This window comes from Peromyscus leucopus, unplaced genomic scaffold, assembly GCF_004664715.2.
Source record: "Peromyscus leucopus breed LL Stock unplaced genomic scaffold, UCI_PerLeu_2.1 scaffold_460, whole genome shotgun sequence".
NCBI lineage: Eukaryota > Metazoa > Chordata > Mammalia > Rodentia > Cricetidae > Peromyscus > Peromyscus leucopus.
In genome coordinates, this window is record NW_023505355.1 from 1 (window position 1) to 288,358 (window position 288,358).

The window sequence follows — 288,358 nt, forward strand, 5'->3', positions numbered from 1 at the left end:
CTGATTCAGTGCACTGTTGATTACTATGAGCAACAGGTAAAAATAAAACAATTTATAGTATTTGCATATACTATTGTCTTTTTTAATTATAGTTTGCTGCGTCAATTATGCCAGCGTCGGAAGGAGTTCAGCAAAGTCAAGCTTAGATACATTTAAGCCAGTAGACACCATGTGGCTCTGGGAACCAAACTCCCTACAAATACAGCTATGGTAATATCTCTCCATCCCTTGCTTGTGTGGTTTTCCGAGCGAGTACCTCACTAACCTTACAATTCTCTCAAGAGATAACAGTCACAGATTATCACTAGTATTCTCTAAAATAACAATGAGATATCAAACAGACTCAGATGGTATACAACCCATAAGAACAACCACAGCCCAGAAACAATTCGCTGCGCTCATGAAAGTAATAAATACATATAACACCATGAGTAAAAAGTTAAACATTCCTTTCCGGTAATTTTTTGGTTTGTAAGTAACAGGGTCATTTTAAAAGAATTAGTTATTTCTTCATCTTAAAATACGATTCAAAATAAAATAGAAATGCTATTAACTTCGTCGAAATCTGTCAAGATGTTCAAACAAAAGTAAGTAATAAGAATTACAATGTGATTAAAGTTCTGTATAAGAAAAGAACTAAATCATAGAGAAATGAACATACATAGCACTTGAGGAGAAAATAGTAGTATAGTTACAAATAAATAGCTCAGAGAACAATAGATAAAGTTATATTAGAAGTCTGAGGCATGATTGCCATTATGTTTAAGCGATTGTTATCAACGAAAGCTAAAATTATAGTTTTTTAACGGGAAACAGATTGAGTATATGAGCAATCCATAGATTCTAAGTAACATTAGTATTGGGAAGAGTTATACACATTGCTGTGCTTGATATAATTTGGTGTAATATCCTTTGTAATATACAGGAAGTCAGAACAAATACAGGTCAGTCCAATTGTCTATTAATTGATATGATTCCAGTCTTTGTACGGCATCTGTGGTTGTCAAGTTACATCATAAAAATGCAGATTAAGTAACAAGTGCCTTACTGACTAGTCATCTCTGCATCCGTAACATACTATGCAGCCAGCTGGCAATATTGTGACATCTGTTGAAAGAGGGCTGTACATGTTTGTGTACATGTGTTTTCTGAATTACTTGTTTATTGAAATAGATAATGGAGAGTGGTGACATTGTTTACCTTCAATTTTGGAACTGAATCTAATGATGGATGTGAATGGTTTTTACTTCAATTATGAATAAAAATTAATTAAATGCGTGTTGTGAAATGTGCGTGTGTTTTATGTTAGCAAGTACTTGTGCTAGGGTTTGATAGACTTTGTTTCAGAATCAAAGAGTGCTGTTCTTACTTCCCTTACCAACAGATGTGCAGATGGATTCTTATCGTTAGTCCTCTTGATCTTTTTCTGATCTTCTCTTCTGCTCTAGTAACAACTTACTGTATTGCTTTTTTTATACTTTACTTCTCTAGTAACAATTTATTCGTTTTTACGGTTAACTGTTTTACAGCTCTGAACTGATTTCCTGTTTTCTAGGCTCATTCACACGATGACAAAGTACTCTTTGAAAAATACATTTGCCTGGTACTACCTTGCTTGATGTCTATTATAGATCATCTTATTTCTTCATTTTCACAATGTTACTCATATTCTAAGTTAGTGTGCAAACTGCTGCTACTTAGTAATTTCAGTTTGCCTCAGGACTCAACCAAACTAGTTTGTATTTAAGTGGGCAATGTTTCAGTAGTTGCAGAGTATGAATTAATATACATGGTCTAACTTCTACTACTGTGTATGTCATTATTGTACATGTCATATCTTTTTTTATTAATGTGAAGCAGGAAAACTTCTGTGAGTTGTTGCCTTAGTAGATTCTGTTTAGATCTAAAGGTTTAGGGTTTTTTGTTGTTTTTATTTAGATTGAAGATCTTAGAAGAATGGTTACATGAAACCATAGTGAAACTAGATCTGCCAGACACTCAGTGAATTTAAAAGTATTTGTTTCTATTTTAACTTATAGTTTGAGTTTCTAGGATCATTATATGAGGATAATGACATGATTTATACTGTTTTAAGTATTGAGATTTTTCATATTAAAAGATAAAAATAGAACCCAGAAGTTCTCATCTCTGTTTTGGAATGTGAAATGTGAATATTCCAGATAAGAATTAACAGGAACTTTCCTTAAAAATGTTCTTACTGCATAAGCTAAACTAAAATTATATATGCTTATTGCTTCAAAGAGCTAAGCCTTTTTTTCTGAAGAGCAATTTTAGCCATGTCACAAATTTAGCTGAATGTCAGTAAAGTAAACTTGTTTGTTACACTTTCAACTTTCTAGAAGCTTCTGCATTACATACTTTTAGTTTTGTTAGCAAAATGACATTATATGATATTAGAAACCAATTTAATATAATTGTTTTGCAATTAGATTGATATTATTACTGCAGAATTCAAATTTCTTTGTAGATTGGAGGTAGTAAGATTGAAGGTAGAGGTAATTAATTGTAGATGGTGGGTGGGGACATTGATGCATGTTAGTTATTGCCTATATCTTCTCTTGTTTGCTTATGGTTACACAGATTTTAATTATTGAATGGCTTTAAAATAAGAATTTAGGAAGAAGAATAGTTCTTAAGATTTTCTAGTTTCAATGCCTGCCATGAATTGTTGATATAGTGGACAATAACTCATTTTTTAATATACAATTGAATTATTATTTATAGGATTAATTCTGTCAATGTGTCTATTCTCCTTTCAAGGGTTCTGATGATTGTCTTGTGGAAAATCTGGGCCACAGATGATGGAGATTGCTAGCTACTTTAAGAGGACATGCTGCTGAAATCTCAGACATGGCTTGTTAACTATGAGAATACTATGATAGCAGCTGGAAGTTGTGATAAAATGATTCGATCTGGTGTCTTCCGAACTTGTGCACCTTTGGCTGTTTTCAGGGACACAGTGCATCCATTACATCACTACAGGTAATTGTTTGAAACTGAGGGAAACCTTTTTTGATTTAAAAATTTAATTTTAATTAAGATTCAATTAAGTTTTATGAAGTCACTTTTTACAATATAGTATCCAAGGTTTAAAACAGAAAAGTATTACTGCTTATGAATTGTATGGACTTGTATGTCACAGCAATCATGAATTTAATTATGTTCTGTGTTCTGATTACTATAGTGTTCTATTTAATTTCTTTTTAAAGAGAGTTCATTATTTGGACTGTCTTTGTCTTGTAAAGACTGTTTTCCCTATTTTTGCTTTTCATTTCTCACCATTTGTGCAGTGGCTCAAAGAGATACCTGTCTTCTACTGGGCAGACGGCACTATTTGCTTTTGGCTTTGGGATGCTGGAACTCTTAAAAATAAGTCAGTTCTATTTTATTCCATAAAATAATTGTGCTAATTGTTGAAAGTTTAAAAGATCAACAAAGGGAATATATTTAATTTTTTACTGGATTAAATAACAGAATAAAGCTTTGATTTTCACTAATTTCTTTCAGTTTTTGCTCACCATTTTTTTTTATGCTGTAATTTTTTTCCCTCATACTTATTGATTGTTAGTTATCTTTGTCCGGACCAGTTGTTTCCTTAAAGGATATGTTTATTGCTAGTTTCTGTAGGCTGTATAATTTTGTCTCAGTAGCTTAATTTTATGCTGAGAACATATAGCGTTGCTAATGCTATTTAGTGTTTCCAAGTATTTTATATTATTTGTGGCTATTGTAAAGGTGATGTTTCTCTGATTCTTTCTCAGCCCTTTTATTATTGTGTATAGGAGGGACTATTTTTTTTGAGTTGATCTTTTCCCACTTTAACTGAAGGAGTTTATCAGCTGTAGGAGTTCCCGTAGAGTTTTTTGGTCACTTATGTATACTATCATATCATCTGCAAATAGTGAAAAGTTTGACTTCTTCCTTTCCAATTTGTATCCTTGATCCCTTTTGTTGTCTTATTGCTCTAGCTAGAACGTATTACTATATTGAATAATATATGGAGAGGGACAGCTTGTCTTGTTCTGAAATTCACATACGAAAATCAGTCAATGTAATACAACATATAAACAAACTGAAAGAAAAACCACATGATCATCTCCTTAGATGCGAAAAGCCTTTGACAAAATCCAACACCCCTTCATGATAAAGGTCTTAGAAAGATCAGGAATATAAGGAACATTTCTAAACATAATAAAAGCAATTTTTAGCAGCCAACAGCAAACATCAAATTAAACGGAGAAACTGCAAAGCGATATCACTAAATGCAGGAAAAGACAAGGCTGTCCGCTAATATTTAGAATAATTTAAATTGCATTACTAAGTCTGTAAACATTAGTCTTTATTTAGATTAGGAAAACAGATGAAGTTTCATTATGCTACATTAAGTTAGATACAAATACTCTACAGCAGCACTTCACAGTGTTGCTTTCCCCTGTATTTGTTTGCAGTCTTGGTTTGCAGAGGTGGAAAGATGGCTCAGCAATTAAGAACGCTTAGAACATATCGGATGCCAGTTCTGACCTTTAAAACATCAGGCACACACTTGACATAATAACACATAAGTAACAGGTAGAACACTCATACAAATAAAATAAATACAATCTAAATTTTTTCAATTTTAGTTTATCAAATCAGGGTGGCAGAAGAGTTAATCTTTTGATTAAGGACACCGAGTAAAGAAAGGTAAAATGGTTTAATAGCTGAAACCACTTCTGAAAAAATTATTTCCAGGTAGTACTTTGCTTTATTGTGCCATTTTTTTAATTTGGTTTCACATTGTAACTCATGTTGACCTTAACTCATCATGGAACCAGGCTGGCCTCATCTTTGAATAGTCATCCTTCTTCAGCTCCTAAGGGCTGGGATTAAGGATCATTTATTTTGTATTATCTTTTCTTAAATGGACAAACTGAAAACTGCTCAAATTTTAGTGTTGTGTATTATAAAATTAGATAGCGTACTATAACACACAGCCTAATTATTACATCATTTTCTTCTCTGATTAAAAAAATAGGTAAAAATAGGGTTTTAAATGAAATTAATATATCATAGCATATATTGTACTTGCTACATGCATTAGACTATTGTCATATTTAAAATCCGTGTTTGATTTTTTCAACGTAAACATTTAAACTTGTCAAATTGTAATCTGAAACATAGTGTTGTTATAACTATATAAATATAGTTGAATATAATCTGTTTTATGTTGATCATGCTATTTGAAGGAATTTTATTGTTGACATGAGTCACATTGCCTTCAGATTTACTTTAGTATAAAGGATAAATTCTTGTGCTTTGGAAGACTTATTTTATCATGTTCTATTAGAAGGTGAACAAGAGCTGGGGAGATGGCCCTTGGTCAATTGCTTGCTATGCAGGCATGAAATCCTGTAAAAAACTGGACATAAAAGCACGTCTGTTACCTCAGGGACTTAGGGAACAGTAGGGAGCAGAGATAGTTAGGATCCAAGGGCTTGCTGGCTATCTAGGTTAGCCAATCTGTGAGATCTAATATATTAGCAGACTTTGTCTCAAAAATGAGTGGAGTCATTGAGAAAGACATGTGTCAGCTTCTGGCTGCCACACACATACATTCTGCAACACATATAACTTTAATCAGAAAGGAAAAGCTCAATTAACAAAATAACAGTGTCATATAATGCATATAAACTACAGAGGTAAACTTTCTTTTGTCAATGCATTCATTTTTGGAGTAATTTATTTTCTTATATATTTGTATGTTGCTATTCTATTATATGAAATTTGTTGAAGTTCATCAAAAGTGGATATGATTCCACTTCTAGAATGATAGTGACTTTAGGATTGTTCCATGTACTAATGGATGTATGTATGGGAATGTACTATGGAATTTATCTCTAGAATTTTACAGTCTGCTGATAATGTTTTGATTTTTTGATGTTTTTAGGAAGATAGCATATGTTTTTTCCAAGATCAATAATGGGATTATTTCTTGTGTTTCATAAGATTTTTTTTTTTAATGATTGTTTTTCTTTTTCATTAAAGTCCAAGACCTACAAAAATTACAGAGCGCCCTCGGCCTGGAGTTCAGATGATCTGTTCTTCATTCAGTGCTGGTATGATTGTTTACCCTTTTAATTTTCAACTTAAAATTGTGCATTAGAAAACACCTCTCAAGAGATAAAATTATAAAAGTATTTCTGCTGCAGCATATATTGTATTCCTATACATTATACTAGAGATAATAAGCAAAAAAGAATGAAAATCAAATTAGGCAATTTGATTTTTGATAATTTGAACTTTGCTGGAATTTAGTGTATATAATCACATAAATACCATATTTCTCTATTAGGAACGAATAAGTGATTTCAAAGTTGACTGATTAAAGAATTAATCTTTATACTCTCATTGCAGATAAAGTATTTTAAAGCTGGTTTGTTTCATGGGTTTTGAAGATGTTCCATAAAATCAATAAAAATTTTAAAAAATGATGTATTTATTTTTGTTCCAGAGTCTTGTTCTAATTAAGCTTCTGCAGTAGCATTTTAAATGATTACCAGAAGGTTTTATGACCTAGGTATTTAAAGTGAATTAAAGAAATGAGGGTAATAGAAATTGTAAGGGTCGAATTATTTAATTATGTAATGTTTTTTACAGTCCTACGTTCCTTTTAATTTCATTATTTAATCAGCCCCGGACCCCCCCCCCCCCCCCCACCCCCCCCCCCTCCTTTACCCCCAGCAATAGACACAAATAATATAAACTTACTTAGGTAACCAACCAAGAAATGACCTAATATGACAAGAACTTTAAGTCCCTGAAAAAAGAAATTGAAGAAGATATCAGAAATGGAAAGATCTCCCATGCTCATGGATAGGCAGGACTAACATAGTAAAAATGGCAATTTCACCAAAAGCAATCTACAGATTCAGTGCAATTCCATTCAAAATACCAACGCAATTCTTCAAGACCTGGAAAGAAATTCCCACTGTTTATCTACCTTTCTTTATTAGGTAGCTTAGGTAGCAGTATTGACTAGGGTAAAAGGAGTAAACACCAAGACAAACTAGGTTCTTCATAGGAAGTTTGTTTTTTCCATACTGTGGATCATGGCTTTTTTCTAAAGCTACAGTGTTGTTTTTAAGGGCCCATTAAGTGGAATCAGTGTGTCTACACTTGTGTTAGAGTATTGCCTCAAGATGAATAAAATTGTCATACAAATAGTGATTTTAAAGTAAAATTATATGCTATAGTATGCTCATAAGTGAACTTTGGGAACAGGCCGTATTATTGCAGAGTTGGTGTGGGCACATTACTGAGTGAGTTGGCAAAGTAGTTAAAATGTGCTATGCTAAAATGGACAAAGAAACTAGCAAAGTGTAGTTCGTGATCACATGTAAGTTGTGTTTTATTTAGAATGCTGTTTCTCAAAGTGAAGTTTTGGCCTGAAGACTGACCAATTAAAGAGTTTATTTGGATCAGGTCAGCAGAGAAAATATCAGAATTGGAGTTTCATACTGTGAGTATTTGTGAAAGATCTAATGGTACAGTCTCAGTGAATCAAGTTTGTACTGAACTTTTGCTGTATGTTTTTCTCTTTGTACAGGACAAAGTTAGTATCCAGTTTTCCAACACTAGTAGCAGTAAAAATATTTGTCTAATTTAATGCAACTTCAATTTGTCTAATTGATGAACTTAAAGTTAGAAGATAAAGATAATTGTAGTCAGATTTCAAGTTGTGTAGAAGTTATTCATTCTTGAAGAAAAAAATATAGCTGCCTTACGCAATTTGCCACAGTTAGTTTTTGGATATTTTTCTAACAGGAAGGGTTTTTATTGTTGTTTTCTTTTGTTTTATCCATACATATGTCTTCCTATCTATCAGAAAGAGAAGCCTTTGATAAAAACTGGAAATGATCACATTACATTTGACATCTTAGTTTTAAAAAGATGGCTTTCTGTAAATATTCTCTGTTTCTGGATTTAAAAGAAAATGAAGTACTTCTTGGTATCTTGATAGAACAAATCAAGATTTTGATACTGAGGAACAATTTTTTTCCCATTGGAAAATATAATTCTTTTGTTAAGTGGTCTTAAATCATTTTGAGTATTTATTAGTGTTGATGACCTATTAAAATGTCTTATCTCATAAAGTTTTGGGATTCTTAGATTTATGGAGACAGAGATAATCATTTTTATTATATTGGAATAATTTTTATAAATAAGATGTCCTTTAAAAAGAAAATTTTGGGAAAAGTACATTTTGATGATCTTACCCGCCCTTGACAGATTGGACTGTTTTTTTTTTTTTTTTTTTTACAGTTGTGAGTGGTGTCGTGATGGGACAGCACGAATTTGGCAAATTTAAACGAAGAGAATGGAAAAGCATTTGATATTATACTCGTCCAGCAGGGTAAGAGATGAGCTTGATTTATTGATTATTAATAAATTGCAGATTGGAATGACCTTCGCTTATAAAGTTGTATACCATGTTAAGATCATTATTTTTCTTCAATACTTTTGGAGGTGAACAGTGTTGATTTTTGTGAACTGTCTCATTGCCGCTGAATATAAGACCTATGATATTTATTCATTTATAAAGGAGATGAAAATGTTGCAACCAAGTACTTAATTCATAGCTTTGTTGTTGGGATATGATCTCATGCGGTGATTGAACCTCTGAACCTACTGTACAGAGAGCCGGACCTGATCCAACTCCCATCATCACTCTTGCGGATCTAGTCAGTGCACCGACCTTTATGCAATCTGGGATGCCGAACTCTGCATGTATTAACAAGTACCTAACAACTAAAGCCAAAGATATTTTACCCAGTGCTTCTTCACCAGAAATTTAATCCTGTAATGTTTTTGATATCCCACTTGCTTTAGTGTTCTCAGTAGATAGAGAACACACAGTTAAGATAGAATGGTAGAACAGTAAAAGGTGACAAGATCAGTAGTATAAAGCAGTCTGGACCATAATAGTAAAGCATTGATTTCCCCAGGGCTCTGTTCCATAAGCATGGAGCCAAACCAAAACTGGGATTTCCTAATCCATCAAACACCTGCAATTGCATTTAACTGTTCAGTAATTTATAATAATACCATGTATTGAACTAAAAGTGTAAGATAAAAACATAATTTGCCTATTAATAATGTCAGGTAATAAAATTGGCCCTTTTCACCAAAAATCCTACAAGGAAAACAAAACAACAAAAAATGAAAGTAAAGGCTGAGTCGACAGACAAACGTTAAAACGAGTTAATAAATGACTGCTGAATTGGAATCATACCTCAACTAACATGTCAATGGTGAGAAACAAAACCACACTTTAAATTGCTAGACTGACTTTAGAAGGTTCAAATAAAAAAACAATACGCTTGTCAAAACCTCTTCTAAGGTAATGACTGATAGGTATGGAATGAATAAAAAAAATCAACAGATACTAAAGATGTAAATGCCTATTTTGTGTTATGGAATTGCATAATAAGCTGAGTTAGTAAAATACCTAACATGGGCAGTGCTATATATGCAGTCATTATTTAAGCACATGGGGAAGTAAAGTACCAATTAATAAGATTCAGAACGAGGCATCCCTGGTAAATTAAGTTATAACTGGTTTGCACTTCAAAATCAGGGGTCAGAAGATGAGTTTGGTTCGGACCAACCCATTTACTACAGTTCCTCTGGCTGCATAATGGAAACGGAAGGGACTAGCAAGAGACAAGTTCGATCTATTTAAAGCATGGGGGTAATTACTTCTTTTAATACTGTAGAGAATTTGATAGAGATCTACTACCAAACGAATCCAAAGTAATGCCTTATTCTTACTGTATGTCCTACAATAGAATAATTATCCAATTACTGAATCTAAACTAATATAGTGTCTTATAAGCAGTAAATTTGTGATAATGCAGTTATGTTCTATGAACATGATAGTAAATCATTAAAAAATATAGAAAATGTTTGAAAAACTAGGGTAAATAAAGATCTCATGGCATTGTTGCTTTCCTTTTTTTTTTCTGGTACAACAATAATGATAGATAATTTAATTTAAAATTGAAGGCCAAAGAATTAGTTAGTTCTAAATGTCAAATTGATATGTGCCGAGATTTATGCTCAAGCTCTCCCCCACATGGCTATTAAATGGCATATGTTGGAACATACAATTACATGTTATTAACAAATACTCAACACACTGCCCTCCCTTTCAGTAAATAAGATCTAAATACAGACAACAATTACATAAAAAACCTTCCCGATTTGAGGGGGCACAACATGAAGGAGACAAAGAAACATTCCTACTTTTACCTGTTAGATAAAACAAAGTCATTAAAGGCAAAGTATAAATGCAAATAACAAAAGAATTATCGTTAAAAGAGCATATTTCACTGTGAATAACTGAATAATTTCAGCTTTGCTAGCCTTTAGTTTCGATTCAGGGGCACAATGCAGCATACCCCCATTATTACGATTTGCTAGAGATAAATACAGGAATCTACCTATGATCCTACAATAAAAGTATTTGAAGTAAGGAACTGGTTTTACTTTATACCTTATGACTAAGTGAATAATGACATCCATTTAGAAAAAATTAGGGGTAGTAGTGATAAAGATCTTGTATAGTAGAGGTTTTTTTGTTTTTAAGTAAATCAAATCTGGAACTCTCTTATTAATTTCTGGATGCTCACTGGTACTTCTGTAAAGATTATCACTCATGTCTAAATGTGCGAATTATGTCCCCCAGTAATACATTCAAAGGTACAGCAAAAGAAATGAAAAATTTTAGTAAACAATACACTGACGGAATTTTCCTCAAGTAAGTGGAAAAACACCACCATTACACAAAATATGTAGCACTTTAGATTATGATCGTCCTATGGAATTATTTAACCCAGAATCTGTTGTAAACAATCAATATAAAATAAATTTGGAACATGAGGGTCTATACTGATTCACTAGAATAACAAGATAGTCAAAGTTAAGGTGTTAGTAATATAGTCAGACCAGCTAGCATTTGAGACCACATTTAAGTAAAAGAAGGAAAGAAGGAATATAATCTTGTTTAAGTATTGGGCAGATTTCCCCTAATCTTTAAGACAAAATAAAGCCTAATAGCTGTTAAAAATTTTGTAATATAGTTCTCAAACGAAAACAAAAAAAAATACTTTACAAAAAGAGCAATACACTGCCTAACAACAATGAATAACTATTTTAATGTTGTTTAGGGTCTAATTTAAAATGATTTTAATGATTCAGTAACACCAAACTCTACACAATGTAGCTTATGAAAATCTTTCATAAAGGTAAATTTATTTCTAGTTCATAGAAAGTGTCAATTTACAAAACTTACCAGTTTGCTATCACACATATATAAAAATATTCAGTTATAAGACTATTACAATTGTGTTTAATATAAATATATCATGCAATAGCTTAAAATTATCATATCAGTGTAACAACTACCATTAACCAGCTAGTGGATGGTCTAGATAATAATTAACAAATGATAAATCTGCATTTTGCTTTGTTGATCTTTATTGCACAGTCTTTGGCAATTCTGTGACTTCCATACTTCTTTTGGTCTTTTCTGTTCACTCATTGCCTGTTCTTTTTATTTAATGGCTGATGGCAGAAAAAAGCATCCAACACTGCAAAAGATAAAAACAGTTTGAATGAGATAGAAGCTGATGGTCTTACTGTTCACTCATACCAGTGTTGAGTTGTGGCCTCAGTTTAGCTGTTTGGCTTTGTTGTAACTAATCAGAGTTGTTAAATACAACAAAGCTTTGATGAGTCCTAACGCAATCTCTGATGTGTGTTGTACTTCTCATCCTAAATCACAGTTGGTATTTGTAAATATTTGTGAGCATTGGTTTCATGTCTAGTCATCCTTTGTAAAATTTGAGAATGAATAATCCTCAGATACTCCCAATTTAGTCTTAGAAATGCTGAATGCTTATATAGTATTTTAAAGAATTTTAAAAATTGGAAGCTTATAAAATGAGTAAATTCACTCATTATAAAATGAATAAGTAAATTGGACCAACAGCTAGAAAATAAGGAAAGAATGCTATGCTTTAAAAGAATGAGTCTTTAAAATATACAAATACTTAAAAATAAATGTTAGGGCTGGGCTGGGATGTAGCTCCAATGCTGAAGTAAATTACCTAACATGCACAAGGTACTGGGCTCAGTCTACACTACCCATCCATAGTATTAAGCATATTTTTAGAATATGTTTTCTGCATTAGTCTCTGTTTTCTGAATAATTTGATTCATGTCTAAATATATATTATAATTTTGAAAGATAAAAAATTAATTAAAAGTAATTCAATGTTATGGATAGCTTTACATTTTCTATACTTTACCAATTAGGAAAATTAGAAGTCTGTTCTTAAAATAAGAAGTAAATCCTGTATTATTAAAGTTCATGTGAAAAGTTAAATTTTTAAATGTATATACTTGATAATCATATTTTAATAAACTTCAATAGCTAAATATTTAAGAGACTATTTAATAGAACCAATAATATCAGCATTCAAGTAAGCTCTTCTATTAAACTAAAACTTTCAAAATTCTTGGCCTTATTAGACTATTTAAATTTGTAACAAAACAATAGGTTTGGATAAGAACCATAGGTTTCTTTTATTAAATAATCTATTGATTACTTCAAGTATATAACTGAATTCTCAGCCTGCCATATTTCTGAAAATAAAAATGGGGTAACGTCTTGTTATTGCTAGCACTTCTTTTCAGAGGACCAGAATGATTAAAACAGTTGGCAGGCAGGCTCTGGGTTTGTTTCTGTTAATTATGAGATATACAGAATAGAATAAGTAACATGCTTAGTGAAGGGCTAAAACACATTCCTCTCATCTTCTCTACTCTGTTGTCTCATCACATTTGTAGAAAACAACCTTTATTCCTCTCCTTCCCCTCACGCTTTCCTATTTATTCTTCCTCTTCCTTCTAGAGAAGAAACTAAAGAGAGTATTGTAAAGAAGTCAACAACATATTAAGACATATCCTCAAAAAAAAATTACTGAGTTTCTAGACTTTGTACTTTATTCTTGTCTAGTAAGTTTTGAAACTATGTTAGTACTTAATGTTCAAGTGAACAGCCCTTGCATAATCTAAGTAATCAAGAGAAAATGCTATATATTTGGGCAGTTTATTAAAGCATATAGTGTATATTATATATACTCAAAACCAATATGTATAGCTTAAAACCCAGTTTTTGCTTGGCATTGACATGAATAAAACAATTGTTACTTTTGTTGAGTTTTTTGAAACTACATTGTCTAAATGCCAATTAAATACTTAAAAGTAGTTGTTTATTGGAATAACTTGAAAATGTGTGCTGCATACTCTTTGTACTAAAATTTGTGTCATTTACAATCCTAGAAAGAATTAGGTAGGTTAAAAGCTTACTAGAAACTTAAATGGGCCTTTAAAAAAAAAAAGGAATACAAGAGTTGGTTTTGGTCTCCCTTTTTCCATTAAACTGTCATACAGTATAATAAGAATTAACAAATTTACAAATGGATTTTAATTTTATAGATTAAAATTTCTTTTACATTTCTTAGTGCTAGTGTACATTAAATGTATAGATTGTACAAATAGTATAATATTAAGTTAACAGTGCTCAGAGTGGCATTTGCATGCCCTTTACTAGATTTTTCTTGTCTTTGCTCCCTCGCTTTATCTCGTTGCTCTTCACATCTCTTAGTCATCACTGGTTTTACTCTGTATTTTTCTAAATTTTGTCAGGTTATTCAAAGCTGTAGTTTGTTGCTCTCTTATCTGGTTTTTATTTTAATTAAAGAAAATACAGTATGTCTAATTAGCAAATGCTTTTTTTTTTTTACTGAGTTGATAATCTGCTTTGCTTGTTGTTCCGTGGGTAGATTCCAATTAAGAGATTTTGTTTAATAAAGTTTTCTTTATTTATAATTGTTCTCTTAACCATTCTTTACTTAAAGAGTCTTTTAAAAATGTTCCAGTGTCCACTAATCCAGAACAATGTATTTCTCCTTGCAACATTCCAAATGAGTAGAGGCTGCCAAAAAAACCACTCAGGATTTTTGCAAATGCCTATTTCTGATATTAGCATGTTCTCAGTGTGATTTTGTTTTAGGTAATTGTAGTTGTGTGTATCTAGGAAAGTGAAAAGCTGAAAATAGTTGTAGCTTATCATGTTAACCACTTGGAAATTGGGAATTCAGATTTGTTCCCCCGCCCCCTTTCATTCTCCATTCCTCTCGCTGTCTAGTAAGGTAGTATCACATCTACAGTGTCTGTGTAAAACATTCTGAATGCTTTAGTTTCTGTTCCATTGTCTGAGTATAGAATTACCTTCACTTTTCTCAGTATCTATAACTATTATTTTCCAGTTTCTCAGGCTCTTAGATTGATTCTTCTCTCTTTCATCTTTGTATTGGTACAAAAATATCATATATTAGTTTTTAATTGACATAAAAATTAGTTTTCAGTTTGTCATACTGTTGAGCAACTTGCATAGTGCTCTTTTTTTATCTGCTAACCATTATCTCTGGATTTGAAAATTAATAAGAAGTATGTATATATATATGACGTAAAAATGAAATTGAAGGCATTTTTATTAGCAAATATTTAAGTAATGTATGTTGTGATTATAAAATATCAGTGCCCCCAGAATGATAAAGACATGGCTGTGTTAACAGTTAACTTGAAGAACTAAACATGCTTGAAATGATAAATATTGATGCCAAATAGCAAGACAAATTAGAACAAACAGTTGCTATATCTGAAGATACAGTGGTCAGTTCAGGTGGGATGATCCAAATTTTGTTTATGAGAATGAATTGGAACTCTGTGTGAAAGGTTAAATAAATATAAAGTCAGTAAGAAAGAATCATTAATAAGAGGAACAGTATAAGAAATAAGTATTGGACTGGAGAGATGACTTAGTGGTTAAGAGCATTGACTGCTTGTCCAGAGGTCCTGAGTTCAACTCCCAGCAAACCACATGGTGGCTTCACAACCATCTGTAGTGGGATCTGATGCCCTCTTCTGATACAACATTGATAGTACACTCATATACATAAATAAGTTAAAAAAATAAGTGTTGATAAAATAATGTAGGAATTTTGTAATAGACTTATAAATAATAGGTAGTGAGCTGAAACCACAACGAAAGGGTTTAACAATAGCCTCAAGTGATCTTGAAATAGTGAAACATTCTAGTGGTTTTCATAAATACATACATAAACACAGCCCCCAAACCAATGTAACAGTAGTTTTTGTTGGAAGGAGTCATATTTCAAGTATGAAATTAAGTAGATGTAGGGAGGCTAGTTTAGTTATTTAAAGATGAAAAAATTGATAGGTAGTAAGTAGGAAATTTATGAATGAAAAGTTATGTAACACTTGTTTTTTTCTCTGAATGATAGATGGCTGGGGAGTGACATGGAGGAAAGATCTAGTACATGCATTCAGGTAGTTAAGCCTGAGGTACTCTGACAGTGATGGCATTATTAACAGAAGTTCAAGGTAGAGAGAACAGATTTTTTAAAAGTTCGTTCCATGTTTATTTCCTGTGGATTTCCTATTGTGGAACTGTCCAGCCAACATTTGGAGATGCTGTGACTAGAGGGTCTAGGAGTTCAGAACGGAATTGTTTCTTGGTAGAGGTAGAGAGTGGTATAGAGAGTTTAGAATTAACCTTTTTTTTTTTTTTTTTTTTTTTTTTTTTTTTTTTTTTGGTTTTTTTCGAGACAGGGTTTCTCTGTGTAGCTTTGCGCCTTTCTGGAGCTCACTTGGTAGCCCAGGCTGGCCTCGAACTCACAGAGATCCGCTGGCTCTGCCTCCCGAGTGCTGGGATTAAAGGCGTGCGCCACCACCGCCCGGCAGAATTAGCCTTTTTAAATGCTCCTGTTCGCAGAATGGACAGAAGACATCAAAATCCCTAAGGTGTCTTAGCCCTCATTTTATTTTCAGAGAGTTGGGAGAAGGAGAATTCCATTATACTTGGAGCTGGCTTATTTATTTTTATTTTGATGAATTTCTAGAGCTGAGTCTTCAAAATCATTCTTATATAATACATTGTTTCTATTTATGTAATAGTTGATTCACTAGTTTATCCATAGCATATTGCAATTTTGTCTTTGGTACAAATTTCTTTTAATAGCTATTTTTACTTTATATGTAGTTACCTTACCATACATTAAAGAAATTTCAGTATTAAAAAACAGTGACAACCTTTTAAGGTGTTTAGAAAGTTACTAGATGAATAGAATATGGATAATCTGTTAATACATTATCTTGGTTTAAGCTACAGGAATGATTGGAAGGTATGTTCAGTATATTGAATGAATTTCTTAAAACTAGTTTTTATTATTACATTTGTGTGGATAGATGTGTAGGTGAAGGTCAGAGGACAACTTTGTGGAGTTGATTTTTAATCTTCCACCATGTTGATCTCAGGGAGTGAACTCAGGTCTTCAGGCTTGATGTCAAGCCCCTTTACCCACTGACTCACCACTGGCCCATGCAGTATTCATTTTTTATTTTTCCCAGTGTTGCCTAATTTTAAAGGTTCTTTATACACAAGAGGTTTTTCTAAACATATATTCTCTCTGCTATTTAATATTTAGGATATGTCCTAAAGAAGTTATTGGAATGTTTTCTAGCTCAAGTGCAAGTGGTCCCTTCCAACTAGTTGTACATTTAAAGAAAAAAAAAAATTCAATGAGAAAGCGAAGTGGCGCTGGTCATAGAATTGGCATACTTCTTTAATAGGGTGGTTTTGCATAAGGTATTTCATCTCTGTGTTTGTTTTGAGGTCTTCTAGAAGTATGTGTTTTTCATTCCAGTTGGTCAGCCTTCCTCACTAACGTATTAGACCTCATACTTTTAGTCTGTATTTTAGTCCTTCTGATATAATTCATGTTGGGATTTGTCTAGGTCTTTGAATAACCTTCCTGGGTCCTCATGATTTTAGGACTAGAGTAGGATTCTCACCAGCTGTTTCACTGCTCATTCTTCAGCAGAGCTAGGAGATGATTACTTCCCCAGTTCTAGCAGAGTTCTTCTTAGTCTTCCAGTTCTCTTGACAAGGGTTTAACATACATTTTCTAAAAATACTTCTAGGACTTAGTCACATAGAATTTTCTAATCAGGAGGACACTATTTTAAGCTTCATCTTCTACTTTTAAAAAGTAGAATATAGTAATGCTGAAATGTCTTTTATTAGCTATTTTTTACTGTTGTTTAATATGTAGGATTTTTGTTTTATGGTCTTAATATTTGCATACTAGAGGAATAGTTCACCTGGAAGAAATCTTGCTTGGCTTTAAAATTTTGTCACTGCTTTGTTTTGTGTAACTATTTTATTATAACATGAAATAAATAGTATGAATCATATGCATTTTTTTATTTACTCATTAGTTTTGTTAGGTAGAACATAGACCTCATATTCTTTAATATATGTATATATATATATATATATTATTTTATATATGTATATATATAATTTCTTTACAAATAGTTTTTTGTTTTTATTAATTTTTTTAAGATTCATTGCTTCCTAGTTATACATATACATTCAAACTTTCATTTAAAATCACTTAACTGGTTTAAAAGGTAAAATCCTTTTCAGAGAGTATTGTTTTTTTCTCCTTGTTGACTTGTCAGTCATAATACACAATACAAAACGATGCGAGTAGGATAGTCTCTTCATTAATTTTCTATTACTGTGATAAATGTCCATGACCTAAACAGTGTAAAAAAGAAAGCAGTTAATGATGACTTAGAGTTTGAGAGGGTGAGGTTTTGACCATCCTGACAGGGAGCTTGGCAGCAGGCAGGGAGGAATGGTGCTGGACAGAAGCTCAGAGCTGACATATCCACAAGCATGAGGCAGAGAGAGGGTGAGGGAAGGAGAGAGGGCGAGGAAGACAGACAAAGAAACTATCTGGGAGTGGCATTGAATTTTGATACCCTAAAGCCCACGCCCAGTGACACACCTCCTCCAACAAGGCCACACATCTTAATCCTTCCCAGTTACACTAACTGGGAATTACATATTGAAACATGAGCCTGTGGGAATCATTTTCATTCAGATCACCACATTCCACTCCGTGTCCTCCATAGACTTGTTATATCACAAAACAAAATTCATTTAGTCCAACTTAGAAGTCCCAGAGTCTTTCACTTTCAAGACTGTTTAAAAGTCCAAAGTCTCTTTTGAGACTCAGAACAACTAATTTAACTCCCTGTAAAAATAAAAAAAAAAAGCAAATAATTATATACTCCAGCGTGAAATGGCACAAAATATACAATACCATTCCAAAGGAGAATCCGGGTTTAGCAAGACTTAAACCCAGAAGGGCAAAATTCTGAAGTTCAGAGTGCCCATGTCTTCATGTCAGAGAGCTTAGGTTCTGTTCTTTGAGCTCTATTGACTACAACACAGTTCTCCTCTTGGACTGGTACTACTCCCTACATTCCCTGTTGGTAACTTCCTTTAGTGATAAAACCCACTCCTTTGTCATCTCCAGCATCCTTGGGTCTCTAACACAATCCATGTATTCTTTCACAGCTTTTCACGTTAGACTCTTCAGGCCTTCCTGCAGGAACTCTTCTGCAAAATGCCTGGCCGCAATGGCTTTTCAGATACTGTGTTTGTAGGACACAGAGATCTTGTATGATTGTCATTTTAGAGCTTTATAAGTTCCAGTTCAGCCAAAATATTTCTCTGGGCATCTACTAACTGTAAATATGAGCACATTGATAGATAGCATGCATGTAAACTTGAGTAACCCCCACACCACCCCGCCACCAAATTAAATGTAGTGCATGATGACTAAGACATCCAGAGAGGATGCCATGCTCATGAAGGTTTCCTTTGTTGTTGCTAACTGTAACTACACTCACATCTCTTCCTTATACTATTGTAGCTTAAAACTAGAAACTTAGACGTATTATATAAAAGTGAAGCTCCAGAAGCATTTATAAAATCTTTGCCTTTTTCCTTTTGGAACTTTTTGAGTGAACTGATGACCAAAACATCTTACTCATGGCTTAGACATTCAGAGATTTTTTTTTATTCTTGTTCATGTGGTTAGTTACTTGTAAACTTGTATAGCATTTATTTGCCTGTAAGAGTACTGAACATTTAAAATGTGAATCGTGACGTTTCTACTTACAGTCTTTCAGTTCTGGCATATGCTGTATGGCTAATGTCCTAGACTACTATGGAGAAAGTAGTTCTGTCCTTTCTTGTTTTTGAAGTTTTTCAAAGCGGTACCTTCCTCTGCTATCTTGCCTTCAAGTTTCTTTACACCCAAGAAACTATCCTATGTCATTAATGATTCATTTCTTTTATGTGGTAAGTTCTTTATATATTAGCATTAGGAAAGCTTACTTGTTTTCTTTAATAATTTTATGGAGAGCTGCTTTCTTTTCTGTTGTCATCATCTGGGATATCAATAATAAGTATCATATCTATATCTATCTAGATACATATTTTTTTAACCTTCAGAGATCAAAAGGCAAAGTTAGTTGTCTTTTTGAGACCATCCTATTGTCTGAATTTTAGAGTGGTGCTTTCTCTTTTGACTGAAGTACTTATTTTTCTTGAGCTATCAGTGGCTCTTCTGCATTTAAATCTGCCTTTCTGCCAAATTTTTAATACTCAAAGTTACCACTTCTTTCTATCCAAGCATTTCCTAGTTTATAAGCAGTCAAGTTCAGTTTGTTCTAGATCAGTGGATACCGGAACAGAAAGGAGGTATTTCTTACCTGATAATGTGTGTGTTCCGATTCTGCTAATCCAGAAATCCAATCACAGTTGTTGAAAATCATCATCCATTAGTTATTATTTGTTTGGGAGTCAACTCCCTATTTTAGATGTTTCTGAAATTCAGTCCCTAGATGTGCTTTAGATAGGGTAGAATTTTTACCTCTTTCAGAGCACTGCTAAAGAAGTTTTCAACTGGAACATAGTCTGAAGAAGCACTGAGAGCAAAAAAATCAGAGTGGTGATTGGCCACCTCTGTTTGATTGACAGGTTGCAGGGAGAAATCCATTCGTTCTGGATTAATGGAACGGAAAACAGAAAACAATTATCAGGTAAAAAACCCTTTTCTTTAACCTTTAAAATTCACCATTAAAAGATGAGTCCACCAGGGAATTTTTTTTTTTTTTAAACCAAAACGAATGAAATTTAGTGTCTTGTAAGCAGTGATCTCTGGCTAGTACTTCTGAGTGTTACAAAAGAAATTGCTACCGTTGCTCCATGTTCTTAGCCTTTACAGAAAAGGCAGGAATGAATGGAAATAGATGGAATGTATGGTTCATTTATGTTTTAATCTGGGTTAAAATGTGAAGTAGAATTCTCTGGGTGGGGGGGCAATCTGTGTATTTTTTTTTCTGAATTGTGTCTGCTTTGTAACTAGGATTCTTTCTTTTTCAATGCTGTTAATCTGAAAGTTTTCATGAATTTTCAACAATTTTACTGTACTCTGTTATACTTAATCTTCCCTTTATCAGGATGTATGTATACTTTTAAATCTTTCCATTATAAAAATGTAGTAACGTAGGACCAGCTCTTTATTATTTTAATGACGGTTTTCTGATTTTTGGTTAAATATGTTTTCAGATTGAAGGCCAAGGACATGGTGCCGTGTTTGACTGCAATGCTCCCTGATGGTCAGCACTTTGCATGTACAGACTCTCATGGACATCTTTTTAATTTTTGGTTTTGGGTCCAGTAGCAAGTATGACAAGGTAGAGTATGATAAGCATGCATTGTTTTCCTGTCATGGGTGTTTAGGGGTTATGTATTTTTCTTAGTTGTGGGTGAGAATGCACATTTTTAGAAATAGAAAGCTTGGAGCTGGAGAGATGCTCAGTCGTTAAGAGCACTTAATGTCTTTCAGAGGAGCTGAGCTTGGTTCCCAGAACTCATGGCAGGCAGCTCAAAACCATATATATGTAGCTCCTGTGCCAGGGGATTTGATGCCTCTAGCCCCTGTGGACACCTACACTCAAGAGTGCATACCCATATGTAAATACACACATACACACACATATGCATGCAACCCTACACATAATTAAAAATGATCTTTAAAATCAGCTCAAAGAATCATATCCTAAACAGTATAGAGACTTGCTTTTAGAAAGCAGTGTAAAGACATTTGTACCTCTATAAAATTATACTTTTCTATATAATATATAGTAATTATAATTAGTTCCGAAGGAATAACTTTTTACATATCTTGTTAGAACAATCTAGATTTGAATTCTTAAATTGGGATAAATTAACTTTCAATAGAAGAATGGTGCCCATAAAAGGGCTTTTCAAATTAAGTGAAATGATTATATAGGTAATATATATTTATGTAAGGTATAATTCTTTAGCTTTCATGTGATTCTCAGACTGTGTGATCCGCTAATGTTTTGTTGCTAAATATTCTTCAGGACTAGTGGTTAAAATAAGTAAATGTTTTGTTTGTAGCATAATAAATGAATAATTTACAATTTAGTTTAAAACATTGTAAATTAACCAATGAAAATTTGAAGTTGTATATCTATCAGGGCTGAGTTCATAATTTTACGTTATTGAAAGTACTCTAGAATCAGTGCTTTCTTTTTCATTATGTTAGTATTTTAAGTCTTGAGGCTTGGAGTGTAGTATATAGCATGTTTGGGACTCTGTGTTCAATTCCCCAAAAATATCACATGCCTAAAGATTTAAAAAAGAGCATAGTATCAGTGAAAGTAAAAGTATCATTCGATGTTTTATGCCTAGATGTAATTTTACTTACATTTAAACTAAAAAGCTTATTTTTAATGATGGGTTCTTTTTTTAATGTATATGACATGCCACCCTTGTTTACAGAGAAAACAGCAGATTTTCTTACACTGTACAATGATGAATATAGAAATATGCTTAAAATGATTTAAGAATAGAAAATTCTTTGGTTCCTTCAATCCTTCCTTTTAATTCTGGAGATTAAACATGCCATAGCTGCTGAAATTAAATCCCAGTCCCATTTTGTTCTTTTAAAGTAGATGTGAAATACCATAATCTATAGTATAGTGTTAGGCTTTTATTAGAAATTTTATCAATTTTTTTCACAATTTTATTTTTCCCATATTTTATGGACTTTTTTTTTTTTTTTACAGATAGCAGATCAGATGTTTTTCATAGTGATTATCGGCCCCTTATTCGTGATGCCAACAATTTTGTATTAGATGAGCAGACTCAGCAGGCACCTCATCTCATGCCTCCCTTTTCTGGTTGATGTTGACGGAAATCCTCATCTTCAAGATACCAGAGATTAGTTCCAGGTCGTGAAAATTGTAGGGAGGAGCAGCTCATCCTCAAATGGGAGTCACTTCTTCAGGTAGGCATCATTTTCATAGGTGTCTAATTTCTTACAGATTCTAAAACTTTTTACACCTTGTTTTGAACAAATGAAATTCTTCTAATAAAATATAAACATACAAGATAATTAAAACATTGGAGATTTTAACTAATAATTTTGTTTCATAGCAGTTTTCCAACCTCAAGGGATTACTAGGATCATCATAAATGAAATCATTTATTCATTTAACAAACATTAATTGAAAACCTTCTTTTATCCTGACCTACTAAGCTTTGAATATTTAGTAGGAAATTAGACATGATCCATGCTGTCAAAAACTTAGTCACAAAGTTTAATTAACAGTTTTAAACAACATAGTTGTAATTATGATTGATATTAGTAAATTAATAACAGCGAGAAAAATCTAAAACTGGAATGACTATTCATGTTGGAGTACATATTTAAAGAGTTGATCACTTTTTTTTTTTTTTAAATTTGAGGCAGGGTTTTATTCTGTAGGGCCATCTGGCCTGACCATCATTATGTTAATCCAAGTTGGTCTTGAATGAACAGAAATCCTTCTGCCTCTTCTCTTTGGGTGCTGGGATTAAAAGACGTGTTTAGAAGTGATCAACTTTTAAGGTTTATGAGAAGATAGGGCTGAAAAATGCAGAGAGCTGCTTCTGAAAAGTCATGGAATGTTGAGGTGAGATGAGCTGAAGAGTTGAGTGGTAGTTAGAATGTAGACAAGGTGTGCAGACTCTTTTTTCCCTATTCGACAAGTGTAGCATTGACTGAGTTATTAAGTGAAGGTAATAAAGAACCTCTAAAGATTAAACCAGTTTTGTCATTAGGAATGATATAGAATAAAAAGAATATTTGTGAATATACATACAGGTTTTACACTATATTGTAATGGACAGAGCTTCTGAATAGATTGTGTGCCGAATGAAGTATGAGTTTAGGTCCTATAAATAGAACCGAAGACTCAAAATGTGATACAGCAAGCTATAAGATTGGGTTGTAAAATTGAAATAAAGATGACATATTAGATAGAAAGTGCTGGTTCTTAAATTAGACAGTCCCCCGTGATGGATGGTTAAAAAAAAAAAAGTATTCAGAGAATTGCCTCCATTGCCACTTTTAGAGTGGGCTTGTATATTTAATACATAAGTTCAAACTAATGTTTCTTAGCATACTCACAGAAGCTGAGAAAGCTACTGTTGATAACTAGTCATATTCATATTCTAGAAGTTTCAGTACTAGAGAAGTACCATTCATGGAATTAAAATTAATGAGGATGCATGGAATATCTTGGAGTACAACTGGCAAGGATTAGTTTTTTCTCAGGTCTCAAAATAATTTCCTTATCAAGGGTTTTAATGCACAAGAAATTAAAGAAGATTTATTCTTTAAATATCAATGTTATTATAATTGTACTTTTCTTCCATTTTACATCTTATATAAAGCTTTCATAGATAATTATTATTGCATTATTTGGAAACAGATTTTACAGTTTGTCATATAAACATTACCATATGCCCTATTCTGTTGCTGCTTTAGATGTAGTGCTAGGTATCTTTATCTTTGCGAAAGAATACCCTACAGTAGCAAGTGAAGCAGGAAGAGTAAAGTGGAGCAGCTCCGTCATGGAGAGGGAGAGTTGTTCATTGGCAAGCAGAGGGGAGACTGACTAATGCAGGGAGGGTGTGACCGTTAACCACTGTTACTCACACTTCCGCAGCAAGGCCCACAATTTTCAGTAGAGCACCACAGACTGGAGGGTGAGCTTTCAGAGCACGTGTCTGGGAGAAGCACTCCAGGTCAAAGCAATAACAGAAGTATAAAATGGCGGATCTTGAAACCAAGATTGGTAGCAGTTATTTAACAATGATTCATAAAAGAAATTTCAGTGTAATTCCAACTCTTAGTATTGTTTTTCAATTTTTCTAGATCTCAAAATTGTCATTATTTTGGTATTCTGAAATACAAAAGTACTTAATACAAAAAAGAACAAAACCAAGTGTTTTAAGAAAAATATTAGCATCATTACTATTTGTAAATTTAGGATTTTGAAAATTATTTGCTAAATACTGGAAAGATAAGTAAAACTAGATGTAGCCTATTGTAATAATAAATTGATTTGAGTGTAGTTTTGTTATATTGATACCTAAATGTATTTCTTTAATTGTAAACATAAGGAGGCTATACCAAATTATTAATCAACATTGAAATATGATCTAGTAGCAAATTAGGAAATTGAGTGTAGATAATTTGACTTTAGCTCTATCTTTCTCTGCTTTTTAAGCTGTATGACCTAGTCATTTTATTTTTCATATTTAATTAGAGTATTCTCATGTAAAAAATATATCAAGTAATACATGGTATTTTCTTTTCTAGACTTCTCTTATTGTTACTTCATTTCAGAATATTCTTTGGGTAGTCTCTTTACAATTTATGTCTACTCTAAAATTCTGACCTTTACTCATAATATACCCATGTACACCTAATGTTAATTATTCCACTTGTTAGTTTAATGGAAGTAGTTTCATAAATCTTACATTAGTAAATGTTCTTGATTTTTTTCATTCTATCTTCAAGATTTAACTTTTCAAAAAGATTGATTTTATTTTTAATTGTGTCTGTGTAGGGGAGTTGGGCTGGTGTGTGGTTGCCTGTGTCCAATCTCCAAGGCGTTGGAGTTAACAAAAGTAGTTGTAAGCTGCCTCATGTGGATGCTGGGAATTGAACTGGGATCCTCTGCAAGACTAGCACAAGTTCTTAACTGCTGGGCTATATTCTCTCTAGCCCCAAGATTGAACATTTTTATGTGCTTCAGTTTATGCTAGATTTAAGAATTAACTTATCAAGATAACTTTTATATTCCATATTTGCCTATGTACTAAGATAGAAGATTGATAAGGACCTGAAAGAGGGAAACAGCTTATTCTTTCAAGGGAATTTTAGAAAAATTTCACAGTGAAAACAAAGTATCGTATGTATCTTTATATGATGAAATTTCAAAGAACAAAGAGAAGTCAAGTGTTTATATGACTAGTGTGAATAGGAGGTGTTAATAAGTAGGTTGGGCTAAATACACGAAATTCCTGTATATATCCAAGCACTGATCTGACGGGTTCATAACATGCTTAACCTAAGCTTCCATTCAAATGCGCCTTCTCCAAGAGGCTGCTCTAACTTCTGGCTTACCATAGCTGTCTTTTAGTTCCTGTTTTTCTTTCTTTTTACCTTATTTTTTTTTTACATCTTTCACATTCTGCATTTATCTGCAAGCTTATTGTTGAATGCCCAATCAGGGTGGGTAGTTTGCTGTAGGACAAAGATCTTGATCTGATTTGTCACTGGATCTCTAGTAACAGGCATATTCTCAGGCACATAGTAGACAACCAAGAGTTTGCTGAATTAATGAGACAGTTGTCAGAAATTCAGAGTAAATAGGAAATTCTACTTTGGCTTCTTCCTAGATGTATGACTTTGAGTGTTTGTTTTTTCAATTGTATAATGGAAACTAATTTGGTTTCCATTAGGATCGTGAATGCTCATAAACATAAACAATATGAAGTCATCCTTCTCATCATTCCTTTTGTAAATTAAAAATAGGTTATGGAGGTTATCTTTTCTTTCTTTCCTATCAATTATAGTTAATCATTTAAGTCTTTTATTTAATTATGGACTTCTGTGAGACTGATTAGTATTTTCTATAATATTGCATAGGATTGAACCAAGTTTTAAGCCAGCAAGCAAACCAGGATATCAGTCCTCTAGACAGCATGATTCAAAGACTACAGCAGAACAAGACCTGAGGCGTTCTGGTGAAGCAGGTGTCAGTAATCCCAGCCGTTAAACAGAGGTAAGCTGAGATAGTACTTGGAGAAACTGAGACTATCTACTCTCCAGCAGTAGAGCGGTGACTAAACAGTAATAATATAGCCATAAAAATGAAAAAGCTACCAAAAGATTACGTTTTTGAAGAATAAATACATGGCTATACATTAAAGGTGAATTTTTAAAATATGGATAGTCCATATTCCTAAAGTAAACATTAGAAGTAAGATTTTATTCACCACCACCCTACTTCCTCAATGCTTTGATAGAAGCCAGTGCTTTATTCCTTCTGGGCAAGTGATCTTACAGTAAATATGAAAAATCAGCTGCTTATATTGTTTTCAAAATACAGTAAAAGTCAAAGTTTTAGTTCCTCACTCTTATGTGTTGTCTATTTAATGTTAAGAGAAAAGTTAAATTTGTGAGTCATAAATGCCCTTAGACTCTTTTTAATTCCAAAAGACTAGAGATATTTTTTAAAGTAACGATTTTGTACTTGCAGTACCTGAACTTAACACTCCATAATTATGATTTATTAATTTATCCAATCAGTTGAATAGCCACATTTCTGTTTTCATTAAACTTTTGCCTGTGGTTTTGCTCATGATGGTGGTAGTTCAATCATTTGCTGTAAAAGCTTTGTGTGGAAGAAAATACTAATCTTTTGGTTGTAAATAAGTGAGGTGACTGTCTAAGCAGAACTTCAACCACATTGATTTACCCCCTTGTAGGCTCTGTAAGTTCTCCCTCCGAAGTGCATTCGCCACCAAATGTCGGGTTGAGGCGCAGTGGGCAGATTGAAGGTGTGCGACAGATGCACAGCAATGCCCGAGAAGTGAAATCGCCACAGAGCGAGACCTTGTTGCTTGGAGCCGAAGGGTGGTGGTACCTGAGCTCTCAGCTGGTGTAGCTAGGTAAGAGGAATTATCAGTTGGTATTCACCATACTTGCTTGCATTCCTTTTGACTAGTAGTCTTGAGAACACCTTTTCAACCTTGTGATTCCTTTTAAGTTAGTATTTTAAGGCAAAAAATGAATTCCTAAGTTTGTTTTTCTAGAACAATTTGAGTATTGAGTACCAGTTCAAATTTTACTTTGTCCTGTTGGTATCCTTGGCCTGTGTGTGCATGTATGGAGCCTAAAGGTTGATGGCAGGTGTCTTCCTCTGTCATTGTGCACTTAGTGCAGATTGTGTGTCATTTTTAGCCACGAGGTCACTGCCTGAACCGGGAGCTCATTGACTGACTAGACTAAGTGGCCAAGGACTCAACCTGTGTTGTGTGTGTCCTCTCCCATAGTTCCAGCACTGGTGTGAAGGATGCACTCAAGTGTTGCATCTGGTATGTGGGCAGAGATGCTAGGGATCCAAAGTCAGGTTCTTTTAACCAGTGAGCCATCTCCCAACCACTCTCAGTTTATATCTTCAAATACATTTTATGGCATTAGTTAGAATTATATAGGGTATTTTGTGCTCTTTACTCATCATTTACATCAGATTATTCACAGGCATAAAGAAGATACGCCTTTTAATGGTAAATACATAAATAGTTTACATTTGAAAATACTTTTTATCCTTAAGTGTGTATGTGATAGAAAATTTTTTATATTTCCTTTTGTGTATGTGTAAGTGCATGAACAACAACATGTATGAAATAAATATGAAGCTGTCTACTGTCCTATATTATAATAAATAAAAAATATTAACAAAATGTGAATTTGAGTTTCAGGTTTTTAGGTTTTTTTTGTCTGTTTCTTGAGGCAGGATTCCTTTGTGTAACAGTCCTGACTGTCCTATAACTCAGTCTGTAGCCCAGGCTGGCCTCGAATTCCACCTGTCGCTGCCTCTCAAGTGCTGGGATTAAAGACTTGTGCTACCACTGCCCAGCATTTTTTTTAGCTGTTAGTAATAGTAATTATATGATTAATTTTTTAAAGAAAATGTCAATATTCACATTGGTTACACTCCATAATTAGGCAATTCTTAGAATTTTGTGTTAGGATTTAGGGTTGAATATATATCTGGTATGTAAACAATTTCAATAACTTCAATCTCTAACAATTAACGTTGAGGTTTGAAGGAAGTTCAGTTAGTAACATTCTTTCAAAAAATTTTAGATTTATTTATTTGTATGAGCATTTTGCCTTCATGCCTGATGTCTGTGGAAGTGAAAATAAGTCATCAAATTCCCTGGAGCTGGAGTTCTAGATGGTTGTGAGTCACTCTGTGGGTGCTGGGAATGGAAGTTGGACCCTTTGCAAGAGCAAAAGTATCTTAACTGCTGAACTATCTTTCCTGCCCCTGACATTTATCTTCTCAATATCAGTTCTGAACTGAACTAAAAAATACCATAGAAGGAAAATAGAAAATCAGACTATTTTTTTAAGTAATGTTATGAATAATGTAGCTTTAGTTTCACTTTAACCTATTAAAGCTAAATAAACTTCACTCATGTGATAATGAGCCACAGTTTTCCCCAGGTTTGCCTAGAAGGTATTCTTTGCATTCATTGTGTAGGATTAGGTTATGCTAAAACTACATTTTCATTCTAGAACATTCTGATTCTTCTGCTTCTTCCCTAGAAAGGATTAAATGTAAAGATGTATTTGGTAGTTGATTGTTAAGGTTCTTAAAATGAAGGATAAGGGAGATTCACCCCCCACCCCAATACCCTTGACCATTTTATCTCTTTATCCTTTTGTTTATAATCTTTAACCCTAAGTTCTAGCAAGATTGTGACTGTCACTTTAAAGATCAAAGAATCCAACATCCAGTATATGTCCATTAGAAATCTTTCCAGGACTTAAACTTGGTAGGCAATTTAAAGTTTGTCTTAATGTAGCTCTCAAATGAGGCAGAGTAGTATGCTAATTTAAATCCAACCAAAGGCTTGTGGCTTAACATAGAAGAACTTCTAAAACTCAGGAGTAACACTGCACAAAGTGGCTTATGCCTCTGTCCCCAACCCTTTGCAGGAAGATCAAGAAGCTGGGCTATGTTTAAAAAACAAAAATCTAACCACAAACTGGGCAAAAGTCCTGAACCAGCATTTCACCAAAGAGGATGGTAAATTAAGCATATAAAGAGATACTTGGCACCTTTAGTTACTGGGAAAATGCAGAGTAAAACCACAATGAAATCCCACTGTGTACCTATCAAATTGTCTCAAATAATAAGTGATAGCCTCAAATACTGGGTAACTAGAGAGAAAACTGCTGTACTTGTGATTTTGTTTGTTTGTGATAATATAAACATGACACGTACACTCTGGAATACTGTTTTGTATTTTATTATACAACTGTCATATATGACTCAACAATTTTATCTTGGAAATTTACTTTTATTAGCATATAGTAATCATATGAAGTAATGGGCTTCATTACAACATTTCCATATGTGTGTGATTATTTTTGGTCATTTTTTACCCCATTCCCTGTTTCCCTCTTGTGCCTCCCTATAATTTTCATTGTCCCCTTGATTTTCTTCACTATTTCCTCTTATACTTTCTGTATTTGTTTGTTTGTTGTTGAATTATGGTTGCTTGAGTGAGCATAGGTGAGGGGTAATTTATAGGAACCACGGGCAGCTTACCAGTGGCTGTACCACTGAAGGAAATGACTCCTCCCCAGCAACCAATTGACTACCAATAACGTCTCAGGGAGGGGTGAGAACTCATGCCACTACCCTAAAGCTACCATTAATTGCCTGTAAATACTCAGAGAGGTTTGTGACTTTGTGGATCCCTCCCTCATCCATCATGGAATTTGAGGGTCATACGTAGTCTTGTAAAGGTATTCATAGTTGCCATGAGCTCATAAGTGCAATAGTCAAAAACTGTGGGAACAAACTCAAATTTCTTTCAGTGGTACATGGTTAAACAAACTGTGGTATATTCTACTTTATAGAGGAACAACTTATCGATGAAATAACTTAGATAAATCTGTTTTGATGGACTAATGCTTAATGAAAACAATTCCAGAGTTGCATACTGTTTGATTTTATTTATGAACATTATTGAAATGATTAATATTACAGGGTTGGAGAACAAATTAGTGGTCACTAAGAGTTAGGAGGAGAGAGGGTTGAAGTGTAAGAAAGTGTTGGTATGATAATAAAAGGGCAAAATGAGACATTTTTGTGCTGATGGAATGTTCTGTATATTGATTGTTGTGGTAAATATACATTACACATAATACATTTGCATAGAACTAACATTCACAAATGTGTAGCAGTAAAACTGGAGAAACCACATGATTAGTGGTTTCCATCAGTATCAAGACCTTGATATTGTATTATACTGTAGTTTTGCAAGTTAAGAATTCCTGTACCCTCTTTTTTACATCTATATATGAATTTAAGATTATTTCAATATAAAAGTATAAAAAGCTCAAACTTAAATTTGAAGTTGTCCCTTTCTGAAGATTTTAACTTGACTAGATACATTAGCGATTCTGTGGCAAAGTAAAATGAAAGTATTAATATGCTCTAGTGTGAAAGTATCAACAATGTATGTGTGCTTTGAATATTAATTATCTTCCTGTTACAAAATCTCTTGGGAAAAATTAAAGCTCAAAGATTAAATTAACTTGTGGGTCAACAAAACTTCCAAGTTAAAGTAAAAATAACATTCTCTAGTTCTAAGGAGTTGGATTTAATGACATTAAAATTCAAAGTTAATGTATTTTTTTGTTTACTTGTTTATTTAGTTTCAGCATGATATCTGGTATAGAACCTAGTTTTGTTTTTGAGTACTAGGGTCTGATCTATGTCACTGGAAAAATTATGTTGTACTTCAGGAATTGGTGGTTCAACCTTAAGGCTCTGCTGTTAGTAGATTGCACATATCCTATTTGACATGTAAGATTGTCTAAGCACAAGCCATATACCTAATAAGGAACGTGTCTTGATATAACTTCATAGAATTTAATACTTGGTTTGATTTATAATTACCACAGCAGAAAGAGTTCAAAATGAGGGGAGAATCAAAAGAAATCTCTTTCTAGTGTTTTAGTTTATGTCCTGAGCCATGTGTTCCACATGGAAAGAAAATACAAGAACTAACTTCACATTGTTACCTTAATAACTAACATTCATTTGAAAGGCAATCAGTTGAAAAATTGTAGGTTATGTTTATGGCTTTTAATATTCTCTTTTAGTAGACAAGAAGAGTGGAGAACTGCAAAGGGAGAAGAGGAAATAAAGAGTTACAGGTCAGAAGAGAAAAGGAAACACTTAACTGTTGCAAAAGAAAATAAAATTCTTACTGTCTCAAAGGTAAATATTGATTTGATGTTTAATATTATGACCATTTTAGGCCTTCCCTTTAAAATTATAAGCATTAATATTATAAGCAAAGTAACACTAATGAAAAATTAGTATATTTCCTGGTTATTTATTAGGATTATTTTATTTCTCACTTAAAACTTTTGTGTCTGCATTTCCTATCTCTTACCATATCTTTTCCCCATGCCAAGTTTTATGTATATGTTATATTCATTAATCTATAATCAACCTATGGAAAAGTATTTTTCAGTTCTTCCATTAGTTGTAAGTTCTATAACTTTTATTTTCCCCTACGTTGGTGTTTTATTCTCATCTGTTATTAATAATCACGTTAGCTGATGTCTACTGAAAAGAATAGCGAATAGCCCTTTTCACTCTTAAGGTGGGTAGGTTGATGGCTGGAAAGCTCTCTTAGTGGTTTCGAGCACTTGCTGGAAGAGAGGACCAGGGTTTAGCCACTCATAATTGTTTTCAGTTCCAAGGATCCAACACTCTCTTCTGGCCTCTATGAGCACCAGGAATGCATGTGACATGGCTCACATAGAGAGACATAGAGCCAAAACATAAATAAACCTCTAAAGAATATAGGCAGATAGGTTGTCCCTAGTATTTTGTCTTTTTGTCATTTCAGTGGTCCTACCCTGCAGGGCTTGACTTTTCCCTCCTCTAGCTTAGCCGGAACGTTTCAGAGCCATTAGTTCTGAAGTTTAGGAAGAGTGTATGAAACAGCTTCTTATTACTGAACAGTGATCTAAACAAAGAAAAATTATTGGTTTCTGACTAGTTTACAATGGCCTAAACAAATTGAAATGTATTTTTCATGTAAAAATCTTTGTGGCTCAGCCTTTAATGTCTTTAAAGTCTAGACTCACAACCAAAAATATAAAAGTTTTTGGTAGAGGTTGACAAGATTGGCTCACCTGCTAAGGCATTTCTGCCAAGCCTGATAAGCTAAGTTGGATGCCAGGAACCAACATGGTGGAAGAGAACTGACCACACAGCCTTATCTTCTGACCTCACCATGGGCACCACGTATCCACAGACACACGAATAAGTAAATGTAATTTAAATTTATAAAATCAAAAAAGCCTTTGTAACCCAGGGTGGAGAATGAGAATGGTCCCTTTTAATGAGGACTGAAGACTTTTTATTTTCCTGTTCCTCCAAGATTAACCACATTCCTAAAGATAGTGTGACTCTTCAGTCAAGTGTCAGTAAAAAGAGAAAAGTTATGAAGAGTATATATGCTTGTCCTGAGGAAGGCTCTTTCATACTGCATAATAACATTATGCCAGACTTATCATTGGCCAGAGCATCATCACATGATACTCTAACAAGTAGATTTCATTTTGTGTTGAAGGACAAGAAAACAAGTGTCAGTTAACAGCCAGCTTTCTGTTCACTAAATGAGTCACTGAGGTACTTCAGTGCTAGCCCGGGGTGATGAGTGATCCTGTCTCCAATCAAAGCATTGAAAAGGCTTTTAGATTCTTCAGTGTGGAATTTATCTTACTAGAAGCATCAAATTTTGGATGAGATTTTCCACAGTGAGAACATAGCAACTTTAAATAACATGAATTTGAGTAGTTAGAAATTTTATGCTAAGTGAAAGGAATGGTATATTAAATTCTTAATAGTGTGTTTATCAGTGTTTGACAAAGTAGAACATTATTTCCTTTTTATACCTTTACATACTTTTTAAGATTTCTATAAAATTTAGATTTGTATGTGAATATTCCTTTCACTTTTCAGCAGTGAGGATATAATTTTAGGTTCAAAATTACTTTGTGTCAGATTTTTTTCTGATGTTCTCTTCTTAGTGTCTAATGTCAGGTTCATTTTAAAAAGTATTTTCAGGTTTGACTTTGAGATGTCTAATGTAAGTTTTCTTTCTTTTTTTTTTTTGGCTCAACTCAGTTCTGAAACCATAAAAGGTTGTTAGGGATGGAGTTTTTTGTTTTGTGGTTTTTGTTTTTTGTGTTTGTTTTGTTGTTGTTGAGCAGGGTTTCGGCTCTGGATCTTCTTGCCCCAACCTTCCTTCCAAGTACTATGTTTTCCAAGCATTTGTGAATCATTCAAATTTGTTTTTATTACTTTGAGCAGTAATTAGCTGTTTGATTCTCTCACTCACTGGCATACATTTCAGTCTGTATGGTCAACCTACTGCCTTTTCCTTTTCATTACTAATTAAATGATTAGTTTTTTATTTTAAGGATCTTTAGCTGGTTCTTTTTCATAGCACCCAGTTTTCTGTGACAAGGTCTGTGCTTATGGACATGATGCTCTACTTTTCACTCTAGGAGCATGTTATATTTGAATATATTTCTGTCAGTTTTTGTCAGTTTTTTCCTGATTGTATGTGCCCATCTGCAGATGACTTATTTTTGGTGAGGGTAGGGGTTGAGTCAAGATCTCTATAGAGTCCTGGCTGCCCTGGAACTCATTATATAAGCGAGACTGGCCTTGAACTCACAGAGATCCACTTGCCCCTGCCTTTTGAATGCTGGGATTAAAGGAGTGAGCCATTATGTCTGGCTTGTAGCTGACTTTCTGAGATTTATTTCAGAAATTTTAGTGATATTTTAACTATGTATGAATTTTCCATAATAAAACTATTAAACAAGAAAACCTATTCCTTAAAGTCTATTATGAATAAATTTCATTTTATTTTTTCCAGAATCATGCTCATGAACATTTCTTGGATGTTGGGGATTCCAAAAAGCAACAAGCAAATCAACATAATTACCGCACAAGATCTGCACTGGAAGAAATGCCTAGGCCCTTGGAGGATGTAGAGAATGGGACTAGTTCTTCAGATGTAAGAGCTTAGCACATTCACAAATTTCTCTATCACTTGTACTTACTTTTCAAATATGACTTTCACTTTGTACATTCATTGATATAATTTTAATATGGCATTTTAGGTTTTATAGTAGCCATATCTTTCATTTACTAAAGACCTACTTCCAGAGAGGTCACATATTCAGTGTCACATTTAAAAAACAAATAGTCCTTATTGGTTAATTATTCTTAGTTCTGTTTGGTAAAATTTTAGAATACCTTGGTGATAGAGTTTGTTAAGTACAAATACTAATTAATGGAAATCCTGTCTTAGGTTTTTTATTACTGTAAGAAGACACCATGACCACGACAACTCTTACAAGGAAAACATTTAATTAGGGTGACTTGCTTACAGTTCATAAGTTCAGTCCATTATCATGGTGGAGAACAAGGTGTCACACAGGCAGACATGGTACTGAAGCTGAGAGTCCTACATCTTTCAGTTAACAAGAAGTTGACTGACAATTTCACTGAGTAAAGCTTGAGTAAAAGAGATCTCAAAGCCCACCCTGATGGTGACACACTTCCTCCAACAAGGCCACACTTTCTAATAGTGCCACTCCCTTTGGGGTCGTTTTCTTCAAACCACCACATCATGTAAGGGTTCTGAGGTTCAAAGATGTTTAAACTTTACATATATGTAACTGTTAATGGTGATTAATCATTAAATGAGGTCCCCTTTACATTAAAGCTGATCCGTGAAATTGGTACCATAAGGCTCTGGTTTAGTGTGACTAACAGTGATTTGAAGCAGTTGACCATTTGGGTTACTTTTTACCCTCAGTAACAAATTCAGAGCTTCTTAACGTTTTACATGTGCTACTACATGTGCACAGGTTTCTTTACAGGTGTTGTCCCTACTAAGTTGTACATTTTTTTAAGTTAAGTCCATCAGCAAACATCAAACCAGTTTACATAGGACTTCAGTCTAAATCCTTTCTCCTCCTTTCATAGTTCCTGTTGCATTTTAACCTTGAGAGATGAATTTACCCTAGTGATAATTATTCTATTTTGAAGCCAAGTTGTATCTTGTGTTAAGCATATTTAAGAATTTTCTTGAGTATCTGGGATGACCCTATCCACAGTGTAAGTATGCAAATCTCAGGTACCATGAAATAATATTTCTGCAGCACAGCACTTAGGAGACTGAGGCAGGATGCACATGAGTCCAGAAATTTGAGGCTTGTTTTGGCAATAATGTTGAGACGCCATCTCTAAAAAAAACCATTATTTTAAGTTAAAAAGAGGAGGGAAAATTTCAGTGTTATCATTCTGTGATTTCTTTTTTATCAGGATTTATTATTTTTTAATTTTCTTACAGACTAGGTTTTTGAATAGTGAAGAAGATTCTTGAGAGGAGAGAGCTGTTTTCTCATATTAGCCAGAATAAACCAGCTGTTTTAGTCACTTTTCTTTGCAAGCAAATTTTCTCCTTTGTCTGGTGTTTCTTATTTTTCCATTTGGTAGGTTTTGTCAGACTTAGCTGCCTCCCACAGGCCTGCCTTCTGTGCTTTCTTAGAAGAATAGTTACTTCTTCTAAGTCCATACTCTTCCAAGAGTAATCAATGGCCTTGCAGTGCTTGCCACAATGTTACAGTTACCTAAAAAATTATGTTAGTTTGCAGTGGCTTTAAGTTCTGTTATAGCCAAGTTAGAATGGTGTGGTTAGTCCAGCAAAATAAGAAAACTACAAATTAATTAAACCTGATATGAGAAATTCAGGAGAAGGTTTGATTTTTATTGAGACAGTATTAGTCAAATTTGAGCCCAGTGATTCCCTGTCAGCCTCATGAATATGTCTTTGCTTGCCCGTCTTTTGATCATTTAAGAAGACCAAAGAATATAAAGTACACATGGCCAAATCATTTGCTTTTTGAGAGATTTATAATGTTCTTCTGAATACAAAACTTTATATAATACTTTTACTATTCAGTTTATTAGGAATTTGGGTATTTTGACAGTTAAAAAAGTGGCACGAACATTTCAGTTAGGTTTAACATCCTTTTATAGCATTTAAGTAAATTTTTTAGAAAAACTAGAATATGTTAATATAAAATAATTCTTAATGTAAGGAAGCCTAGCTTTTTTGGTTGAAATATCTTTTAATGTTTTGAATGTAGAAGTAACTCTGTTTCTTTTCTCTTCCTATAAGGAAGGAAATAAAATGAAGTATAAAAAAAACCCCTATCATTTATTTATAGATTTCAGTTAGTTTACCTAAACACTTGCATGGTTTTATACTTCCCATTTTTCACTAAGACACCAAAATAGGAATACTTTTTCCCTTAAAAAATAAAAAAAATCATAATTAAACAGCAGTAAACAGACTCAGCAGGTTGCATGTATGTGTTTATTTTTAATAAATATATAAATAAACAGTAATAAAAAGGCCAGTGAGAGGGAGCTAAGTGTTGAGAAAGGGGAAATGATGTAATTATATTCTAATTAAAAATTTAAAAAGCAAAGTAATTCTGTTGCTAAAAAAAGTGGCTCAGCAATTAAAAGCCCTTGTTGCTCCTCTAAAGGACATGGGTTTGGGTCCCAGTACCTACATGGAAGCTCACAACTAAACTGTTACTCCAGTTAATTCCATGGTACTAATCCTGTCTCTGACCTCCAAGCAGCAGGTACACGTGGTACAAATACAAACATGAGACGACATTCATACCCATAAGTAAAGTTTAAAAGGCTACATGAGGTTATAACAAAAGATAAGAGCCTTATGAAAAAAATAGCTTCACCCATAGTATTCTCTGAACTTTTAATAGTTACTAAGAGGTGAATTAGTCTGTCTTTTTTGTTGTTGTAATAATCTCCCATTGGATAAAATAAGGCTGGAGATGGAATGTACTGTTCTGTAAAGTTGTTTCAATAATAAGTAAAATATAAATGTAACTAATTTTAAGATTCTGAAAGTATCTACAAAGAAAACAGCTTTTAAAAGTATAAATAAGTTTCAGATGTTAACTGTGGCGTTAGTCATTTTAATACATTTGTTTTTAGGCTTTTTAAAAATGAAGCCTCTTTTTTTTTTTTAAAGTATAAACCTGTAATTCTAACACTTGGGGAAACATGAAAGAGAATCACAAGGCTACAGGTCCAGATGTCCAAAACCCTGCATTTAATTCTCTGTTTTGAAAAATAAAGTAAAAATGAAACATGGCAATTGTCCAGGAGGTGTTCTGAATCTGCTATTTATTAATAGATAATCCTCATGAACATTTGTTTCAACTCTTGAATAAAAATACAAAAGTTATATTTTTCTACTTACCAAGTCAGGTTTTAGATATCCTGCTGTGCTGGGCATTATCTTACGAAATCTGTGCTCCCTGTCTCAGGAAGGTGAAGTGGTTGCTGTCAGTGGCGGGACATCTGAGGAAGAGGAGCGAGCATGGCACAGTGATGGCAGTTCCAGGTACAAGGGAAGGGAGTGTGACTTTGTCAACTGCTCTACCTCTACCCCTCCAAATCTGGATATAAAGTTATTTGAAGGGTCTTTTGGTTAACAAAAGTTTAGATTTTTTTCCCTGGTAAGTCTTTAAAGAAAAATTGCAAAGTGGTGTTTTTAACTCATCTACTTGTTATTGCATTTCTGAACGATGTATTTATCATACAGAATTATAAATTAGCTTCACTGCTGGTTTGAGGAATTTTTAAAAATTTATTTTATTTGCATTGATGGAAAGGTGTCAGATCTCCTGGAACTGGAGTAACAGACAGTTGTGAGCTGCCATGTGGTTGCTGGGAATTGGACCCAGGTCCTCTGGAAGAGCAGCCAGTGCTCCTAACCCCTGAGCCATCTCTCCAGCCCGGTTTTGAGGAACGTTTAAGCATCAGATTATAAAAATAAAGAGGGCTTCCTATTGAATTAGCTCTTACGCTGATGATTTATGGGATATTACTAATTTTCTCTACCATCAATGAAAAGAAACTGCATCTTTTCTACTGCCATCCTGTTTTTTATTATGCAAGCGAGAAATCCTTCTGCTACTTATGGTGGAATTTCACATTTTTAAAAGGCCTAATAGCCTTTAAAAGGTTTTAATGGTCAATGGGAATACACCCTTGGGGGAGGAAATTATTAATTGTTCCTTATATTTTTTTTCCTGCTTTAGCAGTTCCTAAAATAGACTTCCAAAGGAAACATTAGGTGGAAGCTGTAAGAATTCTGTAAGATTCTTACCAGTTCTAGGATGAAAGCCTTTCCTGTCCCTCAGTTAGTGATTCTTAATAATGATATACAGATGTCTATAGATTGTGTTTAATAGTTTCCTGTTTTTGAAGCTGAGCGGTGAAAACAAGTTTACGTTCTTTTGGTTCAGCAGCTATTTTAGAACTAGTTGTAGTTTAAACCAGGAGACAACATAGTCCCTCTTCATATTGAAAGAGCACTGGTGGTGCTAGCAGTTGAGGATCTTTGTTGTGAAAAACATGACTTCTGTGGTGTATATTTATTTTGTCTTCAAATCTTCCCTGAATGACTGGCAGCTGATGCCCATAAATTGAAGAAAACCCATACTAGAGAAGTGAGAGTTTGAAAACATTAGATTTTTTTGAAAGCCATTTTAAAGGTCGTGCTTGGAGGCACATGGGTTTATCCAGCACTTGGGAAGTAGGTAAAAGAGAATCTCTGCAAGCTTGAGGCCAGCCTGGCACACAGAGTAAAATCCAGGCCAGCCAGAAGTAAATAGGGAGGTGCCAGAAAAATCCCACAACAAAGTCATTTTAAAAAAATCAGATCTTTTTTTTTTGATTCTGATCTGGAATGAGTACTCTCACAGAGTCAGGTAAATGACCATCAAGACGATTTAGACTATGGAAAAGGCAGTGATAGAGTAAAAACTACTGTTTAGAATGTGCTTTTAGCTTACTGGTTAATATGGGAACTATGAGATCAGACCTCAAATAAAGCTAGTGCTTTAATGTAATATGATTATAAATTTTAACATACTCTAACTCATATGTCTTTAAGACATTTATAGTTAGAAATCTATGCAGAATAAGCAAATATTTTAATGTACTAAAATTAAATAGGAGATAGTATATATAGCTAGATATGTGTGGGGTGCCGTATCAGGACTACATATCTATAAAGGTAAAATGTAAAGATAATGGCAAGCATGATTGATAGTGGCATGTAAGAGAGTTCATCTTGTATGTTTCTCAATAATGGAAGTGTAAATAAAATAGTATTCACTAAATATATTACTATGGTCCTGCAGTTGATTAAACTTGGGTCCTCCTGTATGCTAGGGAAGAAAAAAAGATTATACCACTGAACCACACTTCTACCCTGAAATTAACTTCATTTTACATGCTAAGTAAATGTTTATGAGTTCAACCTTCCTACGCATAGACAGACTTTTTAGCTGCCAGTTCAGTATATGCCACCATGAGAATTCCATTGGTTGAGAACTTCATCCTTAAGCTAGGCCTTTAAGTCCAGTACTCTGGAGCAGAGACAGGTAGGTTTCTGTGAGTTGGAGGCCAGCCCGACATAGTTAGGCCTTGTCTTAAAAATACAAAGGAATTTCATACTTTGGCTAGTTCAGTAGTAGAATGCTTACAAGGCTTCAGTCCCAAGCACTGAGAAGAATTCCAAGATTCCCTCATAAAAGAAATCCCTGTGTTTGCTTATTATGGTGTATACATGCTGTGTATACATGCTGGCTCTTCAGGGCTCTTTCTGTTTGAACTGAAAAAGATGATACTCCATTCTTTATTTCTTGTATGCCAAGTATTATTGAGATATATATGCAAAACAGTATGCTTCTTAAAAGTATAAAAGGTTTAAATTTATTTTTCCATAAAAAGTTGTAAAATGTGTTTTTAGATAGTAAAGGTTATGAGGAGTTGATCGAATGAAATATCTTTTAGTTCATTTGTGCTTTTTTTAAATCTTTTTATATATTTTTTTATAAAATGGTCTTAAAACTGTACCCTATGTGATTTAAGTTGCTTCTCTCCTTCTAGTGACTACTCCAGTGATTACTCTGATTGGACAGCAGATGCTGGAATTAATTTGCAGCCACCAAAGAAAGTTCCTAAGCATAAAACTAAGAAAGCAGAAAGTAGTTCAGATGAAGAAGATGAATCTGAAAATCAGAAACAAAAACATATTAAAAAGGAAAGAAAAAAAGCAAATGAAGAAAAAGATGGACCAACATCACCAAAGAAAAAAAAGCCCAAAGAAAGAAAACAAAAGGTTGATTTAAAATTTTTAAGTCTAGTCTTTCCTTCTGGGGAAGTGCTTTAAAGCATAAATGTGAAAAATCCAACATAAATGTCTTTGAGGTTTGTTAATAAATAATAGAGAAAATTCAGAATTAAATAATAAGTAGTAAAGTACATGGAGATTTGAGATTATGTTGACACAAGTGCTTACTCAGACACCTAAGAATGTTTACTCAGAACATAACCATAGTTTAAATATTTGAGCATTTAATTTTAAAACACATTTTTTAGATCCAGTGAGATTTATTTAGGTAAGCAAAATAATGGTATAAAATGGATTTTGTCTACCAATGGTCTTTATATTTAACTATCCTAATTGTCATTGCTAAAAATACAGAGAAACTCCAGGGGAGACATCACATGAAATATAAGTAAAACATCTTGTCATAGTTGACCATAAAGCAAATACAAATCAAATATTGGTACAATACACTTCTTATAGTAAGTTTTTCATTAAGTATAGTGTGTAAACGATAAACATAGTAATATGTTTGTTTGGTTACTTAATGAGTCTGGATAATTAGACTGTAGAGAAAAGAAAAAAGGAAACAGAAAACCAGTACTCATAAAGCTAAAAATCTTTTAATCAGGAAATGGGAGTAAGACAGTTTTTTTGGTTTTTTTCTCTGAAATAAATAAAATACTATAGTAAGATTCTGGGGGATGGCTCATGGAGACAGCAGGTGAAGGTGCTTGCTGCCAACCAAATCTGACCACCTAAGTTTGATCCCTGGGTCCCACATGGTAGAATGTAAGAATTGATCTCTGCCTATGTCCTATTACCTACAAATGTGTACTGTGGCACATGTGGTGTACACACAAAACACACACGGGGCGGGGGGGGGGGGAGAAGAAAGCTGTTTTTGAATTTAAAGATAATACTATAGTAAATGGACATATTTGGGTAAATAGAAAAAAAATTTTAAAATGTATGTTTACCTATTCTTAGCTGGGCATAGTTATACATGTCTACATGTCTTTAATCTTAGCACTTGGGAGACAGAGGCAGGCAAATTTTTGTGAATTTGAGGCCAGCTTAGTCTACCTAGCAAATTCCAGGATAACTAAGGCTATGTAAAAAGATAGCCTCCCCCACCAAAAAGTTAAAAAAGAATTATTTTTTAACATTTTTTTAGATGTAAATATGTTATATTTGTCGAATTAAAATACTAGTGTGCTCTGACTCTTTATTCCCAAGAAGCTTGGAAAATATAAGAATCTAGTTGTGTTGTTTTAATTGTTTGATTTTTATTGTTTGAATTCATATTGATTTCACCTCTATAATTATAAGCTATGGTAATTTGGTTTCATAGTGAAGTGTTGGTTCTTCTTACCTCCTTTGTATTTTGTGAGGAAGCTTTACGGAAGACAATGGCACATTTGTCCTCAGTTTGTGCCTTTGAATGATGGTGAATGTAGTCGGAGCCAGTGCTGTATTTGAATCTTCTGTGTTGAGTATTTTATTTCTGTTGTTTGGTTGTGTCAGAATATTGTAGCAGGATCTGTTTATGGAGCATGCTTTAATGAGAGTAAGATATTATGGATTGTTCCTTTTGACTGGACTTTCGTTCCATAACAGGATAGTACATTTGTTTTTACATAGTCTTTAAGTTAATTCAGGCAGCACAACAGGATTTCCTTCCTAGGAGTACCGTATAGATTGAAAAGCACTCACTAAGCAAGTAATAAGTGCATTACTGAATATATGAAAAGATGAGAACATTTTCCATATGACTGACTTTTAATTAAGCAAAGCATAAGGTAGATATAGAAAATGGTAACAAAAGAATTCTTTAGCAAATTCAATAAACTATTCAGAACTCAGTTTATAAAGTAATGTGATCAGTGAAAATAAGTGAAAGCCATAATCCTTATTCTGAAACTAATGTGTAATTAATATATGTTCTAATGTCCCAAAAGTAAAAGAAATGCCACTTATTTTAGAGATAATAATTCAGAAATCAAATTGAAAAATATTTCAGTCAGCCTAAAAGCATTCCTAGAGATCTGTGGAAAGAAAGTTAACTGTACCTCCAAAATAAGAAAATCTGAAATAACAAATCAGGAAGTTTTGAAAAATACTTAATACTCAGTGACAGAAATTGCTTTCAACCAAATACTTAAAATACTTAAAAGTTTCCCTGGCATCACTGGGTAATGAAATGTGTCTTTATGATTCTGTATGATGCCAAAATCTTACTTTCACGTTTGGTTATTCCTATTTAATATACAGTTTTTACCTTCTGTACTACTTACTAGATACTGATACTTTCTTGAGAGAAATAATGCCTATTTAATATATCATAGTTGAGCTATTCCTTTTTATCAAAAGAACCCTTCTTAAGCAAACTTTGAGCACAACCTAAGTATATAAAACTAGTAAATTCAGAGCTCTTTGAGAGGAAAATTTATGGGTTTGGTGGTCTGTGTTAGTACGATTCTTGTTGTTTGGATAAGATCATAGCTACAAAAGGAGAATTGATTTATCTGGGCTCATAAGCTCCAAGGTTTTAGTTTCTGTTAAATTGGCTCTTGATTTTTCAAGGCCAGAATATTCATGGTAGGGAATGTGTGTACTCACCTCTTTGTGACTAGGAGAGAGAAGGAGGTGGATCTCAGTGTCTTGTAACCCTCCCCCCCCCCCCCCCCGAGCATGTTGCAAAGCAAAGCATTTTAATGAAGGGTAGGAGCTACACTTATCTGCGATTTAGATTGCAGTCATGAATTATGCTTTTTTAGTAAAGTGGAAGTAGTAGGTTGTCCTCTTAAGATACATGACCACACTGGCCTTGTGTAGTTGACTAGATTTCTAGTACTAGCATGATTGTCTTCCTGTTTGAGTGGACCTAGAGTCACTTTGACAGCCGTTGGCTACTAACAAGATATGAGTGCACCATTTACCCTTAGGGATGTCTTGCAATGTTGGTTGTTGTGTCCATAGATGTCACAGCTGGCTGCTTCTGTGCCTTGGCAGCTTGCATAGCACTTCCAATACTATGAAGATAATCCCATTTCCTAAAAGAAAGGGCTAGCTATTCTACCAATTATAGCATGAAAGTAGCCATGTATGATATACAAAACAAATATGTGTGGCTATGTTTCAGTAAAACTTGATTAATAAAATACTCGTTAGATAGTGCTTTTTTTTTTGTTGTTGTTGTTTTTTTTGTTTTTGTTTTTCGAGACAGGGTTTCTCTGTGTTGCTTTGTGCCTTTCCTGGAACTCGCTTTGGAGACCAGGCTGGCCTCGAACTCACAGAGATCCGCCTGCCCCTGCTCTCGAGTGCTGGGATTAAAGGTGTGCGCCACCACCGCCCGGCGATAGTGCTTTTTGACTGTAGGTCATTTGCTGTTCCTTCTTACACATTCAGCCATCCTTTTAAAATATGTCAGCTTCTTAAGTTGTTTTTGTTGTGTTGTTGTTGTTTGTTTGTTTTCAAACCAGGGTTTCTCTGTGTAGCTTTGCACCTTTCCTGGAACTGCTCTGTAGCCCAGGCTGGCCTCAAACTCACAGTGATCCGCCTACCTCTGCCTCCGAGTGCTGGATTAAAGGCGTGCGCCACCACCGCCCGGCTGCTCCTAAGTTTTTTAAGCCTGCGATTTTCCAGTGAAACCATCTCTTACATAGAAGAATTATTAAAGGCTTTTCCTTTTTCACCATGTTCCTCAAGATGAGAACACTCCTGAGCATTAAATTGAAAAATGCCATGTGTGATCAGTAGGAATAAGAGGAAAATGTATATTGTAAAATAATTCTAGGAGTGTCTCCAACAAGTTTGCTGTCATGGTATTGCTTCTTCTGTATGATACCATTCTCATTCAGTGTGGTTTAGCTGTAGGTAGAACACAGCTTGATTTTTATTAGTTCAGTGTTAATGCTTAAAAAACCATAACAAAATAAAGTGTACAACTCTTAGTTACATTCAAGCACATTTTTAATTTTTTGCATAAAGTTTCTCTACTTAGTTTTAGTGTTTTGGTTTTTTTTTTTAAGTTCATTTTCCATGCATGTAATTTAATATAAAGGCTATTGTCATTAGACCACTTGTTGTGGGAAGAGCATAGGTGAGTAAAAAATGAAATGACTGCTTTGAGGAAGGGAGATCTTTCCTTGGGGGATGGTCCTGTATGCCAGCAGTGAGGAAGTGAAAGGAAAGATGATTAAGAATTCAAGATCAGACTCCACTACGTAGCAAGTTAGAAGCCAGCCGTGGCTACATGTCTAAAAGAAATAGAATGAGTGATAGAGACAAAGTAAGAGAAGAGAATAAGATGTGAGTGAATGATTGAATATAATGAGACTGTCCTAGGTTATTTAGAAGTGTAATGTCCAGTTCATGGAAGTAATTATGGCTGTCATGAAAGCAATTAGTTTTCTGGATCCTCAGTACTACTTAATCTTACTTAGTTACTACTACCACCCTAAGTCTAGGAGTTTAAGACTGTCGAGCACATTTCAACTTGCTGTATGTACTGTTTATAAGATAACTTATTTGAAAGGAAGAACCTCATGATTTTATAGTTTGGTGTCTATAAGGATAATTTTAGAGAGTTTTGTGAAAACTGCATTTTGCTTTAGTCTCCAGCTCCATCAGTGATTTGGAAAAGTTAAATAACTGTTGCTACGTCTCCTGCTTTTCTAGAATAAGATTTTAATGCTAGAGAATAAAAATCTTTGTTACAGATGTCATTTCCTTGTATTTTAAGATACTACTAATGCTGTTCCACACTTTTCTCAGAGATTGGCTGTAGGAGAACCTAACCGAAAATGGTCTTACGTTAGAAGAATGGTTGCCTTCAACGTGGATTACAGATACACTTCCCAGAAGGTGTCCATTTGTACCACAAATGGGTGATGACGGTACTTTTAAACTTTAAAATTTTTAAAATTACCTATGTTTTTTCAAGTAGTAACCTCAGTTCTTTGATAGCTCTTAAAACACACTTCTAGGAGATTGCAGTAGGTTCCTAAAAAAATCTTCATGTCAGTATTGCAAAAATACAAACCAAGGATATTAGTAATGATATTCACCAGGACTCCTATAAATATGTGATAATTTAGATAGTATGACAGAATAGAGACTTCATTGCCATGTTTAATTAAAACTGGCATATTTTAACAAAAGGATTTAATTGCTGTTTTTCATTTTGTTTTAGGGTTGCCATGTTTTAATTAAAACTGGCATATTTTAACAAAGGATTTAATTGCTGTTTTTCATTTGTTTTAGGGTTTCTTGCTACTATTACAGTTTTTTAAGTTTTTTCAAGATGTTCTTATGAGGACTATTTTTTATATCATTTGTGCCCTTCCCCCAAGTCCTGTTTCTCACCCTCCTCAAATTCCATGACCTTTTTCTTTATTTTTATGTCTCTGTACATGCAGCCTGCTGGGTCCACATTTAGTGTTGAACATGTGTATTTCTTTAGGATTGACTACTACCAAGGGGCTTGTCCCTGTAGAATACCTATTCTCCCTCTTTAGCAGCCATTAATTGCCTGTAGCTCTTCATCTATGGTAGGGCCTTTTGAGATTTCTTCCATCTACATTCTTTTGTATTTCTAAATAAAAATGCATTTCTTTTTCCTAATCTAGAAAGAAATGTATAGCATATTAAAGAAAAAGATTTTGTACTTTGTTTCCATTTAATTTTTACTCACATTGATTACTTCTACCTGTTCTCAAAGCCATTAATTTTATTAACTTATTTACTTATTTATTTTTGGTTTTTTCAAGACTAAAAGTAAGAACCCGTTTAGACTGTACTAAAGAATTTGAAGCCAGGTTGTAATCGTGCATCCTTAATCCCAGCACTCAGGAGGCAGAGGCAGGCGAATCTTTTGACCAGCCTGATCTACAGAGTTAGTTCCAGGACAGGCTCCAAAGCTACACAGAGAAACCCTGTCTCGGGGGTGGGGGGGGTGGAAAAAAAAGAATTTGAGATTAATTTAATACTATATCGGAATTTTTCAGGATAATATCTTCTCATTTTTATACAGATTGAAGAGATGACACCTAACATCCAACAGACTAAGTGTAAAAATACTTAAAATAGAGGCTTCCTTTTCAAAGCACAGTAATTGATACTATAAAGTAGGAACTAACAATTTTACAATGGAAATAAGTGGAAGAGTGAATCTAAAGAAAACTCTGGAATAATTTTTATTTAATGATCCTTCTTGCCTCAACAACTTTTGGAGATTAGACTGTTACTATACCTTTACAATGATACTTCTTACCAAATTATGTAGCTTTAAAATAACATGGCAGGACTTTCCGGATAGCCACAGTGTTTTCTATTAGATGTCTTTCAGTTGTGGGGCTTGAGCCTTCATCACCCCGCCTGAGTCTGAAATCAGTGTCTTAACACTGCTCCCTCTATGACTCTCCAAGCAACAGGAGCAGTAAAAAACAGAATGAAAGATATGTAGGATGGTGACTCTAAAAATATGACTGATCATTTAAACACAGTTCAAATAGCTTTTCTGACTCGAGAGTTGGCTCAGCAATTAAAAACACTGTTGCTCTTGCAGAAACCCAGGTTCAATTCTCAGCACCGACATAGCAGCTCACAACCTTCTGTACCTCCAGTCTAGGAACTCTATGCCCTCTTCTGAGCTCTGCAGACACTAGTAGGCTTGCAAGTGGCGTGCATATATATAGCCAAAACTCCTACATCCAAAAAAAAAGTAAATTAATGTTTCTACCTTTAGTAATGAGCAAAATATGTAGTGGAGACTGTTCCAATACCTGTTCTGCAGGACAGATGCTAGAAGTCACTTAAGTTTCATCTTGAAATAAACATGCATATACATGTTTGTGCACTTAAGAGTTAGCACATTAAGGATCAAAACTAGATAAAACATATATGAAAATACATGTTCAGCTTCAAAGTTTTCTGCATATGTGTAAACACATGATTTAAAAAATAAAAACAAGCCGGCGGTGGTGGCGCACGCTTTAATCCCAGCACTCGGGAGCAGAGCAGGCGATCTTTGTGAGTTCGAGGCCAGCCTGGCTACCAAGTGAGTTCCAGGAAAAGGCGCAAAGCTACACAGAGAACCCTGTCTCGAAAAACCAAAAAAAAAAAAATAAATAAAAATAAAAAAAATAAATAAATAAAAATAAAAACAAAAGAATATGACCAAATAGTTTAAACCCTAGTTATAAATACTTCATTTTTTTTTGTTGCTGTTGTTGTTTTGTTGTTGTTGTTGTTGTTTTCAAGACAGGTTTCTCTGTGTAGTTTTGGTGCTGTCCTGGATTTCACTCTAGACCAGGCTGGCCTCAAACTCACAGAGATCTGCTTGGCTCTGCCTCCCAAGTACTGGGATTAAATGTTGCGCCACTGCTGCCTGGCATAAATGACTTTCTTATACCACATGGATTAACTTATTTTCAATCCAGAAATGAATAAATGAAGTAAAAACAAAAAGCTATACATCTTAATTTTTGAGTATATACACAAAGAATTTTTAATAGGATGCTTAAGTTTTGATTGTCTTTAGACAATTTGAGGAATACATTTAAAAATTTAGTATTAGAATTTCTGTGTAATGTCTAAATTAGATTTTCAATGTTAGTGTTGTTTTGCACCTTTAGTTTTGATTTTTTTTTTATTTATTTTAGGTATATTATTTCCGACAAGGACATGAAGCATATGTTGAAATGGCCCGGAAAAATAAAATTTATAGTATCAATCCTAAAAAACAGCCATGGCATAAAATGGAACTAAGGGTATGATATTTCTTGATGTAAAAAGTACATTTTGAATTATGAAGGAAGTTGTATGGTTTACTCTTTGGACTGTAAGAAACTGTACGATGCCGGAGAAGTAGTTCAGTGGAAAATGCGGGGACCAGCGTTCTGCTCCTCAGCACCCCTGAAGTGTAGGGGGTTTGTGCCATTCCATCCTCTTAGTTCAGCGCTTGCTTGGCACAGGCAGGGCAGAATGGCAAGTCACAGGGTCAGTAAGAGACTTCTGTCTAAATAAAACAGATAGTATTCAAGAAAACCCCAGAATCCACCTCTGGCCTGCATAAGCACATAGTTTATTCCGCAGAGATAATTCTTGTTTTTTGTATTGTAGGAACAAGAACTGATGAAGATCGTTGGTATCAAGTATGAAGTGGGATTGCCTACTCTTTGCTGCCTTAAGCTTGCTTTTTTAGATCCTGATACTGGTAAACTGACCGGTGGATCATTTACCATGAAGTAAGGACTGATACCAAGGCAGTGTTTTGATAGTACTGGAGTATATTTCAAGATTGAAATAAATTTGAACATACCTTAGATATTTTTAGGTGTGTGACCTAATCAGTTTGTTTCTATTTGTAATAGATACCATGATATGCCTGACGTTATAGATTTCCTAGTCTTGAGACAACAATTTGATGACGCAAAATATAGGCGGTGGAATATAGGTGGGTAATTGATTTAGAAGTCACAGGTATTCTGTATATCTTCCCTTTTCCTTTATAAATAATTTACTATTTTTTGTAGTTAGGGAAGTCTTTTTTTTATAAATTGTAAATATGCCAATAGTAAAGTGCCATTTTTAAGTTTTGAGAAGAAAATACTTTAATCTACTTGATGTTTAAATTAAAAAACAAGTTCTGTTCCATTTGGTTAACCGTTACAAGTTTATTTTAGAATTTTTCCTTTTAGCTGTTTTATGTGTTAAATTATTTATCCGATCATATTAATAAAAATTGTGTTGGAGGACAAAAGATGATATAATAGCATGAGTTAAAATTTTGAACTTGAATTTTGAACATTAAACAGATTTTATTGTTCATAGCTGTCTGAAATTGTAAAATCATAGGTTACCACACTTTTAAGCTATTTTATTTAAATTATGCAAATGGGAATGTTACTTGTTGACTAGTTCTTAATTTCAAACAAACCATTGTTTGCTCTCTTGGAGGGGATTGTAGTAGGTGCATAAATGGCATGGTTTAACAAATTGTTTAAGTTGGTGTATCAGTATTTTTTTTACTGGTACTCCTGGAAGACACTGGCAGGTTGTTCTTCTTGATTGATCTGGTAAAACTTAGTGTAAGTGGAAGAAGAAAGAGTACAGGAGCATGAATAAAAGGAAACTCTAATGACATACATGTTAAGTTCCCAGAGTGAAGGGGATATTTGTTTGCTTACCTGAAAGAGGGGAAAGGAGTAAAACAGAAGAGAACTATGACATCCTCTTAAGAAACCAGAGTTGAGCACAGGAAAATGTACAGCAGTCTCTAGGAAGTAGGAATCCAGAAGACATTATCACCAAGAAGGAAATCTTCAGAAAGGGTTGAATTTACATTATCAAAAAAAATTTTGTTAAAAACAATATTGAAAAGTGCATTATACTACTTGTGGTATAGAAAGATACTTTAAATGCATAGAAAAACATGAAAATTGAAGCAGTTCAAATTATTTGAGGAAAAGGAATTGCAAGAAAACAAATTTGTAATCTTGAATAGTAGCAAGCAGTATTTACATTCAAAGATGAAACCAATCTAGAATCAGTGTAGCACACATTTCTTTTACATACAGTTGTATTTAAGTAAAGTAATATTGTGTCACAAACTGGTAGATAAGTCAGATATTTTGAATGAATAAATAGGCACCAGAGCATTTTCATTTAGATCTTTAAATATTTTATATTAGTAGATTATTATGTCTTCCACAATCAGTATCTAGTTGGTCTTTTATTTATGCATTTGTCTATCTTCAGCCACTTCAAGTCACCAGGAATGTTTTATGGTTGACTCTGGCTGGTACTCATTATTGTTAACTAACAGGACTTCCATTGTGGTTAGATTCATACACAGATTGACTCTTCGTATAGCAAAGCTTTCAGTCTTGGGAGAGCCTAAGAAATTGGTCTGTTAAGTTCACATTTCTGTAACGTTCTTATAGAGTTAAAGAATTATATTAGTAGTAAGTTTATAAATAGCTTTCTCTATGTTCACTTTCCCTGATACACATTGAGAAACAATGACAGACTTAATAGAGATCATGCTTGAATCTAAATTTGGATCTAGCTCCCCAGTCAAAAGTATATAGTTATAATTTTGCAAAATATTTTGTTTTAATTATAATTTCGAAGAATTCGAGTTTAAAGATCTGTTACCTTGTTTTATTGATTTTTAACTTTTTTATTAATTTTTTTAAAATTCATCTTACATACCTATCCATTTCTTTTCCGTCCCCTTCTCTGCCCCTTATCACCTCCCCGACCACCCCCATCCACTCCTCAGAAAGGGTAAGGCCTCCATGGGAGTCAACAAGCCTGGAATGCTCAGTTAGGCAGACCAAGCCATCCCTCAACCCACCACCCCCCTCAGCATCTAGGCTGAGCAAGGCATCCCACCTATGAATGAGTTTCAAAACAGCTCATGCACCAGGATGATCCTGGCCCATTGCCAGGGTCCCACAAACAGACCTGGCTACAAAACTGTCACCCACATGCAGAGAGGGCTAGTTAGGTCTATGCAGGCTCCAGTAGTCAATTAGTGTCCATGTGCTTCCACAAATTCAGTCATCTGTGTCTGTGGGTTTCGTTTCATGATCTTGATCCCCCTTGCTCCTCCTATAATCCCTCTCCCTGTCTTCAACTGGAATCTGTAGCTCAGCCTGGTGCTAAGTATGGATCTTGCATCTGCTTCCATCAGTTACTGAATGAGAGCTCTATGATGATTGTTAGGGTATTCACAATCTGAATACAGGGAATGCCAGTTCGGCACACCGCTCTTATATTGGCTAAAGCTCTTAGCCCTGCTTTTAGCTATTTTATGCATGTCTACATAAATTTTTAAGTCTATTTTTTTAAAAACATGAGAAATACCTTTCTTGAAAATAGTAACTAATCGATTAGTTGGCAAACTTAATTCACTATTCCTTAATTGTATGTTAAAAATGAAAAAGTATCTTAGTAGAAGACACATTTAAACTGTTCTAATATAGATAATATAATTATTATTGAGTATATGAAGACAAAACCCAATTAATATATTTAGTTACATAGATATTTTATTTGAACCTATGTATTTTATACTTTTGCCTATGCTAACAAGAGAAAACTTAGTACTGTGACAGCCACAGAAGAAAAAACACTACAAAGGAAAAGAGTACCTTGTAGTATGAGAATAGGAAGCTGAAAAATTGACATTAAAACAGTGACCCTTGTAGCTTATTCAAGTGTTTATTACAAGCATTTTAGTACTATAACCATAGCAAATTGGATGAGGAAATAGATAAAAGGCATGCTTTCTTTTTCTACAAAGACTGACAGTTTTCACTGTTGTTTCTTTTTGTTGTGACCTTTAGAAAGGAAAGGGAGAGTGAATGTGTAGTACAGTGTAAGCTGATAGAGACAAGGCCAAGCTGAATTTTTTTTGATTTTGCTTTAATATGAAGTCTTGATTGTTATTTGGGGAAATAATAGGAAGTAAAATTAAAAATAAGATATAAATATTTTTAATCAGTAGTAACCCAAAGAAGTATACATATGAGAAGTTTAGACATAGTCCTAATGGTGACTTTTAAATGCTGCACTCGTCAAAATGATTAAGACAAAAGGAGAAGCTTCATTACTACCGAGATCTAAGAAATGCTATAAGTCACATATTTGTATGTGTGCTGATTTTTCTGACTGACTTTTGGAATATATAGAATCATCTTCTGTCTTGTGAAATCATCCAGTTTAAGAACCTTAGAGAGTTATACTTTAGGAAAAGGTAGTTAACCAAAGCAAACAGTATATGCCCATGTGATAAATATATGGCTTTTGTTCTTCTTCAGTGACCGCTTCAGATCTGTCATAGATGATGCCTGTGGTTGGAACAATTGAAAGTCAAGAGCCTTCAACCTGAGTTCCTGATAGTTTGTTTCAGTGTTACAATGTTTGGTAAGAAATACTGGTTGTATTTTGAATTAGAGTAGGTTTTGAAATTTTTTCCTCTACAGTAAAGAGTAAAAATACCATTTTTAATACTGAAACAATTATTTGTTTAATGTGATTTTACTTTTTTTTTTTTTTTTTTTTTTTTTTTTTTTTTTTTTGGTTTTTTCGAGACAGGGTTTCTCTGTGTAGCTTTGCGCCTTTCTGGACTCACTTGGTAGCCCAGGCTGGCCTCGAACTCACAGAGATCCGCCTGCTCTGCCTCCCGAGTGCTGGATTAAAGGCATGCGACACACTGCCGGCCTACTTTTCATTTTTTTAATGGAAATAATTTGCTTTCTTAAAGCTGGGACAAATGGAGATACAGAAAAGATGAGTCCTTGGGATATGGAACTAATACTAATAATGGTAAGTGTATGTTAGGTTCATTGCTTATACCTTGTGGAATTAGAATTAGTTGGATTTGGTGTTGGTGTGTGGTGTTGTTGTGTGTGTGTGTGTGTGTGATGTGAGTGTGTAGAGTCGTGATAGAGACAGACTGACTGACTGACGATGACTGACTGAACTGATGTGTGTATATGGCGCACATATGTATGGCATTTTTATGAAAGTCAAGGATAACTTGCAGGAGTTGATTTCTCCCACCTTGTGTAGCTAAGATTTACTTGCGCTGTTAGTTTTGTGGGAGGCACCAGTGCTCTCAGAGCCATCCTTCAGCCCTGGAGTTTTTTTTTTTTTTTTCAATAAGAAAACTGGTTTACTGCTGGAGATCAATCCCCACACTCAGAGGCAAAGCAGGAGGATTACCACATATGTTCAAGCCTAGCTAGGGCTGCATAGTAAGAACCTGACTCAAAAACAAAACAGAAACCAAACTTGATACCAGTTAAGTTATTGTGACTAATCATATTAAATATATAATTAGACAAGTTTAGCACGTGACATGATTGACAGTCCTTCCCTATCTGGAACCTCTGTTAAAGGAGAGATTGAACATTAATATATTAGAATAAAATAGAGAAGTGTTTAATTATCCTTTAAATTGATTATTTGGGAGGGTTCAGAGACATTTTTTGTAACAGTCCTTAGAGGTGAAGCTTTTTAGTGGAAGTATGAACAGACCTTGTCTTGCTACTTGTATGTGCCCTTGACTAGTTTCCAAGACTCAAAATAACTTACTTGGTACTCATCCTTTGCTATCTAAACAAGTGCCTTTCTTATTCTTTCAGAATTACAGTCCATTATATGTGACAAATTTGAGTGATCAATGGCTAGGGGCAGTTACAATTAATAACAATAAATATCACCTTACATATAGCTAGGAAAGTTGGATTGGGGAGTTATTCCTGGGAAGAGTGAATATGACATATTTCTTATTCTGGAAAAGAGTGAATGCTGAAGCATGGTAATGAAGGTTTTTAAAAGTAAGACATAGTTATACATGCCTAAAAGGGTGTAAGTAGTATATTGTAGATTATAAATGATTTATTTGTATATTAGACTCTTTTATGTCCTGTTGCTTAGATTTTTAAATGGTGTACCTGTATCATCAATAAAGATTTTTTAAAAAAACAAGAAAAAAATCTCATTTTTAACATAATAGAAATAAACTTTTATAAATGGTATTTCTGAGTAGTTAATGTACCCTAAAAAATTACTAAAGAGATCTCTCAAGTTTCAAGACTAGATTCATCTACCTAGTGACTTGCTAGCCAGTTAGGGCTACATAATGAAATCTATCTCAAAACAAAACAAGAGACTGAAAGATAGTTGAGCAGTTAAAGCACTGGCCTTTCTTCCAGAGGACTCAAATTTGTTCCCAGCTCCCACATAGCAATCATTGGCATCTATAAATCTACTTGTCGGCAATCTGACCCTCTCTTGTGGTCTCTGTAGGCATCAAGCATACACTTGGTGCATAGACATACATTTGGGCAAAACACCCAAACATATAAAATAAGTAAATATGTAAATTTAAAATTTTTTTTATGTTCTAACTTGGTGCATGTGGTTATGGTGAATATTAAATAGGAAGTGAACTCAGCCAGAAAACCTTAGTAATGAAAAAACTTTTCATGTTGATAATATGGTCTAAAATTAGTTCATTTAATACCAGTAATAAACATTTTTATTACACTGCTCAAGTAGAAGTACTAAAGGATAGAAAATGTAAAGATATCAATTTATAACCATTCATTTGGCTCTTTGTCTTTGTGAGTTTAAATCTCATGTTTGAATTTGAAGTGATTTGATTGTTGTCATCTCAGAATTGGCCTAATAAAGAAATGAAATTGGCTTTCTAGTACTGTGGCTATTTTTTAAAAAAGAATTAGTAATACTAATTACCTATTTAAATACAACTTCATGAAGTCTATTGGCACTGGTGAAGATTTTTTTCTTTTGTTCTATTTGGTGCACGTACTTGTGCACACATAGTTATTTTGATTGTATACTATGTTTGGTTTCTGTTACAGTCTAGTTCAAAGGAAGTATTACTACTGGTGCATTTGTTGAATCAGCCTCAAGACTACTTGAAATTTTCTTAGGTACAATGTAAAGACTTAAGCTTGTTGAAAAGCATTATGTTCACAAATGGAAGACCTAAGATTTTCCTTTTGGAATTCATAGTTCTCTTCGTTCCTGTAGTAGAAATGTTGAGGTTTGATTAGAGTATTCTTAAAATTTTCATCAGTTTATTATCACTGTGTGGTATTTTGTTAAAGTAATAATGGCAGTTGGAAGATGAAATGGATAAGATAATTGAAATTTGTTTTGTAGAAGTATTTTCTCTTCCAGATTTAACTTGACTAGCTATAGTACACTTTAGGTATAAGTAATCATTTAGTTTTAATGTAATGTCTTTTTTTAAGATACATTTTATTTGCGTTTAAAATTCTTCCATTATGAAAATAGTGGTGTTTTTGTTTTGTTTTTGTAATATCAATTATTTCAAAAGGAAAACTCACCAGTAATTACTAAAGATGTTCATTGATGTGTTTTTCTGTTGCATTTCAGCTGTATTTCCAGAAGAATTGGGTACCAGTGTTCCTTTGACTGATGTTGAATGTAGGTCACTAATCTATAAGCTCTTGATGGGAATGGGAGCAATCCAGGGATGAAGAATGTGAAAGAATTGTTGGAGGAATAAATCAGTTGATGACTCTAGGTAAATAATAGCATGTCAGTATAGAAAATCCATCTAAGTTACATGAACTTGCTGTAGCTAAATTTCATGAGCACCATAAATGCACAGGGTCTTCCACAAACCAGTTTGTAAACCCTTCATGCACTCCACTGACTTGATAGGACTGGAGAGAGGAAGGTGATCAGAAGTTGAAATTAATTATTTGGATAGCTGTGCTTGGTTTTCCTGGCTTTTACAAGTCTTTGTGAAGGGGAAGAACATGAGAAATGGGCTCATTTTTCCTGGTTGGTGAAAATGAAAGTAACACAGTGACATAAAACTTGCTTTTGAACTCTGGGCTTTCAAGGAGATTGTTGTAATTTAAACAACAGTCTAGTAGTACAGAATCAACTTCAAAGGACATACGGAGAAATTAAGAGTAAGAACTGAAGACACTGGGCATATTGTTGTATATTCAAGTCTAGAAATTTTGTTTTTATTTTTTCCCCCCTCTTATGTTGCTGAGGATAGACTGAGGGCCTTGCTCATGGTAGGCGAATGCTGTACTACCGAGCTGTATACCAGCCCAGAGTCTAATAAAATGGTAACTTTATAAAGTCATCTTATAAATACCACTTAAATAGTTTTATCTATTTTAGGTTTAAAAAAGTTTAAAAAAAATAAATGATCTTAACTTGTATTCTAGTTTTTGCTCTATTTCCCTTGTGCTGATAAATTGATAATATATTTATCTATTTTTTTCTTCATTCCTAATGTACCAGTGAATTTCAAATACAAAAAATAGATTTATAACCTTATTTATTTTAGATATTGCTTCAGCATTTGTGGCCCTGTGGATCTGCAAGCTTATCCATGTATTGCACTGTGGTGGCATATCAACGGATCTAAGTACAATTAAACAAAGACTGGAAAACAGGTTTTACAGGTTAGAGCCATTTGATGTTGCTGAATAAAAAGAACTCTAAGGATCTTTCATCTAGTTAGTTACTAACAATCTATGGCAGTGTTTCTCAGTTTTATCTGTACACAGATGGAAATGAACCCCATAGTGGTCAAGTTAAAATATGAAATAGGAATCACCAACTTTTGAGAGTTTCCTACAGTGTTGATGCTGCTTGTCTATGGGATTATGAATGAATACTTTATTCTTCCATTTGATTTTTATAAATCAAGCCAAAGAGTTCATTCCTCCTAGTAATATACTAGAATACTTAATAGATTTTCTATAAATCTCTTGTTTATTGAGCTTTGATGCCTATGGAAATACAATTAGAAAGCATTCACAAAAGTTTTTATAGTTTTTGCTTAAACTTTTATGGTTAATTTGCTTCTGTGGGATAATGTTTTTTGGTTACCAGTGAATAGTTTTTTTGAGACATGGTCTTACTCTGTAGCCTTTGGTGTCCTGGAACTCGCATGTAGAGCATGCTGGCCTCAAAGCCACCTAACTGCCACTGTTCTCAAGTGCTTGGGTTAAAGGCTGCCTAAAATATTTGCAGAAATATGTTTAAATCTATAGTTTGGAATGAATGATGTTTTTAGTTTATTTTTCTTAGTGTCTATGGCTTAATAGGCTAACACTTTAATGTGCATAATAGTTGCATTAAAATCTTTTTTATGATCATTTTTACATTTTTGCAGCGCTTTATTCTTTTTCTAAGTTTAAGGAAGTTTTTATTCATACCCTATACTGATGATTTTCTGTATAGAATGTAGCTTTGGTTTTCTGACTGCTGTGAGTTATATCCTTGGATATAGCACTGCCATGTCCAACACTACTCTGTCTTACTGACTAACATAAGCTTAATAGCAGCAGTGTTACTGACATGTGAGCTAGAAAAGTCATTCTTCTATCTGCCTGTATATCTCCTGGTGTGTGAGAACCATTTGAGCAAAGTAAACTAGAATTCAACTTGTTTGAAAGATGATCTCATTGGTGTTAGGTCTACTTGCTGTTGTATCATTATTGGTAATTCTTCGTAGACAAGAGATGAGCAAATTCCCTATGATAAGTTCTTTGCCACCTATCTTCAAGGCTTCCACTATCAGGTGCAGAAGTTGAGAAGAATGAATGGAGACTATTAACTGTATTCCTAGACCTGGAATTGTCAAGGCTTAGGAGAGTTTTATACATAGTGCTGCAGATAGAACAAAACGTGGGAGGATGTGAGGAGATTCACTGTTGTTGGATTACAGCTTGCAAAAGGAGTTAGCATTTCCAACTATTGTTAATAAACTTTCTCATAGACAGACTGCTAAAAAAAACATGCCGATTGCTAAAGTGTAATTTAATTTCAAGATACAGTATGCCTTAAATAGGCTTCTTTGGTGTTAATCTAGCCTTATAACAGTTTACAATAAAAAGGAAATTGTGCATGTGTAAATAAAAATTGTTTTCCATCCTGCTAATACATTTAAAATGAGTTACATACTTATTTGACAGAATGTTTTCAAAATGATATTACACTGTTAAAAGGTTTTTTTTTTAAAAATTGTTTTGTATATTTTTACAGTTTGTTTTTCTTCTGATGCCATTCATTCTTGGTTAAACTACTATAAGTTTTGTCCATAGTCATTTATACCTTATTTATGTTTAAATGCACAGAAGTAGCTTGTATGGTTTTACAACTGTAATTGCTTCTGTTCACAAATCAGTAAGATTAACTGTTATGCATTGTTTTGTATTCTCAGAAAAGTGTCTTCAGATTTTCCTTTACTTAGAAATAAAATTATGAAAGCCCCAGAATTTTTTTACATTGCCAGACGTTCAGAAAACATTTCCTAGTTAAGTTTTCTTGCTGATTCTCATCATCTTTTTATGTTTTATTAGCAATCTATTGTTTACCTTTCTTACTCACATTTTAATTACCTATTAGTATAATTAAAATGGTTTCCTTTTTGCATGGAATGAGAGGAGAAGTTATACCATACATTTCAGAAATGAGTAAAACTAAAAACTATTAAACTTATTCCTTTCTGCCACTTTTCCTGAGAATATCCCCTTTCAAAAATCAGCATTGTTAATTTGGTATGTCTTATTCCAGACATTTCCTACACAATAATTTTTCTCTCTTAATATACATTTGAACCTTATTATAATTGTTATTTTAGATATAGATTTTTAAGATGCATATGTTTAAGAGTGAAACTAAAAAGTCAGATACCATAATTTTAAAATGTGCACACATATTTATAAATATGAGATTAAGATTTCTGTATTTTTTTAAGGCGTGTTTTATCCTAATGTGGGAAGTTCGATATATAGAAACATAATACACGAACGTTTAATGAGCCAGGAAGCCATTGTGAAATCTGCTAAATTTGTTTACCGATCTTCTTCTGCATTTTATAAAGTAAGTTATACATGCTTCAGTATAATGTTGTAATAATTATGATGTGATTTTTAAAATGTATACTTTAAAGTATTAAAGTGCTTAAAATGTAAACTGCAGTCCATCTTTTAAATAGGTGATACTGTCACATAAGCAGAGTTCCTCTTTTAAAATAGAAAGCGTACTTTCATCCCAGCACGGGGAGGTAGAAATAGTGAATCTATGTGAGTTTGAGGCCAGAATAGTCTAGCTATAGAGTTCCAGACCAGCTAAGCTACATAGTAAGGTCCTGTCTCAGGAAGAAAAAAAGAAAGAGAAAGAAAGAAAGAGAGAGGGGGGAGAGAAAGAAAGAAGAAAGAAAATAAATAAATAAATCACTTCCAGTTAGTCAGAAAATTATAATATATTCCATACGTCTTCATAGATACCTCTGCCTTCATGTGTATGTACCACATACATGCAGTACCCACAGAAGCCAGAAGAGGGTGGTAAATATTCTGGAACTGGAATGACAAGTGGTTCTCAGGTGCCCTGTGAGCATTGAGAACAAAACGGGTTTTCTGCAAGATCAATAAATGCTCTTAACTACTGAGCTTGCTCTCTAGCCCCCATTTTAGCTTTTGACAATAATCACAGTAAAGATTTACTGAACATGGAATAGTTTTTCCTTCATTGCTTTTTTTGAACCATGTATAATCTTACAGGTGGTAGAGATTATTATCTGGTATTCTCAGTTGAGGAAATTTGCCTTAGCTAAATTAAATTGCACATACAGATGAATGTTTGCCATTTGATTTGATTTGAGAACTTTGCATTTTAACATCATACGTATTTACTCTGTCAAGTTTATTAACAAAGTATTAGACTGTACAGCAAGGTACTAAATTTGAATTTCCAAGATTGAAGTTATCCCAGCTAATGGAGGAGCTGAGGCAGGGTGGGAATGGCCTAGGCAACATTAAGACATTATTATTTATTTATTGTTTTGGTCTTGCTCTCACTTGGACATCTGCCTGCCTTTGCTTCCAAAGGTTAGGACTAAAGGGGTAAACGACCATGTCCACCTCAGGAGACAGCTCAAAAAAAAAATGTTCATTTACAAAGTGTATTCTACTCACCAATTCATGCATTAGTAAGGGTAGTAACTACCCTTACTAATTGAAAGTTTGTATTCAACTCATCAGTTCTATATATTAGTAAGGGTAGTAACAACCATTGAAAGTTTGTATTCCACTCATCAGTTCTATACATTAGTAAGGGTAGTAACTACCATTGAAAGTTTGGTTCATACATTAGTAAGGATAGTACCATTGAAGTTTGTATTCTACTCATCAGTTCATACATTAGTAAGGATAGTAACTACCATTGAAAGTTTGTATTCTGTTCATCAAGTTCCATATAGTAAGGGTAGTAACAACTATTGAAAGTTTTATACTTATTATATATTAGTAAGGGTAGTAACTACATTGAAAGTTTGTATTCTACTCACCAGTTCCATACATTAGTAAGGGTAGTAACTACCATTGAAAGTTTTGAATTCTACTCACCAGTTCCATACATTAGTAAGGGTAGTAACTACCATTGAAAGTTTGTAATCTATTCATCAATTCCATATATTAGAAAGGTAGTAACTACCATTTAAAGCAGAAACACTTCTCCCTTACTCAGCGGTCATGTGTCCTTAGAATGAATTGAGCCATAGAAATTGAAGCCAAAGGCATAAATACAATTTTGGTATAAAAACTGTTCCAGTTGTATATTAATGTCACTATTTATGTTAGAGAATTTTTATTTTTCTGTTTAAAAACAGGTAATACTGTATTTTTAATGCCCATAAGGCTATAACCAGTTTTTTATTTGTGTATATTTGAGGAAATATTCAGGCTTTTAAACCAGTGTGGCTCTTAATCTGTAAAGTCATGTCCCTTTGTGTGTGGGGGGGGATCATATCAGATATCCTGTATATCAGATTTTTGCATTATGATTCATAACTAGAAAAATTACAGTTAAGTAGTAATAAAATATTACTTATATTAAAGAGTTACAGCATTAGGAAGGTTTTAGAACCACTATTTTTAAGCAAATCTTTCTGAACATAACCTTAGGATTCATCCCTTTTCTTTGAAGTCAGTAGGTTTTTGCTGAGTTACAGGCAAGTTCTATATAGGATTGATAACACAATTACTGAGTAACTTATTAAGTAATTGATTTAGTTATACTGTGCTGATAGTATACATGAGACCCTTTTTCAGCAGCATCCTGTGACATTTCTCTGTTCTCTGTGTAATTAGGGGGCTTTTACTACTGTGCCTTTGCCTTTCTTGAGGAAGTTGGTAACATGCACTGACTACCTAGGAACTTTATCTGTGACATCTCTTTCAAACAGGCTATAGAATTATATAATTCATTTTTAAATGAAGGAGAAGAAAAATATTTTTTTGAATAGTCTATGAAAACACGTTGATTTCAAATAGTTATTTGGTGGCATGGCTGTAGCTTAGTGATTAAGCACTATACTAGCTTTTGATAGACTCTAGGTTCATAGTCACCAATACCACCAACAAAACAAAATCATGCCATCATCTTGAAGGTGCAGGTTAGTATAGATTTAAAAGAATTTATATTACATATCTCTAAAAGTAAATGCCTGGCCTTTTTTTTTTTTGTGATTCAAATAAAAATTGTAGCTAATAGCTTTTAAGATAGATAAGCTTTGAAATTTATTATTATACTTTTTCAGTGACTATTCATTTATATACATAATAATAATATGAAAAAATAATACTTTTGTAATAGGGTTTTATGAGATAGATAAAAAGTGATATGAGCTAATAAGAATTATGAAAATAAGGGTAAGGGAAATACAGAACATAGTAGAAGAATGTTAAGGTCACAAGTAGATGCTGATGAATTAAAAAATTAGGTCAGAGGAAAGTCATTCCAGAGATAAGCAATAGAATTATGTGAGATGATAAAATTTTTTGTTTTTTTGTTTGTGTTTTTTTTGTTTTGTTTTTTGTTTTTGTTTTGTTTTTTTTTTGATTTTTCGAGACAGGGTTTCTCTACATAGAGAAAAAGGCTTTGTGCCTTTTCTGGAAACTCGGGTTAGCCAGACTGGCCTCGACTCACAGAAATCCACCTGCTTCTGCCTCCTGAGTGCTGGGATTAAAGGCATGTACCACCACCGCCTGGTGATGATAAAAATTATTAAGATTGAATTGTTGAGCCAGTGAGGTTGCCTAGCAGATAAGGATGTTGCAGCCTACCCTGACAATCTGAGTTCAGTTCCAAGAGCCCACAGGTAGGAGAGGAGTTGTAGTCAACAAGTGGAAAAATTGTTTGCTTAAAGGTTTTATCTTAAAATCTGGTTTTAGGAACAAATTCTTAAAAGTCACAAAAATCTAATTAGTCATCCACATTTTCTTTGATTATTTAGGGACCAGACTTGTTATAACAATTCCACTTTACAACTCAATGAAGAAGAAAGTTTTGTCCGACTCTGAGGTATGTAACTTACTTTACTGTGGTTGATACATTAACTAACACTACATGTGATAGTATACTAAATAACATTTATGTGTAATAGTTTTCAGATTAAAGTTGGTAGAAAATTGCTCTTGTCCGGTACTATATTGTTTACTGTTGCTATCATATTTAGAATTTACTTGCAATTGAAAACAAGTATTTTATGGGAAGAGACTTTACTTACTCAGTTATGTGCCATAGGATATTTGATATAAATTTTTTAAGGTGTGAAAGGAATAACTACCAAATGATGAGATCTAGGTTGTTTCATGAATTGGATGTTTTATTTCCTCAAAGGAAGAAGAGAAAGATGCTGATGTACCTGGAACTTCTACCCGAAAAAGGAAGGTAACAGCATTTTGCTTTTGATAATATTTGTTTTTACAAAAGTATTTTTGTTAAAGTACATTAAAAGCTTACTCCTTTATTCTTAGTAATATTAAAAGTAATTTAAATGTTTAAAAAAAACCTTTTAATTATAAAAATACTTTACTGAGAAAGGTTAGTATTTTATTTGAATTAATACTTTATATGGGTTGAACATCCCTAATCTGAAAATCTGATATTCAGAATGCTCAAAACTCTATAGGTTTTGACCATTGTCACTCAAAAAGTTTCTCATTTTGGTTTTTAGATTTTTGATTAGTATTCCCCACCCAGTAAAGTCAATGCAGATGTTGCACAACAAAAAGGTTTCAAATGTAAATACTTCTCATGCCAAGCTTTTTGGATTGGGGATGCTCATTCTGTGTCTACCTAAGACTGTATTAAAAGCACAAATTGGGGCTAGTATGGTACCTTATTGAGTAGAGTACTTGCTCTGCAGACATCAGGGCCTGAGTTTGATCCCCAGCATCCTCATAAAAAACCAGATGTAGTGTAGCTCAATTGCAATCCAATGTTAGGGAGGTGAAGACAGAAGGTTCCTTGATACTTGGTAGTCAATGAGCCAATCTTCCTGTGGAGAAACCATCTCACCAGGAGTGAGGGTGTGTTCTGATGCCTATAGCCTTTGCAGGCACATACACATAAGTGCACATACCCATGATGACACACCTTTACCCTCAGCACTGGAGAGACAGGCAGACAGATCTCTGTGAGTTGAGGGAGCTAGAGCTACCTAGAGAAAGATTATCTCATAAAACAACATAGAACATAGAATAAATACTTAAAAAATGAAAACAAAGTTGATGGCTCCTGAAGAAAGGCACCAGATATGTCACATAGGCCTCACGTATGTGCACACACACTCCAAAACTCAAGCGGATTGTATTGCATAACAGCTGTTAGTAATATACTCATGTTGGTGTTCTCCCCCCTTTCCTCCACCCATCCCAGGATCATCAACCTAGAAGAAGGTTACGCAACAGAGCTCAGTCTTATGATATTCAAGCATGGAAGAAACAATGTCAAGAATTGTTAAATCTCATATTTCAGTGTGAAGATTCAGAGCCTTTTCGACAGCCAGTAGATCTTCTTGAATATCCAGTAAGTATTTTAAATTGTTTTATACTGTTGTTATTCAACTAATTTTTATTACTCTGCTTCATTTCCTCATGAACTATATATGTTCTCATTATCTATTCAGTTACAAAGAACTCTTAAATTGGAAAGTGTGGTAAAATGGAAAAAGACCTAAAATAGGCTTCTAAAGAACTTGCTTATGCATGTAGCTATTCTCTTAACATAGAGTAAGTTACTTAGTTTTCCCATATGAGTATAATTTCCACTAACTGTCCTAGTTTGCTTGCTTTTGCACTGTGATAAACACCATGAGCAAAAGCAGCTTGGGGAGGAAAGGGTTATTTGGCTTACAGATTAGAGTCCATCATTAAGGGAAGCCAGGGCAGGAACTGAGCAAAAATCTGTGGATGGATGCTGCTTACTGTGTTGTTCAGCTCCCTTTCTTACACAACCCAGGACCATCTGCACAGGGATAGCACCACAGAGGATTGAGCTATTCCACATCATTCATTATTCAAGAAGATGTCCTCTATACTTTGTGTCATGTTGACATCCTCTCCCCCCAAAAAAACCAGCACATATTCTTTACTTCTGCATACCAATTCTAAGAATTGACAGCTATTATCTAGAAAACAAAAATAATAACTATTTTCTCATGGAATTACAGTGATGAAATGAAAATACATAATAAATAGTTCTGTAATGATGAAGTAAGTACTCACTACATGCATATCAGTTACTATTATTGTATGAATTTAGATAATGCCAGTGTGTGAACTTTAGGGAATGGATTGTTAAAAGGGTTGGGATTAAATGGTCCAGCTATTCATAATTGCATAGAGACACAGAAATCTCAATCCAGGTTGAAATGATATATATTTTTAATTCTTTTTTTGTAAATTTAATTTTATTTATTTTACAATATAATTTAGTTCTACGTATCAGCCACAGATTCCCTTGGGTTTTTTTTTTTGTTTTTTTTTTAATTCTTCTACTTAGGAATTCAGGATTTTATAGTTTTATATGGCATCACAACCTAGATATGGGTTCATCTAGCTTCGTTATTTTTTTATATAGGCATTTTAATTTGAAATGATGAATATAGACAAGTGTTTGTTGATAGATACCAAAATAATTTTTCAATTTTGAAAGCCAGAAACAGTCTCATTAAATACGCAAAAGAAATGTTTAATTGTAACAGTGGAGTAAATTGGGTTAATGAGAAACTCACCTTCCCAGAATTCCAGAGAATTCCAACGCTCTGATTTTCTAAAGTTTGGCTTCCTTTAATTCCTGAAAATTCGCTGTAGTTTTAAAAATTATTTACAATTTACTGATTGCTATTAGTTGCTTATGTTTTGAGCCTTAATGTTTTTATTCTAGAGATAAAAAAATATTAACCCTGTACAGAAACAAACGTGGCCTTGGGCCATGGCTAGGAAAGAATTGAGAACCCACTCTAAACCAACTGAATAATTCCTTCCACAACCTAGGTCATTCTTAACTCTGGTGTGCTATGTATGGTTTATAATCTCAATTTATACAATTGAAATTCAGAATTTGTGAGATATACTTAACAGTAGTGTAGAGAATTTTAAAACTGAGTGTAATTTTCACTGTAGTATATCAGAACTCTTGAAATCAATAATGTATGTTCACATCTCAGTATAGAAGAGAGTAAAAGCAAAAGGAAGCAGGATTAAAATAATCCAAAGCTGAAGTGAGTGCTATTGAAAAATTCAGTATACTCTGTACTACTAAATAAATTCCTAGCCATATACTGCAGTGATCATTAGCTCTCCTTTGACCTCTCTATTTTGTGCCATCTTGTTGCCTATTTTATATCCAGTTGACTTCAACAGTTCTATTGTCCCTTATGCGAAAGAATGTAGGCTTTTTGACATCTTTTACATTTATTATTATTGTTTATTCAAAAGTACCTAAGTAGGTAAATTCTGAAACTTGAAGTTACTGTAATTTCAGCCTCTATATAGATGGGATGTTTTGGGAAGTTGTAGATTTATTTTTGTTTCACATATTAGTATTTTACCTGCATGAATGTGTACCATGTGTATGCCTGATGCTTGTAGAATTCAAAGAGAGCATTGGATCCCCTTGAAGTCAAAGGATGGTCATGAGTCACCATGTGGGTGTTGGTAACTGAACCCTGATCCTCTGCAAGAGCAGCAAGTGCTCGTGTCCACTGAGCCATCTGTCCAACCCCAATTCGATTGTATTTCTTCATTTTATAATTTTACAGTGCTTCAATGAGTTGACATTCATTAGATTTATAAGTGGACCGAAGTTTTTAAGGTTTTACTGTTTTGGTTTTACAAATGGTTGTTAATAGTTCTGTGAGTTAACTTGCCTTAGAAAGCCTATGAATTCTTGTGTTGTAAAATACTTTGGTAGTAGTAATAATACTGTTTCCTTCTCTCTTAGGACTATAGAGACATCATTGACACTCCAATGGATTTTGCTACTGTCAGAGAAACTTTAGAGGCTGGGAAATGAGTCACCAATGGAATTATGTAAAGATGTCAGGCTCATTTTTAGTAATTCTAAAGCATATACACCAAGCAAAAGATCAAGGGTATATCATCAAATTATTTTGTTCAAAGGATGTCAAATCTGTAAATGTTTTTATTAAAACTTTGAGCAAATTAACTGGCTGTTATGTTGTTAATATTAATAGTGGCCTACTGCTTTCTACTGTGCTTTTTTGTGATTCAAATTGATGTCATTTAAACACTGATAGCAGTTCAGGAATAGTTGGCTCTTTAAAGGGAGTGTGGTTGTCTTGTTAATAGAGCCTTCTGGGCTTAACTTTTCTACCTAGTTCCATATTAATGAGTAGAAACAATTGAGAATGACTTGTAAAAGTTCAGCCTGTCATTTACCTTTGGTAAAACACAGCTTCACAAAATGGGCAGTATAAGAGTTGAAGAGATCATCTTGATTATAGTCCTAGATGGCAAGGGAATGAGTTTCCAACCCTTTGGGGTGGTTTAAGTATGATAGAGTTCACATGAGGAATTTTGCCACTCTCCCAACTTGAGAATCTTTTCTGTTAAATATCTCAAATGTCTAAATTCAAAATATCTCAAATGGCTATAGTCAAAATAATTCAACTGTAAAAATGTTTTAGTTTACTTTGCATCAGAAGAGAATCAAAAAAAATGCAAACAGCAATATTTAAATTCTAGAAAATTTTACCCAAAAAAAACATTTATAGTATTTATTTACTAAATAGACATTTTCTTTGAAGAATTTCATTTCAACCAGTTTTATGGATGCTTTTTCTCTCCGTAGATTTACAGCATGAGTTTACGCCTGTCTGCTTTCTTTGAAGAACACATTAGTTCAGTTTTGTCAGATTACAAGTCTGCTCTTCGTTCCATAAACGAAATACTATAACCAAAAGGAGGAAGAAACGAAACAGAAGTAGCTCCCTTTCCAGCAGCGCTGCCTCAAGGTACTTAAGTGTCTTTTCGATGACGTTAGCTAATCTGTGACTTTGTCATCCAAAATGGCAGAACGTGGTGGTTTTTTAATGCTTCCTTTACTATTCCCTATATTGCAGAATGATATATTTGAGACATGCAAGTTCCTATGATGTGGAGGATTTTTAATCTTTTAAACTAAAGCTTTACTAGTGTAAGTGCTTAAATTCAAACTGCTAAATCTATACAGTAAACAGCATTTTTTAGGATAATGATGGCATCATGCTTCTGTCATATAATTTTAGCATTTATGATGATCCTCTCAAATATTCACTTTTCAAAGGCTCACAACCATATGAAATCCACTACAAATCTCATATTATAACATTTCATGATAGTACAAATGTTGATTCAACAATATTATAAAATTCTTACCACTTATGTGGAGAATTAAGAGTGACTAACAATGTTCTAATGTTATTTACAGCCCTGAAAGGAAAAAAAGGATCTTAAAACCCCAACTGAAATCAGAAATATACTACCTCTCCATTCTCTGTACCTACACGATCAGTCCTGCCAAGGCATAATGCTGCTCAAATAAATGGTAAACCAGAATCCAATTCTGTGGTTCGAACCAGGAGCAACCGTGTGGCTGTAGATCCGGTTATCACTGAGCAGCCATCTACATCATCAGCCACAAAAGCTTTTATTTCAAAAACTAATACATCTGCCATGCCAGGAAAACAAGTAAGACTTAATCACACTTTCTACATCAGGGTGTAATTTTTTTTCTTTTTAAAAAAGCTTTTGATTTTCCGTGAGTTTTAGTAATTACCTGAAGCTATTGTTGTTGCTTTTTTTTATTGTTTTTCCTCTTTTTTGAAAAATTGGGTAAGTGAGAAAAAGAAAATTGAGGTTTAGGGATTTTTTGTAGGGCAAAACAATAGCAAACTGATAGAGACTACCCAAATATAACCCTAGGCTTGCTAGCAATTTGCCAAGACTTGCCTCATAATCTTAAACTGAGGAGAAATTCTTCTAGCTGGGCTCACTTGTTAAAATTTTCTTGTAGCCATTTCTTACTAGAAGATTACTGGCTTCTCTAGTATACATGGGGCTTTGGGTTATATCCCAGTACAGCAGAAAAGAAAGATTTTGTGAAGAAGCCTAAAGTATCACTCAATTTTTGTCCTCTTGGCTAATTGAAGCAATTCAGGTTAGAAGCAATCCCAGACCGTTTGCTTATGTTGGAGTTCACTAAGTCTTAGCTTCTCATCTTTTTACATTTGTGTTCTAGTGCTAGAGAATTCTGTGAAACATTCCAAGGTCTTGAGTACGCTTCCAAGCCCTGACCAAACCCACATTTGGCCATGGTGCGAGGAATAATTCTGCAAAGAAAACATGGAAAAGGAAAAGCCTGTCAAACGTAAAATGAAGTCTGCTGTACTGTCAAAAGCATCCACACTTCCAAAGTCATCAGCTGTTATTGATCAAGGTAAAATGTTACTTACATCTGGGTGTGGTGGTACATGGTTGTTCAGTAGAGAGGTGAGAAAGGAAGATCACAGGTCTGAGGCCAAGCCAATGTAATGAGCACCCTCCTCAAAAAAAAAAAAAAAAAGTAAAAATAAAAGTATTACTTGTATATGGTAGGTCTTTCTTACAATTAATGTTTTATAGGAGTTGGTGGGTGTCAATTTAAAAGTTACAGGGTGTAATCTGGTAAACCTAGTAACTTGCAGCTTTGTATTAAAAGCAAAACATTGTTAACAATTTTAAAGATTAAAAAAAAAACTATATGGAACTAAAAATTTAGAATTAAAGACTTTGAATGTTGTAAACTAGTTTCTTGCTTCATTGTTAAAAACCTAAACAAATTGGATTTTGTTAACCCAGTATGGCATTATTCATATTTCTAGAACAAAAATATAAATGTTAATAGACCATAGGTCACAAAAAAAAAAAAAATACACTGACCTTTACTAAATGGTAACTCACTGGTTTTCAACTCTTGTTGCCTTACACTTCGGAATCCAAAGGAATCCAAACCTGCAGCGCAGGGTTGTTTGTTGTTTTATAAAGGCTTTATATAATATGCCATAAGGCTTATTAAAAGAATGGCTTCATTACCACATTACAAAGAGAGCCTACTAATGAGCATTTTACATTATAGTTTAAAAAAATGTTTCCTGGTAGCTTGGTATTATTCATATGGGCTCCAGCTCTGGAGGAGACCAATGTTGTCTTTTCTCCTCCTGCAGCCTACATGCACCTTCTGGTATTGTGTAAGAGTAGTCAGCAGGGAGAAAGTTTGGGGATCCATTGAGGTTTACTTCCTGTCGCCAAAGTGAGGAATGGCTTCATCAGTAAGGTCTTAACTGTCAGTTGTGGTGAGCAGTCAAGATCAATGGAAATAGCTTGTGTTGTTGGATGCTTCTGGGGGCTCCTTACCAATGACTCAGATCCTGAGCCAGACACTGAGATTTTTATTTACTAGTCCATCTCTTCTGGGAGCAGCAGTAGCCACTCATGCAAGGTTCTTCTATTCAAATCCTAGTTTAAATAAAATTTTGAAATTAGCTGTCAAAATAGTCAATTTCCATAATACTTTTTCATATTCTTAGTTTGGACTAACCTAACTCCCAAGCTCTCCTCAGTCTTCCTATCTCCACTTACACATAGAACTCTTGAGTATTCCCCCATCTCCCCTTCATGTGGCTTGTGTTCTGTTCCCTATAATTAATTTGTACCTTTGCTGGCTAGTTTTGGTTTGTGCTCCATTTTGTCAGATACTAGAGTGTAGGTATTATTTCATGATTCTACTTGCCTAGAACACCTTTTTCTGTTCTTTTATCCTAAAATAGAACCTGTTTGTAACCCAGTTTGCCAGTCCTTGTATTTTTATTGGGGAATTGAGGCTATTAACATTCAGAGCATTCAAAGTTTTGTCTGTGTTCTTATCATTTCATTGTGGTCTTTAGTTGGTTGGGGTTTTGTGTGGTGTGTTGTTTTTTGTTTGGGTTTGGTTTTGTCTGTGTTTTTTTTTTTATTATTGTCCTAATATTTACTTATCTTCTGTGCCTCTTGTGTGTTTATCTTTCTCTTCATTTCTATGTATTCTTTCTATGTATTATTTGTAGGCTGGCCTAGTCTTCTTAAATTCTTTCAGTGTTTTTATCCTGGGAAGCTTTGATTTCTCCTTCTATTAGTAGACTTGCTGCTACACATTATAATCTAGGCTGACAGTTTGAGGCTTTCAGAACTTGGAATACATCTTTCTAAGGTCTTCTGGTTTTAAACATCTCAGTTGAATAATTAGGAGTTATTTTGATGGACCTGCCTTTGTAAATGACTTGACCTTTCTCTCTGTACCCTTTCTTTTCTCAGTTTTTAGTGTTTTCACAGGATGTCGTTGCGGGGTAGGGTGTTTTTTTTTTTTTTTTGTTTTTGTTTTGTTTTGTCTTGTGGTCCTTTCTATTTGGTGTTCAGTTAGACTTCTTATAACTGCATAAGGCATCTCTTCCTCTAGGTTTGAGAAATTTTCTTCTGTGATTTTCTGGAAAGTCTATCATGCTATTTCTTTGTTCTATATAATTTGCATGTCAGATCTTTTCACAATATCTCAAAAAAATTTCTGATACGTGTATGTAATTGATTTTTTTGAATCATCCAGTTCCTCTGCTTATATTTAGTGTCTTTATCAGTAGTCTGTCTTTATGTAAAGAAAAGGAAAAAAAAAAACACCCTCCTCAAGTCAGTTTGCTTTGTAGAATACCCTTAGCTATTTTATGCACATTCCCACATTTCTCTACCACACCTTTACCTCACAGTTGTAAAAAGCTGATCTAAAGAAAATTGTTTATGGGGGAAGACTTACTTTTTTTTTTTTTTTTTTTTTTTCCCTCTTTACCCCTTGCGCTGACTTGGTAAATTTCTTGGCTTTTATCATGGGATTAGTTAACAGTAAATTTTTAACCAAAATAATAGTCCACATTACATGATTGATATAGTGTCAATATTGTGTGATTGGAGAGTATCATTTGCCATTCAATTACATGAAGAGTTAGACTATTTCAATAGCATGTAAAAAGAAAAACTCCTATTCAGTTGTCTTACAGTGAATGTGCACACATGTGTGTGCATGTGGAGGTCAGCAGTTGATGTAAAGTGTCTTTCTCAATCAATCACCTTCTATTTTGAGGAGCAGGACCTTATGGTTATATATTGTTTGTAATTTAGGAAATAAAACTTGCCTGAAGAGCAGAGGACAGAGCTAGCCTCAGAAGTAAGGCAGTTGGCATATACCTTTAATCCCAGCACTAGGAAAGTTGAGACAGGAAGTGATATGACTGGGCAGAGAAAGGAATATAAGACCGGAGGAGACAAGAATTCTCTCTCTTGCAGAGGCCCAGTCAGGCTGAGGAGTTGTGAGATAAGAGGTGTGTGATAGCTGTGGCTTGCTCTGCTTTCTCCGATCTTTCAGCTTTCACCCTGGTATCTGGCTTCAGATTTTTATTATAAGACCATTTAGTAGTCGTTCAACAGGACCTCTGCGCCTGGATTTCCCCAGTTGGCTAGGTTGGTTGGCCACTGAGCTCTATGGTCCCTTGGGCTCTATTCCCTCAGCAGTTGGACTTTTATGTGTGTATCACAGAGCTTGGCTTTTTGGTGTAACTTTTTTATACATTTGTAAATAAGAGTAGGTGAGGAGCATCAAAGCCATGGCAGTTTTTTATGGAGCGTAAGTGATACAAATTACTGCAGCAGATATACTCCTAATCATCTTGGGTAGGGAAATTAAGAAGGAAGAGTCTTTGTATGTCCAGGGAACCACACGGAGATCATCAGAGTCCAGATATAGAAGTTATTGTGGTCACATTCATAAGAGATGAAAGAAAAGCTAGAATTTTTCCAGTCTTTATTGTTGAATCTTCTCACTGATCAAGTGACTGAAAGGAAGAAAGTAAGTTATTTATTGGTATGACCAAATTAAAAGGTCAAAATTCGTATTCTAAGAATATTTTTCTGTGACTTAAATTTCTTAGAAGTGGTGATACAGATACACCCTGTGTTTAGTGAGTTAAACAGTAAAAGACTTTGTTGTGATAAACTGCAAGTGAATATGATCATTTCATGTGATTCATACAAAAACTCTTAACATACATATTATAATGTGTAAAAAGGAGGCAGACATGGAATTTCTACTCTTTGCTATCAATGACAGTATTAACTTGGGTCTTTTATTTGTACTTAAGTCTGTCTTTCTGTCTTCAATAAGATCTTTTCCCAGGGCCAATAAGATGGGCCAGTAGTAACTGCTTGCCTGGCAAGTCTGTGGCAACCTCATTTCTGTCCTCAGAACCCAATGTGAAGAGAACTCTCTCTCCAACAAGTTACCCTCTGACTTCCACAGATGCGGTGTGACTCATGTGCCACTCACACACAGAACATCACCATCCAAGTGCACACACACATTAATACATTTTTAACAATAAAGATATCTAGGTAATAGCTGAAGAAAATTTATCAATTCTCTTATTTTAGTGGGAGTCTTTTTTTTATTTATGTTGTTTATTATTACTGTATCATTATGTAGAAGTATTTCTAGTACCCTCTACCGATGAGTTGGAGGGCTAAACGAACATATTAAAGTGTACTGTTTTTTTCTTTTCAGGAGATTGTAAGAACAATGTTCTTATAGCAGGAACCATTCAAGTAAATGGTCATGGAGGACAGCCATCAAAACTTGTAAAGAGAGGGCCTGGGAGGAAGCCTAAGGCAGAAGCTAACACCAGCAGTGGTGAAGTTACACACAAGAAAAGAGGGAGAAAGCCCAAGAAACTTCAGTGTACAACGCAAGAAAACTCTGAGACAAAATAACATGCCTCCAATCAGGCTGAAGGTGGTTCCTTCTTCAACATGCAACTTTCTTTCTGAAACGAATGTTGTTAAGGAGATTTGTTACAGAAAAAGAGTCGTGAGAGGCAGAAAACCCAAAAGGAAGATGAAAACACAAAAACCTAGATTCAGAACTCATAGTTCCTACGAATGTTAAAGTGTTAAGGAGAATAACCGGAAAAAAACAATGGTCTGTAGATGAGGAAGAGAGATTTGAAGAACTCAAAGGCTCTGAACCTCATATGAGAACTAGAAACAAGGTCGAAGGACAGCTTTCTATAATGAGGATGACTCAGAAGAAGAACAGAGGCAGCTGTTATTTGAAGACACCTCTTTGACTTTTGGGACTTCTAGTAGAGGACGGGTTCGAAAAGTTGACTGAAAAAGCAAAGGCTAATTTAATTGGTTGGTAACTTGAAAGCAAAATATTGTACTTCAGAGTCTATGAAGCAGGTACAGTTAAGAGTAAGTAGAACTAAGGTTTCTGCTTCCTGGCTGCTATGAGGGATTAGGGAATGTTACAATTTGACTTGGGAAAAAAGGAGACAAACAAACAAATTTAGAAAATAATTTACGTCTTTGAATGAAAAAGAAAATCTATATACATATATATTTCAAATGTTTTGCTATTTATTGCCCTTAGGTAGGTTATTCATTTCCACATTCATTTCATTCACTTGTTTGAAATTGAGGACCTGTATATAAATTCCTGATTTATTTATGGAAGAGACCAGCTCTGCTACACTCTTGAAGCATAGTATTCCTAAGTGATAGAATGTTTCCTGGTAAATTGAATTATTTTTGATCAAGTAAGAATACATTTTTACTGATACAGAAGTCATGCCCTTAGGAAGAAAGATGTTACACAGAGTAGCAGTACATTAAGAAACGTTTCCTCTAAAGCTAACTTGAAGACCCACCATTTGTTAACCTGGAAGTGTTAGTTGTAGGGTGTTTCAACTTACAGAACATCTAGAGGAAGCTTTTTGTTTTTACTCCATTTCTGCCAAACTTAAGGAGAAAATGTATTGATGCAAAGGAAACATATCCACATTGGGAAAACGTTGACTGTCTAATTTTTCAGACCTTGATTCTTGTATCAGTCACTCTATCTCTGTTTATTGTGCCAAAAGACTGAGAATCAGTTGCAAGTGGAAAGCCTGTTTTTGACTGTCAGGACAGCATACACTTTTCAATACTGGAAAAGCTATATATTCTTAAAGAGCAAGTGATTACAGATTATGCTGAGTTGTATCTTTTTTCTTTTCTTTTTTTTTTTTCTTTACTTTTTTTTTTTTTGGTTACTAATAGTAGGAAAATAATGCACTGGTGGGTCCTTTGACAGAGATATCTTAAGAGACAATGTTTAAGTGGTTAAAGGATTCAAGGAAAATACAGGAAAAAAAGTATGGAATTTGAATGTTTACTTGATCTGGATTAATGTCATTTTTAAAATTTCAGACATATCTCAATAGGCTAAAATGACTTACAAAGAACCATGTCTGTGTGCGTGTGTATATTGATAAATGGGTTGTAGATTGAATAGATATACAAACGCATACTATTTACCCAGGTATAAATTCTTTTTTTCAAGGATTTTTTAGATAGTAGTAGAATAAAAACAATTTTAAAATTCATACTTTATAGTTTATTTTTAAGGAAAAGATTGGTTATTTTCAACTATTAAAAAGTTAAAAATAGGCCAAATCACTTTTTATGCAATCATGTTTTATACAGTGGTCTCATTGCACATTGTGTATTTTTCTGCACTTTTTAACGGTATCTTATCACGCTGGTATCTCCAATATACACTCCTAAGAGAAACGCCATTTAATGATTGTGCCTTGTATTCTATTATTTTTTTGCATCATTAGTAAAATTAAGTTGTCTATTGTAAATGATAACTATATGACTTAGGAGAATGTATTACTATATGTACTGCTATGGAAAAGGAAAGCAGTTATTTATTTCTTATGGTACATTAGTTATTTTATACCTTGAAAACAACATAAATGCCATTTCTATTGTTTAAAATTACTTTTTTTCTTTTAAGTTTTAAGAATGTAGTATTTTCTGAGGACTGATATGGTACAAAAATGTAACCAAAATTTTTCAGATACTACATTTTTAAAAAGAAAGGATGGGAAAAATTAGTATCAGCAATGAATGATCCTGATGTAGAGAATAAAGTCCTTAATTGAACCTTGGCAAAATATATAATTAGATTATATAATTATTTCCTTGTTTCCAATAAGGACAAATGTTAACTGTCTTGAAGAATGAAAAGTGATGCATTTGGGCTTTTTAGAATCATTTATAACGAAATTTGTAACAGAAAACCCTCCAGTGAAACTAAGTGAACCATTTTCCAGATCCTGACTGGATTGCTGTGATTTACAGTTAAAAAAACTAATTTCAAATTTTAGGTTTTTGTACATTTATTTTTTTCTAACAAATATATTGAACTATATAATTAAAAGTTAAGTAGTTAACTCTTCATAATGCAGAAATGGATGACGATGTTATATAGAAAAATGAGTCAATTTCACCGTTACTGAAAATGATAGTGTGTATGTTGGAAATTTTTTAAGTTCATTAAAAGTAACTAGTTGCTTTTTGAAGGGAATCTATTTGAAAAAAAATGTAATTTCCTGATGTTATCTGCATTGTATTAGAAAAATAGACTAAAAATCCATTTTTATAAAAAAAAATGTAGATGTAAGATGTGCTCAGTAAAAGGAAGCGCACACAGTCTTAGTGTGGAGGACTCTTGAATGGTACACAGATTAGTTCCAACTTCTAAGCAGTGAAATAAGTAATTTCCATCTTTCCTACAACAAAGAAATACATTATTTCTGTTTTTAAAGATGCTGATATATTTATTGACCATGTTGGACATTTTTTTCAGACACTGTTTTCTTAGTAAAGCAGAATGACTTGCATCAGATTATTTGTAACTGAAACACTTAAATATAATTAATACAGATACAGATTTTATATTTTATAAATTTAGCTTCTGTAAGATTGCAAAAGTTGAATTAAGAAATTTAAGTCATCATGTTTTGGGTTTTACCACTTGGAAAAGTCTCCTTTGAGATAGTAACATCAATGTATGTACTGTTTATAGACCAGAAGGAATTGTTGGCACTGTGTCTTAGTTAAGCAATAAGAAAAATATCAAGTTTATGGAAACTTTCAGAAATAAAAATTGGTAATGTGCATAGAACATAAAAAAAATCAATTTTCAGGCTGAGCTCAGTGGTGCACACTGGTAATCTCAGCATTTGAGAGATGGAGGCAGGAACATCAGGAGTTCAAAGTTATCTTTAGCTACAAACCAACTTTTAAGACTAGGGCTACAGCAGCAGCAACATCCCCAAAATCAGTTTATATACCTAATTTTGTTCTTTTATGTTATTCTGACTTCACAAAACCTGAGTTTAAAAGACTTCTAAATGTTGTCACAGGGTAGTTTATTTAGACTCCTTTTAAATATAATCTATCAGCCTTTGGAAGTAGATATGTAGGTTCTTAAAATATCCCCCTTCACAGCCTTCTCTAGAGCAATCTGTCTTCTACATATAAGTATAAACTGAAGATTAAGGGCCTTATTGCCATTGTATTTACTGCATTGTATCACTCCAACTCGAAAGACTGGTGGATTACAATAGAACTGTCTTACTATAGTTAGAATAACTGTAGAAAATTTGTTGGTGATTAGGCCACGTCAGACAGAAGAGATTGACTGGAATCAGTTTCACTTGGAAATTAATTATGTAGGACCCTGAACAGCAAACATTCCCTTACCATAGAACTGTTAACAGAAGTGTCCCTTAGCTGTAGCGTTGTAGATTAACCAGATACCTTCATAGGTGTATTGAAATAAAATTTGGGCCCTGTGAGATGTTAGCATTTGCATGGTTAATTTCAGTAGGCAGTGTTTAATTTTGACATTCCGTTTTATACATCATAGCTTTCTATAAATTTGTCTCAAATGTTAAGTTGAAAGGAACTGGTTTTAAGCTTTCTCTCTAAAGAAAAAACAAACTGATTTTTAATATTTTGTTCACCGGAAGTTTCATTTTGAGTAGGTTGAAAGGACCAAGGTACTTGAGTGATGAAAGGGCTATTATCAATGTTTATCCTATATGCTGGGAGTGTAGTATTTTAAAAATGAGAACAGGGTTGGGGGGGAATTTCTTGTGTCTAGAATGCATTACTCCCTATTTATTTAGAAGATACTGTTAACAATAGTACCTTGATTTGGTAATAAGTTGTCTTATGTTAAAATTAAAGTACACCTTTTGTTTCCATCAAAAAAAAAAAGTGCAGACTTTCCCTAGTTCCCCTGATTTCTGGATGACTTGAACTAAAATTTATGCATCTACTAAGAAACTTTTTGTTTTAATTATACTTATCAAAGTGCTCCAAATGAAAAGTCATTTTGAACTATGTACAGTACCCCAGGAAGAGGTCAGATTGAGTCAGAAGACTGTAAGTACCACTGTGAGCGCTCTGGAGGTGACCCTGCACACATTACAGTGAGTAGACTATCTGAGCTATAAATATATTTTTTAGTTTCAATAGCTCTCTTTGAAAAAACTTTTAATGCAGATAAAAATATCAGGAAATTAATCTTTTATGGCACAAACCAAATACATAGTAGTATATGGATGAGTTTCTACATTTAAAGAGCTAAGAAGATAGGTTCAGGATTGTATTATAGTACATGCACTTACAAAGCAGATAGATGCACACACATGCTGATTACTTTCAAGGATGTGGGTGTTGATTTATCACAACAATAAATTAAAAAATAAGATACAATGTTACATTTTAGACCATATTGAAACTGCAAGAAGAGACAGATCTTAAAAAGTTATTAAGAAAACTACTAAATCCCGCCATGGATATTTAGATGTGTAAGGACATAGCTCAAGTTTTGAAAAGCAACTGACCTAAAGGGTTAAAGTTGTAACTGACACATTTCAAATTAAAATTATGTTTATTTTGTACAGAAAGCAATGTTAAACACAAGCAAATCTGTTGTATGTAATAAGTGACAGAGTTTTGAAAAATTATTTAGCTTTATTGATGTTTTTGTTTTATTTCTTCTAGACCTGGAGTATCATGTCATAAACGGCAGTCTTGCACCGGGTAGCAGGCCCTTTCTTTTTGTACATATTGATTGGACCTTTCTTTACTGTTACGTGGACACTTTCTATGTTAGTTTTGATGCATAATTCTTGGAATCCTTTTATACAAACTAGAATGTATGTGTAAGAATTCCTGTCCCTGCAATGTAGTAACTATAAACTTATTTTTAAATAATAGAAAACTTGTTTTTCTAAGCCATTTTGTAGAGCCTCATGATTTCTTTGCTCTTTTGTTTGTTTTAGTTAGTTCTGGACACCATAAAGCACTTGGTACATACTCAGTAGGCAACTTACCAAAGTGATTGTGATATAGAAGCCATTATGTAAATTCTAGTTCATTAGAGGTTCCATTGTTCTGTCTAGTTTGAAATGTTAAAATCACTATCAAAGATTTCAAACACCTAATGTGATTCCAGAGTGACTAAAGGTTAAAAAAAGACTCATTTGCCTTTCTGTGTCTATTTAAATAAACAGTTTTATTGGCTTGTTGTATATAAGTTACTGCATTGATGATAATTAAGTATTTTGGTGTTTTTATGAGGGCTACATGACAAGGGAACATTTTGCATAAACATTTACTTAAAGCTGAAGTTTTGTAAAGGTATTTGTACAGATCTGTAAGAATGCTGTTTTACAGCTTGGCATGGTGGTAACAAGTTTTTAATCCCAGAGGATCAAGATTTCAAAGCCAGTCTGGGTTACAAAAGACCCTGTCTCAAAACAACAAAAATTTGCTATTTTTTAATCTTTTTCCTACAGATCTTTTAGGTTGGCATACATATTTAAGAACTCTAAGAATCTCCAATTTTAGGATGAATATTATATGGAATTATATGTAAGACTTTAAAGTTAAGTTTAAACATAGTGGTAATTTGTGTTACTAATCATTCTCTCTAAGAAATTGCATTTAAATTATTTCATGTAAATAAATTTCTAAGTTGAAACAAGTAATGATTTTCAGGTATATTTCTTTTTAAATGATACTGATGCACCTGATATATACCTAGAAAAACCAGCAAAGAAAAATTAGTTTCAAAACCATTACTTTGAACTGATTTCTTTCGTCATAACATCAATTTTATGATCTAGGTTTTCCTGGTATTTAAGAACAGTAAGATTAAAGGCCACAAAGCCCCTGACTAAGCTTAATTGTAAGACCTTGTAGTTCTGGTTTACCATATGTTGGTTACCATTTAAGGAAAAGAGTTGTAGGGAAGATCCAATTCATTAATATCTTGGGCCAATAAAACATGCTAAACATGGTGCAATGGAAGCCCTGGTCTTCAGATTGGAAAATTCCAGACAGTGAAGGAGTAAGTAACCTAGCCAGGACATTTCGTGTCGGATCTTCATTGTAAAACTGGATTCCATCTTTAAAGTGTAATTCAATCCAAATAGCCTATCTTAGTCGCATCTAAAGCTTGACCTTCGTATCTAGGTCTTAAATTTACCGTTTGATGTAGACCACGAAGCAGACTGTCATAGCTAAATTGCAGTGTGACATTTACTGAATCTTTGAAGTTTGATGTGCTGTTACAATATATTGTAATAACTGCTGTAAATTGTTGTTTACTATTGATTAAAAACAGTAAAGAATCTCATTTCCAAGCAGAATCTCAATGGTAGTTTTAATGTAAAACATCCTGAAGTTTTAATTTTTATAAATTTAGGATCTAGACTTGTGAGAAAGGAAAATTAATCACCTGGTAGAAGCTGCTTAATTCCTAGAGTGTCAGAGTATTTTAATTCATTTGCCTACCATCCCCAGCTTCCTATCATGAATGTACAGCCTGCATTCTTGTACTAAGAAAGCCTTACAGGTTCTGTTCTCAAAAACTGTGTTTGACCTAACTAGTGGCTCAGGGTTTATCTTTGTTTTTTCCTATTTGGAACTAACTTGGGCTGAATTGCTCCTCCAGGTGTGATGCATTCCAAAGCATTTAAAAGCAGATCCATTTGCCACAGCAGCCAGCACAAAGTACAAGCTATGGAAAAACAAAGCTAAAACCTGCATGAATAATAAGACTATGGGAAAAACTTCCCGTATTTTAGAGAGAGTTTAGAATGTCATGTGCATGACCAGGGCTGAATGTTCAAAGAAGACTCAAGTTTCACCTCGTGTAGCTAACTGGTTCTACACAAGCAGGAAGTGATGGCTCAAGTAACCTGCATCAGCACTGAGGTGGGTAGTGATGCACCAGAACCAGTATCCACAGTCAAAGAGTTGGGTTTGGTAAGTTATTTAAGCTCCAAAGATTCAGAGAAATCTCAGTGAAGGCACGAGCTGATCATTTAGTTAATCGACTGGTGGAAAAAGACCTGTGCGTGAAAAGGGTGCTGTCTTTACACAAAGTTTAGAAACAAACTGCAAAGTGCAGCAAGTGCTCAGAAGGTAAGATTACTGGACTAAACACACTGCTTCGTAGAATAGGATCATCACTTCGTTCTTCGTTCCTGAGGTTCCTATTTGGCTTTTATATTGAGCCTGGTAATTAATTCCTGTAGCAATCGCTGTCACTTATTCAAAACACTTGCAAATTTAGAGGTATTTCTGTCATTACTATTGGAGAACCAACCTTAATTAAATTCCCATAGTAGTGAAAAGTAGCTTTTTTTTTAAACAAAATGGAGTAATGCTAATTCACTGACAAAGTATAATTAATGACATCTTAAAAACAGCAAATTGTGAAGCAAATGATGTAATCATATTAGCTAAATGGACAGATTTGGTCAATTTCTCTAGCCAATCTTTTCTGGGTTTTTGTTTGCTTTGTTTTTCAGTCAGATGTATAGTTTCTGTCCTAGATCTCTTGCCAGGCTTTTCTCCAGTGCCAAACTCATTGATAATAAGGATACATTCGACACTAGTCTGCATTTTTATGGAGTTCAGTTGGTTTTCACAACTTCCAAGAGGTCAGTACAGTTGTGTTGCATTAGAGAAAACAGATTAAGGAATTTATACTCCCATCAAAGGAGCTGGCTGGATAGTGACTTGTACTTGTGCATTGTGCTCTAGAGGTGGTTCTGATGTTGGGTCTTACTATAAAGGCCAAACCAAGAATACCTTCCTTTCCTTTGCCAATGGTCATTTTCTAATCTAGAATTAACAAAACTTCATGCATTTGGAATGGATCATACTATATTTATGGGTTAATCTGTCATCTTTAAAAAGCAGATGCCAAGATGAAATTAAATGTTTAAAGATTTTAAAGGATACCTATGAAAGACATGAGACTCCGGAGACTATGAGATCTGTTAGTGTGACTGTAAAGTCAGCCCCCATATGAAGAAGGAGAATGGTTGGGGAGTGTTTTTACCTGCCCTTACATGAGGAAGGTTTGTTAGAGCTGCTGGTCCAACTCTTGGCAGGAGTTACTTGTATTTCAGATGTATACCTACTTAAAAACCCTCAGGTATTCTTTGGCCAGGCACAGTCTAGAGGACATGTGCATCTGCTCATGAGATTCAGAAGGCGGCTTCTGGGTTTCTGGTCTAGTAACTAGCTCCGTGAAAATGGAATTCTGCACACACAAACATGTTTTCCTATCTTAAGGCCCTGGCTTTACTTGAATCATGAGGTCTTGCTCTTTTGTGGGATTGCCACCTTTTTCAGTTTCTGGCTTTGAATCTCTGCCAATTTCAGATATTTATAATTCAATGGATTGCCTTCAGCCTGCTATTCAGAGTCCATGTGATGTGGACAAAAGTTTATTTGATGACAGTTTGATAACAGTTCTGCCTGTAATATCTAGGTTATAAAAACCTAAAATTTGCTGGGTGGTGGTGGCACATGCCTTTAATCCCAGCATTCGAAGAGGCATAGGCAAGTGGATCTCTGAATTCGAGGCCATCTGGTCTACAGAGTGAGATCCAAGACAGGCATCAAAACTACACAGAGAAACCCTGTCTCAAGAAACAAAAAAAACAAACAAACAAAAACCTAAAATTTAATGCTATTATTTAAATTGGCACCTACAAAATTTATTGTCGTTGCCTACGTAATACAGTCACTTGAGAAAGGAAATGACTATTTATTGGAGATGTTGCAACTAATCTGTATTTCTGTGCCATGTTCTTTTTTTTTTGGAATGTAGCAAAATGAATGTTTACAAGTAATCAAGTAATGCATAACTAGAAATGGAATTATAGGCAAAAGAGCTCTGCTGAAATCAGCACAAGAAATGTCAGAGTTTGTGGGGCTAGATCTTTGCAGCCTGGGAAGCACTGTTCCTCAGAAGAAATGGCTGCTAGAGCAAGTTATTTAATATGTTGGATGTCATAATACCAAAACTCAAATAATGGCTAATCTTCAAAGTTAAAATTCATTTCCAGAAAAGATTTTCTTTGGGTTAGCCTCTCTAATTATTTTTAACATTTTAATTAAAATATAGTTTTATCATTTCCTCTTTTCTTTTCTCTCCAACCCTTCCTATGTCTCTTCCCTTAACCCTCCCACGTTTACCCCATCCCAAAAATTGATGGCCTCTTTTTATTATTATTGTTACATAAAAACATAGATATACATAAATATAAACTGCTAAGTTTAATTTCTGTTTGTGTGTGTATCGTTTCAGGGCTGACCATTTTGTATTGGATAACCAATTAGGAGGCTGGTCCCTGAGAGAGGCTAATTGTCTCTCTCTCTCTCTCTCTCTTCTCTCTCTCTCTCTCTCTTCTCTTCTCTCTCTCTCTCCTCTCTCCCTCCCCCCCTCCCTCCTCTCTCCCCTCTCTCTCTCTCTCTCTCCCCCTCCCTCCCCTCCCTCCCCTCCCCTCCCCCCTCTCCCTTCTCTCTCTCTCTCTCTCTCTCTCTCTCTCTCTCTCTTCTCTCTCTCTCTCTCTCTCCTCTCTCGTGTGTGTCTGTGTGTCTGTCTTCCTCTCTCTGCTTCTCTACCTGAAGGAGAAATTTTGTTTAGGGTACTGTGACTCCATGAGATTTTTCTCCCTTTTACATTACTGTATCTTATTAATATTGTCATGTTCAGGTCTTTCTTAGGCAGCCATTTTTAGGAGACACAGTCTCACAGTAGACATTCTGGTCCTTTGACTCTTACAGTTCCAGAGCTCACTCTCCACATTGTTCCCTGAAAATTGGGTGCAGTTATATTGAAGATTTCTCCTTAGGAGCTGTATTCCCCATAATCTATTCCTCTGCCTTAAGTCCAGTTGTGATTTTCTGTACTGTTTCCACTTGCTGTAAAGAGAAGCTACTCTGAAGAAGGGCGAGAGCTGCATTTCCCTCTGGGCAGAAGCGTAAGTTTCAGAATGTAGTTGGAATTGTGCTGGTGTAGTACGTGCCACCAGTGGCTTCTCTTTCTAAGATCCCTGACTTCACTAGTCCTGAGTACTGGGTTTCAGTCCAGTCATGATTTCCCTTCTGTTGAATGGGCCTCAGTCCAGTTAGATAGCTGTTGGACTTATGTTGTGGTGATAAAACAGTGACCAAAAGCAACTTGGAGGGGGAAAGAGTTCATTTGACTTAGAGTATAGTCCACCGTTAAGGAAAGTCAAGGCAGGAGATGGGAGGCAAGAAATGAGTGAAGCAGAGGCGGTGGAGGAACCCTGTGAATAGCTCGCTTGCCATAACTTGATCAACCTGCTTTCTGTGTGTAATCCAGACTGGGCTGAACCGGACCTTCCATATCAGTCCAAACAAGAAAATGCCCAGTACCAAGCTGTTTTTATTACTGTAGCTCTATAGTAGAGCTTGAGGTCAGGGATCATGATGCCTCCAGAAGTTGTTTTATTGTACAGGATTCTTTTGGCTATCCTGGGTTTTTTGTTTTTCCATATGAAGTTGAGTATTATTCTTTCCAGGTCTGTGAAGAATTGTGTTGGTATTCTGATGGGATTGCACTGAATCTGTAGATTGCTTTTGGTAAGATTGCCATTTTTACTATTTAACCCTGCCTATCCATGAGCATGGAGATCTTTCCATTTCTGACATCTTCAATTCTTTTTTTCAGGACTTAAAGTTCTTGTCATATAGGTCTTTCATTTGCTTGGTTAGTGTTAACCCAAGGTATTTTATATCATTTGTAGCTATTGTAAAGAACTCAAGAAATTAGACATCAAAATGCCCAACAGTCCAATTAAGAAATGGCTATAGAACTAAACAAGAGAATTCTCAACAGAGGAAGCTCAAATGGCTGAAAAACATTTAAGGAATTGCTCAACATCCCTAATCATCAGGGAAATGCAAATCAAAACAACTCTCAGATACCACCTTACACCTGTCAGAATGGCTAAGATCAAAAACACTGAAGACAGCTTATGCTGGAGAGGATGTTGAGTTAGGGGACTCTCCTCCACTGCTGGTGGAATGCAAGCTTGTACAACCACTTTGGAAATCAATATGGCGCTTTCTTAGAAAATTGGGAATCAATCTCCCCCAAGTCCCAGCTATACCAACCACTCTTGGCATATACCCAAGGAATGCACAATCATACCACAAGGCACTTGCTCAGCTATGTTCATATCAGCATTGTTTGTAATAGCCAAAACCTGAACAACCTAGATGCCCTTCAACTGAAGAATGGATAAATAAAATGTGGTACATATATACAATGAAATACTACTCAGCAGAGAAAAACAATGACATCATGAGGTTTGCAGGCAAATGGATGGATCTAGAAAAAATCATCCGAGTGAAGTAACGCAGACTCAGAAAGACAAACATAGTATGTACTCACTCATAGGAGGATACTAGATGTAAAACAAAGATGACTAGACTGCTACTCACAACTCCAGGGAGGCTATCTAGAAAACAGGACCCCAAGAAAGACATAGGGATTGCCTAATGACAGAGAAAATGAATGAGATCTACATGAACAACCTGGATATGAGTGGGGGTAATGAAGGGCAAGGTTCAAGGGAAAGAGAGCTTAGGGGAGCAGGAGATTCCCAGCTGGATCAAGAACAGAGAGGAGAACAAAAAGAGAGACCATGATAAATGACCCCATGGATATAGGAAGAAGCAAAGTGCTAGAGAGGTGCACAGAAATCCACAGATACCTCCACAATAGACTACTGGCAATGATCAAGAGAAAGCCCAAACTGACCTACTCTGGTGGAGGATGGCCAAACACTCTAATTGTCGTGCTAGAAACCTCATCCAATGACTGAGGGAACCGGATGCAGAAATCCATGGCCAGGCCCCAAGTGGAGCTCCAGGAGTCCAATTGGTGAGAAAGGGGGAGGTTTGTATGAACGAGAATTGTTGAGACCAAGATTGGAAAAAGCACAGGACAAAATAGCCAAACGAATGGAAACACATGAACTACGAACAAATAGCTGAGGAGCCCCCAACTGGATCAGGCCCTCTGGATAAGTGAAACAGTTGATCAGCTTGATCTGTTTGGGAGGCATCTAGGCAGTGGGACAGGGGCCAGAAAAAAAAAATGCATCTCCCCACAAAACAGTGCCCACAGTTCAATCAGATAGAGGCAATCCCTCAGTTGAGGTTTCCTTTTCCTGGGTGACTAATTTGTGTCAAGTTGATAATAAATAATAAATAAATAAATAAATAAATAAATAAATAAATAAATAAATAAATAAAAAATAGCCGGCATACTCCTTCAGGAAAAAGTTTTAGTAAGGAGCATTCTTTCTAACGTATTTTTCATATTCTGTGTGGCCTCCTAATTACCTCTAACACAAATACCAAAAAAGTTTCATGTTCTCTTAAGGGTCTAATTTTCAAATTTTTGATCATCTCAGGTTCTTCTTTTCCTCACAACAGTAACTCAGTTGGTTGCTCACTTCCTTCTTCTAGATCAGTGGTTCTCAACCTCCCTAATGCTGCCATCCTTTAATACAGTGCTGACCCACAACCATAAAATTTTTTTTTGTGCTACTTCATAACTTCAATTTTACTACTGTTGTGAATCATCGTGTAAATATTTTTGGAGATAGAGGTTTGCCAAAGGGGTCATGACCCACAGGTTGAGAACCACTGTTACAGATGATACAAATGGTTCTCTGGTGTTCTTTTACATGCTGATCATGGACCTAGCTCTTCTACCCCTTCTCCAATCCCATGCCCTCCCTTCATGGCCCTGGTAGATTCAGCACATGAGGTGGGTCACATATGTTCTATGTTCTCAGAAGAGCCTTTCATCTTGTTTCTGTCATCTAATCCTAAAGAACTGCTGTTTCTGTGGCTTTCTTTCCAAGACTGACCTACTCGAGAAGAACAGTCTGGTTGTATCTCAGGCTTCTTTTATATATCCCAGTGTCAGGGGTTCCTGTGCTCCCTGTCACTACCATCTTTGATTTGATGTCCGTAGTGATGGGTCTGCTGCTGTCACTTTGTAAAAAAAATATGCATATGTGAAAACTATTAGCTATTTTAAAACACATTCAGTTGGTGGTTTCTTTATTTTGGTGTATTGTTCTTACAAATTTGAATCAGAAGAAAAAAACATTTTATTTTGTTAGGTCATTTAAGAAAAAGTCCCAGAAAAATGTTATGGAAACAGATTGAATGATTGCATTCTTGGTATGAAATATTCTTGAACTGTGATGTCTTATTCTAAGGACAGCTGCAAATTGGTTGAGCATGCTTTCATGTCTGCTTATGTAGTTTAATACTCTTGTTGTATAAAAGGTCTATTTCCTCTTGGTTTAAAGGAAATGCATATGCTTGATAAATTATATGGCTGTCTTGAAATGACAGCTCTAACTTTGCCATATTAAACATACATGCTACTTTTAAAGTTTCTATCACTTATTCTGACTGGAGAAGGGTGCTAAGAGTATGAGTCCTAGAATCTCAGCATGCTAAGCACACCAAGCCAGACACCCATGACTGCTGGAAAAGCTTTGGAGAGTGTAGGTATGGTACTGCTCATATAAAGCATTCACTACCACACACAGGAAGGTCAAGGCTAGAACATATGATCTGCTTTCATATTTGCTTTTGGAGTCTTACTCAATTTACATGTTCAAAATATATTTTGAGTTAACTTATAAACACATTTTACTTATTAAGGTTAGGAAAGCCATTTTCTGATTAATCAGTAAGATTACCAGGCTTCTTGGGGCTAGAAGCGACAGCTCAGTTGTTAAGAGCAGGTACTGCTCTTGCAGAGGACCAGAGTTGGGTTCCCAGCACTCAGGTTAGATGGCTCAAACTGCTTGTGACTCTGGATCTGGCTTCTCTGTCCTCTGAGGGCAGCTACAAACCTGTGCACATACTCACACACAGACACATACACATAATTGAAAAAACAAACAAATCTTTAAAAGGATTCACCAAGATTCTAGTAAGTCTATACATGTTATGTCTGTCTGCATAAACATTCCAGGTCAGGTAATGGGAAGTACAGGTAAGTTTTTGTTTTAGAAGAGGAAAACAGACAGTGTGTTGGTGCTCTTAGGAGGCTGAGAAGAGAGGGTTGCTTGAATCCAGGTGTTCTGGGCCAGTTTGGGCAACAGAGTGAGAAAGAGGCTGTTAAATAAAAGAGCAAGGCAGGTGAACTTTCCTCAAATCCTAAGTATCAGTAGTAATGGAATATGTCAGAAGAGTAATCTTTGCTTGATAGCTTTATATATCTGGCTATCTAGATTTCTCATATATAATTATCTTATATAATTTTTCATGTAATAATGCAATCCATGGATTTAAACCCATCAGTAGCTCTTGAGAATAAAAGTAGTCTAATTTCTATACAAGGAAGCTATTGGCCACAGGCAAGATGATTTAATAGTATGTAAAATGTCTATACAAAGTCTCCTTAAAGCCTTGAAAAAAGAATCCACTTTGATATTTTTGTTTCAATTTGATTATGGAGTTTTCATTTTATTTTTTTTAATGAAACAAACAAAACTGGGAAACAATTGGGGCAACTTGACATCTATTCTAAATATTTGTTTCAGGTTTGGCTGGAAAGGAGGATACATTTTTGGCAGAGTATAAAAGTAGAACTGTATGATATGAATAACATAAACAACTTAGTTTCTATGATTTTAGTTAATACCATTATACAGTTTTAAAATTACAAAATCCATTTCCTCCAAATTAGTCATGAAAACCCTTCTGTCATTTCAACTTCTCATTGGCAACAGTGAACAGATGTCTGGCCTTGGCCGTGGTACGGGAGACTCAGTTTATGTCGGTGTGCCGTGTGCAAACTTGGGGCTGTTTGCCTTGACCACACATGACTGGAGAAAGGGATGCTTGGGAACAGCAACTTTGTACTGCTCATGAAGCAGGGAAGTCAAAGGGAAAGGACTTCAGAGTTTGATTTTTATTGCCTTAAAGAAAAAAGGGTTTGCTAATATAATCAGGTTTTATTCATTTCAAGCATTTTAGCATCTGCCATTTCTAAATAAGTAATACCGCTTTCAAGTTTAACAACTATATCAAAGCCCATCTTTCTGATGATTTAACAGTTCCTTAGCTTATACACATTCTTTCTAGTTTTAACGTCTACTGGGTTGTGAGTGTTCAAATATAAGCAGGAAACTGAAACCTTAGCATTGAAAATACTGCCTGACTTCCATCCAGATTTCTAGAAGTGATATCATAAGACCTATAACAGTAACTATTGTCCTTCAAAAAATGTATTATTCCCAAATACTATCTGCTTCTTCCTTAGTGAGAAGTAACTCTGGGCCCTGTGGATGACGCTGGCATTTCTACCTTCCTGTTGGCAGGGATTCTGTGGTTGCATGAAGGCAAACATTGCCCAATTTTCAGAGTTAGCTGCAAGTATTGTCATTCAGTCAGTTGTGATTGCTGTAGGCATTTACTGCATCATCTCCAAACATTATAAGAGTTGTGTACTGTTAAGAGTCAATATAGGGGCTGGAGAAGAGGGCCCAGCAGTTAAGAACACTGGCTGCTCTTCCAGAGGACCCAGGTTCAGTTCCCATCACCCACATGGCAGCTCACAACTAACTCTTAACTCCAGTTCCAAGGGATCCAACATCCCACACAGACATGCATGCAGGCAAAACACCAATGCACATGAAATAAAATTAATTTTAAAAAGTCAATATAGACCAGTGAAGTACCTAATTATGTATAGACAAAATAATCAGGAGTAGACTCAACTCTCTATTTCTTCTTAAATATTAAATAAGGAAATATTTAAATGACTACAATGTTTAAGAAGAGGAATAACATCTTGGAAATTTTGTGAGTTCTCAAAATTTCTCCACAATGAAAAACAATAGTCATTCTTCAAATATATACTGACCTTGTGGTTTGCAAAGAAATTCTTGTTAAAAATTCCACCTGCATATTAAAATTGACAATTGGCAAATTATATGAATCTGTATCACTAAATCTATCACTTTAGAAATGGGTGCAATATTGTAAGTCATATGAATCTGTATCACTGATACAGTGATGGGAACAATGGAGATGAAGAAGCCTGTTTTGCAGGTATATTGAGGTAAGGTGGTATTTGATTAAGGAAGTTTTAAAAAATTTTATTCGGTTGACATTCAACTCTGAATTAATTATACTTCACTCCTTGCTCCATTTGGAATGCAGTATCTTGAACTTTACATGATTAATTTAGCATAAACTTAAAAAATGCTTTTGATGGTTTTCCCTTCCCTTGGGCTAGAGTTGATTTATTTGAATCACTGCACTAATTATTTTAAGATGGAATTGTAATACATATATATGATTTATTCAGTAGAAGGAAAAAAATATAACTGTATGTGCTACACTTTCATTATTACTATCAAAGTACAAATACAATTTCTAAATAAGCTTTGGAATTAAATTAATTCCAATGGAAACAAACTCAATTTAAGCATGTTTATTAAAAGTTGTAAGTTACTTGAAATTTATTAGTGTTCTTTTGCAGTAGCTACACAAGGACTTCAAAAACATCTTTTTTTTTCTGGCAGAAGTTGATGGTTTGCTGCTGTGAGCACAAGTGTGTGTTATTCTCAGAGCAACAGGAGGTACAGGGCAGAGGCACACTTGTTGCTGATGCAATAGGCTTGTAACAGACAGTTCTAACACATCGTGAGAGTACTTTACACAATGGAGTGTATGCTTTCACACAACTATAGATTTTTTTTCCAGACCAGGGCCTCATGCGTGTTAGGCAAACACCCTGCCACTCAGTTGTACTTACTTAGATGTTCTTGTGAGAAAGATGAACTTTGGAGAATTAGCATGCTCATTAAAGATAACAGGCCAACACAGCCCAAATGGACAGACAGCTGGAATCAACACCATGTCCTTCCCTTTTCTGAGTCTGTGTAAACCAGCATTCAGCAGCTCTGCTATTGATGGTCCCTGTTGTTTGAACGTAAAGTACAAAAAAGTAAAGGAAAACCGAAAAACTGTCCAACATAAGGAATTGACAGTCATGTGGAAGGACAGATAAAAGGTAATTAGGTTACAATTAATGTGATCAGGATAAAATGGGTGTATATGAAATGTGGAACTATTTTCCTATTTCCTGTCCAAAATGTCAAAGAGGATAGGTGATAGAATCTTTTTTTCTAAAGGGCACTTCTATTTTGAAAGACAGACATCCCACACCCCCATCTGCTGCACTAGACGGGAAAACCACATGGCAGGTGGAAGATTTCTTTAATCTGGGATGATTAGCTTGTTTCAGGACCAGTCCACTTTAGCACGTTCCCTTGCTTCCTTGGCTTTTCATCTCATATGCTATAAATGCTCCCCTTTGCTTCCCTACTTCCCATCAATTATACTGAGTCTATGAAACCCTAAAAAATTTGATACCACTGTGGCCAAAGCACTCCGACTTGCTTACTCTTCCCTCGCCTTGGATAGTCTGCATTCAGAACTGTTCATTTTGATGTGAAGCTGGCGATCATCTACAAATGGCATACTTATTTGGAACAATTGGTTGGTGTAAGTAGGTGCAAAACAAAACACTAAACACAACCACTCTCTATGGAGAGAAAGAACCCCACTGCCGGGCTGCCTTCGACAAGGGAGGACAGTGTCCAGCTTCAAAAGCTTGTTGTGTTTTATATGTCGGGGGAGGCTGTGCAGAAGCTGGAACAGCCAGGTGGTTAGCCTGGAACTTTTCAGGTAGAGTAGGTGCTGACAGTTGCTCTTAGAACCATTCAGCCAGCCTTTGGGACTCCTGAGAAAATGCTTGAGATTTCTGTTCCCTAATCCCTCTCAGGTGGAAGACGGGTCCTTGTCATCAGCACTTTGGGGCCTCATTTGGGACCTAACATTCTAGCCCTTTATTGACAATAAGGGTGACAGTAGATGGTAGGTAGGTAGGTAGGTAGGTAGCAAATGGTAAGCTGCTTCTGTTGAGTAGGATGTTGGAAAAGGTGGGGCTTGGAATGCTGGTCCAAAGCAGAGGCTCAAGCTGGAAGGCAATGGACTTGAGGGATTCTGTCAGAGGCATCTGTTTCACTGAACATGGGGTAGCTCATTAATTCCTTCCTGAACAATTCTGAAGAGATGGGGCAATCATCACTATGTGGAAGATCAAAATCTGAGGGCAGAGGAGAGACACGAGATGCAGACCACCATACTGAGAGTCCTTAATTTGAGTCAGCTCCCAGGGGCTGGATCTGCATGCCAGCTCAGGATGTCTTTAATCCATCTTTCTACCTAGCTAGATTGATTTACATAGTAACAACATTCTTTATTTGTTGAGGAAAGACATGTGCCTCCTTTCTCATCAGCAAGTCAAGGCTGTTTTGTTGTAGGACCACTGAGATTAGGGAGGTGAGCTGGTCCTGGGCAATAGTAGAGTGGAGGTTGATTCCTTGATAGTATCTGGGGACTGGGTGGAAATCTCCTGGGACAGATATAGATTGTGCAGAAGAGTGGAAACAAATGTCTTTCTGATAAAGGTTTTTGAGAGTGTTTTAGTGATGGAGAGATGGCTCAGCAGTCAGAGTGCTCTTTCAAGGAACTAGAGTCCAGTTCCCAGCACCCGCACTGGCATTGTCTGCAACTCTAGTTCCGGGAAGGTCAATGCTCTCCATCTGACTTCTGAAGGCACCCACACACATGCATCCATACACATAAATAAAAATAAGTAAGTCCTAAAGAAGAGAATATTTTTTTCTTCTTGATAGATGTCTATTACCTGTCCCTGAGAATAATGTCAGGTTGGATTAGTCACTAACATTTAACACACCTTATTTTGAACTAACTTAGGCTACATTAAATTATGAGTAGAAAAGTATCTAGTTGATTTTAATTAAACTGTATTTTTTTTTCCTAGCACAAATAAAAACCATCACTTTCCATCAAAATTTCGTTGTAGGAAATGTATTAATTCTGTTTTGACCTTATAATTATGCTTTATGTTTCCGGATCCTCAGTATCGAATTCTTGGCAAAGAACAAAAACAAACAAAAAAACAAAGCAAGCAAGCAAACAAACAAAAACTGACCGTAATGGTATTTCTTTGACTACATTACAGAGAAGGAACAGTAGTTTTTAATGAAGATACCAGGAGCTGCATCTTGAATTACACATTATTTTCCAGCTTTTATTTATTTATATTCAGCTTAAACTAACTCATATCAGAATTGTCATAAAATAAGCTAAATTGCAACTACAACAGACTTGTACTTGATGACTAGTGGACTCCTAATTTTTACAGTGATTACTATAAATAAACCTTGTTTAATAGACTTTCCTATTATATATATATATACACGTAATATATATAATAGTGGGTCTGTTTCAAAATATACTTAGAAAAACAATCTTTTGCCTTTAAATACCAATTGTAATACTCTGCTTTTGTACCTTTTTAAAAGGGGGTTCATAGAAACATTGTCAGATGGTCGAGAGACGGCAGGAACTGACCTACTCTGGTGATGGGATGCCAGACACCTGTTAGTTGTGCCATAAACCCCATCCAAGAAGGTCTGAGGAATCTGGATGCAGACATCCACGCTGGGCCCCTGGTGGAGCATGGGATTCTAATTAGTGAGAAAGAAGAGGTTTATATGATGAGAATTGTTGAGCCAAGGTTGGATAAAGCGACAGGACAAATAACCAAATGAATGGAAGCACAGGATCTATGAACAAGGCTGAGGGGCCCCAACTGGATCAGGCCCTGAATACGTGAGACAGTCATTTGGCTTGATCTGTTTGGGAGGCAGCTGTGTGTTGGTGCCGGGTCCTGGCTCGTTGCATGAGTTGGCTGTTTGAATCTGGACTTATGCAGGACGCTTGGCTCGGTCTGGGAGGGGGGACTGGACCTGGCTGGACTGAGTCTACCAGTCGATCCAGTCCTCGGGGAGACCTTGATCTGGAGGAGGTGGGAATGAGGGTGGGGTGGGGGGTAATGGGGGAGGGGGGCGAGAGAGAGTGGGAGAACAGGGGAATCTGTGCTATTATGTTGAACTAAATGATGTTGTAAAATAAATTTACTAAAAGAAAAGAAAAAGAAAAAAAGAAAAAAAAGAAAAAAAGAAAAAAAAAGAAAACATTGTCAAGGAAAGGTTTGTGTAGCTAGAGTTTTCCTGCCATGCTCACAGTCAGGACAAATCTTTGTCACCCACCAGTCCCACAGCCGCTCAGACCAACCAAGTAAGAGGGCTCTGGTACTGAGCGGGACTTGCAGCGGGAGCTGGAGAGAATTTCCAGCAACAGGTTTGTTCTAGTTTTAGAGTGAGGTCCCTTACATCATCATCACGAGACCAGTATATGCTTGTCAGTGTAAGCAATTTCCCTCCAGAACTTAACATTTCTATCCTGCAGGTAATTTTTTTTTTTTTTTAAAGACAGGGTCTTTCTGTAGTTCTGACTGTCCTGGAATTTGCTATGTGTGGACCAGGCTGACCTTGAACTCAAAGAGATCAGCCTGCCTCTGCGTCCCAGCTGTTGAGACTAAGGTGTGCACCACCATACAAAGTTTAAATTTTGTGATTGGTTTTTGTTTTTGATTGTGTGTGGGGTTTGCCCACCTGTTTGTGCACCATGTACATGCATTGCCCATGGAAGCCAGAAGAGGGCAGCAGATCCCCTGGAACTGGAGTTACAGAAGGTTGTGAGCCACCTTGTAGGTGCTGGAATTGGAACCCTGTCCTTTGGAGAGCAGTCAGTGCTCATAACCACCAAGTTATCTCTCCAGCCCTGCAGGTAAACTCTTTAAGACAAAAGATAAACAACTCAAGATAGCTTCAGTAAGAAGTCTCTGAAACTGACCAGATTACTGGGCCCCTCCTCCTAAGAGTAAAGACTGCTGAGGGTCACTCTCAGACAAACCGAGCTCAAAGACTCTTGAGACCTGACCACCTTGCCTGGAAGAAGCAGAAACCAGAAAGCTGCCTGGAAGAGTTTAGACCATTGAGGTACCTGGAGAGTACACTTTTCATCCTGTTGCGCTGCCTGCAGAATGTGCAGTGTGCCCAGGTTCCTAGCTTTGTGAGCCATCACTAGGCTCCAGGGGGCTTCGTGATGCAGCTGTCTTAGAATCACTTCTGCTCCTTTACCCCTCACTCTGTTCCTGTAGATGATCCTGTAGAATTCATTGGTTCACCAATTGCACTTTGGTGCTCTCCATACTTGGGTCAACCATGGGTGCTCTCTCTGGGTGAGTACATGTGTGTTGTGTCGTGTCTCACCAGGAAAAGTCTTGTCACACAGCAGCGATTAGAAGTTAAATTGCTATCAGCTGGTAAACAACTTTATACCTTTAGTCTTCATGGGTAAGCACAGCATGCCTATGACAAAATGGGAGGTCGGACTGGGAGGGCTGCCAGGAAGCTCTTGATCAGCTTGTCTGGACTATAAACTGTTATCAGCAGAAACAAGGAAGGCACACCTCAGCAGGTTGGAAGGTGAAACTGAAGGGTCTAGAAATACAGGAATAAGATAGGAATGTAGGAATAAAACCTTAAAAAATTAAGAGATGGAAAAATGACAGCCATCAACTTGGCAGCAAATAGGGACTAACCTGTAACTGGGCCCTTCTGTGTTTTACGATTGACAGCTCCGTCAGCAACCAAATGTTTTTTTTTTTTTTTTTTTCCCTGAAGATTGCCCTCTGTAGCCCTGGGGTTAGCTATTTTGATAACCCCCTACCACTTACTACTGAAACCAAAGTTAACTTTTAATGAGTTCTACGTGACAGCCGCTTTACATTGTTTCATATTCCTCCTGCTTTGGGAACACAACTGTGTCAGGAAAAGTTGCAGGTTTGGGCGAACATCAATTATCTGTGTCAGGAAGGGCTGCAGGGATATGCAAATACCGTTTAGCTAAACCTCTAAACTTTGTTAACTGAAAATTTTAACACCTAAAGCAATTTGTCTCTACAAGTTTAACTCAAAACTGTGAAAATTCCTTTGTCCATGCCTAATGCTATAAGAAGGGGCTCATGACCCCACTCCAACTGCCGCAGCCTCAGAATCGGAACCATGACTGTGCTCTTAGTTAGCTGATATGCTTTTGTGCCCCGTGGTGATTTTTCTTTCTTTGTTTTTTTCTGGAATAAAGTCTGCTTCTGGTTTATTAGACTTTGGGTGGTCTGTCTCCCATTATTGTGTGACCCCAGACCCAACAAAACTGACTCTAAAAAGTTGTCCAGTGAGCTCACATGTGGGCTGTAGCATTTACTCACACTCACTAAATAATCTTAAAATGTGCTTGCTAACCTTTATAAGATTATCTATAGTTATTTCATGCTTTCAACTTATATTACAGAACCATAAAAGCAGTCAGGCATGTTGTTTGAATTCTAAAGGTCTTTTAATAAAAAATCCCAGAGCTTGATATTGTTGGGGTGAAAGCTGAAAGATCAAAGACACAGACAAGGCACAGCCACCACCTCTTACCTCACCAACTCCTCAGCCTGAAAGAGCTCTACCAAAGGGCTGCAGCCAAAAAAGCTTCTCAGCCGAAAAAGCTTTTGTGCCTGTCTCTTCACGCCTTATATACCTTTCTCCTTCCCACCCATATCATTTCCTGTCTCAACTTTCCTAGTGCTGAGATTAAAGGCATGTGTGCTTCCCAATGCTGGGTTTAAAGGTGTGTGCCACCACTGCCTGGCTCTGTTTTCTCTCCTAGACTGAGTCAATCTCATGTAGTCCAGGGTGGCTTTAAACTCACAGAGATCTAGATGGATCTCTGCCTCCCGGGTGCTAGGATTAAAGGTGTGTGCCACACTGCCTGGCTTCTGTGTTTAATCTAGTGGCTTGTTTCTGTTCTCTGATCTCCAGGCAAATTTTATTAGGGTACACAACATATCACTACACAGGCATATACATACTTGTGTGTGTGTGTGTTAGCCTTCCATGGTTAAGAAGAGTCTACCCACATAAAAAAAAAGTGGTTGGTTATCCCATAACATCTGTACACTGTTGTACAGTGGCCCATCTCGCAGGCAGGTTTCTATTTTAGCTCACAGGCTTTACAGCTGGGTGAGATGGATGATTACTTTTTTCCTCAGTAATATGTGTAGCACCTTAGTCATAGGGGGTGAAGCTTCTTGTTGAGCACCAGCTCCATTTCTCCATGTTGAGTGACATCAGTGGTGTCTTCATCAGTAGAGCCTTACCCTCAGGCTGTGGACCAATAGCCTTGGCAAAAGCCTATGATGTTTGGTGAAGAGGGGTTATTCTATGGGAACCGGTTGGCCAACATCTCAAAAAGATGTAACCTATCCCTGATATTGAGGAATTTAATTTGGTGGCATGATATCTAGTTGGGGTATTGTCTCCTCCACTATACAGTACCCTATTTAAACTTGTAGGTGGAGTTTACCTGTCCTGACTGCCTGCTCCAAATAATCACTCACAGACTTAATATAATTACAAATGCTCACCTGATAGCTCAGACTTGTTACTAGTTAACTCTTACACTTAACCCATATTTCTTATTTACCCTCTCCCATGAGACTCATGGCTTGTTACCTCAGTTTCTACATGTCCTGCTTCCTCAGCCCCCTTCATCCCAGCATCCTCAGTTTGATTGTTCCCCTTAAGTTTATCCTACCTTGCTACAGGCCAATCAGCTTCTTTATTAACCAGTGAGAGTAACACATATTCAGTGTACAGAAGGATCATTCCACAGCATAAGCTCCTTTTAGAATGTGTATATTTTAGAAAGCTTCTAAAGTAGTAGGTTTCACATGACTTCAAAAGTTAGTGTTCATTGTCCCCATACTCCCTTCTCTCTCTCCTCTCATTTAATCTTCCTATCCTAATTTTTGGGGCTTTGTTTTGTTTTTTTAATTCCATTGTCCCTTTACAACACTATAGTGTTCCCCCTTCTTTGGAAGATTCACTCTTCCTTCGATTCTCTTACTAACTTTTGTGGTCACTCTGATTGAAACAATATATTTAAAGCTTAAAACCTAACACTACCCATAAAGAAGGCAATGTGTATCTTTTTGGATCTGGGTTCCTTCAGTTTAGAAGGATGTTTCTAGCACTATCCATTTGCCTGAAAATTTTCATTTTTCTTAGCAGCAAATAATATTCCATTGTGTAAATATACAATTTTGTTACCTATTCATAAGTAGATAAACACCTAAGCTGTTGCAATTTCTACTTTATGAATAAAATAGAAATGAACATGAATGAGCAAGTATCTTATGGAACTCATACATGACACTGTTAATAAGGCTAGAACTTAAAAATAGATAGTTCACTGGCCCAAGGGGGGAACATACTATTATTCTACTAAAGGAACATAGCAATAAAATAACTTGTAAGACATATTGCTATATCCATAGATCAGAGCATTGCTGAACCCTCATCAGAGAGGCTTCTTCTTGCTGTAGACTGTAGTTAACACAGAAATCCACAACTGGGACAATGTGCAGAGAGTTTTTGGAGCACTCAGCCTTAATTATCAAACACACACACTCTCTTCAAGGCTCGGGGATCTATTCAGAAGGCAGAAAGACTGTGAAACAGAGGTGATGGATGACTCCAAGAAAATAACTTCTTCAGACACAAGGCTGATGTACATATGAACTTACAGAGACTGTTACAGTGTGCACAAGTTTAAGGCAGCACAATCCCAGCACAGAGAAGGGGAAGTAGACACAAAGTCCCACCCATAACCAAGAAAGCTGTTTGCAATTGGTACCTGCTGGAAGAGAGAAACACTTTTTTTCAACAAGGTATGTGAACTGGGTATATTAACTACACCTCAGGGCAGCCCCATGATCAAATCAGAGTAATTGGCTAATAAAATCACAATCCATTCTGTGTCTGTGTGTGTGTGTGTGTGTGTGTGTGTGTGTGTGTGTGTGTGTGTGAGAGAGAGAGAGAGAGAGAGAGAGAGAGAGAGAGAGAGAGAGAGAAGGGGAGAGAAGGGGAGAGAAGGGGAGAGAGAGAGTGTGAGAGAGAGCATGCGCATACTTTGGTTTGTTTTTATTTTGTTTTTTTTTTTTTTAAGAGAAAGAATATAAAAGTAGGTGTGGATGTTGGGGTTAGGATCTAGGAGGAGTTGGGGGAGGGTAAAGAATATAATCAAAATATATTCTAGAAAATTTTTTAAAAAAAAGATATAGACTGATGAAATAGAAACTTTTTTTTATGGAACATAAACAATTTTTTTCTTGATATGCAGCTCAGATTTTATCTATTTCTGTACAACTGACACATAAAACACAAGACATAACAACTATTCTTGAAGCAAAAATTCAACATCAGCTGGTTTTTGTTCATTTTATTTTAAATATATAAATTGTCAGTATACAAAAGTGTGTTTTAATACATTTATTTCCCATAGTGTTTCTCAGAGTGTTTTGGAAACTAGAGAGTGAACATAAGCATTCTGTGGATTATGTTCAAAAAGCGGCAGATTTTATAGAGAATCAGTATACCCTACAACATGTATGTTCAGGACAGAAATAAGCATTATAAAATATATAAAAACAGATTTGAAATACAAATACAGTATGCTTTAGCTGGATTTTAAAGATGCTTTTTTTTCTTCTCTTCCCTTTTACCTCAAAAGTAATAAACACTTTTGAGGCTGCGTGTATTGTTGCACTTTTGATTTTCTGTTGTACAGTTAATGAGCCTGGGAGTCTGGATAACTGGTCATCAATCTGGCCTTCCCATTCTTTTGTTTCTTCTTCTTGATTAGTAAAGGTTTTCCCAGAGTTTGGCCAACAAGGTCACAGACTTCTTGAGCTTTGCGCCATGCATTCTCAACAGCAACAAGACAGGCTTGCCGCCTTAGGGATTGAAAGTAAAGATAATATGGCATTAAAGGAACCGCCACACTCAATAGTTTTATTTAGGATGAATAATAAAAAGATGTGTTCAACTTACCGTAGATTCTCAACAGAACCTGGAGTGTGATAGAAACTCAGGTGGGTTGATGACAAACAGAGCTGTCTAGCTTTTTCAACCAGAAAGTTACAAATATTTTGCATTTTCCCAAATTCAGTAAATGTAATGCAGACCTGTAAGTGAAATGATACTTGAAGTTATTGTCATGCCTCATGTTAGTTTTAAAACTTGGTCTAAATCTGGAGTATAAAAAGTAGAGCCAAGCTGGTATGGTAGTGCACACCTTTAATCTCTCACTGTGGGACAGAGTCAAGTAGATCTGTGAGTTCAAGACCAGCCTGGTCTACAAAGCAAGTTTCAGGTCAGACCAGGGCTACACAGCAAGTCCCTGTCTCAAACAGATAAACAGTAGGAAGGGAGGGGGGGAGGGATGGAGGGAGGGGGAGGGAGGAGGGAGGAGGGGATGGAGGGAGGGGGGGAAGTGGAGGGAGGGAGGGGAGAGGAGTAAAGGAGTAAAGCCAGATTATAAGGTTCTTTTTATAGTAACAAATAACAAATACACCAGATAAGAAAAAAACCCAAAGACTTGTGACTATGAAATTTAAAATGATCTGATGTTAGCTTGTATATTTAAAAACATTTTAAAATTCATTTTACTTTTTCTGAAAATTGGAGGTTCTCCCTTTCAGCTTCATTATTTGGCTAATTCTAACCCTGATACCATTCTGACTTCTTAGTCTAATTTATTCAATTAGATTCTGATTGGTAGTTAGTATGTCACCCTTTACTGATACCACTGAGGTGTGTGTCCCTTTCCAGTGGTCTTTACTACACACAGAAGTGAATCTATTTCCCTATGTATCCACCTTTAAACATAGAGCAGCAGTCTTATTTCAGCAAACTTGAAAGCTGTAGTATTTTCAGCTTTTAATGGAAGACCAACTCTTTTCTATTAGAGGGCCTTTCAAAATCTCAAGCTGTTAAAATGAATATGCACAGGTTGTAGAGGAGCAGGAGGAAATGAAGAGAGCTGACCTCATACAGCATGGACAGCAGTGTTTGATCATAAATGTTAGCCAAGGAAGAGTAGTGTTTCCATCTGGTTTTAGTAAATACTGGTCAGAGCAACACACAAAGGAATAAAGATTCAGCGGGTCACTTTAAATTGCAAGATTGGGAAACTCCAAAGCCTGAAGTTTTCCCTTTTAGTGAGTCCGTATCTCCACTTCATATATTATCAATGTTCTTTCAAAGGCCATTTTTTAAGATTTACTTTTATTTTATGTGTGTGGGAGTTTTGTGTCTACAGGTGTGGTTGTATATTATGTGTGTGCTGTGCCTATGGAAGCCAGAAGAGGTCATTAGATACTTTGGAAATGGAGTCGCAGATGTTTGTTAGATGCTATGTGGGTGCTGGAAATTGAGCTAGGTTTTTCTGGAAGAGCAGCCAGTGTTCTTAATCACTGAGCCATCTCTCCAGCTCCAAAAACCAATCAATCAATATCAAACCTTTGAAAGTGACCAGGCTGACCTCCCCAGATCTGAGCTGGCTGCCAGCCTGGCCCTGATAGTTACACTCTTCTGGAACTTCGCTACAACTGGGCCTCTGTTTTAGAGGCTGTTTAGGTGCATGGTTTAGGTCATCTGCCTATGGATCCTTCTGGACTCCAGTGTCCAGGGCTGGCTGTTCCTGTTTCATCCATGAGCATGAGAGCACCCAACGTGGGGCCACATACATCCACATAAGGCCTGAGAAATGTTAAAAAAAATTTGGAACATTGGAGTCAACTGCAGCTTCCCGGTGACTGTGGTCTCTCAGGTAGGCTCAGCAGCATACAGAGATGTGGCTACTGGCCGCTGCCTGTGCCTGGAGCCAACCAACAGCACCATGCACTAAGCTGAGCTGAGCAGCAGCTGACATACGGTTTAAGATTTGTCTCACATGTCAGAGAACACTCAGATGCTCTGTGAAGATAGATCCAGACTGGGGGGGAGGGACCTTTAAGATGGAATCCAAAAAATGTATTGCATTGGAAGAGGTTATGCTTTGTTTCCACAGGAAATAAAAGGCTGTGGATTCATTCAAGGTTAAAGAGAATCAAGAGTGATGGAGGAGACCTTCTGAAAATCCTGGCTACAGACATAAAGAAATAAACCTAGTAAAAACTACAAGATAGGTGACACATATTTTACCTGTTCAAACATAAAAATAAAAATCATCTTTGCTGGCTTGTGTACAATGCACAGTCCATGTGTTAATGTACATATATATATATGTATATACACACATATATACATATATATGTGTATTATGTATGTTACCTTTGAAAGTTTGTGTGTTTTCAGAGCAAGGGAACAGACACCAATGAAAACAGGTGGCCCCTGTTATTTATAGTTTTATTATGTTAGAGTTTAAAAAACCTTTCATTTTTATTTAGACAAGAGAAGGGGAAATGTTGTGAAATATTCCTTTACACTGTGAAGATGTGTCACTGTGATTGGTTTAATAAAGAGCTGAATGGCCAGTATCTAGGCAGGAGAGGTTAGGTGGGACTTCTGAGGACAGAGAGGTCTTGGGAAGAAGAAAGGCAGAGGAGCCAGACGGATGCAGAGCAAGCAGGACATGCAGGAGGAGAGGTAGAAGCCACGAGCCATGCGGCAGCATGTAGATTAATAGAAATGGGTTAATTTAAGTTATAAGAGCTAGTTAGGAACAAGCCTAAGCTATGGCCAAGCTTTCATAATTAATAAGTCTCTGTGTCATGATTTGGCTGGTGTCCAAAAAAGCCTACTACAGAACTATGCAGCTTCCTGTTGCTCTGATAAGATCTTGTCCTTCACCTCAAACCCTACTAGACTCCTCCCCTGCATAAACTTGGGCCTTCTTTCAGATGCTCCTAGCATGAATCTCACCTGTGAAAAGGGAACCACCTTTGCCCAGTCTCCAGGAAGTTTGAGGAAGTGATGTACCCAATGGAATCAAGACCAGAGACATTATGGTCTTCTGGGTCAAAATCAGACATCAGTTCTCATGAGAAGCAGAAGGTGAGCCTCAGAGAAGCATTAAGGGCTATATTGTGTTCTGTGGTTTTCTTTGTTGCCAACAGGTTCATGGGGAACCCAGGCTTCCGATGGCTTACTCAGACAGGAACTGGCCCCACAATATGTACTTTCCCCTTTGCCTTCCTTGGGCAGGTATCAGTCCAACCCGCAGAAGGGTTCACGTGGGGAGGAGAGATGAATGAGGAAGTATTATAGAAATACATACTAGACGACAGGAAAGACAGCGACACAGGATAGCTTCGGGAGGGCCCTGGTCAATACCCAGTCGCCTCAAGTTTTTTTTTTTTTTTTTTTTTTCCCGAGACAGGGTTTCTCTGTGTAGCTTTGCGCCTTTCCTGGAGCTCACTTGGTAGCCCAGGCTGGCCTTGAACTCACAGAGATCCGCCTGGCTCTGCCTCCCGAGTGCTGGATTAAAGGCGTGCGCCACCACCACCGGCTCACCTCAGTTTTATTCCAAAGGGCTTTTTATACAATGCCAAGGGTGAGACAAAAGACCTCCCCTTTCAAGATCAAAGCACAATGCACAGCCAATTGTAGACCCTTCAAAACACCTGGTAACCACACCTGTAGCCAAATCATCCCATTATGCATCCCTACTGGGTAAAGCAAGCCCAGGTTCTCTGATCCTGAGTAAGGTCTCACTAGAGAGCCTCTGTGGGCCCCACAGGCAGGGCAGATGAGATTCAGAATTCCAGGTCCAAAAAGGTCAAATCCCCTTAAGCCAGGTTTAATTAAGAGCTTCTTGGCCTGAGCAGTAAGGAAGAGGTTTTAAAAATATAGCTGTTTAAAAACAGTCCCAGGCAGGGAGCTGTGAAGTTACAAAAGAGGTCAAGAGCTTTTCCAAACTTAATTGGCTTGTTCTCAGAAGAAACAAAAACAATTTGCTCCCCCCATAGCAAAGCAAGGTCGCCGCAAGAATACAAGAACCAAAAGGGGCTATCTTTAAAATGTCTTCAAAATCACCTGCATAGAGAAGTAAAATCAACTTGAGCAATCTAAATTAAAACCTCAATAAATTAATCTATAAATTTGGTAGTGCTGAGACATGTGTAGTGTTGAGGCAAGGGCAACATTCCCCACCTCACAACATCCCCAGAGATGGAGAAAATGACTATGAAAACATTATTGCTGGAGAGTCCCTTTTCAGTAAACCTGAGGCATGTATAAAAGGGCAATGAGGAAGTAAGGCAGTCATTCAAATCCTGGGAGATGGTAAAGTGGAAACCCAAAGACCTTCAGTGGCCTGTGGGCACATCCATTCCTTGGATGGAGGGTTTATGAGGGGGCCAAGTGTCCCCAGTAGTCTCAAGGTCATATGTTTGGGAGAAACACAGGGGGTTAGGGGAAGTGGGGGGAGTGGGAGGGGGCTTCTGCTGATCCTGTCTGTTCTCCCACGCTGACTCCACTGGTTAAATTTGAGTGTGAGAGGCCTCAGTGTGGTGTGCTGACTTAGCCTGGTCTGCCAGGCCATTTGTAGGGATGCACATGGAGCCAATTAGGTCCCAGTTTTCTTCTCTGGGAAAAAAAAAGCAGGAAGCCTGGGAGAGATAGCCACAGAACAGGAAAGGAGGCCCCTCAGGTTCTAGAGAACTGAACCTGGCAAGATCCCAACATCCTGGTCCTGTCTTGTGCCAGCACTTGATGATGGCAAGGTTCTAGTTTCTGTTGGATGTGCCCCATCACCCCTGGTCTCTGGGTCCCAGCAGCAGTTGGGGAAAGAGGCAGATGAAGGAGGTCAATGTAGAAGAGCTTGAGGAAGCTCTGGCAGTGAGGCTGCTGTTTGATTCTTGAAGAGGCCTTTGTTGAGGAGCTTGAGGCAGAAGGCACTGACTTCAATTGTTTGGGTGGAACTTCTCGGTCCTGCTCTTGCTGCAGCAGCTGATAACAGGAGAACAAAATCCCGCTGCCCATGGCAGTAGGCCTCCAAGTACTGCTGCCCATTTGCTCAAAGAAGCTGCTGACAAAAGCACGAAATACTCCCAGCACACATGCACTCAGGTGCCACAGAGAGGGATGTAGTTGTCCAGGATGGCTCCAACACAGCCACCACACTTGGGTGCAAACTGTCAGAATAATGTGTCCAGCAGCAGGCTTCTCCCTTTTCTTATGAACACTTCCATACGGGGAACAGAAGTGTCAGCGCCTCAGAGAAGTTCCAGGATCTGAGCTCTTATTGGCTGTAGATGCAGAGGAAGTTCTCAGGGTGACGTGTCTTCCCCAGGATGGTCACAATCTGCCTGCGTGATGGGCTTCCCGCTGGCCTTTTGGCAACCGTGGAGACCCCCAGCTTGTTCCAGTCAGACTGAAGACTCTCCAGTAAGCTGTGGAGCTGGCTCCTGGGCTTTAGAGGTCCTTGGAGGTGAGCTGTTCCAAGTCTTCCCCTGGGCCATGAACCCTCCTCCTTCTTCTAAATAATTAGATCTGTCCCATTACTTCACAAATCTCCTTTAATTTTATTACTGGTTGCTCCTCAACTCCCAGGCCCTTGGCAGTTAACCAACCTGTGCCTGACTGACAGACCTGCCTCTTCCAGGAATATGCCATCTTTGGAGACTCCTTTAACTTGGCGCATTGAACGTGCAGTTCCAGCCATTTCCTGTATAACTGTTTTACTCTATGTGGAGTTCTGTTATGTGGATAAAACCACAGTTTGTCTGAAACATTCGTTTCTAGTTTGAGGCTATTATAACTAAAGATGCTTTTTCAAAGTGGTTGGAGATACTCTGCATTTTTGAATGTATTTTTGACTCAGTTTGCCAATTTCTATTTTTAAAAGCTAGCTAGGAGTTGGAATAGGATTGTAATAAATCTATGTATAACTCTCTTTAGGGAGAACAAGAATCAATAATGTTGGGTCTTCCAAATCACAAACAAGATACATTTCTCCACTTACTTAGTTCTTTCTCTCAGAAATGTTTTATGGTTTTTAGCATATTTTATCAGCTGTATCCTTGACATTTAAAATTTATGTTTATTACTTCCAGTAGATTTTTTCCACAAGATTTTCTAGATAGATGGTAGTGTTGCTCCTAAATGAAGTGTTTTATTTCTTCCTTCTCAGTTTGGATATTTTATCCTTGTCTGTCCCCTCCCCAAACTACACTGACTAGAATTTCAAGTATAATGTTTAAAAAAGAAGCCATAAGAGTAGCCATCATCTTTATATGGTACCTGATCTTAAGCACAAAGTATTCAGTATTTCATTATAAAGCATAACGTTACCTGCAGTTTTTTAAATAGATGCTCCTTATCAAATTGATTAATTAATTTTGATACAGTGAGACAGGTCTCACTACGTAGGCCAGGCTGGCCCAAAACTCACAGAGCTCAGCCTGCCTCTGTCTCCCTAGTACTGAGATTAAAGTTATATGCCACTATACTGGGCTTGCAGAGAATTTTTGTGTTATTTTTTATTAAATTTTATTAAGAATTTTGTTGAGAATTGATGATGGCATTTTATTAAATGCCTTTTCTGCATCTACCAGAATGAACCTGTCATTTTTCTCTTTTGGTTTTTTAATATGGCGACTCAAAATGATCAATTTTTTTCAAATGTTTAAACCAACCTTTTATGCTTGGGATAAATCTTACTTGGCTATTATGGACTGTCTTGTTTATGTATCTGAGGCCTAGTATCCCGTTGCTGTAATAAAACCCTGACCAAAGCAACTTGAAGAGGGAAAAGGTTTATTTGTTTTAAAATTCCAGCTTACAATCCAGCACTGAGGGAAGCCAACACAGGAGCATGAGGGGGCCAGAGACATCCAGTCAAGAGCAGAGCGAATGAACGTCTGTATGTTGACCGACCACTCAGCTCACTTTCTCCATTTCAGAGTCCAGAACCCAAATACAGAGACTGGGACCGCTCGCTCATGGTGGGCTGGGTCTTCCACATCATTAACATAATCAAGACAATCCTCCACAGATGTGCACAGGCCAGCCTGATCTGGACAATCCCTCATTGAGAATCTCAAGTGATTCTAGATTACATCAAATTGACAATTAAAATGAACCACTCTTATGTGTATAGATATAACTGAATTGGATTTGCTAAAACTTTGTTTATAATTTAAAACATCTGACTGATACTGATACATAGTTTTCTTTCTGATATTTGCCCCACACTCCACGCACACCAAGTTTTACTATCTTCTGACTCCAAAGAATGAGCTGAAAGTATTATGCCTTTTTTCAGTTTCTGGAAAGGTCTACACAGTTGGAATGATGTCTTTTTTAAACTTACTTATACACTTTTTAGTTTCCTTTCAATTTCTTCTTTAATACATGTGTTACTGAAAAGCTTGGTACTGAAATTCCAAATATTTGCAGGCTCTTGCAGAGAACTTTTATTGGTTTCTAACATAATTCCTCTATGGCTGGAGAATATACTGTGCATGTTTCAACTGTGCTTAAGGCTACTGGCCCAGAACATAATCTGTCTCGGAAAATGCTTCAGATGAAGGCATGGGTGCATGGTTTGGGACTAAGTCATCTATAAATGTCAAGCAGGTCAGGCTGGCTGATAGTATTAGTCAAATACTTCTATTTTACTGGTTTCTTCTTGGTTGGCTAATCTTGGTTGTTCAACCGGACTCCATCTGGAATCAGCTAAAAAGCCAAGCAGCTGGACAGGATGAAAGAAGCTTTTGCTCTTTGTCTGCTTGCCCTCACCCTCGCTGGTGAGTCTGTTCCTTCACCAGCATTTAGAACCTCCTTCTCTAGGATTCTAATGTAAACTGAAGACCAGTGGAGACACCCAGCCTTGTGGACTGAGCAACTACCAGATTGTTGGCCTTTCCATTGGGAGACTAGCTGGACCACAACCTGTAAGCTATTGTCCTACTAAAACCATAGTAGTTCTATCATCTTTAGTATTCTGAAGCTTTGTATAATATTAGAAATGGACTAAGCATGTATTGACATGGTCTCCACTGACAATTAGTGATGATCTAATGGCAACCATGTACTGGAATGTACAGTATAGTGTTTCTATATATATAAGTGCTTTCTTAAGAAATCAGAATATTGAACACCAAAAAGGCAGGTACAGCAGAAGGAAGAGCAGAGTTTAGCCCAATTCTTGCAGTCAAGGACTCTTGCTGAACTGGTAACTTTAGCCGTAGAACAACTCAGTGATCTGAAAACCCCTCCAGTTTTCCATCCCTTGTTCAGTTTTAGAACAATCTCTTCCCCTGAGCTCTTTGTGAGCCTTTATAATAATAAACCTAAGTATAACTAGGAGTGATGGCTGGACTGTAATCCCAGCACTCAGAAAGCTGACATAGGAAGAGCCTAAACTTGAGGCTAGTGTGGGCTACATAAAAATAAAGAGCAACAAAGTCTCTGCCCTCCTAACTAGGATTGCCTGCTCCTATATTCATTACAACCTGAATTCCTAATGGGTAAAACCCTCAGAGGGATCTACTATCCCACTAACATCAAACCTCTATAATTTAGAATCCTGCCTGACTACTCTTCATTCTGTCAAAATAATCTATGTCAAATGAATGCCTAAAGCCACAAAGAATAATTGTAAATTTCCTGGAGATAGTTAAATTTTAGATGAGCCATCGCAAAGCTAATAAAGATGACTGTTTATTGTTGAAATTCCTATCCCAAGGGACAAGGAGTCACCTTTCCAATGTCCATTCTGTCCTGACACTCTGATCTTACACTTCCCCTCTGAGAAGTAGGAGCCCCAGTGATCTAACCTTAATCTTAGTGCTAGGAAGCACCATCACACTGACTGACAGGAGAGCACCCGGTGCTTCTGGAGGTTTTCTATCTCTAGAGAGGAAGAGTCTCTCTGGTAGACAAGACTCTATTCTAACTAGGTCCTCTTTGTTTCCTGTGACAAGGTGGCAGCTGGACTAAGTGTCTCGTGAAAACATGAAAGTCAGAAACAGCTGTTTTACACTACTAGACATACTATGATATAAATCCTGACCGCCCGCCCTCAGAGTGAGAAGCACAGCATGCTGGGACCTCAGTCAGCAAGGATTGAACATTCTGAAAACAGTGTGCTGCTTATGTGGATAAAGACGGCATGATTTAAAATTTAAATGCTTTTAATCACAGTGACCATGGAATTGTGTTGAGAAACAAAAGAATGTTTTAAAAGTGTCTCAAGCTTTACAGCTTTTTCATGTAATTTTTAATCTAAGGAAGATTTCTTTTCTGTAGTGACTTCTGCTCACCAGCCAATAATACTTCCGAAAGTCTGCAGTACTTAGCTGCCTTTTCCCTATTGCTGTTTCTATTTCATTTGACATCATTTCTCTTAAGTAGATCTCATTAAATTTGTTTTAATGCATCACCAGACACATATTCTTAGAACGAGTTTGAGAAAAAGCGTTTTGATCATCACCATAAGACTCATCTCTCTGGTAAGTTTCAGCGGAAGACTACAACTAAATTGCAGCTGCCCCACGGTCCAGGTGCTTTCCATCACTCAGTGCGTACCTCGGCTTCCATGTGATAAGCATTTTCTACTCTTCTAATATCCTTTGTGACGGAGACATTTTCTGCCTGAAACAGAAAGTACCATAGTTAAGTTACTAAACCTTTGCCTATTGAATTCAGTAGTTTCTGCCCGACAATTAAGAAACCTGAGTTTGAAATAGGAAGACACACAGTATACAAAAGATGAGCTGCCTGCCTTGATGTTTCAAACTTCCTTAAAACTGCCATAAAATCAATCCGAAGCCTACAAATACTTGTTCAAAAATTTGATCCATTTTCACTTCAGGTTTTAGTTACTTACTTCACTTGTATAGAAGGTATGGACTGATTTGACAAAGTACCTATCATGTACCTTTGGGTAAGTTACTCAGTATTTTTTGAGCTTTTGCTTCCACATGTATACAATCAGGTCAATAGACATACCATATGGTTGCAAGAATGATTTAAAAACAAGTTGTATGTAAAGTTCTTGGATAGAGAAGACAAAAGACAGAAGTAGATCCCATAATATTACAGTATAGAATTCCACTATGCCTTCCCTGCCACAATGGACTTCTCAAACTATGAGCCAGAGGGGGAAAGACACACACACACACACACACACACACACACACACACACACACACACACAGAGAGAGAGAGAGAGAGAGAGAGAGAGAGAGAGAGAGAGAGAGAGAGAGAGAGCCCACAACCAACACATATACTTACATGACCATGATTGTCCCTGAATCTTCCCACAGATATGGAAGGAAGCTAAATGTTGAGTTCTACAATCTAGGAAGTAAGTCCTGAGTGAATGAGTATTGCTTGACATGGGGAAATCCATGTAAGGGCCCCAATGCCTCAGCCCCATGGGGCGACAAAGCCTTCTTCCAGTCAAAATACTAACAGTGTGTGCAGAAAATGGCCACTTTACTTTCAACACACACACACACACACACACACACACACACACACACACACACACCTCTTACACCCTAGAGACTGTTCCTGCCTCCTTATCCAGCTATATACAACAACCCCACCTCCCCATTCTACTGCCTACAATAAACACGCTGAGCTTCCGGGGTGCTGCAGCTTCTCTAGTGGAGAGCAGTCTGTCTGCGTCCATGTGTATGCCATTTCTTCATTCCTTTCTGCCTCAGGTGAATCCCTGGAGCCGTGCAGAGCATAGCACCTCTTGATGCTTACAGTCCTAGGTCAGAATCAGTGTTCATTCTAACTGTTTCCATTCTCCTCCTTCACCAGTGAGAAGGAAGATTTGCTCAATACCAGTACACATGCACAGTGGTTTCAGAACTAGTATACCTTGGAAAACAGACCTATCCATCAGAGCACGGGGCTTCTGTACCTTTATCTTTACCCTTACAGTTTCCAGTTAAAACACTATTTCCTAGTTACTTAGGACATGCCCTTCCCCACTTCCTTTAATACAGCTGTGTTCTTTGTTTATAACAGAACTGGGTTCATTTATCAGTCTCAATTCTGTCCTGGGACTAATGTCTTACAGGCTGTTTGATACCTTTCCTCCCCTAGCTTGCAAATGTTACTATTTACTCCGAGACTTGTGCTCTTTGGGTTCTGACAGATGCATAAGGCGATGTATCAACCACTCCACATAGTGAAGAACTGGTCTTCCACACTAAAGGCTCTCCTGTGCAGCCGCTTTACGGTCAACCACTTAGTCACCTCCACAGGTTTGTCTTTTCTGAATGTCGTAGGAATGGAATAATCAAACATTTGTCTTCTTGGTCTGGCTTTTTACTGACCAATATGCACCTAAATGACTACATTTTGGCTACACTGTAGGTTAGAGGCCAGGAATATTGCTAAACATCCTACAACACACAGGTTAATTCAACACAAGGGAACTAGCTCAAAATGTCAGCAGTGCTATGCTGACAATCTACCATGCCAGCCCACCTCATGAGGCTCCTTACTATGTTACAATTTTGTTTCTACACTCATACAAAAGGCAGACTCTTGTTTTAATTTGTTTTTTGAGACAGGGTTTCTCTGTGTAGTTTTTGGTGCTTGTCCTGGATCTCACTCTGTAGACCAAGCTGGTCTCGAACTCAGAGATCCGCCTTGCTCTTCCTCCTAGTGCTGGGATTAAAGGTGTGTGCCACCACCGCCCAACAAAAGGCAGACTTTTAAAACAAAATGGTCAACACAGGAATAGCTATTTTAAATACTATGAAAAAGGTAATAGGCTCAATAGCCATAAAAAAGCTATATAAGAATAAACTTAAAAAGTGCAAACCATACAACTATACAGAAAAAAATTTGAATAAACTTACTATGACACAATATTGTAAAATAAGCAATTATCCTGAAATATATATGCTCAATAGCAAATATAAAGGGAAGTTCTACTTGTTCTGTAGACATTTCTACCATCTAGAACTATAGATCCCATCTCCATGTTCTCATTTAACATGCCCTGTTCCCTGCAGGCAGGAAGTCTTTCCAGTACATAGTAATGAGGAGAGAACATGGCCTCAAAGTTTTTACAAAGATGTAATAATTTAAACAGTGTGGATAATATAGGAGTACCATAATGACTCGATGTTTTACTCTAGATCTGGGTCAAAATACCTTAAGAATGCAAAAAACAAACAAAACAAAACAAAACAAAACAAAACCAATGACTTGGAATATTTCAAAACAGTAGGCAGTATGGAATCCTACTCAGCAGCAACTATGTGATTCAAGTGAACCTGGAGAGACCACCACCATTTTGGATCCCCACATTTGCTTACCACAGACATGCGGGTATCAAAATGTAAGTTAATTTGTCTGTAGCATGTCTCTCGCCACAAACAGAAGCTTAGGCTGTCCATTCAGGCTTTCCTTCTGGATTCATGTCTGTGTACAAGTGTTTTGCTCACATACATATCTGTGCACAATGTGTGTGCTTGGTGCCCACAGAGTTTAGAAGAGGTCATCAGATCTCCTGAAACTGGAGTTACAGGGCTGTCAGCTGCCATGTGTGTACTAGGAATCGAACAAAGACCCTTGGCAAAGAGCAACTTAAAAAAAGTGCCTAACGAAAAGCAAAGTGCTCTTAACCACTGAACCACGTCTCCAGCCCACAGGCTTTTCTTTCTAATGTGGTTACAATAACTAACTGTGGCTATCTCTTAAGGTGACTTATCATCATGTAATGTAAGGCTCAGGGATGGATGCAACATTTTGAGTCACACAGGAAGATACCGGGAAAGTGAGGGGACTTAACCACATAAATCCTGATTAGCCACGAAACAACCTGAGGTTTTCATTTTTAAAGGTACGTGGAGATCATTTTGCAAAGTTAAGGCTGACTAATAAGGATTATCAGGCACAGCTACTCACCTAGTTAAAAGAAAATGAAACTTGTTATTTTACCAAAATAAACTCCAAGAATAGAGTATTTATGGACTCTTTAGGATCTCTGAAGATTCCAGGATGTGCCATTTAATAGCCATATTGCCTTACAATCATGGACTGAATAAATAGTACATTAAAGATAGAAAACATACAAAAAAGATTAATGAATTTGGCTAAATAAACTATCAAAACTTTGAAAGTTTAAAACTATGTAAGTTATATAACCAAGATGCAGACTTGTTTTTGCAATATATGACAGTCATAAGTTATTGGTAATCTTAAAATGCAGAAAAGATAAAGGAAAAATGGGCAAAATATTATGAACTAAAAATTTATACGGAAAAGCTTAACTTCCATTGTTAAAATGGAAAATATCACTTCTTTGGACTTAATGAATTTGAAAAGTTACAGAAGAAAATAATGGCTACTGTGCCAAGTGGAGAAGGTAGAAACTAATCTTCCTAAGTTTTTCATAAGCCTTCTTCATACATACAAACACATACACATGTGGAAATATGTAGCATGTGTTTTCTAATCATGAAAAACAATAGCAAATGAAACATGCCAAACTATTCCTACTATTCCCTATGTTAATTTGGGTATGGCCAGAAGCAGATTTGGAAACAAGGTTTGGATTAGTTCATTTTGAAGGTAATTCCAAAGGAAAAAAAAAAAAAGGTGGGTTGTGGGGAGCAAGACAGAAGGGAACCAAAAGAGTTTGGGTTGTGAAGCAAGCAAATTCCCATCGGGGACTCAAATTGACCCTGCGGAGAAACTGCAGCTGGGTCAGAAACTCTCAGTTACTCCACTCAACGTGAAGAAGCTGGGGGTCTCCTGTCCACTCCTGTCACTCAGCTCAGTTCTTTATTACCTTAACTTGAAGACTGTTGGGGGGGGGCAGGGAAATATCATTTCCTGGTATTAATGCAGGACCCCATTTGCAGGAAGTTTCAGAGCCTGGCCAGGCAATTAATTCACATATAATGGCAGACAGGTGTTGGGCCAGCAAACATATAAAAGGAGATTATTAACATCACCTGCTATGTCCCCTCCCTGACACCTCCATCATCCACTGCCAAGAGAATAAAGTAATAACATCCTGTAACAGTTAAAAGCGTGGGTCAAAGGTCTTGGCTGGCATCTAAACTTGTCATTTCTTAGCTGTGGGCAAGCTAACTGCCAGTAGTCACTCTGGTCCTGAGAATTCTCTTCCATAAAGCAGCAATGTTAGTACGTCATAGGGTAGGAATATTAAGTGAGACAGCATTGTATACGATCTGTCAACAGTAGGTAGCTGTCGTAATTATAAAGACTATTGAGACACTTCAGTAGGACACTCATGTTAGAATCTAAAGTAACTTCTCAGGCTTGTATTTTGAGCACTTGTTTCCAAGCTTGTGGTGCTATTTTGAAGCCTGTGGAGCCTGGCTAGCAAAGTAGGCCACTAGAGGTGGGAATAAGGTGGAGTGTGTTACAGGACGATGTGCACGTGCCTGTATGTGTGCATGCGAGTGTGCGCACACACTCACAGAGTTATACTTGGCCCTGCTTCTGGTCCCTTTCTTTCTGCTTCCTGCTCCGGGCCATGGGACTAGCTCTTGACGCCACAGACTCAGCCTTCCCTGCCACCACGGCTCCCCTGCCACCACAGCGAGACCCTCTGAAACTGTGAACCAAAATAAATTCTTCCTCTTTCAAGTTGCTTCTGTCAGGTAGAGTAGCACCGGTGAGAAAAAGTAAAGCTGTACAGTCACACAAGTCTACATCCGGCCTCCAGTTCTCTCCTTTTGTCTTATCTCTTAATTCTCTCCCAGGTTGCCCAGTGTCCTCTGTGTTCCAGCCATACTGAATTACTCAGAGTGCTGTTAACATATATGCCTGCTGCATTCTGATGTGGGACTGGAATGATTTCCTTTTGGCTAGTGCTTAACATTTTAACACAGTGTCACTTCCTTTATGAAGCCTTCTGGAAGTCTTAAGGTAAAATCCATGTTATCTCTTCAATGTACTATCCACATACTTTCATGGCGGCACGAATCATGCTATTCTATTCTGATCATAGGACTCCAGCAGCAGAGGGTTCAGGATTTATTATCTCTCTGTCTCCATCAAATCCTTCCTCTCAGAGCTTGGAACCCTAGGGAAGAGGAGGAAGCAGCAGTAGTGGGGGTAAGAGGGGTTAGAGGACACCAGAACAAAGCTCATATGAACTCAGAGACTGAAGCAGCAATCGCAGGGCCTGCACGGGTCTGTATCAGGTCCCATGCATATATACTAGAGCTTTTAGCTTAGTGTTTTATGGGATCCCCAATGTGTGAACGAGTGGGTCTCGGATTCTTGTGCCTTCTCTTGGGATTCTTTTATTTGTCTGTTTGCTTGTTTTGTCCAACTTTGATATGATGTTTTTGTTTATCTTACTATACTTTATTTTTATATTACTTATAATTATATTTATGTTGGCTGTCATCTCCTAGACACCTGTTCTTTTCTAGTGAGAGACAGAAAGGGAGTGGAGGTAGGAGGAACCAGGAGGAGTAGAGGACAGGAAACTGTAAAGAATCTATGTTTAATAAAAGGGGAAAAAATAACAAAACAATAAAATTAATATAGAAATCATATATTAATACACATTCATACATATTATAATTATATTTATAATGTATAGTTTTAATTAATATATACATTTTAAAAAAGAAACAGATACAGTTGCTTTTTAAAGCTTTTCTTGGAAGAAAAAAACTAAATGTACTTGTGTGATTGGTTCTTTGGAAGCTGTTGATAAGCCAGGTTTGGAGAAAAAAGATTAACAAATGTCTCTAAATTTTGCCCTTCATATCACACACACACACACACACACACACACACACACACACACACACACCCCATTATCTGACCTCTTATTGCCTACCAACATGCCCGAGGCATGTATAGTTATTGAAAATAATACAATTACGAGTAGGCAAATAAATACTGGAGTTCACAGCCTAAATTTATATATTAAAATAGAAAACAATTATTCACTCTAATCTGCAATGCTTGTGTGCCCCAATCATATATTAAAACCTAGTCACTACTGTGAGGGTATAAAATGGTTTTTGAGATTAGATGATGAGGGTGGAGCCTCATGGATGGAAATAGTGTCCTTATTAAGTTAGTGTCCTTACTAAGAAGGGGCCCCAGTGAGTTGCCTTGTCCCTTCTATCACGTAAGGACACAGGGAGAAGGCGCCACCTATGTACCATGAACTGAATCTTCATCAGACCAAACCACAGCTGTTGGTGCCTTAGCCTTCCTAACCTCCAGGGCTACAAACACTAAATTTCTGTTGTCCAGGAACTACTCAGATGGGGATACTTCATTATAGCAGCCCCTGAAGTAAGACCATACTAGGTTAAGTGCCACATAAATCTGAACAGTGTTAGGGAATGCTTAATAAATGTTTCTCAGTTAAGTAAACATTATTTAGAACGTTACAACATTTTCCCATTAAAACAATGCTAAAACTGACTGCTATATCTTCCTACAAATTCATAAATTCATGATCTACAAGTAATAGGGCTAATAACTTATGCATTGTTTCATTCTTTTCTCTTTAACTCAGTTGAAAAGCATTTTTCATGACATGCATTATGTATATGGGCATTACTCAAATGGCAATCATTCTGAGAGATAAGTACATCAAGAATTATAATAGACTGACACACTTCATTTGAAGTAAAAAGTGGAGTATTGTATAACAGGATTAGTGCTGAATGCCAAGAATGTGATTTTGGTCTGGTTCTTTAAAAACAAAGCAGAATTCATCTAGATTAGGAAGGAAGAGAAGTCAGGAAATACGAATGAGAAAGTCAGGTTCCATCCCTTAAGCAAGTGTTGAGATTGGGAGGGGCTCTTTAATCAGAGGAGTGTATATTTACAAGCCAATATTTCAAAGTTTAAAATGTATAATATTATAAGGACTTTGTGAAGAACATAATTTACCCTGAGAAGCACTATGAATGATTTTTATACCATCTGTTGAGCAAGCTGTCTGTATGAGTGCTTTCCTCCATTAGCAAAAGACAGTTTGGGAAATTACAGTCCTCCTGTACCTTGCCTGGAACAATGACTTTGAATGTAATTACTATATTTATTTGTTTTACATATTAGGAGTTAGAAACATGGGTTCAGATCATGTTCTATGTCAACGACATAAAATGCTAACTACATTATTCAAACAGGACTACAGGAGATTCCCCCCCCCCCCCCCCCCCGTCATTTCAATTAATTATTCTGGTTTTGAATGCAATACAAATTTTCTTTAAAATGCAATACTTTATTTTCTTTTAAAAATAAAGATCTGTTTTTCGAAGGTAAGACATTTCTGGTACAGAAGCAAGATTGTGTTTCACTCTGAACAAATCAGTTACCCCAGAAAACCACAGGTCCTGCAGGTAGGGCCCTGTTTTCTACAATGATAACCCTGAGATAGACGATTGTCCGTGGCTCCCAAGTTTCTTTCATCCTAAGTATCTGAAGTGCGGCAAAGTTGAAAGCAACCTCGATTGTGGTTTCAGGAATAGGATTTCAAATATCGTTCTTTAAAGTTCAGAGCATTATCGCTTCTCGGCCTTTTGGCTAAGATCAAGCATAAAGTTCAGAGCATTATTTTATCTCTCTAAATCTGGAAAATGGGGATATTAAAACATGCATAACAGAGTTTCAGTGTGGAGTAAGTAACGCTATTTCCGTTTTTGCCCCATTCCTTAAAGAGGGCTTAAGGTACTATCTATTTAGTGATTTGTTTTATGAACGGGTCTAGGAAGAAAAAGCATTTCACCTATGATACCTACATATACTGACTTTAAAAAAAAGGTTAAAACTAAAAAAGTTGGTAAATTTGGGGTAGGTGGTCACCATAAACCGGAAATGGACGCCAAATGTGCAATTACACGGAAGATCCCCTCCACAGGAACCTTTGATCGGGAGCAAGCAGTTCAAGCTCCTCACCTGCCAATTTCAACATGCAGAATAAAAACAACCCCCAACAGGGGATTATGGTCCAACATTCTACTTAGGCAAGCATTTACATGTAACTTTTCAAGAAAACATTTCAACACTCTAAGCTTAGAAACAAAATCACTGCAGCAAATGAGACCAGATTAAAAAAACAAAAACTATCCAATCTGCATGTGGGGATTTCAAGTTCACTGCGGCCAATAACTGCTTTCATTTAGACTCGAGAAGCAGGCTCGAGCATCCATTGCGCCCGGGAATGAATACTGGGGTAACAAAAGCATCCCCAAAGCTCCAGAGTCACCCGCTCTGCACCCCGTCCCCGTCCCCGGGAGGCTCACCTGCAGACCCTGCTGCTGGAGGCTCTGCGTGATGTAGTCCAGGCGACGGCACACACTCTTCTTGGCCTCGGCCGCCGCCTCCTTGGTGCTGCTCACCCGCACGGCCACTTGCGCCCGGTCGGGGCTGGCGGACACCTCGGCCGAGCCGCTCACGTGGACCTCGCGGGCTCCGGGTGGGCCTTGGCGACGTGGGGGCGGCTGCCGACGGGCTGCGCCTCCAAGGCCGAGATCGAGTTGTTTTCCCGGCCCAGGTTAGCCCAGGGAAACCAGTTCCATGAACACCCGCGACGGAGGGCGGGTTGCAGCGACATAGCTGGGGCGGCTGCGTTGCCATAGCAATGCCCGCGGGCAGGCGGGGACTGACGCCGGGCTCCCGCGCGCCGCTTCCGAGCGCGGCGGGCGCAGGGACGCCGGGATGGGAGCGGCGGGGCCGCCGCGTTCCGGGGTGCAGCTGCGAGTGGAGACGGGCCGACGGCGAGGAGGAGGCCGACTAGGTCGGTACGCGTTGACCGTCGTTCTCATGGCTGCGGGAGCCTGGGCAGGCAACCGCTGGCCTCCGGGTCTTGAGCGCGGGCCTCCCACGTGGCCTTGCCCCCCCCAGCTCCACCCTTCACCCCTCGGGCATCAAGCGGACGTGGCCTCTGTTTCCGGAGTGTGTGGACCCCCCCCCCTCCCCGGCAGCCTGTCTTCCTGGTTTTTATGTGCAGGTCGGCCTCCTAGGGTGGCAGGCTCCACCGTCTTTACCCGCAACTACTTGTTTTGATTCTGGAGATAAACCACGTTTTGCCAAAGAGAGTTTGGACCCTGTGTGTGGTTCTTCCGGTTAGTTTTTCCAGGAAATGTTATTATTATTTTTCTTTCTTTTCAGCTGCTGTATGTCGATGGCCGTTGTATGTAATACCGTCCGCCCTTGGGAAACACAACGTAAGGGATGGCTGCTGGTCATCGCTACAGTTTTTGGAATGATCGTCAAGTCTCAGATTCTAAATGCTTGAGTAATGCTGGTCTTGAGCACTGGCATTCAGCGTGGGTGGTGACAGGCATGTCTTGAACTTGTCTGGTAATATATTACCTTCCTCTCCCGTTTTTTGACAGATAGGTTCTCAGCCTGTAAACCTGGCCTGGCTGGAACTTAACGTGTTTACCAGACTGACCTGAACCATTTCGACCCATTTCTTGACAGAACCTTTATAACAAGAAGCTGAGCTTTACCCTTCAAAGGCCGCCATTATAGTAATCCCCCCTTCCTTTTCTCCTCTTTTTCCTTTTTCTCTTTCACTCTCCTCTCCCCCTCCCTTCTCCTCTACTTTGGAGTGCAGGGATGAAAAACTACCACACCTGCCTATAGTCATTTTCTTAATCACCAAGCTGTGGTCTTTGTGACCACAGCTGATCTGTTAACTACTAGAATTTTATTACCAGAATAGGGAGGAGAAAATTATGGGGGCAAAAATGTAGGAAGTAGTTTTTTATAGGAACTTGAAAAAGTCAACAGTCTTAGAGATTTTTCCTCAACTTTTGAAAAACTGGGTGTTTTTTTAAATAATTCCAGTAATTTCATTAATTCAGCTAGATTAGGTCAGTAATCTCTTCGTCTTGTTCATCATTAGGTTAACATTAATTGTTCAGTCTGATGTTTATTGTCAGATGAGAATATATACTGTTATAATTTTAAAATTTTCTTCCACATACATATATGCAGATTTTACAACTCTAGACAATTAAAATATCTCGAAAATTTGGAGGAATTGTTTTTTCTTGTTGGTGAATCCCAGGGACTGAAAGGTCTCAGGCTTGGAATCAAGTGCCTTTAGTGAATGAATGATGTCATCGGCCAAAAAGAGAGAAAACAATAGAAGTTTTAAGTGTATTTAGAGGACTATAAAACTTTCAAATTGGTGGAAAGATGATTAAGTTGTATAATTGGCCAGCTGTATTGAAGAAATTGAACTAAATATTATGTGATACACTGGAAATAACATTCAAAGGGGAAAAAAATGAAGAAATATGTACTTATATGTAATTCTGAGGAATGAAAGGCCTTTTTCTCTTAAGCATATTTCAAACATTGAAGCAACCATAAAGGAAAAGTCTGGGGAAAAATGAATACACTAAAAAACTGTAAGAATGTAAACCAAAAACAAACAGGAAGAGGGAAATAAGTGTTGTAATACTATGTATGCAAGGATATTTAGAGTGCTGCCTTCTCTCCTCCCCACCCCCACCCCACCCCAGAATAGATAAGGAACACAGATATAAACTGTTAATAGGCTTGGGCCGCCACTGATGTCTAACACAACATCAGATTCTCAGAGTTCTGCAGGTTGGAAGTTCAAGATCAAGGCATCAGTAGGTTGGCCTCTTCTGGGGTATTTCTGGTTTGCAACAGCTGCTTCATAGGCCCGCGCCTCTGTGCCTTATGAATGTCATCCTTGGTGTCTCTTTCTCTTCTTACAGACCAATCCTATTACATGGATTAGAGACCTGTTCTTGGGCTTCAGTTAACCGTAATTACCTTTTAAAAGCTTTGTCTCCACACAGTCACATTGGACTTAGGACTTGAGCAAATGAAAGGGAGTAAGGCAGAGCATGTGCCGATTCCTACAGACTCAAAGTACTGAATGAATAATGGCCTGCAACACTAAAAAAAAAAAAAAAAAGAAAGAAAAGAAACAGTTTAAAAATTTATTGGCAATTAAAGAATGAAAATTTAAACAGATAGAAAGATTTCTTTTTAAAACTGTCATTTTGGTGACTAATGAATTCAGAATGCAGAAAAATGGATAAAAGTAATTTTAAAAGAAGGACAGATTGGCTTTTAGTGACAGAACTATGTAATAAGTAAAAAGTAGATATGCCTCAATGATTTATTGAGTTTTTCAGAGGAGAATGTGGGGATGAATGCATCTATTTGTTCAGCTTCTTCCTCAGAGTTAAGGCTCAGCCATTAGCAACCGTTTTGAGCAAGGTAACTGTACAAAGTTGATTGAATCAAGAATATGCATCCGAATTACTTTTCTTGCTCTGGGAGAAGTGACATGGAGTAAGAGCAAAATCTGTATCATTAGGTCATCAGAGATGCATCATTATTATGCATCATCATTATGTATCATCAGAGATGAGCATTTTTTTTTTTTTTATTAAGGCAGCACTGGAGATAGCACAGGATTCTTGAACCTTCTCTGCAACTTCAGTTTCCATGGTACTTTCCATATAGAGAGCTCTTTCTGGGATTCACTGGTGTGATGATCAGTTCCCACCTAATTTTTTTCTGAGAATTCATACATTTATAGTAAAGGTCTTTTTTCCAACATAATATTTTTGTTGGTTATTTGGAAATTTTACACAGTGCACCCCATTCACACTAGCTTCCCATTCCTCCCGGGTTCACCCTCCACCCTTGTGTCCTCACCCCGAAAAGGAAAGAAACACACACACACACACACACACACACACAACACACACACACACACACACACACACACAGCCAGGTGGTGGTGGTGGTGGTGGTGGTGACAGCGGCGGTGGTGCCGCATGCCTTTAATCCCAGCACTCGGGAGGCAGAGGCAGGCGCTCTCTGTGAGTTTGAGGCCAGCCTGGGCTACCAAGTGAGTTCCAGGAAAGGCACAAAGCTACACAGAGAAACCCTGTCTCGAGAAGCAAAAACAAAACAAAACAAAACAACAACAAAAGAACACAAACACACACACACACACACACACACACACACACACACACACACACACACACACACGAGTTCCAATTGTGTTGCCTGTATTTTCATTTTAGGCATGGTCAAACTCCAGTAGCCAGCTCCTTAAAGATAACTGAGGCCTTCTCCTCACCCATGCCAGAAGCCATCAACCGTGAAGAGCTACACTTCAGCAAACCTGTCACGATTTTTAAGGACTCTGCAATGGCTTCCTGTCTAGACTGTTTCTTTTGTGGGAAGGAGAGAGGTTGTCACAGAAGCCTTCAATGTCTCTCATTCTCACTATGAGTCAGCAGTCATTAATACCACTGCAAAAAGAAGGTCCCTTGCCCATAATCCCATAACAGCCAGGGTCAGCACAGAACCCAGACCTCAACATGGTCCCCAGTGGCAGCATGGTTGGATTACAGACACCAAAGGACATCCACATGGTCTCTGGCATTAATGAGGACCACGGACACCAACATGGCCTCTGGAGGCAGTGTAGACAATGGAAGTCTTTGGAGGAGGCCCAATCTAGAAAATGAATCGTTCTCCATCTTGGATATCTTGCTGTTGTTGCTCAGAGTAGAGCAATTGTGCAGCTGCAAGGCATGTTCAGGGACAGAGCCTCAGCAAATTCCAGGCTGCTGCACACCACCCTGCTTGCCCTGCTCAGCAATGACATTCTCCTCCATCCACCACAGCCATGCTTTTACATCTGTTGTCACCACTGCCTCGTCTCTGTTTTGCCTTTTTCTAACATAAGCATGCACTCTGTTCTGCCATCCTCCCCATCTCTCCATCTCACATTTATTCATTGAAGTGGCATTGCGAACTGCAGTGTGTTACACAGTATATATATATATATATATAATATATATATATATATATATATATATATATATATTTTGCCCAAACATGCAAATTCTTTTGCAGTGAGTCATTGGTCTGTTTCAAGGTTTCTGGTTTCTGAAACAACACAAATACTGGTTTAATCACCGAGACTCGTCTCAGATATCTGAGCAACAGCTCAGACTCAGGATGATTTCGTGGCTGGGCAGGGCGTCTGGGGGCAGGATCTGAGAAAGCAGCATGCTTGCACACCCTCAGTGCAGGCTGCCCTAAGGCTCACCAGGTATGACTGTCAGGCAGCCACAGGCAGTACCCACAGCCCCCTGCTTTCCTTCCCACAGCAGGGCAAGCAGTTCATGGCTCCATGCTGCAGGCTAGGCCATGCTGTGCAGGCTGGGCCCACTGTCCTAGCCTGCTGGATCTGCCCTACCTAACGTCATGTTTCTTTGCCCATCACCGGCCATGCCTCTAGCTTTGTTACTCTCTGCCACACGAGGCTCTGCTCTGCCATCTTTCTTTCCAATATCATGAGTCCACTTTTTAAAAGCATCTTCCCATAAGACCTGCCTTTTTTAAGTTGTTCTGGAGATAGTGCCAGCTCTGGCGCTCCTCCTCCTCCACCCTGTCTCCCCTTGGGGCTCTGTGGGTCTCTCAGTTTCCTCAGAGTTGCTCCATAGTCCCTGGGTGCTAGCTGCTACTTCCAACTTGAATCCATGAGTTGAGACCAGCTGATCTCTAGATAGTGAGTTCCAGGCCAGCCAAACATACCTAGTGATACCTGTCCAAAGTGGAGAAAGTGGCCATGGAACTGCACATAATTGTCTGAAAAAAAAAAAATACAAATAGCCAAGAAATAGTTTTTTTATTTCTTTATTTTATTTTATTTTTATTTTTTATTTTATTTTATTTTACAATACCATTCAGTTCTACACATCAGCCACGGGTTCCCCTATTCTCCCCCCTCCCACCCCCTCCCATTACCCCAGCCCACCCCCCATTCCCACTCCTCCAGGGCAAATCCTCCCCCGAGGACTGCAATCAACCTGGTAGACTCAGTCCAGGCAGGTCCAGTCCCTTCCTCCCAGACTGAGCCAAGTGTCCCTGCATAAGCTCCAGGTTTCAAAACAGCCAACTCATGCAATGAGCACAGGACTTGGTCCCACTGCCTAGTTGCCTCCCAAACTGATCAGCCAATCAACTGTCTCACCTATTGAGAGGGCCTGATCCAGCTGGGGGCCCTCAGGCTTTGGTTCGTAGTTCATGTGTTTCCATTCATTTGGCTATTTTTTTTCAATAATTGAGTAAAACTAGGGACCTCCATGCTATATATATAGCCTCTATGGTTCTATGGGTTGTGGTCTGATTGTTCTTTATTTTATATCTAGAATCCACCTATGAGTGAGTACATACCATGACTGTCTTTCTGGGTTTGGGTTACCTCACTCAGGATGATTTTTCTAGTTCCATCCATTTGCCTGCAAATTTCATGCTTTCCTTGTTTTTCTCTGCTGAGTAGTACTCCACTGTGTATATGTACCACATTTTTTTCATCCATCTTTTCGTTGATGGGCATCTAGGTTTTTCCGAAAATATTGTTTTATTTTAAATTTTATTGATTCTTTGTGGGTTTCACTTCATGTACCCCAATCTCACTCTCTCCCCATCCCTTCATATCTGCCCTCTGCCCTTGCACCCTTCCCTAAAGATAAAATAAACTCTTGTGAAAGCTGTAGTGTGTCACAGTGAGTCACACAGTATACCTGTTAGTCCATATATCTTTACTTGCAAGTATTCCTTACAATGAGTCATTGGTCTGGTTTGAGGCCCTGGCATCTGCTATCAATAATGGATCTTCATGGAACTCCTCGTGGATATCCTGTTGCTGCCCTGTGTCGTGAAGATCCTGCAGCTTTGGGTCTACAGACTGGTCAAGTGTCCCAGCAGTGAAGCAGGCTTTCTTGGACTGCCAGCCCTCAAATCATGACATGGGGACTTATTATTAATTATGAATGCTCAGCCTTAGCTTAGGCTTGTTTCTAGCTAGTCTTTCTAACTTAAATTAACCCATTTCTATTAATCTATGTGCTGTCCTGAGGTTCGTTTGCCTCATCTATGTACTGCCCATTTTGCTTTCTTGCTTCCTCTGTGTCTGGCTGTCTGGCTTCCCTTTTCTCTCTGTCCAGCAGACCCACCTATCCCTCCTCTGCCTAGATGTTGGCCATTCAGCTTTTTATTAGACCAATCAGGTGCCCTAGGGAGGCAAGGTGAAATAGAAACACATCTTAACATAGTTAAACAAATATAGCATAAACAAATGTAACACATCTTCAATTCACATAATTAAACAAATATTCTATTCCACAATATCCCCTGCCCTGCGCTCCCTCTCTCCCACTTTGTCTAAATAAAAGGAAAGGTTTTAACTTTAACATAGTAAAATCATATAAAATAAGAAAAACTATCAGGTAAGAATTACATTTACAATATCCAATCCATTTATATTTGGCAAATTCAAAGAAAATACTCTATTATTTATCCTATCTTGGTGAGTTCAAATTTTACCTTTTGTCATAACTAAGGAAAACTATAACTATTTAGTCTTCAACTCCATCAAAGACCCAGAAGGATATTACCTTAGTAAACAGAAAGTACAGAGCAAGCAACTTTCAAAACTGTAGAAATAACAAAGACATCTGGCTGCCTGGACAGTCACCCAAGATTCCTTTGCAACATTGGGGCATACATCTTCAGCCTACAGACCTAGATTATCTGACAGACTTTCCTGTGAAGTAGGAATTTTGAAGGGCTATTCCACCTTGACTTGGCAAAGTTCAGCAGTCTTTTTCCTTTGTGTCCTGCTTGTCCAATTTATACAGCATACTGTCAGCAGTTGAGACAAGGGCAGTTTCTTGTCCAAATGGCTAGCTTTGCCACAATGAAAGCAAATTCCATATGGATGTTCTTTAATACCCATCATTTTTTGTGAAGTAGATTGGTGCTGCCAGGAGCAGACATGCCTCACTGTCATGAAAAGCCTTAGGTTATGAAACATCTTAAATGCCACATTCTTTAGGTCTTTGAAGCATGTGAAGATCACCTATCTATCTAAAATATAACATGTTTAACCTTGAAAACATACCTAATATGACTATAAGTTTCATTATTATAGATGACTAACTACTAACCCATATTTCTTAGTTATACATCACATTTTTAAATGAGCTGCATATGTACAATACCTTAAACAAGAAAAGAAACATATATCAGTATATAAAAATAACTTTAAATTTATATCAATATACCAAAATCCATACCATGTAAAATATTTGAGGTTAATAGTTGTCTTTTTATCCTATATTCCTATATCACCCCTAAATGATGACAAACATTCATAAACCACTGAATGACCAAAAACCACCCATCCTATCTCTTGGGAATGTGGCTGTTGTGTTCTCTAGACTGCTTTCTGTTGTCTGGGGGCAATGGTATCTCCAGGGGACCCTAAGAAAATTGAGATAATGATCAAGTACTGGGAAAACTAGTTATAACATTTGTTGTCCAGTCTCAAAACTGTTCCCATGCAGAGGGATAAGTATATACCTCACCTGTCTTGTAGTTTTTCTTGATTTATTTCTTTATGTCTGTAGACATAAAGATTTTCAGGAAATCTCCCCAATCAAACCTGATCTCTATTAACCTTGAAGGAACCACAAGCTTTCATTTCCTGTGGAAACAAAAGCATAACCTTTCCCCCAATGCTCATATTTTCTGAATTCCATTTTAAAATTAAGATATCCCTAAAGTATTAGGTTGGTCTGATTCAGCAGTCCCTTTTACAATCCAATGTCATTCAGCAGCTGGCCTTTGCTCATCATCAGTGTGGTGACATATTGTGCACCCTTATAAACTTACCTGAGGATCAGAAGACAGAGCCAGCCATTAGATTAGACATATAGGTCAGGCAGTGGTGGCACACACCTTTAATCCTAGCACTTGAGATCTCATACCTTTGCTTGGGAAACACATACACCTTAAATCCCAGGAAGTAATATGGCAGGGCAGAGAAAGGTATATAAGGTATGAGGAAATAGGAACTCACTCTCTTTAGGCTAAGATTTCATAGAGGTAAGAACTAGTGGCTGGCTGTTCTGCCTCTTTGATCTTTCAGCTTTCACCCTGATATCTGGCTCTGGTATATTTTTTTTTTTTATTATTAAAAGACCATCTAAGATTTGAACAACACACCAGTATTTAAAAAAAATCAAAGTTAGCACAACACCATACAGGATCCAGCCTCCCTTGTGTATTTCCCATTTTATGTGGATTTTTTTTCCTTTTTATTACTTTACTCTCTCTTTAAGGCTTTATTATTTTTAAAATATTTATTTTTTCCTATGACTGTCTTTACCTATTTTCTTTCCTTTCTTAAGCACCAATACACAGTTTGAAATACACTGGAACTTGTTTAGATTTTTTTTTTTCAGTCTAGACCCGCTTTACTGTGCACCTGTTGCGTTCTCTGACCCTGTGAGCCAAACCTTAACCTCACCAAATGGCTTTGAGCTGGTGGCTGATTTTGCTTTACTTGGGTCATGAGAGCTGAGCCTTGTGGCTCATGGGCCTGGCTGAGAGCTGCACTAACTGGGAGCTGCATTGACTGGCATTTAACTGCCCCAGCTCTGGGAAGTTGGTGCCCACGCTTGCAGCAGGCTTTTGTTTCTACCTAACATGCCAGGTGCTCAAGGGCTCGCTGTACAGCATCACTGCACCTCTGTGGGCTACAAGCACTGGGCTGCTGGGAAGTTGTGCTTTTCGTTTTTTTTGTTTTCTCTTTTTAGTTTTCTTATGCCCGATGTAAAAATACATGCCCACATTGCATGCCAAATGTAGCAGGCTTTCTTGGACCACCAACCCCCAAACCATGACATAGAGACTTATTATTAATTATGGCTGCCTGACCTCAGCTTAGGCTTGTTTCTAGCTAGCTTTTTTTTTTTTTAACTTAAAAAACCCGTTTCTATTAATCTATGTGCTGCCCCAAGGCTCGTTTACCTCATCTATGTACTGTTCTGCTTTTCTGCTTCCTCCATGTCTGTCTGCCTGGCTCCTGGCAGGCTGACCCTGTCTGTCTGTCTGGCTCTCCTTTCCTCTCTGCCTGCCCATCTATTTCTCCTCTGCCTAGCTATTGGCCATTCAGCTTTTTATTAGACCAATCAGGTGCCTTGGGCGGCAAGGTGAAATAGCAACACATCTTTACATAGTTAAACAAATGCAGCACAAACAAATGCAACACATCTTCACATACTTAAACATATATTCTATTCCAAAACACAGCAGTTCATAGATGGGGGAGGGCAACTAATAGCCATGGATCTGGACCTGAGTGGTAGCTGAGTTGGTCAGACCACCAGCTCTCCCACATCCTTACCACTAGGTTGAGTTCTCTGGCACTGCCTCAACTAGCTCACCCAATGCCACAGGTAACAAGGGGCGGGGTCAGTTCTTCTGCTTTCATGCCCTGGGACTCACCTACACCCCACACCATCAGGGCCAGCAAGACAGATGAGTAGTGGAGCCAACTTTCCCATGCTCATGCCCTTGGGTTCGCTAGTGCCCCCCCAACAGGGTCAGCCCTACTGTGCTGTCTGGGCAAGGGGCAGGGCCACTGTCTCAAGTGCTGCAGGGGAAGGACAGAGCCAGCTCTTCCTAGTGCTGCAGCCAGTGCGGTGAGGCTATAACTCTATTCAGTCCTTAGATATCAATGTGGTCCCAGGCAGCAGTCCTTACCAGGGACATCTCCCCTGACTTTTGGTGGTAACATGGGCCATGGACATCAACATAGACCCCTGATGCTGCGTGGCCTCAGACCCAGACATGGCCCTTAGTAACAGCTACTTTGCACTCTACTCACATCAGGCTTTTCCTTGAGTCTCCAGATCTGCCTCTTTTTGTAGTGCTTAAGCTGTTCAGCGTTTCTTTCTCTCCCATCTCTACACCCCATACTTGCACATTGTAGTGGCTTGTGCTGTGGGTGGGCCACACATTGGGGCGGGGTCCCTGGGTGTCTTCTTTCTGCTCACTCTGTGTGTGGTGGGCAGGGCCTTTGGGTATTTTCAAGTGTTTATTCAACTCAAAGTTTCCAAAGACAATAAATCTCTGGCCAAAGTTAGATACAGCAGGGTAAAACTGTAGTTCAACATAGAGTTGTCCAGCCTCATGGCTGAACTGTCACCACAGCCAACTGGAGAGATTAGCAGCTAGGCCAACGATGAGAAGTAAACACAGCAGGACATGTCCAGTCAGTTGTGGGTCCCCATTCTGCAGGTACTGCTCTTCTTCTTGGGTTGATTATCACTTAAAGGGCTACAGGGCAATTCCCATATGATAGGGACTAAAACCAATCCTTCCGTTCATCAAAATAGATTGCATTTTGTTTTGATTGTTTGTTTTAGAAGATCTGTTTTTTATTGTGATAAAAAGTTTTCTGAAAGTCCAAAGTTTTCTCTCTCCTTTGTGACTCCATTGAGCCCCAGAAACTCTCTCTCTACCGGGGAATCACAGCTGCCATACCAGGCTGGTCCTCAGGTAGGAGACCTTCATCCTCCTTCTTGTCCTCCATTCTGTCTCTCCAGATTTACCCTTCATCCTGCCATAGTCTGCCTGCAGGTGCCCCTCCTCACTGCCAGCCCACTTCCAACCCTAGGTACTTGGGCCCCCAGATCCCAGATTCCTCTAGTTTTTCCTTATTGTCCCTCTCAACCTTTCATTATAGGCCATCTTCATTCCTTTGTGACTCACTACCAACCTGCAGAACAGCTCTCTACCTGGCACTGAGCTGCAAAACAGTTTTCTACCTGAGACCTCAAAACAATCACACTTGGCTGGGACCCAGAAATGCTTTCTACCAGGGACCCCACAGCCACCATATTTGGCTGGGACTCAGGGATCCCACAGCTTCCACACTTGGCTAGGATCCAGAGTAGGCAATAACATCCAAAGAAAAATGTCCACCCAACAAAAGACAAGACAAGACAAGACAAGACAAGACAAGACAAGACAAGACATCTATGACAAGAAACACTTCAAATGTCATAACTCCATATGTCTAGATTCAACGTAATAAACACTAACATGAACAAGACAATATACCTCTTTCAGAGCCAGAAATCCTATTGTGTTAGACCCTGAGAAAAATAATTTAACTGAATCAGCATAAGAAAAGGGCTTCAAAATAGCAACTATGAATATGATCTAAGACCTTAAAGAGGTTATCAAGAAATACATTAACGAATACTGTGAAAACACAATCAACTGAATAAAAGAACATAATTCAAGATATAAAAGTAGAATGTGAAAAGAAATAGAATCTCTAAAGAAAACCCACACTGAAACTGGACAGAGAAAAAACTTCAGAGGCAAGTCTCATCAACAGATTAAAACTTGGAAGATGGAATTTCAAGTCTGAAGATGAGGTAGAGGAAATGGATAGCTTAGTCATAGAAATGTTAATTCTGAAACAGTCCAGGCACAAAACACCCAAAAAATCTGGGTTGACTAAAAAAGCAAGATACACAAACTAGTAAACAGCACTTCTCCATGGTATCTGCTTCATTTCCTGCCTCCATGTTCCTGTTTGAGCTCCTGACCTGGCTTTCCTTGATGATGGACCCTAACCTGTATAATAAGATAAAGCCCTTCCTCTGTAAGTTGGTTTTGGTCAGTGTTTTTGTTACAGCAATAAAAACCAAGCTAGAGCACTATTAACTCAAATATATAGCAATGACATTTATTTGTATGACTTCATTTTTGAATTATTACTAGTAATTAACAATTTTATTAATTATTATTCATTACTTTGGTTTTTCAAACAGAGTTTCTCCGTGTAGCCCTGACTTTCTTGGAACTTGCTCTGTAGACCAATCTGGCCTTGAACTCAGAGATCCTCCTGCCTCTGCCTTCCACAAGTGTTGGGATTAAAGGTGTGATCTACCACTGCCCTGCTTACTAATTATTATTACTTGAAAGTAAATTTGTGTAAAGCACTAAGATAAGTAGAAAAATTTAATACTATGAAAATACTTTCAAGAAGTATAATTTTATTTTTTGGGAACACATTTTTTCTTCTTTCTTCTTCTTATTTTTTTTTCATTTTTACATACCAACACCTGTTCTCCCGCTTTCCCCACTTCCCCCCATCCCACCCCCATTCCATCCTCATAGGGGTTAAGGCATCCATTGGGTAGTCAACACAGGCTGGCATACCAAGTTGAGGCAGGACCAAGCCCTCCCCACTTCATCAAGTCTGAGTAAGGCATCGCACCATAGGGAATGGGCTCTAAAAAGCCAGTTCGTGTACCTGGATAAGTCCTGGTCCCATTGCCAGAGGACCCACAAACATATCAAGCCACACAACTGTCACCTACATTCAGAGGGCAGGCTCCCCAGCTGTCAGTCCAGAGCCTATGAGCTTCCACTAGCTTGGGTCAGCTATCTCTGTGGTTTTTCCCATCATAATCCTGACCTGCCTCCCATAATCCCTCCTCCCTCTCTTCAGCTGAACTTGAGGAGCTTAGCCAAGTGCTCTCTGCATCCGCTTTCATCACTGGATGTAGGTTCTATGATGATAATTAGGATAAACACCAATCTGAGTACAGGGGAAGGCTAGTTCAAGCACCCTGTCCACCATTGCTATGAGTCTTAGGTGGGGTCATCCTTGTGAGTTCCTGGGGATTTCCCTAGCTCCAGATTTTTTTCCTAATCTCTTAATGGTTCACTCTGTCAAGGTATCTCTTTTGTGCTCTCCCCTCTCCATCCCTCCCCCAACCCAGCCATCTCAAACCCTCATGCTCCACACACCCCCCCCCATCCTCTTCCTTCTACTCTCCCATCCCAGGAGATCCCAAGAGATCTTAACTCTTTCCCCTTCCTGGGGAGATCCATGCATGTTCCTCTTAGGGTCGTCTTCTTACCTAGCTTCTCTGGAACTGTTTATTGTAGCTTGTTTATCCTTTGCTTTGTATCTAATATTCACTTACGAGTGAGTACATACCATGTTTGTCTTCCTGGGTCTGGGTTACCTCACTCAGAATGATTTTTTTCTAGTTCTATCCATTGGCCTACAAATTTCTTGGTGACTTTTTTTTTTTTTTTTTAATTTTAAACCACTGCGTAATACTCCATTGTGCAAATGTACTACATTTTCTTTGTCCATTCTTCAGTTGAGGGGCATCTAGGTTGTTTCCAGGTTCTGGCTGTTACAAATAATGCTGCCATGAACAGAGTTGGGCAAATGTCCTTGTGGTGTGGTTGAGCATCTTTTGGGTATATGCCCAGGAGTGGTATTGCTGGGTCTTGAGGTAGGTTGATTCCCAGTTTTCTGGGATACTGCCATACTGATTTCCAGAGTGGTGGTAAGTACAAGATTGTACTCCACCAGTAGTGGAGGAGTGGGGAACACATTTTTAAAAAATAAATTTATTTATTTATCTTACATTCCAGCTGCAGTTTCCCCTCTCTCCTCTCCTCCCAGTCCCTCCCCTCTGTCCCCCTCTGTTCCCATTCCCCAATCCACCCCTCCTGCATCTCTGTCCAGGAAAGGGCAGGTCTCCCATTAGTATCAACGAAACATGGCAAATCAAATTGCAGCAAGACTAAGCACCTCTTCATGCATTAAGACTGGGCAATGTGACCCAGCACAAGGAATAGGGTCCCAAAAGCCTGTAAAATAACTGGAGACAGCCCCTGTTCTGAAGGAACAAATTTTTATAGAAAAAAAAAATAAACATCTTGTTTTGAGGGGTTTAAGTATTGCTGAGGTTATATTTTTTTCCTGAATTTTGATGAATGAGTCTTAGGAGTCTAGGTGTGGAAAGCTGTATCAATAACCATAACATTTATGAATGACCAGGTATTGTTACAGATTCTTTCCATAAGATAGGTGTTTTAATTATTGCAAAAGCATGTGATATATTCTTTTTTTATGTGTGTGTATGTATGTGTATGTGTGTGTTTGTGCACATGTATATTTCTGTGTGTGCTCATGTGCACAGCAAAGTGTGTGTGCACCTGAGGACATGTGCATATGGAGGTCAGAGGTCAACATTTTGTGTCTTTCTCTGTTGATACCCACTTTAGTTTCTAAAACAGCATCCTTCACTGAAACCCGTAGTTCACCGATTTGACAGGGCTGTCTGGCTAGTGACCTCACCATCAGTCTCCGTTGGTCCAGCGCTGAGATTACAGATGTGTGCTACTGTGTCTGGCCTGTCACACGGTTATTAACGATGAAAAGATCAGGTCCTCACGCTTGCATAGCTGAACGGAGCCATCTCCCCAGCCCCTGATTCTCATTTTAAAAATGAGAAAATGAATCCTGTTAAGGTGAAGTGGGATGCCCTTGTTACATACCTTGGTGAGATTTGAGTTAAAGTCTCCTCTCATGTTTTAAGCTTTTAATCAATACACTATAACAGATTTTAGCTGAGAACAAAATTGAGAAGTTATCGGATGTGAGAAGTCTGTATTATCACCTCTCACTGACCTTTCTTCCTGCAGAGAACTGTCTGATTGAAGTAAACAGCTTCTTCCTGGTTTTAGTCATCTATCTCCATCAAGAGATTCATGTTTAATTTGAGTATTAATCCTCATCTGTTTCTTCCTAAAGACTTTAGGAAACATCAAGCAGGATTTTTTTTTTCTAACCTCTGAAAGCCTACAACTCCTGAGGTCAAATTTAACAGTTTGCATTATGTTAGGATCCTGAGGATCCCAGCAGAGAAGACAGTGTTCTGGGCCTATTGCATTCTCTTTCCATCTCTACCCTGGAGCTCTATGAACTTGGCCAGTTTACCCAACTTATTCAATGTCAGCTTGCTCATCTGTTTTTTTGTTGTATGTGTGTTGAGCCTTCATATCGGACACCCCTGTCATGGAATCTCTTTTTTCACAATATTCAAAGTGCTGATACTTTCAATCTTTGACTTATTTTTGAACATGGACAAAACAGTCATGATATGGACTGTGCTTCACACATCCTTTGCGTCCTTCTTTGTTTACAAATCATGGCCTGTTAGGCCATGTTCTTTTCATAATATATAAGGGTTTTTTTTTTTTTTTGGTGTGTGTGTGTGTGTGGTGTGTGTGTGTGTGTGTGTGTGTGTGTGAATAAATCTGTTCTGGCTTTTAGATTTTATTTTGCCAAGAGTTTTGTGAATGCTTCTCTTGAAAATGCTTGATCTGACCCAAGTTGACAACTACTTATTTTCCTTCCTAAAGGAAATGCCCATTAACACTTCAAAAAAGTTTCAAACCATAAAATTCCACTACTCTGCTCTAAATGTTCTCCCCAATTCTGACCGAGAGTCACTACTCATCAAACATTTGGTAAAGGAGCACAGTCATGCCCATTGCCACAAAACTGTAACTCAGGAAGTGCTTATGTATATGTATACGATGCAGATGTACATGTAATTTCTGGCCTATCAAAACAATGAAATTGCAATTATTATTATTTTAGTGATTTATTTATTTATTTATGAATTTGAGATTAACGGAAGATCCACTGTATCAGATACTGATTTTGCCAGAACTGTCTTTAGTAACACTTGTATAGCTAAGGTGTTTTTTTTTTTTAAATGTTTGACAGTTTCTTACATATATACAATGTATTGTGATTGTGTTTACCTCTATTCCCTGTTACCACTTTCTTTTCTGTTTGAGCCTTTTATACTTCCAAGTTAGTACCTCAGTGGTGTGGTGATATTGTATTCCCTAATATATCGTGCACCCTAATAAAATTTATCTGGGATCAGAGAACAGAACAGCCACTAGACAGTCATAGAGGCCAGAAAATGGTGACACTCACACCTTTAATCCTAGCATTCCAGAGGCAGAGATCCATTTGATCTCTGTGAGTTCAAAAGCCACACTGGAAACAGCCAGGCATGGTGACTCACGCCTTTAATCCAGGAAGTGATGGCAGAAAGCAGAAAGGCATATAAGGTGTGAAAACCAGGAACTAGGGTTGGATAAGCTTTTAGGCTTTTGAGCAGCAGTTCAGCTGAGACCCATTTAGATGAAGACTCAGAGGCTTCCAGTCTGAGGAAACAGGATCAGCTGTGGCTTGTTCTGCTTCTCTGATCATTCAGCATTCACCCCAATACCCAGCTCCAGGTTTGTTTTTATTAATAAGACCTGTTAAGATTCGGCTACACAGTGACTACACCATTGAAAAAAATGACTCTCTCTCGTAGCAACCATTAATAGATTTTCTCAGTGACCACACATTTTTATCAGTACAAAAATGAAAATCTCATTAAGGTAACTTCATTTTTTTGTGTTCCACATCAGTTATTTAATTTCACTTGACAAAAGCAGGAGGATTCTTTTGTTTTCCCCGAGTCAGGTTTACCCATCTGGTGATCATCTCTAGAGGTGCTTTACCAGATGCTGAAGGATTATATCTCATTTAATTCTCTCAAAAGTTCTCAGATCAAGTCATTGTCTCAGCTTTACACTTGTGGAAACCATGTGGAGAGGTGAGTTTATTGTACAGAGTCACCCAGAAGCACAGTCAAGATTGAAATCTAGTCCGTTACGCTCCTACTGGTGTTTTCATAAGGATGGCCCTACGTGCTGGAGAGATGGATCAGTGGTTAACAGCATTGGTTAATCTTGCAGAGGACATAAGTTTGGTTCCCAATATCCACATCAAGAGGCTCACAACTACTTGCAACTCCAACTCCACCAATACCCTCTTCTGGCCTCTATCAGCACCTGTACACACACACACACACACACACACACACACACACACACAATTAAAAATAAAAGAAGATGATTCTATATTTTTTTTTACTTTATAGTCCCTGAAGCTTGATAACCTCTGAGTTTTATACTAAGTAGGAACATGGAGGTAAAGATAATGAAAATACAAGTGTTAATAGCTATAGAGGCAATGGTAATATAAATGATAGGAATATTTATAATGATAAAATTATCTAAAATTACTAATAGCCAACATTAATAATGTTAATGTGAGTTACAGTAATAATATAATTAACATCAATCTCTCTTACTACATTCTGCCAAGGTTCTGCTAAATCTACATTCAGTTAAATGCAAAATTTATTAGCAGCTACATGAAGATGCAACCTTAACAGTTAGAAGATAGTTTTTTTTCTTTTTTAAATCTGTTTAAAAGAAAGGGACAGGTATTTAAACATGTTGATATTTGTGAAATTGGGGTATTGTAAAGATAGAATTTTTACATATAAATTTCTACAGATTGAGCTTAGCTTTTGTATAGAACCAAATGAAACTCCAAATGCCTTTCTTTTTTGATTGACACAAGTTTAAAGAAAATAACATAGGAGATATGGTGAAGTCAACATGAAATCTATTTTCCTTTCATACTGCATTTATTCTCACAGCCTGAAGAGTAAGAGCCAGGGAGAAGTGTTTGCTTTACATGTGGTCAGTATCTTAGCTGCCAGTCACTCAGATAACTTCTTGGTGCTGTGGCTACTGTAACTGTCTACATTATATATTTTTGCCTGTGTGTATGTCTGTGCACTGTATATGTGCAGTGCTCATGGAGGCCTGAAAAGGGCATTGAACCACTTAAAAATGGAGTTACAGATGACTATGATCCACAATGTAGGTACTGAGAGTCTTATCTGGGTCCTCTGTAAGAACAACCAGTGCTCTTAACCACTGAGTTCCTGATGATTTTTTTTAAATAGATTAATAGGAGATTTGCATTTTAGTGAAGGTTGAGATCCATTAATTCACCATGTGTTTTCCTTTTTAGTGCAGCTTTTATTAGCTTCTCATCACTGAATTCTTTGTCCCTTAGCATTAATAACAGGATAGTGTCAATGTAGAATTTCCCAAGCCTAGTCTCTTGAGTTTAGTGTAAGAAGTCCAAGCCAAATGTACAAAATATAGAATTAGAAGAATCACTTGGTGCTGAGGATGTCTTTCTGTATGCTGTGAATGTGTTGCTCTGATTGATTGATAAATAAAATGCTGTTTGGCCAGTAGCCAGGCAGGAAGTATAGTATAGGTGGGATAAACAGAGAGGAGAATTCTGAGAACAGGAAGGCTGAGTCAGGAGTTGCCAGCCAGAGACAGAGAAAGTATGATGTGAAAGTACCGGTAAGTCACAAGCCATGTGGCAACTTATAGATTGATAGAAATGGGTTAATTTAAGATATAAGAACTGGATAGCAAGGGCCTGCCATGGCCAAACAGTTTATAAGTAATATAAGTCTCTGTGTGTTTACTTGGGTCTGAGCAGTTGCAGGCCCGGGTGGGACTGGAGAAAACTCCATCTCCAACTTGGGTTATGTAGTGCATAATTCCGTTAGCAGTAAGCAACCAGGGCCAACCTTGCATGGTTTGGATTGATTTAGTACTTAAAACTTGAGTTGACAGCAGTTTATGTAGATACTTGTACTTTAGGAAACCATGTAGGTAGGAGTTTCTGTCCCACAGCAACTCCTAAATACCCAGCAGCTGCTTCCAATTGCCACACAGAGGCTTATATTAATTATAAATGCAGCTCAGGTTATTACTAACTAGCTCTTACACTTAAATTAACGCCATAATTCTTACCTATGTTTAGCCATATGGCTTGGTGCCTTTTCTCAGTATCTGCCTGGTGACTCCTGACTCGCCCTCCTCCTTCCCATCATTCTCAGTTTGGCTTCTTGTCTAACTTCCTGCCAGCTACCAGCCTTTCAACTTTTTATTAACCAATGAAAGCAATACATATTCATAGTGTAGAAAAGGATTGTTCCACAGCAAAACCAGGCTGGCAATTGATCTTACATGTATGTAGTACTATGTATGTAGCATTGTCATATCAAGAGCTCTCAAAGATTATTGTGATCTAAATCTGTACAGTCTTCAGTGTGGACTGTTAGTGGAAGAATTACTTTATTATATTACTTTGTAACACATTGATCAGTTTTTGTAGTTCTCTTTTATTGATTAAACATAATACATCCATTGTTCTATGTGTTTATTATAATACCTTTTTTCTATATAATGGAAATTATTTAAGAACTGGGAAGTAAGTGGCATAGTTGCTATTATTTTTAGTTTCCTTTTTTTTGAGGGAGAATGACCAGTAAAATGTCGCTTTTCTTTATTAAGATTTCTTTTGAATATTCTTATTTGTATAAGAAAACTTATTTTCAACTTTCTTAGCATTCACAAGTGCTACTAAAGAAGTTATTGTGATATAATAGTTAAAAATCGAATTACCTTGTCATTTAGATATTGGATAATTGATCAAATATATTGATATTCCATGATTCTGTATTAATAATTGATCATTCTATCAGAAGCTACTAAAACAAAAAATAACTCTGGAATGGCTTTCCCTACAGAACAAAGATCTAGAACATCTACATCTACCTAGTGCCCTTCTTTTAGGCTGATGATCTGAGCCATGTAAGTTGTATTGTTAGTTTTGAGTTTTGATATTCTTTTATCACAGAAGACAATACAGCAGGCATCCTAGTAAAGAATCAAAGAGAGGTCGGGCTGTGGTGGTGCGCCTGCTTTAACCCCAGCACTTGGAAGGAAAGGTATCTCTGTGAGTTCGAGGCCAGCCTGGTCTACAGAGTGAGTTCCAGGACAGCCAGGGCTGTACATAGAGAAACCCTGTCTTGAAAAATGAAAACAAATAAACAAAAAATAAGCAAAGAGAAAACTGAAAATCATTTATAACCTTATTAGGATTTGTTCTTTCTTTGTCTAGAAATGGGAGTTAGTTTCTGACTAGGTTACTTATTTTAGGGTTTATTGTCTCAGACTTTATGGAATCTTTCTTTTGTATATGAGTATTACTCCAATTGTTGTCCTTTTACCTCGGTGAGAAAAGTGATTTAAATTTCTCCTGAGATACCTTGAATATGTTTAAATAAGAGCTTGAACATTAGCACTCATATCTTCTATGGAAATGAAGCAAGACCTTTAATCTTTGTTTATAATGTTGGTGTTCCATCTACTAGACAAATTTAATGTTTTTGATTTTTACAACTTTTTAAAACACTCATTTAAATTTGCATGATGAGAATACTACATAAGTTTATAAACGTAGAAATGTTATTTGTCAATGTTCTGAAAATTTGTAACTCTAATCTATTCCATATTTCCCATCCCAAGAGCTTCCAAAATTCTGCCCTTAAGATGATTTTTGGCTGGTATACTTATATATTTTACTACAATCTTTTCTGCAAGAATATTTTGGAGACATCCAGGGCCACAAAGAAACACAATTTTGGATTGGATGACCTTGGCTTTCCTATTTCTGTATCCAAATTCCAAAATTCAGTAACTTTTATGTTTGATTTGTTCTTACAAGTGACTTTGAGCTCCTTTTCCTTTCCATTTATTTTCTGTGAACTACATGAAAGACCATTTGGGAACTGTGGATTAAAGGGAGAGGTCAAATCTTGTGTGTTGAAATATATGTATTATTATATATATATATCATATATACATACAATATATAAATATATAAAAATGATATTATATATCATAACATCACATATATAACTATATATAACATCAAATACATTTCTATATCATTATATTATATATATATTATATATATATATATATATATATGATTTTTTAGAGTGTAAGGTCTTACTTTGTAGATGAAGTTTGCCTGGAACTTTGTAGCATTTGTTGTCCTTAATTGCAGATTGCTTGCCTCAGGCACCCATGTAACATCCATGCAACTTTTTAATATAGTTTCCTTATTCTCCTTCCTAAACTACCCAAGCCCTCTTATGGGTTATGGTTTCCTATTTGTTCAAGTTGAAAGAGTCTTACAAAGACAAGATTTTGAAAAGATCACTAACTCATGTTTATAATTTTTCATAAAATATATCAAGTAGAAAATGCTTCACCAAACATTAAAGTTGAGATTCTTTTCCCTCTTTTCCACAAAGTTGAAGTTATTTAAGAATTATTTCCATTCTGCTATAGTTATTATTTGTAAAACTTACACTTGATTTGAATCTGCCTATTCTTTTCCATGTGTCCCAATTTTGCCTTAATAGACATTGATCTTTTCAAATGCCCTTTTGTAGAGTCCTTTGAGATCGCTCTGTTTTTTGGGATCCCTGACAGTGACTTCTTCCCATTTGATATGCTACTCAGGGCATGTATATTTTTTTTTTCTACTGGGCAGCAGCTTCATCATTTGCATCCTTTATGGTCTGAGTACCTTGTGCTAGGAAGGCATCCCTTGGAAATGTTCTCTGTCAATGTTGCTACAGAGCTCGTTTTAGACAAATTTCTTCAGTTTGTTTTCTCCTAATATTACTATTGGTTCTGTTGTCTCTGGCATCACATTTGAAGATTTCTCTTACATATATCTGTTGGCTCTGCTGTGTTTTTCCCAGACACTTTGCCCAGCATTGCTGTATGTTTGAAAAGAGAGGGAAGATCTTCACTTCAGCTTAGTCTACTATCTGAATCTAAAATCATATTCTAGATCAAAGTTAGCATCTGCTCTTGGTAGACATTGTTCTTACTCTCCATTATTTCTTATATTTTTCTAATTTGATTCATAGTGATGAACAGAATAATCACTTTCTTAGTTCTCCTGGAAGCTAGAAATGGTGATATGATTCTCACCAGTAAGATGAATAAGGGAGAAGAGCATTTGGTGCTGTCCTGTGTCATTTTCCCCAACTTTGATACTGACTTAATATTGTAGAACTACAGCAACTTTTTGTGACTCTGAGGCAACAGGCATGAAGACAAAAGAACAGTGTGTAAGGAGAGCAGAGTGGAAAGCTGAACAGATCATTAGGAACTGATGGTGTCAGGGATACTTATCAGAGGAAGCACAGTTCTGCTTGGAGACACACTTATTCTGTAAGTTATGGTTTGTGTGTGTGTGTGTGTGTGTGTGTGTGTGTGTGTGTGTGTGTGTTGTGGATAAGAGTACTCCTAATTCTCATATATATGTTAGGATGTTCTTATTAGGCAATGAAATAAAGTAGGAAGACTCTCTGCCCCACAGCTTTCCAAACTGTATGAGAATATTTGAAGAGTAATTCATTAGAGACATGCATTTAACAGGAACTCTTAGAATTTATAGAAAAGCTAGCACAAATTCAGGCCTGCATTTGCACTGTAATTTTAAAACAAACTTCTGGAACTGAGTATAGTTGACACATTAAAACTCTGTGTAAATTTGTTGCTTATATGCTTGACATACTAATGTTTGCTTACCTATTTGCTTTAAAGAATAGTTGTATTTTGTTTCTGGTTTGTTATCCATTTAAAATTTTTGGAACTTTGCATTACTCATGCATCTGGTTAATGTGCAGTGTTACCCAGCATTTTACATTAAAATAGACAGAATATAAAAATATAGTATATATGATCAGCATAAATGAGCTCAAGAAATCAATAGGGAGGGAATTATAAACAAATTGCTCAGTGGCTTAATTTTTAAAAATCTAAATGTAATTAGAGTTTAGGATGAGGCAACAAACATTTAATTTTTTTATATGATAATGTAATAGGTATTCAATTTTTGTGTGAAGAGCATGAGTTTTGATACCCAGGTTCTAGAAGATGCTTTTGGTGTTTCCTCTTCATGCATCTTCCTCTTTTGTACTGTGCAGTGACAAGACGTTACATAAGATGGCAGTAGGAGATTACAAATATCTCTCTCACACTGCTCATCCCTCGAGCTGGGTCCCTGAAGTATAATAAGCACCATCACACGCCACCTTTTCTAGACTGCGGGATGGCTTACCTTCACCAACCACATACCCCCATTTTGATGAAAAGAAGGAAGGTGCCAATTTTGGCCTCACAGACATTTTTAAAGGAATTATGCACAATGATATATTTCAGTTCACTTTTCTCTAACTCTAAAAACCCAAGGTTTTATGTGATTTTTATGGTCTTGACTTTAAAAAGTAAGCCAGGGTTTCTAGATTTTTTTTTTTCATCCCCAAAACCCAATTAAAATTTCTAGGGATTAAATTCTTCATTGTTTTAAAATAATGGATTGTTGGATTTAATTTTCCTTTTTGAGAATGCAAATGTGTATTATTTCACTTTACTAGTGTTGTGAATCAAACCCAGACAGGGTCTTGCAGATTGTAATTTAATAGTAAATTGCAGTGTATGGTTGTTATCTTAAAAAATCCAAATATTCATTTAGTGTATGTGTACATGTGTATGTGCATGTGAACACATGCCAGGGCACACACGTGGAGGTTGGAGGACAGCTGTAGATTTGGGCTCTCTCCTTCCACCATGTGGGTCTTGGGGATTAAACTTGGTCCTTGGTCTTGGTGATAAGTGCCTTTACCTCCTGAGTCATCACACCAGCCTGGTATCTCCTTTCAATGACATTTATGATTATACACACACACACACACACACACACACACACACACACACACACACAAATTTTTGGCTTTTTAAATTTTATAAGTAAACAACTTAAATTATAATATAGCATTTATTACTCTCATCCAGTATTCCTATTTGCTTGTTATATATGTATGTTAACATTTTTATCTATGATCTCTCTAGTCATTCAGTTTTGTTAAACTTTTCATAATGTTACAAAAAATCAACTTTCAATTTAATAATAGTATATTAATTCTACCAAATTTAGCCGAAGAAATGAAATACTTGTGGATGGTAAGCTTTTACATTTTTTTCTTTTTAAAAGAAACTTCTTTCCTTTCATAGGCCTATATTCTTAATTTTTATATTAATAAAATCTCTGTCATTTTTCAAATTCAGCATACTTACTTATATCCAATACCAATTATTATGCATGAAAACAATCTCTTTGAGTACATGATTATGCTTGTGGTTTCCCAACAAGCTTCCCAATGAGCATCCCTCAGTGTAATCTAGAATTTGTACTTGGGCATCTTCTTGTGTTGAAGAATTTGTTATCTGCTGCCATTTACTTTGGGCTAATAATTGTTTTCATAAATGTTGTACTAATTCTGTCATGTAAACTGTTTGTCTATAGGACTCAAAATCCCTGTGTATAGAAATATGAAGTACCATGCATACTCTACAATGTCTATTTAGCTCTAGCTGAATGAGTCACCTGTTAGTAAATAACACAGTTGATGTAATAAATTATCATACTGGGATAGCACTAAAGTGGCTATGTGTTTGTGTGTCTTCCACGAAACTGTCTTATCTGATTATTGTTCAGTTGAGATCAATCTCAGGAGTGACAAAAGAAATCCTTCTAATTTGGAATACTTCCTACTGCTGGCTTCAGGGAAGGGATTGTCATGGACTTTAGTTTCAGATAAGGTGACTGACTTCTGACTCTAGCTCTGATTATAAAGTTGGTCAAAAGATGGATGTACTCTATTACTCTCAGAACACAGGAGACTGAAATAGAAGGGTCATCAGGTAGTTTGTCTTAGGTTTTTTTTTTTTTTTTTTTTTTTTTTTTTTGTGAAGAGACACAATGACCACAGCAACCCTTATAAAGGAAAACATTTACTTTGAGTGAGTTCAGAGGCAGTTCATTATCATCATGGCAGGAGCATGGCGGCATGCAGGCAGACATGGTGCTGGCTACATCTTTCATCAGAAGGTAACAGAAACTGGTCTGTGACACCACGCAAAGTTTAAGCAAAAGAGACTCAGAGTCTGCCCCCACAGTGACACAGTTCCTTTAACAAGCCACAACTACTTCAACAAAGCCGCACCTCCCAATAGTGCCATTCCTTACGAGCTTATGGGGTCAATTATATTCAAACTACCACATAGTTCAAGGCAAATTTGAGATACATAGCATAAGCTTGTGTCAGGAAAACAAAAATTAACAGAAGATCATCAGTAACATAAAAATTAAAAAAATAAGGAAAGAGAAGAGAACTGATGGAAACTCAAAGAAAACACAAAGAATGGAAATTTTCCTTCTTGCTGGAAGATTATATGTAACTAATAGAAACTGTTTCTAAATGACTGATTAGTTTCAACAGTAATTACTATGTTTTTTGCAATAAAAGTTGTCACACAAAGAAAAAAATAACAGAATCAAATTGTTTAAAGGAGGAGTGTGGCCTCACAGAGTTGCCCTCAGTATAAGCCCTGATGTGTGTGGGAAGATATGATCTGGAAATTTCTTCAATTAGAAGTTCTGCTGTTACTTGATGCTGACAATAATAATGAGTTGATTACAATGATGATAAATCACTGTAGGTTTTTGAGCACTTGAAATCATTTCATTATTATGATCACTCTACTTGCAAACTGTGGCATATGTCCACTTTACAGAGGAGAAAACCAAGATTAAGAAGGCTAAATACCCTAACTGCAGTATACATATTTATTCTTATACACAGATAAGTGTAGTTCTCTCCCTTCATAACGGAAACTTCTCTTTGCAACAGATGGAGATTATTACAGAAAACCACAATCAATAAAAATGTAGGGTTATGGAGCCTAGTCCAAATGGATACATTTTCAATATAACTCCTGCACCTAAGGATAAGGGAATATCATTGAAGAGGGGGAAGAAAGACTGTAAGAGTCAGAGCAACAGTGACTTTATTGTAAGATTATGTCTTCTAAGAATGCCAGAAGCTACACTCATGAAGTCTTACCAATAAGGCTGCTTAAACAAGACCCTGACACCAATAGGCATGCTGACATGGAAGGAGAAATCTCAAGAGGCCTCATTCCTAGACAAAGAACCATAGGAAACTATGGTGCTGAGAGTGGGAGATATAGTCTTCCCCAGGGAAGAGTACTCCAGTTGGTTATCCAATACCAAATAGTCATCCCTAAAAACATATATATGAGTAACATCGTACAGACTAAGAAGGTTGTATTTACATATTTAGGAGCATACCACACCACCAACAACAACACTACCACCATCACCACTAATACACCACCACCAAAATAATAGGAGTTAACAATCTTTGATATTGATATCTCTGAATATCAATGGACTCAATTTCCCAATAAAAAGACACAGGCTAACAGAATGTATGCAAAAACAGGACCCATCCATCTGCTGCATACAAGAAACACACTCAACATCAAAGACCTCAAGATAGAGATAGACATTACTTCAGAGTAAAGGTTAGTAAATGATTTTCTAAGAAAATGGACCTAGGAAGAAAACTGGTGTAGTCATTCCAATATATAACAAAATAGACTAAACCAAAACTAATCAAAAGAGAGAGAAAAGGACACTTCATACATATCAAAGGAAAAATCCACCAAGATGATGCTTCAATTCTTAACATCTATGCCCCAAATACAAGGGCACCTGCATTTGTAAAAGAAACATTATGAAGCTTAATCACACATTGGCCTCACATTTGATAGTGGGAGACTTCAATATCCCACTCTCACCAATGGACAGGTCATCTAGCCAAAACTAAACCAAGAAATACTGGAGCTAGCAGATGTTTAAACCAATGGAATAACATTCTACAGACATTTCACCCAAACAAAAGATATACCTTCTTCTCAGAACTCACAGAACTTTCTCCAAATCACCACATACCTGATCACAAAGCAGATCTCAACACATACAAGTTGAATACTCCCTGTGTCCTGTCAGACTGTGATGGATTAAAGCTGGATTTCAACAGCAGCAGAAACCAGAGACTACACACTTACAGAAACTGAACAACTCTCTACTGAATGATTGCTGGGTCAAGACAGAAATAAAGCATTAAAGACCTCCTTGAATTTAATGAAAATGATACTCAACTTATTCAAACTCGTGGGACACAGAAAGTTTGTAGCACTAAGTGCCTACATAAAAAATTGGACAGATCTCATTCTAGCACTTACAGGACACTGAAGCTCTAGAACAAAAGAAATAAGCATACCAAGAGGAACTAATCAGCTGAGGGCTGAAATCAATAAAATAGAACAAGGGAACCATGCTAAGTTGGTTCTTGAGAAAATCAACAAGACGGACAAATCTTACCCAATTACTAAAAGACACAGAGAATATCAAAATAAACAAAATCAGAAATGAAAGAGGGGACATAATAACTGACATAGAGGAAATACAAAGATCATACTTCAAAATCTGTATTCCACAAATTGGGAAATAAAAAAGAAAGGGATAATTTTTCTTGGTAGATACCACTTATCAAAAGTTAAATCAAGATCAGATAAACAATTTAAGTAGACCTACAACCCTAAGGAATAGAGGTAGTAATTAAAAGTCTCTTCTCTCTCTCTCTCTCTCTTCTCTCTCTCTTCTCTCTCTCTCTCTCTCTTTCTCTCAAAAAAAAAAAGCCCAGGGCAAACATTTTTTGCATGAAATTCTACCAGACTTTTGAAAAGAGTAATATCAATACTCCTTAAATTATTCCACAAAACAGAAACGGAAGGAACATTGCCAAATTCATTTTACAAGGCACAGTCACCCTGATAACCAACAGACAAGATTCACAAAGAAAGAGAGTGCAGACAATTTCCCTTATGAACATAGATACATAATATTCATAAAATCTCACAAACTGAATCCAAGAACACATCAAAAGATTATCTAACATGACCAAGTAGCCTTCTCCCAGACATACATGGATGCTTCCACAGAAAATCAATCAATGTAATGCCCTGTATAAACAAGTGAAATAAAAAAAAAAACCACATGGTCATCTCATTAGATGCTGAAAAGTCTTTGACAAAATCAACACCTCTTCATAATAAAAACCTTGGAGAGAGTTGTGATACAAGGAAATACCTCAATATAATAAGGCAATTTACAGTGAGTCTACAGCCAACATCAAGTTCAATGGAGAGAAACTCAAGCAATTCCATTAAAATCAGAAGCAAGACAAGGCTGTTCACTCTCTCCATATCTCTTTAATATAGTACTTGTTTCTATCTAGAGCAATAAAGTAACTGAAGGAGATCAAGGGGAAGCAATTGAAAGGGAGAAGTCAAAGTATCACAATTTACAGATGATGTGATAGTATACATAAGTGCCCACCCCCAATTATAGCAGGAACTCCTACAGCTGATAAACACCTTCAGCAAGTGTCTGGATACAAGATTAACTAAAAAAAAATCAGTAGCCTCCTATATACAATGACAAATGGACTGAGAAAGAAACTATTGAACAGCACTTTCACATAACACAAATAAGATAATATATATTGGGGTAACACTAACCAAGGAAGTGAAAGACTTGTATGACAATAGTTTCAAGTCTTTGAAAAATGAAATTGAAGAGGATATTAGAAGATGGAAAGATGTCCATTGCTCATGAATTGGTAGGATCATATACTAAAAATGGCCATCTTACCAAAGCAATCTACAGATTCAACAAATCCACCAAATTCCAGCACAATTCTTTATAGACCTTGAAAGGACATACTCAACTTATATATGGAAAAACAAAAAACTCAGGATGCCTAAATATTTCCTAATAATAACAGAACTCCTGAAGGTATCACTATTCTTGATTTCAAGCTGTACTACAGGCATAGAATTAAAAACACATGTTATTTGTATAAAAACAGACACATTGGCCAATGGAATAAAATTGAAGAGCCCCAGATAGAAATCCAGAACCTATGGACACCTTATAATGCAGAGAAGAACAATGGAAAAAGAAAGCATCTTCAGCAAATGGTGCTGGTCTAACTGGATGTATGCATGTAGAAGAATGCAAAAATAGATCATATCTATCACCCTGCACAAACTCAATCCAATTGGATCAAAGAACTCAACATAAAGCCAGATACACTGAACTGATAGAAAGAGAGGTGAGAAAAGATTTGAATCACTGCATAGGAGACAATTTCCTGAACAGACACTGTAGTGCAGGCACTAAGATCAACTATTAATAAATGGGACTCATGAAACTGAAAAGTTTTATAAGACAAAGGATACTGTCAATAGGACAAATGCCAGCTTAAAGAATGGGAAAGAGCCGGTGGTGGTGGCGCACGCCTTTTAATCCAGCACTCGGAGGCAGAGCAGGTGGGATCTCTGTGAGTTCGAGGCCAGCCTGGGCTACCAAGTGAGTTCAGGAAAGGCGCAAGCTCACAGAGAAACCCTGTCTCGAAAACCAAAAAAAAAAAAAAAAAAAGAATGGGAAAAGATTTTACCAGCTCCACATCTGACAGAGGGCTATGTCCTAATATATATACATAAAGTACTCAAGAACTTGAGATAAATAAACCAATAATCATTAAAAAAGTGGTACAGATCTAAGTAGAGAATTCCCAGCAGAGGACTCAAATGGCTGTGAACACTTAAGAAATGTTCAACATCCTTAGCATCAGGGAATGAAAATCAAAACTATTTTGAGATTCCATTTTACACCTGTCAGAATGGCTAAGATCAATAACTCAAGTGACAGCATGTTGGTGAGGATTTGATGAGGATGTTGGTGAGGATGTGGAGCAGGGGAACACTCTCCATTGCTGGCAGGGTGCAAACTTGTATGGAAATCAATCCAGTGCTTCCTCAGAAAGTCGGGAATTGATCTTCCTTAAGATCCAGCTATACACTCTTGGGTATATACCCAAAGGATGCTCTATCCTACTGCAAAGACCTGATAGAAGAAAAAGTGGGGATAGGCTTGAATGAATTGGTATAGGAGACAAATTTCTGAACAGAACACTTTCTGAGCAGGCACTGAGCTCAACTATGTTCATAGTGGCTTTATTCATAATAGCCAGAACTGGACACAATCTATATGCCTCAACTGAATAATGAATAAAGAAAATGTGATATGTTTACACAACAGAGTATTACTTAGCAGCTAAAAAATGACATAATGAAATTTCTAGGCAAATGAATGGAACTAGAAAAAAAATCATCCTGAGTGAGGTAACCCGATCTAGAAGATAAACATGATATGTACTCATTTATAAGTAGATATTAGTTGTTATTAGTTGTTAAGTAAATGATAATCATGCTACAACCACAGACATAGAGAGGCTAGGTAACCAGGAAGGCTCTAAGGGGATGTATGGATTCCCTAGGAGGAGAAATAGAATAGATTTTGCAGGTGGACTGGGGGCAGGTGGGGATAGGAACAGGAGGAATCAAGATTGTGGGAGGGAATTGAGGGAGGGAGGATGGGAAGAGATGATTGGAATTGGAGGGCATTTAGGGACAGTGTGGAACTGGTGCAGTGGAAACTCACTGGAATTGACAAGGTGACCCTAGTGAAGACTCCTAGGAATGGAGATATGGACCCTGAACAGCCATCTTCTATAGTCAGGCAAAGGTTCTAGTGGTAGAACTGGGGCACCAACCCAGCACATAACTTCGATCTATAATCTGTTCCTGCCTGGAAGATGCTGTTGGGGCAATGGTGGCACAGAACTTGTGGGAGTGGACAGCCAACAAATGATTGATCTACTTTGAGGCCTGGATCACAAGAGGGCTCTCATGCCTGACACTGCCTGAATAGTCCAGAGACCTAGAGTAGAACCAATCACGAGTGAAAAAAATCAATGAAATGATTCCTGATGATGTTTATGCTATACTCATAGTTAGATGCTCATCTGAGAGGCTGCTCCACAGCTGATGGGAGCAATGCAGGACCCACAGACAACATTTAGGCGGAGAGAGATCTGAGGTTGGAGATCTCCATTGGGCCTCTCTCTCTGAGCTCTCCTGGGAACTCTGTGGAAGAGAGGGATGCTGTGGGATGTTCTGTGGTGGTATCTAATTGTACTGAAATATTATTTTGATTGTATGTTAATAAATAAAGTTGTCTGGGGGTCAGAGCTATTAGAGCCATAGCAAGAGTGTGGCGGTGGTGGCACGCCTTTAATCCCATAGATATCTGTGTGTTCAGGGTCAGAGCTATTAGAGCCATAGCAAGAGTGTGGCAGTGTGGCACACACCTTTAATCCCATAAGATCTCTGTGTGTTAGGGATACAGTCAGCATTGGAGACATATGCTTTAAGACCTAGGGGCTATACATTCAGACAGTGACGAGGCAGTCATGTGTTTGGGTTTACAACCAATGAGAAGGCAGAACAACATACTATAAAAAAAACAAGCCGACAGGAAGTAGGTCTCATTTCGCGAAGCTGGGACAGCAGGAGGAAGGGTGAGATTTTAGCTCTGAGCTCTGACTCTCGGCTTTCTCTTTTACATTGTTTCTGTGTTTTTTATTTAATAAGACGGTTGGATACATCAATAATGTTCTGTATGGCAAATGTGTTGCTCTGATTGGTCAATAAATAAAACACTGATTGGCCCGTGGCTAGGCAGGAAGTATAGGTGGGACTAACAGAGAGGGAAAGAAAGAACAGGAAGGCAGAAGGAGACACTGCCAGCTGCCGCAGGACAAGCAGCATGTGAAGATGCCGGTAAGCCACAAGCTACGTGGCAAGGTATAGATTTATGGAAATGGATTATTTAAGCTATAAGAACAGATAGTAAGAAGCCTGCTCGGCATACAGTTTGTAAGCAATGTAGTCTCTGTGTTTACTTGGTTGGGTCTGAGCAGCTGTGGGACTGGGGTGACAAAGATTTGTCCTGACTGTGGGCAAGGCAGGAAAATCTAGTACAGAGGAGGAGGAATTGTGGAGCCAGAGAGGTTAAGGATACCAGGAGAGCACAGCCCATAGAATCAACTAAGCAGGTTCATAGGGACTCTCAGAGACTGAAGCAGTAATCACAGAGCCTGCATGGGTCTGCGCTAGGTCCTCTGCATACATGTTATTATTGTTATCTTGGTTTTTTTTTTTTTTTGGTGGGGGGACTCCTGACAGCGAACTGGGGGTATTTCTGACTCTTCTGTCTACTTTTGGGACCCTTTTTCTCCTAATTTGGTTGCTTTGCCAGCCTTGATGTGAGTATTTGTGCCTGGTCTTATTGTATCCTGTTGTGCGGTGTTAGGTTGATATCCCAGGAGAGATGCTCTTTTCTGAGAGTGGTGGGGAAGTGGATCTGGGGGAGACAGGCATTAACTGGAAAGAGTGGAGGTAGGGGAAGCTTCAGTTGGGATGCATTATGTAAGAATAAATAAAAATTAAAATATATAAAAAATGAGTGGGCATAGGCATTCATGATGATGTTTAAGTCTTTAGTCCTTTACACTCTTTACAACAGATAACAGCTTCAAAAGGACAATACTTCCCAAGGTCATACAAATCAATGAACTGTGGTGGTGGACTTGAATATTGAGTATTAAGCAGTGAACTGGCCTATGGTCAATCAGCATTTAATCTCACAGGTTCTCTGGCTTTTAAACATCAACGCTCAGTTAACTCCCATTAGTTGTTGATACAGATGTTCAGACTCATGGGGTTTCTGCCTGTCAGTCAGGAAATGCTAATGGAAAGTGTGATTTGAGTGTTGAACTTGGGACGAGTAAATCATGACATCGGACTGTTTGAGCAAATTAATTATTCTTTCATTATTCCAGTCTTAGAACAATTTCTCATACAAAACTGAAAGCCACTTTGATGAGATTTGAAACTGACTAAATCATTGCTATCAACTGAAAATGTGTGAAATGATGAATGTGAATTTCTATAGCATTTGCCTGGGAAGTAAGGCTGGGAGGCCTTCCAGCAAGGGCCATGATGAATTGGGTGGTTTGGGGAAATGGCACAGTTGGATGCTAAATGCCAAATCCACAATGTGAATTCTGAGTGTGAAAAATCCTCAGGCTTTTGGTACTATGAGGAATTGAGGATAGTTCTGCTCCTCGTTCTCTACTGAAGGAGTCTAGTTTCCATACAAGAAGGACTCAACAAACATGAGGAGCATCTGTGCTGAGATCACAAGACTCCTTCCTGCTGGCACTGATCCTCTCGAAAAGAAGGTTTTTGATTTAGCTTCTACTTTGCTGTACTAAAATCTCAGCTCTACTGGGTAATTAACTGGGTAATTACTAAAGAAAAAGAATGTAACCAATAGGTTTGAACTGCATTCAACTGTACAGTTGAGTAGTTGACCTTGAAGAATGAGAAGGAGGTGTTTTCAATATAGAAAGCACAAAGAAAAGTTTACAAGCTTGAAAGAATTCTTTGTGATTGGAAAGTTAGAAAGTATTCATATATATATATATATATATATATATATAATATATATATATATAATGTTGGCACTGTGGTCAGTAAAACAAACAAAACAACAAAACAAAACCCAAACCGGACTTTTAGACTGCTAGAACAAAAGTGTTTTCCAAGCAAAATCACCTCCATTCAAGACTCAACCTTGGGCACAGTTCTCCCCTCACAGTTTCCTTATGCCAGCTCTAGGCAGTCAGTTGGTAATGGAATCTCTGTGGCAACATGGCCATGGGTGACCGTCCTGGACACTAGTGAGTCTGGGTACTAGTGGAGTCCTGGGTACTAGTGGAGTCCTGGGCAGTAGTGGAGTCCTGGCAGTAGTGGAGTCTGGGTACTAGTGGAGTCCTGGGCAGTAGTGGAGTCCTGGGCACAGTGGAGTCCTGGATACTAGTGGAGTCCTGGGTACTAGTGGAGTCCTGGCACAGGTGGAGTCCTGGCACTAGTGGTAGTCCTGGGTACTAGTGGTAGTCCTGGGCACTAGTGGTAGTCCTGGACACTAGTGAGTCCTGGTACTAGTGGAGTCCTGGGTATAGTGGAGTCCTAGGCAGTAGTGGAGTCCTGGGTACTAGTGGTAGTCCTGGCACTAGTGGTAGTCCTGGTACTAGTGGTAGTCCTGGGCACTAGTGGTAGTCTGGGTACTAGTGGAGTCCTGGGCACTAGTGGTAGTCCTGGGTACTAGTGGAGTCTTGGGTACTAGTGGTAGTCCTGGGCACAGGTGGAGTCCTGGGTACTAGTGGTAGTCCTGGGTACTAGTGGAGTTCTGGCACAGGTGGAGTCCTGGGCAGTAGTGATAGCCTGACCTAAATTTACTCACTGTAAGAAGTCACAAAGGCATGGACAGTTGCTCCTGTTTCTTGGTTGTCTGTATCAGTGGGCCATGCTCCTGCTTATGCTCTGCTGGATCTAGTCTTTTCTGCATGGTACAGCCCTTTCCTGAACCAGTACTGTCCTTCTTTCATCATTCTCCTCCCTTCTCCCTCCTCCTCCTGCTTCTCCTGCTCTCCTTTGTGATGGGCATGTATTCTGTATGTTGTGAATGTGTGTTGCTCTGATTTGGTTGATAAACAAAATGCTGATTGGCCAGTGCCAGGCAGGGAGTATAGTATAGGCAGGATGAGCAGAGAGGAGAATTCTGGGAACAGGAAGGCTGAGTCAGGAGTTGCCAGCCAGAGACGAGGAAAGTATGATGTGAAGGCAGAACTGAGAAAAGATACAAGCCACGTGGCTGAATATAAATAAGAACTATGGTTAGTTTAAATGTAAGAGCTAGTCAGTGGTAGACTGAGCTAGTGACTGAGCAGTTTTAATTAATATAAGCCTCTGTGTGTTTATTTGGTCCAAGCGGCTATAGGACTGGCAGGTTATAGAGATTTGTCCTGACATAAGCCAGGTGGACACAGGAAAACTTCAGCTGCACTTTGCTTTCTTTTCTTCTGGCTAGAGTATAAGTTCCTCAAAGGCAGGATTAGTTTATCTTCAAACACGAAAATATACAAAATGTATTGATTAAGTTTAATTTCATCAAATTTGCCATTTTTTATTTTTTTGTTGTATCAGGAACTCGGTTTATAACGTTTTTGTTTTTTATTAGTCAATTCAAAAATTTTAAAAATTAAATTCATTACTTTTAACTTTATACCTGAATGGCCACTTCATGGAAGTCACTTTATAAGTCATCACTTTTACAGGCCTCTAAGTATGTCGAAGGATTAATGGACTGATATGTACAAATACTGTCTTTAAGCAGTATCTGAGATAGTCATTTTATACAGAGAAGGGTCACTGAAGTTGAAGTTGGGTTACAGCATACAACTTAAGGTAAATGACATTAGAAAGAACATTTAATTCTCATGGTCTTTATGGGATATTTATATCTTTCTTAGTAATAGTTGTTTTCTTACTACGTAATTGTGACAAAACTAAAACTCAGGACAATACTAGTCTCTGACTTGTTAATATTTAAGTGGTCAAAATAGATTACTAATCCTTAAATTTTATGAGATGCAAAAGCCCTCTACAGGACTAGTTAAAAACCATCCTAGTTAAAACTATGCTCTTATGTGTGTAGGTTGGCCAACATGTTATAGTGATGCCACTAAATCATGCTGGACGTCATTGAGAATGGTACTCAGCTACTCCATCCCAAAGCAAGTCAGCGAGGGAATTTTCCGTGGAGGTAAAATGGTCTCACTTTTTATTTTCTCACTCAGGCTCTCAATTCACAGCAACATACTTTTCTTTCTTGATTTAAAGATGAAGTATGGCTTTGCAGAAGGGTCCATCTGAAGCCATGAGGTTCTGTCCTGTAATCTCGACTTTGCTATGGTTTCAGTGATTGCAGCAGGACCCTGCCTGACAAACTCTCATTCCCGATATCGGGGCTTCACCGCCTGGTTTCACCAAGCCTTCCATCAACTTTATCGGAGAGCTTCCCGGGCGTTGATTGGTAAACCAGAACAGTTTGGGGACTCTCTTCTCTCTATAGTTCCTTTGTTACCGACACAAAAATTGTTTATCTCCTTGGATGTAACACCTTCCAATAGAGGTCTGCTTCCACTTTGTTCCTGAGTCTGTTCTCAGCCTTTGAAACTGTATTCAGTAGAGAAAGACATCTGATACACATTTGCGGAACGAATACATGAAACTGGCTGAGAAAACGTCAAACATTGTGGGAATTCTAGGTGTTGATTTCTAATTGTACCACTGGGTCCATATACTGGGATGGCTCAGCTATGGGCTTCTCTGGCAGGAGTGACCTCTGGCCTTTTCACCTTCGTCTCCATTGCTCTGAATTTTTGGGCAGATCTCTTGGGGTCAGTCTCTTGTGCTGCTTCCCGTCATGGTTCTCTATGGGTTTTAAGTTCCAAATCCAGGAGCTGCAGCTGTGGGGATCCAACTCCACCTGCCTTTTCCCAGTTGTGCCTCTCATTCTCGCATTTGGCTGCTTGTAGAGCCTGCACAGGCCGTGCTGTTTCAGAGCCTTTTAAATGTGTCTGTTTTCTCCAATCCTTGTTAAGTATTTCTCTTTATTCCCACAGCTCACACCATTCCCTTGGCCACTCTTCAGAGTTTCTATGCCATACTTCTGATGTGATACTCAACTCTAGTCTCAGCCAACCAGCTGAAATGCTGTTGCTCCTTATGACTTACAATTCTTGGTCATTTTGGCTCTGAGTCGTACACACCGGGTCCATTTTTGGCCATCAGCAACCTTTAATTATCTGAACTGTCATGTGTGTTGATTTTTTTTTTATTATCTTGGAAAGCTGATGGCCTGTGTGTGCCCCATGTCCAGTTTTCAGTGTTTAATGAAACACACAGTTTCAAGAGGTCCCATTGATTGATTGTTTGTCTCAGTGTCTGAGCTACTGGTGTTATATTTAGGAAGTGATTCTCCTATGCCAGTGCGTTCAAGACTACTTCTACTTTCTCTTCTAGCAGGTTCAGAGTAGCTGGATTTATGTTGAGGTCCTTGATCCACTTGGACTTAAGTTTTGTGCACGGTGACAGATATGGATCTATTTGCAGCCTTCTACACGTTGTTATCCAGTTATGCCAGCACCATTTGTTGAAGATGCTTTCTTTTTTCCATTGTACACTTTTGGCTTCTTTGTCAAAATTATATGTTCATAGGTGTGCGGATTAATGTCAGGGTCTTCAATTTGATTCTATTGGTCCACATGTCGGTTTTTATGCCAATACCAAGCTGTTTTATTACTGTAGCTCTATAGTAGAACTTGAAGTCAGGATTGTGATGCTCCAGAGGTTGTTTTATTGTACAGGATTCTTTTGGCTATCCTGGTTTTTTGTTTTTCCATATGAAGTTGAGTATTATTCTTTCCAGGTCTGTGAAGAATTGTGTTGGTATTTTGATGGGGATTGCATTGAATGTGTAGATTGCTTTTGGTAAGATTGTCATTTTTACTATGTTACCCTGCTATCCATGAGCATGGAGATCTTTCCATTTTCTGACATCTTCTTCAATTTCTCTTTTCAGGGACTTAAGTTCTTGTCATATAGGTCTTCACTTGCTTGGTTAGTATTACCCAAGGTATTTTATGTCATCTGTGGCTATTGTAAAAGGTGATGTATCTCTAATTGCCTTCTCAGCTTCTCCAGGCCCTCTGAATAGGTGAGACAGTCGATTGGCTTGATCTGTTTGGGAGGTATTAGGCAGTGGTACCAGGTCCTGGCTCATTGCATGGTTAGCTGTTTGAAACTGGGACTTATGCAGGGACGCTTGGCTCAATCTGGGAGGAGGGGACTGGACTGCCTGGACTGAGTCTATCAGGTCAATCCAGTCCTCGGGGGAGACTTGATCTGGAGGGGGTGGGAATGGGGGGTGGGGCTGGGGGAAGGGGAGAGAACAAGGGAATCTGTGGCTATTATGTAGAACTGAATAGTATTGTAAAATAATAAAAAACATATGATAAAAAATTTTAATAGAAAAATAAATAAATAAAAAAAAGAAACACACAGCACATCAACATAAGGACATTTAGTATGTGGAGCCTATTGTCACACTGCTTTTTTTTTTTTTTTTTTTTACAAGTGTAAATAGTGTCTCATTTATTTATGTTGCTATTTATACCTATTTATTTATTTATTTATTTTGCATATTCTAGAATTTATTTACTTGGAGTTACTACTCGTATGCTGCCTATAGCAGACCATTGGCACTTTGTGGAGCACTGCGTCTGCCTGCAAAAGATGACCACAGCTCTGTTGATTGATGGGTGATTTACCCCTTCATAGAAGGAGGAGGTAAAGAGGGCCACTGGATCCTCATATGAGTATCCAGCCACTCTTTCCAGCCAGTTTATGCAATTCTTCTCTTCTCAGGGGCCTTGGAAAGGTAGAGTAGAAGACTATTGGAAGGGACTCAGTCTTTCTAAATTTAAAAACAAGTGGTGCATTACTATGTAAAATTATGAAAATAATTTTCTATACATGGGTGAGGGAGGAAGGCACTGGACTGCCCAACTGAATCTACAGACTGAGCTGAATCCCCAGGGGTCCTTGCCCTGGAGGAGATGGAATGGGGGTGGATTGGGGAGGTAGAGGGGGTGGGGTGGGAGGAGGGAGGACAAGGGAATCCATGGCTGATATGTAAAATTAAATTAAATTATAAATTAAAAAAATAATAAAAAATTATTAAAGAAAGAAAAAAAGAAAAAATATCAATAAACTGTGACTACTTTTAAGTACTCAAATAAGAGAAATGTGACACAAAGATTTTCTAGAAAGTGTGTCAGACTTAGTTAATGATCTGCATGCTAGTTAAAATGGCATTATCTACAATTTGCATAACATTTTTGGTAAACATTAATGTCTTCATTTAATTTAACATTTAGAGATTCCATATTCAGGAGCTGGTGTGAGAATTCATCAGTTTGGTGGATAGATACTGTTATTCTCATGTCACATATGAAAAAACTAAATCAAGAAGAGATTCAATAATTTGCCCTGAGTATAGTAAGTGATAGGGCTGTTAGCATCACTTTTTGAGGTCAAATTTAATAAATAACATGCCTAGTAGCATGGCTAGATGGTCATGCTTTTAGTTCACTAAGCTGCTCTATAACAAGCAAAGTTTATCTACAAAGAATAAGGCTAGTATGTTATATATATTACACAACATGCACAAAATCAACACAAAACAAAAGGGAAAGAACAGTGTTGAAGAAATACCAGGTTAATGGTAAAGTTTTTACATCACCAATGACTAAATACTATAAGGAAGATTACTGTACATAAAATGGCTCATGATTAATGATGGTAGATGTGAATTCATATTCTAACTGATATCTTGATAAATGTGAATCTTTGTCCACCTTCTTATCTCCTCTAAATAGATCATCTGTGTTTCATTCTCATAATACAGCTGGTTAAGAGTTCATATCAGGAGTAGACTTTCTAAGTTGCTGGTTCCTTATTCACATCTACTCTGGCAACATGCTTTTTTTTTTTTTTTTTCCAGGAATACCTTAAAGCTGTTTGCCTCCAGGTGGAGGTTAGTTTAGGCAAAACTTGATAACATCATCTACAAATTTCCTTGTTGGTAATTTATAAATGGCCACAGTGTGTAATCTGCTGAGATCAGAGAATGAATGCATGTGGACAATAATCTCCTCTTCTGTGCCTGGAACATCATCCACACTTTAGGAGAGTTTGTTCACTATACAAAAAGTGGTGCCTCTAATGTTGTTACTGAGCAAGAAACCATATATTAAATAAACTCCATGTATTTTTATCACATTGTGTTTTAGTTTGAAAGAAGAATAAATGTGGAAAATCTGAGGCTGGAGAGATGGGTAGTGGTGAAGAGTACTGGCTGCTCTTCCAGAGGGAGATTCCTAGCACTCATGCGGGGCTCATGTAACTCTAGTATCTGGGTGTCTAATACTCTCTGCTCACCTCTGAGGGCACAGCACTCTTGTGTTGCATGGACATACATTCAAGCAAAACACCCATACAGATAAAAACAAAAATAAAGGCAATTTTTAAAATTCCAATATTTTTTGCTGTGGGATGGTCTGTATGTCAAATTGCTCTGATTGGTCAATAAATAAAACACTGATTGGCCAGTGGCCAGGCAGGAAGTAGGTGGGACAAGGAGAGAGAAGAATTCTGGGAAGCGGAAGGCTGAGGCAGAGAGACACTACCAGCCGCCGCCATGACAAGCAGCATGTGAAGACTCCGGTACGCCACAAGCCACGTGGCAAGGTATAGATGTATAGAAATGGTTAATTTCAGATATAAGAACAGTTAGCAAGAAACCTTCCATGCAGTACAGTTTGTAAGCAATATAAGTCTCTGTGTTTACTTGGTTGGGTCTGAGCGGCTGTGGGACGGACAGGTGACAAAGATTTGTCCTGACTGTGGGCAAAGCAGGAAAACTCTAGCTACAATTTTTCTTTACATTTACTCTAAAAGATTACCTTGTACTCCTGATGGCATACAATATTCTCATTTGAATTGTAGAATCCTTGAATAGAAGCTGGAGAGGTCACCAAATTTGTAAGTATGAAAACACAAATTTAATAAATTAGATCATTTTACATGATTATAATGAAACACCTGAGACAGAATATTTTATAAAGTAAAAATAGGGTTATTTTGATTGAAAACCCGGAGGCTGCATCTGATAATGCTTTTCTTGCTGTTAGACTCTTAGGACAGTACAGGCATTACATGGTAAGAGATGGAAAGAGGACATATGTATGTATATCTTCTGGTTTCCCCTTCTTATAAAAGCCAGCAGTGAAGGTCAGGGTATTCAGATCCCTAAAATGGACATCTCTATCACTCATTCCAAGGCTCCAGGAGTATCTGAAAGGCGGTGAATGAATTGAAGACCTGGAGGACAGAGGAATGTGGTAAATTGCTGTCTCCTGGATTCACTCATGAAATCACATCAACTGTCATCATCTGCACAAGGCTGGGCCCTTCATCATTCAATCATGGATTGGGAAAGAGCTTGGGAAGCCCCATGCCTCCATGAGGACCACTGACCGTTAATGGTACCAGGGAAGAGGCAGTCATTTTCTTTGATGGTGTTAGGTCTCAGGAAGTGCAGTCATCCAGACATGAGCTCAAGATGGACTAATAGAATTTCTGGCAGTTAGATAAAAGCCAGAATTCCTCAGGAACTTGGGAAATGGGTTTTATTTCCACCAAGAAGATTCCTTTCCCTTGCCTCTGGCACAGGGAAACATGTAACTCTCCACTGACAAATACCTGTGGAACCTGCCTATCAGCCTTCAGATTCCCTCAATCCCTATTTCCAAGTTCCCGTTCTACATTTCAAAGTCCACACTAGCATCCTGGCCCCTCTCATCCACTTTCATCTTAAACTCCCAGGCCTGTGGGCTTCCCTCCTCCCAGCCTCTTGTTCTTATGACCAGCATGATTTCCCCACGCCCTTCTCCCAATTCCTTACTTCCTCAGCCTTGACAGTGTCTAGTCTGTTTATTTTTTCTTTGCTCTGGGCTCTTCCTGATGTCTCTGGATATTTTCTCTTCCCTTACCCACAATAACCACTGACCCCCAACAATGGAGCAGTCGTTTCAGCAGTTTCTTTACCATGCCCCCTCACATACCAATGGTACAACCATGGGTTTGTTTGCCCATGCTCTAGTAAATAAGCTACATCCATACTCATGCAAGAAACCTCAGACTCAGTGGATCACAAAACGACATGAGAGCAGGAGTCAGACCTCTTGGTTAGAAAGAGGTTCAGCTGGAGGAAGAGGGGGATGAGAGAGTAATGGGGGTGTATGATCAAAATACATTGTATACATGTATGAATCTGTCAAAGAATCAGGAAAAGACTACCAGTAATTCAGCCAGGATGACCTTATCTAACCCTAAGCACTTCCAGAGTCCCCATCTATAAACATCACTGTCAGATCAAATTTTCACCCTCATACTTCACAGGGGAGACTGAATTCCAACACAATGAGTTTGGGTGACGCAAACTGTAGCCCAATCACACCAAGCTCTGTTACTCCTGCAGCAAAGGGGCTGGAATACGGGAGGCTCAGTGAGGTTACAGCAGCAATTCGTCCTACAAGCAAAGATTGGCATTTGGTGAAACATTTAAACAGTAAGAAAGGCCTACGTTCTGGCGTTACTTATTTTTTTTTTTAATTTTAATTTTTTTTTTAGTTTTATAATTTAATTTTACATATCAGCCACGGATTCCCCTGTCCTCCCTCCTCCTGCCTCCTCTCCGCCCTCCCTCCAATCCACCCCTCCCCCCACCTCTTCCAGGTCAAGGACTCCCTTGGGGATTCAGCTCAGCCTGGTAGATTCAGTTGGGCAGGTCCAGTCCCCTCCTCCCTTCACCCAGGCTGAGCCAAGTGTCCCTGTATAAGCCCCAGGTTCCAAACAGCCAGCTCATGCACTGACAGGTCCTGGTCCCATGGCCTGGATGCCTCCCAAACAGTTCAAGCTAATCGACTGTCTCACTTATCCAGAGGGTCCGATCCAGTTGGGGGCTCCTCAGCTATTGGTTCACAGTTCATGAGTTTTCCACTAGTTTGGCTATTTGTCCCTGTGCTTTTTCCAATGGCTGTTATGTTAAAAGTCCCCTCCCTCTCTCCCTCCTTTCCTCTCTCTCTTCCTTCCTACTTCCTTTTCTTTCCTAGGTGTTTGGTGTCAAATCTGTAATTTATTCCTTATGGTGGCGGCATCCAGGCTTATTGTAGAGTTAACACAATGGGTCACACCCTGTTGCTTCTCTCTCCACTCTGCTAGCTGCCCGATTCAATCCAACTAATGAGCCATGAAATATTCTTCTTCTGCTAATTTAACTCAGGGAGACCACTGGGGATTTATTTCAAAAAGTTGAGACAGAGAGGAGTGCTTAGCTTACAAAATTAGCTCACTTGAAATATATATTTTCCTTTGCAAAAACTAAAACCCAAACAAATAAAAACAAACTGACCAACCAACCAATCAACAGAACCAGGTAAAATTGTATACTAAGAATGATTACATGACTTAATTGTATTTAGATGAGCAATTGGACTTATCTTAGTTATAATCTAGATACTTGAACAAACGACTACATTTTGTAAAATAATAAAATTCCAAAAAACGTCAGATTTCCCTGCAGCTTGTATGTTGCTCACAGATTTTCTCCTAACTAATTTAAATCAGAAGATTCTGTTAAGCAATTTGTCGTTTTTCTTTTTCCTACTTTCTTTAAACAATTTTTTTTTTATAGTTCAGGACTGGTTTGCCATTAATCTAAATTAAAAGTGTCTGTGTAAATTAAAAATCAAAATATTATAGGAATGTGTTAAAACTCCTATTGCACAGATTCAAATATCAGTAGATAAATGGTACTTGAAAGAAAGATACTAGTTTAAATTTCTTTTTTTAAAAAAATTGTATTTGAGAGATGACTCAGAAGTTAGGATTGCTGGTCTTGCAGAGGACTGAAATTTGTCTTTCAGCACCCACATCAGTCAGCTCACAACTCCTTGAATCTCAGTTCCAGGGGATGAACCCTTTTCTGGACTCCTCAGACACCCGCCCACCTGTGAAAAAACCTACGCGCACCCCCCATAAATTTTTTTATTAATTTATTATTATTGGTGGTGATGGTATGTATGTATGTGTGCACATGTGCCATAGCATGTGTGTGGTGGTCAGAGGACAACTTTGGGGTTGAGTTGAGTCTCTCCTTCCACCATGGCTTCAGTGGAACAAACTCACTTCAACAAGCTCGCATAGTAAATTCTTTATCAATTTGTCATTTCTGCCCAAGTTAAAAAATGCCATTTAAAAATTTAAGCATGATTACATTTTTTTGTAATGAAAAGGTATTTTTGAGATATTAGAATCCTTCATTTAAGCTGGGTTGTGGCGGTGGTGCACGCCTTTAATCCCACCAATCTAGAGGCAGAGGCTGGTGGATCTCTGAGTTTAAGGCCAGTCTGGTTTATAGAGTTCCAAGTCAGCCAGGGCTACATAGAGAAACCCTGTCTTGACACTCCCCCCACAAAAAAAAGGAATCCTTAATTTATACCTTTGGTTGGAGGCTAATAAAACATAGAATTGGTGGTCTTATTGAATGCATTAATAAGTTATATTGTTATACTGTGTTTTAATGTATTATTCCTTGGGTTTCACTAAATCCAAAATTGGACATGTAGTGCTTAAGCCTGGTTCACTTACTCTCATAATTTAATTAATGCAATGAAAATCAAATGACATATGACACGATGGGGAGCTGCTGCCTTCCTCTTGACCCTCTAAATCCCTGCACTCCTTCCACAGAGGTAACCATCTTTATTTCTCTCAGAAATGTGTTGTTTTCCATGCTCTGTTGATTTCCTGTCAAGTATTGTTGTGTTTTTTTTTTTTTGATCCTATCTTATACCCATTTCCTGTAATTTACTCGCCTGACCAACTGTGCTGGTATAATAACTTTAGGCGATAAATTACTTTACTGATTATAAAATATTTACTACAAAGATACATAGCAGTCTTTCTCATAAACTTTTTTTTTTCTAAGCCGTTAGTAATTTCCTTTCCCCTACCACATCTATTCACTCTCCATGTATCTGTTACGTTTAAGAACTCCTTCTGGCCCTTGTTAATAATAATTTCAAAGTTTGCAAGCATTCCTGATAATCCATTTCACGATGTTTTAGACTTATCTAATTTCTGCCATCCTAGAACTTCTCTTTGCATCCTAGACTCTATCTTCTTTGTAAGCATTGTGATTGTTTTTTATTACCCCCCATGTACATTCTTATGTGGCTTCCTAGGAAAAAGTGCCAATAACTATTTATTACATGTATGACATTCTATTTATGACATTCTATTTACTTTCCCCCCAAAAACTTGAGTGATAATTAGGGTGTATATTGTACTATAAGTTAAATGAATTTTTCTATAATGTTTTCAGAGTGTATAACTTCATGCTATGTGGAATTCTTTGCATACAACTTGATGTTTGCTCTGGAAGATTTTAGCTTTTTCATACCCTAGTGCTGTGTAATGTCAGCAAGACGAGTCATAAACAACTATTTCTTTTCCTGTAATTGTGAGTCTTTCTTTCTTTTTCTTTTTTCTTTTTTTTCTTTCTTTTTTTTTTTTTTTTTGAGACAGGGTTTCTCAGCGTAGTTTTGGTGCCTGTCCTGGATCTCGCTCTGGTAGACCAGGCTGGTCTCGAACTGTAATTGTGCGTTTCAATGGACTCTTTTCCTGTAAACAGGTGTCCTTGAGTCCTTGTGTTTTTTTTTTTTTTAAATGTGGTTCTTTTTAAAATGTAGTTTCTTCAATTTTTAGGGGCTGGGGAGATGGCACTGTGGGTAAAGTTTTGCTGTGCACTTTGTGAGGACCTTAATTTGGAATCCCAGCACCAATGGGCAAAGCTGGGTATGGAGGATTGTCTATAATCCTAGTTCTGGCATCTTGGGTTTCCATTGCTGCTGCAAAACACCATGACCAAAAGCAACTTGGAAAGGAAAGGAGGGTGCATTTCAGCTTACATGTCATGGTCACAGTCCTTTGTGCGGAGAAGTCAGGGCTGGAACTCAGGGCAAGAACATGCAGGCAGGGTCTAAAGCAGAGACCACGGAGAAACGCTGCTAACTGGCTTGCTCTTCATGATTTTCACAGCCTTTTTCTTATAGCATTCAGGACCACTAGCCCCCGGGATGGGGGCAGGCAGCACCACAGGGGGATGGAGCCTCCCATACCCATCATCAATCAAGAAAATATACCACAGGCAAATCTGGTGGGGACATTTTTTTCAGTTGAGTTTTCCTTTTTCAAAATGACTCTAGTTCGTGTCAAGTTGACACAAAACTAGCCAGCACAACTGGGGAGACAAACAGGCAGCAGTACCAGGATTCTCTGGCCAACCATTGTAGCTGAAATGGTGCGCTGTAGGCTCATTGAGAAACAGAGGAAGACATCTGGTGGGTGAGCACACCCCTCCCACAGGTGCACACACATGTATAAGCTGTAGTTGGTTTTTTTTTTTTTTTTAACTCTTTGGGTGCCCAACACCCAACTCCCAAATAAATACACAGAGACTTATTCTTACTTATGAATACCCAGCCTTAGTTGGGCTTGTTTCTAGCCAGTTTTTCTAACTTAAATTATCCCCTTTCTCTTTCATTATGTTTTGCCTCTGGGTTTTTTACCTTTCTTTATTCTATGTATCTTTCATTCCTTCTTACTCCGTGCTGGCTGTGTGGCTGTGTGACTGCCCCTGGTGTCCTCCTCTCCTTCTCCTTTTCTTTCTCCTCACTTTTTTTCTAGATTTCTCCTCCAATTTGATCTCTCTGCTCACCAGCCCTGCCTAGCTATTGACCGTTCAGCTTTTTATTAGACCAATCGGGTGTTTTAGGGAGGCAAAAGAACACAGCTTTACAAAGTTAAACAAATGCAACATAAAGAATGCACATATCTTTGCATGATTAAAATAAATGTGAGACAGCATAAACAAATGTAACACATTTTCAGCTAATATTCCACAACAATATGCTACACTCACATACCCACAGATGTTTTGTCTCCTCCAGTTGTTTCTATAAGTCCTATTATTCAGATACTGGACCTGATTAGTTAGCTTGATTAATACCTTTTTAAAATGCTGCTTGGCTCTTTGTCTAATAGTTTTGTTTTTGAGAGAGTCTCTGATACTTTGAATTTCTAAGTGTTCCTTTTCATTCTTGGATCATTTGTTTATTTTTGGTTTTATTGATACAATCATTAATTTCATCTTTAGGATAATATCAATGTTTCTTTCTCGTTAAAATCTCTACCTGATACCTTTAAGATTCTTCTCTGTCTGTTTTGGACAATTGAACTCTTTTTTTTCCCTAAAATGTTTGGGAGCCCTTTTGTTATCTGTTTTAAAGAGTTCAAAAGTGGAATGTGGCTCACCAGGTGAAGTGTTTGCCATGAAAGCAGGCTGTTCTGAAACTCTCTAGCCCATGTTAGCTTCAGACTTACTATTCTGCCTCTTGCTTCCTGCTTACAGGTTGTGCCTCCATGCCCAGCTTAAAATTGTTCATTTTTTTTTTAAGAAAACATTTCTGAAGCCTTTATTTATAAAAGCTTTAAAAACAAATAATACCCTTTGTTTGCAAATAATGTTTAGTTTAAAAAGGACCACCCAGTTCCAGCATTTTAGTATGAATATCGAGTGTACAAGGGAAATGAACTATGTTGCTAACATTTGGAGACTTGCTGATATTACTGACTGAAGTATAGCTAACACACATTATAACTTGTAGTCCATCACTTCAGGGTAGAGTTAATGATCACCAAATCTTCCAACACACGCTCTTGTTTGGTCACATTAACTAGCATTGACTGTAATTTATTTCCCTGTTTCATGCCTCTCCCTCTATTCTGCAGTACTTATAGGTATTTAAGATGTGGACCATCAAGCTTGCACTTTAGAGAGTGATTCCAATCCTCTATTTTTATCAGAAATTGAGGTTTTTTCTCGCTCTTAGCTGGAAAAATGACCATCTGCCACTTTTTTTTTTTTTTTACAGTATTTGCTTGTTTTTGACATTCAGAGTACAGCAATGCATTGTGCAAATTGTTGATTCAGCAGGACTAAGAGAAAAAAGACAAGGAACTACTGAAGAGCCTAGTAACTACTGTTTCTGTGTGTAGTGTTTAACCTTCCAAGCACATCTCGGGTCTGTTGGTTTCTAATTGGCATGCATAGGCTGCTCTGTGACTGAGAGACCAGCTTTACACCCTTCAGGAAGAACCTGTGATTGGACTTCTTTTGGTGGAGCTCCATTTTATGACAGCAACGCCTCCTTGGCTTCCTTTTTATCACACCCCTACTGTTTTATTTTATAAGCATATTTATGATGTTCTTGTTGACTACACAAATCAATTTGTTAAAGTCCAAAGATAAGTCTTTAGGTACATTTTATATCAAATTAAAAAAGCAAAAAAATGTGATTTCATAGATGCTACAAAATAAATAATGGAGAGATTTGGTGCAAAACAATAAAATGCAAAATATGTATAAATACACACCACACATATATATATAGCTAATAAATTACCTGAGGAGTGTAATGCTTGTTTATTTTTTGTGTATATCTTTGCAATCTATTTTATATATATTGACAAGAAACTGTGAAATATTTAGCCATGCAGAAAATTGTTCATTCTTATAGCTGTGTTATACTAGTCTCTGTTAGGACCACACTCACCTTTTTAGTCTATGGATGGTAGTTTGAATGTAATTGGCCCCATAAGCTCATAGGGAATGGCACTATCAGGAGGTGTGGCTTTATTGGAGTGGGTATGGCCTTGTGTGTCACTGTGAAGGTGGGCTTTGAGGTCTTATATATGCTCAAGCTACAGCCAGTGTCTCAATTTACTCCCTGTTGCCTGTCAATCAAGATGTAGAACTCTCAGCTTCAGCACCATGTCTGCCTACACACCACCATGTCCCACCATTATAATGGACTAAACCACTGAAACTGTAAGCCACCCCATTAAGTGTTTTCCTTTATAGGAGTTGACATAGTCATGGCGTCTCTTCACAGCAATAGGAACCCTAACTAAGACAATAGATAATATTTGTGTGAAGGATTGCTTTTAGGGTAAGTGGTGAAATTGAAGCTCCCATACCAATATTTGAATGAAGTATGACAAATAATAGGCTCTGAACATTCTTAGAAACACTGGAGAAAGGGGCTGGAATTGAGCAAGCACATTAAAGGGTTAAAGGCCAGCCTGGACATTAATGAAAAGCTGACTGAGATGGAATGCACTGGTTACATTATTTCTGAAATCAAAGTGGAGGAGTGGCCTAAGAAAAGCCTGTTAATACTTCTGCCCTTTGTGGTGCCTAATCTTGGTTGCCAATTTGACACACCTGGAAAGAGGGAATCTCAACTGAGAAACCGCTTCCACCAGATCTGCTGTCAAACTGAAGGTGACTTTAGTCTTTGCCATATTTTGTTGAAAAAAAAATCTATGTAATTGTAGACGAGGAAACTGGATGTCAAATTTAAATATGTGCTGTGCTTTATAACTCTCTGATCTTTAAAAAAATATTTTGTTTTTGAGATTATGATACAATTACATCATTTTCCCTTCCCTCTAAAGCCTTCTGTGGTGATTTGAAAGAAAATGGCTCCCAAAGGGAGTGGCACTATTAGAAGGTGTGGTTTTGTTGGAGTGAGGTGTGGCCTTGTTGGAGGAAGTGTGTCTCTGTGGGGGTGGGCTTTGATGTTTCCTTTGCTTAAGTTTCACTCAGACCTGTTGCCTGTGTGTCAAGATGTAGAAATCTCAGCTCCTTTTCCAGCACTATTCCATGTGCATGCTGCCTTGCCTCCCTGCCGTGATGATAAGGGACTAAACCTGAGCTGTAAGCAAGCCACCACAATGGAATGTTTCCTTTATAAGAGTTGCTGAGGTCATAGTGTCTCTTTACAGCAATAGAAACCCTAACTAAGATACCTCCATATACCCCCTTTCTCTCTTTTAAATTCATGACCTCTTTTTCCACTTTAGTAATATGTATGTATATACATACATATTACTAAATGTAACCTATTCAGTCTGTATAACTGTTACTTGTATGTATGTTTTCAGGGCTGACCATTTGGTACTGAATAAGCAATTGGTGTGCTCTCCCCTGGAGAAGACTATTTACCCCACTGTGGGCATTCTTTAGTTGTCTGTAGGCAACTAAATGTGCAGGGTTGAAGCTGTAAGGGCTTTCCCCTATCTATCTACTTTGGTATATTGGTGTCATCCTTGTTGAGGCAGTCATGTTGATGACACTTTTTGGGTACAGCTTCTTTTGTGTAAATATATTTGGAGGCTTATGCCTCCAAATTTCTTAGACTCTGAAAGTATAGTACTGTTTTGGGTAATGATTCTATGATATCCAAGCTCTTCTGAATAATTTAGGAGAAACAAATTCTCAATAATTGTTGTGCTATTGTTAAATCTGAAAATTGTAAGAAGAAAGACCAAATCCAAGATTGTCCAACTGAAGCAAGCTTTATTAAATACTGGTCAGGAAGATGGACACTGGCCAGATCCAAACCTGGGATTCCCAGAAAATGGCACTGAATTAGGTTAGTCAGGTGCTCATAAAGGCAAAACCCGTAACACTATGGTACTTCCCACCTTCATCCAATCAGGGCAAGCATACATCCTGTCGGACTTACTCCCGGCCTACATGTGATCAGGAACATTCCTGTGTAGTTTGGGCAACCAACTTTATTCACTGTATTGAAAACACATGGCTTGCTTACATGAAAAACAGCCCCAGCATTACAGGAAGTTGTCTGCCCTTGGTCAAGCGGGGCTTACAGGTTAACTTCAGCCCCTACTATATGTGTTTTAAAATTTATTTGAAAGAGCTGTTGTCAGGGCTGCTTCTCAGTCATTTGGTCAAGTAAATACAATTGCTGATTTTAGCGAGGTTTTTCTTTGTTGCTGAGTATATGAGAAACAAACGGTCCTTAAGAATCAGAAGAAGTTGGGCATTTAAATTAATCCCGGCACTTTGGGAGGCAGATGCAAGCAGATCTCTCTAAGCTGGACTGGAGGCCAGCCTGGACTATAGAGTTAGTTCTAGGCCAGTCAGGGCTACATAGCAAGACTTTGTCTAAATAAGAAAAAGAAAAAAAAGAGCTTAAAGAAGCAGATCAAGCAGAGACAGGTGATGTGAGCTTCAGGCAGAGTAGAATGGTGATCGGCCTTGTCAAGCAGGAGGCAACTGGAACCTTCTTAGAGTGCTATTGGTTGTCTGTAGTGACATCTAGTTTTCACTAATACCCTTAGCAAACATGAGGAGCAATGAAAAGGGATTTCACACCACTCTCTCCTTTTTGGCCAGTAATAAAGGGAAGCCCAACTTTTATTAAGAGCATAATTGTCATTTCTCAACCAGCTACTTCAACAGAGGTCTCACAGTTATTAGAGAAACTTGTATTATCATTTTTTAATTAAAGAAAGACATCTTTTATTACTCTGTTCTTTCATACAGTCTCTACTTTCTTCCACCTTGAAGAAAGAAAGGTCCAAAGAATATGTGAATTGTTTTTGATGCTGAGGAGTTCATTCTAGATATGGATATGTTTTGTTGGTTACAGATGTTTCATGTCTTGAAATATCTGTGTAGTCTTCAAGCTCCAGAGGGTAGAAGGAGCCAGTGAGTGGTATGGTATTCCTTTGCTGGTTGGCATATTTATTGAGCTTTCATTGTAGAGAGCACCAGCTGGCACATCCTTCTCCAGTCTTCAGCAGAGCTAATGAGTTCCCTGCCTCCTACAACATGGTGTCTTCTTGTTAGAGATGGATAGCTCCTCCAGTAATTCTCCAACACTCAGCTTCTCCAGCAGTTGCTTCTTCAGCACTGGTAGCTATTATAATAATGAATTTGTCCCAGACAGTTTCTGTAGGGCCAGACGTTGGTAGTGCAGGCCCTTCTTTAGCATCAGACTCCTCTAGCATGCAGTTTCACTAGTTTCTGACTTCAGCAATGTGGACACTTTCTCCCTGACTTCTCTAGTGTGTCTTCTCCAGTGCCTCGCTCCACAGTGCTGTTTCTTTCGTGTTCAGCAGGATCCAGTAGGCACCAACTTCCCTGGCATTCTTTAGGTCTTTTCATGGTATAAATGACTTGGGCTATTCTCTTTGGAATCTTTGCAGTGAGTGTAAGGCATAGTGTCTTCATGTGAAGTTTTCCCACAGCAGTTTTCAGAAAACTCTCTTTGTTGCTTGTTGGTGACTAAAAGTCCAATAAATGACAGTCATACGCTTTATTCCACAAGCTCAGGACTTTAGCTCAGGTATAGGTGAAGGGGTGGGATGAGGGATGTGGTTAACCTAAGGATAGAGGCTGCTCCTTATATCTGCTATCCCTATGTTCTTTAGAGTTCTGTTTACTATTTATTAGTTATTCATTATGTGATCTCTTATAGCTAATAATTCTATATTAAATTTCCCTTCTCATTTTATTTTTAGATGGGGGGGCTCATGTGGCCCAGGCTAGCCATGAAATTGTTATGTATCCAAACTGGCCTGGAAGCCATGAGTTTCTGATCTTCCTGCCTCTACCTCCTAAGTGGTAAGGTTACAGGCATGTGCTACCATACCCAGATCTTAGGTTTTCTTTAGCAATTGAATCTCACTGTATAGCACAGACTGGCTTCCAACTTATGAGCCTCTTGACTCAGCCTTCCAGATTACAGGTGTGTACCACCATGCCCGTTTGGATCCTATCTTTTGGTAGGCACTTTCTGACAAAAAAAAAAAAAAAATCTTTTGGTGTTAATCATTGTTGTTAATTTTTTTCAGATCTATGTAATACATTTACAGTTTTGGGGATTCAGGTTTTTCCAGATCTATGTAATACATTTACAGTTTTGGGATTCAGGTTTTATTTTGTCTGAGAAAAAAAATTTTTGAAGGCTGTTTTTCATTTCTCAGGAACTCAAATTATGTTTATGTTGAGTTTCTTTTCTCTTATATAGTTATGTTTCTCTTTGATTTTTTTTGCCATCACAGGCAATTTATTTTGTTCTATCATGTCACATTAATCATTTTTATTTCATTAAATATATTATAATAATTTTGTTCTAAATGTATCTGGAATTTTCATTTAATTTATTTGATATTTTATTTTCTTCCTATTTTTGTGTATGCTTACAAGTTTATCATTCATTATTTTTGTTCTCATTGACTTTCCTATGCTTCCTTATTCCTTTCTACCTTTCCTCCTCCTTCCCACTCTCTCTTTTGATGTGTGTATGTGTGGTATGACAGTTTTTTTAAATTTGCACAATCTATAATCACCTGGAATGGAGTCTAAATGAGAGACTGTTTAGATTAAGTTGGCCTTTGAGCATGTCTATGGGGGATTATCTTGATTAGGTTAATTGAAGTAGTAAGACCATCCGCTGTGAGTGGCACCATTCCCTTAGCCTGGGATTCAGGACTATGTAAGAATGGATAGAGTGAGCTGAACACTGGTGAGCATGCATGCATTAATTGTTCTTTCCTTCGACTCTGGATGTAATATGACCAGCTGCTCCAAGTGCCTGCTTATGACTTCCCTATCATGCTGAACTGTAACAGGGAATCATAAGCTAAATAGATGGTTCCCTTCAGTTGCCTTTCTCAGGATATTTTATCACAGCAAAAGGAAAAGAAACTAAGACAGAAATTGGTACCAAGAAGTGGAGCTGTGCTGTGATAAGCTGGCCATATAGCTTTTAGGTGTTTGAAACTGTTTGTGGGAGGAATGTGGAAGAGTTTGGAACTTTGGGCTGGAAAAACTGTTGAATGCTATGGATACAGCTTAGTGAGCCACTCTTGTGGAGCTCTGAAGACAAAAAATTCTGAGAGAAATGCTAACAGCAGAGGCCCAGCTCATGAGGCTTGAGATGGGGAGAAAAACTCTCTGTAGAGCTGGGCTGGTTGCTATTTATATAACTCCATGTGGCCAAGAATCTAGCTTCAAATCTGTTTGTGTTCAAGAACGCTGAGTGAAATTGAATTTAAAGATAATATGGGCTGATCTGTTATGCATAACACTATTCAAGGAAACATGGTATTCAGACTGGTATGAAGAGGAGATGTTCAACGAATTCTAAAGAAACATCCTGAACTTCACTTGGAGACAGGAAAGGTGTCCTAAGGGCAAAACTCTAATCACTTAGAGGCTCATCTGAAAGACCACATTATTTAAAGGGATAAAAACTGAGTAGAAGGGGGTTCTTACTCCTCAAAAGCAGTTGCCTAGGAAACTGTTTCACTAAGGTCATCCACAGAACAAGCTGTTTACAACTATGGTCTAATGCGGGCAGGTTTCATAATGAGCCAGCACAGAACTTGAGACATATCCAGGTGGTACTTGTTTTGAAGATTTGGTGGATCCAATATGCGAAAGTCATGGAGAACAGATGAAGCAGGCAATGTTTGACAGGGTCTGAATTCATGAAATAGCTGCCCAGGGGCCATGATGTGAAGCTATGAAGGTGAAGCCTCCACTGTCCTGGAGAACTTCAGTATACTGAAGATGTCAGGTCATGGTTCATTTTCGTTAAGGAGGGCTGCAGACATGGAGTGGAGCTGTATTAAGTTTAAGTGAGAAGCTGTATGTAATGCCAATGACAAGGCGGAGGAATGGGACAACCACTTCCTTTGGAGTTCCAAATTGCATTATAAGCCCCAGACACTGTGAGTGGAGTTGCAGGAGTTGGTGTTTGCCTGCTAAATTTTGTTTTTGGTGTGATGGTTTATTTCTGGTTGTTTCCTTTTTGAAAATGAGTGATTACTCTGTGCACATTCTTTATTTTATAGAAACTCATAGTAAAAGATACTTTGGATTTTTAAGTGTTGGAATTTAAAAAAAAATTATTTATTAAATTTAATTTTACATATCAGCCACAGATCCCTTGTTCTTTCCCCTCCTGCCTCCTTCTCCCCAAATACTCCCTGAGGATTGAGTTCAACGCTGGTAGATTCAATCAGGCAGGTCCAGTACCCTCCTCCCAGGCTGAGCCAAGTGTCCTGTATAAGTCCAGGTTCCAAACAGCCAGTTCATGCACTGAGGACAGGACCGGTCCACTGTCTGGATGCCTCCCAAGCAGATCAAGCTAATCAACTGTTTTATTTATCCAGAGGGCTGATCCATTTGGGGCTCTCAGCTATTGGTTCATAGTTCATGTGTTTCCCTTCATTTGGCTATTTGTCCCTGTGCTTTTTCTGCCTTGGTCTCAATAATTTTTGCTCATACAAACCCTCTGCTTTCTCGCCATTGGACTCCTGGAGCTCCACTGGGCCTGGCATGGATCTCTGCGTCTGGTTCCCTCAGTCATTGGATGGGTTTCTAGCACGATAATTAGGATGTTTGGCCATCGTATCTGTCAGAGTAGGTCAGCTCAGGCTGTCTCTCGACCATTGCAGTAGTTCATTGTGGGGGTATCTTTTGTGGATTCCGTGGACCTCTCTAGCATTTTGCTTCTTCCTATTCTCATGTGGTCTTCATTTATCATGGTCTCTTATTCCTTGTTCTCGCTCTCTGTTCTTGATCCAGCTGGGTCTCCTGCTCCCTAAGCTCTCTTTCTCTCGACCCTCGCCCTTTATTACTCCCACTCACGTCCATGTTGTTCATGTAGATCTCATCCATTCTCTGTCACTGGACGATCCTGTGTCTTTTTTGGGGTTCTCTTTTCTAGGTAGCCTCCTGGAGATGTGAGTTAGCAGTCCAGTCATCTTTGTTTTACATCTAATATTCTCGCTATGAGTGAGTACATACCATGATTTGTCTTTCTGAGTCTGGTTACCTCACTCAGAAGGATTTTTCATCAGGGAAATGCAAAATCAAAATGACTCGAGATACCACTTACACCTGTCAAATGGCTAAGATCAAAAGCACTGAAAACAGCTTATGCTGGAGATGATGTGGAGCTAGGGGAACTCTCCACTGCTGGTGGGAATGCAAGCTGTGTACAACCACTTTGGAAATCAAATATGGCACTTTCTTAGAAAATTGGGGAATCACTGGATCAGGCCCTCTGAATAGATGAGACAGTTGATTGGCTTGATCTGTTTGGAGGCATCTAGGCAGTGGTACCATGGGTCCTGTGCTCATTGCATGAGTTGGCTGTTTGAAACTGGGGCTTATGCAGGGATACTTGGCTCAGTCTGGGAGGAGGGACTGGACCTGCCTGGACTGAGTCTACCAGGTTGATCTCAGTCCTCGGGGGAGGCTTTGCCCTGGAGGAGGTGGGAATGGAGGGTGTGCTGGGGGAAGGGGAGGGGGACAGGAGGGGGGAGAACAAGGGAATCATGGCTAATATGTAGAACTGAGTGGTATTGTAAAATAAAATAAAAGGAAAAAAAAAAAAGAAAGAAAATTGGGAATCAATCTCCCCAGATCAGCTATACCCATCTTGGGCTATACCCAAGGAATGCTCAATCATACCACAAGGACTTGCTCAGCTATGTTCATATCAGCATTGTTTGTAATAGCCAGAACTGGAAACAACCTAGATGCCTTCAACTGAAGAATGGATAATAAAATGTGGTACATATACACAATGGAATATGACTCAGCAGAGAGAAACAATGACATCATAAGGTTTGCAAGCAAATGGATGGATCAAGTGTTGGAATTTTTAAAGACTATTGTCAACTTGACACAAACTAGAATCACCAGGGAAGAGCCTCAGTGAGAAATTATCCAGATTGAGTTAGTCTGTGAACATGCCTGTGGAGGATATCTTGATTGCATGAATTGAAGTGTGAAGAACAACTACTGTACTACCCATATTACCTAGTAAGGGGATTATGAACTATGAAATAGTGGAAGATGTGAGCTGGACACTAGCATGCAGCACTCTTTTGCTCTCTGTGGCTTGATTTGTGGATGTAATGTGACCAGCCCTGTGACTTTCCCGCTATGATGAGCAGAAATTTGGAATTGTGAGCTAAATAAATCCTTTATATCCTAAGTTGCTTTTGTCAGAATATTTTATCACAGAAACAAGAAATGATATAAAGACGTGCATACACATATGTGTGAATGTGGTTGTATTTATCCATGCTTGCACTTGTGGAAAGCCAAAGGTGTTTTCCTCAGTCAATCTCACTGTATTCTTTTGAGAGGTCTCTCACCTTATTTTTTTAGACAGGGTCTTTCACCAAACCTGAAACTTACCATTTGTTTTAGACTGACAGACCATCTAGCTCTCACTGTCCTCAGGCCAGCACTGTGGTTATACACACACAACACACACACACACACACACACACACACACACACAACACAACACACATTGTGGTGTTTGCCTTTACATGGGTGCTAGGGATATGAGTTAGTTCCTTATGTTTGTGCAACAAGTACTTTGCCCACTGAGCCATCTCCACACATCACAATTCTCTTTTGAAACTCACTTTATATAGGCACTTGCTTTCCTCCAGTGTTTTATACTCGTTTATATTTGGTTATATTTTTCAATTTTATGCAATGTTAATAAGAATAGTCTTCAACTTTCATCTGTTTTTCTTATCTCTTACTATTCTACTAATATTTTTATATAAGACTTATGCTGGCTTTTATTTGGTTGTTACATATCTTTGGATACATTTTTTTTTCAGGTCAGGAAGTGCTACTTAATTCCCTTATAAAACTGGCTTGGGCACATATTCCTTCTATTAATTTTGTCTTGCTTCAGTTAAGGAAGCCAAGCAACTTCACTACCTTGACAATGCAGACTAAATTGTTCCTACCTTTCTTTATCATGAGCCTGCTTTGTATAAATGTGTAATTCCTCAGTTTTTATTCTCTGTTTTTTCCCACTGCTCTTTTTTTCTGCATAAACAAAATCCTGTTGCATAAATAAATTGGAAAGGATGCAAGCAAAAGGCAACTTTATCCACTGTTGCTAGAGTAACATAAATAAGCAATTAGAGAAATCAATGTGGAGGTTCCTCAAAAAAGCTAAAAATGGAGCTTCTGTTTGCTCCTGCTGTACCACTCAGGGGTATTGACTCAAAGGAATTAGCCAGTATACACCCATTTAAATTAGGCACTATTTACATTAGCCAAGTTACAGAAACACCCAGGTGCCCAAAAGTAGATGAATGGATAAAGAAAATGTGCTGTTTATATATACAGTGGAGTACTAACATTAAAGAATAATGAAATTATTCAAATTTTATTAGATGGAACTGGAGTTCACCTATTAAGCAAAATAAGCCAGACCTTAGAGAATAAATATTTCATATTTCTCTCAAATGTAGAATCCATATTTTTGATGGCTATTCTTGGTGGTCCAACTTGACTACATCTGGAATTAATTAAAGGCCAAAAAATGGAGGGCACCACTGTGAGTGATTTTTTGCTTAATTTGAAATAGGAAGATCTGCTTCTAATCCAGATTTTGAGGCAGGAAGACACACACCTTAAATATAAGGACCTAGAAGAAGGAGACTTTGCTCTTTGCCTGCTTGCCCTCACCTTGCTAGCACACCCATTCCTTCACTGGCATTGGGGCCTACTTCTTCAGGATTCCAGATCTACAGAAGACAGCTGAGATATCAGCCTCATGGACTGAGCAACTTCTGGATTCTTGGACATTCAGTTCACAGACTGCATTGTTGGATTAGCTGGACTGCAGCCTGTAAGTCATTTTAATAAGTCCCCCTCCCCCCCTCTCTCTCTTCTATATATATATATATGTATAGTACACCAACACTATATATATATATACATATATATTCATTCTATAAGTTCTGCTACTCTAGAGAACCCTAATACAATATTAAAAAAAGATATGAAAGAAAGTGGAAAAATGATCAAAGTGCATTATATACATGTATGGACACATAATAATAGAACTATTATTTTGTACAATTAATATTACACTAATAAAGAACAACAGTTAAGTTACAGCCCAGAGTCACAACCAAGAAGATGGCTGATTTCGCTTCCCTGGCTTTGCCACAGAAAACATGGACTGCTTTTGGATTTGTATGAGGTTTTCCACACACAGAGAGAATCTCTTTCTGCTAAGCTTCCTGCACTTTCAGTTTGCCTTTGATGATTGTTGAACCCTTTTCAACATTGTGGTTGGAGATGGAGTTACATTTCTGTTTCTTGTTCTCCTTTGGAATGACTTCCTTTGGTAAACAGGTCTGTTTTTATACTAATACATAAGGATATTTCCTGTTCTTCACCATGATTTGCTCTTCTGGAGACAACACTAAAGACATGTTGGGGTTTATCAATGAAGAACTTTATGAAAACTATGGAAGCTTGTTGCATGGAGTGCTCAGTATTAATTCAAACTCATTTGGTAAGCACCAGTTAAGAAAGAATAAACATTGTTGCAGTTAACTTTAACAGAATCATCCAAGTAACCGTTATCCTTACAAAAGAACAGCTTCAGAAACTGAAAACTCTTAACAGGTTTGGGGTGGAAATGTTAAGGAGAATGGGAATCTGTGCCCTCGTGTTCTATAGGGACAGTATCATCCATTTGTGTAAATAGGGAAGAACAAAGACCAAGGGTTGGGAAAAATTCCTACCTATACAGAGCTGTGAATTGCATATGGGAGAATGTTATAGAAGTTAAAGAAAAACATGACAAGGAGAGATCATAGAAAAAACCCAGTGAATATTCATGTTGCTGGCAGCCATGATGGCACGTCTAGGAAAGTGTAGAGACCCATAGAGGTTTCCTAGTGAGAACTTACTCAGGGTTGAAGAATCTGAGCTTGCTTTACCCAGCAGGGCTGCATAAGGGGATGATTTGACCAAGGGCATGGTTACCTGGTGTTTGGAAGGGTCTAACTGTGTGGTGTGCTTTGATCTAGCAAGGGGGAGGTCTTTTGCCCTGCCCCTTGGATTGTTATAAGAAGCCCTTTGAAAAAACCGAATAAACGGAAAAGGCCCTTGGGTATTGACCCAGGTCCTCCAAAGCTCCCTTCATTTGTGTTTCTGTTTTTCTCCTCTTCACTATCTTTCTATCTAATATTTTCTTATCTCTCTCTCCTCCTCATAGGAACCCTGGAAAAGGTGGGAGCTGGCCTCCCACAGGAAAGTCCTGTCCTCAGGCTTTATGGTATCTGGAAGAGTTACAAAGGCTTTACTCTGACAGGTAATAGAAAAGACCATTTTAGAAAGAGGTCATTTTTATGTGTTCTTTTTAGATACCTGACACACAATGCAAGCTTAATAATAGTACATAAAATGTTACCTCTAGGGAAAAATTGCATTTTAGACTTCCATTTTCCTTGCTGCAGCACAGAATGTGAGACTAAGGCAAGAGAGATAAGAGGGTGTGTGCAGTCCCAGCAGTGCATTCAGGGTGCTGCTGGGATGCTAATGGAATACACTCTGTTTTTCAGGGAAATCAAAGCGTCCTTTCACAGATCATTTCAGACCTTTACCAGTATTTGTTTCAAATCTCTTTTAAGAGATTCACCAGTATGTGAATGATTGTGGAGAAGCAGAACAAAGCCCAAAGTTTAAAATACTGGATGTTAACATTTTGTGCATGCAGCTCCCTATCATTTACAGAAGACACTATCTTACAGCAGATACCCTGGTCCTCTGTCCTTACAACCTTTCCATCCCCTCTTCCAAGATGTGCCCTGAGCCTTAGGTCTAGGGGTTGCATTGTAGATTTATCAATTGGGGATGGACACCTCATATTTTCTTGCTCTTTGCATATTAATCTATTGTGGATTTCTGTGATGGTTTCCATCTGCTTCAAAAGGCTTCTTTGATGGTGGGCTACATTTCCCTATAGGTCATCAACCCTAGGCAGCCATTCCTAAAACATATATGCATGTGAGCAACACTAAATGGACTCAGCAGTTCACACACACACACACACACACACACACACACACCACACACACTCACCTGTGTGTGCAACAACAATAATTAAAGTTGAGGGGAACTGGGAAGACATGGGAGGGGTTGGAGGGGGAAGAAGGGTGAAAATGTAAATATAGTACATTGTGTGACACTCTCCAAAATAATAAAATAAATGTTAAAAAGTAAAATTCCAGACTTTAATAAGGCTAGTAACCACTAGCACCTGGAAGCTTTGTAAGGAAGATGACTCCCATATATGAAACCTGTTCCCTAGAAGGCACAGCATATCAGGAGAACTACTGTTGTCTCTGGACAGAACTGGCTACAGAAGTGTTGCACCTAGGGCAAAGGAAAATGAATTTTATGGTGTTGACAGTAGAGCATTAAGATAATGTGGATCTTTGGGTCCAGGGCACCGTGGAACTATGGGAGTTTGGGAGTTTTTGTGTGAAGCAGTCCCTGCCTTTGTGTGAAGAAGTCCCTGTCTTTTTTCCTTTGTGCTGACTGATGTCTGCTGTTCTGTCACATGCACACAGATAAGCGTCTGGTGATGCTGAGTTGCCGAACCTTATCATCTCAGTGGCTGTGAATTTCATGGCTGCCCACAGGTGAAAGCAAGTTTGATACGTGATAAAGAAGCCAACAGTGTAGAAAGACAAAGGGGAAGCGCAGGGCATGAGACCTCGGATACTTGTGGTGGGAGGATTGCCTCTCTGAGGGTACATCACCAAAATGGTCCAGTAGGAATGCAGTCTAGACTCAGAAGGACAAACATGGTATGTACCCACTCATAAGTGGATACTAGATGTAGAGCAAAGGATAACCAGACAACAATCCACAACTCCAGAGAAGCTAGGTAACAAGGAAGACCTAAAGAGGGATGCATAGATCACCCTGGGAAGGGAAATAGATGAGATCTCCATGAGTAAACTGGGGATGAGGGGTGGGCAATGGAGGGTAGGGGATGGGGGATGAGAACATAAGGGAATAGGATGGTTGAACTGGAACAGGGGTGGAGTGGGAAAGCAATGAAAGAGATACCATGATAGAGGGAGACATCATGGGGATAGAGAGAAACCCAGTGCTAGGGAAGTTGCTAGGAATCCCCAAGGATGACCCCAGCTTGGACTACTAGCAATAGTGGAGAGGGTGCCTGATCTGAACTGGCTTACCCAGTCCAGTGATCAAACCGGTGAATACCCTGTCATCATGAAGCTTTTTCTCCAATGACAGATGGACGCAGATGCAGAGATCCGCAGCTAAACATCAGGCAGAGCTCCAGGAGTCCAGTCAAAGAGAGAGAAGAGGGATTCTATGAGCAAGGCATTAGGATCATGATGGGGAAACATGCAGACACCAAACCAAACTAGTGGGAACTCATTAAAGTTGGATCGATGGCTATGGAACCTGCATGGGATTGGACTAGGCCCTCTGCATGATGAGACAGTTGTGTAGCTTGATCTGCTTGGGGTGTGTGTGTGGGGGGGGGGGCGTTTACCCACCAACCCCACAGCTCCCCAGAGTTTTCTTGAGTGTGAACAGCAGGAAATATTAGATAGAAAGATTTATTGCGGAGAATCTTGCGGAGATAAACAGATAGAAAATAAAGGATAGCCTCGAGAGGACCTGGAACCTTTTCCAGTGGGCCCCTGACTGTCTCTGCCCCAGGGTTTTTATAGAGATGCCAAGGGGTGGAGCAAAAGACCTCCTCCCCCAGCACAGCCAAGTGCAGACCATCTCAGACACCTGCACTCAGGCCCGTGGTCCTAATCATCCTCCATGTGGACCTGCTGGGTAAAGCCACGAGGAACCCGAGAATGGGCTCCCACGGGGGTGGGGGGCAGTAGGATCAGAACCCATCCGCTGGGGCATGAGGGAGCTTTTTGGAGCCCACTACCTATGATGGGACACCTCCTGCAGCCTTGGGGCAAGGGGAAGGGCTTGGACTTGCCTCTACTGGATGTGCCTCACCAAGAGAGGCTTTCCTTCTTGTGTGTGGGGCAGAAGTGGGGGGTGAGTTGAGGGGGAAGGCTGGGGGTGGGAGGAGGGAAGAGGGGGATCTTGATTGGTGTGTAAAATGAATGAAAAAATTTTCTTAAAAAAAAAGAAAAGAAAAAGGGATGGAGTCTAGAATTAAAAAAAGTTATTTTGCATGTATTTCAATATTAGGGTAGAATTTCTTAAGGTAAAAAGATGGTCATCTGTCCTGGTGGTCTGGTGAGCGCTAGACTGTATTCCATGAACTACTATAAGTGAGCGATACAAAGAGCTAAAGGCTCCTATAGCCTGCACACACTGGTTTCTTTGTTTACATCCGCAGATTCTATAGCATTTTTCTCACTCTCGTGTTAAGAAAACAGTTCTGGGGAAAAACTTTCACCTTGACTTACAATGTACCTGATCATTACTTCAGATAAAAAACTGGATGTTGTTAATATGGGAAAACAAGGAATGCTCTTAACATGCATAATAAAACACTGGCCGTCCATTTTGCCTGTGTGGGGCACAAATCATGCCGAGCTGTTTCTCCAGCCCCCTTCCTTTGTGTTTTAAAGCATTTCTTTAACAAAAGGCAGAATTTGTATAAGTGTGCAAATAATAAACGTAATAAAAGATGAAACTTAAATTAAAGGGGAAACTTTAATTTCAAATTTAATTTTATGCTCTCTGATTTAGGAGTAGGGAGATTATCAAGAAAGACACTTCTTATTTCTAAAAATCAGTGTATTCAGCTACTTCCCCACCTATGAACAAGGACAGATTTTTATGAATGTGCAGAATAGTATAGAGTCCTGAAAAACCTTGAACTTTAGGGCACTGTGAGAGGTGCAGTTCTAGGGATCACTGGCTACATATCTTTTACGTGAATGACAGCTGCATGGGTTAAAAATATGTAGCTGCTGTGGTCTGTCTATACATTTGTTTACTTCAAAAACACTTACTAATGTTGTCAAGGATGTGGAGGCCTGGAGACACTTTAAATTGCTTTATAATTTAGTATGTTAAGTCAGTTTTTCTAAGAGATGTATTAACTCTGACACTTAACCTACTGTCCAAATAAAACAATTACTTCTCGGAATAATTTTTCAATTTTTGAAAAAGGTCAGGGTCATTTATTTGATTTCTTATAAACTGAGACTCCCAACTCTAAGCTAGAGGAGGGTCATTAGCATAAATTGATGTAAAATTGCTTAAAATGATTGATATATGTACTTGGCTCTTGCCTCTTGGCCAGATCCTGAATAAAATCCTTTAAATTGGAATTTTGGTTTCAGTCTTCAGGTTACATACCTGACAGATCTCTGGGCACAGCAAAATGATTTCACACATGCTGGTGCTACCCATTCTCAGTTCACGTGCACAAGGCTTTGAGGGCAATAATATCCATGACTTCTTTTTCAGAAAATGGAGGTGTCTTCCAAGACTCTGTACTTAGAGTTTCTTTGAGTCTTTTGTTGACATGAACCTGGTCCTATATAGAAAGCTGTCTGCACTGTGGAAAGAATCCTGAACTGAACCCAGTCCCTGGTGTATGGGCAGGGCTCTGTCACCAGCTACTGAACCCAGATCTCCAGTGTATGGGCAGGGCTATGTCACCAGCTAATGCTGGCCTAGACCTTGGCTTCTCTGCTTTACTTTCTGATCTGTGAAGGCCGCATGGGAATACCTGTTTGTATTCATTTCTACGGCAGTTGTAACAAATGGTTACAGACTCCTGGCTTATGTATCATCTTATAGTTCATAGATCAGAGCTCTAGTGTGGTTACTGGGGCTACAGTGAGAGTGCTGGCGGGGCCCTGCTGCTCTCTGGTGCTCTTGGAGAGAATTTGTGCCCATTGACTCTGACCTCAGTTGCTATCTTCAAAGTCATCAGTGTGACATCTGATTTTTTGTCATTACAGCTCGGTACAGTGAGTCCTCATCCAATACAATGTTTGCTCTTATATAAAAAGAGTAATCTGGACTGAGATAACAGACATGCATCTAGATTGAATACATGCCAAGGTGAGGGAGATTAGGGTGATGTAGCAAAAGCTACTGAAAGCTGAAGACCCTCAGAAAACTCTCAGAAGCTAGTTAGAAGCATGGGACAGGTATCTCTCTGTGCCTTGGGAAGGAATCAACTTGTCTATGCTTTATGCTCAGACTTCTTGTCTCCAGGAATAATGGGTGAATTTCTGTTGAAAGATATCCACTTTGTCCCAGCAGATGTTTATGTCACTGTAGTCACAAGACTGGCAAAGTTGAAGGCTGTGAGAGATTGAGAGACCCTAGTCGGTCTTTGGAGACTTCTACTTACTTTTATAGGTTTCTCTGCCTTTGCTTCTCTTATTTTGTATCTCACTTTCAGACTGCTTTGTTTGCTGACCCCAAATTCTAGTATCATATGCAGAGACAAATAGCTTCACATAGTCTTCTGTAATCTCTGGAATCTTATCTCTTTTTATATGTATACTGCTATACTTAATTTGTGTATATATGAGTCTTAGATATGCATCTTCAAAGATTTTTTCCACTAATCTTGGGATTTCCTTTTAATTTTCATAACAGTATTTTTGAGTAGCAGTAATTTTCAAATTTAATGATATAAAATTTATTGATTTTATTTTTATTTACTTATTTTTTTATTTATTTATTTATATTTGATGTATACATTGGTGTTTTGCCTGCTTGTATGTCTGTATGAGGCATTGGATGCCTAGAACAGGAGTTACAGACAATTTTGAGCTGCCATGTGGGTGCTGGGAAGTGAACTTGGGTCCTCTGGAATAGCAGCCAGTGCTCCCACTGCTGAGCCATCTCTCTAGCCCCTTTTTGATTTTTTTTATGATTATAGTTCATATTTTTTGATCTGATCTAGGAAATCTTTGTTCTAGTCATCATGATTCTATCTATCTACTGATCTACCTACTTACCTACCTATCATATATCTATCTACCTATCACATTTAGAGCATAGGAAAGGGATAAGAGGGTAGTGTTCAAGGACCATCTTCTGTTTTTGTTCCTATAAAGGTTCAGTTGGTTCAGTACAATTTATTCAAATGACCCATCTTTCTTCATTGAACTGACTTAGTATCTATGTTGATGATCTCTCCTGGTGAGCTTGCATCCGGACTCTTCTGTTCTATTGATTTACTTGTCTATCACTAGGCAATTTAAGACAGGAAATGAAGGTGTTCTTTTTCAAACAGTTTTATTACTCTAGATCCTTTAAACTTACATAAAAAAATTTAAAATGAGTTAGTTTTGTTTTTAAGTTTATTTTCTTCTTTTTTTTGTTTTCAAAACATCTTGACTGCAGTTTTCTTTCCCCCATTCTTCCCAGTCTCCCCACCTTCAAGCTTTTCCAGATCCTCTCCTCCTTTGTTTCTCTTCAGAAAATAGCAGGCTTCTCAGGGATATCGACTGAACACAGCATAACAATACACTAAGACTAGGCAAAACCCCTCATATCAAGGCTGAGTGAGGCAACTCAGTAGGAGGAAAAGGGCCCCAAGAGCAGGTGAAAGAGTCAGGGAGACCCCCATTTCCCCTATTAGGAGTCCCACAAAAACATCAAGCTAACAACCATAAATATATATGCAGAGGAACTAGCACAGACCCACGCAAGCTCCATGACTGCTGCTTCAGTCTCTGGGAGCCCCTATGAGCCCTGCTTAGTTGATTCTGTAGGCCATGCCTCCTGGTGTTTCTTGATCCCTCTGGCTCTAAATGACTTAGACAGTTCTTAAAACAAGCCTTCCTGATATTTTGATTTGTTTTGAATTGGATATACAGAGTAGTTTGGGAAGTATGATTTCTCAACACTGATGATTCTTCTGATGGGTGATAATGGCATCTCAATCATTTCGGTTTCTTTAAATTTCTTTGAGAAGTGCTTTAAAGGTTGGGCATGATGACACATGCTGTAATTCATCTATCATTAGGCTGAGGAAAGAGAATTGAGTATTTGAGGCTAGTTTAGGCTGCATAGTTATATTCTATCTCAAAACAAAAATCCTGAAAAAATGTTTAATGTTAAAAATTTCAGTGTAAATGCTTTATTACAATCATCCTATAGTATTTTAAAACTATTTTAATTAAAAATTCTGTGTATTACTCTTCTTTCTCTCTCTTCTTCTTCTTCTTCTTCTTCTTCTTCTTCTTCTTCTTCTTCTCCTCCTCCTCCTCCTCCTCCTCCTTCCTCCTCCTCCTCCTCCTCCTTCTTCTTCTTCTTCTTCTTCTTCTTCTTGGTTTGAGTACCACATGCTTGCCTGGCACCCATGGAGGCAGAAGAGGGCTTTGAGTTTCCTGAGCTGATTTACAGATAGTTGTAAGCTGCCATGTAGATACTGAGAATTGAACTCAAGTCCTCTAGAAGAGCAGAAAGTGCTCTTAATCACTGAACATCCTCAGTGATTTAGTATTTGTAAACTATTATAAGTAGTATTTAAAAATATTTTCTAATTGTTGCTAGTATATAAAATAAACTCTTTTGTATGTTGACTAGAAGCCTACTGCCTTGATTAAACTCAGTTATTTGTCCTAGTCATTTTAAATACAAAAATTGCTACATAATATCCAGAACATAGATACCACCAAGTGCTAGTTAGGACCTGGAGCCACAAGAAGTTTCATTGATTACTGGTAGGAAGACAAAATGTACAACCACTTTGAAGACACTTCGGTGGTTCTTCATAAAGCAAAAGTAGGGTTCCTATATGACGCAGCAGTATGCTCTAGTTATTTGTCCCCAAGTATAGAAGGATGTTTAAGGAATTACCTATGGTAGTTCATTACAGTCAAATACTGTCTAGGAATGAGAAGAAAATGAATTTTCAATCATGAGAAAACCTGGAGGAACTGAAAGAAGTCAATATAAATAGTTATATGCTGTATGATTCCAAATGACATTTTGCAAACAAGTCAGACTCTGAAAACAGTGAAAAGTGTTTCCCAGGGTTTTGGCCAGGAGAGTGGAGCACAAGGGCTTTTTAGGGAAGCAAGGGGGACTTGTATGGAATTGTAATGGTGCATACATCACAGTGTGCTTCTGTTCAAAAACAAAGAAATATCCAACACAAAGTATGAATGTTAATGTATACTGTGGACTATAGTTAATATTAATAAAGGTAACAGTGTTGCTCCAATTGTAATAAATGCATCCCACAAATTGAAGCTGTTAGTCACAGGAGAAACTTCAAGTGTGAAGGATCGGGAACTAATATGAGAAATCCCCCTTGGTGTTTACCTTAGATGGCTCTGTGACTATCTACTGTTATAAATAGCTCAAGAGAAGAATGGCCTATTTTGGTTCATGGTTTCAGAGATTTGGGTCATGGTAGCTTGAGAGCCTTGCTTGGGCCCTGTGAGGGTGGATTATCGTGGTGAAGTGTGCATAGCGGGCAGAGCCACTGATCTCATGCTGAGAAGGAAGTCAGAGAGGGAGAGGCCAAGGATAAGACAGGCCTTTCATAGGCATACCTGGCAACCACTTTCTCTAAGTCCTTACCTTCCTTCCTACTACCCTGAGTGCCACTCATTCATGACTCAATTAATGGATTAGAATAATACATTGATAGAGTCATATGTGATCCAATCACTGCCTTCAACTCAAGTTTGCTTTGCATTGGGGTCCAAACCTTTAACCACAGGAGCCTTTTGGGAAGATATACCATAATGACCCCCTGTCTGTCTGTCTGTCTGTGTAAGTTGTCTTCTGAACTTGCCAGGATCTCTGTATCTTTGAAGAAGATATCAGAAGTATTTTATATTCATGGATTAGAAGTATCTTATTCGCCGGCGTTGGTGGCGCACGCCTTTAATCCCAGCACTCGGAGGCAGAGCCAGGAGGATCTCTGTGAGTTCGAGGCCAGCCTGGGCTACCAAGTGAGCTCCAGGAAAGGCGCAAAGCTACACAGAGAAACCCTGTCTTGAAAACCAAAAAAAAAAAAAAAAAAAAAAAAAGAAGTATCTTATTCATGGATCAGTAGGATTAATATGGTAAAAATGGCTACTCTACCAAAAGCAATCTACAGATACAATACAATTCCCATCAAATTCCCAACTCATTCTTCACAGAAACTGAAAAAAAACAACCCTTTAACTTCATAAGGAAACACACATGAGACATCTAAAACACTCCTTAAAAAAAAAAAATTCTGGAGGTATCACTATCCAGATTTCAAGTTGTATCACAGAGCTATAGCAATAAAAGCAGTATTGTATTGTCATAAAAACAGAAAAGTTGGCCAATGTAATAGAACTGAAGACCCTGACATAATTCTGTACACCTATGGACACCTACTGATTGTTGACAAAGAAGCTAAAAATACACGCTGGAAAAAATATAACATCTTCAATAAATGGTTCTGTTCAAACTGGATAGCTGTATGCAGAAGGATGAAAACAGATCCTTATCTTTCATCACACACATAACTGATCTCCAACTGGATCAAGGACTGCAATGTAAGACAAGATACCCAAATCTGATAGGAAAAAAAATGTAGGGAATGCCTTGAACTCATTGGTATAGGAAAGGACTTTCTGAACAAGATACGATAGCACAGGAATTAAGATCAACAATTAAGTGGGACCACATGAAAATGAAAACCTTTGGCACAGCAAAGGACACCATTATTTCAGCAAAGCAGCAACTTGCAAATGTGGAAGAATATCAATTTTACATCTGATAGATTAGTATCTCAAATACATAAAGAACTAAAAAGCCGGACATCAAAAAAAACAAAACAAAAACAAAAACAAAAACAAAACAAATAATGCTATTAAAATGGGTATAGAATTAAACAGAGTTCTCAAGAGATGAAACAGAAATGGCCGAGAAACACTGTAAATCACAATATCTTTAGCCATCAGGGAAATGCAAATTTGTACTACACAAGGAAACAAGACCTTCTAAGTACAGTTGGACCTACACACATATAAACACAGAGGCTATGACAGCATGCAGATGGGTCCAGTGCTGAGAAAAGTGGACACAAGCCCCATCCTTAACCAAAAAAAGCTACCTCCATTGATAACCACTCACAAACAAAAAACTCTTTTTCTCCAATAGAGTCTCACAGGGAATACAAACCATTCTTCTAGGCAGGCCCCATACCCAGCAGTGAATGGCAAACACAAAATGAACACAGTGGCATCTTTGGAGGTTCTTTGTCTCATAATATTTAGTCAGAGCCTTTCTTAAAAAAAATCAGCTCATTATTTTTTATATATTTTTACTGTACAGATCTTTTGTATAATACATACATACATACATATACATGTATACACACATATAATATGGCTTCTGATTTTTTGTTTTTATGGGATTCCTGTGTGTGTGTGTGTGTGTGTGAATATGTGTATTTGTGTTTGTATCATTTCTTGTGCTTTTTCTTTGGCTTTTTTTCTTATTTGGTTATTTTGTTCTATTCTGATTGGTTGTTTTTTTATTTTATTTTAATTATTTTTTTAGATGGCTGTTTGTTTTCTAATGAGAGACAGAAAGGGTGTGGATTGTGATGGAAGGGGATGTGGGAGGAACTGGGAGGTTTGAGGGAAGGGAAACTGTAATCAGGATATAATGTATGAAAAAAATCCATTTTCAATAAAAAATGGAAAAATGCTACTTTGAGATTTCTTCTTCTTCCTCCTCCTCTTCTTCTTCTTCTCCTCCTCCTCTTCCTCCTCCTCCCCCTCCTTCTCCTCCTGCTCCCTTCTCTCTCTCCTCCTTCTTTTATCCCCATTGAGTCTAGTTTGTGCTGCCCAACTAGTTTTTAGAGTGTGTCCTGCTCTGGTATGTGGTAACTTACCAGGGTCACATCATTAAAGAAAAGTAATCTTGTTTTAGACTCAGGATCATCTTAACCCCCAAAACCAAAATTCAGAAGTAGCCCTTCCTTCTAAGTCATCTGAAAGAGCATATGTAAAGTAGGTATCAGTCTTTGCCTAAATGTTTGGAACTGTTTACCAGGGAAGCATTTCCGGACTGATGTTTTCTTTGTTGGAAACAATGACAAATTCAATGACTTTATAGGGATGTTTGGATTTTCCGCTTCTTCCAGTGTTAGTTTTTCTGTTGTATTAAAAAAGTGTCCTAATTTCATTTGGTTTTTCTTATTTTAGCAAAAATTGCTCATGCTATTCACTTATGTTACATTTCCTCTTTAATAAAATAACTTGAATATATAGTTTCTTTTTTAATGTCTACATGGCCACATGTCACTGCTAAGTGAATGTGTCTATAAGTGTCAACATGGCCTTCATTATTTCTTATTTCTCGATCCTTGTTTAAATCGAAATCAAGGAATTTAGTAAAGGTAAGCATTGTAGGGTTTGGGTACTCAACCTAGATTCAACAACTAGGGTGGGCAAGCAAGGCAGACCTAGGCAAGCTTATGGAAAAGGCAAAGATCCCATTAGATTCTTGCCACATCAATTTAACAGACTCTGGCTAATGCTTTAGAGCTGTAGTAGACTAATAGTGTTAGCAGGATGGGTTTAGACCAAGGGAGGCCTGAGATTACAGTGGGCTCCAGAGGGCTTATTGAGTAAGTGAGGCTGATGTAATGGAGAAGAGTTTTACCATGTATAGGAATTGCAGAGACTAGGGCCTAGAAAAAATTATGTACTGTTTGTTTTGAAAAAAAATCTAAGGCTAAGAATTAAAAATAAAACTAAATTTTATGAGTGGATCAGAGCATCATTGTCTATTTCTAGCAGGAGAAGGAAACAGAAGATAGTTGAAATAAAACAAGTTCTATTTCATGCTATTTTGCCACTGTCTGGTAAGGCCAGGAGAGATGATCTGGCTAGACTAGCCCTGCTGCATGGACTTGCTGGCAGGCTTTTAGGGCTGTTCTTCCCTCACATGGCTTCACTTGATTATTTTCTATTCAGCTCTGACCGCGATTTTTATGATTTAACACAGATCCTGGCTTTAATCTACTACAAATGAACATTAAGAGTTCTGCTTCTGGTAAAGATGGTGGATGAGTCAGAGTGGTTGATTTACTCCCCCATATTAACTTCAGCAAAACTGTAGAACCATGAAGTAAAATAGAGTCAAGAAGTTTACAATTGCAAAATGTCGTGAGATCCTTGCTATACCCATGGAAATTAGGTAACTGTACCAGGCCGAGAGAATTTGTTGGAAAAAGCACAATTTATTAAGTAAACAATAACTCAGAAGTTTGTGGAGGGCGATTATTCAGCTTTAACAAATGTATAAGGATTCCGGGGGTATAAGCAATTTCGAAGCAAGCAGTAGGAACCTCAACAGCATAGTCACAAGAGAGACACAGGCAGGAGAGAGCTGTCACAGAGCTCAGATCAGTACTTACAGGGGAAATGGAAACAAAAGGTAATGAATGTGCAAAAAGTACTCAGAGATCTGGTGACTAAAGCTGACACCATTGTAAATTTCTAAACATTACAAGAAGACGATAATGTTCTAAATGTTGGATCTTTGGATTTCTTTTCAGAAATAGCAGAGATGGATTTAGAGTGCTGAGCTTACAACTCAGAAAATGGTGAGTGCTAAGTCAATATTAGCTGTCATGTACAATAATTTCTAAGATCCATTGATGTACAGGGCACTCTAGGAGTGGCTAATTGAACTTACTTGGTAACGTGTGTGTTTAGCTTTCCCTTTCCTTAATGTAGCTTTCAAAAAAGGTCTTGCAAGGCAAGAATAAATCGTATTTATGACAATGAGGTTATAATTATATGAAAATGTATGAAGCTATGAACAGAAGTAGCCAGATAATCTTTTAGGGGAATAAACATAAATGACATTGTTGGAGAATATTAGAGGATACTGGGCAAACAACTTATGTAATATATTCTTGAATAAATCCCAGATATTGTACAAAGGCAAGAGATAATGAATGCAGGGCTCTCCTGTGGGCATCTATAGTTGGCTTAGCTTGTTAAAATCATACCTGATTGTAATGGTTTATTTTTAAAAGGCACAGAAAGTAATAAAGCAAAATACTTTGCTGGCACTAGTTATTAGTTGTGAAAATGCAAGTAATTAAAAATCTTGTAATAAAATATTTTTTATTATAATCACTTAAAAAGGTATAGGGAAGGTGAGTGATATTATAAGCATCCACATAGTTTTTTTTCCTGTATTTAGTATTGTTCATGTTTTGTATAGACATCAATTTTTTCCTTTGGTTTTCAAACAATTCCAAAAGCCAATATAAAAAGCAATAGGCTATCAACAATGGTTTAATAAGCAAAACATAAAGGAAGGGACTGTTCTTCCTGATTTCAGTTTTACAATTCTGTTGCCCACCATGGGTAGATACCCTTTTGAATTTTACATGAGTAGTACTCATCTCTGCAATTTTTCCCTTCATATAAGCAAGTGTCCATTTATTCCCAGCAGTATGCATTGTTTTTTCATTATAGGAGAGATCATTTCCATGAAGTACTTTGGATTTGAGGAGATATTTCAGAAAAAGGGAAACAATCAAGCAATTAGTGATTTAACTTTTATTGTGATGGACACTGATGACTTGGGAGGGATATCTATATTTAATACAGTGTAATGATTTATTTCAAAATTAGTCTCTAGTTTGTAGATAAAATAATAGTTCACTTTTGTATACTGTTCTTCCTTCCAAAAGCTCAAACTTCTCTGAAATTTATTTCTTCATTTATTTTCATCATAACTCTGTGATGCAGACAAGAAGGGGTAGATATAATTAATGATTAACATTCAAAATATTTTTTAGAAATTTTATTTGAAAGTTGAGAGAATATATCTTATTGTATCTTGCCAGAATTGTATAAGATATTCAAACATATAAATTTATACTGCAGGAATCCTTTTTCTTGAAAATTTATGTGTTGATGCTTATAAACCCCTGGGATGGAAAAATGAAATACATAAAAATACTTTTGTACTTAGTTTTATGGCTGTAGATGGTGTGATATTTCACTACACCTCTGAAAGCCAAGCATTTTTTTTTTTGTCTAAAAACGGAAAGCATGAAAGCAGCTTAAATATATGCTTTGAGAAAGTAGTACAGAGATAAGAATACATATTTGATGAAGTCCTGATAGTTTATGAATAAGAATAATCATTAAGAATCACTAGTTTCTGATTAATGAAAAACTGTCATGTAATTTCAATGAAAAGTTATGAAATTATCTTCATTGAAGAATATGTGCTGTAGTATTATTAGTGTTAATTTATTTTTGTAGAAATTACAGGTGGGTTTATTTTCTTACATTTCTTAGTATTTTTTGGCTTTGAAAAATTAAATCTATGATGCTGTGAAAGATAAACACATTTAAAAAATAATAACATCTTTGTGAACTATTAGAAATTTATTTTAAGAGGACTCCAAGACAAATAGTATATTTACCAAATGAAAGAAATTTTAGTTGCTATGCTGTTACAGTACTGTCCTAGTAATTCTTACATATTTTAAAGTATGAGATTAACACTTAATGCATTTTGTGGAGCAAACAAAAGCTTCCTGAAACATCCTTGTGATCAGCATAGCTTGGACATTACAAGCTAAAATCTAACAAACATTAAATACAACTGCATCATTTACAGTTCATAGAACACAGAAACCAGCCAAAGCACTGTGAGATTTTACAAAAAGCTGAGATGAGCTTGGCTTTGAAAGAGGTATGATTGAAGAGTCTTGATATCTAGGGTGTAGAAGGAACTGATTAGTTTGTATTCTGGTACTGGGGTTTCATATCAGTCCCGATGAGGTGAATCACCAGGGATCCCTCTTAGGAAAGTGGGATATGGGGAAAGCGTGGGGCTGGTAGATAGAGGAGGCTGTTCCTTCTTTATTTCTTTCTGGTAAGAGAATGCTGAGAGTTTTGGTGGCTTATGTGGTCACTCTTTTACCTGCTTTTCCTTATGTGGGCATAGCCATGGTATGATGTTTATGTGTTAAGGCATCATGTTTTAACCAAGGCAGTTCTGAGTAAAATGATACAATATGTCCTTGAAGCAAAGAGTCCTCTGTTCCTTCTCCTGCTGCTCTTGTACAAGAGGGAAAGATACATTAGCTCAGGGTTCTGTCTCATGCAGCTAAATCTTGTTATTACTAATACAGCTTGAAAGTAGAGTATGTACATCTGAGCTACAAAGCAGATGTATTTGTTTGATTGTTTTACAGAAGCAGACATTGTAGTATGTAATGGTGGTAGCATATTATTAGCTTTGTATTTTAATTACATTTCCTGTTTCCCTTTCCTTCTCCAAACCGTCCCAGCTACTCCTCCCTGCTCTCCTTCAAATTCATGGCCTCTATTTTCATTAATTGTTACTGCATGTATATATGAATTTGTATTTACATATGTATTCCAATATTAACCTGTTCAGTCCATATTATGTTACTTGTCCACGTGTTTTCAAGCCTGACTATTTGACACTGGAAGCTGGTTAGTGAGCTCTTCCCTGGGGAGGGTCGGCTTCTCCCAGTCTCAGCTTTACTCAGTTGCATGTAGCTCTTTGTGTAGGGTTAAGACCTGGTGGGCTTTTTCTCATGCAGTTTGGCATGTTCATTTGGTGCTTTCTTGTTTAGCTCACATGTAGGTGGTCAAAGACTTTACAGGTGCAGCTTCTGATATTTGCTAGGAGATACAATCTCACAGCAAAGCCCCTGATCTCTGACTTCCACAGTTTTCTTCCACTCCTCTTCTGCAAATGTTCTTTGAACCTTAGGTGTGGGAGTGTTTTGTAGATGTATTAGGATGGGGTTCCGCAACTCTCCATATTGATTGGTTATGGTTTTCTGTAGTGGTCTCAATCTGCTGCAAAGAGAAGGTAGCATCTTTTAAATTTTGTGGCAAAGGGGGGTGAGCATGCCTCTGATTCCAGGCAGAATATGAGCTAAGTGATCTGGAGGCTCCTGGGGAAAAGGTATAAAAGCTCCTTGTTTGTTGGCTGCCTTTTTGTGTCGTTTGAAAGACTTTACAAGAGAGAAAGGAATGTTCTAGGAAGATCACAGAGGACTATAATTTGAAATGTTTAGACCACAATGTGTTGATGAAATCTTCTGCTGTGTTTAAACCTTGAACTCTGAAACACTAGAAAGCTAGCAACCTTTTGAATGAGCATCATATATGATGCACATATCAGGTCAGCAATGCCTGCGATGCTTCAATCTTGAAAACACCCTGTAAATCCCAAAGGTACATTGATGGAAAGTAGGTTGTTAAAGTTTGAGGCCCTTTCCAATGCTTCTAAGGATGATAGTGGTTAAAAAAATACCTTCTCTCCATGCAGGCAAAACAAGAGACATTGAAGAAAATGGACATTTAGACAGCAACCAAGGCTTCAAGATTTTCTAATAGACACAGCTATGAGCCTTGGAGTTCTTACAATATGAACCCAGGGGTAACTCAGTGGCTTTTATTGTGGATATTCTTGCCATAGCTACTCCTGAGTATGTTAGGTAAGCAGCTTGTCTTTTTTTTTTTTTTTTTTAAATCTGGTATATAGCTAGACCATATCTGGATAGTTCATTACTGGAAAAAAAGGATTTCAGACTATAAAGTAATTGGATATAGTCTTGTGGTTCTGTCTTAGGTTCTGTGTTGTATATATCGGAAGAATTGTGCTGTGTCACTACAAAACAAACAAACAAACAACAAAAAAAAAACAAAAACAAAAACAAAACCACCCTTCGGGAGGGCTTCTCAACAGTCAGCTGACAATAAAATGCAGTCAGCTGTAATAGGAGCTGAAGTGGCCTATGAGATCTGCTAAAACATTGAACAGAGGGCTTGCTGCCCTCTCTCTGGGCACCTTTAACTAATGACTGAGTAGGATTGGGATCCTAGCTCCCAGCCGCTGATGCGCATCATGGGACTCCACAAAGGTCAGTTTTTACTCTGTCGCTGTCTGAGATTGTTTTCATAGTGGTACCACAATCTGGATTCTTCATGCCCAAGCTTCTCCCTCCCTTTCCTGTCACAGGTGGCCAGGAGGGAAAAGATAATGACAATAGAAACTGTTCAATTAGCAAAAAGACACTGGTCCATCCTGTAAGAACTCTGAGAGCTCGTAATAGTTTCTGTTAGCTAATGATGATGTGTGGGTTTCCTGGTCTGTGCACTCTGTCTTCTCTGCTTTCGTGTGACAGGTTCACCCAGTACTCTTGTACCCATCTAACTCTTCCGGAACTACAACTTCCTGGTAATCCGAACTCACACAGGCACACATTTGTACTCCTCAGTGTCGCAACCAAGTAACAGGCCAACAATAGAGGGGTTTCCTCTTGGTGAGGTACAGCGCTGTCACCCTGCACATCCACTGGAGAATTTTCACTTCTGTTTGTTTTCATCTTCTCATGATGATGAGAACTTCACCACTGATCTTCTGATTCCAGTCTTCAAGAGCACCTTCTAGTACAACTATGGCTGTCACTCAGGAATTTCAGTTCCTTCCTCTTTGGATTGGAATCACCATTTCAGGGACCCAATACCTTCCTCCTTGTTTATCCCTTTTCCTTATAGTAACATTTTTCATCCCTAAGAAGTGGTGCACTTAGGGAAACTTCAGTCCTCACGTGTTTTGAAAATATCTTTATTAGAATCCATCAGCTGCCTATAGGAACCCTGGGTTAAAAATAATTTTGGAGCCCGAAAGGCCTTTCTACACTGATTTTCCACTTTCGATGGCCTGACAAGTGGGTGAATGCTTTGGCTTTCACCTCTTTGCAGGTGAGCTGTCTTTTCGGAAGTCTGCTGGATCTTTCTGTGTTCTCAGAGCTGTTTATTCTCAGAGTTCTCCTGGCTGCATGCACTTCCTAGCATAGACTGATTCCTCTCAGTCTGAAGCATAAACATCTTAGAATAGTCCTTTGAATCTTTGACATTTTTTTCTATTTCAGTCTCCTTTTCTGTAGCTGAGATTTCTTTAGCTATATTCTATACATTTCCCATCACAGTTTTATTTTGACAATAATATTTTAATTTTCAAAGCTTTTTCTACTTATCTGAAAGTTCTTTATAGTGTGTTATGTTTATTTTTATGGACACAGTATTCCTGTTGACAATTTACATTATCATTATTCATTTTACAGAGGAAATAGGTCATATGGTCATAGAATATCATATATATACATATATAATAAATGCTATACTGTCACTGTAGCAGGCAGCCCCTGTGTTTCTTTTGCCATGTTTTACTATTTCTTGGTTGTGAACTTCAATGAATAAATTTGTGCTCCAAGTGTTTGTGAATTGTTTTCTTTTGATTTACCAAAATTTGCTTATTTACTTACAGCTTCCATAGCTTGATTGTTTGTAGTTGGGAAGTGATAAGTTAATAAAAGTAATATTATTATGTTAATGAAGCCCCAGCCCCAAAGGAGATAAATGTGTGCTCTGCCATATTAAGGTAACAGAAACATAAGATGAGTTTTTTTTATTAGTATGTGTGTTGTGCTATTTTATTAATTCATACTGGGTTTATTAGCATATGGATATTTATTACATGTTGTGTTTCTGGAAGTAAAAATTAAAACTTGTAATTCAAAAGCTGAAGTAAATTCATTACGAAGTAATAGGAAGTATCAGATGTGATGGAGCTTCAGGTCAGCCAGTCCAGCTGCTTCGTCCACAGTCACAAAGGGACCTGTGCTCAGATGGGCCTGTGTTTGTTTTAACTTTATATTGACGTTGTCTTGAATGTATTCATAATTTCATCTTTGAATTTAAGTTATGCAAATGCGGTCTGGTGGGGCAAGGGAACAAGAGCAGAGGAGGCACAGTGAATATGGTGTGGTGGTGCAGCATTGTGAGGCTAAGATGGGAGGTGATGGTGCCTTGTCTCAAACAACAAACAAACAGACAAACAAACAAACAAACTGTGCTGACTAGGTTTTCTTTTTTTTTTTTTCAATTTGACATGAGCTAGCATGATTTGGAAGAAGGAACCCCAGTTGATGAAGCATCTCCATTGTACTGGCCTGTGGGCAAGTCTATGGGGTATTTTTATGATTAACAATTGATGTGGGAGTGCCTAGCCCACTGTGTGGGGTGCAGGTGGTCCTGGGCTGTATAAAAAAGAAATTTTGAAAGCTTGATGATAAGCCAGTAAGTAGTTTCTCCATGCCTCCCTCTGCTTCAGTTCCTGTTTCCAGGTCCCTGCCTTGAACTCCTGTCCCATATTCTGTTTTATGACGGACTATAAGCTATAAGATGGAATAAAGCTATGTTAGTCAAGGTTCTCTAGAGTAACAGAACTGACAGAATGAATTTATATGTATATGTATACATATGCACACATAAAGGGATTTATTAGAGGGGCTTATAGGCTGTGGTCCAGCTATTCCAACACAGGCTGTCTCCTGATGTAAAGTCCAAAAATCCAGTAGTTTTTTCAGTCTATGAGGTTGGATGTCTCACCTGGTTTTGAGTATACATTGGAATCCCAAAGAAGTAGGTTCTAATACCAGTGAAAGCATGAACTTGCTAGTGGAGGGTGAGGGTAAGTAGGGAAAGAGCAAAAGCTTCTTTCTCTGTCATTTATAAAGATTGCCATAAGAAAGTGAGGCCAGATTTTAGATGTGTCTTCCTACTTCAGGTAATCTGGATTTAAGCTGGGTCTTCCTGCCTCAAATGATCCAAGTAATTGAAAATCCCTCACCAGTGTGTCCAGTGGCTTGGATTTTTAGTTAATTCCAGATGTAGTCAAGTTGACAACTGAGACTAGCCATTATCTAACTATCCTCCCAGTTTCTACAGAAAGCAGACTGGGACACAAAGAAACAGTGGTGCTCATGTTTTCCCCCACCATGTTCAAACATAGTGTTCGCCGATGTCCCACGAGTAAAAAATTCCTAATGAATGAATTGAATATGATTCATTAAGGTTCAGTGAGGTTCAAGCAGATTTCAGGGAAAAATCTTATGTCTGTGGTTGAATAACTGGGATGCCAACACATGAGCAGTTCTGAGAGACTATGGAACTTGCTTTGAATAAAGAAACTCAATGGCATGAATGGGCACAGATAACATACAATTCCTTGTTATTCTTTTGCTGTTTTCTATTCACCAATGACTTGTATAGAAAATGTTAAGCAGACCAGGTACAGCTCCTTGCTAGTTCTGTCTCCCTTATTCATCACTGAGAAAACGTAGAATGTTGGTAGAATGTTCTGGTTGCCACATGAGTTAGTTTTGGGCAGCCATTCTGTGCTTCCAAAGACTGATCTGCATGTGTGGGACTATGAAACTCAAGTTGTAGAATTTTTAAGACTGCACATACTGCACAACTGTTTTCCAAACTCTTCATATAAACATGAGTGGAACAATGCATGCTAGTACTTTTATATATATATATTTTTTTTTGGTACAAATGTTGTTGAGTTGTGAGTACAAGAAAGCATTGTAACATGTCAGGAAAGTTACCACGGAAGAAAAGAAAATATTTCATAATGTAGGAACTTTAACAGCACTGTTTCCTAAGCATTTTGAAACAAGGGGCTCCTACTTTCATTCTAAACCAGGCTTTACTGGTTGTATATATTGAGCTCTGCTCATGTCAGCATTTGCTGGGTAACAAAATCTGATCTTTATTAGCAAAATCTGGAGGTGGTAGCCATTCAGTTGGCTTTGCAATTTCTTTTTTGACAGATGGAGACATCATAGAATACCATCCAATCTTGCTTTAGATAATTAATTGTTTGTGCTGATCGGTGAGTCCAGGGGCAAATGGGCATGCTTAAAGGAAAGAAGGAAAGGGAAGAGGTAGTCAACCTATCATCCACTTCAGTGATTGGGTTCTTTAAATTGAGACCAGCCAGGCTAGCCTTGACCTTCTGACCTCAATTAGTCACTGTGCCAAGCCTATTGAATACTTGGGATTATAGCTAATGTCACTGTATCAACTGGTTGTACTGATATTAAGAGAATACATTAAGATTCTGTGGAAGAGGTGAAAAATCTGATTGTAAGTTTGGGCCATTTTCCCTCCTTTGTAAAGGCTGTATGAGAACACATTTGGAAGGTTATGGAATCTAGTTCTCTCTCTGGGATTTTGCCACAGAAACACAGACTAATAGGTATTTGGTGCTGAAATCATAAAGGGAGAGCTTAGCTTTTTTTTTTTAACATTTAAAACATGTTTAAAATCTAGGAGAACGTGTTCACATGAAGTTCACTGCCTAATCATGATATACCTGATAAAACTTGTGCAAAATTCATTCTCCCTTTGTAGCTTTAAAAATAGAGCTGGCTATATTTGAAGTAATTTTGAGAGATAATATGCTATAAAAAGGAACTAGCAGCCACAATCAAAGCCACTGTCAGGAGAAACAGAAAGATTAAGATTCCCACAAACCCTTGAAAGGAAGTTTCATGATTCCTAAGGAAGTTTTTCTCCCTTATTACTTTCTCAATAAGCATTAATAACTGAATGTTTTTTAGACCTAAACACCACATTGTATGGTATCAATTTCCTTTTAGAAATGCACCTAAATTTCAAACAGCCTGTGACTTAATTAAAAATGGGTAGCTGCTGCTAGGTGGCACTGATCACCAGTGTTTCTTTAAAGATGGTTCTTGAGAAAAGGATTTAAAGAAAATCTGTTTTGTTTAAACCTTACACATGCACAAGCATTTTTAATTTAGACACCATAGTGATGTGATTATGTGGGTTTGACACATGGGTAAACCCAGGATTATAAGAAAGGTCAAACACATACAGCAAGGAAGAAAGCAAAATGATTTTGTCTTTTCAAGTTGCTATCACTTCCCTTTAGGGTTGTGTTGCTAATGATAATTAACATTTATTGCAGTGTGCTATTGCTAATGTGTTCTGAATTTTCATCCAGAGTCTGGAGTCTGGGAGGGGTCTGGATTCTATGAGACATGGAGATATTTTTAAGTTTTTTTTTTTTATGTTTTTTGTTATTTAAAAATTTTTTTCTAGCCTGATTGCTCTTGAAACTTGCACAATATGCTGAAAATAAGCAAGAAAATAACCTACTTTATGGTTAAAAGACATTATGAATTTAAACTATTGAATGCATGCCTTGTAATGTTTTAGGCTTTTAACTACTCTTGAGATATAGAAATATCTTCCATTAACTTGTTTTTTCATAGGCAAAACTTGGAGCTTCAAAAGCAAAAAAGATGGTTGTTCACATCAGCATTTGCATGAAAGAAAGAGAATTAGTCGTTGGAAAAAGTTTTCCTGTGTGTGTGTGTGTGTGTGTGTGTGTGTGTGTGTGTGGTGTGCATGTATGTGTATTTGCATGTGTGTAAGTGAGGTTGATATGGGGAGTCTTCCTCAATGGTTCTTCCACCTTCTTTGAGGCAAGTTCTCTGGATCAAAGCCAGTGCTCACAGTCCTGTGTCCGCAGTTAGCCAGCTTCCTTCAGGAGCCCCTGCTCTCTTCTCTGCCTTCTGAGGCTGGAGTAACAGGTGAGCTGCTGAGCCTGCTGGGCGTTTAGTGAGTTCAGGGGATCTGAACTTGTTCCTGTTGCTCTTGTGGTGAGTATTTGAGTGCTGAGCCATCTGCCTAGCCCCAGGAAAGCATTTGATGCCTGCTAATCATCATGCTTCCCCTGAGAGCTCATAGAAAGACTCTTATTTCATAATAATCATTAATAAAACCAGCACAATCTAATCCATACAGATTTGGGCAACCACACCAGAAGGTAGCTACTATCATTCTCATTTTAGACAAAGAAAATGTAGCATGTGAGTGTTAAGAAATATGCCAAGGCCATGTGCTTAGGATGTGGATACAGAATCTGAACTCAGATAGTCTGGTAGCACATTATATAGCTTTATTCAGCTTTTCTCCAGCTCGTATTTAGAATCAAATTTCTAATGTAATTAAATGATGTTGTATTTTGTTAGTACAGATGACATAGCACAATTAAATGATACTGTTGTTTCTTGTCTTTGTTTTTTGCCTACAATGCATAATTTTTTAAAATGAGTGTAAGTGAAATTATCTGTTAACATTCGTTCAAGACACAGAGAATTTATTACATGCTACCTGGGTTCTGCAAGAAATGTAAGGTTCCTTATTGGTTTTTACACTAGAAATGAGGTTGGTATTTAGTGTTTGCTGAGGCGCTGAATTCCACTGCGGCACTGAAAATGCCCGGCAGGACGGTGCTTCCTTCTGCTTCTCCATGAAACAGCAGGACTTCACACAGTTTTATGTGACGGACACCGAACAGCAGTAGGCAAGCCTGAAGTCAGCACTGAGAACCCTTGAGAGCCTAGAAATCCCGAGGGAAGGTTGCTGACTGGCCACCTGCCTAAAGTGAGGAGAAGCATGGACGGGAAAGGTGGAGAGCTTCAGCAAATAGTCACTGGTTTGATATCATTCGGTTCTGAATTGTTTAGAGATCAACATTTTTGTGCCACTTTTGTCAGACGAATTGCTAAATGGTCTTATTAATTAAAAAAACAAAACAAAACAAAACAACAACAAAAAAAAAACCTGGAGCCAGATATTGGGGTGAAACTGAAAGATCAGAGAAACAGAACAAGCCACAGCCAACCTCACCTCACTAACTCCTCAGCCGATTGATTCTGTTTCCATGAATCCTCAGACTGAAAGCCTCTGAGTCCTCACCTTGAAGGTCTCAGGTGAACTGCCTAAAAGCCTCTAGTTCTCAGGTGAACTGCCTAAAAGCCTCTAGTTCCTGGTCCTCACGCCTTATATACCTTTCTGTCATCACTTTCCTGGGACTAAAGGCCTGTGTACTTTCCAAACAACAGCACGAGATCTCAAGTGCTGGGATTAAAGGTGTATGCTACCACGCCTGGCTCTGTTCCAGTGTGGCCTTGAACATCCAGAGATCCAGATGGAACTCTGCCTCCTAGTGATAGGATTAAGGGTGTGTGCTACCACTGTCTGGCCTCTATGTCTAATCTAGTGGCTGGCTCTGTCCTCTGATCCCAGGTAAGTTTTATTTGTGAGAGCACAAATAAAATATCACCACACACTTTATCTCTCATGATGCTTTACTTCTCAGGATTAGCCATTCTTCAGCTTCCTTTCATGCTTAGAAGTCACATTTATGGGTATTAATGAGGCACCCTGAGAAAGGAAGATGAGATTGTACTGAAGAAATGTCATTTCCGTTACAGTGATGCAACACATACTTATCCAAGCATAAGCAATCAATTCACCAAACTATGGTAGTGAATAATTTGTTATATTTCAGAACCTTACAAATTCCCTAACCAAAGAGTAATTCTTAATGCAATATAATTTGGGCAAATGGCTTTAACAGCTAAGAAATAACTTAAGCAAATTTCTTAGCACAGTTTTTGAAAGAAATTTTCAGTACAACTAATTTATATATGTGCATAATAACATAATTGTTCTTCCTATCAATTTATTTTGGGATATAATCCTTTAAGCGAGCAGAAGATATAAATAGCTAATTTTCTACAGAAGTGATTTTTTTTAAAAAAAGATAATGGGTATATAGAAATTTTAGATTGTTGCTCAAGGTCATAAGTGCAAGTAAAGAGAAATTTTTATCAAATTGATAGCAAAATGATTTTAAATCAGTGATAGATGCCATAAGAAAGTGGCATTCATAATCTTCAAAAATTAAATGAAAATATAATTCATCATTTTATCCTCCTCCTCCCTCTTACCTCTCCAACCCCCCCCCCAGGTTCATGGCTCTTTTTTTTTTTTTCTTTATTTTATTTTACATACATCTACAGTTTCTTCTCCATTTTCTCCTCCTGATCTGTTCCCTCCTCACCTCTCTTCTACAAACCATCCATTCCTTCTCCTCTCAATTCATAAAGGGTGAGGTCTCCTTGGGAATCCACAAAGCATGGCCACATCAAGTTGCAGCAGGACTAAGCTCCTCCCTCCTACATCAAGGCTGAACAAGGCATCCACCATAGGGAATAGGTTCCAAAGAGCCAGCTCATCAGGATAGGTCCTGGTCCCACTGCTAGGGGCCCCTCAAATAGACCAAGCTACACAACTGTCACCTCAGATGAAGATGGCCAAGGTCGGTCCATGCCACCTTTCTAGATGTCCGTTCAGAGTCCATGAGCTCCTGGAACAAGCTCAGGTCAGCTGACTTTGCGGGTTTTCCACATCATGATCTTGATGTCATGGTCATTGGGCTTCATAGGCATCACAGGCAGGTAGGACTAATGAATGCTTTTTTTTCCTTCAAGTTTGCATGTCACTTTCCAATGGTGTGAAAAGGTAGTCCTCAGGGAGGAAGTTTTGGGGTCAATTCCAGCTTAAATCCTCTGAGTCCTATGTAGAAAATGTACAGTGTCCTTAGCAATGGGGACTTAGCTTCAACTTCTGGAGGAGAGATGTCAATAGCCTTTACTATTTTGGGAGTCTCATGGACTCCCCTGACTGGCAGCTTGAAAGCAGTTTTGTTAATGCTGGCACTGGGATTTGGATAGTTTATGCTCATGGCGGGAGTACTTCAATACTGTCTGGTTGCTGTAGCATTGGATTATGTTAGGTAGTTTAATGATTTCAGATTTATTTATTTTTCTCATAATTTTTTCTTTTTGGATTTGGGAACATTGTGGTTCTGTCCAAATTTTAGAATCATTTTCATCTATAAATGTGTATGGTATTTTGATACAAATTATATTTCATTTGTAGATTGCTTTTTGGTAGGATGAGTGTTTTAGGAATATCAAGCCTTGCGTATCAAACATGGGGCATCTTTCCAGCTATTCGTGTTTCCTTTCCTGTCTTTCAGTAATGTTTCATAGTTTTAGTGCTCACAACCTTTTTTGTTTGTTTGCTCCAATGTACTCAGTTCCTCTTTGGATATTTTATTCTTTTCCGTCTGGTTGTGGATAGGATTGTCCTGTCAATTTCTTTATACCACCACTCACTGTAAATGCATAGAAATGCAAGTGGTTTTTAAAAAATGCTTACTATGTATTCTGCACATTCACTGAGCGTTAAAATGAGTTTTATAGGTATTTTTTATTGTGTGGAAGTTTTAAGTTTATTTCAGGATAAATGTGAACAGGGATAATTTGGTTTCTTTCTTTCAACATGGATGCCTTTTTAATTTTTTTCCTTTCTCTTTTCCTCTTTCTTTTTTTTCTTTCTTCCTTCCTTCCTTCCTTCCTTTTTGGTTTTTAGAGACAGGGTTTCTCTGTGTATCCCTGACCATCCTGGAACTTGCTCTACAGACTAGGTTATCATGTTTGAGTTCCTGTCCTGACTTCTTTCAGTGATGAACAGTGATATGAAAGTATAAGCACACAAATCCTTTTTTCCCCAAGTTGCTTTGGTCATGATGTTTCATCATAACAATAGTAACTACAAACTAAGATATCAGTGTTTTGTGGAAAACAAATTTCAACTATAGTCCAGCAGAGATTTTTAACTATAGCTGAATTTTGATTAAGTGTTCATCTGGCTTTGGTATCAAGATAATACTGGCCTTGCTAAAGGAGTCTGGCATTATTCTCTGTTTTTTGAATTTTGGGAAGGAGTTGAAAATGATTAGCATTGATTATTATTTTTTAAAACCCTGATAGGATTTGTCTGAGAAATGACACTGGAGTGTCTGAATTGACTCTTTAGAACTAATTGTATTTCTTTGCATATATACCTGATTGTGAAATTACTGGATCATTTAATTTCTGTAGGGATTTTTTAAGATGGTTTTTCTATAATGTATATTGCCGAAAGTGCATACTCATTAACAGCATGCAGAGGCTCCCTTAATCTTATCCTTGTCACTGTTTATATTTTATAGTTTTGATGACAGTCATTCTGACTGGAGGAGGTGATATCTCATTGTAATTTTAATTTGCATTTTCTTGATTAATGATGTTGTATATTTTCTGATGTACTTGGTGCTATATTTATGCCATCTTTATAAAATGTCTCTTTGGGTCATTTGCCCAATTAAAATCAAGTTATTGATTTCTTGCTAGTGAGTTGAGATCTTTATGTATTTTGGTTATAAAACTCTTTCAAAATTATTTTGTGATTATTATGACTTATTATGCATATGTATAATGCAGTCATACACATATAGGACAACTTCATGAGTCATCTCTCTCCTGCTACCTTGTAGAATCTGGAGCTTGAACTCAGATCATCAGTCTGTGCACAAGTGTTTGTAACTATGAGCATCTTGCTCACCCTTAAACTCTTATTAGCTCTGTAGTTTTTTTAAATTCAGTTTACATACCAATCACAGGTCCCTCTCTCATCCCTCCTCCTGCTCTCCCCCCCCACCTCCCCCTTAATCCTCTCCTCCACAGGATAAGTTCTTCCATGAGGGGACAGCTAAGCCTGGTATATTCAGTTGAGGCAGGACCAAGCCCTCCCCACTTTATCAGGGGGGTAGCTCTGTAATTTACAACTGTTTTCTTTTCCCTAGTAGGCTGGATCTTTGATTCCTTTGATTGCTTTCATGTCTTGCAGAAAAGTTTTAGTTCAGTGTAATTCTGTTTGTCTACTTTGCATTTGCTGTGTAGCTTAGAGCTCATACGTTAAACATTTACAGTACAGACCTGCTGCCATGGTTCCTCCTCATGCTTTCTTCTAGTAATCTCATAGTTTGAGGTCTTTAGTGAAATATTTAACTAGTTTTGGGTTTGACTTTTGCACATGGTGTGATAAGGGTTCAATTTCATTATATTGATACCCATGTGCTGTTTAGCTTGAAGACTGATCAATTATTACTTTAGCTTTCTTCACCTTTTTCATGATTTTTTTCTTTTCACTCTCTAACTGAGTAATTTCAAGTGAAGGGTTGTTTGAGTTCACTGATGCTTCTGCTGATCTCCTTCCTGCCTGTCTGCTGGTGAACCTTCTAGAGAATTTTTAACTCAAGGGTTCTGCTGAGCTAGAAGAACAGGAGCAAGGAAGTTAAAATTTTACAAAATTTCTTCCCAACTAACATTCTCTCTCTCTCTCTCTCTCTCTCTCTCTCTCTCTTCTCTCTCTCTCTCTGCACATGTGTGTGCATACATACGTGAAGAAAATATGTTGGGGGTGCAGAGATCATTATTTTTTTTCTATGACTTCTCACCTTATTTTTTTTTGAGACAGGGTTTCTCACTGATTCTTCCATGAGGGCTGACCAATGAGTGTCAGGTAGCCTGTTTTTCTCCATTCCTAAAGTGCTAGGGTTACATATATGGGCACCATGGTTTTTATGTGGATTTTGAGGGTTCAAATGAGTCTTCAAGCTTACACAGCAAGACTTCACTACCTGAGTTGTCTGCTAGTCCCAATGAACAGTTTGAATAACTTTTCTTTGGATTTTTTGGACCTTTTGTTAATTTTTAAAGTGTGGATTTTTTTGGTGACAGCTTTTCATTGCTTTTATAGAGGGGCAGACTTCCAGAGTTCCTTATCTTACCATTTTCACCCACATCCTCAGGCACTATATAGCCTGCAGTAAAGTAATAAATTTTTAACCTATCATGAAGTATTACTGTGTAATAACAAATTACAGTATAAGGTAAATATGAACTGGATAAAGTATTAGTATGACCTTCATATATAATAAAACAAATTAGGTGGATTTTTCCTAACAGAAATGACTGTTATTTTCATTTTGAGTTTTTTTTTTAAATGGCAGACAAGGTAATTCCTGACCACATTTTTATGCATACTTGGTGTTGCTTCTAATTCCCTGTCCTCCTGCCCACTCCTCCTGCTCTTCGGTTCCTCCCCTCACACTCTCTGTTGGCCCTTCCTACCCTCCAGGCACACACATTCTATCGTTTTCTCCCCATTTCAATTTTCATGATATTTTATTGATTATTTGTAAATTTCACATCATGATCCCGAGCACACTCACTTGACAGTCCTCCCAGATTTGCTCCCTAACCCTGTGCCCTCCCCACCCCCAAAAAAGAAGAAAAGAGAGAAATACCAAGTCCAATTTATGTGGTCCTTATGTTCACTGGAGCATGATCAAACTCCAGGTGACCAGCCCCTTAAAGAGAACTCAGTCCTTCCCCACCCTCTTCCTGACAGAAGACATCCCAGGCGGAAAGCAACACTTCAGTATCCTTACCACAATCGTAAAGAGTTCTCTTCAGTGACTTTCTGCTAGGCTATTACTTTTTGGGGGGTGGGGTGGGGTTAGGGGTTGTCACAGAAGCCTTCTATGTCCCTCTTTCTCAGATGTGAGTCTGCAGTCATCAAAACCACTACAAAAGAAGTTTCCTTGTCCTTTACATCTCAGCAGGAGCATGGATCATGAACTACACGGTTTCTGGAGACAGCACAGACCACAGGCATACTCGTAGTCTCTGGCGTAAGAACATACCCTGGACCATAGTACAGACAATGGACATCAATATGGCCCTCTGCTACTGTGTGGACCCTGGACACCATCATCGCCCTTGGTGGCAGCACAGGCCAGGGACCTCAACATGGCCTCAGGTGGCAGTATGGGCCACTCACATCAATATGGTCCCTGGCAGCAGCTCAGTTCATGGACACCAACACGGCTTCAGATAGCAGTCCAGACCAAGGGCACCTGTATAATCTTCAATGGTAACTCAGAGCAGGGACATCACCTAGGTTCCTGGCTGCTGGAGGACCATGGACAGCCACAGGAACCTCGGGCTTCAACAGGCCCTGAGGCAGTGGACCACGGATACCAAAGTGGTCTCCAGGGGCAGCACAGACATAGAAGTCTTTTGAGGAGATCCAATTAAAAAAAATAAACTGATTTTCATTTTAGACATCCTGTTGTTGCTCAGAACCAGGGTGATTGTGTGGCCAGGCAGCATGTTTGGGGTCTGAGTCAGAGTGCAAGCTCCAGGCTGCTGCATACCATCCTGTTAGCCCTACTCAGCTAGGACATGTTCCCTTGTCCACCACAGGCTTCTCCCTCACCCATCACCACCACTGTGTCTCTAGTTCTGCCTCTCTCCTTCACTCACTCACCACTCTGTTCCTCTATCTTTCCACCTCTCTATTGAATCTTTATCCATCATAGTTGACATTGGAAACTGCAGTGTGTCACATATACAATATATATATTGTCCAGACAGCATTGCATGCAAATATTTACTTCGATGAGTCAACTTGTCTCTGGTATTCTGCTGTAGCCAGAGTCGTGGTGATCCTGCAGCTCTGGTTCTGTAGGACCAGCTTCTTCACATACTCCAGCAGCTCCTAGATGGGAAGAAGATAGTATAGATGTTGGGGTGGACTCACTCAAAGCACTGGATCTGGGCCCTGATGGCTGGGACCCAGCTTCTGCTGCCTTATCCTCTATTTCTTAAGACACCATTTTCCCTATCTAATGTCTGAAGTTTCATGACATACTTACCGCTCCCCACATACATAAAAATTCCAATCTATGTTCCTCATACAGGAGAAGACATGCAGTATTTGTCTTTCTGAGTCTGGATTACTTTGCTTAATATAATAACTCCAGGTCCATTCATTTTCTTACATATAGAGTAGTTTCATTTTTACTTATGGCAGAATACAAGTCTATTATGTATATATGTATCACATTAAACATTTTTTTTTCATCTGTTGGACATCCAGGCTGGTTCCATTTCCTAGCTATTGTGAACAGAGCAGCAATAAGCATGGATGTACAAATATATTTGTTGTAGGGTTTGGAGTCCTTTAGCTATATAGGGTAGGTGGGTCATATTATAGTTCTAATTTTGGTTTTGAGAAACATCTAGACTTATTTCTGTACATTTACATGCTTACTAGCCATTTTAAGGATTTCTTTTTCCTAAGAGCCTCACCGGCGTTTGTTGTCAGAAGTGGCTTATTTTAAAAGCACAGTAATGAAGACAGTGTGATCTTGGCACAGATATAGGCAAATAACCAAGACCCAGACCACGGGCATCCACATATGCTTTTGTGGTACCACAGGCCACAGACATCAACATGGCTCTTGGCCATACGGGGGACCACTAACCCACTCATGGTCCTCATTGGCTGCATGGGTCACAGGTCTCAACATGGCCTCAGGTGACTACACATGCCACTTACATCAGGATGACCCCCTGAGGCAGCGAAGCCCAAGGAAATAACCAGATCAAGTGGTGGCCCAGATTGCATGCATCCACATGGATCTCAGGCTTCATCATGGCCTGGGCAGCAGCATGGACCACAGACATCAACATGATCTCCAGTAGCATCTCAGACAACGGTGGTCCTTTGAGGAGGTCCAATCCAGACAGTGAAATTTTCCTTATCTTGGGCCTCCATTGTTGCCCAGAGCCAGGGGGATCCGGTGGCCACACTGCAGGTTTCAGGGCTGAGTCTGCACCTGCATGAACTCCAGGCTGTTGCACACTATCCCACAATCCCTATGGGGCAATGACAGGATGTCAACCTCAGCTCTCTCTGTCACCTGTCACTGCCATCAAGTCTCCACATCTGCCTCTCTCCCTGGTGCATCCACCACTCTGGTTTTTCTGTCTTTCCCATCTCTCCATCACATATTTGTTCATTGTAGTGGTGCCCACCCCCTCTCCTTGGTTTCAGGGCTTTTTTTTTTTTTTATTTTAGGTAAAAGACTGAGTCAGCGGTGCTGGCGCATGCCTTTTAACCCCAGCACATGGGAGACAGAGGCAGGCGGATCTCTGTGATTTTGAGGCCAGCCTGGTCTACAGAGCTGAGTTCCAGGACAGTTAAGGCTATGCAGAGGAACCCTGTCTCAAAAAAAACAAAACTCAAAACAACAACAACAACAAGATAGAAGATTAAGAAAGAATAAAAGGGTGAGTCATAAAATGGAAAACATTTCTAAAGTGTATATTGCATTTGCTTATGAGGGCTACTACAGCAAAATACCACAGATGGAGTTACCTAAACAGCGCACGTTTCCTTACTTACAGCTCTGGAAGTTAGAAGTCCAAGATCAAATTCCAATATGGGTAGCTTCTACTATCCAGGCTTCCTCCTTAGCCTGGCTGCCACCTTGAGATGGAAACGTTTTTTGTGTAGCCTTTTTTCTGTAAGAATCCTTGGTATCACGCAAGAAGCTCTCTTTTGAGTTGTTAACCAGGGCTGTCCAAGAGAGTCCCCAAATATATAACTTACTGCCATGTTGGAGTTTAAGAACCCTGCATTTAAGGTTGCAGTTCGCCATGTCTGGATAGGACTCCCTTTACAGCAGGACTCCCTCTTGACCTTATTTGGATAGTGTCTCTAGACCAGGATGCCTGACCTTTTTTGGAAGCTGTCCCTGAGCTTCGATGCCTGACTTATCTTAAGTGTGACCTTTGACACAGTTTCCTGCAAATGCTCCTCCCTCTGCTGTCTATAATTAAGTATTGTGCTCCAGCTGTATGGTAGAACCATGCCGCCAAATGCAAATTAAATGATGCCCCAGCCACTGTCCCTATCCTGTATATACTCTGAAATGAAGTTGAGCTGTAACACAGAGGCTGACTCCCGGAAGGCTATTTCTGTCATACTTACAGGCCATACAAAGCCCTGCATGCCACCTTTGTCCTCATAGCCTGGTAGCCAGCCAGCAGACCACGAAGAAAAAAGAGACCCCTCATTGCTGTTACACTTGGTTTTTGCCCAGAAGGGGAAGGTAAGCTCCTATACCAAAGACATCATGCACTTCAGAAACAGAGCCCAGAGAACGGAGAGTTGAAGCTGACCTGGAATGCCCCCTCCCTGAGGATTAGCTTTCATGGTACCAGATTTCATGCAAGCTTCCAAAGGAGGAAGCCAACTAATGGTCCTGCCCAGCTATGATGCATATGAACCAAACTAAAGCCCTGCATGGCACTCTAAGTCCTAAGGGTGGAGTAGTGGTAAATATATCTTAGCAGTAACCAACAGCACTCCAATCGGACTTGAGAACCAGTCAACAAGAGGGAAACCATGCCTGGTACTAGAAACTTGCTAAGTACTCAATGCTAGCACAGTCATGGTTATTGGAAAAGAATCTATAACCTCTAATTTACTAAACCAACGTGATCCTTAACAAGAAACTGTAAACATTTGTCCTTTTATGTACAGATAAGCGTGTTATTTACCCCTCGTCAAAGACACTTCTCTTTGCAACAGATGAAGACCACTATAGAAAATTACAACCAGCTAAAATGCAGAGTTTTGGAGCCCAGTCTCAATGGATATGCCTACGGAATACTCCCTCACCTAAGGCTCACGGATCATTATTGAAGAGGGGGTAGAAAGATTATAAGATCCAGAGGCTCAGAGAGTTTGCTGTGAGATTGTATCTCCCAGTAATGTCAGAATATACATCCATAAAGTCTCACTACACACCTTCCTTAAAGCCTCCTTCTCCTTTCTCATAGACTCCTTTTTAGTCTTCTGGCTTCTATATGCACTCCTACATAAATGCACTTATATAAAACAATTAGAATAGAATTCAAATATGTCAGGAACATGGATTATTTGTCTTTCTGAGTCTGGGTTACAACACTTAATGTATTATTTTAAAGTTCTATCAGTTTCCCTGAATTTTATTATTTCAGTTTTCTTTATGACCATAAAATTCTATTGTATATGTATTACACCTTCATTTTCTGTTTATCAGTTAATGGACAACTAGGCTGGTTCATTTTCTTGCTATTATAAACAGAGGGGGGTGGTGAACATGGATGAGCAAGTATCTCTTTTGTAAGATAAGGAATCCTTTGACAGATGCCCTGGAATGATATAACTGAGTCATATGATAGTTTTTAACGAACATCTACATTATTTCTGCAGTGTTTATACCAGCCTATTGTCTCTTTAGCAGTGAATAAGGGACTCTCTTTGCTCACATCCTTACCAACATTTGTTGTGTTTGTTTTAATGATGGTAGCCATTTTGACTGGGATGAGACAAAAATCTCAAGCAATTTCTAGTGCATATTTTCCTGATGGTGTAGATGCCGATTTAATGGCCACTTGTATCGCTCCTTTTGAAAACTGTTCAGTTGATTAGACTTTTGGACTCGAGTGTTCGTTTCTTATTGTTTAGTTTTCTTATTTCTTTTATGTCCTAGATTTTAAGGCTCTGTCGGATGCATAGCCAGCAAAGAGTTTCCTCTGTTCTGTTGGCTGTCTTTTTACTTGATTAGCTTTCCTATACATAAGTCTTTTAATTTCACGAGGCCACATTTATCCACTATTGGTTTCATTTCCTGATTGGAATCCAGTTCAGAAGCTCTTTGCTCGTGCTGTATCTTGAAATAATATTAATTATTATTTAAAGATCATTTCTTAATAAGACCATATTCCAACAGGCTGGAGATTAAAGCTTCAACATCTGAATGTGTAGGAGACATGATTTAGTCATATACTTAGATACGCCTAACAAAAGATTTGTGTATAGTACATATTAGACATTCTTTAGAACTTTTAGGAAAAAGAAAACTCAATAGAAGAACACGGGAAAGACTTCAATACAGTCATTTTTCTCTTTACAAAAGAGAAAATTTGAAGACCATTAAGGAGCAGTTGGCATTACTATTTATCAATGTAATAAAAATTTAAATTACAAGAGGAAATCCTGTACACCCCTTGTAATGGTTATAGATGGCAATGCCAAGACCTGACACGTACACTGATGGATGGGAAACTTCATGCACTGCTGGCAGGACAGTGGATAAATGGCATCATTTTGATACAGCAGCAGGTTGAATCCAGAAATATAAATTTCACTGAAGGAAGGAAATTGTTCTACACAAGTACATTTGTTTCAAATTTGAAAACTAGAGGATGATGATAGAAATAAAGTAATGAAGTAAGTTTGGAAAGATGGAAATGCACTTTTCTCAAATCCCTAGGGCAGGCGGAGTTTGGGGTGATGGCAATATTCTATTACTTGAGCTTGCTGATGCTTTACATTAGAAAAATCACTGCATGAAAAAATCCATTTTCAGTAAAAGAAAAATAGGGGGAAAAGTTTCTGGAAGTGGAAAAAAAATCACTGTACTGTCCACATGATAATCTGCATGTACATTTTATTCAAATCTTTTATTAAAATTTTTTTACCAGGTGTGGGAGCATATGCATGGAATTCAATCACTTGAGAGAGGCAAAAGGATTATGACTCTTTTGAAGCCAGCCTTGGAGTGACATGACAAGACCCCATCTTTAAAGCCAAATAAATGGATAGACTAATAAATAAGCAACTAGATAAAAATGGATTTCCAGAAAACAATGAAATATTAAGACTTTTACATTGACACAGGCTGGGAAAACATTGAACAGAGCATCACTGATTGTGCCTGTCAAGTCACACTTCCTAAGAGTCCCTTGTCTTACCTATATTCAGATTGTCCTAACATTGGCTCTGTTATTCTCTGAGCTTCACTTTTACTTCTCTTGCAGTTTTGCTTAGGAAAGCCCCTAAATGACTTATTGTCGGGATGCTAAATACTATTATATAATGTATTAAAACTATGAAATGTGCTAGTTGGCAAAGAAGAACAACAAAATGATGTAAAACAATACATTTAACAAAGGGATTTAGTAAGCTTGTTTTGTGGGCAGCTGGCAAAAGTTTTGAGCCTGGATCTCCTCTTACATATGAATTTCTTGTTAGAAATGTGCACATCCTTTAACGTTACTCAGATCTGTGTTTATACTTAGAAAAATTCTGGTTATGGCTTCACATATTTACTTCCATCTTTTTTCCCCCTTTTTTGTCAGGATACCTGCTGACTTGTGGCTGTGGGTTCTTGAAATAACTGTTTCAGCTACTCATTTGCCTCCTTCTTTCCAGCTCCCCTGTTCATGTTATCTATCATAAGATACAAGAGGCAGATTTTATTGTTAATCCAATAAAGCTGACATTTGTGGGCTCTTCACTGGCAAGGGTGTCTTCTGAGATCCCGATGGAAAGCCTAGCAATGCTTTTTATATAATTATATGCTCTCAGAAAATTGGCAAAGCAAGGCACTTCAATCATGATCAATAAAGCTGCTATTTCTTCCCATCCCACTTTCCACCTCTTTCTTATTTCTGCTCTTTGAGATGGGTTGGGAGTTATTGTGAAGATTCTTGGGGGCTGGATAAAAAGAATATAAGCTAGGGCAATGCACCATCAGTCAGTTTGGGTTAGTAGGATATACTAACATGGTTTTCAGTCATTGGTATACTGAATTATAGTTAGCTATTTTGGTATAGAAACAGCTCCTAGCAAAGCTTATCCAGATTTGTGATAACATCTTCTGCCTGCTGTTAGATGGCTCAAAACAAAACATTATGGAACCAATAATAAAATGAATTATCAGCAACTTTTGGAAAAAATCAAACTGTCCTTTTAACTCATCTTTTAAGAGAAAATAACATTACACAACTGTCATAATAGGGACCAAACAATTTTAACTAAAACCTTAGAAAATCTGTAGTTTTATACAATAAAACATATTGTTTTTTCTAGATTTAATTTTTTATAATGGTATTTTAAAATTCTGTTATTTTCTCTCTCTCATATTTTATTATTATTCACATTCTATTTTGAGACTGAGTCTTACTCTGCAGTCCTGTATAGCTTGGAACTCACTATATAGCATAAAAAGGCTGTATTCAATGAACCCAAAGCATTTGATTAAATATAATAAACAAATTAAACATAATAAATATAAAAAAGAATAAAAGAGTATAACTTCTTTTCCTAAAATGTTGAGATTGTTGCCTAGGTTTTGAAATTTGATTCTAGGATTCTGGAATCTGATGCAGAGCTGCATCCTTTTCATGCTGAAGATGTCAAGAGAAGTCTGTCTCCAGTGAGCATCAAGGATTGACAGGCAGCCAAATTGTCTGTTAGGTTGTTCAGACTTGGGTATAGTTGAAATGAGGCTATTTCCCACCCCCACCCCAGACTTTAAAGTTTACTGTTTCTATGTAAGCAAAAAACAAACTCAAGAGCTTTTGGCTTCTGTGTCCCTGGGCCCTATTGTTTCTGTTTATTGTATTTACAAGAACATGACAAACAGAAAGGAAGAAGTTGATAAAGTTATGCCAAGAATCTAATTTTGGATGCTCAAAACCGAATTTTTGTCATTCTTATTTTTTAAAAAAAGTCCTTTACCCACACACAAAATGTATGCATTGTGTTCAATATAATATCCAGTATAATACCTAAGCATCGTAAGTATTTATCTTCCAAAGAAATCCCAGCTGACGACTGCTGAAAATCTGGGTTAGTGTCTATTTACTAATCTGTCATTGGAACAACTCAGTATCCTTTATTCAAAAGGCACATTTAATGACTTTAATAGAATTTTCATATTTAGCAAAGACAATTCCAGCTTTCAGTAGTAAATAGCCATGTCGTAAATAGTATTATTTTTACATTTTGGTACAATTTAGACCATTTAAATAGTTATATAATCAATGGAAGCACAATAAAATCCATAATTGATGTCCGAAGTCTGTTAATGCCATGAACACTGTGAGATTTGTTGACTATGTCTAGAGAGGAAGACAGTTAGAGCATCAGGATGAACCAAGGACCAAGGAATCTTTGTTCCTCAATCTTCAGACACCCAAAAATACCACTAAGCATAATCGCATTTTGAGGACAGCTTCAGGATTAAAAGAGGATTTCCAGTCATAGTAACTAGCATGGGGACATTTTTTGTTACTCTTTTGAAAGAGGCTTAGAGAGGATTCATCTAGAAATCAAGACTCGAATTGTCTTTGCAGTTGCTAAACGCTATATAATATATGACCTTACTGCCATATGAGTGAAAGCAGAGGAAAACAAAGTATCTTACAGAATCCTGGCTGCCTTGCTCATGACCTTTGGGTTTTACTTCTGAGTGCTAGTTCTTTAACTAAAGACCTGTGATAATTGATATGATAATTCTATTTACTGGTCATTTAAACTTATAAAACTGATATAATCACTAACTTTTCTCTTTTTCATGTTTCTGGCTCATAGCAAGGATTCGGGAAAAGTTACCTGTTTTAGGTTGTGGTCTTTAACATGGTGGCAGTTACACAGAGGGGAAATATTAGAAATATACTTTTAGGAAATGTATTTCATGCCACATTCATGAACAGATGCTGCTGTAGTCAGAATTTTCTTGGTTGCTAGTAATACTTTGGCAGTTCTGCCAAAATGCTGTATTAGTGTATGAGATTATTTTAGTTGATATTACATTGCTGAACCATTCCAGCAAGACCCTATATACACTACCGCAGTGTATAGGCCCTAGATCATGATGCCCAATCTGAGCATGCCCATGGGGAGAGGCTTTGGACTAGTGAGGAAGCTTGGGACAAAAGTCAGCACTTAGTTTATACAGAGAGCTAAGGATCTTGGCTTCTACTTTCAGTAGATGTAGCCAAAAAGACTAGAAAGTTCCAAACAGAGTAACAGTGTTCAAAAACTGCTAGGTAGTTGGAAAATGTGATGATGAAGCCTACAGAATTTTCACATAGTTTTATCTATTTTTAATCTTCAAAACTACCTGGTGAAATGGCATGGCAATCAACTTTTTTTTTCCCCTGGACCAAGCAGATTCCATAACAGGCTGCTTAGTCTTTCTCTCAGAGATCAGGCCTCAATTTCAGTTTTCTGAGACTTGAGCAAGGAGTTTCTGGGAGGGCCATGAACAAAAGACAGTCTTTGTACTAGTTCCCTTTCTGCATGTACTGACTGCTTCAAAGTTCAGCCAGTTGTTTACTGTCTGGGACCCCTCACCAACTTAGAGCTATGTGCATGAATCAAGGACCGAGTCTGGACCACTGAGCCAACCCCCACAGTCAGTATGTGCTAGGCCAGCCAGCCCCCATGGCAGCTCAAGGACAAAGCCTGGGACTTGTCCCAGACTGCCCCCAAATGATAATTGTAACTCCCAACTTTCCCAGCTGTCCCGAAGGGCTTGTGGTTTTTTGCCTTTAAATAGCTAGCCTCTGGGCTGGAGAGATGGCTCAGAGGTTAAGAGCACTGCTTGCTCTTCCAAAGGTCCTGAGTTCAATTCCCAGCAACCACATGGTGGCTCACAACCATCTGTAATGAGATCTGGTGCCGGTGGGATATGTGCAGACAGAACATTGTATGCATAATAAGTAAATAAATCTTTAAAAAAAATAAATAAATAAATAAATAGCTAGCCTCACAAAGAAAGAGCAACTCCTCCCTGCCTCGTTGTATTGGGTATAGGAACGAGTTCCCTGCCTAGGCTTGTATCTATAAAATAAACCTTGCTGTTGCATTCTGGATATCCTCAGTCTTCAGTGGTCTCTTTGGGGTCACAATCTGGGCATAACACTGTCATGTGACTTTCCTGAAGCTCTGGACTACATAAACATCTGATCTAGCATTTCACCCTAGTGTTATGTTGTGGGCATGAAGTGTCCCCCAAAAATATGATGAAGGATTGGACCTCAACTAGGGAGAGGTGGTTGGATCATTGACAGCCAATGGTTAATCCACTGATGACTCATAAATTAAATGTTGTTGCTGGGATGGAGGATGGGAACTTTTTGGAGATGAGTTAGAGAACGCTGGTCCCTAGGGGACTATATTTTTCTTTCATGCTGCTCTCTTTCTCTCTCTCTTTGCTTACCATCATTAAATAAGCAGCTGCATCCCCTTCTGCCTCAGTACAGTCCTGATGACATGGAACTGCGTGGTATGAGCTGAAAACCTTCGGCGACTGAGTCCAAAACTTCCTTTTGTTTTTTAACCACTTAAGTTGTTTATATCAGGCACTTTGTCACAGTGACATAAAATTGACTCAGATAATCCTTCTGTAAATAAACAAAGTTAGAGGCTACAACTCTATCAGGTTTTTGGCCAATGTTGTTTGAGTCTCAGAAAGATTTAATTAAAGGATTATGTATGTCAGTCACCTGGTCAATAATTTTGGAGGAAACTTGAGCTATATGAAAGGCCATCAGGCTTAGGGAAAGAAAATTCTCATTAGTGAAGCTTCTGTTTTTATTTTATTTTATTTATTTATTTTTTAGCAGCAATATTTGTAATAGCCAGAACCTGAAAACAACCTAGCTTCTCTTTTAATGGGTGGTAAATTGACACCACCTATTAAACTTGACAACTGGTTAAGGCACATTAAAGTAAGAGTACTACAGAATTCTCAGTTCTAAATGGAACAAACATACCATACCCATTTCTCCTAAGGCTAGAGATCATCACAGAAAATGTGAGGAAAAGAGTGTGAGAGCTGTAGGTGGTAAGGGGATTACAAAGAAATATCTGTTTTCTGGGGGCCTAGCAAGCCAGATGTATTCATGAACTCACAACAGTAGACCAATGCACTAATCTGTGCGGCATAAGCGTAAGTCACTAGCAGTCAGTTTATCTAGCAACATAATAGTATTGAGTCTTCCTTTAGGGCTATGATCTATTGTTTCTTGGCCAGGATTAATGGTACCAGCATGGGTTTCATCCTGTAAAGCAGGACTTAAATCCAACCAGAAAGTGGTTGGTTACTCCCTTAACATTCGTACCACTGTTACACCAGTGGGCGTGTTTTACCAGCCCATTCATTATTGTAGCTTGCAGGGCTCACGGCTGGGTGTGATTGATGCTTACTTTTCTTTTCTGGTAGTAAGTTTTCCAGAACCTCCGGAAGTATGAAAGCTAGTTAGTAGGGATGAAACTTTCAGTCAATATCAACTTGATTCCTTCATGTTCTATGAGTGAAGCATGTGGTGCTTTTGACAGTAGAGTCTTAGCATCAAGTTCTGGAGGGTAACAAAGAGCAATGGCAATAGCTTGTATTATTTGGGGTGTCTATGGGAATCACTGGTTAACGACTACAAAAGAAAATAACCCATTCTTGCACTGGGCTTCTGTTAGTCTGTATTATCTATTAGAGGAATTGTTGCCCAGTTATACAGCATCTCATTTGAACTCTCTCTTTTTTTTTTTTTTTTTTTTTTGGTTTTTCGAGACAGGGTTTCTCTGCGTAGCTTTGCGCCTTTCCTGGAGCTCACTTGGTAGCCCAGGCTAGCCTCGAACTCACAGAGATCGCCTGCCTCTGCCTCCCGAGTGCTGGGATTAAAGGTGTGTGCCACCATCGCCCGGCCCAACCCTTCCATCTTCATTAGTCTACTTTAATTGTTTTTTCTTTATTAATTTTTAATTCATTTTACATATCAACCACAGATTCCTCCTCCTGCTCCCCTTCAGCATTTTCCACAAGCCACCCCTCATCTCCTCTGAAAAGGTAAAGCTTCCCATGGGGAGTCAGCAAAGCCTGGTACATTCAGTTGAGGCAATTCCAAGCCCCTCTCTGCTGCATCAAAGCTGTGCAAGGTGTCCCACCATAGGTAATGGGTTCCAAAAAGCCAGCTCATGCACTAGGGATAGAACTGGCTCCTACTGTTAGGGGCCCCTTAAACAGATCAATCTACATAACTGCCTCACTTATGCGAAGGGCCTAGCCCAGTCCCATGTAGGCTTCACAGCTGTTGGTTTAAAGCTCATGAATTCCTCCTAGATTGGTTTGGTCATCTCTGTACATTTCCCCATCATGATCTTGATGCTTCTTGCTCATAGAATCCTTCCTTCCTCTCTTTGACTGAACTCCTGCAGCTCGGCCTGGTGTTTGACTGTGGATCTCTGCATATGCTTTCATTAGTTATTAGATGAAGGCTCCAGTGTGTTGAGTCTCTCCTGCCTGTTACAACTTAAAAATAACTTGAAATCTGGGATGTTGTTGTTGTTTAGGATTGTTTTGGCTATCCTGAGTCTTTTGTATTTCAAGATTAAACTTAGGCGTTTTTTCAATTTCTGTAAAGAACTGTATTGGAATTTCAATGGAAATTGTGTTGACTCTGGATGTCCTTTGCACCATAGGTAGGGTGGCTATTTGACAATATTAATCCCACTGATTTAGGAGCACAGTGATCTTTCCACCTGTTGGTTATTCTTCAGTCTATCCTTTCAGTGTTTTAAAGTTTTCACTGTGCAAATCATTCACTTCCTTCAGTTTACTCTGAGGTGGTTTTGAGGCTAGCATGATTGGTATCATAAGTTTCTCTCTATTCATACTCTAAATTTCTGTTGGTGTCAAAGTCCTGAGGCAGCCATTATCAAAATCCAAGATGACAGATTGCTGGTACCATATCCCAAGATGTATGGAGTGAACTTGAAAATAATTTGTTGGCACTTGAAGGAAAACACTCTTTCCCAAACCAAGTAAAGAACAATCTTCAATTACTTATTACAATTTTAGGGAAAAGAAAAAGCAGAATTTTGACTTTCAGTATTTCCATTATAGGAAAGTTCAAACAGAGATCATAATTCTGTAAAGAGAAGACTAAATGAATAAATTATGGGAAGAATTTAAGAATGAAATCACTAAAGTTGTGGAAGAAAAGTGATTCCTGTTAATAAGTGGTACCTTTGAATTTCACAATGGTCCACATAACTTTCCCAAGACTGTATCTAATATTTAAAGCAAGATAGGTGTAATCCCTGTAGAGAAAGAAGGAAAATGAAGTTAACAGGTATGAATAGCTCACCTGAGGTCACCAGGAAGTGTGGCTGTGATATATATCTAAAGAGTCTAAATCTAGGACTTGCTTTTATCAATTTGCTAGCTCCAGTGACCAGATGAACACTACTTTCCAAGATAACCAAATAATGATTGTATAATAAATTACTAGTATCAATATTTTTGGTAGAAGTAGTTATATATAACTTGCAGATTAATATTTGAGTTTTAGTGCCAGATAAGATTTATAATAAAAATGATATAAAGAGCAAACAGACTTTTTGGATAGCTAGGAAAACATGCTCATAGAAGAAAGATCAGTCTTCATATATATTTGGTCTTTGGCAATGTAATTTCATCATAAAATTACATTGTGTTTATGATGCAGGAATTGCAAATATATATTCTATCTAGTAACATTTGGTGACTGGGGAGAAGACCCCTTAGGAAGAGTCATACCAGATTGGTATCATCGTATACTGTTACTCCACACTTTTGGAGACCAGAACTGAAGGGTTCATCCAGAAAGGTGAAAAATAAAGAATAGTTTGACTCATAAGCACTGATGTAATTATTTTCCGGTCTTCTTTGCAGATCCAGTACTCTGAACTTATTAGCAGAAATGAAGATGAATTTGGAGCAAGAAAAAAAATGCCACTTGGAACCTTCAAGTAGCTTCAGAGATTCTGGAATTGAATGCAGGAAATACTGATTTTCTTGAACTTTGTTGTAAGGAACAGACAGAGGAAGTGGATACAGTGGTGGAGAATTGCCGAAGTAAATGGGAAGCCCTCACCCTGTAAAAATTCTTCAAGTATTCTCGAGGACAGCACACTGCAGCTCAGATGAAGGAAAAGCACACTAATGCAGTTTTCCTGTCTGCCTCTTAGCCTCGCAACGCTCTGAAACAGCCATCCGACTTCCGAGCCCTTCATTTCCTCTCAAGAATCTTTGTATGTTTTCTTCTCTTAATTTTGTCTCACATGCACATTTTTCTTTATTGAAACTAAAATGGAGTATTTCATGCTATTTCTGTTAAGATTTCAAAAAAAGAGAGTCTCACCAGTGTTCAACAGTCTGTGAAACATTTACCAGAGGATTATTGTTAAGACTGAACATTAGATAGAAATTTATTCATTTGAAATATTTAGAAGGGAATCAAATGCCTGGCTGAGCACTGTGATATGGCACCTAGGAAAAACTCTGTTCTATAACCCTCCCTCTACATAGGATAAGACAGAGTACTGACTGCAAAGTGTGTGAGCTCATTGCAAAATAAAGCTGTAGGACCCTTATTAAAAGTTAAAAAATTTCTGGCAGTGGTGGCACACACCTTTAATCTCAGCACTCAGGAGGCAGAGCAGGCAGATCTCTGTGAGTTCAAGGCCAGCCTGGTCTACAGAGCGAGATCCAGGACAGGCACCAAAGCTACACAGAGAAACCCTGTCTCAAAAAAAAAAAAATTCAATATACGATTGGAAGAACATTAGACCAAATATAACTCTACACCCATGAAAGCAGTCCTGTCTGTGTGTCATTAATATTTATCAAATATTTAGTTATGAGGCTTGGCCTAGGATCGATAAGTATCTATTCTGAACTGCCAGCTGGGAGTAAGATGAAGTTGTTTTGATTATCATTTACCTAATTACTAGGGATGATGCCTTCTAGTATTCACCTTCTCTACTTTCATATTATACACATCCTACTAGGCTCCCTCTTTGATGCCATCCTCCCTAATGCTGTCTTTTATTAAATACACAAAACTAGAAAATGGAAGCTAAGATGAAGGAGCTATGAAGGAGAATATGTAGTGTTTAGCTTTCTGGATTTGGGTTACTAACTAACTGTATTATTTCAGTTCCACCATATGCAAAATTCATAATTTCATTTTTTTCTTTACGGCTGAATAAAGTTCATTGTGTATGCATACTGTATTTTCATTATCTATTCATCAGTTGATGGAAATTTAGTCTGATTCCATTTCTTAGCTCTTGTGAATAGAACAGCAATAAACATGGATAATGAGTATATCTTTAGTATATACAAAGTCTCTGGGGTATGTGCAAAGAGTGGTAGAGCTTGGTTCATTGGCAATTCTATTTCTAGATTTTTTTGAAGAACTCCCACTGTTTTGCACAGTGACTGTAAAGTTTATACTTTTATCAACAGTACATAAGGGCTCTACTTTTTAAACAGCTACACCAGCTTTTGTTGATCTGATTCCTTGATGTGTGTAGTTTGGATGAGAACAGCTGCCATAGACATATATTTTAATGCTTAGTCCCCAGTTGGTAGAAATGTTTGGGAAAGATTTAGTAGGTATGACTTGTTGGAAGAGGTGTGTCATTTAGGGTAGGCTGTGAGGTTTCAAAGCCTCACCATACCAGTTAGCTCCTTTTCTGCTCATGGTTGATACTCAAGATGTAAACTTCAGCTTCTGCCCCATTGCCATGCTTCCTGCATACTACTTCTTCACCATGATGGTCATGTTCAAACCAACTCTGAAACTGTAAATCTCAATCAACTCTTTTTCTACTTAAATTGCCCTTAGTCATGGTGTCTTATCATAGCATAGAAAAGTAACTAAGGCACTTGTTGATATCATTTTGATTAGAGAGAGAAAATGAGAAGGAGATAAGAGAGGGTAGGAGGTGAGAGTAATCATAATGCATTATACACATATAGGAAATTGTCATGGAACAATTTAGTTAAAATAAGGCTAAGACTCATAGCAACTGGTGAAAATTTACAAGAGAACAGATTTTTGGCTAAATATAGAGCAAACCTGACAGAAAAATGAAGGAGTTTAAATGGAGACTGGCTGGAAAGTAAATAATGTTGCTTGTCTTTGAAGTCATCTTGCCTCATCAGAGCAGGAGAGCTGATATTTGAGGATGTTGTAAAAATATCTTGCATTACTGAATGGTTGGGTAACATGGTTAAGACCGTTCCACCCAGCCTATTCACTGTTATTTCCATAATCCTGATTTGTCTTTAAAACCTAGATCCCTACAACTAATCTCTTAACAAACAAACTTTCCGTTATTGCCTCTGGTTTTCTGCAACAAGAAGTCATCAATCATTGAGTTCACTCTGTTTTCTGGAATTGTGTATGTGTATGTGTGTTATGCATGGTCTCCATAATAATACACTCTTGATTAGAAAAAATTAAGTTTGATTTCCTTGCTATGAAAATCACAGTTTAATGTAGTCACAAGTATGCATTTAAATTAAAAGGATAAGCTCATTGGGAAAGGACACTTGCTGCAAGCCTGTTTGACTGACTTTGGCCCCTAGAACCCATACGGGAGAAGGAGAGAACAACTCCACGAATTGTCTCTGACCTTCACACATGTGCTATGCACATATACACTAAATAATAAATATGAAATAAAATGATGAATGGACTGCCTATATTTCCTTTCTAGTGTATGGTGTTTATTACAATGAACAAGTTTGTCTCTTCTCTAATCTCTCTAACTTGCTCAGTGATACAAATATGATGAAAGCCTTTGGAAAATACACTTAATCACAGTGCCACTGTCTTCTGCCAGTTTTCTCAATTCTTGCTCCAGAATTTCCTAAGCCCTAAAACACGTGGATCTCTCATTTACTTTTGATTTGCCAGTGGAGTTGCATCACCATGTTATCCTGGGAGCAGGAATAATGCTAGAACCCTACTTCTTTCTAAGTGCTATGTACCATGATCACTTTATATACATCCTTGGGTGATGAGGCTGGTGTAGCTCCAGTGGGGGAGTGCTTATGCATCACAGTGAGTGTTATGTCTTGGGGTGAGGCAAGGGAACATGAGATAACTGATGCAGTAAGCTGTCACTGCACTGAAATAAGCTGTTTACCTACTGAAGTAGAAACTTTAGAGTAGAAACTTCTAAAACAATGAGAGAGCATCTGAGAATTTGCCAACATCAATGCCATCCTCCTTCACAGCTTCCTCCCCCTCTCATGGTCCAGTCCTCCAATTCTTGCTTGTTTGTTTTTTACCTCTAGATCACAGCACCAATGAATGCCTCTTCTGTTTTCTACCTAACTATTTTTTCTCCTATGAAGTATGTTTCCTTCTACCGCACTTAATGATCCATGTTGCCCTGCTTTTCCTCTATTACCAAACAGCCACCAAGTGTCCTTTCCTTGTTTATTCCTCCTTCATATTATTCCTCTGTTTCCTTCCTTCCTCTTAACAGCCTGATGAACCATTCTGTAATCTCTTATGCCATCGAAAGGCGGCCATAGGGGCTGCAGAGATGGCTCAGTGGCTACAAGCACGTGCTGTTCTTGCAGAGGATCCAGAAGTCATATGACAGATCACTAGTGTTTGGTAACTTTAGTTCAAGGGGATCTTGCTGAGTCTAGTGGGTTGTGTCTGCAAACTGACTTGGGGCATGAGAGAATGAAGAAAGGATAGGCTTATACAGTAAAGCTGGGGCCAAGTGGGCCATCCTCACTCTGATGAAGCCAAACCAAGTAGATGAACTATTTTGGGGAAACACAGTGGTTCATTGTGTATAGCAAGAGGAAGGAAGGAGTTAGCCAGTCTAGGTTCTCTGTAACAGGGGTGTCTGTTGGGGAGCTGGCACAGGCTGAAACATCTGGGAACAGGAAGCTCTGTTCTAGTTTTTGTACACCCTGGTCCATCTTCCTAAACATTAGATTTGCAGGCACGGTTAACATTCTCCTGGGATCAGAGGAAAGCTATGTGATGCCTCTGAGTCTTATGCAGGGTACAGAAGGCTTGCTATTCTCATGAGTATGAGCATTGTCTTTGACATGGTGGTGCTCAGGTCAAACAATGTACATTCACTCAGGACTTCTGTTTCTATGTGAACTGGGTACTGCATGCATATGATAACTTACATCCATTGCATGCAAAACACTTGCACCCTACAGGTTCTTTGTGTATATATTATGGCTTCCGATTTTATGTTTTGAGTGGATTCCCCAAGTATGGGGAAGAGTGGGTTTCAGTATCTGTATTGTCTCCTGTGCCTTTTCTTGGGCTCTTCCCCCCTTTTGTTTGTTTTGTCCTATCCAATGTGTTTTGTTTTTGTTTTATCTTCTGATATTTCATTTTATTATTTTCCTTAGGGTTCTGTTTATTTTCTTTTCTTTTTTCTGTTTATTTTCTTTTTTTTCTTCTGTTTATTTTCTAATGAGAGATAGAAGGGGGATGGATCTGGGATGGGTGAGGAGAAACTGAGAGGAGCAGAGGGTGGAGAAGCCATGGTTAGGATATATTATGTGACCAAAAATATATATTTTCAATAAAAGAAAAAAAACACACTCATACACATGAAATAAAAATAAAAATAAATAAATCTTTAAAAATCCATAGTCTGCAGACCGGGAAAGTCAAAGCTTGGTCCTGGGAAGTGGAATTAACTGGCAGCAGTACATTACAGATTGTCACTTACCAATGGCTACTTGCAGCCTGACCTGGTGAACAGGGGTAGGGCAGGATGGTGAAGGCAGTTGCTCAGCTTGGATACTCTCAGTGTTGATTTCCCCATGGACCCTTGTCTTTATCAGACCTGATGGAGAAATACTCCAGAGTCTGAGAAAAACGAGTATCCTTGGGAAGCTACTTCCCAGAGTCATCAGAAAGCTCATGTCTTCCAAGATAAATTAGCAGGAGCTTTACATGACCACTGAGTCTCGCTCACTGTCATCTTCAGGGTCAAGGGATAATGCCCTAGACACACAGACGGTAAGACAAGAATGTGGATGGAAATGAGCATCCTCATATACACCTCAGAAATCAAGGAAGAAATAGAGACACTGGCTGGATTTCATGAAGAAGGTGGGAATCAGAGCCCTGAGAAGTGTGACTGGCATGTGTGGGTTGGAATACTGCACAGGGAAATAGTGCCGCTTTGGCCTTCATATCTTGTCATGCTGGTCATTAATGCAGTTTTCAGGGCTCACCACTGATAAGTCTGTTGATGACACTTTCCTCTGCAGCAAGCATAGCACTTTCTAATACGGTGAGAGCTAGCCAGCAGACAGGAAGCTTCCTGGTCGGTAACTTGACTTAATATCTTAATGTCTGTCCTATGACCAGTGTATGTAGTGTCTTCAGCAATAGGGTCTTACTGTCAAGTTCTCATGGCAATCTCACACATACGACAGAAGGCAAAGCTGTGGTTTGCCTAGCCACAGCATGGCTGTCCTATCTGTGCGTTTCAGATCAAAAGTTGCATTAATGTGACCTTTTTAAAAAAATTTTATTTTATTTTATTTTATTTTACAATATAATTTAATTCTACATATCAGCCACAGATTCCTTGTTCTCCCCCTCCCGCGCCCCTCCCTTCCCCCAGCTCACCCCACATTCCCATCTTCTCCAGGGCAAAGACTTCCCCGAGGATTCAGATCAACCTGTTGACTCAGTCCAGGCAGGTCTGTCCCCTCCTCCCAGAATGAGCCAAGCATCCCTGCATAAGCCCCAGGTTTCAAACAGCCAACTCATGCACTGAGCAGAGGACCCTGTCCCACTGCCTGGATGCCTCCCAAACAGATCAAGCCAATCAACTGTCTCACCCATTCAGAGGGCCGGATCCAGTTGGGAGCCCTCAGCCTTTGGTTCATAGTTCATGTGTTTTCATTCATTTGGCTATTGGTCCCTGTGCTTTATCCAACCTTGGTTTTAACAATTCTCGCTCATATAAACCCTCCTCTTTCTCACCAATTGGACTCCTGGAGCTCCATCCAGGGTCTAGTCGTGGATCTCTGCACCCAGTTCCCTCAGTCATTGAATGGGGGTTTCTAGCATGACAATTAGGGTGTTTGGCCATCCTATCACCAGAATAGGTCAGTTCCAGCTGCCTCTCAACCATTGCCAGCAGTCTATTGTGGGGGCATCTTTGTGGATTTCTGTGAGCCTCTCTAGCACTTTGATTCTTCCTATTCTCATGTGGTCTTCATTTACCATGGTCTCCTAATCCTTGTTCTCCCTCTCTGTTCTTGATCCAGCTGGGATCTCCCGCTTCCAAAGCTCTTTCCTCGACCTTGCCTTCATTACCCCACTCATGTCCAGGCTGTTAATGTAGATCTCAACCATTTCTCCGTCATTGGGCAATCCCGTGTCTTTCTTGGGGTCCAGTTTTCAGGTAGCCTCCTGGTGATGTGAGTAGCAGTCCAGTCATCCTTGTTTCCACATCTAGTATCTCCTATGAGTGAGTACATACATGTTTGTTTTTCTGAGTCTGGGTTACATCACTCAGGATGATTTTTTTCTAGATGCATCCATTTGCCTGCAAACCTCAGGATGTCATTATTTTTCTCTGCTGAGTAGTATTCCATTGTGTATATATACCACATTTTATTTATCCATTCTTCAGTTGAAGGGCATCTAGGTTGTTTCTAGGTTCTGGCTATTACAAACAATGCTGATATGAACATAGCTGAGCAAATGCTCTTGTGGTATGATTGAGCATTCCTTGGGTATATGCCCAAGAGTGGTATAGCTGGGTCTTGGGGGAGATTAATTCCCAATTTTCTAAGAAAGTGCCATATCAATTTCAAAGTGACTGTACACAACAGATATTGAGGAAATCCAGAGAATCATCAGGTCATACTTCAAAAACCTCTACTCCACAAAATTGGAAAATCTAAAAGAAATGGATAATTTCTGGATAGGTACCACATACCTAAGTTAAATCAAGACCAGATAAACTATTTAAACAGTCCAATAACCCTAAGGAAATAGAAATAGTCATTAAAAGTCTCCCAACCAGAACTAGGGACTCATCATTCCTCTCCACATTCTATTCTTTCCCTTGTTTTATATATTTAAAAATTTTTTTTTGGTTTTTCGAGACAGGGTTTCTCTGTGTAGCTTTGCGCCTTTCCTGGAACTCACTTGGTAGCCCAGGCTGGCCTTGAACTCACAGAGATCCGCCTGGCTCTGCTCCCGAGTGCTGGGATTAAAGGCGTGCGCCACCACCGCCCGGCTATTTTAAATTTTTTATCGATGGATTCTGCTGGAGTTTATCAGTGGATTCTGCTGGAGGATTTTGATGCAGATAAGCACTGGAGGGCTCCTGTTGCAAATCACCCTCTGGAGCAATGGAAGGATCTTTCTACTAGCATGTGGAGGAGACCCGATCTAGTGTTGGTGTGGTCCCGGAATTTGGTTTATGTCTTTCCCAGGACAATGAGGTTCCTCTTTGGATTCCTGAGCACTGAACACGCCCTATGGCTGCTGCTGAAGCCCAACATGACAGAGACCTAATGGGTCTTCATGAAAAAATCTACCCTTCTGATGCCAATGGAGATTGAGAGCCCAATATGGCCAGCTTTGGCAAGCATTAATGTAAGTCTAGGAACTGTAGCCATGAGATTGGATTCTCCAGAAGAGCTGCCAGCTAAAGTCATGCTGGGATCAAGAAATACTGGCCTTGGCGGTTCGTGTTCTGGAGTTGTATCCATGCCAGTGGATGTCCACACAATCCAGAAGAGAATTTGACATTGCTGCTGCCGCTGTTGCTGTTATAACAATGGTGCACACCACCGCTGCTACTGTTTCTGGGATTACCATTTCATAATTGCTTACTACAGCTAGCACAGAGGAGACCCTGGCAACAAAAGTAGCTAACACAGTTAGTTAATCTTTCATTGTATTGGGCATGATAAATTTAATTCAGTAGTTACATACATCTTGATTGGCTTTGAAAATTATAAACTTATAAACTCAAGTTCCAGTTGCTTTTGAGATACTATCTTACAAGGATTCCAATGTACAGTATGGCTCGTTAAGGAAGGGAATGGCTCAGTTGCCTTTAACCTACTGGCTATGGGTGAGATAGGACCTCTGTTGGTCATTTCTGTATCGAACACACAGATTGCAAGCCCAGTGCCACTCTGAGATCTTTGGCAGCAATTAACTATGCAGCTCACACACAATTGAGCTGGTATGATAGTGAATATTGGTGGGGCACTCACCAACCTAAGACCTAGCACCTGTGTGGCCTGGGCAGGCGTCTCCATGATGGGTAAGGTGACCTGCTGACATCCCACGCAACCCAAGTCAGAAGCTCATTTTTTAATAAAAGGGGGCCTGTAGGGTCCTGGCCCCAGTTTTGGGTAACTATTTCCTTGCTTGCAGACCTTGACCTTGATATCCTCCCAATGCTAATTCCCTGCCAGGTTCCACCCTCCTGAATGCTTAAGGGAAGTTCCTTGTCTGTGTATCCTGAATAATGGGCATTAACAGCTTAGATGCAAGATTGTAAAACATCAGTAGCAAACTTCTGCCTCCGGGGTCCCCCATTGTGCTGTAAGCCTGTATTTAACCTCCTACCCCCTTCAAGAAATGACATTCGACATTTAAAATAAAAAAAAATATATACACACACACACACACACACACACACACACACACACACACACACACATATATATATAAAATTGAATGAATACTGCAAATGTAATCCATGAATACACAAATGTGATTAATATCATGAGTGTAAGTAATGAATATCATGAGTGTAATTTAAAAATAAAAATAAAAAAGTGTCCCAACCAAAAAAAGCCCAGGACAAATGGTTTCAGCGCAGAATTCTACCAGATCTTCAAAGAAGAATTAATATCAATACTCTCTAAATTGTTCCACACATTAGAAACAGAAGGAACATTACCAAACTCCTTCTATGAGGCTACAATTACCCTGATTCCTAAACCAAACAAGGATACAACAAAGAGAGAGAACTACAGACCGATCTCCCTCATGGACATTGATGCAAAAATACTCAATAAAATACTGGCAAACAGACTCCAAGAACACATCAGAACAATTATCCACCATGATCAAGTAGGCTTCATCCCAGGGATGCAAGGGTGGTTCAACATACGAAAGTCCGTCAATGTAATACACCATATAAACAAACTCAAAGAAAAACACCACATGATCATCTCACTAGATGCAGCAAAGGCATTTGACAAAATCCAACACTTCTTCATGATTAAGGTCTTGGAGCACTCAGGAATACAGGGAACATACCTAAACATAATAAAGGCAATTTACAGCAAGCCAACAGCCAACATTAAATTAAATGGAGAGCAACTCAAAGCGATTCTACTAAAATCAGGAACAAGGCAAGGCTGTCCTCTCCCCCATACTTATTCAATATAGTACTTGAAGTTCTAGCCAGAGCAATAAGACAACATAAAGAGATTAAGGGGATACAAATTGGAAAGGAAGAAGTCAAGCTTTCCCTATTTGCAGATAACATGATAGTATACTTGAATGACCCAAAGATTCAACTAAGGAACTGATACAGCTTATAAACACCTTCAGCAACATAGCAGAATACAAGATCAACTCAAAAAAATCAGTTGCCCTCCTATATACAATTGACAAACAGGCTGAGAAGAAAATCAGAGATACATCACCCTTTACAATAGCACAAATGTTATAAAATACCTTGGGGTAACACTAACCAAGCAAGTGAGGGACCTATATGACAAGAACTTTAAGTCCCTGAAAAAAGAAATTGAAGAAGATGTCAGAAAAATGGAAAGATCTCCCATGCTCATGGATAGGCAGGACTAACATAGTAAAAATGGCAATTTTACCAAAAGCAATCTACAGATTCAGTGCAATTCCCATCAAAATACCAACACAATTCTTCACAGACCTGGAAAGAACAATACTCAACTTCATATGGAAAAACAAAAAACCCAGGATAGCCAAAAGAATCCTGTACAATAAAACAACCTCTGGAGGCATCACGATCCTGACTTTAAGCTTTACTATAGAGCTACAGTAATAAAAACAGCTTGGTACTGGCATAAAAACTGACATGTGTACCAATGGAATCAAATTGAAGACCCTTACATTAATCTGCACACCTATGAACATATAATTTTTGACAAAGAAGCCAAAAGTGTACAATGGAAAAAAGAAAGCATCTTCAACAAATGGTGCTGGCATAACTGGATATCAACATGTAGAAGGCTGCAAATAGATCCATATCTATCACCATGCACAAAACTTATGTCCAAGTGGATCAAAGACCTCAACATAAATCCAGCTACTCTGAACCTGCTAGAAGAGAAAGTAGGAAGTAGTCTTGAATGCATTGGCATAGGAGATCACTTCCTAAATATAACACCAGGAGCTCAAACACTGAGAGAAACAATCAATCAATGGGACCACTTGAAACTGAGAAGCTTTTGTAGAGCAAAGGATATGGTCAACAAGGCAAAGCGACAGCCTACAGAATGGGAAAGGTCTTCACCAACCCCACACCCGACAGAGGACTGATATCCAGAATATATAAGGAACTCAAGAAATTAGACATCAAAATGCCAACAGTCTAATTAAGACATGGGCTATAGAACTAAACAGAGATTTCTCAACAGAGGAAACTCAAATGGCTGAAAGATATTTAAGGACTTGCTCGACATCCCTAATTATCAGGGAAATGCAAATCAAAACAACTCTGAGATACCACCTTATGCCTGTCAGAATGGCTAAGATCAAAACACTGAAGACACCTTATGCTGGAGAGGATGTGGAGCGAGGGGAACTCTCCTCCACTGCTGGTGGGAATGCATTAATGTGACTTTTAAGGTGTCTGTAAACATGTCTTTAAATTCATGGTCATCATCATGAATTTGGAGACAATGTCACAGTGACACTGGTAGCCATGAAAGAAGTAATAGCCACCCAAAACTCTCAGTGCAGGAATTATCGATGCTTAGGTGGTGAACTCACAATGCCAAGATGCTACTGTCTAAATATGGAGCCCTGGGAATGCGCATTACTAGCATCACTCCAGTGGTGGAGGCTATCTTTGTATTATATATACAAAGTACGCACTGTCCATAGGAATAAGTACCTTATTTGTGATAAAAATGAAATTCTTGACTCACTGATTTTTTTTTCTCAATTTCCATCTCCACATTATTTGGCAAAATATCACTAAATTTTCTGGTAACATTTGATAACATATCTACTATTTAATACCAACCATGGTTGTCATAGAGTTCATATTCTTATTATGTCTGAGTGTTGAGAGGAAGGTTTGGCTATTTTTAAAGCAAAATATTGCAGCAAGTTTAAGTAAAGGGTAGGTGCTCATTGGAGAAATTTGGCTTTGGAGGCAAGGAAAGTAACCATTCCAACTTGCTGAACAGTAGTACCTTGGACATTTTTGACTGTGAACCATGGCAAACAAGCATTCAACTCTGTGATCTGGATTATTTAAAAATTCATGTGTAAATGCATGCATGAATATACACGCACAGATTGAAGCAAAAGTCTCACGAAATAGTAATATGTGATATATCACAATATTTTCATTGTATTCCTTTCTATAGATCTGGCTAGGATAAGTGTTGATCTAGAACATAGAGCCGGTTTCTGGCTTTTTAGCAGAGTTGTGTTAGAAGAAGGGCAAAAATGAGCCCTTCAGAGTGTTCCGTAGCCTGCTTTTTCCTAAACAATTACAGGTGAGTGAATCTATTGACAGAATAATAGCAAGAGATGAGTAAAGGGAAGTAGGGAGGGACTGTGTGGGAATCAGCTTCACTCTTCCTTGGAGCTTTCAAAGGCTTTCATCAATATTATTTCTATACATAGGGAAACAAAGAGAAAAAACATTTAAAAAAAACTTGCTCAAAGATGTACAAATAAAGAGTGGAGCCAGGACCCCAGAGTATGCTCTGACCTTTAAGCTACATAGCTTTAGCATTTTGAGAAAGAAAATAACTCACCAGTTTATCTAGCTAGTCCTCATCTGGTATAGAATTTAGGTTTGGTAACAAGACAGGTTGATTTCAAGCTGACTACCTATTCAGCACAGGTGCTGCACTGTGTAGTCAGTCTCTTGGGGCATAGCTCTTCCAGAAGCACACTGCGCATCAACATCAGAGCAGAAATAGCTCCAGTGAGGACAGGAGGTTTGCTAATACTTTTTTAGGCTTCCCACGAAGAAAAATGCCAGCTGACAGACTGAATATTCTAAGCTGAAAATAACAACAACAACAAAATCAACACCACCAGCATAACCACCCCCCAAAACAAAACAAAACAAAACAAAACAAAAAACAAGCCAACAAAACAAAAACAGTTCTGGGAAAGTTAGACCCCACAAATAAAAGTACCCAGAAAAAGGTTGAATTTTTCTTAACTGGTAGAGACAAGGCTATTCAGATTTTTACTTTTCAAAGTTTCTACCTCTTATAGAATTTCAACTCTGCTTTCAAATTGGGATGGAGAGAACACACAGAGGAATGAAGGAAGTAATGAAAAAATGATCAAAAGATAGAACAGCATTTATTTTATTTACTTATTTATTTTTAATTGAAAATAGATTCTTCTCTCATACAATACATTCTGACCACAGTTTTCCCTCCCCCCACCCCTCCCTGGCTGCTCTCTACACCTCCCTTTTCCCCAGATCCATTTCCCCCTCTGTCTCCCTTCAGAAAAGAGTAGGCCTCCAAGAGACAGCAACCAAACATGATAAAAACAAAGTACAGTAAGACAAGGCACAAGCCCACACACTGAGGCTGGACAAGGCAACTCAATAGGAGGAAAAGAGTTCCAAGAGCAGGCAAGAGAGTCAAAGACACACCTGCTTCCACAATTAGGAGTCCACAAAACCACCAAGAGCCACACCATAAATGCAGAGGACCGGGTGCAGACCCCTGCGGGCCCTGTGCTTGCTGCTTTGGTTGCTGTGAACCCTGCTTAGTTGATTCAGTGGGCCATGCTCTCCTGGTGTCCTCCATTCCTTCCAGCTCCTACAGTCTTTCCTTCCTGTCTCTTGGGGGCTTCTCTGAACTCCAAGAGAAAAGGACCAAAGGAGACCTCCAATGGAGACTCAATGTCTGCATAATGTCATGTAGACTGTGGGTCTCTGCATCAGCTCCCATCTGCTACTGGAGCAAGCCTCTTCAATGATGACTGGACAAGAGACTGATGTATTATTTTTTAAGTTCAGATAAAAATTTTGTTTGAAGGAAAAGTTTCAGAAATGAATAGAAAAAAAAAGCCATTTATCGAGCAAAGCAAGAGGTTGCTTGAAAATGTAACTGGGAAGAACTATCAAAATTTAAAAAGTGCCACTTCAAGCATTTTCAATTCCATCTTTACTTAGTCAAGTATAGAGCATGTACTTTTTTTATGAGCCTTTGTTTTTCCAGACTCATGAATGCATTTAATTCAGTCATCTATTATTTTTTCCAAGTTGTTCAGATGCGAAGAGACTACTTATTTGATGATGCATCATCACAACCATAGGCTCTCTTCTTGCTAGGAGGGAAGAGGCTATTAGAGTAATGGGTTATAATTGTGAGAATTGGTTATTTTCTTCCTGATGCAGAACTCATAACACTTTGTTAGCGTGGAAAACCCATTTGTTTGTTAGTACATTTCTTGATCCCAAAACAGTGATAATGGCATGTTGATTGCTCCATAGAAAGACCACATATGCTGATTATTCAATCATTAGTGTGCATTATCTGCCTTGTTTTTTTCCCCATAGGCTCACTAGGGTCTGAGTCAATCTGTCTTTGTTCTTTTCTTTTGTAACCTGTGACTGGCTGCAGTAAACGCTGGAATCTGGTAGCTGGATGAGTCCAGACTCTTTTGTTCGGAGATCATATGCATGACTGGCCTCTTTGGACATTCCTCCAGCCTTCTGAGAAGTGCTTTGGAATTGTAGAGCATAGGGCAGCCATTCAAAAAACATGGACTAGCCATCTACCAAGAGGTGTGAGATAAGTCAAGGTGTTCTGTGTTTTAGATTTAAAGTTAATTGCGTATCTTGGTGACTTGCGTAGAGGAGCTGTGATGATGAGGAGAGCAAATGGTATAGAGTATTCAGTTTACATTGCTTACCAGATTCAATAGTGTATCTTATTAAACATGGAGGAATTTTTTCAGTGGAAGATGCTTTTTAGGTAGTTACTTACTTTTATCTGAAAATGTCACACAGTAAGCAAAGCATATGTTGGGTTTTGTGTGGTAGTATCTGATGGGAAACTGAGGGAGACAGAAATCACATATTCTCCACATGTATAGAGAAATCTGTTGGGGCTGAGTATCAGATTCTAGAATGTGGGCTATAACCCTTGAGCCTAAGAACTTTTAAGGTACATGATTAAGGAAGCAACAGTCTAACTTCTGACTGACCAAGGGCTGGAATAGAATTGTGAGACACTGTAGCAGAATTATGGCTCTAACTCAGTCCTTGAGTATAGCATCTCCAGTTAGGGAAGCCTTAGATGTCTCCTTAATGTACTATGAAGATTGCGGTCTGAACCTTGCAGTTGTGCCGATGATACAGAGAACTAATAGCATGGTTCTTTCTTGCTTTATGTTTCAAGGATGGAGAACAGAAGCATTATAGTTGTCCTGCTTGTTTAAGAGGACCACATCCTTAACCTTGAAGCTCACCATGATTGATTTCCATATACATTGCTTATGCCTTAGTCCAAGGAAATTTTAAGGAGGCTAACATTTCTTCTGGGAGGCTAATTGGTAGACCATCGTTATTCTTGAGTTAACTCAGACTTTTTGTACATTTTTCAAAGATAAGGATAAAGTTTCTGAAAAAGGACAAAATATGAATGCCCAGAAGTTACTGAAACATTGAAAGAAGAAATAAATAAAATCTCTCTCTCCCCTCAGACACCATCCTTTTCAAAACCCCTGAGATAAGCCTTGAATGCTCACTGGCTATCAACTTGGGGAAAGAACAGCAACAAGATTTAGGATAGATGTATTCATTGCTCATGATGGAATTTTCTCTGTATATCTCCCCTTGTCTGTCTTCCTTGTCTAACTCTATGACTTACCCTTATCTGTGTCTATCTCTCCCTCCCTCCTTTCCTCTTTTCTTTCCATCCTTTATATTTTTGTGTCTTGCTTTCACACCAGTTTTACAGACTAATGAAAGGTAATGAATTAATTGCCAACATCTATTCACAGAATGTTATTAAATTTTGGTGACTTATTAGTACCGAATTTTTATATATTCTGAGTTTACCTGTCTCCATCATTCCTATTGTTCAGTTCTTTTGGAAGTGTTCCCCATTGACTTTTAAAAGAAAGTTGTATTTTTTTTTAAGTTCCCTTAGGTAAAGGTAACTCCTTCAGATTAACAAAATCTTTTCCATAGTAACTTTTCTCTTTTTCCCAAGAACTAGAATGGGCTGCCTGTTAGGTTTATAGAGAATGAACAATTTGAATTAGTTACCGGTAACTGATGAGAAAAAGAGGAAACATAAGCACCGATGGAGTTTCCCTCTGTACAGTGGGAAGTGGGAAGTCATGGGTGCATCATCAGTGTCACTAGATGACACTAGGGAGAAAGTCAGGATTTGCTGGAATTATCCACACCGAGTCCACCAATCCAATGTCAGAACATCTATGATACAGAGTCCTATTAGAAGATGCTGCTGATTTTACTGTGCCATTTCACTTTGCTGTTTGCTGAACTGTGGAGGTGAAATATTGACAGATGTTTCTCTTTTTTTTATAATTGATCCATCACAATTCTGAGCGCCTCAAACTCAAGAAACTGTAATAACATGGACTGTGTGAGAACTTAGATTAAGCTACTCTGAGGAAGTTCATTTCCCTGTCTCCTCTGATGCCCTTTGGGCAAATGACAGTGGGGAATATCTCATGCATGCCAGAAGCTGGTATCTGTCAGGAGAATTAGGAAGCATAACCTAGATTTATTTCCAGTCTCCCATGAATGTGAAATGAGGGCAGCCTCTGCAATCCAAACACTTCTGTGCTGTGGTGGCCAAGTTCTTTTCTCAGTCTGGAGAAAGAACAGACTCAGCCTGTACGAAGGGCCATTTCATTGGAAGGGTCCTTCAGGTTATTATCTCAGCTAAAGGATCTTCCTAATGGTGGTTAACCCCAGACAAAAAAATCAGCACTAACAGTGACAGTGTTCTTCTTGGGATTTCTCAGTGTTCTAAAAATGCTTCATAGAGATGTATGTGGCAGATAGTAGTAGCTGCAATGGATTTGAACAGAATCGTAGACACAAGAGATGTGAAAGTAATTTCTTTGACTTAAAAATGTGACAGAGAAATTTAATTCTTTCAAAAAATAGAAGATGCCTGTATTATAGCAAATCTGTGCTGAATGCTGGGCAACAAGGGTTCAGTATTACACTGTGATAATTTCTTATGACAGGTTTTCTGTGATACAGTTTTATAGTGGCAGCAGAACCCTGAGACACAGAACGATTTTGTGAAGTTTCAAGTGAGAGGGACAGAGGATGAATAAACATGCTTTCATATTTTTGTCTCTTTGGGGTGATCGTTTTTTTAGCAGTTGTTGTGGAATATTTAACTATGTAAAGATGTGTTATATTTGTTTTTTGCTGCTTTGTTAACAATGTAACTGCTGTGGAATGTGTTACTGTTGTGGAATATTATTTTAAGGTCTGTTACATTTGTTTATGCTGTGGAACATTTGTTAAATGATGCAAAGATGTGTTGCATTCTTTTATGTAGCATTTGTTTAATTTTGTGAAGCTGTGTTACTGTGCCTGTCTAAAATACCTGGTTGGTCTAATCAAGAGCTGAACGGCCAATAGCGAGGCACAGAAAGGATAGACGGGGCTGGCAGGCAAAGAGAATAAATAGGAGAAAAAGAGAGAAAAAAGATCTAGGAGCAAGAGAGGGAGGAGGACTCCAGGAGTCAGCCATCCAGCTACACAGCAAGCCATGGAGTAAGAAGTACAGAAAGGTTTATAGGCTAAAGATAAAAGCCCAGAGGCAAAAGGGAGATGGGATAATTTAAGTTAAGAAAAGCTGGCTTGCCGTGTGTGGTGGTGCACACCTTTAACTCCAGCACTCTGCCTTGGGAGCAGAGGTAGGCAGATCTCTGTGAGTTTGAGGCCAGCAGGACTGTCACACAGAGAAACTCTGTCTCAAAAAACTGCAAGAAAAAAAAAACTGCCTAGAAACAAGCCAAGCTGAGGCTGGGCATTTTTAAGTAATAATAAATAATAAGTCTCCATGTGCATTTATTTTGGAGCTGGGTGGCGGGCCCCTCACTGAGAAGAGAGTCCAAAGAGTAAAAAACAAGCAACTACATGTTAACATTTGTTTATGCTGCATTTGTTTAATTATGTAAAGATGTGTTGCTGTTTCACCTTGCCTGCCTAAGGGCACCTGATTGGGTTAATAAAAAGCTGAATGGCCAATAGCTAGGCAGGACTAGCAGCACAGAGAGTAAACAGGAGGAGAAATCTAGGCTCAAGAAGAATGAGAACAAAGAGAACAAGGAGGAAAGAGAGGACACGCCCAGAGCCAGAAGCCAGGCAGCTGCCAGCCATGGAATAGATGTACAAAAAGAAAGAAAGAAAGGTAAGAAGCCCTGAGGCAAAACATAGATAAAGAGAAACAGATTAAAATAAGAGCTAAGACAAGGTCTAGCATTCATAACTAATAATAAGTCTCTGTGTCATGATTTGGGAGCTGGTTGGTGGCCCAAAAGGAAGCCTGGTACAAGCAGTATCAAATATTATCAACAAGAGGTGACACTAAGGCTCTGAAAGGATTTCTAGCTTAAGACAGTTAAAATAATGGAAGCATTCGGAGGATAAAAGTCTGTGCCCTCTAGGATTTAGTTTGATTTGGTCAATAGCAGTACAATGATAAATTTCTCGTTCACTCAAAGACAGCTGGGAAGCACCCACCGGGGATCTTAGTAATTCATCCTGTTTAATCTACATATGAAACTTCTGAAGCATGTAATATGATTTTACATTTTTTTCATATGTCAAATAAAAAAATTGTGCAATTATTTAATTCTTACATATGGTAACTTCTGAGAGCCACATGCATAACAAGGCACATACAATGTTCTGAACAGTTCCCAAAACTAGACAAGAGCACCATGTAGGATACATTATAAATATCATTGAGAGAGAGACACCGTATTTTTCAGTGGTTAAGATAGAGCAGAGAAAAGAAGTGGCAGTTGGGGCTGGCAATGATGCTCATTAGATTACGTGCTTGATTACCATGAACTGGGAAAAAGGTAAACATGGCAGAAAAGGTCCAGTTTCTTCTTATGCATGTGCTCCTTTTCAACACAATTATTAAAAGCCTGATACTGACTTTTGCCTTTCCCAAATATATTAGGAACGCCTCACACTTCCCTTTCCCAGCTATTCTCAGTTTAGCTCTTTGTAATCATTCTTCCAGACCTCTACAACACATCATTCCATTTCTTTAGCATCCATCTCTTTTCTACAGCAGAGATACGGATTCCAAAATACTCTGCTAGAGTATGTAAGTGCATATTCCCTTTTAAGGACTGTTTAATTAGATGACTTTTGGAGGCTATATGTTAGATAAAGGCAGTGATCTCATGTGTAAGTGTTTTAATTTTTATGCTAGCATGGTTTTAAGAAACAAATGGAATGAAGGCATCATTTCCTTGTTATCTCTCAGATCACAGATAATTAAATCTCCAATCTCTGGAACCTCCAACACCATTAAGCAGGTGACACATTGCAGTTATAGATGGTCTGGCTAACCTCTGTGTGGGTCCAATGTCAGTGTTTGGGAGGGCAGAACTGGATAGATGGGAATCTTGCCCATCACTTATTAATTCATTTCTTCACACTTTGAAAGTTCTTTGCTTTTCATAGATTGCCATTGCATCTCCAGCTGTTCAATAGCCTTCTTATGGAAGAAATGGAATTAGCCAACTGTCACTGCTTCTGGAGACACATTTTTATATATTGTATTTTGGCTACCTTTTATAACTAGATGAATTATATTTCATCCCCAAAGGCTCTCTTTATTAAGTGGCCACCAGACACATCCATAATGCTAACACCTTTTTGATTTAGTCTTTTTGGATGAGTGCTTTCCCTGTGGCACAGAGCTTTAGATCTGTCTAATGGTGTTCCACTAAAAGAGAAACTCGGGGTAATTTGCTCTGATGTGTTAGTTTTGCATCTGATTGTTCAGGTCACATTCTTAGCGGAGGTTGGAGGAAACACACTAAAGCACTATGCCATCAAACACCGGATTTAAGCATCTTCCAGTTCTGAAGTTTTCCCAAATCTTTATCAACTTACATCACGAAGAGCCTTTTATTCTAAACTGTACTTATTTATTGGCTCATACTGAAAAAACAGAAAGGAGTTTTATTTCTTCACACATCTTTGGTTAGTACCTATGGCACAGCTGTTGAAAGTTATCTTTTGACCTTCTGCAAATACCACTTCTGTTTTCATTCACAAAATGGACGCTTACGTAGAATTGTATTTTGCAGCCTTAAAGGATACTTAACTATTCACTTGGAATTTATAAAGGAGGTATAAAAAATTCATATTTTACCATACACTTTGTGTGGGAATAAAAGCATTGCTTTGTACTTGGCTTGACAGAGATGTTCAGTGAGTGTGTATTCTATTTATTATCTATCTATTTTACATCCTAGCCATTCCCTCCCTCCTTTCCTCCCAGTCCCTCTCCTATCCCTCTCTGTTCCCAACCTCCAATTTACTCCTCCTCATTTCTGTTCAGGAAAGGGCAGGTCTCCCATGGATATCAACAAAACATGGCATATCAAGTTGCAATAAGACTAGCACATTCCCATGTATTAAGGCTGGACAAGGTAACCCAGTATGAGGAGTAGGGTTCCAAAAGCCAGTAAAAGAGTCAGAGACAGCCCCACTATTAGGAGTACCACAAAAGGACCAAGCTACACAACTGTAGTACCTAGGTCAGTCTCATTCAGGCTCTCTGGTTAAAGGTTCAGTCTCTGTAAACCCCTATAAGCCCAGGTTAGTTGATTCTGTGGATTTTCTTGTGGTGTTCTTGACATCTCTGGCTCCTACATTCCTTCCTCCCTTCTTCTGCAGATTAGCCAAGCTCCTCCTAATGTTTGACTGTAGTCTGCATCTGTTTCCATCAATTGTTGGATGATTTTGATGACAACTGGGCTAGGGGCCGATCTATGAGTATAGCAGAATATCATTAGGCATCATTACATCAATATTTTTTCCCTCTGGTCATATTTGGTTCTTTCCTAGGTTTCTGGGTTATCCAGTCTGTGGGTACTGGTGCTCCAGGCAGTGTCAGGGTGGGCTTTTTCTCCTGGCATGGTTTTAGGCTAGACTAGTCTTGGTTGGCCACTCCTCAATTTCTAGACCACCCTTACACCAGCAAATCCATAGGCAGGACAGACTGTAGGTCGAAAGTTATGTGTCTGGGTTGGTTTCCCACTCCCTCCACTTGAAGTCTTACCTGGTCACAGAGATGGACAGTTGAGGCTATGTACCCACAATTGCTAGGAGTCTTAGCTGGAGTCGTCCCTGTAGATTCCTTGGAGATCCCCTTGCACCAGATTTTTACCTAATCCTGAAATGCTCACCATCCTTCCAGTCATCTCTTCAGTACTCCACCCTCCCTCGTCACACCCAACTTGATCTCTTATATTCCCATCTCCAGCTGCGTGCAGTCCACTCACGAAATCTCTCCTATTTCCCTTCCTAGGAGATCTGGGTGTCTCCCCTTGAACCTTCTTGTTCTAGGTGTGTGGATTGTAGCCTGTAATCCATTATTTTATAGCTAATATTCACTTCTGAATGAGTATGTACCATATTTGTCTTTATGGTTCTGGGTTACCTCAATTAGGATGATTTTTTTTTACAGTTCTATCCATTTGCCTGCAAATTTCATGATGTCATTGTTTTTTTTTTTAACAGCTGAGTAATACTCCATTATGTGAATGAACATTTTTTTTTTTATTCCATTCCTTGGTTAAATGGCATCTAGGTTGTTTCCAGGTTCTGGCTATTATACATAATACTGCCAAGATCAACACTTAATAAATAGGACCTCATGAAACTGAAGTTTCTGTAAGGTAAAGGACACCATCCATAGAACAAAATGGCAGACTACAGAATGGGAAAAGATCTCCAACTCCATATCTGACAGAGAGTTGATCTCCAAAATATAAAAGGAACTCAAGAAACTAGACACCAAAAATCAAATAATCCAAGTAAAAAAAATGGGTATAGATCTAAACAGAATTTTCAACACAGGAATCTCAAATGGCCAGAAACACTTAAAGCAATGTTCAACACCCTTAGCCATCAGGGAAATGCAAATAAAAATGACTCTGAGATTCTTTCTTACACCTGTCAGAATGGCTAACATCAAAAACACAAGTTCATGCTGGAGAGATGTGGAGCAAGGGGAACACTCGTCTATTGCTGTGGAGTACAAACTTGTACAGCCACTTTGGAAATCAATATGGTGGTTTATCAGAAAACTGGGAATCAATCTCAAGACTCAACTATACCACTCTTTGGCATATACCTAAAGGTGCTCAATCATACTACAAGGACCCTTGCTCAACGTTGTTCAGAGTCTGATCCTTTAAGGCAGAATTCTCAAAGATCTTCTCTTCTCAGCATCATTGAGGAGCAAGCTCCTAGAAATATTTTGGGAAATATCTTGTTTGGTTCTGGATTTTCTGAGTGTGTGATGGAAATATGACATGAGAAAATAATGTTTTATTTCAATCTGGGTTGTTGCAAGTCTCTTCTAGGAAGAAAATAATTTTTAGAAGCAGTATATTACAATAGGATTTTATTGAGTAATGAGGTGAAATATAAAAAGTGAAGACACATGGTAAGGAAAAGGGCATGTTGTGGAGGTGTATTTCTGCAATAGGAGCAATGATCTGGGACATGCATATTTTATTTAGATGACATGTTTTAACCTTTAATGAGGTTACCATATTGACCAAAACACTATTTAAAGCAAAACTGCCTTTATACTTTTATACATATGTAATGAGTCCTTAATGATTGGTTGAAATTTATGTCTCTACAAGAGAATCCTGGAAGAGTTTAAAGATGAGTTTCACAGGAATGTTTTAATAAGACTCTGCCAATCATTTGAGGCACTGTTGAGTTTTGTTGAGTCACAGGATGGTAACATGTTGGCTCTCCCAGGAACACTAACTCCAGGAGCATGACAGTGTACATGCTCATTCTCACCTGTACTGCACAGGGTGATTTTCCTGGGGAGATCGATTTGTTCTAACTAGGTAATATTATTTTCTTCTTGTGTTTCTGAGGGAGTTAAAGATTAGATAGTTATAGTTAGTTGAAGATTAGTTATAGTTATAGTTTTCCTTGTTAACAATTTCAGAAAAGAAACTCACTAAAGAGGTGTAAAATTTATAAATTTGAAAGACATTATAAGATAGTTTTCTGTTGGTAATACAAGTTAGGATAGAAAGTGAATCAGGTACATTTTGGACTTACCAAAATAGGATAGATAATGGAATATTTTCTCTGAGTTTGTCAAATGCAAATGGACTAGACATTGTTGATGTATTTATTGCTTTTATATATTGTATATAGTTATTACACTTATTATATATAGTTTTTCTTATATTAGTTAAAATGTTTTTAATTATTATGTATTTTTATTAGAAAAAAGGGGGGAATGTGGTGATATTTTGTTTGTGCTGAAATATGATATTTTATTTGTATATTAATAAATAAAGTTGCCAGAGGTCATAGTCAGTCATAAACAGAAGTCAGGCAGTGGTATCTGATCTGATCACATGGCAGGCAGAGTCTCTACATGTTCAAGGATACAGCCAAGCATGGTGACACACGCCTTTAATCCAGTACCAACCATAGAGACCTGGAGGTCTGTATAGACAGGCAGTGACAAGGAAGTGAGGTGGCTGGGCTTAGAGCCAATGAGAAGGCAGAAGAGCAAGGTAATAAAGGTGCAGGTTAGACAGGACGAGGCTTTCTTGGGAAGCTATGGCGAGATGGTGAGCTAAGGTTAGTTGGTGGCTATTGCTCTGATCTCTACAGCTTGCACCCCTGTATTTGTCTGTGTGTTTCTTATTTAATAAGACTGTTTAGAAATTTGTCTACACTACAGAGCATGCTGGATTATCTTTTATGGTGACTTTAAGATCTGGTTTATAATTATCTGTATAAAAAGTCAACCAATATATGAATAACTAGAATACTCTTTCACTGCACTGTTATATTACAATTATTGAATGTTTATAATAGTTTGAGCCAGTTCCTTCATACTTTCTTTCTATGAGTCTTGGGCTCAGATAAGCCTCTCACATATTTAGCATTAATGGGCATAATGCTACAAATTCATTCCTTTTTCATAGGCAGAAAGTTAGGCTTTCAAGGATGAGTTAGGCTGCTCAAAGATGCTAACTTGGGGGTCTGTGATTGCATAATAGAAAAGCAGCAGAACCATATTTTTTTCTCACTGCATATTTCATGCTTTAAGTTGTTTTATTTAACTGTCACATTAGTGGCCAATAAGATCTCCTCTGCCCCTGAGGACCATACCTAAGGGGTTACCATTGTCTGGGTAGCACATTAGTTACTTCTCAATATGTATGTGTACTTTATCTATTATATAGTGCCATAATAATGGTACCGAGTTTAATGCTGAATTTACTTTCCTGTTTTAACATTCATACAGCATTGAGTGTCAGGACTGGGGAAAAACAAGGATTTTCTCACTGTCTTCTGGTAGTTTCTTTGTACTTCTTACTCAGTGTTTCTCTCTAAAAATTTTATTCACTCTTCTCTATCCATTGGAGCCACCACACACACACACACACACACACACACACACACACACACACACACACACCCCATATACCATAAATATGAGCATACCACCCACCCCTCACACATGCACACAAGCAGAGTTTTAGACAGAACTGCTTGAATGCAACTATCCTCAAACGTCTCTTCCCTTAGCAGATAAGCTTACTTAGTAAACAAAATGAATTTTACATTTTATAATGTCAGCCCATATGGGAATAACAGTTTGAGGCTGACCACTCAGCATTCTGCAGGTAAGAGTCTGGGATAGATATGGGAAAGAAACCTTGCTCTCTTTGAGTGTTACATCTTTATGTGACCTGGGAAGGATATCACACTCACAGCTGGAGACTTGATAAGATTAGACAGCTCCATCCATAGACCCCAAGCATCTCTACCCCACCAACAGCTCATCTTTTAAATACCTTATGGGGCTGTGTGTGAAACCGTCAATAACTTGTAAGCATTGAAGTCACCCACTCATAAACTATGCCCATTTGTGTAACACTTATACCCGTTTCTGACAACTGGTGTAAATTGTCTTTTGGATCACAATCAACCTTTTTCCTGGATGCTCAGTCTTTATGTCTCCTAGCATCCAAAGATATCCATCTGCTTGAATCTTTACTTATTAGAGTGAATATTATTCCAAGAAAAACTGTTAATCCCACAGATGTGAAGAGAAAGACCATTAACCCAAACCATCATGGCCAAATTAATTAAAGCAAGTGATAATTAAAATAAACTTTTTTATTCATGCACATGGGTGTCTCTCCCTAAAGGTGGATTCAAGAGATCAGCATTGGACATGGGCAAGATAAGGGTTTTGGTAGCTCAGGGGTAGGCTGTTTCCAAATGGGGATTTGGTGGGCAAAATAGGCAGGGTTAAGGAAGCAGAACATAAGCATAACAAGTTGGTCATAACAATCTGAAACAAAGACATGGGTGCAAGGTGGTCATAACAAGGTAGTCATAACTAACAAGATAGTCATAACAAGGAGGTCATCCCAACAGGTGGTCACAATAATCTTTAGAAACAAAGGCATGGTTGCCGTTTCCTGGAACAGGCAGTACAGAACCATTTGTAGTTAAAGTTATAGATGGGCATAGCCCAATCTTTGAGAAAGCAATTTAATCATAAACAGAATGAACCTAGTTTGTATTTATTATAAGATGGCTTTCAAGCCCAAGATGAGGCAGTCTGGTTCATCACAATACTGACATAATGTAGCTACTGGGAAATGAAAGAATCTTTGTGGTCAGGTTATAAGAACAAGGCCTTTGGACTCATTCACAGTTTTGAACATACTAGGCAATCTATGATCCTGATCACATTCTTTAGACTTAGTTTCCTCAACTATCATTTAGAGATCACAATACATTACTTTGAGAAGTGTGTGAGGGTTCTTTAAGTGCAGTAAATATAACTTTCTTTATTACATATTTGGGCTGCTCAGAATTAGCTTTGTCTTAATTAATTTTAATTATTTTACTAATTCAATTAAAATTTTGAGTTCTTAGTGGCAAGTAAAGCTTAATGGGGGAAAACCTACAAAGGTCCCAGAATAATTATATTTCAGCACTGCTGTTCATTTGTGTACTTTTCTTATGTGTATATGTTGACATGGTAAATAACTGGCTGATCTGGGCTCTAGTTTACACATTCTGTATCTCACTTCCTCTTTCCTGTGGATGAGAAGTCCTCACTTTGAGCCCATTATAAAGTATTAACAATTAATGGATACATGTCCTTTGCAGTGGAAAAGTGTCATTTTACATATCTTTGCCTTGAGATTAGAAACCTCAAAGCAGAATTTTCTTGTTTTATAAGAATGTTTAATAACCACACATTTGCTTTAGTTTTATGAGTGTGTTTTGGAATAAGCTGAGAAAACTTGGTATTGAAGAGCCCAAGTTCTAGCTCCCTGTTTGGTCTTCCACAGTCCTGAGTTGATTTTTGTATTTGCAAAAAGTTATTTATTTTTTTTTTTAACAGAGTAAACAGAACCACCAGCAGCAAGTGGTTATAATTGTGAGGATCTGGTCAGAAGCATAGCATAGAGTCAGACAGAGTCTAAACTAAACAATGCTTTTTATACTTCCACCATAATTAAGTCAGAAAGATTTTGATAAGGGATACTTGTGTGTAATATTCGGAGGAGTGCCTGCAAATCTCTGGTCTTCACTACAAAGCACTCTTCACCTAATCTTGTGTCACCCCTAAAACATACAAACCAACCTTTCTAGAAGAAATGATTTACATAAAAAGAATAACTGCTAACAGATGACCATTCAGACTGGTTACACAACCAGATACTGAAAGGGCTGGAGGAACTAAAAACCCAAACCTAAATCAAACCAAACCAAACCAAACCAAATCAAACAACAACAACGACAAAAAAAATAAATAAATAAAATAGACAAACCAAATCCAATTACTGGGGAAAAGGTAGCTCCCTGCACCTGGGCTGCGTAAACACGGCGGAGTCTCCACATGCCTCTGCCTCCACACACAATAAATAATCACAGCTTATCTGCGAAACTAGAAACCATAACAAATCTCAGCAGAATTACCTTATAGATCTTTTGGGTTGAAAGCTGAGGTTTTCAGGCTTCATTTGCTTCAGCAATAGTTTATTAAGAACTTATAAATTTCCTGGCTAATTCTAAATCTTGGTGATAGAAAAACACTGGATAGCCATCCTGTTCTAGAGAACTCACAATGGTAGATGGGGAAGAGTCTATCAGGATAGGTGAGCATTTGGTTAAGGTAGATGGCGTCTAAGAAGCAGCGGATTTCATGCTCAAATGTTCTCAACACAGACAAGGAGATCTCATATAGTAGTTATGGAAGTTTCCCTTGAGTTACATCAAAAAATTTCAGTTGAGGCTTTCCAAGAGTAAAGGCAGAAGGGGTGTTCTAATGAGAGGGAAGAGCTGTGCAGAGGTGCAAAGATCACACAGATAAGTCTGGGGTTGAGCATGATGGAACTCAGAGGCATTTGGGGAAAAGGTATACATATAGCTTTAGGACACTATCCTAATCATTTGGGCTTCTCTAACCAAATGCCATGAAGTAGTAATAGAGTAAGCAACAAAAATTGTCTCTTGTAGTTCAGGCTATCAGTGTGGTTGTGTGACTTGTAACCTGACAATGTCTATGATACCAATGTAGCAGGAAGCATACCAAAAAGGTCACTTGATTCTCTTTTGTTCTCTCTTTGGCCTTTTTCTTCTTTAATTTTTATATTTTTAAGACATTGTGTGTGTGTGTGTGTGTGTGTGTGTGTGTGTGTGTGTGTGTGTATACATGTACATACAACTTGTAGAAGTCCATTCTCTTCTTCCACTATGTGGTTTCTAGAGATCAAAGTTAGACCATCAGCTTTAGCATCAAGTATCTTTCTTTATCCACTGAGCCACCTTTCTGGTCCTGGGGTCCATTATAGCGACACTGAGCCCATCATTAGGGCTCTAAGTTCATGAACTGAACATCTCCCAGTAGCCTCACCTTCTGATACTGATACATTGAGAGGTGGAACCAATACATAAGTAGTAGGAGACACATACATTCAGAACATTACAGAAATACATCATGATTTAAAACTAAACTGAGCTGTAGCTAGGTGGAGGAACACTTGATTAGCATGTGTGAGGCATTAAGTTCAATTCCTAGGACCTCAAAGAAAAGAAAAGAAACTATTTGTGATTTCAAATTTTTTTCTAAGCAAAAAAAAAAAAATTCTAAAAATACAGATTATTATACTTGTGTCTAGTTTAAAAAATGCCCATTTTAGATTCATTTTAATTGAATCTACATAGAATTTGTGAAACAACTCCATAGAAGTTTAACAGATTATCTGGCCAGGAGAGCAAAAATAAGAGGCTCTTGCTGTCTTGGTATGATAATCTGAGGTAGGGTTAGGGTTTGACAATGTAAACTCTAATCCATGGAAGGCTATGAGAAGTGCTATGTCACATGTTCAGGATGTTGGTATAAGGTGGGATTCAGTGTGGTGAAGCTACTCTTGAAGGGTGTGGGGGTAGTGACTGACATTTATATCCTGAAGAGGTTTCCAAGTTGCATAGAGTGACAGTAGAAAAGAATCATCTGGTCTGGGAGGATCATGAACAAGATAAGGGAGAACATAAATTAGAGCAGGATAGGTTGAGGAATCTGAGCAAGCATGGAGAGTCAGCCAGTGGTGATGTTCTTGTGGAAGTAAGGGAGAAGAATCTCAAGGAGACATTCTATTAGGCAAGTCTTTCAGGCTGCTCTTTTTTGATTTAAGATACTTCCCTAGCTCCCAGCTTGTATAGGGTGCTCTGAAGTAAAAGATAAGGCTGGCTCCCACCCTGAAACAGTAAGAACTGGAAGACAATGTTTTCAGCTGGAAGGGACTCCACATAACACCTCTGCTGTGTCTCCTTGTTGAAGGTCCTCTGCTGTGTCTCCTTGTTGAAGGTCCTCTGCTGTGTCTCCTTGTTGAAGGTCCTCTGCTGTGTTCTCTTGTTGAAGGTCTCTGCTGTGTCTCCTTGCTCTGGTCTCCTTGTTGAAGGTCCTCTGCTGTGTCTCCTTGTTGAAGGTCCTCTGCTGTGTCTCCTTGTTGAAGGCCCTCTGCTGTGTCTCCTTGTTGAAGGCCCTCTGCTGTGTCTCCTTGTTGAAGGCCTCTGCTGTGTCTCCTTGTTGAAGGCCCTCTGCTGTGTCTCCTTGTTGAAGCCCTCTGCTGTGTCTCCTTGTTGAAGGCCCTCTGCTGTGTCTCCTTGTTGAAGGCCCTCTCCTGTGGCTCCTGTGGCATCTGTCTTCACTTTTGTCCACTACTATGTGTGCAGATGCTGGCCTGGTGCAGAATATGCTCTTAGTTACTTGTGTTCTGTGTGGATTGTTAATATAGTTGTTCAAAGTAAAAAATTAACTGATCCTTTACTATTCTATCTTGTACATCACCATATCCAAATCTTTAGCACATTTGAGATCTTTGTATTAACAGATCCAAATTCAGCATCTTCTTCCTCTCTGGATTATCCTCCTAATATAATCAGCATTATCTTTTACCTGGACCACTGTATCTGAGACTTCTTCAATGGCATTCAAAGGATTTCAAAGGATTTTTTGAAGAAAAGAGTTCAAAAGAAAAAAATTTCAAAGATCTTGAGGCAAATGATTCTTCTATCTACTCTCTCAGCACTTTCAACCACACATTAACAAAACCCAAAGTCCTGGCATGTCACTGAAAGCCTTCATATAGTAGCTTCCACCTCCAATTTCCATCTCCCAATACTTCCTTCCTGCCCACCTCCTTCCAGCTGTATTGACTTCCTGCAAATATAAACAGCATGTTTTTATATCAAGGTATTTAAGCTTCCCCTTTTTGAATTGTATTCTATTTATACCCATGACTTGCCCCTGAATGTTTAAAAACTCTTCATTTGGCTCAAACATGCCTTCTAAAAGATACCTTAGGAGATTATTTGATCAAAACAGTAGCCACGATCTTGTAGTAATCTTGTTGTCTCCTTGTCTCATTTTATCTTTTTCTTTGAGTGTTTAGCCACATGATGCTGTTGATGTAAGAGACTCCATTTAAACTCTGCTACCTTTTATAAGGGGAGCTGAATGATGGAAGTTATACTAGAGCAGGTAATTCATGTGCAAGGACATGGTAGGATGAAGTTAGGAGGGGTCGAGTTAGTTTAGGACATACTGCCCACCTGGGGACACTGAAAGGTTACATATGGCTTCATGTTTTGCTCATATACTGATCCCTTCAGCATTTGGGTCACTGATGGGACTGATAGATTACCTTAAGTCAGGCAACTATAAAAATTAATGATCTTAAAGAGACTAGACAGTTCTAATGGAAAAAGAATAGGGACTTCTTCTTTTTTTTTTTTAGGTCTTAAAGCTCAAAAGCATGTGTCACAGTCTCACAAATGGAAAGTGGTTAAACTATATATACCTGGATATTTAGTGGAAATAAAAAGGGCTTATGAAACCAATGTTATCCTTGTATCTTTCTTTCTTCCTCTTTCGCCTCTGCTTGTCCTTCATAGAATATGGATTGAATGTCCACTGACTACCACTTCCTTCAGAAGAACCTAGGGACATGTACTGGCCTACACAAGTGGTTCTCAACACTCCTAATGCTGTGACCCTTTAATATAGTTCCTCACGATGTCGTGACCCCCAACCACAAAATTATTTTTGTTGCTACTTCATAACTGTAATTTTGCTACTGTTATAAATTGTAAAATATCTGTGCTCTCCAATGGTCTTAGTCAACCCCCATGAAAGGGTTAAGGGTCACAACCCACAGATCAAGAACCACTTGCCTATACCTTATCTTTAAATCACCAAGGATGAATTTGGTCTGCTTACTCTCTCAAGGGGCTCTGTCTGAGTATCCATCATACTTTCTCCCACATGGTATTGATGTGTTTGCCTCCTCCACTTGTCCGCAGACCTCCAGGATCAATGCTATGTCTCATTTGTCTTTATAGTCTGGCCATCTGTCTTGGGCCCTGACACAGAGTGTGTGCTCATTAGATGGTTACTGAATTGAAACTACAACCAAGTGAATAAGACACAGTCTTCACCATCCATTTGTCCACTGGCTGTTTGGAGAGGAGGATATATAAATTAATAATTGTGTTGTGATGTGATAAGAGTTATAGCAGTTATATAAGAAAGTACAGCTAGAGTGTAGTGGCAGGCACAGTGAGTGCTAAAGCCACGGGTGATCCTTGTGCCCTCCCCTGGTGTATATTCAGGCAGGTTTTTTAATTCATTTAGGAAAGAAAGAATATTGACTGCAGAGACATTAGATTATCTGTGAAGTTATAAAGCTCTTAGGAACCCTCAGATGGGAAGTTGCCATCTAACAGTGAAATATTAACTCCAGAGCAGCTGCTGGAGGCCTGTTTTTCATGTGCGCCTCAAGGCATATCACTAAATCTATTGACACCTACAAAGTTTCTTTTTTGTAAAAAGAAAGAAAAAAAAGACATTACAGAAGTTTGATTCTTTAATGTTCTTACATTATCTTAGAAAGGGTATTTTTTATAAGTAGTGAACGTCAGAATAATTAATTCAGACAGCTAATGGGGCTAGTAGCAATGAAATGGACAAGCTCTTTATCCCTCTGGGGTTAGGGATGCTAGCTGTGTGTTCTTCGTTGGAGCTGAGCAATTGTTAGGAGTGCTTCATGATCACATAAGCTGACCTCTATCCATGCCGTGCATGCTGATTCATTTGAACAGACATAGTGTCTGTCGAGAGTGTCCACTGAAGGTTTTGACAGAATCCTGCTTTGATGAAAATATGACTTTGGGAGTTGGAGCAATCTGTTTTAGAATCTTATATTTGTCTCCAACAATCTAGGTAGTCTTGTGAAAGTGGTGCAAAATCTCTCAGGTTGTTTTCTTGGCTGTAGAGACATATTTGATATTCAAGTTTGCTCTGAGAATATAATAAAATGGCATTAGGGACTGACCCAATATTTGGAAAATAGTACGTGTTTAATAAATGTATGTTTGTTTTTCTTTCTCTGCAGCTAAGAATTTTCTATCAAAAATCTTATCTTTAGAATTCTTCTTGGTTAATATTTCAAGCCTTTGCTTGAAGATCTGTTGTCTTTATGCTCAATATTCTATAGTAATACTGTAAGAACTAATTTTTATTGAGTCTATATCATATCAAAATATAAGAAAATGACCTCAAGAATCCATTTTATCTCTTGTTTAGATCCTTGTAAAGATACATAAATTATGATGTAGGAATGGTAAGTATTCTTCCAATGTGTGAGAAGGAGCAGATTTCAAGGTATTAGTTAGCCATAGGCTCTAGGTGTTAAGTTTCTGGCACCTTACTGAACAATGGGATTGCTACTTCCTTGCCATACAGAATGCATGAATTTGGGAATGACAATGTATTCATGAAGTAGCATTAAGTCTATCTTGACTTATAGCTGTAGTTTTCTCTGGTCCTTCTCAGACCGACAGATCCTGCAGCCTCTTATAAAATAATCACTCAGAAACTTATATTAAATTAAAACTGCTCGGCCATTAGCTCAGGCCTACCACTGACTAGTTCGTACACTTAAACTCAGCCCATTTCTGTTAATCTATAGTTGGCCATGTGTTCCATGGTTTTACCTGTGTGCCATTAGATGCTGCTCCCTGGACTGCAGGCTGGTGTCCTCCAACTCAGCCTTCCTCTTCCCAGAATTCTCCCTCTCTGTTTATCCCGCCTATACTTCCTGCCTGGCTACTGGCCAATCAGCATTTTATTTGTCAACCAATCAGAGCAACACATTCACAGCATACAGAACATCCCACGACATTGACTCTTCTGAATCTATGACAGACTTGGTAGTCTAAAGTGGAATGTTACCAAGTTCCAGTTTTACAAAGGCATTTACCTAGGAGCTGTTAGGACAAATTAAGTTGTACATTTAGAAATGTTTTATTGAAATGCTCTGGATTAGTTGTGAGTACTTGTACATTGTAACTTAAATAACATTTGCACTGACTGCAAACAAACATTTTCAAAATAGGTAAACGAATAAATCCTGCATCTTTTTACTTACCATCTTTTGTCTGTGTTGTTCATGCCGCTCCCTGATCTCTCTCCCCTGCCAAGGTTTGTTGGTTAATTGGAACAGGTGTCTTGGTGTACTATTGCTGTGAAGAGACACCATGACCACAGTCACTCTATAAAGGAAGGCATTTATTTATCATCATAGTGTAGAGCAGGGCAGCATGCAGGCAGACATGGTACTGGAGAAGTAGCTGAGAGTTCTACATCTGGATTCACAGGCAGCAGGAAGAGGAAGATTGACATTGGGCCTGGTTTGGCCTTTTGAAACCTCAAAGCCCACCCCTAGTGACACACTTGTCCAACTAGGCCACACCTACTCCAACAATGCCACACTGCTCATCTTTCTCAAGTAGTGTGACTTTCTAATGACTAAGTATTACAACATGAGCCTGTGTGGGCCATTCTTACTCATACTACCACAGGGTCTTCTGGGTCTCAATCTTTCATTCACAGAAAATGTTTGTTTGGTATGATGAAATTGAGATAAGAAATGGTTAAGAAGTCATTCTGCTACTGTGATACTCCTTTTCTCTTCCCTCTGTTTTTGTGGCTGACTATTGATACAGGGCTATGATAGTGCTTACCAAGATCCTAAGGTGGAACAGTATGCCATCTATTGGAAGAGGAGAACTTCAATTTAGTTACACAGCGAGAGTGAAGCAGAAGATCTGAGCCTCATCCACACAGAACTCCTGATTCTAAACTTGGCATTTGGCCGGGCGTGTGGTGGCGCACGCCTTTAATCCCAGCACTCGGGAGGCAGAGCCAGGCGGATCTCTGTGAGTTCGAGGCCAGCCTGGGCTACAAGTGAGCTCTAGGAAAGGCGCAAAACTACACAGAGAAACCCTGTCTCGAAAAACCAAAAAAAAAAAAAAAAAAAAAAAAAAAAAAAAAACTTGGCATTTACTAGCTCAATTTTCCTTCAGTTTTGTCAATAGTAGATATGCTGCAATGTGCCTTGGAAAGGACATCAAATAAATCAATCTTGGAAAATAGTATTTTATTCATCCTACTAGAGAATCCCCCAATAATGGATACATACTCATACGTTTTAGATTAATGAAGCAAACAACGCAATTAAATTTTGTGGTGTTTACTGAGCAAGTATCACTTAGTTCACCACAGCTAACAATTGTTGAAGCCATGTAGTATGTGAATGATATTTTGATTGCCAGGAGTCAGCATGAATGCTTATCTCTGACTACATTTCCCCCTTTCCAGTCAAATTGTTTAGAAGAAAATATTTCAGAGTGTGTTTTTTCATTAATAATTAAATGATAACATTGCCACATACCTCTGATGTGAGACTGCTTTTTGAAATTTGTATTCTTATATTTTTATGTGTATGGCTGTCTTGATTGCATGTATCTCTATTCCTATGTACATGCTTTGTGCCTGGGAATTCCAGAAGAGGGTGTTGGTAACTGAACTTGAGTCTCTGGAAGAGAAGCAAGTGCTCTTAACTACTGCGACATCATTCCAAGATCTGACCTCCTACTCACACACATGTTTGGGAGAACTGACACACGGACATGGAAACTGTTTCAGCTTTGTTTTTAATCTTGCAAATCAAAGTTAGGAGTTTTTAAAATGGAAGATAGAAAGTAGAAAAATAGAGCAGACCTTTTGAGTGAGTTAGATCAATTTGTTTAATAGAACTAGCATTCCTACAAGATGGATTTTCCTGACTTAGCAATTTTGCTGGCAGTACTTTATAATACTAAAGAGAACCAAGAAATATATAATATATATATTATGTATAAAGTAACATAAAAGTAATTTATAATACTGAAAAGAAGAGGCAGGATTCACGATCCATGAAGTGTCAATCCAGCATCAGAGGTAAGAATGCATTTGTCAGGGAGAGAGTACTATATAATACTAACGTCTAATACTAAAGAGAACCCATGTGGTAGAGCATGTGAGAATGTGTAGGCATGGCCTCTGGAAACTGACTTGATTGTACCTGTGTTGTCTTCTGCACTAGTTTTCCTTATGGTGTCAGAAGTTTTTATTTCTTTTTGAAATCTTGTATACTTTGAGCCATCTTAATAAAATATATGCTAGTCATAAATATGAATAACAGCTTTTGCAAGTAAAATCGGAGACATCTGGAACAGGGTACTAATTGGTATATACCATTTAAATTAGTTCATTCAGAGAGCAGTTGCATTTTGAAAAAGCATCACTAAATTGCTTTTGCAGAAATTACATTTTCATACTAGAGCCAGTTGATGTCTTTGATGTCAGTCTTAGGTTGCAAAGATTGGATTCCATAACTACAATTAACATAGCTTACCCTGAAATGACCTAGATAGACCTAGAGAGAAGTGGGGGGATTTGCTTTTCTGTAGTAAAAAGGTTTTGAAAGTAATATATATTCTGTAGACATATGAATGAATAGTTGTTGCTAAGGTTGTATTTTCACTCCCAGATGTAGAATAATTGTGATTTTTAGCTAAACTCTCCACACTAGAAAGTCTGGGAAAACAAAGATGGCAATCCACACAGCACAGTGGGGTAACAGGAGAATTGCTTGGCCGTAAATTAAGATGAGAAATCACAAGCTCCCTGTGAAAACAAGAATGTCTGCCTTTCAATATCGTCAAAGTCAAGTTATCAGAGCCTTGCTCCTTGTTTTTGTTTAACCTTTTCTGTGTCACACATGGCAAAGACAGAAGTACAATATATAAAAAAAAATTATGTGTGTGTGGAAGTACATGGCAGTTTTAGAACACTGTGCACTTGCAGACTTATGAACATGTGAATTTACAGTGTGACCCTTTCCCAGAATTTCCATAGAAGTGGAAAAGAATTCCCTTTTGTTCTATATTTTTTCCAGTCTACCCCTCGCCCTGCAAGCAATTATATTTGGCCAGAGTACATAATTACTAATTGCTAATTTTTAAGTAAGACATCTTACTTAAAAGAATGAAATAGCTTCCAGGTAGAAAGCTGATTTTGACTCTCGTGCCAGCTTTTGGCTTACGGAATGGTGTTGTGAGGCTGAGTCCTGCCTCAGGCAGCAGAGAACATGGTGATTGATTAGTAATGTCTTCAAAGGAGTTAGGAGGGGTAGGGATTGTGGTACACAGATCTTGTAATTGTTCTCCCTAGACTAATTACTGGAAGCGGAAGGATTCACTAGCCACGGAGTGTCAATCCAGCATCAGAGGTAAGAATGCGTTTGTCAGGGACAGAGTACATCACTCTGCCTGTGTTCTGCACTGTGGGGTAAACTCTGCTCCTAACAGACTTACCTTGTCAAATCACATCTTGGTCTAACGATTCGCAGTTCCACAAAATGCAGCCAAGTACTGCTCTCTCTTAGAACATGAGGATTCTGGAATTAAATAAGGTCTTGATACCCTCAAGCAGTATTATCTAAAGACAAATATAACTAGCAATTCCAAATGAACTACCTTGAATATTAGGCCAGACATTTCTGAAGGAAAACATAGTTTTAAGGTCCACAAATGCTGTTCTGTACTGTTCGTCCTTTCAACCATGTGCTTGAAGAACAATGTCCATCCTAGGACTCTTTGGCTCAGGGCTAACACCCAGAACTTGAAGAAATGTCATGGAGGTTGATGGACTGCTGACCATCTTGCCTAAGCTCTGCAGATTTGTTCATAGGCCCGTCATGAGCTAACAGAAAAGGAACTGCCTCTGTCCCTCTCACCTCCAAGTAATGGGGAAACTCCACGGAGTCTTTTTGATAATCAAAGGAATTTATTTGGGTTAACTCACAACAAGCATAAAGGAGTTGGTCGTGGAATCCAGGAGGGTGGGGCACGGTCAAACTCGGTTCTCAGGAGAACTCTGCCTTGATCCGAACCACCAGCATCCGAGACCACGAGGTAGCCAAGAGGGAGTAAGCACGTACTCCTCCAGGGTTTTAAGGGGTCTGTGTCTTAGCCACGCCCCGTGTGTGGGGCAAGTACCTAGCGATTACCAGCTGCCTACTAGGGGCGGTGCTTCAGGTTCAGACAACCACCCCTACATCCAAGTCATCTTGTTTTTCTGTTCTCTCAGTGCCCATCTCAGTCAGCCTCCTTCTGTCTCCCTCCCACTCTGCCTCATCACACCTGCGGTCTGTAAGGCACCCTCTCCACTCAGTCCTTTCCGGACCTCTTCCCACACACGTCTTTTAAAACTCTATAAATGGAATGGTTTCTCTCCCATTTTTGTAGTTATTTACTGCAAAGGTAATATTAGTATTAAGGTAAGTATTAGTTTAAGCCAGAATAAATGTTCAGTTTTAAGTAATGCCACACAATAAATAAAGTTTTTAAGGAAAAATTCCACTGAAGCAATTCAGTTTTATAGAGAAGGATTTATAGAGAAGGTTTCAGTCAGTCAACGGTCGTTTCCTTTTCGTTGTTTGTCAAAACTACATGTTAGACTTTGAAATTGTTCACAGGATTCGAACAGAGGTGACCATTCCTTCCTATCAGACACTGTGGGCAGACATGAGGCACAATCATCTTCCTAAGGGATGCTTGGATGAAGAAAGTGCTCAGGATCTTAGGACTGCTTCTCGCTTCCAGTTTGATTGGACCGTGAGGCTGTGCTGGCCCAGCTTTTCAGGTGTCTTTTCGTTAGTGCTCTAGTGTCCTGGATGCCAGAGACGCTAGGAATATCAGGAAGGACATTGAACTGGCTGGATCTTGCTTTGAAAAGCAAAAGCTGTGTTCATGCCCAGTGACTTGGGGACTTCTGGATTTTCGCATTCAAACGTGAATGAGGATAGTTGGGCCGCCCGTCCCATCCAGACAGCACTCTGCCCTGATAATTTCTCCAGCCCGCATTTCAAGCCGTCAGCCGCACCAGTCTCACAGGAGTGAAGTACAGTGCAGCTTGAAGACGGCTTCCTTCGAAACTTTTCTCTCTCCCCCTATCCTCTGCAGTGTAGTGCTCCAGGCATATAGGAAACAAATGTAAAAACACTGGAAATTTCCTCTTTGTTTTCCTGTCCTAAGGGACATGAGTCTACAGACAGTAATGGGAGGATCATGTCTCCTTAGAGGGAACCAGGAATGTATTTACTCCGTTCTCAGGCTCTTCTCCTTTGCCCCTTCAAGTTTTTGCTCTCTTCATTATCCTAGATTGAATTGACCCCCCCCCCCCGCCTTGAACTCTCCGTGTGTGACAATTCTGTCCACCGTCACTACTTCAGTTTCCTGAGTGTCTGTTTTTCTGTGAAGCTCTCCCGTATTCAGCTTGCTTGTTACGGAAGTATCTTGGGCTTTTTTTTTTTTTTTTCCTTTCTTTTCTTTACATAACTGGCTTTACTTACTGTTTTTATCCATATGGTTCTTAATTAAGGTTGTTTTACTTTGAAGTTTTTCATATACTTGTTGGGCTTGGCTTATAAAGACTATGCTGTGGGGTCTGCACTAAAATTGCTTCATTCCTGCTCAGCCTGTCTGTCGTAATTAAGAATGATGTGATTTCTCCTGTGATACGCTATTCCTTGTTATTTCTTGTATATATGTACATTTTATCTTTATAAAACAAACTAGAGTAATCTAACTTACTAGAGATATTTTTATTTCCCTCTTGAACATAAATTTTAGGTTAGGTATCAGATGTATTTCTATCATTTGTTAAAAAGATATCAGGAAATTGTTTCTCCTTTCTGATTTTACATATATTTCTATTTCTTAGGTTTCCCCCTTCATATGTTATCATTGGAATATTTAATCTATTTTCTTTGCTAAACAGCAGAGGAGTAAGCGTGTGCTTTTTTTTTTTTTTTTTGCCTCCTGTGTCTGTGTGTGTCTGAGGAATATCAGCTACCACCTAGACTGTCATATCATTGTCTCTATCCTTTGGAATAAGTAAAAGACATCAAAAAGCAAAACATTGGCTAAATTTTATAATTTTCAATTAAAAATTAAAAAAATGAATGTATAGTGTGTGTTCAAAATTTTTTTCTAATGTGTGGTTATTAGCACGTTCTGACTTATCAAGCTTCATTAGATAACTAGTACCACAGCTTTGGGAAGTGAGTTGAGTTCATTTGGTCTTCTTATTCTCCTAGCACTCTCCCCAACTCTGCCACTCTCTCGGTCACATGCTCAAGCTTTACTTCATTTATTGATTGACTTATATCGCTCCAGAACGGGACTTAGACTTTAGTTCTTAACCACTTCTCTTTTTGGTGGTATCTATCACAATGCACTGAGGCACGCGAGGATACACATAACCTGTGGTACCAGTGCCTCTCCTAACTTCCCACTTCCCTACCTGCATGCATTTCGCTGTGGCTTGAAATTATCCACATTTATAACATTTAAAATTTACTCTATTACTATAAAACTTTCCATGCTTTGTCTTAGAGGCGCACTCTAAATATTTTTCCCCATCAGCTATATAGATATTATTTCTAAGCTTTGAAGCTATGTTGGGAGATGAAAACTTATTATTATCATTATTTTTTATTAATTTATTTATTCATTTGGTTTTTTGAGACAGGGTTTCTCTATGTAGCCCTGGTTGTCCTGGAGCTAGCTCTGTAGAACAGGCTGGCCTCGAACTCATAGAGATCTGCCTCTCTTTGTCTCCCAAGTGCTAGGGTTAAAGGAGTGTGCCACCACTGCCTGGATAGCATTTTACTTATTAAATATAATACAAATTTCTTTGCTTGTTTACAATGACATTTTCATGACTCTTTTTGTCATAGGGAATTAATTTTCTTTATTTAATTTGGTTTCTCAAAGTTTCTGACACGCAGTTCTCCTTTGGACAGGCTGGATTTGACTCTGCAGCTTTGTGTCCCAGCTCCTATTGCTGTTCTTATTATTTCCCTTTATATTTTAATATGTTGGTGAAGAGTAGATAATTCTGAGTCTTTGGAAGTTCCAAAATGTTTTAGAGGCCAGCAAGGAGGAGGCTCAGGCACTTGCTTTACTTGGTGTAAAAGGTACTTGTTTGCCAAACTTGATTCCTGGAACCCACAGGATACATGGAGAGAAACTGATCCTGAAAGTTGTCTTCTAGCTTCTACACTGCGCGGCGCGCGTGGCGCGCGCGCGCGCGCTCACACACACACCACACACACACACACACACACACACTAATTTTTATGTTTAAAGCTACTCCTTTCTCTAGTTTATTATACCACACTATTATAAAGAAATGACAGTGGACATCTTATATTTAAGGAATGAGGAGTATGTTTCCTTCAATTAGGATAGAATGATTGCACAGATGTATTTGCAATTCCTCTGCAAATGAAGCCTGTCTCTACCCATATGTGCCAACTTATTTAATGATTTATTTATTTCAGAATGGACTTGTTATTTGTTTTTGTTACTTAAGGTTATAATGAAGTACTGATTAATTTTGTTGATCATGTTGTTTCAGCTTTTGTCATTGGGAATGTTTCAGTTGACTTCTGTTGACATTCTCCATCAATGCAACCTTCTCTCTCCTGATTACAACTTTGCTTTCATTTCTCATAAAAACTCGCCTGTATATTTTCTGTTTTGGTCCTAAAATCAACCATTTTTTCCAATGAGTCTGTTTGTTTGGTCCTAAAATCAGCCATTTCTCCAATGAGCTCTGTTTGTTTTTATTGAGAACAATGGCATTGGAAGCCAAGATTAGGGCCTTGGGTTGTGCTCATCGCTACAGGACATCATTGCTTCTAGGGCCTTTCAGCTGGCATAGTACAGTAATATAATGGTACAACTAAGCCATTAATATGTATACATTTCTATAGGTAATGCATACTACTCTTTATGTACACATTTCCACACTAAGCTAAACATGAATTTGTTGATAACCTCTCTCTCTCTCTCTTCTCTCTCTCTCTCTCTCTCTCTCTCTCTCTCTCTCTCTCTCTCTCTCTCTGTGCATGTGCACACACACCCCATGTGCATGTTTGGCTATCTCCAAGCCCAAAAGTTGCATACATTAGTACATATGAACTGGTCAGGTTTACTTTAGAGTGTCATCAGGAAGAAGACTGAAGCTTTGATTCCCTCTGGTCACCTTTCTCTTCACTTGTTGTAATGAAAGAGCATTTTGGCAACAGCAAACTATAAAACTCTACTTATTTGGTAACTCGGAGAGTTTATTTAGATTATATAATTTCAAAAATTATTTCTTGAGATTCTATTACAATCATTTCATTCCCCTTTCCTCCCTCCCAACCCCATATATCTCTCCTTGCTTTCCAATTTATGGCCTTTTGTTCTATTAATTGTTCTTACACACATATGTGTATATGTACACACATATATTCTAAAAAATAAATGTAACCTGCTCAGCGTGTTTAGCATTACTTGTATGTATGTTTTCAGGATTGTTTATTTAGTGTTAGATAACCAATTGGTCTGCTCTCTCCTGGGGAAGACAATTTCTCCAGCTCTCAGCATTCCTTAGCTATTTGTAGTTCTTTGTGTAGGGTTAAGGTATCATGCATAATCCCTAATTAAATTCTAAATATTTGATCTTATATGTAACCCTCATCAAGGAAATATCTCTTTACAACAGATGGAAACCATTACAGAAAGCCAGAATGACTCAAAACAGAGTTTGCCAATGGATACATCAGCAACCCAACTCCCACACTCAAGGCTCAGGATCACTGCTGTGGAAGAAGGGATGGAGGGATTGTAAGAGTCCAAGAATCAGGGAGTTTGCTGTGAGATTGTGTCTCCTAGGAATGTCAGAAGCTACATCCATAAAGTCTCACCAACATGACTGCTTAACCATGAGCTGAATAAGGACAACAGCAATAGACTGCTGCACTTGTAAAGATGCTGTCTCTCCAGCTTCAACGTGATGGCAAAGTACCATGTGAATATGGAAAGAATGTGGGTGGCTGACACATGCAGGGCTTCATCAGATATCTCATAAATTTTCCTCATTTATATTTCCATATCATCTGATCACTGATGCTAAATACACATTTCAGTGACCTGTGAAGATGAACAAGTACCATGTATGGAAACTTCTTACACTGCCTGGGACCCAGGAAGTCCTCACTGAACTGAGTGGATAAAGATCCCACCTGTGAGATGAAGGAAACTGCTGCCCCCTCTTGAAGTGAAGTGTGTCATAACTGACGGGCACGGAGGACTACCAGCTTGTTTCTAATAGCTCTAGATAGAAGTGAACTCTATTTGAGATGATTAAAGGTCTGCAGTTCATACTGATCAATATTGGTTGCTATTCCCTTTTGATAACTATGTATTAATACATATTTTCTCCATAAACTTCTCTTAATCTCTACTTACACTTTTAAAGCATTTTTTTCCTGTAGCGCAAAACAAAGCAAATTTGATTGTCTCTCAAATGACTAATGAGCTATAGGAGATTTGTTTTCTTAGTATTGTTAGTTGATAAATTTTAATTTCATCATTGATGAGTGCAATTCATTTCCAAAATAAAAGAGCAGGTTTGCTATAAGGGAGAATAGAGTTGCCTCTCAATAAATTGAGAAGAGAGACATCTGACTGTTTAAAAGTCTCCTCATGCACATGGAGATTTGATTACATCCATCTTCATCATTTTATACTAAATAACAAAAGACACCTCTATTTGTGGGGGAAATGATGCACCTCCACCTGTTAGAAATCTTAAGTGTTATTAGCGCAATGGAGTTTGTGGGGGCATGATGCTCTAGAAGGAAAGAATTTTGTCATGATGGGAAAAATAAAAACTTTAAATTCAGAATCATCTGTCTCAGTTTTGAAGAAATCTTATGAAGTTAAAGCTTTATTAAATTGAAATGAGCTTAAATAAATGGTTTTTGATTTATTTTTATAGTGCTCATTGGTCTTCCATGAATAATGAGAACATTTACAACTCAGGAGATTTAATGTGAATGTCACACCAGGATTGGTTAGAAGTGCTAACACTGAATAATTGCCTCTTCACAAACTTGTATCTTGATAACAGAGCATATTTTTTTTTAAAGCACATGGCTGGGCATTCAATTTTGTACAAGTATCACTCATTAAGAAAATAAAAGGTAACTTTGAAAAAGTACGAGTTGAAGAAAATGACCCTGTAAAAAGCTCTGATGGGCCATGAAAGATAATGTTGGATCAAAGAGACTGTCCCTCCCGCAGCCAATCATGCTGTCTGAGGAGCATTGAACTCTGTCCTGATATGCTCATACTCTCCAAAAATTATGCCCAGCCAAGGGTACTTATAGCTTGCTTATAACAAGAAAGTTCAACGTTATGCTAAGTAAAATATTTAATGTGCCACCTCTGTAAAAAATTCACCCAAGGCAACAAAAATACCCCATCTGCCCATCTACTTTGGGTCCTAGATTCACTACCATTGTGTGCCCTTCACTAGATCCAACCTTAGGGAAACATGTTTCAGAGAGCCTCCTGTGGGACTTACTAGTTCATACTTTTTATCCAAACACAAAACACAGTCCCTAACTCATCATTACTGACAGGGTAAAAGTGTTCCCACTGACAGAGGTTAGAGGTAAGGTGAGGGTGAGCAGGAGAGGAGCAGAACCAACAATTATTAAGTGCCTTCTGTGTTCTCCACTCTCAGTAATAGTAACAGTGGTATATGCCTAAGCAATCTTTGTATGAATGATTGATGTGGATCGTTTTATTTCCCATGAGATAGCTATAAAGAAGTGCTACTGTTAACTCTAAGTTATGCAGGGAAAATGATAGCTTTCAAGGTTAAGTAACTTCACTGGATATAAAACAGACATTTGACTCTTGTGTTCCAAACACTGAACCAGTTTACAACTGCTAGCGTGTTATGAAACTGTAGGCTTGGTGGTTTTTTTTTTTAATGCCCATTTTTTAGGACTTTGGAAACAGACACGGTTTAGAATGTTTGTCAAGGACTTTATGAATAACAAATGTGGCACTCAGTATTAAACCTACATTTATAAATTCAGGGTAGGTATTTAATATGGAGGAAATACATGTACTGTGTTGTTTGAAGATTAAATACATTAGAAAGGAATACTTTACTAAAATAAGTACACAGAAGAGGCTTTCCATACACTTTCACATTCTAAGACTGTTGTAAGTGGAGAAGGATGTGAGGAGGCTTCAATTCTGGTCCTTGTCCCACAAGGGCTTTCTTTCAAGGACTAAATGATCCCAAGTGGATCTGGACACAACTTTAACTATGTATATTACATTCAGGGCTTTGGTTTTCTATTTCCTTTCCTCTTTTCTTTTCCTCTTCTTTCCTCCCCTCCTGGCCCTCCTTTCTTCCTCTTCTTCCCTTCCTTCATTCCTTTTCATCCCCTTTATGTCTTGAGATAGAGTCTCACTCTAGGCTGAGGCTGGCCTGAAACTTAACTACACACCCAGACTGGCCTCAAACTCATTACATCCTTCTGCCTTAGCCTCTTGAACACTGGATTAGTCATGAGACACTGTTCTCGGCTACTGTTTCTCAATGAGCATATGACTATCTATGCATAGTCCCCTTTCCTCTTCATTTGGTGGAGGACTCATCTCACGGTCTGCTTAACATTTTGTCCCTACTATTTTTTAGCAGGTAGAAGCTAAAAATGGCTATGGTTGGGATCAGAGTTGAGGGAATAGAGTGTAAACTGACTTGATTGAACATGGCCTGAAGCTAAGGACTTTATTAGAGTTGTACATTCATCAGTATTAGACCTTTGCTAAGATATTAAACATTCTTCTCTCCTTCTTAAGCTGCTGCTTGTATTAATGTCAGGAGCCTTCAGACAGAGTGAGGGTAGTGTAGGTTAAGAACCTAGCCCAGGATTTACTATTCAGTGACCCTGACTGAAATATCAACCATTCACTGAGTCAAATAAAACAATCCCCATGAAATAGTAACTATAATAAATTTAATTCTCATGAAATTCAACTAGGAAAAAGTATATCCAACTTATAAAATGTCTTATAGCAATATAAATACTTAGAAAATCTTGATTACTCATCAATTGATTAAAATAAATTTTACATGAATTATTTGTATTTTAATCTATTTCCTATCCTGGGATACTGAGGTTGCTTCAAGTTTTTCTAGCATTACAAATAATTCTAGGATATATATTCTTATATCTATTGGCATTTCAGTGTCTATTTCTAAAGATGAAAGGGAATACAGAATAAAATTTTGAGAAACTTTGTTAGAGATCTGTCCAGCGTTGTGGAGATAGCTCAGTCAGCAAAATGCTTGCCATAGAAAGCATGAAAGCCCAAGTTTGATATCCAGAACTCATGTGAAAAAGCCAAGTGTGAAATCCTGATGTCTTTCCTATCATATTCACACCTATGCAATTGTTGTTCCGTTTGTCATGGTAAAAGCAGTTTTACTGTATGCCTGCGATTCTGAGTAACACTGTGCAAATCAGGAATAGCTTTCTTACCTAACAGCCTCATTTTGTTGAAATTTCTATCCTTAGAAGAACTCTATTCTATGGAAGAATATTGCAAACTGCTAATAGAAGCTTTATAAAATGGATCTGAGTATTCAAACTTCACTACAGTTTAGATAAAATGATCCACAAACCAAATGAAATTTTTAGAAAGTACTTTTGACACTTTGAGGAGCAAGAACATTATAGTGTTTCCACAGGTACAGAATCAGGACAAGTAAATGTATGTATGTACAATGAAAAACAAGATGCGGTGGTGTGTTCTTGTAACCTAGCCTTGGTGAGGAGAAGGCATACAGTTCCCTGGGGCTTGCTAGCTAGCCAGCCTAACCTACTCAGTGGTTCTAGGTCAAGGGAGAGATATGGCCTCCAAAATCCCAAGATGAATGGGGCCTGAGCAATGACAACTGAAACTGACCTCTGACCGCCACATGCAGATATATGCTCCCCAATGGCCTCTCTTCTTATTCCTATTTGCTAAGTTGATCATTAAGGTATGACACCTTGTTGCTAATTCATACTTGTCTCATGCCCACTATTTAATACTTAATACATCAGTTTTTGTAGTCAAGTACATCGTGAAGATAATAGGCAATTTGAAAGTATGTTTAACTCTTTCTAATTAGTTTCTAAAATCTATGTAATAAAGATGCATTATTTTAACTAATATATCTTGAGAGATGTAGTGTATATTCTGTACTAATTTTATTGTAAAAGTCAAGCTTACTTATTCTCTTGTGTGCAGGTCTAATATTCTGTTTTCAGGAATATACCTCTTCAATTTTCTTATAGCACTTTAAAGAGCTGATTTATTTATTTATTTGCAAAATAGCCATTTTGGTTATTAGAGGTATTGGTTATTAGAGGTTGAAGTAACAGGAGGACAAAATTACATGCATTAATACATTTTAACGATTTTTTTATTTATGTGTATGTGTGTATGACCCTGTGAGTGTATGCTACATGTATTTGGAAACCTATAGAGATCATAAATGGCATTAGATCCCCTGAATCTGGAGTTATAGATCTGTAGGTGCTGGAAGTCAAACTTGGGTTCTCTACAATGGCAAGAAGCTATCTCAACCACTGAGCAATCTCTTCAGCATCTATAGACCAGCATCTTGTGGGTAAGGAGTCACTGACTACTTGTACATATAAACTATTTTAAATATTTTATAAACAGGAGGAAGAATTTATAGTAAGATGAAAATGACCAGTTTATGTCAAAAGTATCAAGAAAATAACTTGTATCTCACTGGTTTATCTGCTTGGATATATAACAGAAACAAATGAATTGAGATCTCGAGGGACATCAGTATTCTGGAGGCTTTGTATATATGTTATTAAAACTCACCTCTATAATTTTTAAATAAATCATAATTTTAACATGAGGAAGTTTAAATTTAAGTTTCAGATCTATAATAGCGCAAATAATAAGTACAAATTTTATAGGGTTTGTTACAAGCTCCATAATCCATGTTAAACATGCATGCTGGCAAAGTGAATGATTAACAAATGATAAGCATTATAACTAAGATAGTATTTTAAAAATTACAAATATAAAATCTTAAAAAGTCCATATACTAGAAAAATCTGGAAGAACTGAGATTTGCTCTGTGTGATTTGAACCTTTCATTAGTGATAAGTTTCTGGTGAACATAAGAAAACTATTAAAGTGAGAGAATTGTAAAACCAAAGAACAATTCAGCTTGTACAATATGGTTTGGATGAAATGAGGCAGAGAGTGTTTTCTCCCAGAGGGTAGCAACCAGGGCTATCAGTTTCTACTCACAAAATATAGTCAAAGTATATATGCAGACATCTGTTTCTTTCGTAAGTGTTGATATGCTGTTAATTTTTTTTCAGTAAATCACTCCTTCATACACATTTATTGAGATTTAATCAGGCTTGACCTTGCACTCAAGATGCTTTCTGACTGCTGTCATTACCCTTGACTTCCCTTGAGTGTCAGAGGTGTCAGGAATGAATAAGCAGAGGAGTACTTGGCTTTGGCTTAGGGAAGTGTTTCATGGTGATGCTGTTTTCATTTTCTTTTAGTAAAAATTCCATCAGTGCTTATTAATTTAAAATTTTAAGTTTAACGTTATTCATGTGTGGGTGTGTGACGCTTGTGTGCAGTTCCCTGTGGCACCTAGAAGATGGCATTGGATCCCTGGAGCTGGAGTTATAGGCAGTTCTAAGTTGCCCAACATAGGTGGGTGCTGGGCACTAAGTTTGGGTCATCTGGAAAATCATTAAGCCCTGTGAAAATACTGATCCATCTCTTCAGCCCCTTAGTAGGCAATAGTCTCTGATAATAACTGTGACAGGTGTACTATTAGAGTGATAAAACAATGAACAGTTCACATTACTGAGAAATATAGACAAGCAGAGATTTTGTAGAACAAATCTTGGTGAACAAAGGGGATTGCAATGAAAGTTACACTTGTAATTAGTTTGGTAAGAAAATTCTTTCAAATAAGGCTGAAAGAAATTTGGCTAAGAGTTGATGTGGAAGGAAAGAAATTGTAGATAGAGGCCACAGAAACCCAAGAGAACACATTCTTGCCTCAAATTATAAGAAAGATTGTGTAGTGGACTCTGTTATCGATTCTCTGAAATCCATGTCACACCACCTCATGTCTGGCTCAGCGATGGGTATGGTTATAGTAATATAGGCTAATGAGAGTCAAAGAAAGATTGATTGAAAAGACATTTTTTATTTGGGTGTGTGTGTGTGTGTGTGTGTGTGTGTGTGTGTGTGTGGTATACCTTGCAATGTGTGCTAGAGAACAACTTGTGAGAGGTTAGAGTCCTCTCTCTCCTTCTGCCAGGTGGGGTCTGGAGGTCTAACTCAGATCATCAGGTTTGGCATTAAATACCTTTACCTGTTGAGATATCTTGCCAGCCTCGTTGATAAGTTATAAGAATGGAGTTTCTTCTCCATGCTAAGGATCAAACCTAGGGCCTGCTTTACCATTGAGTCATAGACCAATCACTCCCCACTCCATCCCTCCCTTTCTTGCTCCCCATTCTTCCCCTTCTCTCCTTCCCTCCCTCTCTCTTACCCATCCTCCCTCCATCATCCCCTATTTGACTCAATATAGGCTAGGCTGTCTTCAAACTCTTGATATTTTGTCCTCCATCCCTTGAGTGCTGGTATAATAGACACACACCATCATGTCTGAAGTTTCTTGTTCTTAAAATAAACTGTAGAAACCTTCAGTGTTCACAGCTTGATTAGACAAAAGATATATTTATCCTCAAAGCTTACTGGAATCCATTGTGCAACCTCACGGGAACAAATATTGAGATGACCATAACAGTAGATTTTAGAAACAGAGAAACTACAGTTTTTTTTTTATCTTATCAAACTACTTTCTCAATTGACTCAAATTCCTTTGCAGGTAGTCTAGGGACCAAACTTTGAAAACTTTCAGTTTAGGAGTTAACAAACCAGTAGAAGAAACAAGGAAAACACAAGTATAACACAAGAACACAGCCCTAAACTGAAGCAGATATCACTATATGGTAACTTTCAGCAATGGGGCTCTGCTGAAGTGAGCCAACACATTTTCTTGTTTATATATTTGAAAACATCTGCCCTTTGTTTCCCTTTGTCTGTAATAATCAAATACCAACCTGAAGACAGAGTATAGGCCATGAATACCATATATCAAACTAAGCAGTCTGACCTTCAAGCTGAAAGCAGTTGGGAGGTACCAACTGGTTGACTGTAAGGAAGTGTAGTTGAGTGATGTGTTCCCTAAATGTTCATAATTTTCAATCCAGAAGTTGCTCTTTCTAGTATAATCCACAAGACTTGGGTTGATCACTTTTAGGAGTTAGTCAAAATTTGTCCAGACCATACCAGGTTTTTTTTTTTTAATGTGGAAAGCAGGAAGGCAGATGCTTTATTCTACTTATGTATGTCTCCTTGAAGGCCCTTGAGAAGAAAACAAATAGTGGGAATAATTTAAGTAATGTGGAAAACGCCAATCCTGTGGCACAAACCTTGGCCATACCTACACCTTTTCCATTGTCCATACAACTACGTATAACTAGCCAGCAATCTGCCTTGCATTGACAGCTGCCTTCTGTGTTCTTATTCACATAAACGTCTTGCTAATTCCTGGGTCAACTGCCTGGCTCTGCCTCCTGAGTGCTGGGATTAAAGACATGCGCCACTGCTGCCCGGCTCACCATACTGTTTTTTATTACTACAGCTCTGTATTAGAGTTTGAAATCAGGTATAGCTCCACCATTGTTCTTTTTGATGAAGATTGCTTTAGCTATATTTATTTTCATGTTAAATGTGAGTTTTAATGTTGTTCTTTTATTTTTGTAAAAAAAATTGTGCTGGGGTTTTGATTGGGATTGTGTTGAGTCTGTGGGTTGCTTTTGGTAAGATGGCCATTTTCACAATATTAATTGTATCAATTCATGAGTTTGGGATATCCTTCCATCTTTAGTGCTTTCTTCAATTTCTTTGTTTAGTTTTTCAAAGTTTTCATTGTAGAAGTCCTTCATTTCCTTGATTAAGTTTCTTCCAAGATTTTTCATTTTCATGAGGCTAATGTGAATGGCACTGTTTCTGTAATTTTTTTCTCAGTGTTGTATTGAAATCATTGGCGCATTGGAAGGCCATTGCCTTCTTTGTGTGTATTAATTTTGTGCTCCATACTCTGCTAGAAGTGTCTATCATATCTAGGAGGTTTTTGGTGTCATCTTTAGGGTCTCTTAAGAATGCTGTCATCTGCAAATGCTTTTGCTTCTTCCTTTTCTATTTGTATCTCTTACATTTCCCTCTCTTATTTTGTTGTTCTAGCTAGGACTTAGAGTATTAAATTGAATCAGAGTGGGAAGAGTGGATACCTTTGTCTTGTTTTTTATTTTAGTGAGAATGCTTCAAATTTTTCTAAATTTAGTATGATATTGGACGTTTGTAAGCTCTGAAGGGAAAAGGCTACCTGATGTGGCCGGTCCAGGAATTAAACCAGTCTCAGATGGAGGGGCACAACAAGACGGAGGCTGAGACAATTTTATTGAGAACAATCAGACTTTGTATACTCTTATCAGAAACAGAATATAGTCCCAACTGCCAGGATCTATACAGCACTAGTTGCCAGGATACAGTGATGCTTGCAAACTGTGCAGGGTACCCAAGATTAATGTCTCAGATCAATTGTCCTGTCAAGCTTCCATGCTTCCTTGACTTCTAAGGGAACGTACAGAGAAGGCACTTCACTGCCTGAGGAAGTGCCTCACTTTCTCAGGAATTGAAAGACACACAGTGTCTCATGAGTCAGGGACTGTAACCTGAAAAACCTATGCCTGTATGAAAGAGAGGCATGACCTATGAGAGACACATGCCTCTCAAAGCATTTAGGCCAGTCCAACTCCAGGGCTCCCTGCAGACATACGTTTGTCACATTTAGCCTTTATTATGTTAAGATATGTTCCCTTCATTCCTAGATCTCAAGGGCTTTTATCATGAAGGATATTGTGTATTGTCAAAGGCCTTTGGCATTTTTTTTTTTTTGAGATGATCATATGATTTTTGTCCTTGAGTCTATTTACATGATGAATTACATTAGTTGATTTGTGTATATTGAGTGATGCCTGTATCTCTGGAATGAATCCAGCTTGGTCATAATGAATAGTCTTTGGTGTATTCTTGTATTTACTTGCAAGTATTTCTTCTCTTTTCTTATTTAAAATTGTTTTATCTGCAGTATATTTTGATCATATTCTTTCCTCTCTCCCAGGTCCTCCAAGTTCCCCTCCTCTTTATCCACCAAGCTTCCTTCACCCCCTCTCTAAAAAAACCCCAAACAACAGAAAACAAAGATCAAAATAGACAATCAATAATACAAATTAAAAGAAAGAAATTTGGCTATAAAATACCCAATATATGCCTATATTATGTTGTAAAAATGTATTTACAGTTTTTAAAAATATAAGTGCAAAGATGGATTCTCAACATAAATCTGTCTTCATTACATGACAGATTAGCCTAACCAAATCACTTATTGTTTGATTCACTGAATGGATAAAACAATAAATACATAAACATGTGCCTCACCTACATGACCATAAGATTTAGTGAGTACTTTACTACACTTATTATTAATTTTACTACAAAGTTTTTTATTCCTAATATTTCTTCATCAATAAGAGTTATTTAATAAAAGTAGTTAGTGGAGAAAAGATTTATTTATATATGTGGTTTTGTTTTCCAGCATTTGAACTGTTATATTTCTCATTTCATTTCCAGATTTAAAAATATACATGAATCTATGTTTTGGTGACCACATTCTTATTTGTTATATGTAACAGAAAGTAATTAAACCTTCAAAATTAGTAGACTCATGTAATTTGACTATACAGCACAAATGAGTTTCAATCATCTAAAATGACAATTGCATTCTATGATGCCTTTTATGGACCTGTTAGTGGAGCATACATCTGCAGGATTTTTCCTCTGACATTAACTGAGTAGCAATGTAAAGCTGCCAATCTAGCCAGGGTTGAAAGTCCTAACAAAAGGCCAAATCTAGGACTTTGGCTTTAAAAAAGAAGACAGGATCTCACTGTATAGCTTATGCTTGTCTTTAAAGCCTTAATCCTCCTGCCTCAGCCTCCTGGTGCTTCAATTACAGGTGTGCAATCCTGTGTCTGGCCCATGGCTTTTACCCCCATGTTGTACCATAATATAAAAAGAGCCTACAGTTAACTTTTATTAGACATTCTTGTAGTGTATGAACAGTTAGATGATGTTGGTCTATTGGTAGTGATATTATAAATAATTTCAAGAAACTTGAAGGAAGTAGACAAAATGCTGATATGGCTTAAGACTGTATGACTGCTGTGCCGAAGGTAAATATACTATTTAAGTTTCACTAATAAAACTATTAAGCACTATATATTTAGGGCTAAAATTGCCACTGAAAATTGCTATCCAGTGAGAATGCACTGGAGAAGTAGAAAATAAAATTGAGTGGTAGACACAGACTTTGTAAAGTTGGCAGGAGGTAAGAGTTCAGGAAGAGTACCATTACCAGTCTAATTAGAATGGGCATTTTGTTCCTCAGCAAAAATGTAAGGAAGATTGGTTATGTGTGAAGGTTGTTTTAACAGTACTGAGAACAACAAATGGAATTGCAAGGAAATTTTGGTACAATTTTTAATTATAGTCAAATAAATTTGTTCTGAGCCTGTGATTAAAAAAAATTGTCTAAGCATAAACATGTAAGTTCAATTTCTTACATCTTGAGAACTAGGGTTTGGGTACAAGAATTCATGGATTTCTCACCATCTAGTCTAGCCAAAATTTGCAAGCTCCAAGTTTAGTGAATACTTCGTCTCAAAAACATAGGTGGGGAGTCACAGAGAATACACACTCAATATTGACATCTGACCTGGTCCTGCCCATAAACATAGTGTATGCACAGCTATGTAATACAGACACACATATACAGCAACACAAAACACTTACACAGGAACACACATAAAATATTGAGCAAAATATTAATTTTCTTTACCTTCTAATAATTTTTCAGAAATATTTGGAAATCATGAAAATCATTTCAGAAACTACAGATTGCAGTCAGATATTTATAAAAGAATGTTTTATAGCAAACATGAAATGTAATAGGATCATACTTAATTGGGAATTTTTTCTTGATATTTTCTATGGATAAAAATAAAATTTTTGTTCTAAAGTAACATTTAGTTACATTGACTGCTGATGACTAAATGTTAAGCATTTTTAATTAATTTTATAATTTAATTTAATTTTACATATCCGCCACATGTTTACGCTTGGACAGCAAACACCTGACTGAATCAAGCATCTCTCATTTCTCTATTTTTTTCTTAAAATGAAGAAAATTTACTATATTTTATTTCATATTTCTCTTTATTCCTACGTAACAAAAGAACTGTGACCATTAATTTTCTGACATGATTAGCAGTTTTGCTAGTTCTCATTTATATAATATGTGGCATACCCTTTGCTGAAATTGACTCTGCAGAAATAAATGACATTTATCTAGATTACTATACTGAAGAAATAAGGTAGTGTCCCATAGGATGACACATATTTAAATACTCTGTCCTGACTCCTACACAGGTCACTGCTGTGTATCTAAAATGCACGAGTATCTGAAATGGCCCTGCTGAGCTATTAGCCTCTAAATAAGATGTCCTGTAGATTAGAAACAGGTAGATTTCTTGGCCTGTGTCTATTTCTCAATTTGTTTCTTTAATTCCTTGGTAATAAACAAAATTTTTCAGTCTAATATTGACAATCTTTCCATTCAAAGGTGATTTTTTTTTAAGTTTACCTAGACAAAGTATTTTGTTATGTTTCTGTTTGTGTGGTTTTTTGTATGCTTTTTATTTTGTTTTGTTATTTACTTACTTTCTCCCATGTTTAAACATTGAGAGGAAGTGATCATTTCAGTTGATGATAATAAATTGATTCTTCACTAAAAATGCAGAAAGAAAAAAAATCCACCTGCCCTAAAAATAGAGACATGGACATTGATTTAGACATTTTTTGAGCATTTTTAGTCTTCAGACGTACCCAGTGATTAGTGAAAGGCTGCACACTGTGATGGCATTCATTTGCCTCTAATATGTCATGCCAGGCACACTCTTACCTTCAGTTCTCGGCAAGGCTCTGCTCTCTGGAATGCTTTTCTTCAAGTAGCCACAGTCAGACAACACTCTTCATGTCCTTTATTGACAATGACTTCCTTTTACATTTCCCTGTGTCTGAAGATTTAAATATTTTCAAATGTGTTTCTCAGCCATTTGTGTTTCATCCTTGAAAATTCTATGTTAGGTTTCATTCACCATTGTTTAACTGGGTTACTTGTTTTCTTGATGTTGAGTTTTTAAGTTCTTTGTTATTTTTGATACTAATCCTTTGTCAGATAGACAGTTGCAAACTCCATAAGTTGCCTCTTCTCTCAAGTGATAGTGTTCTTTGCTACACAGAAGCTGTTTAGTTTCATGAAGTCCCATTTCTTAGTTGCTGTTCTCAATGTCTGCACCACTGAGGTCCTGTTTGGAAAGTGCTTCCTGTGTCAAGATTAGTCTCTACTTTCTCCTATATCAGATTCAGTATCAGGTTTAGTGTTGATGTCCTTGATCCATTTGGAATTGAGTTTTATGCAGGATGAGAGATAAGACTCTAGTTTCATTTTTCTACATATAGTTATCCAGTTTGATAAGCACCATTTGTTGACTAATTTATGAAATTTGACTAAATATATACATCATATACAAAGTGTTAAATATATACAGCATTACATGTATAACCTACATCATATACAGTGTTAATAAAGTTACCCTATAGTGGGGTAACAATGATCCTATTGGACATTATTACTAACAAACAAAAAGCCCAGTGCAAGTAATGGGTTACCTCTTTTGGACTTGTTTGCTATAAAATCCCACAGACCCTCCAAACATTAAAGGGTATTGCCAATGCTCTTGGTTACCCTCTAGTACTTGAAAGTAAGAGCCTACTTGGAAGCCTAATCCCTGATGGCTAGCTTTCATAGTGCTGGAAATTGTTTTTCACACTACAGGAGCTAAAAAGTAATCACCAATATTATCAGCTGTGAATGCTGTGAGCTATAGTACCAACAGTACAATAGTGGCAGGGATATCATGGACTAACCAATCACTTTCTGATGGGATATTTGGTCTTCCCCAGAAGTTGATATTATTGGGGCTGAGGAACTATGATCTGACAGGTCATAGGCCCTAGGAGAAAATCAACTATTATTATTCTTCTGTCAAATGGCATAAATTAAACTGTAATGACTTAGAGTTATACTCATAGAATTTGCATCTCTCAACCATCATCAGAGAAGTTTCTTTTTGTGGTAGATAATAAGTAGCATGGAGACTCATGACTAGTCAAGGTTCATAGGATGAGACTGAGTAATGCTCAACCCTAAATGGGACGTATGTATTATACCCCTCTTCCTAAGGCTCAGGAATCATTGCAGAAGAGTAGACAGGAAGATTGTTAGAGCCAGAGGCAGTGAATAACTACAAGGAAAAAGTTTTATTTTGAATATAGTGTGGAGCACTTTCACAAATGAACTCACAGGGGTTGTGAAAATGTGCACAAGTCCCATGAAAGCTCAAACCAGACATGGAGAAGGGAGGTAGGCAGGAAGTCCGCCCTGTAGCTAAGGACATACTGCTAATTGATAGCTGCTGGGAGAGGGAGAGTTGGTGTACTTTAAGGCTGTGGTCCCTGTTGGTCTACCACGCTTCTGTGGAAGGTCACATATCCAAGAGTATGTGGTCAACACAAATTGGACTTGATGGGTTGAAAAATGGACAACACAAAGTTGGGTAGGTAGAGAAGAGGTGTGGTGGATCTGCCAGGGGTTGGGGATGTGAGGTGAATATGATCAAAATGCATTTAATGAAGTTATCAAAGAGCTAATAAAAATGAGAAAAAAAGTAACCTCTTTAAGAAGGCTCCCAGTAGTTGTCCCTAATAGTGAATTGGCTTTGTGAACTCCTCCGATATTCTCGAGGTACCTTCTTCCTTTATTTTTTCAATGGCACTACTACATCTGTAGTGCAGTATTTCTTTATAAGATAATCACCATCTGATATATTAATTGACTTTCTTATCAGTTTTATTGTATGTTTCTCTTCATTAATACTTTATTTTAGGTGGTTTTTATTTATGACTACATATATACCGTACCTATAATAGTGTCTACCATGTAGATTTATGGAGGGTGATTTATATTAATTCACTACTGTATGCCTCATACCTACAACAGTGTCTCCAATGTAGTAGGTGTTCAATATAGATTGCTAACTAAATGTATTGTTGACTAGCAGAATAAATAGACAAAATAAATAATTTTATATTTTAAAGGAAAGTTAATCATGAAATTAAAAATAATTCCGAACTTTGTGTTCTTTCTCTGAAACCTCTACGGAGGGCCTGGGGAGATGGTTTCCTCAGTAAAATGCTAGCCATAAAGGCACAGGGACTCAAGTTCTGTCTTCAGGATCCATATAGTAAAAGCTGGGTGTGGTGGTGGTGTGGTCTATAATCCCAGCCCTAGGGAGGTAGAGATAGGTGGATCTGTAACAATTACTGGCCAGCTGGCCATGGTTACTTGGTGAAGTCCATGCCTATGAGAAACTATGTCTCAAAAAAACTGAATTGATGCCTGAGGAACAACACCTGAGGTTCTTCTCTGGCCTTTACACACAGCTGTGCAGACGTGAACCTTTACATATATGAACACACACATGCATGCACACACGCACACGTGCATACACTCACAGAGTTACATCCCTTTTATTTCCCAACTGTTGTACCTCTGGCTGTGCATACCTCTCCTATCTTAATTCTCATTATCCTCTGTCTCTGCAGACCTCTCCTTTGGTGCCTCACATGGGCTTTTCCTTATCTTCCTTCTTCTTTCCTGTACTCACACTGACTAGGGCCTTCTCTGTTCTCGTCCTCTGCAGTATGCAGTAGCAGTAGCCACCAAGCTATTAGAACACTTTTTCCTCCCAATTCCAGTAAGGCCACTGATAGGGATGGCACAATAAAATACGTGCTTTCAGAAGAGAATTCACGTTAAAATTCCGAGAAAGACCGGTGTTTCTTCAGAAATTTTTTTTTGGCTTATTAGTATGTGTTGCTGCATTCCACTGTGTTTTGACATTTTTCTTTAACTAAAGCCTTTACCTGTTTAAAGTAGACTTGGTTGCTGCAATCCTGTGGATTTCAACCGCCATGTACACTGCCATGACATTCTCAGGTATAAGAATATGGACAATTTGTTCTTGGTCATAGTTAAAATCTCTAAAAATGACTTACTCACATTCATATTAGCATCAATTCATGTTTATTTCCAGAATGTTGCTAGCCTGCCTATCTGCACACTGTGTTCTATTTTGAACAAGAGCAAACTAAAGTTATGCATAGTCACAGACTGTTACCTGGCTGGTTGAGAGTGGAAACTCCGTGGCTTGCAATGGAAATATCGTTGGGTGGATGTGCAGCACACCTGTCTATGCAGCCAACATGTGGGCGAAACATTCTGCTCCCTCCCTGAAAAGATGTTACCCAGACATTCCTACAGACTAATGGCTAATAGAAGGAATATAGTTCTCCGTGGAAGTGAGAATTTAACCCAGAGGTCAAAGGGATTTCCACTTGTAGATGAGTAAAAGGTGTTGCCATATGTATGTGCCATATGCAAATCACACATGCCAGGGTTGACTAAAACTGTATACAACAAAGATTCAAACTATTTTGGTTTTCTCACTGGAGTAGTCTCTACATTGTCTCCTTCATATTCCTGGGATAATTCCTCTTCCGTTGTTTAACTAACTCGTGCCAAATTGCTACAGCAAAATCAAGTAGCTTATCTGGTTTCTCTGCTCAGGCTGTTTATGTCATACCACTTGTGCTGAGTGTGCTTATAATAGGTGGGATGTAATGAACTGTAATTGAAACTTCAGTGGTACAATAAGAAATACCTAAATGGTATTATTTACTTAAAGTAATATGCTAGAGGATTTAAAGACTGAATTGGGGAAAATATGACTGCCATATTCTTTGTGTTATCCAAGCTTGACATTTATTAGTACCTGCTATGTGCAGTATCTTTTGAATAAAAATAGTTATCCTAAGGGATAACTTGATATTTTCTCAACCTCAGGAAAATTGGTACCAAAATATTTTTACTCGAACCTCAAAAGATAAATAAATGAAAAGGTATGTTTGGTTTGAATTATAATTTTTTTTTTACCTATAATTTCTAACATGCATTATAACGTGGAAGATAAAGGTGGAATAAGGTTCTGGTGTCTGGCCACAGTGGCTTGACATACGTAATCAATCAATAAATGTATTCTACCATAATATATATAGAAACCAAAGACAAACTTCATTGTGATCTCAAATGCTCTAAGGCCACAAATATCCAAATCAATTCTGACCAAACAGAGCAGTGGTGGAAGTATCTTAACACTTGATTTCAAATTGTACCAGACAGCCAAAGAACCAAAAACTGTGTGGTACCAGCATAAAGACAGATGTGTAAAATGGTGGAACAGAGTATGGACCCAGAATTGAACCCTAATAGCTACATCTACCCAATTTTTCAAACAAAGGTTTAAAAAGCATACTTCAGGAAAAAAATCTCTTCAACAAATGATGCTGGGAAATTGAATTTCCATATGTAGATTTATGTTTATCACCCTGCACCATTATCAATTCAAAATTAATCAAATACTTAAATATTACACCTGAAACTTTATAAGTTCTAGAGGAGTGGTTCTCAACCTTCCTAGTGGTGTGGACCCTTTAATATAGTTCCTTGTATTGTAGTGACCCCCAACCACAGAATTATTTCATTGCTACTTCATAACTGTAATTTTGATTCTGTTATGAATTGTAATGTAAATATTTGATATGCAGGACATCTGATATGTGACCCCAAAGGGGTCATGGCCCATAGGTTGAAAACCACTGTTCTAGAGGAACATACAGGTAAAACAAGTCAAGACAGGCCTGGCCAAGAACTCTCTGAGAGGCACTCTAATACCACAAGAAGTGATCTCAGAATCAGCAGAAAGGCTGACAGAACTTAGAGGCTTCTGCACAGAGAGGAAATGGTCACCACAAGGAGAGCTCAGGCAGTGGGAAACATCTTTGCCAAGGATACATCAGGCACTGAACAAATATCCAGGATGTATAAAAGTCTAGAGAAACTAAATACCATAAAACAAATCATCCAATCAGCAAATGGACTAATGAACTGCATAGCAAATTCTCAAAGGACACAGATGGCCAACAATATTTGAAAAATTGTTCAACATACTTAGCCCCCAGGGAACTGAAATGAAAACTCTTCTTTGAGATTATGGCTATCAAAAGGAAGACAACATCAAATGAGACAAGAATACAGGGGAAGAAAAACTCTTAGACACTGCTGATGGAAATGTAGACCTGTGCAGCCTCTATGGAAATAAATATTGAGGTTTCTTATTTTTCCATAACTAAACTGCCTTCTATTGTATCTTCAATGCCTGAGATTCCTTCTTCCATCTGTTGAATTCTGTTGCTGATGCGTGCATCTGTAGTTCCTGTTTGCTTACCCAGATTTTTCATTTCCTGAATTCCCTCAGCTTGTTTTTCTTTATTGTTTCTATTTCCATTTTCAAGTCTTGAACCATATTCTTCAACTTTTTTTTGTCTTTTCCTCAATTTCTTTAAGGGAATTTTTCATCTCTTCTTTAAGGACCTCTATGATCATTATCAAGTTGGTTTTAAGGTTGTTTTCTTGTGCTTCAGCTGTGTTGGAACATTCAGGGCTTGCTGTAGTGGGATGGCTGGGCTCTGGTGGTGACATAGGCCCTGGCTGTTGTTTATGTTCTTACACTTATGTTTAGGCATCTGGATTTGGAATGATTATAGGTCTAGGTGCCAATTTCTGGGTTTGTCTTTGTTGGATGAGTGTTTTTCTTCCTTAGTATCTGTTTCCTCTCTGGTCTTCTTGATCCCATGGCCCATGGTTGAATAGAGGATCTTTGCCCATATTGGGGGCTGGACTTCTGATGACCTGGATGGCCTCTGGTCAGCAGGAGGTTGCTGCCCTAGTTTGGGTCTGAAGTTCTGGCTATGTATGTACATGGCCTCTGAGCTGGCTGGGGTCCTCTGGGGTTCAGATGCTGGGCTGGCTTTCCTGTGGGGTAGGAGGTTTTTGCCTGGTTTTCGAGGAGTTGGCCCCGTTTCTGGGGTTCTGGCCTCTTGGGATCAAGATTCTAGTGGGTGGAAGGCCTGGCTTCTAAGGGGGTGGAAGACCAGTTTTCAGGATGCTGGCCTGGCGTCTGATGGGTGGAAGGCTTCCTCCAGAGATATGGGCCTGGATATGGGTGACGAGGAGAGGAGGGGCAGTTGGAGTTAAGCTGAGTGACCACAGGTTGGTGTGGAGCAGTATTTACCGGGGCTTCAAGCTGCTGGCCTGGCCTCTGGGGAAGAGGAGGCTCATCACAGAGGTGTGGGCCCAGGGTGAAGTGCCAAGAAGAGGACAGGGTGATTGGGGTTCTGTTCGGTAGGCACAGGCAGGATAGTGGTGGTCTTACCTGGGCTTCAGGATGCTAGCCTGGCCTCTAGGGGGTGGGAGGTTTCCGCTTGAGGTGTGGGCTGGGATCACATTCAAGGAGAGGAGGCACTTGGGGTTATGTTGGGCGGGGCTGGAGGGTTTGAGAGGGATGGTGGCTTACTTGGTTTTCAGGATGCTGGCCTGGCCTCTGATGGGATGGAAGGTTTCTGCCAGAAGTGTGGGCTGGGATATGGTAATGAGGAAAGAAGAAGCAGTTGGAATTATGCTGAGTGAGCCCAGACTAGGTGGAGCAGCATTACCTGGGCCTCAGGATGCTGGCCTGGCCTCTTGGAAGAAGAGGTTCCCGCCAGAGGTGTGGCTCAGGACATGGTGACAACAAGACCCTCCTTTCTCTTCCTGAGTACTTTGTTTTGACATTTTTTTTTTTTTTTTTTTTTTTTGAGACAGGGTTTCTCTGTGTAGCTTTGCGCCTTTCCTAGAACTCACTTGGCAGCCCAGGCTGGCCTCGAACTCACAGAGATCCTCCTGCTTTGTCTTCCGAGTGCTGGATTAAAGGCGTGCACCACCATCACCCGGCAGTTTTGACACTTTTATCATCAAGTACAAATAGTAGAGATTAGTTATTCTCTAACAGAGGACCATCTGTCAACATTGTCATGTAGGAATAGTTTATTTTTATACTAATGATATATAAAACTTAACATCTTTTTCTGTTCTTTTCAGAGATTTCCAATTTCCTAAGTTGGTCATGGTCAGATGCATGCAACTCTATTAAGCAATGCTATGATAGCAAACGTTCCCGTGGACTATCAAAAGGCACCTTAAAACAGTATTCTAGCTTACTTAAAGGAGTTTATTATCTCTGAGAAACTGAACAAAAGAATCATTAGGCACTTCTCAGCTTCTGCTCTGGCTGTAATATTCATAGTCTGGTATGAACCTTCTATGATGGGACATGAATTCAGGTGATTTTTAACAGGAATATATGTATATTATATATGAATGGAGAATTACCACTGCCATTTGTTCATGTAGATGCAGTTAGGACCCCATCCATAACTTTGTATAGGAGAGGTTAGAGCCATCACCCTGCTGATGAGGAGGGCATCCCAGCCACCCCAGCTCCCTTCTATTTAGGTGGAAGTAAATTACATTCCTAGTATCCAGACTAAAGCTGGATTTCAGATGACAGCACCTCTTCACTGTTTTATTTCCCTGTCCCAGCCACTTATTTCCCAAATAAATCTGTCAGGCAAGTAGAGTTGCTTCAAGCTGTGTTTCTAGGAAATTTGATCCATGGTAGTATTTAACTTTTTCCATCTTATTCCTTTTTACTTCAGTGCCTTGCACAGAACACTCAGAATGACAAGGAAGCATCTCCTATTGTCTTTGGGCCTTTTTGGCCTTTTAAAAACATGCACACGGGGAAAACTCATCCTAGAAATTTCATTTTGTGCCTCTGTTGGGTTTCTAGACAACTTGATTGTAGCACTATTGATATATATTATCTCTGGCTTGAGTATGTTAGTTGAAATATTAATTTTGTCTACTTTTTCCCTCAGGATGTTCTGGATATTTGGGTTATGAGTGTAGCCCATCAGATATCCTTCAGGATGGGGGGGGATTTAATTCAACCCCAAGGTGGATGAATAGTTAAGGGTTGAAGATGCCAGTAAGTCTTACTTATATAAAAGATTTTATATGCCTTTTTTCGCCTTTTGTTGGAAAACAGAAAGGGATCTAGAGTGATTCTTTTGAAACCTTGGGCCAGGTCTCCTCTTGTTAGAACATTAGTTGTAGTTACAACCCTGGTTTCAGGAGAGTGGGGGAAATGCAGCTTTCAGTTTTCTGTCTGTGACACAGAGGGAGAATGGGAAGGGCATGTTGGTGGTGAGGGCGGTGAGAGGCAGGTGTGCTTGTCAAAAGAGTGTGCAGGGACGCCTTCCTCCTCGTTCTGGTTAAACGTGTGTGAGCGAAGATGAGTCTGTACGCTTCTAGGAATGGCAGGTAAGAGTTTGGTATTGGCGTACACCTGACTTAAGTTGACTTCCATACTAGATCTCAGCTTTACATAGTGAAAATATTGAGATATAAATTTAAACAAAATCCAACCTGATTTAAGCCACAACTCATTGACTAATTTTTATAAAATAAAAAGTATAATTTAATAATCTGTTCTATTAAAGCACCTATTTTTATTTTAAAAGATATCTTAAATAGAGCATGATGGTACACACTTGTAAACCTAGCATTCAGGAGGTAGAAGCAGAAGAATCAAGAGTTCAAGGCCAGCTTTGGTTACATAGTGAGTTTGAGGTTAGCCTGGACTACAAGAGACACTTTAACATGCAAGCAAACAAATTAAAATAATCACATTTTAGAAACATTGGGACATGGGTGCTGTTCTAAGTTCCTTTCTGTTGCTGTGATGAAATACTCTGACCAAGAGCAACTTAGGGAGGAAAGGGTTTATTTGGCTTATCCTTCTACATCACAATCCATTGTTGAGAGAAGTCAGGGCATATTCATGCGAACTTTGAAAACATGCAGAAATGCTGTTTGCTGGCTCACACCCAGGCTCATGCTTGCCTACCTTTCTTATCCAGCTCAGGATAACCTTCCCGGGGAAATCATGCTGTCTGTAGTGTTCAGGGCCCTCCTACATCAGTTAACAGTCAAGACAAGGCCCCGCTGGTCCGTCCACAGCCCAATGCGGTCCGGGCAATTGTTTAATCTCAAGTCATTCTATACTTTGTCAAATTAGCAGTTCAAACTAAGCAGGACAGACGGCCCCATTTGAGATCAGTTTTGGACTTGGTTCATGGGAAGAATTTCATAATAAGAAAACAAAATTTAGTTGTTAGAATGTATGGTTGGATAAGGAATGGGGCGGGATTGGGAGAAGGGGAGCGAGGGGCTGCAGGTGGGATGTATTGTATGAAAGAAGAATAAAATAAGAGAATAGAATTTACATAGTAGTTCTTGAAAAACTAAATCTGGAGGAAAACAAACAAACAAACAAATGAAAAAAGACATCATTAGTGTGGTGGTTTGGTGGGTAAAGGTGCTTTCTGTGTAAACCTGGAGGCTGGAGTCTGCCCCCCAAGAGTTTCTCAAAGTGAAAGGAAAAGACAGAGCTCCACAAAGAAGGAAACACAATAGTAAAACTGAGCTAGAAATGTAAGAGTGGATATACTTTTTCTTGTTAATGGAATATTCTTTGTGGAGTTGTTTCTCACCTTCACATTAAATCTAATGCAAGGTTTAGCACCAAATCACAACTGAAGCTTTCATCTTCCATTCCACAAAGTTTCACTGGGGAATGTTTATCACGGCTATATGCACATACTGATATTACACAAAGTGCTGGCTAATTCTACCAGTGACATTCATTATCATTTCCAAATATATTTGGTCTCTCTAAACTCCTTAGGCCTTGTATGCTCCTTATCTTGAAGTCCAGGATAATGAGTGTAATTGTTCTTGATTAGAACCTCAGATTGCTTGTTCAAGTCTGCAGACTCTACCACAGTGAAGCAGTCTGCTCTTGTGCAGGATGGGGTGTGTTTCATCAGCTTCTCCAAGGCCCCTTTCTCAAGGGTCTTCCTCATCTCCAGGAGTCACACATCTCTGGGCCCTTTGGGGCTTTCTCCCTTCCACTTTTAGTCAGGATCTATGCCACTAATCTCTTGGTTTTCAAACCTCTACCTTTCTGTCATCTGTTCTTTTCTGTGGTCTATAGTAGAGCTGTTGATGAGTTTTTAAACTTCTGCTATTCACAATGCGGCAGGACTTGAGATGTCAGTGAATGCAAGTAGAGAAGGGAAGTGATCATTAGTGATCTTACTCACGCTAAAATACCTAGGAGATAATTAATCAAAACTTTTTGCTGGCAAGACTGTTAGGCAGGTGGCCTCTAATAGGCTTCTGGGAGGTAAAACACTGTATAGAAAAGATCAGAAAACATTAGGAAAAGACCTGATGGGTTAGACTTATGCTTGTAGAGTAAGTATTTTTTCTACATCATTTGTCTAAATACCCAGAAGATACAACTTAAGGGAGGTAAGATTTATTTTAGCTCAATGTTTTGGAGGTATCTGTCCATCATGAAGGAGAGGGTAGAGCAGAGAGGATCAGTTCACTTCATAGAGGATGAGCAGAGAAAAAGAGTCCTGGGAAGGAGTCAAGGCAAGGTATAGTGCCTCGAGAGCTACATCCTCCAAACAGGTCCCACCTCCTACCATTTAGTACCACTGAATAAGATCATCGTATTATGACTCATCAGAGGGTGAATATATCAATTGTTATAGCCCTCAGGCTGTAATCATCTCTGAAGACATACTGCCACACATACACCCAGATGTGCCCTTCACCAGTCTAGGAGTTCTTAGTTCATCTAAACTGGCAATCAAGATGGGTTTTAAACTATGTACAAAGGTAACTTCAAAGCAAATAACAAATTGGAGTTGAGGTGAGTGGATAATTGGTGAGATTTCTGCTATCTGAAAAATAAAAAACCTTAAATAGAAGGTTATTGAAAATTTAAGGAAATTCATGATTATTTGGAGAAAAGTTTGTACCATTATCTTTTGCCTATCATAATTGGATGAATGACAGTTTGGATAGGATACGGTGAGACAGAAACCCTGCTGTGGCAGCCTGTCTCCTGCCTGCAGCTATTCTATCCCTTTAAAGTAGGACATATGTATAACTGAAATCCAGCAACAAGACCAAACAGAGAGTTAAAGATTTTGCTTATACCTTAATGCAACTTGAGAACCAACACTCATCTTTCTAATGTGAACTGCTTTGTGGTGAAGGTAGATCAAATGATGCAATTGAAAGTTAATTTTAAGTATAAACTATGGAAGTGAATGTCTTGGTTTTGCATGAAGAGTCACAAGTAATATTTACAATGAGGTACTTAGAAAAACAGAGAGAAAAAGTAGCATAATAGTTGTGAGATATGAGAGCTAATAATATGTTGTTCTGTGGTCAGCTTAAAGTTAATTCCTTTTTACATTACATTTTCCTCTAAAATTAAAGATTTAATATGAGATAAAAGCAAGAGAAATGGAAGAAAATATGAATGAACATTTAGTTAATCTTGGGATGAGAATCACATTTCTGCACATAAAATGATGGCAAACACAGAGGAATAAGAACTCTTCAGACTACACTGTACATAATATACACATTTGTGATGGTTTGAATGAGCATGGTCTCCATAGGCTTACACATTGATTGCTTGGGTCCCCAGTTGTTTGAATTATTTTGGGAAGGATTATGAGGCATGGCCTTGTTGCTATTGTGAAATTATTAAGGCCACTCCACGTAGTTAAAAGGAGATTTATTTTGTGGGTAACTTACAAGTGAATGGATAGTTTACAGAGTCTGGAAAGGCGTGACACAGTCTGACAGTGTTCTCTGGAAAACTCTGCTCAGACTACCTCCAGTGTCCAGGGTCCAGGAATCAAGAGCACTGGCGCATCCAGATCTTGGGTCTTCAGGGTCCTCTCTTGGCCCCGCCTTGTAGGCGTGACAGTTACCAAAGCCTCAATGGGGGTTGGAACTTCTAGATCAAAGCTGGAATGACTACCCACTACAGTGGGCTTTGCAGTTTCAATGGCTCACACCATTCCTAGTTAGCTTGAACTCTGCCTCTCTCCTGTGGATCAGGATATAAATGCTCAGCTACTGCTCCAACACCATGGCTGCCTGCCTGCTCTCATTTGTCCCACTGTGGTGGTCATGGACTCTAACTGTCTGGACTATGAGCTCCCAAATTAAACGCTTTCTTTTATAAGTTGCCTTGGTTATGGTGTCTCTTCACAGCAATAGAAAGTAACAAAGACAGCATTGTATACACTGTGTATATTAACACAAGTAATATGGACCAAAGGTATATATCCTTAATTTGACATGTATTAAATTTAACTAAATTAAATTAAAAATCTCAGAAGAAAATGAGTTTAAAAGGAAAGTAGATATGAGGAGAATTCTAACATTAATGGTAATAGATGAAGAAATTAATAAAATGATGCCTAATTTGACAAAATCATTATCATGTCAAAGAATGATACTCAGTGTTCTTCCTAGGCATATAATCAGGAAAATATTCTTTTTCAAGTGGTAGGTCTCATCTGTACTGAGTGATGAATGCCTGGCAATATCAGTGCTTAATAAGAATTTGTTAAACGCATGACAAACTTTCTGAGAAACAAACAAAAACAAATTCCTTTGAAAAATGTTTGAAGTGTCTTGAAATACCACAGAGTTTTCCATTAGTTTTACTTTTTTAATGAGTGTATTTTGACAAGTATTTCTTGTATATTCTTTAGGAGTAAAAATGTAATTACTAATTTATTTCTCTTAAAAAAAAGTAGAGGAAAAAGCCAAAACAAAAAGTGGTAATTCTCATATAATTCACTCAGGTTTTTTTTTTTTTTTTTTTTTTTTGCCAGTTGGAATTTTTTTTTAAATTATTTTTTATTTATTTTACAATACTATTCAGTTCTACATAATAGCCACAGATTCCCTTGTTCTTTCCCTTCCTGCCCCCCTCCCTTCCCCCCAGCCCATCCCCGATTCCCACCTCCTCCAGATCAAGGTCTCCCCCGAGGACTGGGAATGACCTGGTAGACTCAGTCCAGGCAGGTCCAGTCCCCTCCTCCCAGATTGAGACAAGCGTCCCTGTATAAGTCCCAGGTTTCAAACAGCTAACTCATGCAATGAGCCCAGGACCTGGTACCACTGCCTAGATGTCTCCCAAACAGATCAAGCCAATCGACTGTCTCACCTATTCAGAGGGCCTGATCCAGTTGGGGGCCCCTCAGCCTTTGGTTCATAGTTCATGTGTTTCCATTCATTTGGTTATTTGTCCCTGTGCTTTATCCAACCTTGATTTCAACAATAATTCACTCAGTTTTTAATATTGCAGAGCAAAATTAGTGCTGGAGCAGACAAGGAGTTATTGAGTCGGTCGCCACTGAACTGGAGTATGTTAGAGCTTAGGGGAGCAAATTCAACTCTACAGAAATCATGTTCAAATAAGTACAATTCGATATAACAAACATAGCGAGTAAATCCAATTTCTGAAGATAAGCAGATAAGCCAGGTTTACAAACCTGGTATTTATAGCCTCAAGGACTATTGGATATGTGATAACAAAGAAACTGGGTACTTAAAAACAGAGTACCTCCGAAAAGTCATTCTTTTCCTAACCAAACATCTATACAAACTAAATTTCCTGATGAAAGGTCCGAGACATGTTCAATAAAATGTAAACAAGACCTCTGACCTAAGATATTAATTTATCTACATACTTGTGGTATCTGATTAACAAGATGTCTTTTTTTTTCCTGTTGAAAGCAAAGTTAATTGCCTGCCAATATGCTTTAAATCTTTCAAATGAGGTTTTTGGAGTATTCTGGTGACTTCTGACCTGTAGTTTCAATAAAGTTGTAAACATGTGCAAAATGTGAACTCATTTTATAATTCACAATCTGAAATGCTAATAAATACTTGTTATAAAGACATTTTTCACAACATTCATGGTACTAATATGTAGATGGATTTTTCTTTGGGCTGCCAGCTCACACACACAAACGACATGAAGACTTATTAATTATGAAAGCTTGGCCTTAGTTTAGGCTTGTCCCACTAGCTCTTACAACTTAAATTAATTCACTTTCATTAATCTACATGTTTACCATGTGGCTTTTTACCTTTCTTTTATTCTATATGTCCAACTCCCCCAATCTCCGGTGTCTCCTGCACACCTCAATTCATCTCCTCTTCCTCTTTCTCGGCCTGGAAGTTCCACCTATACCTCCTGCCTAGCTATTGGCCATTCAGCTCTTTATTACACCAATCACAGAAATACGTTTTCACACAGTGTACAAATATCCACAGCACTAATAATGCCAAAGCAAAACAGATTCAATAA

General features: G+C 37.9%; 1 protein-coding gene, 1 long non-coding RNA gene and 1 pseudogene across 2 annotated transcripts; 1 reads left to right on the plus strand and 2 right to left on the minus strand.

Annotated features, from left to right (window-relative positions):
- Positions 1-2,851: 2,851 nt before the first annotated feature.
- On the plus strand, positions 2,852-73,670 carry LOC114700259 (annotated as a pseudogene).
- A 21,795-nt stretch (positions 73,671-95,465) lies between these two features.
- On the minus strand, positions 95,466-118,137 carry LOC114700250 (interleukin-1 receptor-associated kinase 1-binding protein 1). Its single transcript, XM_028879830.2, is given in 7 exon segments — positions 95,466-95,576; positions 99,254-99,441; positions 99,444-99,538; positions 99,636-99,769; positions 109,122-109,187; positions 117,827-117,996; positions 117,999-118,137. Coding segments are annotated over 7 exon segments (903 nt in total).
- An 89,120-nt stretch (positions 118,138-207,257) lies between these two features.
- LOC119087239 lies at positions 207,258-209,399 on the minus strand. Its single transcript, XR_005090665.1, has 3 exons — positions 209,115-209,399; positions 208,266-208,585; positions 207,258-207,422 (listed from the first exon to the last, which is right to left on the minus strand). It is a non-coding gene; the product is annotated as an uncharacterized LOC119087239 (long non-coding RNA).
- Between the last annotated feature and the right edge of the window lie 78,959 nt (positions 209,400-288,358).